General features: G+C 41.8%; 1 protein-coding gene across 1 annotated transcript; it reads right to left on the minus strand.

Moving 5' to 3' along the window:
* Positions 1 to 4,919: 4,919 nt before the first annotated feature.
* Positions 4,920 to 157,535, minus strand: LOC139073238 (protein NYNRIN-like). The gene is made up of 2 exons (XM_070556201.1): positions 155,786 to 157,535; positions 4,920 to 5,307 (listed from the first exon to the last, which is right to left on the minus strand). Exons 1-2 carry the CDS (start codon positions 157,451 to 157,453, stop codon positions 5,002 to 5,004), a joined length of 1,974 nt encoding a protein of 657 aa, XP_070412302.1. The 5' UTR covers positions 157,454 to 157,535; the 3' UTR covers positions 4,920 to 5,001.
* Positions 157,536 to 288,358: the final 130,823 nt, after the last annotated feature.

A 288,358-nucleotide genomic window follows, 5' to 3' on the forward strand; every position in this document is an offset into this window, starting at 1 on the left:
TGAAATTGTGCTTCGTGCAACATAATTCTGGGTGCCATTTAAAAACCATAAGTGCTAATGACTCCATTCCTTTTTGGGTTGTAGGGGCTGTTGATTGGAGTATACTAAAAAAAACCGGATCCCTCTAGGACATTCAGAAGCCAAGTTATAAGCCCACAAAGGTGTAACTGGACTACTTCTTTAAAGTGACACCAGGCCCGGTGACCTTTGGGACATGGTTTGACCCCCTATAGGAATGTGCGATCATCTTGAAACGTTCAGATCACTTACAACTCAATAGATTCTACCTTCTTGTAACATTTCAGCCTGATTGGACCTTGTTTTCACACAAATGAACCCAGAATGATGTGAAATTGTGCTTCGTGCAACATAAATCTGGGTGCCATTTAAAAACCATAAGTGCTAATGACTCCATTCCTTTTTGAGGTTGTAGGGGCTGTTGCTTGGAGTACACTAAAACAAACTTGATCTCTCTAGGACATTCAGAAGCCAAGTTATAAGCCCTCAAAGGTGTAACTGGACTACTTCTTTAAAGTGACACCAGGCCCGGTGACCTTTGGGACATGGTTTGACCCTCTATAGGAATGTGCGATCATCATGAAACGTTCAGATCACTTACAACTCAATAGATTCTACCTTCTTGTAACGTTTCAGCCTGATTGGATCTTGTTTTCACACAAATGGACCCAGAATGATGTGAAATTGTGCTTCGTGCAACATAATTCTGGGTGCCATTTACAAACCATAAGTGCTAATGACTCCATTCCTTTTTGTGGTTGTAGGGGCTGTTGGTTGGAGTACATTAAAACAAACCTGATCTCTCTAGGACATTCAGAAGCCAAGTTATAAGCCCACAAATGTGTAACTGGACTACTTCTTTAAATTGACACCAGATCCGGTGACCTTTGGGACATGGTTTGACCCCCTTAGGAAAGTGTTATCATCATGAAACGTTCAGATCACTTACAACTCAATAGATTCTACCTTCCTGTAACGTTTCAGCCTGATTGGACCTTGTTTTCACACAAATGAACCCAGAATGATGTGAAATTGTGCTTCGTGCAACATAAATCTGGGTGCCATTTAAAAACCATAAGTGCTAATGACTCCATTCCTTTTTGAGGTTGTAGGGGATGTTGCTTGGAGTACACTAAAACAAACTTGATCTCTCTAGGACATTCAGAAGCCAAGTTATAAGCCATCAAAGGTGTAACTGGACTACTTCTTTAAAGTGACACCAGGCCCGGTGACCTTTGGGACATGGTTTGACCCTCTATAGGAATGTGCGATCATCATGAAACGTTCAGATCACTTACAACTCAATAGATTCTACCTTCTTGTAACGTTTCAGCCTGATTGGATCTTGTTTTCACACAAATGGACCCAGAATGATGTGAAATTGTGCTTCGTGCAACATAATTCTGGGTGCCATTTACAAACCATAAGTGCTAATGACTCCATTCCTTTTTGTGGTTGTAGGGGCTGTTGGTTGGAGTACATTAAAACAAACCTGATCTCTCTAGGACATTCAGAAGCCAAGTTATAAGCCCACAAATGTGTAACTGGACTACTTCTTTAAATTGACACCAGATCCGGTGACCTTTGGGACATGGTTTGACCCCCTTAGGAAAGTGTTATCATCATGAAACGTTCAGATCACTTACAACTCAATAGATTCTACCTTCCTGTAACGTTTCAGCCTGATTGGACCTTGTTTTCACACAAATGAACCCAGAATGATGTGAAATTGTGCTTCGTGCAGCACAATTCTGGGTGCCATTTAAAAACCATAAGTGCTAATGACTCCATTCCTTTTTGAGGTTGTAGGGGATGTTGATTGGAGTACACTAAAACAAACCTGATCTCTCTAGGACATTCAGAAGCCAAGTTATAAGCCCACACATGTGTAACTGAACAACTTCTTTAAATTGACACCAGATCCGGTGACCTTTGGGACATGGGTTGACCCCCTTAGGAAAATGCTATCATCATGAAACGTTCAGATCACTTACAACTAAATAGATTCTACCTTCCTGTAACGTTTCAGCCTGATTGGACCTTGTTTTCACACAAATGAACCGAGAATGATGTGAAATTGTTCTTCGTGCAACATAATTCTGGGTGCCATTTACAAACCATAAGTGCTAATGACTCCATTCCTTTGTGTGGTTGTAGGGGCTGTTGGTTGGAGTACATTAAAACAAACCTGATCTCTCTAGGACATTCAGAAGCCAAGTTATAAGCCCACAAATGTGTAACTGGACTACTTCTTTAAATTGACACCAGATCCGGTGACCTTTGGGACATGGTTTGACCCCCTTAGGAAAGTGCTATCATCATGAAATGTTCAGATCACTTACAACTCAATAGATTCTACCTTCCTGTAACGTTTCTGCCTGATTGGACCTTGTTTTCACACAAATGAACCCAGAATGATGTGAAATTGTGCTTAGTGCAGCATAATTCTGGGTGCCATTTAAAAACCACAAGTGCTAATGACTCCATTCCTTTTTGTGGTTGTAGGGGCTGTTGATTGGAGTACACTAAAACAAACCTGATCTCTCTAGGACATTCAGAAGCCAAGTTATAAGCCCTCAAAGGTGTAACTGCACTACTTCTTTAAAGTGACACCAGGCCCGGTGACCTTTGGGACATGGTTTGACCCCGTATAGGAATGTGCGATCATCATGAAACGTTCAGATCACTTACAACTCAATAGATTCTACCTTCTTGTAACGTTTCAGCCTGATTGGACCTTCTTTTTACACAAATGGACCCAGAATGATGTGAAATTGTGCTTCGTGCAACATAGTTCTGGGTGCCATTTACAAACCATAAGTGCTAATGACTCCATTCCTTTTTGTGGTTGTAGGGGCTGTTGATTGGAGTACACTAAAACAAACCTGATCTCTCTAGGACATTCAGAAGCCAAGTTATAAGCCCACAAATTTGTAACTGGACTACTTTAAATTGACACCAGATCCGGTGCTGGTGCGTCAGACAGAGTCATTGACAGACTGAGCTGGGCCGGCACATAACCACTAGTTAATATGTGACCAAGTAAGAAACAAAAATACAGAAAACCCAAAAAAAAAAAAAAAATAAATAAATAAAAACATATAACATCCAAGAAAATTCATAGCAACCTTGAGGTCTCATAAAATACATTCTTAGGTCATACATTCAGTGTGTAGCTTATAAAGAATGTGACATACTGCAACACTCAGATAAATATGTGAGGTAGACTAAAATGAGAACTACTCTTAGGGTTAAAGAATAACAAGAAAATGTTGCTCACCCCCTTTAGACAGATGTGGTACATTCACGCTTGGAGTCTCCCCGAACGCGGTCAAGAGGCACACCGTAGGTGAGCAAGTGCATCTTATCTTGGAGTTTCTTTACACGCCTGTAGGCGGACTAAGCCATCACGGCCGTGATGAGCCATCCCATCCCCAGGGCGACCAATGTGCAGATTAAGGTGGTATAATCTGTGTCAATGTAGCGTCTTGGGTATCTATTCATGGGCGTCAAAGTAAGTTCACGCGAGGTTTGTGTGAACTTAACGAGTTTGGTTCCTTCAATCAGTAATTGTTGGTCAATTTCTAAATCGAAGGCAAAGTTATAACCCTGGAAAGCATCCATGATCTCAATCTCTGAGTCATGCTGTTCGAGGTTGAGATGATGGAGTGCCAGGTTTCTAGTTCAAAGTGGAAATGCCTACCGTCCTTTCAAATACCAATGTTAAGCATCGACTTAAACCTATAGATGTGAGGTGTCACAATTATGGGAACATGTAACAGGAAACCGAGTTCTAATTTTTCTGCATCAACGTGAATGGGAATTGCACTACCTAGGCTGTACGCTAGGTGGATTTGTGAAAGGTGCACAGTAGAGGGGTAGCAGCTGTCAAGCTAACTTTGAGCAGGTCCAGTGGTACCAAGTACGGGGAAATACGACTTTCAACCAAGCTGTCCAGCGTGGAACTTACTGCCCTGAGCAGGTCCTGCATCAAATCTCCCACCACTCGTGTGTACACAATATCCTGAGGTATGGTTTCAGACAAAGTCTTGACTGCACGTAGAGATTCATTAATCAGAGCCTAGTGTAGGTACCAGAGTACCCTGTAAGGTTTTAGTAAGTACTTCCTGTTAGCGTTCTAGGAGGAGTTTCTCTTGGTTAGTGAAAGGGACGGCTGGGGGGGGGGGGGGGGGGGGGGGGTTCTTTGTCGGTTAGTACATGTTAGTGGGTTAAACATGCACTTTCCCCCCCTTTCCATTTCCATGCATAGAACTATGTAGAGACTACGTCTACCTCCTGCGGGGAGTCTGGTCTCTCTACCCGCGGGGATGGTTTGACGTAGGGTTTGATTTGGTTCGCATGCACCCATTTGTAGACAGGCTCCTGTCTTGCTTTGGTGATGCGTAACCTGTATGCAACTGGAGAGAGTTTTGCCACGATCTCAAATGGTCCTGACCAGCAGGACAGAAACTTCTTAGCTTTGCGTGCCGGTTGGGCGAACCGAAAGTAGAATACTTTGTCACCCACCTCGTATTCGCGGCTGGTTGTCTTTTGGTCGTAGTAGGCTTTAGCGCCTTCTACGTTGGTCTCCAGTTTCTTCTGAGCGTGCGCGAACGTAGCTCTGAGGTGTGTTTTCAAGTCTGCCACATACTGATGAGCGGTATAGGCAGTGGCAACACTGACATCCTCTGGGTGATACAGGAGGTGCAGTGGTAGAGTCGTCAGTCTGCCGGTCATCATCTCAAAGGGCGTAACCCCCGTGGATCGCTGGGGAGTGGACCGTATGGCCATCAGGACCAGAGGGAGCTTAACATCCCAGTCCTTCCCAGTGGAGCAGATGTACTTTTTGAGCATAGAGACGACCGTGCGGTTCATCCGTTCAACCCGTCCGGATGACTGTGGGTGATAGGGGAGGTGGAATCTCACTTCCACTCCCAGAAGTTCAAACAGGGACATCATTACACTGGATGTGAAATGAGTTCCTCAGTCAGAGTCAATGCAGAGTGGAAGTCCCCATCGACTGAAAACGTGGTTAATCAGCAGTACAGCGGTTGTGACGGCTGTATCGTTTGGCGCTGGAAGGCACTCAACCCACTTTGTGAAACTGCAAGTTACAGTTAGCATATATTTGTTTCCTCTTGCCGATTTGGGAACCGGTCCAACCCAGTCGATCTGCAGGTGGGACCAAGGGAAGGTTATTCCCCTGCGTTGCAGTGGTGCTCTAGCAAGCGGCTGGGAGGGTTGAAACTGGGCACAGATGAGGCAGCCTTGGACATAGCTGTGTACGTCCTTGGACATCGACTGCCAATATGCTACTTCTGTCAGTGACGCGAGCGTAGCTTTTGCTCCGCGGTGACCTCCAACCGGAGTGTCGTGGGCGTAGGCAAGCATCACTCCTCTGTGGTCGAGTGGAACAACCCAGCGAGGCGGGCGGTGATCGTCACGCATGTAAACTAACAAATCGTTTTGTAGTTTCAGGTGCGTGAGTTGACGATGCAGGTTTACCAAATCTCGGCTTGCGCCAATAGGTGGTGATGGTTGTTCAGGCATCGGGCCCTTTTGGAGGAGCTCGCGGATGAGCTTCAGGTCAGGATCCTGTTCCTGCATGGTGACTAGGTCCGCGTCATGTGGTTGTCTGCCTAGAAACACGGGTACCTCAACGGTCCGAGGTTCGTCTGCCTGTTTAGCATGGCAATGAGTTATCGCGCAGACCTCGTGAACGGCCTTGGGTGGAAGCCACTCGTCTTTGAATTCCCAACAGGTTCCCTGGTCAGCACCGAGCTTAGCAAGGCGGTCCGCTTCGTCATTACCATCTTTCTCCGGACCTAGGGTCCTGGAGTGACCTTTGACCTTTTTCCAGTAGACCATTATGCCTTTCTCAGTGGTGAGCAGATCACACGCTAGGAATAACTCCGAGTGTTTCACGTCTCTGTTCCTGGCGTTTTTCATGTGGTTCTCCTTCCACATGGGGAAGTGAGAAATGAAGCTGTGTCTAGCGTAGTTTGAATCAGAGCAAAGGACGATTTGAGTGATGTCCAAGGCTGCCACCTGCTGGAGGGTTATCAACACTGCAGCAATTTCGGCGTACTGAGTAGACTTTTGGCCCAACCGGTAGTGATTTGGTTGCTTAGTGTCACAGTCCACCTAAACGACTCCAACCCCAGCACGGAGCTGGCCTTCGTGAAGGTAGGCGCATCCGTCAGTGTAAACTTTCGGAAGCCCTTGGCAAACATTCTCATCAAAGTAGCGATGATTGGATGCGGTTGGGTAGACTGCGGCAGGTGTGTCCAGGGGGCCCCTGACGGAGTCAGAGTCACAGTACTGGCAGCCTGCTAGCCCTTGTCCTAGCGCTAGCTTGGTGTTCTGACCATACTTGACCTCAATGTTGTATCCTTGGAGCACCATCATCCACGTCGCAATGCGGCTGTTTGACACTCTTCCTTCGCGCACACGCTGGCTGTTTAGGAAGGTGACAGGCTGATGACACGTTTCAATGATCACTTTCTGTCCACCGATGTAACTACGAAAGTGTTCGACGGCCCAGACTGTAGAGAGGAGAGCTCTCTCGCAGTCTGAGAATTGGAGTTCCACCTTGCTCAGAGGCTTGCTGGCGTATGCCACAACTCTCATGTCCTGATCGTGTTTCTGCTTCAAAGCAGCACTCAGGCAGTGAGAGGAGAAAGTCGCCTCTATGTAGAACTCTTTATCCTTGTCTGGGTAAGCCAGACAGGGTGCGGACGCCAACTTCTGTTTTAGGAACTGGAAGGAGAGTTCTTGGGGTCTGTCCCACACGAAAGGTGTGTCGTTCCGAAGCAGCTCAGTGAGGGGCCTCGCTGTTTCAGCGTACTCCTCAATGAACTGCCTGGAGTAGTTGCAGACTCCGAGGAAGCTCCTGAGTTCGGTCAGATTAGCTGGGGCTTTGATGTCCTGAATGGCTCTAATGCGTCCCGCTTGGGGCTCGACTCCATTAGGGCCAACCAGCAGTCCAACATACTCCACTTTGGTTCGACACCACTGTCCCTTGAGAATCGCCAATTTAGCTCCAGCGTCAGCGAGCTGTTGCAGCACGTGACGGAGTTCGGCCAGGTGCTCCTCGAAGGTTCGACTCCTCATCAAGAGTTCATCGACATATATGAGGTTCCCTCTGGAAGCAGCATCTGACATGGCTTTGTGGAGGAAGATGTTGAACTCGGCAGGTGAGTTAGAGTAGCCAAAGGGGCAGCGGTTCCAAGTATATTGGCGATTTCCAAAGGAGAAAGCCAGTTTATACTGGTCCGCCGGCTCAACCTTCATGGTCCAGAAGCCGTTGGCTATGTCAACCATAGAGAAGAAACGAGCATCTCTGACTCTGGCTAGCTCTTGATCTAAATGGATCATAGGCCACCTGGAGAGAGGTACTTTTTTGTTCAGTGCACGATAGTCTATGGTGAGACGCCATTTCCCAGTCGGTTTCAGAACCGGCCAGATGGGAGAGTTGTAAGTGGAGTTACACTCTCTGATGATGTTTTTCTCCTTCAGCTGATCGAGGATCTCCTGGATTGACTCATAAGCAGCGAGGGGAATCTTGTACTGACGTACAAAAGTAGGAGGGGCATTCGGGTTCGTCGGAATGCGAACCGTGTGCAGGTTTGTGAGTCCACAGTCCAGGGAGTCCCTGGATAAGATGGACTGAAACTCATAGAACAGGCTTCTAAGCGCTGCTCTCTGCTCCTCTGACTCCAGCACATCCGCTTTGTCCAGCTGCTGGCTGTCTTCGGCCTCGAAGCCGTCATAAGGTTCAGAGGAGGAGGGTCTCTGGTGTTCCGGGCTTTCAACCGGTGACTCAGAGGGTTGAGTATTTATTGCAAAAACCGTTAGACACTGACCTCCCTCAGTATCTAAGGTTGCACTGCAAATGGGTTCCTCAGGAAGGGCTTCATGCCGCTTGATGGTAATCATTTGTGAGGGGAAAGTACTGAATGTGTCTGCACCAACCTGTCTGTCGTTCAAGAACAACGGAAGTTGTCCGATCACGGGGACTGAAAGTTCGAAGTCATGGAATGAGCTATCTATCAGCATGCCCAAGGGCTTTCCTGCCGGCATGTGGATAGGACTCCGGGTCGGATTTTCGACCAACAAGTAGGCAGAACGATTGTTCAGCTCCAAGAGTGGCGTGCCACAGACGGCTAAGTTGAGCTCCAAGAAGTGTGGTGATGGCTGGAAGAAGGCCTGTGTGCCTGGCAGCTTCTGATGCTTCATCAGAGTCAGACGAACAGGCACTCCTTTGACCTGTGGGGGCAGAACCGTGCTGGCCTCAACCACTGCACGGCAGGCCTGTGGAATGGTCTGTCCGGACAGCAAGTGTTCAGGGCCTTCTGAGCAAGGCTCAGAGGATGGTGTGGCTCGGGCCCAAAGGACTTGATTGCAAGTGTCCAGCTGGGCACCGAGTCAAACCAGCAGATCTGCTCCAATGAGTGCAGGTGGATCAAGCTGTGGTATGATGCTGAATGTATGTGTGAGCTGTCTTGCTCCAAGCTGGATAGTCAGAGAGCAGACCTCTGGCGCTTTCAGGAGCCTCTGCAGCCAAGTAGCTGACAAGAGCCGATGGCTACATGTCACACTGACCAGAAGGGGGTCCTTCTGACGCAGGTGTTCACATGTCTGTTGGCTGATGGCTGACTTTTCCAACCAAAGAGCAAGGCGAGCATCTGAGATGTGGGTGCAGTTGATGGTGAGTCCACCAACTATGTGTGGTGCATATGGCTGCAGGCTGACGTTCTTCAGCGAGCAGAGAAAAGATGAATGCGTGCAGAGCGGAGTTCCAGGAGCGGTTTCGTGCCTTTGCAGGCGGACATCGTCTGTGGGAGCCGTAGGGAGTGGCATGACCTTCGAACAAGGTTTTTGCGGCTCACTTAGGCTGACTTCAAGAATGGAGGATGATCGGCTGCTATCTGGGTTCCAGGGCTTAGGTGTGTCCACCTGAGCCCAAAGTTGACCCTTCTGGCAGTCGATGAGGGGAGCTAGATGTTCAAGCAGGTCCTGACCAATGAGAAGTGGTTCAGTGTCTAGCTGGCAGACATAAAACGGGTGAACCAGAGTCATGTCTTGGAAGGTGATGTCCAGCCATGCCCGGTTAGTGATGCACTCCCGGGTCTCGGTGTAGCTGGTGATTTTCAGGTCACAGGGTTCTACCTGGACTGGTTTCCCGAGCGACCGCATGGTGTCAGACACGCGACGGAACAGTGTGGAGCACATCAGGGTGATTTCTGAGCCGGTATCCAGCAGAGCATCAACCTGTATGCATCAACCTACGTTGTTGCTACAGTACAAACGGCGAGCATGATCAAGGTTTGTTAAGTCACCAACGAACTTCAGAAATTTAGTATCAGGTTTCTCTGGGGGGTAGATTTCAGGAGACTCCTGTGATCTACCAGTAGTGTTCCCCCAGCTGATCAGGTAGGTCCTGGCCACGCTGGGGGGTTGAGCCACGCCTAGTCATGCAGACATTGGCTCTGGGTCTGGCTTCTTAGACGAAGACTTTAGTGCAGGGGTCTCATCTGCAGATCTCAGCTGTTCCTTCTGTTTAGCTAGGAACTGCTGAAACATTTCCTGGAGGTCGGCTTTGGTCAAGTACTCACCTACGGACTCGCGTTCGTGACCTACCTGTGGGCGGCGCTCCTTAAACCTTCCACTGTTCCGACCTGCCTGCCGTTGGTTTTGGTTGGGCCACTTCCTGTCTGATTGTCCAGACCTAGGCAGCCAAACAGCACCCCCCTTCCCCTGTTGAGGAGATTGGGACTGCTTTTGCGGTTTAGCAGGTCTAGGTTTAGCAGATTTTGGCTTAGTGGGTGGAGCTTCTGTGCCTTCATGCTCCAAACGCGGCTCGGCGTCGGGAGCTAGGTGCATGACGCGGTGATGTGCGTCAGGCTTTTGGGGCTTTCCGCCGGCTTCCCAAGCCTGTTGAGCGTATCTCCTAATCTCCTGAGTTGTCAGTTTTTTCATCCGACAATACATTGAGACTTCGGAGCGAACACACTCGTGCAGGTTGTGAATGAACAGGGATCTGAAGGCAGGGTCTTCCTCGAGCCCAGGGCCGTTTCGACCTTGGAAATAAGCACTTTTGAGTCGGCGATAATACTCTCTGGGGGGTTCGTTTCTCCCGTGTTTGATGGAGAAGGCCCCCATTGTAGCAGACGCAGAGTCTGCATACGGGGCGTACTCATCTCTCAACGCTCGGCAGAGCAAGGAGTACCGATCATGAATGTCAGGTGGTAGAGTTTCCATGAAACCGTGCACCGTTCTAGATGTGGTTTTCCAAATTAGCTTGAGCTTTTCCCTTGAAGAATGTGCTGGAAGATCAAGCAGACAACGTTCTATCTCCCTGAGATAATCGTCGACATTGGATTCATTGGTGTTAGGATCAAAGCGTTCTATATCTTTAGCTAGCGATTCAATTTGGCGTACACGGAGTCCTGACTCACGGTACGGCGCGTCATCCTCTGACTCTGACCCACGGTCTGTCTCAGAGGGCGCTGGATATCGCTGGTGTGCTCTGGGCTCCCAATGTTGACTCCTGGGGCCCAAATCGGGGTTCGACATGCCGTGGCGGGCTGCTGGCACGTCACGTGGGTGTCCTGGGAGGTCCTCCTCCCGGGGCACGTCTGCGTAGTGCAGCCTGCGTCTTTCAACTGGGGCTTCTTCGTAATACGCTTTGTCTGGGTACGGACTGGCGTATGATGCTTTGTCCTGCAGCTGGTTATCGGCATGCCGAATACCGGAGTAGCTAGGATGGGTAGATGGTTGAGGTGCAGGATGGGCTTGTGCATAACCCCAGCCGGCACCTTGCACCCTTCGTGGACTGGGGGAGCGGTCTAAATAGAGGTGCCGCTCAGCTGGTTGACTTCTCACTGATTGAGAAGGCCGTGAAGATGAGGGTGGTGGTCCAACCTGGGGTTCGAGGGCGAACTGCCCTCGGCCCCTAGGTGGTCCTGAATGCCCTAGAGTGTGTGTAGGGAACGGGGCAGAAGGTTGGGACAGATAAGCTTCATCTCTCCCCTGCGGCGTGCGTCCGTCCAGAGAGTCCAAAACCACATACTGTTGATTATCGTACGGAGATGTATCAGGAGGAGGCCTACCTTTATGGCGGGATGGCGGTCCCTCGCTTCCTCGGGTGGAGGAAACCAATTGGTCTTTGGCGATCGTCCTGGGCGGACCCTGGTCAGCTTTGCCGGCTTGCTTTCATACCGGTGTGGGAGAGCACTCTGGCTCAGCCTCAGAGTCACGGTGTTCCCCCCCTTCCCACTGTCTGTTGTCATCAGCAGAGGGGGGCGGGGTCTCCTCCCCATCTTCCCCAGAATCGGTGCTGGTGTTGTCTTCCTCGATCAGCCTTCCATTTCGCTGTTTTTCAGCTAGCATACTCTGGAGGTTCATGATCTTCTGACCACATTGGAGTCCTCTCTGATAGAGGATCAGGGCTAACTTAGCTAAGTGAACCTGGATTGGTTTTGTACCATCCGGGTTTTCTATTTGATCAAGTACAGCTTCTAGCTCGTCGCTACGCTGTTCTTCAGTGAAATCCCTAGAAGGGTAGTCGGGTTCTCGAGCAACCTCGACCAGTTTGGACAATATTTGTCCAGAAAGTAGGCCAGGTTCACATTTGTGGGCCGCAGCGCCACCTGGTTGCTGGGAGTTGGTCAGTTCACCACTCTGTCCCTCCATTTTAACAACCGAACCAAAAATAGCCTAGTAGAGCTTCTGCAGATAGCTCAAGCTGCACCTTTTGGGCAGCAACTGCTAGCTATGTAGCAGAAAAACACTAAATTAACCTTTGTGCGCACAGGTTTTAGCGTTTTAAGATTGCACGGAATGCCGTGACTGACGCTTAAAATACTATTCCTTTCAGTATTTTAGCAAAAGCTGGTGCGTTGCCGTAGCAACGTCTTACAACACTTGGGTGTTAAATATGCTAGTTATTCCTTCAGAATATCAGCAAACAGGGTGTTATCAGTCTTTGAGTGAAGGTTTCAGTTAGTTACAATAGCCACTGTGAGTTAAAGTCGCTAAATTAGCAGTTAATTTTAGCCTAAAAGGGTTAGTCAGAATCACTTACACACTGCACCTTTAATGAGGAACTGAATTTTAACCTAAAAGGTTAGCCAGAATTAATTACACGTTGCACCTTTAAGGAAAAACTGAATTTTAACCTAAAAGTCAACCAGAATTAATTTACACGTTGCACCTTTAAAGAAGCACTGAGTTACTGGTGAGAGTTCGATGCAGCTTCCTGCTCAGCGAAATCAGCACCACTCTGTTGCTGGTTCAAGGCTGAACAACTGATTACTTTTAATTCAAGCTCTTTGGATTTATTTGTTTGTTTGTGCCGGATAGAAATCTCTGTGTATCCAAGCCTCACACGGGCTGCACCAATTAATGTTGGGGTTATTAGGAGCGAACAATTCGTAAGCTTTAACTTACTTTTGGATTCTTCAATAAATTCTGTAAATATGGGAATATTTACTGATTTATTAATTAATTAAGATATTCGTAGATATACGGGGCACCATTCCCCTTTAACCGGGGAAAAATTGAATCCAAAACTCTTATCAGTCTTTCTTGAAGTTCGTAGAATCCTCGGAGCAGAGACTTCTCTTCGACACAACAAAGCTACTGGAGACGAAAATCTGAATTTTATAACGTTTAATTAACAATTTGTCAAATGAATAAACAGTGGCATAAATGAATAATAACCATGTGATATAATAAAAGGATGTATATTCAAAACAATGTTCAAGGTGTTTGTGTGGTGTGTGTGAGTGTGTGTGTGTGTGTGTGTGTGTGTGTGTGTGTGTGTGTGTGAGATGAATGGATCTTTGTTTCCCCAGAGTAGGTGGGGGGAGTGAGCTGTGAGTGTGTGTGGGGCTCTTCCCCTCCCCTCCCATTCCACAGGAGACCTGGATGTGTAAAGTTTTCAACTTTCCCGAACACTTAGTGGCTTAGAATCACAGTAAAACTTAACTCAAACACTTCAAAAGTTAACAAACAACAAAAGGTCACTTGTAAATTATTTAATCTAAAAGGAGTCGGCAGCCTGGCCAGAGCTGACGACTAAAGATATTAACGATGATCAATAAGCAGTTTATTCTTTCAAAATGACCCGACTGACGTGTTTGGGACGAAAGAGGAAAGCACGAAGCTACTTTTTAAGCAATAGACGCGGTTTATTGCTTCTTCTGGACTATAGAGGAAACGGGAGAAGGAAAGAATGAGAGAAAGAGATGAGTTTCTGACCACCAGAACAGTGAAGCGTCCATCACTGTTTTGATTTGACGGTTCTCCGTGTTTCTCCGCAGTTTGGCGTCGTCCGTTGGTTTGATGGCTTTCCCCGCTGTTTTGGCGTTCTCCGTGAGTTTGACGGAGTTGCGGATTTCCCCAACCCGGTTCTGTGGTCTTCCCTTCAGCAGCTAGGCAGCGAGCGGTTAGACAGACCTGATGGGCTTGCAGCTTAGCCTTCCAGCGGTCCCGTGGCTCAACTTGGGCACTTAGAGCTTCCGCGTGCTCAAGGGAGTCGGAGCGTTCGACAAGCGTGTCCTTACCGCCAGGTATCCTGGGCAAAAGAACGAGGTTTCTTTATCTCTGCTGAAGATTTATGGTCTTAGTTCGCGGGAAAAGCTCCACGGCCTCCCGCACATGCGCAGAACGTGTTTCTGGTATTAGGCGGTGACGTAGTTACAATGCTTCCGTGTGCAAAGCATCATGGGAAATGAAGTTTCTTGGCGCTGATGTGATTATTTGCTTTTCAGAGCAATTTAAGCACAGTCATTTTGTAGAAAATCACTGCATAGTAATTTCCTCATGAGGTCAGACCCTCAACACTTCTGAATGTCCTAGAGAGATCAGGTTTGTTTTAGTGTACTCCAATCAACAGCCCCTACAACCACAAAAAGGAATGGAGGCATTAGCACTTATGGTTTTTAAATGGCACCCAGAATTATGTTGCACAAAGCACAATTTCACATCATTCTGGGTTCATCTGTGTGAAAACAAGGTCCAATCAGGCAGAAACGTTACAGGAAGGTAGAATCTATTGAGTTGTAAGTTATCTGAATGTTTCATGATGATCGCACATTCCTGTAAGGGGTCAAACCATGTCCCAAAGGTCACCGGATCTGATGTCAATTTAAAGAAGTAGTCCAGTTACACATTTGTGGGCTTATAACTTGGCTTCTGAATGTCCTAGAGAGATCAGGTTTAGTTTAGTGTACTCCAATCAACAGCCCCTACAACCACAAAAAGGAATGGAGTCATTAGCACTTATGGTTTTTAAATGGCACCCAGAATGATGTTGCACGAAGCACAATTTCACATCATTCTGGGTTCATTTGTGTGAAAACAAGGTCCAATCAGGCTGAAACGTTACAGGAAGGTAGAATCTATTGAGTTGTAAGTGATCTGAACGTTTCATGATGATAGCACTTTCCTAAGGGGGTCAAACCATGTCCCAAAGGTCACCGAATCTGGTGTCAATTTAAAGAAGTAGTCCAGTTACACATTTGTGGGCTTATAACTTGGCTTCTGAATGTCCTAGAGAGATCAGGTTTGTTTTAGTGTACTCCAATCAACAGCCCCTACAACCACAAAAAGGAATGGAGTCATTAGCACTTATGGTTTTTAAATGGCACCCAGAATTATGTTGCATGAAGCACAATTTCACATCATTCTGGGTTCATTTGTGTGAAAACAAGGTCCAATCAGGCAGAAACGTTACAGGAAGGTAGAATCTATTGAGTTGTAAGTGATCTGAACGTTTCATGATGACAGCACTTTCCTAAGGGGGTCAAACCATGTCCCAAAGGTCACCGGATCTGGTGTCAATTTAAATAAGTAGTCCAGTTACTCATTTGTGGGCTTATAACTTGGCTTCTGAATGTCCTAGAGAGATCAGGTTTGTTTTAATGTACTCCAATCAACAGCCCCTACAACCACAAAAAGGAATGGAGTCATTAGCACTTATGGTTTGTAAATGGCACCCAGAATTATGTTGCACGAAGCACAATTTCACATCATTCTGGGTCCATTTGTGTGAAAACAAGGTCCAATCAGGCTGAAACTCTACAAGAAGGTAGAATCTATTGAGTTTTAAGTGATCTGAACGTTTCAAGATGATCGCACATTCCTATAGGGGGTAAAACCATGTCCCAAAGGTCACCAGGCCTGGTGTCACTTTAAAGAAGTAGTCCAGTTACAAATTTGTGGGCTTATAACTTGGCTTCTGAATGTCCTTGAGAAATCAGGTTTGTTTTAGTGTACTCCAATCAACAGCCCCTACAACCACAAAAAGGAATGGAGTCATTAGCACTTATGGTTTGTAAATGGCACCCAGAATTATGTTGCACGAAGCACAATTTCACATCATTCTGGGTCCATTTGTGTGAAAACAAGGTCCAATCAGGCTGAAACGCTACAAGAAGGTAGAATCTATTGAGTTTTAAGATGATCTGAACGTTTCAAGATGATCGCACATTCCTATAGGGGGTAAAACCATGTCCCAAAGGTCACCGGGCCTGGTGTCACTTTAAAGAAGTAGTCCAGTTACACCTTTGTGGGCTTATAACTTGGCTTCTGAATGTCCTAGAGAGGTCAGGTTTTTTTTAGTGTACTCCAATCAACAGCCATTACAACCACAAAAAGGAATGGAGTCATTAGCACTTATGGTTTGTAAATGGCACCCAGAATTATGTTGCACGAAGCACAATTTCACATCATTCTGGGTTCATTTGTGTGAAAACAAGGTCCAATCAGGCTGAAACGTTACATGAAGGTAGAATCTATTGAGTTGTAAGTGATCTGAACGTTTCATGATGATAGCTCTTTCCTAAGGGGGTCAAACCATGTCCCAAAAGTCACCGGATCTGGTGTCAATTTAAAGAAGTAGTCCAGTTACACATTTGTGGGCTTATAACTTGGCTTCTGAATGTCCTACAGAGATCAGGTTTGTTTTAGTGTACTCCAAACAACATCCCCTACAACCTCAAAAAGGAATGGAGTCATTAGCACTTGTGGTTTTTAAATGGCACCCAGAATTATGCTGCACTAAGCACAATTTCACATCATTCTGGGTTCATTTGTGTGAAAACAAGGTCCAATCAGGCTGAAACGTTACAAGAAGGTAGAATCTATTGAGTTGTAAGTGATCTGAATGTTTCATGATGATCGCACATTCCTGTAAGGGGTCAAACCATGACCCAAAGGTCACCGATCCTGGTGTCACTAAGAAGTAGTCCAGTTACACCTTTGTGGGCTTATAACTTGGCTTCTGAATGTCCTAGAGAGATCAGGTTTGTTTTAATGAACTCCAATCAACAGCCCCTACAACCTCAAAAAGGAATGGAGTCATTAGCACTTATGGTTTGTAAATGGCACCCAGAATTATGTTGCACGAAGCACAATTTCACATCATTCTGGGTCCATTTGTGTGAAAACAAGGTCCAATAAGGCTGAAACTCTACAAGAAGGTAGAATCTATTGAGTTTTAAGTGATCTGAACGTTTCAAGATGATCGCACATTCCTACAGGGGGTAAAACCATGTCCCAAAGGTCACCAGGCCTGGTGTCACTTTAAAGAAGTAGTCCAGTTACAAATTTGTGGGCTTATAACTTGGCTTCTGAATGTCCTTGAGAAATCAGGTTTGTTTTAGGGTACTCCAATCAACAGCCCCTACAACGACAAAAAGGAATGGAGTCATTAGCACTTATGGTTTGTAAATGGCACCCAGAATTATGTTGCACGAAGCACAATTTCACATCATTCTGGGTCCATTTGTGTGAAAACAAGGTCCAATCAGGCTGAAACGCTACAAGAAGGTAGAATCTATTGAGTTTTAAGTGATCTGAACGTTTCAAGATGATCGCACATTCCTATAGGGGGTCAAACCATGTCCCAAAGGTCACCGGGCCTGGTGTCACTTTAAAGAAGTAGTCCAGTTACACCTTTGTGGGCTTATAACTTGGCTTCTGAATGTCCTAGAGAGGTCAGGTTTTTTTAGTGTACTCCAATCAACAGCCATTACAACCACAGAAAGGAATGGAGTCATTAGCACTTATGGTTTGTAAATGGCACCCAGAATTATGTTGCACGAAGCACAATTTCACATCATTCTGGGTTCATTTGTGTGAAAACAAGGTCCAATCAGGCAGAAATGTTACAGGAAGGTAGAATCTATTGAGTTGTAAGTTATCTGAATGTTTCATGATGATCGCACATTCCTGTAAGGGGTCAAACCATGTCCCAAAGGTCACCGGATCTGATGTCAATTTAAAGAAGTAGTCCAGCTACACATTTGTGGGCTTATAACTTGGCTTCTGAATGTCCTAGAGAGATCAGGTTTTTTTTTAGTGTACTCCAATCAACAGCCATTACAACCACAAAAAGGAATGGAGTCATTAGCACTTATGGTTTGTAAATGGCACCCAGAATTATGTTGCACTAAGCACAATTTCACATCATTCTGGGTTCATTTGTGTGAAAACAAGGTCCAATCAGGCTGAAACGTTACAGGAAGGTAGAATCTATTGAGTTGTAAGTGATCTGAACGTTTCATGATGATAGCTCTTTCCTAAGGGGGTCAAACCATGTCCCAAAAGTCACCGGATCTGGTGTCAATTTAAAGAAGTAGTCCAGTTACACATTTGTGGGCTTATAACTTGGCTTCTGAATGTCCTAGAGAGATCAGGTTTGTTTTAGTGTACTCCAAACAACATCCCCTACAACCTCAAAAAGGAATGGAGTCATTAGCACTTGTGGTTTTTAAATGGCACCCAGAATTATGCTGCACTAAGCACAATTTCACATCATTCTGGGTTCATTTGTGTGAAAACAAGGTCCAATCAGGCTGAAACGTTACAAGAAGGTAGAATCTATTGAGTTGTAAGTGATCTGAATGTTTCATGATGATCGCACATTCCTGTAAGGGGTCAAACCATGACCCAAAGGTCACCGGGCCTGGTGTCACTAAGAAGTAGTCCAGTTACACCTTTGTGGGCTTATAACTTGGCTTCTGAATGTCCTAGAGAGATCAGGTTTGTTTTAGTGTACTCCAAACAACATCCCCTACAACCTCAAAAAGGAATGGAGTCATTAGCACTTATGGTTTGTAAATGGCACCCAGAATTATGTTGCACGAAGCACAATTTCACATCATTCTGGGTCCATTTGTGTGAAAACAAGGTCCAATCAGGCTGAAACTCTACAAGAAGGTAGAATCTATTGAGTTTTAAGTGATCTGAACGTTTCAAGATGATCGCACATTCCTATAGGGGGTAAAACCATGTCCCAAAGGTCACCAGGCCTGGTGTCACTTTAAAGAAGTAGTCCAGTTACAAATTTGTGGGCTTATAACTTGGCTTCTGAATGTCCTTGAGAAATCAGGTTTGTTTTAGTGTACTCCAATCAACAGCCCCTACAACCACAAAAAGGAATGGAGTCATTAGCACTTATGGTTTGTAAATGGCACCCAGAATTATGTTGCACGAAGCACAATTTCACATCATTCTGGGTCCATTTGTGTGAAAACAAGGTCCAATCAGGCTGAAACGCTACAAGAAGGTAGAATCTATTGAGTTTTAAGTGATCTGAACGTTTCAAGATGATCGCACATTCCTATAGGGGGTAAAACCATGTCCCAAAGGTCACCGGGCCTGGTGTCACTTTAAAGAAGTAGTCCAGTTACACATTTGTGGGCTTATAACTTGGCTTCTGAATGTCCTAGAGAGGTCAGGTTTTTTTAGTGTACTCCAATCAACAGCCATTACAACCACAAAAAGGAATGGTGTCATTAGCACTTATGGTTTGTAAATGGCACCCAGAATTATGTTGCACGAAGCACAATTTCACATCATTCTGGGTTCATTTGTGTGAAAACAAGGTCCAATCAGGCAGAAATGTTACAGGAAGGTAGAATCTATTGAGTTGTAAGTTATCTGAATGTTCATGATGATCGCACATTCCTGTAAGGGGTCAAACCATGTCCCAAAGGTCACCGGATCTGATGTCAATTTAAAGAAGTAGTCCAGTTACACATTTGTGGGCTTATAACTTGGCTTCTGAATGTCCTAGAGAGATCAGGTTTGTTTTAGTGTACTCCAATCAACAGCCCCTACAACCACAAAAAGGAATGGAGTCATTAGCACTTATGGTTTTTAAATGGCACCCAGAATTATGTTGCACGAAGCACAATTTCACATCATTCTGGGTTCATTTGTGTGAAAACAAGGTCCAATCAGGCTGAAACGTTACAGGAAGGTAGAATCTATTGAGTTGTAAGTGATCTGAACATTTCATGATGATAGCACTTTCCTAAGGGGGTCAAACCATGTCCCAAAGGTCACCGGATCTGGTGTCAATTTAAAGAAGTAGTCCAGTTACACATTTGTGGGCTTATAACTTGGCTTCTGAATGTCCTAGAGAGATCAGGTTTGTTTTAGTGTACTCCAATCAACAGCCCCTACAACCACAAAAAGGAATTGAGTCATTAGCACTTATGGTTTTTAAATGGCAGCCAGAATTATGTTGCACAAAGCACAATTTCACATCATTCTGGGTTCATTTGTGTGAAAACAAGGTCCAATCAGGCAGAAACGTTACAGGAAGGTAGAAGCTATTGAGTTCTAAGTGATCTGAACGTTTCATGATGATAGCACTTTCCTAAGGGGGTCAAACCATGTCCCAAAGGTCACCGGATCTGGTGTCAATTTAAATAAGTAGTCCAGTTACACCTTTGTGGGCTTATAACTTGGCTTCTGAATGTCCTAGAGAGATCAGGTTTGTTTTAGTGTACTCCAATCAACAGCCCCTACAACCACAAAAAGGAATGGAGTCATTAGCACTTATGGTTTGTAAATGGCACCCAGAATTATGTTGCACGAAGCACAATTTCACATCATTCTGGGTTCATTTGTGTGAAAACAAGGTCCAATGAGGCTGAAACGTTACAGGAAGGTAGAAACTTTTGAGTTGTAAGTGATCTGAACGTTTCATGATGATAGCACTTTCCTAAGGGGGTCAAACCATGTCCCAAAGGTCACCGGATCTGGTGTCATTTTAAAGAAGTAGTCCAGTTACTCATTTGTGGGCTTATAACTTGGCTTCTGAATGTCCTAGAGAGATCAGGTTTGTTTTAGTGTACTCCAATTAACAGCCCCCATTACCACAAAAAGGAATGGAGTCATTAGCACTTATGGTTTTTAAATGTCACCCAGAATTATGTTGCACTAAGCACAATTTCACATCATTCTGGGTTCATTTGTGTGAAAACAAGGTCCAATGAGGCTGAAACGTTACAGGAAGGTAGAAACTTTTGAGTTGTAAGTGATCTGAACGTTTCATGATGATCGCACATTCCTATAGGGGGTCAAACCATGACCCAAAGGTCACCGGGCCTGGTGTCACTAAGAAGTAGTCCAGTTACACCTTTGTGGGCTTATAACTTTGCTTCTGAATGTCCTAGAGAGATCAGGTTTGTTTTAATGTACTCCAATCAACAGCCCCTACAACCACAAAAAGGAATGGAGTCATTAGCACTTATGGTTTGTAAATGGCACCCAGAATTATGTTGCACGAAGCACAATTTCACATCATTCTGGGTTCATTTGTGTGAAAACAAGGTCCAATCAGGCTGAAACTCTACAAGAAGGTAGAATCTATTGAGTTTTAAGTGATCTGAACGTTTCAAGATGATCGCACATTCCTATAGGGGGTAAAACCATGTCCCAAAGGTCACCAGGCCTGGTGTCACTTTAAAGAAGTAGTCCAGTTACAAATTTGTGGGCTTATAACTTGGCTTCTGAATGTCCTTGAGAAATCAGGTTTGTTTTAGTGTACTCCAATCAACAGCCCCTACAACCACAAAAAGGAATGGAGTCATTAGCACTTATGGTTTGTAAATGGCACCCAGAATTATGTTGCACGAAGCACAATTTCACATCATTCTGGGTCCATTTGTGTGAAAACAAGGTCCAATCAGGCTGAAACGCTACAAGAAGGTAGAATCTATTGAGTTTTAAGTGATCTGAAAGTTTCAAGATGATCGCACATTCCTATAGGGGGTAAAACCATGTCCCAAAGGTCACCGGGCCTGGTGTCACTTTAAAGAAGTACTCCAGTTACACCTTTGTGGGCTTATAACTTGGCTTCTGAATGTCCTAGAGAGGTCAGGTTTTTTTTAGTGTACTCCAATCAACAGCCATTACAACCACAAAAAGGAATGGAGTCATTAGCACTTATGGTTTGTAAATGGCACCCAGAATTATGTTGCACGAAGCACAAATTCACATCATTCTGGGTTCATTTGTGTGAAAACAAGGTCCAATCAGGCTGAAACGCTACAGGAAGGTAGAATCTATTGAGTTGTAAGTGATCTGAACGTTTCATGATGATAGCACTTTCCTAAGGGGGTCAAACCATGTCCCAAAGGTCACCGGATCTGGTGTCAATTTAAAGAAGTAGTCCAGTTACACATTTGTGGGCTTATAACTTGGCTTCTGAATGTCCTAGAGAGATCAGGTTTGTTTTAGTGTACTCCAATCAACATCCCCTACAACCTCAAAAAGGAATGGAGTCATTCGCACTTATGGTTTATAAATGTCACCCACAATTATGCTGCACTAAGCACAATTTCACATCATTCTGTGTACATTTGTGTGAAAACAAGGTCCAATCAGGCTGAAACGTTACAGGAAGGTAGAATCTATTGAGTTGTAAGTGATCTGAACGTTTCATGAAGATACCCCTTTCCTAAGGAGGTCAAACCATGTCCCAAACGTCACCGGGCCTGGTGTCACTTTAAAGAAGTAGTCCAGTTACACATTTGTGGGCTTCTAACTTGGCTTCTGAATGTCCTAGAGAGATAAGGTTTGTTTTAATGTACTCCAACCAACAGCCCCTACAACCACAAAAAGGAATGGAGTCATAAGCACTTATGGTTTGTAAATGGCACCCAGAATTATGTTGCACAAAGCACAATTTCACATCATTCTGGGTCCATTTGTGTGAAAACAAGGTCCAATCAGGCTGAAGCGTTACAAGAAGGTAGAATCTATTGAGTTGTAAGTGATCTGAACGTTTCATGATGATCGCACATTCCTATCGGGGGTCAAACCATGTCCCAAAGGTCACCGGATCTGGTGTCAATTTAAAGAAGTAGTCCAGTTACACATTTGTGGGCTTATAACTTGGCTTCTGAATGTCCTAGAGAGATCAGGTTTGTTTTAGTGTACTCCAATCAACAGCCCCTACAACCTCAAAAAGGAATGGAGTCATTAGCACTTATGGTTTTTAAATGGCACCCAGAATTATGTTGCACGAAGCACAATTTCACATCATTCTGGGTTCATTTGTCTGAAAACAAGGTCCAGTCAGGCTGAAACGTTACAGGAAGGTAGAATCTATTGAGTTGTAAGTGATCTGAACGTTTCAAGATGATCGCACATTCCTATAGGGGGTCAAACCATGTCCCAAAGGTCACCAGCCCTGGTGTCACTTTAAATAAGTAGTCCAGTTACACCTTTGTGGGCTTATAACTTGGCTTCTGAATGCCCTAGAGAGGTCAGGTTTGTTTTAGTGTTCTCCAATCAACAGCCCCTACAACCACAAAAAGGAATGGAGTAATTAGCACTCATGGTTTGTAAATGGCACCCAGAATTATGTTGCACGAAGCACAATTTCACATCATTATGGGTCCATTTGTGTGAAAACAAGGTCCAATCAGGCTGAAACGCTACAAGAAGGTAGAATCTATTGAGTTTTAAGTGATCTGAACGTTTCAAGATGATCGCACATTCCTATAGGGGGTAAAACCATGTCCCAAAGGTCACCGGGCCTGGTGTCACTTTAAAGGAGTAGTCCAGTTACACCTTTGTGGGCTTATACCTTGGCTTCTGAATGTCCTAGAGAGATCAGGTTTGTTTTAGTGTACTCCAATCAACAGCCCCTACAACCACAAAAAGGAATGGAGTCATTAGCACTTATGGTTTGTAAATGGCACCCAGAATTATGTTGCACGAAGCACAATTTCACATCATTCTGGGTCCATTTGTGTGAAAACAAGGTCCAATCAGGCTGAAACGCTACAGGAAGGTAGAATCTATTGAGTTGTAAGTGATCTGAACGTTTCATGATGATAGCACTTTCCTAAGGGGGTCAAACCATGTCCCAAAGGTCACCGGATCTGGTGTCAATTTAAAGAAGTAGTCCAGTTACACATTTGTGGGCTTATAACTTGGCTTCTGAATGTCCTAGAGAGATCAGTTTTGTTTTAGTGTACTCCAATCAACATCCCCTACAACCTCAAAAAGGAATGGAGTCATTCGCACTTATGGTTTATAAATGTCACCCACAATTATGCTGCACTAAGCACAATTTCACATCATTCTGTGTACATTTGTGTGAAAACAAGGTCCAATCAGGCTGAAACGTTACAGGAAGGTAGAATCTATTGAGTTGTAAGTGATCTGAACGTTTCATGAAGATACCCCTTTCCTAAGGAGGTCAAACCATGTCCCAAACGTCACCGGGCCTGGTGTCACTTTAAAGAAGTAGTCCAGTTACACATTTGTGGGCTTCTAACTTGGCTTCTGAATGTCCTAGAGAGATAAGGTTTGTTTTAATGTACTCCAACCAACAGCCCCTACAACCACAAAAAGGAATGGAGTCATAAGCACTTATGGTTTGTAAATGGCACCCAGAATTATGTTGCACAAAGCACAATTTCACATCATTCTGGGTCCATTTGTGTGAAAACAAGGTCCAATCAGGCTGAAACGTTACAAGAAGGTAGAATCTATTGAGTTGTAAGTGATCTGAACGTTTCATGATGATCGCACATTCCTATCGGTGGTCAAACCATGTCCCAAAGGTCACCGGATCTGGTGTCAATTTAAAGAAGTAGTCCAGTTACACATTTGTGGGCTTATAACTTGGCTTCTGAATGTCCTAGAGAGATCAGGTTTGTTTTAGTGTACTCCAATCAACAGCCCCTACAACCTCAAAAAGGAATGGAGTCATTAGCACTTATGGTTTTTAAATGGCACCCAGAATTATGTTGCACGAAGCACAATTTCACATCATTCTGGGTTCATTTGTCTGAAAACAAGGTCCAATCAGGCTGAAACGTTACAGGAAGGTAGAATCTATTGAGTTGTAAGTGATCTGAACGTTTCAAGATGATCGCACATTCCTATAGGGGGTCAAACCATGTCCCAAAGGTCACCAGCCCTGGTGTCACTTTAAATAAGTAGTCCAGTTACACCTTTGTGGGCTTATAACTTGGCTTCTGAATGTCCTAGAGAGATCAGGTTTGTTTTAGTGTACTCCAATCAACAGCCCCTACAACCTCAAAAAGGAATGGAGTCATTAGCACTTATGGTTTGTAAATGGCACCCAGAATTATGTTGCACGAAGCGCAATTTCACATCATTCTGGGTTCATTTGTGTTAAAACAAGGTCCAATCAGGCTGAAACGTTACAGGAAGGTAGAATCTATTGAGTTGTAAGGGATCTGAACGTTTCATGATGATAGCACTTTCCTAAAGCCGGGCGTACACTGTGCGACTTTTTCACTCGCAGCGTTCAGCTTCAGCTCAAACTGTACGACTTCCTCGCAGAGCAGATCTCACGAGTCGTGTGCTCACACTGCACGACCCAGTTCTCGCATGCGACCTGACTGCTCACACTGTACGTCTGGTAGCAACACGTCGGCCCTAAAACTGTGCTAAAAATAGCAGTTTTTACTCAACACGTCAGATTTTTTTGTCTTGCCTGTTGTCCTTCGGGAGTGCTGCAGGAGGACACACAGGGATTTATGGGGGTTGGATGAGGAAACGAAATAAAGAAAGTAAATATGTGTTTTGTGATCAGTTTAATTTGACATGAACACGACAAACACGCTTTCTTGACAATCTTTGTGAGTAAAAAAACATGTAGAAACAAAAACGCACAGCGTGTGTTATTAGGGAAATAGCGAGCGGCCGGCCGGCGTTGATGCAGGATCGCGCGCGCATGCGCCGTGAGCGGTTCTGATACTTTTTGGATCGTAGCTGCTCGCAGCTGCTCGCAGCGCCGCTTCAACAGTGCGATACCCTCACGAGGGACGAGCGAAATATTAAACACACCAGAAGTCCGTGCGACCTCACGACTGCTGATCGGCGGCTGGTCACGTGGTGTTAATCGCCTCTCGTAACCCCCTGTACACTACACGACCGCTCGGCGCAAAACTCGCCCCGATGTCGTGGCTTCTCGCACGACTGGAAAATCGGCTCAAAAAAGTGAAAAAGTCGCACAGTGTACGCCCGGCTTAAGGGGGTCAAACCATGTCCCAAAGGTCACCGGATCTGGTGTCAATTTAAAGAAGTAGTCCAGTTACACATTTGTGGGCTTATAACTTGGCTTCTGAATGTCCTAGAGAGATCAGGTTTGTTTTAATGTACTCCAATCAACAGCCCCTACAACCACAAAAAGGAATGGAATCATTAGCACTTATGGTTTGTAAATGGCACCCAGAATTATGTTGCACGAAGCACAATTTCACATCATTCTGGGTCCATTTGTGTGAAAACAAGGTCCAATCAGGCTGAAACGCTACAGGAATGTAGAATCTATTGAGTTGTAAGTGATCTGAACGTTTCATGATGATAGCACTTTCCTAAGGGGGTCAAACCATGTCCCAAAGGTCACCGGATCTGATGTCAATTTAAAGAAGTAGTCCAGTTACACATTTGTGGGCTTATAACTTGGCTTCTGAATGTCCTAGAGAGATCAGGTTTGTTTTAGTGTACTCCAATCAACATCCCCTACAACCTCAAAAAGGAATGGAGTCATTCGCACTTATGGTTTTTAAATGTCACCCACAATTATGCTGCACTAAGCACAATTTCACATCATTCTGCGTACATTTGTGTGAAAACAAGTTCCAATCAGGCTGAAACGTTACAGGAAGGTAGAATCTATTGAGTTGTAAGTGATCTGAACGTTTCATGAAGATACCCCTTTCCTAAGGAGGTCAAACCATGTCCCAAACGTCACCGGGCCTGGTGTCACTTTAAAGAAATAGTCCAGTTACACATTTGTGGGCTTATAACTTGGCTTCTGAATGTCCTAGAGAGATAAGGTTTGTTTTAATGTACTCCAACCAACAGCCCCTACAACCACAAAAAGGAATGGAGTCATAAGCACTTATGGTTTGTAAATGGCACCCAGAATTATGTTGCACAAAGCACAATTTCACATCATTCTGGGTCCATTTGTGTGAAAACAAGGTCCAATCAGGCTGAAACGTTACAAGAAGGTAGAATCTATTGAGTTGTAAGTGATCTGAACGTTTCATGATGATCGCACATTCCTATCGGGGGTCAAACCATGTCCCAAAGGTCACCGGATCTGGTGTCAATTTAAAGAAGTAGTCCAGTTACACATTTGTGGGCTTATAACTTGGCTTCTGAATGTCCTAGAGAGATCAGGTTTGTTTTAGTGTACTCCAATCAACAGCCCCTACAACCTCAAAAAGGAATGGAGTCATTAGCACTTATGGTTTTTAAATGGCACCCAGAATTATGTTGCACGAAGCACAATTTCACATCATTCTGGGTTCATTTGTGTGAAAACAAGGTCCAATCAGGCTGAAACGTTACAGGAAGGTAGAATCTATTGAGTTGTAAGTGATCTGAACGTTTCAAGATGATCGCACATTCCTATAGGGGGTCAAACCATGTCCCAAAGGTCACCGGGCCTGGTGTCACTTTAAAGAAGTAGTCCAGTTACACCTTTGTGGGCTTATAACTTGGCTTCTGAATGTCCTAGAGAGGTTAGGTTTGTTTTAGTGTTCTCCAATCAACAGCCCCTACAACCACAAAAAGGAATGGAGTCATTAGCACTCATGGTTTGTAAATGGCACCCAGAATTATGTTGCACAAAGCACAATTTCACATCATTCTGGGTTCATTTGTGTGAAAACAAGGTCCAATCAGGCTGAAACGTTACAGGAAGGTAGAATCTATTGAGTTGTAAGGGATCTGAACGTTTTATGATGATAGCACTTTCCTAAGGGGGACAAACCATGTCCCAAAGGTCACCGGATCTGGTGTCAATTTAAAGAAGTAGTCCAGTTACACATGTGTGGGCTTATAACTTGGCTTCTGAATGTCCTAGAGAGATCAGGTTTGTTTTAGTGTACTCCAATCAACAGCCCCTACAACCACAAAAAGGAATGGAGTCATTAGCACTTATGGTTTGTAAATGGCACCCAGATTTATGTTGCACGAAGCACAATTTCACATCATTCTGGGTCCATTTGTGTTAAAACAAGGTCAAATCAGGCTGAAACGTTACAAGAAGGTAGAATCTATTGAGTTGTAAGTGATCCGAACGTTTCATCATGATCGCACATTCCTATAGGGGGTAAAACCATGTCCCAAAGGTCACCAGGCCTGGTGTCACTTTAAAGAAGTAGTCCAGTTACACATTTGTGGGCTTATAACTTGGCTTCTGAATGTCCTAGAGAGATCATGTTTGTTTTAGTGTACTCCAATCAACAGCCCCTACAACCAGAAAAAGGAATGGAGTCATTAGCACTTATGGTTTTTAAATGGCACCCAGAATTATGTTGCACAAAGCACAATTTCACATCATTCTGGGTTCATCTGTGTGAAAACAAGGTCCAATCAGGCAGAAACGTTACAGGAAGGTAGAATCTATTGAGTTTTAAGTTATCGGAATGTTTCATGATGATCGCACATTCCTGTAAGGGGTCAAACCATGTCCCAAAGGTCACCGGATCTGATGCCAATTTAAAGAAGTAGTCGAGTTACACATTTTTGGGCTTATAACTTGGCTTCTGAATGTCCTAGAGAGATCAGGTTTGTTTTAGTGTACTCCAATCAACAGCCCCTACAACCACAAAAAGGAATGGAGTCATTAGCACTTATGGTTTGTAAATGGCACCCAGAATTATGTTGCACAAAGCACAATTTCACATCATTCTGGGTTCATCTGTGTGAAAACAAGGTCCAATCAGGCAGAAACGTTACAGGAAGGTAGAATCTATTGAGTTGTAAGTTATCTGAATGTTTCATGATGATCGCACATTCCTGTAAGGGGTCAAACCATGTCCCAAAGGTCACCGGATCTGATGTCAATTTAAAGAAGTAGTCCAGTTACACATTTGTGGGCTTATAACTTGGCTTCTGAATGTCCTAGAGAGATCAGGTTTGTTTTAGTGTACTCCAATCAACAGCCCCTACAACCACAAAAAGGAATGGAGTCATTAGCACTTATGGTTTGTAAATGGCACCCAGAATTATGTTGCACGAAGCACAATTTCACATCATTCTGGGTTCATTTGTGTGAAAACAAGGTCCAATCAGGCTGAAACGTTACAGGAAGGTAGAATCTATTGAGTTGTAAGTGATCTGAACGTTTCATGATGATAGCACTTTCCTAAGGGGGTCAAACCATGTCCCAAAGGTCACCGGATCTGGTGTCAATTTAAAGAAGTAGTCCAGTTACACCTTTGTGGGCTTATAACTTGGCTTCTGAATGTCCTAGAGAGATCAGGTTTGTTTTAGTGTACTCCAATCAACAGCCCCTACAACCACAAAAAGGAATGGAGTCATTAGCACTTATGGTTTTTAAATGGCACCCAGAATTATGTTGCACGAAGCACAATTTCACATCATTCTGGGTTCATTTGTGTGAAAACAAGGTCCAATCAGGCTGAAACGTTACAGGAAGGTAGAATCTATTGAGTTGTAAGTGATCTGAACGTTTCATGATGATAGCACTTTCCTAAGGGGGTCAAACCATGTCCCAAAGGTCACCGGATCTGGGGTCAATTTAAAGAAGTAGTCCAGTTACACATTTGTGGGCTTATAACTTGGCTTCTGAATGCCCTAGAGAGATCAGGTTTGTTTTAGTGTACTCCAATTAACAGCCCCCATTACCACAAAAAGGAATGGAGTCATTAGCACTTATGGTTTTTAAATGGCACCCAGAATTATGTTGCACGAAGCACAATTTCACATTATTCTGGGTTCATTTGTGTGAAAACAAGGTCCAATCAGGCTGAAACGTTACAAGGAGGTAGAATCTATTGAGTTGTAAGTGATCTGAACGTTTCATGATGATCGCACATTCCTATAGGGGGTCAAACCATGACCCAAAGGTCACCGGGCCCGGTGTCACTAAGACGTAGTCCAGTTACACCTTTGTGGGCTTATAATTTGGCTTCTGAATGTCCTAGAGAGATCAGGTTTGTTTTAATGTACTCCAATCAACAGCCCCTACAACCACAAAAAGAAATGGAGTCATTAGCACTTATGGTTTGTAAATGGCACCCAGAATTATGTTGCATGAAGCACAATTTCACATCATTCTGGGTCCATTTGTGTGAAAACAAGGTCCAATCAGGCTGAAACTCTACAAGAAGGTAGAATCTATTGAGTTTTAAGTGATCTGAACGTTTCAAGATGATCACACATTCCTATAGGGGTTAAAACCATGTCCCAAAGGTCACCAGGCCTGGTGTCACTTTAAAGAAGTAGTCCAGTTACAAATTTGTGGGCTTATAACTTGGCTTCTGAATGTCCTTGAGAAATCAGGTTTTTTTTTAGTGTACTCCAATCAACAGCCCCTACAACCACAAAAAGGAATGGAGTCATTAGCACTTATGGTTTGTAAATGGCACCCAGAATTATGTTGCACGAAGCACAATTTCACATCATTCTGGGTCCATTTGTGTGAAAACAAGGTCCAATCAGGCTGAAACGCTACAAGAAGGTAGAATCTATAGAGTTTTAAGTGATCTGAACGTTTCAAGATGATCACACATTCCTATAGGGGGTAAAACCATGTCCCAAACGTCACCGGGCCTGGTGTCACTTTAAAGAAGTAGTCCAGTTACACAATTGTGGGCTTATAACTTGGCTTCTGAATGTCCTAGAGAGGTCAGGTTTTTTTAGTGTACTCCAATCAAAAGCCATTACAACCACAAAAAGGAATGGAGTCATTAGCACTTATGGTTTGTAAATGGCACCCAGAATTATGTTGCACGAAGCACAATTTCACATCATTCTGGGTTCATTTGTGTGAAAACAAGGTCCAATCAGTCTGAAACGTTACATGAAGGTAGAATCTATTGAGTTGTACGTGATCTGAACGTTTCATGATGATAGCTCTTTCCTAAGGGGGTCAAACCATGTCCCAAAAGTCACCGGATCTGGTGTCAATTTAAAGAAGTAGTCCAGTTACACATTTGTGGGCTTATAACTTGGCTTCTGAATGTCCTAGAGAGATCAGGTTCGTTTTAGTGTACTCCAAACAACATCCCCTACAACCTCAAAAAGAATTGGAGTCATTAGCACTTGTGGTTTTTAAATGGCACCCAGAATTATGCTGCACTAAGCACAATTTCACATCATTCTGGGTTCATTTGTGTGAAAACAAGGTCCAATCAGGCTGAAACGTTACAAGAAGGTAGAATCTATTGAGTTGTAAGTGATCTGAACGTTTCATGATGATAGCACTTTCCTAAGGGGGTCAAACCATGTCCCAAAGGTCACCGGATCTGGTGTCAATTTAAAGAAGTAGTCCAGTTACACATTTGTGGACTTATAACTTGGCTTCTGAATGTCCTAGAGAGATCAGGTTTGTTTTAGTGTACTCCAATCAACAGCCCCTACAACCACAAAAAGGAATGGAGTCATTAGCACTTATGGTTCGTAAATGGCACCCAGAATTATGTTGCACGAAGCACAATTTCACATCATTCTGGGTCCATTTGTGTGAAAACAAGGTCCAATCACGCTGAAACGTTACAGGAAGGTAGAATCTTTTGAGTTGTAAGGGATCTGAACGTTTCATGATGATAGCACTTTCCTAAGGGGGTCAAACCATGTCCCAAAGGTCACCGGATCTGGTGTAAATTTAAAGAAGTAGTCCAGTTACACATTTGTGGGCTTATAACTTGGCTTCTGAATGTCCTAGAGAGATCAGGTTTGTTTTAGTGTACTCCAATCAACATCCCCTACAACCTCAAAAAGGAATGGAGTCATTCGCACTTATGGTTTTTAAATGTCACCCACAATTATGCTGCACTAAGCACAATTTCACATCATTCTGCGTACATTTGTGTGAAAACAAGGTCCATTCAGGCTGAAACGTTACAGGAAGGTAGAATCTATTGAGTTGTAAGTGATCTGAACGTTTCATGAAGATACCCCTTTCCTAAGGAGGTCAAACCATGTCCCAAACGTCACCGGGCCTGGTGTCACTTTAAAGAAGTAGTCCAGTTACACATTTGTGGGCTTATAACTTGGCTTCTGAATGTCCTAGAGAGATAAGGTTTTTTTTAATGTACTCCAACCAACAGCCCCTACAACCACAAAAAGGAATGGAGTCATAAGCACTTATGGTTTGTAAATGGCACCCAGAATTATGTTGCACAAAGCACAATTTCACATCATTCTGGGTCCATTTGTGTGAAAACAAGGTCCAATCAGGCTGAAACGTTACAAGAAGGTAGAATCTATTGAGTTGTAAGTGATCTGAACGTTTCATGATGATCGCACATTCCTATCGGGAGTCAAACCATGTCCCAAAGGTCACCGGATCTGGTGTCAATTTAAAGAAGTAGTCCAGTTACACATTTGTGGGCTTATAACTTGGCTTCTGAATGTCCTAGAGAGATCAGGTTTGTTTTAGTGTACTCCAATCAACAGCCCCTACAACCTCAAAAAGGAATGGAGTCATTAGCACTTATGGTTTTTAAATGGCACCCAGAATTATGTTGCACGAAGCACAATTTCACATCATTCTGGGTTCATTTGTCTGAAAACAAGGTCCAATCAGGCTGAAACGTTACAGGAAGGTAGAATCTATTGAGTTGTAAGTGATCTGAACGTTTCAAGATGATCGCACATTCCTATAGGGGGTCAAACCATGTCCCAAAGGTCACCGGGCCTGGTGTCACTTTAAAGAAGTAGTCCAGTTACACCTTTGTGGGCATATAACTTGGCTTCTGAATGTCCTAGAGAGGTCAGATTTTTTAGTGTACTCCAATCAACAGCCATTAAAACCACAAAAAGGAATGGAGTCATTAGCACTTATGGTTTGTAAATGGCACCCAGAATTATGTTGCACGAAGCACAATTTCACATCATTCTGGGTTCATTTGTGTGAAAACAAGGTCCAATCAGGCTGAAACGTTACATGAAGGTAGAATCTATTGAGTTGTAAGTGATCTGAACGTTTCATGATGATAGCTCTTTCCTAAGGGGGTCAAACCATGTCCCAAAAGTCACCGGATCTGGTGTCAATTTAAATAAGTAGTCCAGTTACACATTTGTGGGCTTATAACTTGGCTTCTGAATGTCCTAGAGAGATCAGGTTTGTTTTAGTGTACTCCAAACAACATCCCCTACAACCTCAAAAAGTAATGGAGTCATTAGCACTTGTGGTTTTTAAATGGCACCCAGAATTATGCTGCACTAAGCACAATTTCACATCATTCTGGGTTCATTTGTGTGAAGACAAGGTCCAATCAGGCTGAAACATTACAAGAAGGTAGAATCTATTGAGTTGTAAGTGATCTGAACGTTTCATGATGATAGCGCTTTCCTAAGGGGGTCAAACCATATCCCAAAGGTTACCGGATCTGGTGTCAATTTAAAGAAGTAGTCCAGTTACACATTTGTGGGCTTATAACTTGGCTTCTGAATGTCCTAGAGAGATCAGGTTTGTTTTAGTGTACTCCAATCAACAGCCCCTACAACCACAAAAAGGAATGGAGTCATTAGCACTTATGGTTTGTAAATGGCACCCAGAATTATGTTGCACGAAGCACAATTTCACATCATTCTGGGTCCATTTGTGTGAAAACAAGGTCCAATCAGGCTGAAACGCTACAGGAATGTAGAATCTATTGAGTTGTAAGTGATCTGAACGTTTCATGATGATAGCACTTTCCTAAGGGGGTCAAACCATGTCCCAAAGGTCACCGGATCTGGTGTCAATTTAAAGAAGTAGTCCAGTTACACATTTGTGGGCTTATAACTTGGCTTCTGAATGTCCTAGAGAGATCAGGTTTGTTTTAGTGTACTCCAATCAACAGCCCCTACAACCACAAAAAGGAATGGAGTCATTAGCACTTATGGTTTGTAAATGGCACCCAGAATTATGTTGCACGAAGCACAATTTCACATCATTCTGGGTCCATTTGTGTGAAAACAAGGTCCAATCAGGCTGAAACGTTACAGGAAGGTAGAATCTTTTGAGTTGTAAGTGATCTGAACGTTTCATGATGATAGCACTTTCCTAAGGGGGTCAAACCATGTCCCAAAGGTCACCGGATCTGGTGTCAATTTAAAGAAGTAGTCCAGTTACACATTTGTGGGCTTATAACTTGGCTTCTGAATGTCCTAGAGAGATCAGGTTTGTTTTAGTGTACTCCATTCAACATCCCCTACAACCTCAAAAAGGAATGAAGTCATTCGCACTTATGGTTTTTAAATGTCACCCACAATTATGCTGCACTAAGCACAATTTCACATCATTCTGCGTACATTTGTGTGAAAACAAGGTCCAATCAGGCTGAAACGTTACAGGAAGGTAGAATCTATTGAGTTGTAAGTGATCTGAACGTTTCATGAAGATACCCCTTTCCTAAGGAGGTCAAACCATGTCCCAAACGTCACCGGGCCTGGTGTAACTTTAAAGAAGTAGTCCAGGTACACATTTGTGGGCTTATAACTTGGCTTCTGAATGTCCTAGAGAGATAAAGTTTGTTTTAATGTACTCCAACCAACAGCCCCTACAACCACAAAAAGGAATGGAGTCATAAGCACTTATGGTTTGTAAATGGCACCCAGAATTATGTTGCACAGAGCACAATTTCACATCATTCTGGGTCCATTTGTGTGAAAACAAGGTCCAATCAGGCTGAAACGTTACAAGAAGGTAGAATCTATTGAGTTGTAAGTGATCTGAACGTTTCATGATGATCGCACATTCCTATCGGGGGTCAAACCATGTCCCAAAGGTCACCGGATCTGGTGTCAATTTAAAGAAGTAGTCCAGTTACACATTTGTGGGCTTATAACTTGGCTTCTGAATGTCCTAGAGAGATCAGGTTTGTTTTAGTGTACTCCAATCAACAGCCCCTACAACCTCAAAAAGGAATGGAGTCATTAGCACTTATGGTTTTTAAATGGCACCCAGAATTATGTTGCACGAAGCACAATTTCACATCATTCTGGGTCCATTTGTGTGAAAACAAGGTCCAATCAGGCTGAAACGTTACAGGAAGGTAGAATCTTTTGAGTTGTAAGTGATCTGAACGTTTCATGATGATAGCACTTTCCTAAGGGGGTCAAACCATGTCCCAAAGGTCACCGGATCTGGTGTCAATTTAAAGAAGTAGTCCAGTTACACATTTGTGGGCTTATAACTTGGCTTCTGAATGTCCTAGAGAGATCAGGTTTGTTTTAGTGTACTCCATTCAACATCCCCTACAACCTCAAAAAGGAATGAAGTCATTCGCACTTATGGTTTTTAAATGTCACCCACAATTATGCTGCACTAAGCACAATTTCACATCATTCTGCGTACATTTGTGTGAAAACAAGGTCCAATCAGGCTGAAACGTTACAGGAAGGTAGAATCTATTGAGTTGTAAGTGATCTGAACGTTTCATGAAGATACCCCTTTCCTAAGGAGGTCAAACCATGTCCCAAACGTCACCGGGCCTGGTGTCACTTTAAAGAAGTAGTCCAGGTACACATTTGTGGGCTTATAACTTGGCTTCTGAATGTCCTAGAGAGATAAAGTTTGTTTTAATGTACTCCAACCAACAGCCCCCACAACCACAAAAAGGAATGGAGTCATAAGCACTTATGGTTTGTAAATGGCACCCAGAATTATGTTGCACAGAGCACAATTTCACATCATTCTGGGTCCATTTGTGTGAAAACAAGGTCCAATCAGGCTGAAACGTTACAAGAAGGTAGAATCTATTGAGTTGTAAGTGATCTGAACGTTTCATGATGATCGCACATTCCTATCGGGGGTCAAACCATGTCCCAAAGGTCACCGGATCTGGTGTCAATTTAAAGAAGTAGTCCAGTTACACATTTGTGGGCTTATAACTTGGCTTCTGAATGTCCTAGAGAGATCAGGTTTGTTTTAGTGTACTCCAATCAACAGCCCCTACAACCTCAAAAAGGAATGGAGTCATTAGCACTTATGGTTTTTAAATGGCACCCAGAATTATGTTGCACGAAGCACAATTTCACATGATTCTGGGTTCATTTGTCTGAAAACAAGGTCCAATCAGGCTGAAACGTTACAGGAAGGTAGAATCTATTGAGTTGTAAGTGATCTGAACGTTTCAAGATGATCGCACATTCCTATAGGGGGTCAAACCATGTCCCAAAGGTCACCGGGCCTGGTGTCACTTTAAAGAAGTAGTCCAGTTACACCTTTGTGGGCTTATAACTTGGCTTCTGAATGTCCTAGAGAGGTTAGGTTTGTTTTAGTGTTCTCCAATCAACAGCCTCTACAACCACAAAAAGGAATGGAGTCATTAGCACTCATGGTTTGTAAATGGCACCCATAATTATGTTGCACGAAGCACAATTTCACATCATTCTGGGTTCATTTGTGTTAAAACAAGGTCCAATCAGGCTGAAACGTTACAGGAAGGTAGAATCTTTTGAGTTGTAAGGGATCTGAACGTTTCATGATGATAGCACTTTCCTAAGGGGGTCAAACCATGTCCCAAAGGTCACCGGATCTGGTGTCAATTTAAAGAAGTAGTCCAGTTACACATTTGTGGGCTTATAACTTGGCTTCTGAATGTCCTAGAGAGATCAGGTTTGTTTTAGTGTACTCCAATCAACAGCCCCTACAACCACAAAAAGGAATGGAGTCATTATCACTTATGGTTTTTAAATGGCACCCAGAATTATGTTGCACAAAGCACAATTTCACATCATTCTGGGTTCATCTGTGTGAAAACAAGGTCCAATCAGGCAGAAACGTTACAGGAAGGTAGAATCTATTGAGTTGTAAGTTATCTGAATGTTTCATGATGATCGCACGTTCCTGTAAGGGGTCAAACCATGTCCCAAAGGTCACCGGATCTGATGTCAATTTAAAGAAGTAGTCCAGTTACACATTTGTGGGCTTATAACTTGGCTTCTGAATGTCCTAGAGAGATCAGGATTGTTTTAGTGTACTCCAATCAACAGCCCCTACAACCACAAAAAGGAATGGAGTCATTAGCACTTATGGTTTTTAAATTGCACCCAGAATTATGTTGCACGAAGCACAATTTCACATCATTCTGGGTCCATTTGTGTGAAAACAAGGTCCAATCAGGCTGAAACGTTACAAGAAGGTAGAATATATTGAGTTGTTAGTGATCCGAACGTTTCATGATGATCGCACATTCCTATAGGGGGTAAAATCATGTCCCAAAGGTCACCAGGCCTGGTGTCACTTTAAAGAAGTAGTCCAGTTACACATTTGTGGGCTTATAACTTGGCTTCTGAATGTCCTAGAGAGATCAGGTTTGTTTTAGTGTACTCCAATCAACAGCCCCTACAACCACAAAAAGGAATGGAGTCATTATCACTTATGGTTTTTAAATGGCACCCAGAATTATGTTGCACAAAGCACAATTTCACATCATTCTGGGTTCATTTGTGTGAAAACAAGGTCCAATCAGGCAGAAACGTTACAGGAAGGTAGAATCTATTGAGTTGTAAGTTATCTGAATGTTTCATGATGATCGCACGTTCCTGTAAGGGGTCAAACCATGTCCCAAAGGTCACCGGATCTGATGTCAATTTAAAGAAGTAGTCCAGTTACACATTTGTGGGCTTATAACTTGGCTTCTGAATGTCCTAGAGAGATCAGGATTGTTTTAGTGTACTTCAATCAACAGCCCCTACAACCACAAAAAGGAATGGAGTCATTAGCACTTATGGTTTTTAAATGGCACCCAGAATTATGTTGCACGAAGCACAATTTCACATCATTTTGGGTTCATTTGTGTGAAAACAAGGTCCAATCAGGCTGAAACGTTACAGGAAGGTAGAATCTATTGAGTTGTAAGTGATCTGAACGTTTCATGATGATAGAACTTTCCTAAGGGGGTCAAACCATGTCCCAAAGGTCACCGGATCTGGTGTCAATTTAAAGAAGTAGTCCAGTTACACCTTTGTGGGCTTATAACTTGGCTTCTGAATGTCCTAGAGAGATCAGGTTTGTTTTAGTGTACTCCAATCAACAGCCCCTACAACCACAAAAAGGAATGGAGTCATTAGCACTTATGGTTTGTAAATGGCACCCAGAATTATGTTGCACGAAGCACAATTTCACATCATTCTGTGTTCATTTGTGTGAAAACAAGGTCCAATCAGGCTGAAACGTTACAAGAAGGTAGAATCTATTGAGTTGTAAGTGATCTGAACGTTTCATGATGATAGCACTTTCCTAAGGGGGTCAAACCATGTCCCAAAGGTCACCAGATCTGGTGTCAATTTAAAGAAGTAGTCCAGTTACACATTTGTGGGCTTATAACTTGGCTTCTGAATGTCCTAGAGAGGTTAGGTTTGTTTTAGTGTTCTCCAATCAACAGCCCCTACAACCACAAAAAGGAATGGAGTCATTAGCACTCATGGTTTGTAAATGGCACCCATAATTATGTTGCACGAAGCACAATTTCACATCATTCTGGGTTCATTTGTGTTAAAACAAGGTCCAATCAGGCTGAAACGTTACAGGAAGGTAGAATCTATTGAGTTGTAAGGGATCTGAACGTTTCATGATGATAGCACTTTCCTAAGGGGGTCAAACCATGTCCCAAAGGTCACCGGATCTGGTGTCAATTTAAAGAAGTAGTCCAGTTACACATTTGTGGGCTTATAACTTGGCTTCTGAATGTCCTAGAGTGATCAGGTTTGTTTTAATGTACTCCAATCAACAGCCCCTACAACCACAAAAAGGAATGGAGTCATTAGCATTTATGGTTTGTAAATGGCACCCAGAATTATGTTGCACGAAGCACAATTTCACATCATTCTGGGTCCATTTGTGTGAAAACAAGGTCCAATCAGGCTGAAACGTTACAAGAAGGTAGAATCTATTGAGTTGTAAGTGATCCGAACGTTTCATGATGATCGCACATTCCTATAGGGGGTAAAATCATGTCCCAAAGGTTACCAGGCCTGGTGTCACTTTAAAGAAGTAGTCCAGTTACACATTTGTGGGCTTATAACTTGGCTTCTGAATGTCCTAGAGAGATCAGGTTTGTTTTAGTGTACTCCAATCAACAGCCCCTACAACCACAAAAAGGAATGGAGTCATTATCACTTATGCTTTTTAAATGGCACCCAGAATTATGTTGCACAAACCACCATTTCACATCATTCTGGGTTCATCTGTGTGAAAACAAGGTCCAATCAGGCAGAAACGTTACAGGAAGGTAGAATCTATTGAGTTGTAAGTTATCTGAATGTTTCATGATGATCGCACATTCCTGTAAGGGGTCAAACCATGTCCCAAAGGTCACCGGATCTGATGTCAATTTAAAGAAGTAGTCCAGTTGCACATTTGTGGGCTTATAACTTGGCTTCTGAATGTCCTAGAGAGATCAGGATTGTTTTAGTGTACTCCAATCAACAGCCCCTACAACCACAAAAAGGAATGGAGTCATTAGCACTTATGGTTTTTAAATGGCACCCAGAATTATGTTGCACGAAGCACAATTTCACATCATTCTGGGTTCATTTGTGTGAAAACAAGGTCCAATCCGGCTGAAACGTTACAGGAAGATAGAATCTATTGAGTTGTAAGTGATCTGAACGTTTCATGATGATAGCACTTTCCTAAGGGGGTCAAACCATGTCCCAAAGGTCACCGGATCTGGTGTCAATTTAAAGAAGTAGTCCAGTTACACCTTTGTGGGCTTATAACTTGGCTTCTGAATGTCCTAGAGAGATCAGGTTTGTTTTAGTGTACTCCAATCAACAGCCCCTACAACCACAAAAAGGAATGGAGTCATTAGCACTTATGGTTTGTAAATGGCACCCAGAATTATGTTGCACGAAGCACAATTTCACATCATTCTGGGTTCATTTGTGTGAAAACAAGGTCCAATCAGGCTGAAACGTTACAGGAAGGTAGAATCTATTGAGTTGTAAGTGATCTGAACGTTTCATGATGATAGCACTTTCCTAAGGGGGTCAAACCATGTCCCAAAGGTCACCGGATCTGGTGTCAATTTAAAGAAGTAGTCCAGTTACACATTTGTGGGCTTATAACTTGGCTTCTGAATGTCCTAGAGAGGTTAGGTTTGTTTTAGTGTTCTCCAATCAACAGCCCCTACACCCACAAAAAGGAATGGAGTCATTAGCACTCATGGTTTGTAAATGGCACCCAGAATTATGTTGCACGAAGCACAATTTCACATCATTCTGGGTTCATTTGTGTTAAAACAAGGTCCAATCAGGCTGAAACGTTACAGGAAGGTAGAATCTATTGAGTTGTAAGGGATCTGAACGTTTCATGATGATAGCACTTTCCTAAGGGGGTCAAACCATGTCCCAAAGGTCACCGGATCTGGTGTCAATTTAAAGAAGTAGTCCAGTTACACATTTGTGGGCTTATAACTTCGCTTCTGAATGTCCTAGAGAGATCAGGTTTGTTTTAATGTACTCCAATCAACAGCCCCTACAACCACAAAAAGGAATGGAGTCATTAGCACTTATGGTTTGTAAATGGCACCCAGAATTATGTTGCACGAAGCACAATTTCACATCATTCTGGGTCCATTTGTGTGAAAACAAGGTCCAATCAGGCTGAAACGTTACAAGAAGGTAGAATCTATTGAGTTGTAAGTGATCCGAACGTTTCATGATGATCGCACATTCCTATAGGGGGTAAAACCATGTCCCAAAGGTCACCAGGCCTGGTGTCACTTTAAAGAAGTAGTCCAGTTACACATTTGTGGGCTTATAACTTGGCTTCTGAATGTCCTAGAGAGATCAGGTTTGTTTTAGTGTACTCCAATCAACAGCCCCTACAACCACAAAAAGGAATGGAGTCATTAGCACTTATGGTTTTTAAATGGCACCCAGAATTATGTTGCACAAAGCACAATTTCACATCATTCTGGGTTCATCTGTGTGAAAACAAGGTCCAATCAGGCAGAAACGTTACAGGAAGGTAGAATCTATTGAGTTGTAAGTTATCTGAATGTTTCATGATGATCGCACATTCCTGTAAGGGGTCAAACCATGTCCCAAAGGTCACCAGATCTGATGTCAATTTAAAGAAGTAGTCCAGTTACACATTTGTGGGCTTATAACTTGGCTTCTGAATGTCCTAGAGAGATCAGTTTTGTTTTAGTGTACTCCAATTAACAGCCCCTACAACCACAAAAAGGAATGGAGTCATTAGCACTTATGGTTTTTAAATGGCACCCAGAATTATGTTGCACGAAGCACACTTTCACATCAATCTGGGTTCTTTTGTGTGAAAACTATGTCCAATAAGGCTGAAACGTTACAGGAAGGTAGAATCTATTGAGTTGTAAGTGATCTGAACGTTTCATGATGATAGCACTTTCCTAAGGGGGTCAAACCATGTCCCAAAGGTCACCGGATCTGGTGTCAATTTAAAGAAGTAGTCCAGTTACACCTTTGTGGGCTTATAACTTGGCTTCTGAATGTCCTAGAGAGATCAGGTTTGTTTTAGTGTACTCCAATCAACAGCCCCTACAACCACAAAAAGGAATGGAGTCATTAGCACTTATGGTTTGTAAATGGCAGCCAGAATTATGTTGCACGAAGCACAATTTCACATCATTCTGGGTTCATTTGTGTGAAAACAAGGTCCAATCAGGCTGAAACGTTACAGGAAGGTAGAATCTATTGAGTTGTAAGTGATCTGAACGTTTCATGATGATAGCACTTTCCTAAGGGGGTCAAACCATGTCCCAAAGGTCACCGAATCTGGTGTCAATTTAAAGAAGTAGTCCAGTTACACATTTGTGGGCTTATAACTTGGCTTCTGAATGTCCTAGAGAGGTTAGGTTTGTTTTAGTGTTCTCCAATCAACAGCCCCTACAACCACAAAAAGGAATGGAGTCATTAGCACTCATGGTTTGTAAATGGCACCCAGAATTATGTTGCACGAAGCACAATTTCACATCATTCTGGGTTCATTTGTGTTAAAACAAGGTCCAATCAGGCTGAAACGTTACAGGAAGGTAGAATCTATTGAGTTGTAAGGGATCTGAACGTTTCATGATGATAGCACTTTCCTAAGGGGGTCAAACCATGTCCCAAAGGTCACCGGATCTGGTGTCAATTTAAAGAAGTAGTCCAGTTACACATTTGTGGGCTTATAACTTGGCTTCTGAATGTCCTAGAGAGATCAGGTTTGTTTTAGTGTACTCCAATCAACAGCCCCTACAACCACAAAAAGGAATGGAGTCATTAGCACTTATGGTTTGTAAATGGCACCCAGAATTATGTTGCACGAAGCACAATTTCACATCATTCTGGGTTCATTTGTGTGAAAACAAGGTCCAATCAGGCTGAAACGTTACAAGAAGGTAGAATCTATTGAGTTGTAAGTGATCTGAACGTTTCATGATGATAGCACTTTCCTAAGGGGGTCAAACCATGTCCCAAAGGTCACCAGATCTGGTGTCAATTTAAAGAAGTAGTCCAGTTACACATTTGTGGGCTTATAACTTGGCTTCTGAATGTCCTAGAGAGGTTAGGTTTGTTTTAGTGTTCTCCAATCAACAGCCCCTACAACCACAAAAAGGAATGGAGTCATTAGCACTCATGGTTTGTAAATGGCACCCAGAATTATGTTGCACGAAGCACAATTTCACATCATTCTGGGTTCATTTGTGTTAAAACATGGTCCAATCAGGCTGAAACGTTACAGGAAGGTAGAATCTATTGAGTTGTAAGTGATCTGAACGTTTCATGAAGATACCCCTTTCCTAAGGAGGTCAAACCATGTCCCAAACGTCACCGGGCCTGGTGTCACTTTAAAGAAGTAGTCCAGGTACACATTTGTGGGCTTATAACTTGGCTTCTGAATGTCCTAGAGAGATAAGGTTTGTTTTAATGTACTCCAACCAACAGCCCCTACAACCACAAAAAGGAATGGAGTCATAAGCACTTATGGTTTGTAAATGGCACCCAGAATTTTGTTGCACAAAGCACAATTTCACATCATTCTGGGTCCATTTGTGTGAAAACAAGGTCCAATCAGGCTGAAAGGTTACAAGAAGGTAGAATCTATTGAGTTGTAAGTGATCTGAACGTTTCATGATGATCGCACATTCCTATCGGGGGTCAAACCATGTCCCAAAGGTCACCGGATCTGGTGTCAATTTAAAGAAGTAGTCCAGTTACACATTTGTGGGCTTATAACTTGGCTTCTGAATGTCCAAGAGAAATCAGGTTTGTTTTAATGTACTCCAATCAACAGCCCCTACAACCTCAAAAAGGAATGGAGTCATTAGCACTTATGGTTTTTAAATGGCACCCAGAATTATGTTGCACGAAGCACAATTTCACATGATTCTGGGTTCATTTGTCTGAAAACAAGGTCCAATCAGGCTGAAACGTTACAGGAAGGTAGAATCTATTGAGTTGTAAGTGATCTGAACGTTTCAAGATGATCGCACATTCCTATAGGGGGTCAAACCATGTCCCAAAGGTCACTGGGCCTGGTGTCACTTTAAAGAAGTAGTCCAGTTACACCTTTGTGGGCTTATAACTTGGCTTCTGAATGTCCTAGACAGGTTAGGTTTGTTTTAGTGTTCTCCAATCAACAGCCCCTAAAACCACAAAAAGGAATGGAGTCATTAGCACTCATGGTTTGTAAATGGCACCCATAATTATGTTGCACGAAGCACAATTTCACATCATTCTGGGTTCATTTGTGTTAAAACAAGGTCCAATCAGGCTGAAACGTTACAGGAAGGTAGAATCTATTGAGTTGTAAGGGATCTGAACGTTTCATGATGATAGCACTTTCCTAAGGGGGTCAAACCATGTCCCAAAGGTCACCGGATCTGGTGTCAATTTAAAGAAGTAGTCCAGTTACACATTTGTGGGCTTATAACTTGGCTTCTGAATGTCCTAGAGTGATCAGGTTTGTTTTAATGTACTCCAATCAACAGCCCCTACAACCACAAAAAGGAATGGAGTCATTAGCATTTATGGTTTGTAAATGGCACCCAGAATTATGTTGCACGAAGCACAATTTCACATCATTCTGGGTCCATTTGTGTGAAAACAAGGTCCAATCAGGCTGAAACGTTACAAGAAGGTAGAATCTATTGAGTTGTAAGTGATCCGAACGTTTCATGATGATCGCACATTCCTATAGGGGGTAAAATCATGTCCCAAAGGTTACCAGGCCTGGTGTCACTTTAAAGAAGTAGTCCAGTTACACATTTGTGGGCTTATAACTTGGCTTCTGAATGTCCTAGAGAGATCAGGTTTGTTTTAGTGTACTCCAATCAACAGCCCCTACAACCACAAAAAGGAATGGAGTCATTATCACTTATGGTTTTTAAATGGCACCCAGAATTATGTTGCACAAACCACCATTTCACATCATTCTGGGTTCATCTGTGTGAAAACAAGGTCCAATCAGGCAGAAACGTTACAGGAAGGTAGAATCTATTGAGTTGTAAGTTATCTGAATGTTTCATGATGATCGCACATTCCTGTAAGGGGTCAAACCATGTCCCAAAGGTCACCGGATCTGATGTCAATTTAAAGAAGTAGTCCAGTTACACATTTGTGGGCTTATAACTTGGCTTCTGAATGTCCTAGAGAGATCAGGATTGTTTTAGTGTACTCCAATCAACAGCCCCTACAACCACAAAAAGGAATGGAGTCATTAGCACTTATGGTTTTTAAATGGCACCCAGAATTATGTTGCACGAAGCACAATTTCACATCATTCTGGGTTCATTTGTGTGAAAACAAGGTCCAATCAGGCTGAAATGTTACAGGAAGGTAGAATCTATTGAGTTGTAAGTGATCTGAACGTTTCATGATGATAGCACTTTCCTAAGGGGGTCAAACCATGTCCCAAAGGTCACCGGATCTGGTGTCAATTTAAAGTAGTCCAGTTACACCTTTGTGGGCTTATAACTTGGCTTCTGAATGTCCTAGAGAGATCAGGTTTTTTTAGTGTACTCCAATCAACAGCCCCTACAACCACAAAAAGGAATGGAGTCATTAGCACTTATGGTTTGTAAATGGCACCCAGAATTATGTTGCACGAAGCACAATTTCACATCATTCTGGGTTCATTTGTGTGAAAACAAGGTCCAATCAGGCTGAAACGTTACAGGAAGGTAGAATCTATTGAGTTGTAAGTGATCTGAACGTTTCATGATGATAGCACTTTCCTAAGGGGGTCAAACCATGTCCCAAAGGTCACCGGATCTGGTGTCAATTTAAAGAAGTAGTCCAGTTACACATTTGTGGGCTTATAACTTGGCTTCTGAATGTCCTAGAGAGGTTAAGTTTGTTTTAGTGTTCTCCAATCAACAGCCCCTACAACCACAAAAAGGAATGGAGTCATTAGCACTCATGGTTTGTAAATGGCACCCAGAATTATGTTGCACGAAGCACAATTTCACATCATTCTGGGTTCATTTGTGTTAAAACAAGGTCCAATCAGGCTGAAACGTTACAGGAAGGTAGAATCTATTGAGTTGTAAGGGATCTGAACGTTTCATGATGATAGCACTTTCCTAAGGGGGTCAAACCATGTCCCAAAGGTCACCGGATCTGGTGTCAATTTAAAGAAGTAGTCCAGTTACACATTTGTGGGCTTATAACTTGGCTTCTGAATGTCCTAGAGAGATCAGGTTTGTTTTAATGTACTCCAATCAACAGCCCCTACAACCACAAAAAGGAATGGAGTCATTAGCACTTATGGTTTTTAAATGGCACCCAGAATTATGTTGCACGAAGCACAATTTCACATCATTCTGGGTCCATTTGTGTGAAAACAAGGTCCAATCAGGCTGAAACGTTACAAGAAGGTAGAATCTATTGAGTTGTAAGTGATCCGAACGTTTCATGATGATCGCACATTCCTATAGGGGGTAAAACCATGTCCCAAAGGTCACCAGGCCTGGTGTCACTTTAAAGAAGTAGTCCAGTTACACATTTGTGGGCTTATAACTTGGCTTCTGAATGTCCTAGAGAGATCAGGTTTGTTTTAGTGTACTCCAATCAACAGCCCCTACAACCACAAAAAGGAATGGAGTCATTAGCACTTATGGTTTTTAAATGGCACCCAGAATTATGTTGCACAAAGCACAATTTCACATCATTCTGGGTTCATCTGTGTGAAAACAAGGTCCAATCAGGCAGAAACGTTACAGGAAGGTAGAATCTATTGAGTTGTAAGTTATCTGAATGTTTCATGATGATCGCACATTCCTGTAAGGGGTCAAACCATGTCCCAAAGGTCACCGGATCTGATGTCAATTTAAAGAAGTAGTCCAGTTACACATTTGTGGGCTTATAACTTGGCTTCTGAATGTCCTAGAGAGATCAGGTTTGTTTTAGTGTACTCCAATCAACAGCCCCTACAACCACAAAAAGGAATGGAGTCATTAGCACTTATGGTTTTTAAATGGTTCCCAGAATTATGTTGCACGAAGCACACTTTCACATCAATCTGGGTTCATTTGTGTGAAAACAAGGTCCAATAAGGCTGAAACGTTACAGGAAGGTAGAATCTATTGAGTTGTAAGTGATCTGAACGTTTCATGATGATAGCACTTTCCTAAGGGGGTCAAACCATGTCCCAAAGGTCACCGGATCTGGTGTCAATTTAAAGAAGTAGTCCAGTTACACCTTTGTGGGCTTATAACTTGGCTTCTGAATGTCCTAGAGAGATCAGGTTTGTTTTAGTGTACTCCAATCAACAGCCCCTACAACCACAAAAAGGAATGGAGTCATTAGCACTTATGGTTTGTAAATGGCACCCAGAATTATGTTGCACGAAGCACAATTTCACATCATTCTGGGTTCATTTGTGTGAAAACAAGGTCCAATCAGGCTGAAACGTTACAGGAAGGTAGAATCTATTGAGTTGTAAGTGATCTGAACGTTTCATGATGATAGCACTTTCCTAAGGGGGTCAAACCATGTCCCAAAGGTCACCGAATCTGGTGTCAATTTAAAGAAGTAGTCCAGTTACACATTTGTGGGCTTATAACTTGGCTTCTGAATGTCCTAGAGAGGTTAGGTTTGTTTTAGTGTTCTCCAATCAATAGCCCCTACAACCACAAAAAGGAATGAAGTCATTAGCACTCATGGTTTGTAAATGGCACCCAGAATTATGTTGCACGAAGCACAATTTCACATCATTCTGGGTTCATTTGTGTTAAAACAAGGTCCAATCAGGCTGAAACGTTACAGGAAGGTAGAATCTATTGAGTTGTAAGGGATCTGAACGTTTCATGATGATAGCACTTTCCTAAGGGGGTCAAACCATGTCCCAAAGGTCACCGGATCTGGTGTCAATTTAAAGAAGTAGTCCAGTTACACATTTGTGGGCTTATAACTTGGCTTCTGAATGTCCTAGAGAGATCAGGTTTGTTTTACTGTACTCCAATCAACAGCCCCCACAACCACAAAAAGGAATGGAGTCATTAGCACTTATGGTTTGTAAATGGCACCCAGAATAATGTTGCACGAAGCACAATTTCACATCATTCTGGGTCCATTTGTGTGAAAACAAGGTCCAATCAGGCTGAAACGTTACAAGAAGGTAGAATCTATTGAGTTGTAAGTGATCCGAACGTTTCATGATGATCGCACATTCCTATAGGGGGTAAAACCATGTCCCAAAGGTCACCAGGCCTGGTGTCACTTTAAAGAAGTAGTCCAGTTACACATTTGTGGGCTTATAACTTGGCTTCTGAATGTCCTAGAGAGATCAGGTTTTTTTTAGTGTACTCCAATCAACAGCCCCTACAACCACAAAAAGGAATGGAGTCATTAGCACTTATGGTTTTTAAATGGCACCCAGAATTATGTTGCACAAAGCACAATTTCACATCATTCTGGGTTCATCTGTGTGAAAACAAGGTCCAATCAGGCAGAAACGTTACAGGAAGGTAGAATCTATTGAGTTGTAAGTTATCTGAACGTTTCATGATGATCGCACATTCCTGTAAGGGGTCAAACCATGTCCCAAAGGTCACCGGATCTGATGTCAATTTAAAGAAGTAGTCCAGTTACACATTTGTGGGCTTATAACTTGGCTTCTGAATGTCCTAGAGAGATCAGGTTTGTTTTAGTGTACTCCAATCAACAGCCCCTACAACCACAAAAAGGAATGGAGTCATTAGCACTTATGGTTTTTAAATGGCACCCAGAATTATGTTGCACGAAGCACAATTTCACATCAATCTGGGTTCATTTGTGTGAAAACAAGGTCCAATCAGGCTGAAACGTTACAGGAAGGTAGAATCTATTGAGTTGTAAGTGATCTGAACGTTTCATGATGATAGCACTTTCCTAAGGGGGTCAAACCATGTCCCAAAGGTCACCGGATCTGGGGTCAATTTAAAGAAGTAGTCCAGTTACACATTTGTGGGCTTATAACTTGGCTTCTGAATGTCCTAGAGAGATCAGGTTTGTTTTAGTGTACTCCAATTAACAGCCCCCATTACCACAAAAAGGAATGGAGTCATTAGCACTTATGGTTTTTAAATGGCACCCAGAATTATGTTGCAGGAAGCAAAATTTCACATCATTCTGGGTTCATTTGTGTGAAAACAAGGTCCAATCAGGCTGAAACGTTACAAGAAGGTAGAATCTATTGAGTTGTAAGTGATCTGAACGTTTCATGATGATCGCACATTCCTATAGGGGGTCAAACCATGACCCAAAGGTCACCGGGCCTGGTGTCACTAAGAAGTAGTCCAGTTACACCTTTGTGGGCTTATAACTTGGCTTCTGAATGTCCTAGAGAGATCAGGTTCTTTTTAATGTACTCCAATCAACAACCCCTACAACCACAAAAAGGAATTGAGTCATTAGCACTTATGGTTTGTAAATGGCACCCAGAATTATGTTGCACGAAGCACAATTTCACATCATTCTGGGTCCATTTGTGTGAAAACAAGGTCCAATCAGGCTGAAACGCTACAGGAAGGTAGAATCTTTTGAGTTGTAAGTGATCTGAACGTTTCATGATGATAGCACTTTCCTAAGGAGGTCAAACCATGTCCCAAAGGTCACCGGATCTGCTGTCAATTTAAAGAAGTAGTTCAGTTACACATTTGTGGGCTTATAACTTGGCTTCTGAATGTCCTAGAGAGATCAGGTTTGTTTTAGTGTACTCCAATCAACAGCCCCTACAACCACAAAAAGGAATGGAGTCATTAGCACTTATGGTTTGTAAATGGCACCCAGAATTATGTTGCACGAAGCACAATTTCACATCATTCTGGGTCCATTTGTGTGAAAACAAGGTCCAATCAGGCTGGAACGTTACAGGAAGGTAGAATCTTTTGAGTTGTAAGTGATCTGAACGTTTCATGATGATAGCACTTTCCTAAGGGGGTCAAACCATGTCCCAAAGGTCACCGGATCTGGTGTCAATTTAAAGTAGTAGTCCAGTTACACATTTGTGGGCTTATAACTTGGCTTTTGAATGTCCTAGAGAGATCAGGTTTGTTTTAGTGTACTCCAATCAACATCCCCTACAACCTCAAAAAGGAATGGAGTCATTCGCAATTATGGTTTTTAAATGTCACCCACAATTATGCTGCACTAAGCACAATTTCACATCATTCTGCGTGCATTTGTGTGAAAACAAGGTCCAATCAGGCTGAAACGTTACAGGAAGGTAGAATCTATTGAGTTGTAAGTGATCTGAACGTTTCATGAAGATACCCCTTTCCTAAGGAGGTCAAACCATGTCCCAAACGTCACCGGGCCTGGTGTCACTTTAAAGAAGTAGTCCAGTTACACATTTGTGGGCTTATAACTTGGCTTCTGAATGTCCTAGAGAGATAAGGTTTGTTTTAATGTAGTCCAACCAACAGCCCCTACAACCACAAAAAGGAATGGAGTCATAAGCACTTATGGTTTGTAAATGGCACCCAGAATTATTTTGCACAAAGCACAATTTCACATCATTCTGGGTCCATTTGTGTGAAAACAAGGTCCAATCAGGCTGAAACGTTACAAGAAGGTAGAATCTATTGAGTTGTAAGTGATCTGAACGTTTCATGATGATCGCACATTCCTATCGGGGGTCAAACCATGTCCCAAAGGTCACCGGATCTGGTGTCAATTTAAAGAAGTAGTCCAGTTACACATTTGTGGGCTTATAACTTGGCTTCTGAATGTCCTAGAGAGATCAGGTTTGTTTTAGTGTACTCCAATCAACAGCCCCTACAACCTCAAAAAGGAATGGAGTCATTAGCACTTATGGTTTTTAAATGGCACCCAGAATTATGTTGCACGAAGCACAATTTCACATCATTCTGGGTTCATTTGTCTGAAAACAAGGTCCAATCAGGCTGAAACGTTACAGGAAGGTAGAATCTATTGAGTTGTAAGTGATCTGAACGTTTCAAGAAGATCACACATTCCTGTAGGGGGTCAAACCATGTCCCAAAGGTCACCGGGCCTGGTGTCACTTTAAAGAAGTAGTCCAGTTACACCTTTGTGGGCTTATAACTTGGCTTCTCAATCTCCTAGAGAGGTTAGGTTTGTTTTAGTGTTCTCCAATCAACAGCCCCTACAACCACAAAAAGGAATGGAGTCATTAGCACTCATGGTTTGTAAATGGCACCCAGAATTATGTTGCACGAAGCACAATTTCACATCATTCTGGGTTCATTTGTGTTAAAACAAGGACCAATCAGGCTGAAATGTTACAGGAAGGTCAAATCTATTGAGTTGTAAGGGATTTGAACGTTTCATGATGATAGCACTTTCCTAAGGGGGTCAAACCATGTCCCAAAGGTCACCGGATCTGGTGTCAATTTAAAGAAGTAGTCCAGTTACACATTTGTGGGCTTATAACTTGGCTTCTGAATGTCCTAGAGAGATCAGGTTTGTTTTAATGTACTCCAATCAACAGCCCCTACAACCACAAAAAGGAATGGAGTCATTAGCACTTATGGTTTGTAAATGGCACCCAGAATTATGTTGCACGAAGCACAATTTCACATCATTCTGAGTCCATTTGTGTGAAAACAAGGTCCAATCAGGCTGAAACGTTACAAGAAGGTAGAATCTATTGAGTTGTAAGTGATCCGAACGTTTCATGATGATCGCACATTCCTATAGGGGGTAAAACCATGTCCCAAAGGTCACCAGGCCAGGTGTCACTTTAAAGAAGTAGTCCAGTTACACATTTGTGGGCTTATAACTTGGCTTCTGAATGTCCTAGAGAGATCAGGTTTGTTTTAGTGTACTCCAATCAACAGCCCCTACAACCACAAAAAGGAATGGAGTCATTAGCACTTATGGTTTTTAAATGGCACCCAGAATTATGTTGCACAAAGCACAATTTCACATCATTCTGGGTTCATCTGTGTGAAAACAAGGTCCAATCAGGCAGAAACGTTAAAGGAAGGTAGAATCTATTGAGTTGTAAGTTATCTGTATGTTTCTTGATGATCGCACATTCCTGTAAGGGGTCAAACCATGTCCCAAAGGTCACCGGATCTGATGTCAATTTAAAGAAGTAGTCCAGTTACACATTTGTGGGCTTATAACTTGGCTTCTGAATGTCCTAGAGAGATCAGGTTTGTTTTAGTGTACTCCAATCAACAGCCCCTACAACCACAAAAAGGAATGGAGTCATTAGCACTTATGGTTTTTAAATGTCACCCAGAATTATGTTGCACGAAGCACAATTTCACATCATTCTGGGTTCATTTGTGTGAAAACAAGGTCCAATCAGGCTGAAACGTTACAGGAAGGTAGAATCTATTGAGTTGTAAGTGATCTGAACGTTTCATGATGATAGCACTTTCCTAAGGGGGTCAAACCATGTCCCAAAGGTCACCGGATCTGGTGTCAATTTAAAGAAGTAGTCCAGTTACACCTTTGTGGGCTTATAACTTGGCTTCTGAATGTCCTAGAGAGATCAGGTTTGTTTTAGTGTACTCCAATCAACAGCCCCTACAACCACAAAAAGGAATGGAGTCATTAGCACTTATGGTTTGTAAATGGCACCCAGAATTATGTTGCATGAAGCACAATTTCACATCATTCTGGGTTCATTTGTGTGAAAACAAGGTCCAATCAGGCTGAAACGTTACAGGAAGGTAGAATCTATTGAGTTGTAAGTGATCTGAACGTTTCATGATGATAGCACTTTCCTAAGGGGGTCAAACCATGTCCCAAAGGTCACCTGATCTGGGGTCAATTTAAAGAAGTAGTCCAGTTACACAATTGTGGGCTTATAACTTGGCTTCTGAATGTCCTAGAGAGATCAGGTTTGTTTTAGTGTACTCCAATTAACAGCCCCCATTACCACAAAAAGGAATGGAGTCATTAGCACTTATGGTTTTTAAATGGCACCCAGAATTATGTTGCACGAAGCACAATTTCACATCATTCTGGGTTCGTTTGTGTGAAAACAAGGTCCAATCAGGCTGAAACGTTACAAGAAGGTAGAATCTATTGAGTTGTAAGTGATCTGAACGTTTCATGATGATCGCACATTCCTATAGGGGGTCAAACCATGACCCAAAGGTCACCGGGCCTGGTGTCACTAAGAAGTAGTCCAGTTACACCTTTGTGGGCTTATAACTTGGCTTCTGAATGTCTTAGAGAGATCAGGTTTGTTTTAATGTACTCCAATCAACAGCCCCTACAACCACAAAAAAGAATGGAGTCATTTGCACTTATGGTTTGTAAATGGCACCCAGAATTATGATGCACGAAGCACAATTTCACATCATTCTGGGTCCATTTGTGTGAAAACAAGGTCCAATCAGGCTGAAACTCTACAAGAAGGTAGAATCTATTGAGTTTTAAGTGATCTGAACGTTTCAAGATGATCGCACATTCCTATAGGGGGTAAAACCATGTCCCAAAGGTCACCAGGCCTGGTGTCACTTTAAAGAAGTAGTCCAGTTACAAATTTGTGGGCTTATAACTTGGCTTCTGAATGTCCTTGAGAAATCAGGTTTGTTTTAGTGTACTCCAAACAACAGCCCCTACAACCACAAAAAGGAATGGAGTCATTAGCACTTATGGTTTGTAAATGGCACCCAGAATTATGTTGCACGAAGCACAATTTCACATCATTCTGGGTCCATTTGTGTGAAAACAAGGTCCAATCAGGCTGAAACGCTACAAGAAGGTAGAATCTATTGAGTTTTAAGTGATCTGAACGTTTCAAGATGATTGCACATTCCTATAGGGGGTAAAACCATGTCCCAAAGGTCACCGGGCCTGGTGTCACTTTAAAGAAGTAGTCCAGTTACACCTTTGTGGGCTTATAACTTGGCTTCTGAATGTCCTAGAGAGGTCAGGTTTTTTTAGTGTACTCCAATCAACAGCCATTACAAACACAAAAATGAATGGAGTCATTAGCACTTATGGTTTGTAAATGGCACCCAGAATTATGTTGCACGAACACAATTTCACATCATTCTGGGTTCATTTGTGTGAAAACAAGGTCCAATCAGGCTGAAACGTTACATGAAGGTAGAATCTATTGAGTTGTAAGTGATCTGAACATTTCATGATGATAGCTCTTTCCTAAGGGGGTCAAACCATGTCCCAAAAGTCACCGGATCTGGTGTCAATTTAAAGAAGTAGTCCAGTTACACATTTGTGGGCTTATAACTTGGCTTCTGAATGTCCTAGAGAGATCAGGTTTGTTTTAGTGTACTCCAAACAACATCCCCTACAACCTCAAAAAGGAATGGAGTCATTAGCACTTGTGGTTTTTAAATGGCACCCAGAATTAGGCTGCACTAAGCACAATTTCACATCATTCTGGGTTCATTTGTGTGAAAACAAGGTCCAATCAGGCTGAAACGTTACAAGAAGGTAGAATCTATTGAGTTGTAAGTGATCTGAACGTTTCAAGATTATCACACTTTCCTAAGGGGGTCAAACAATGTCCCAAAGGTCACCGGATCTGGTGTCAATTTAAAGAAGTAGTCCAGTTACACCTTTGTGGGCTTATAACTTGGCTTCTGAATGTCCTAGAGAGATCAGGTTTGTTTTAGTGTACTCCAATCAACAGCCCCTACAACCACAAAAAGGAATGGAGTCATTAGCACTTATGGTTTGTAAATGGCACCCAGAATTATGTTGCACAAAGCACAATTTCACATCATTCTGGGTTCATTTGTGTGAAAACAAGGTCCAATCAGGCTGAAACGTTACAGGAAGGTAGAATCTATTGAGTTGTAAGTGATCTGAACGTTTCATGATGATAGCACTTTCCTAAGGGGGTCAAACCATGTCCCAAAGGTCACCTGATCTGGGGTCAATTTAAAGAAGTAGTCCAGTTACACAATTGTGGGCTTATAACTTGGCTTCTGAATGTCCTAGAGAGATCAGGTTTGTTTTAGTGTACTCCAATTAACAGCCCCCATTACCACAAAAAGGAATGGAGTCATTAGCACTTATGGTTTTTAAATGGCACCCAGAATTATGTTGCACGAAGCACAATTTCACATCATTCTGGGTTCATTTGTGTGAAAACAAGGTCCAATCAGGCTGAAACGTTACAAGAAGGTAGAATCTATTGAGTTGTAAGTGATCTGAACGTTTCATGATGATCGCACATTCCTATAGGGGGTCAAACCATGACCCAAAGGTCACCGGGCCTGGTGTCACTAAGAAGTAGTCCAGTTACACCTTTGTGGGCTTATAACTTGGCTTCTGAATGTCCTAGAGAGATCAGGTTTGTTTTAATGTACTCCAATCAACAGCCCCTACAACCACAAAAAGGAATGGAGTCATTTGCACTTATGGTTTGTAAATGGCACCCAGAATTATGTTGCACGAAGCACAATTTCACATCATTCTGGGTCCATTTGTGTGAAAACAAGGTCCAATCAGGCTGAAACTCTACAAGAAGGTAGAATCTATTGAGTTTTAAGTGATCTGAACGTTTCAAGATGATCGCACATTCCTATAGGGGGTAAAACCATGTCCCAAAGGTCACCAAGCCTGGTGTCACTTTAAAGAAGTAGTCCAGTTACAAATTTGTGGGCTTATAACTTGGCTTCTGAATGTCCTTGAGAAATCAGATTTGTTTTAGTGTACTCCAATCAACAGCCCCTACAACCACAAAAAGGAATGGAGTCATTAGCACTTATGGTTTGTAAATGGCACCCAGAATTATGTTGCAGGAAGCACAATTTCACATCATTCTGGGTCCATTTGTGTGAAAACAAGATCCAATCAGGCTGAAACGCTACAAGAAGGTAGAATCTATTGAGTTTTAAGTGATCTGAACGTTTCAAGATGATTGCACATTCCTATAGGGGGTAAAACCATGTCCCAAAGGTCACCGGGCCTGGTGTCACTTTAAAGAAGTAGTCCAGTTACACCTTTGTGGGCTTATAACTTGGCTTCTGAATGTCCTAGAGAGGTCAGGTTTTTTTAGTGTACTCCAATCAACAGCCATTACAACCACAAAAAGGAATGGAGTCATTAGCACTTATGGTTTGTAAATGGCACCCAGAATTATGTTGCACGAAGCACAATTTCACATCATTCTGGGTTCATTTGTGTGAAAACAAGGTCCAATCAGGCTGAAACGTTACATGAAGGTAGAATCTATTGAGTTGTAAGTGATCTGAACGTTTCATGATGATAGCTCTTTCCTAAGGGGGTCAAACCATGTCCCAAAAGTCACCGGATCTCGTGTCAATTTAAAGAAGTAGTCCAGTTACACATTTGTGGGCTTATAACTTGGCTTCTGAATGTCCTAGAGAGATCAGGTTTGTTTTAGTGTACTCCAAACGACATCCCCTACAACCTCAAAAAGGAATGGAATCATTAGCACTTGTGGTTTTTAAATGGCACCCAGAATTAGGCTGCACTAAGCACAAATTCACATCATTCTGGGTTCATTTGTGTGAAAACAAGGTCCAATCAGGCTGAAACGTTACAAGAAGGTAGAATCTATTGAGTTGTAAGTGATCTGAACGTTTCATGATGATAGCACTTTCCTAAGGGGGTCAAACCATGTCCCAAAGGTCACCGGATCTGGTGTCAATTTAAAGAAGTAGTCCAGTTACACATTTGTGGGCTTATAACTTGGCTTCTGAATGTCCTAGAGAGATCAGTTTATTTTAGTGTACTCCAATCAACAGCCCCTACAACCACAAAAAGGAATGGAGTCATTAGCACTTATGGTTTGTAAATGGCACCCAGAATTATGTTGCACGAAGCACAATTTCACATCATTCTGGGTTCATTTGTGTGAAAACAAGGTCCAATCAGGCTGAAACGTTACATGAAGGTAGAATCTATTGAGTTGTAAGTGATCTGAACGTTTCATGATGATAGCTCTTTCCTAAGGGGGTCAAACCATGTCCCAAAAGTCACCGGATCTGGTGTCAATTTAAAGAAGTAGTCCAGTTACACATTTGTGGGCTTATAACTTGGCTTCTGAATGTCCTAGAGAGATCAGGTTTGTTTTAGTGTACTCCAAACATCATCCCCTACAACCTCAAAAAGGAATGGAGTCATTAGCACTTGTGGTTTTTAAATGGCACCCGGAATTATGCTGCACTAAGCACAATTTCACATCATTCTGGGTTCATCTGTGTGAAAACAAGGTCCAATCAGGCAGAAACGTTAAAGGAAGGTAGAATCTATTGAGTTGTAAGTTATCTGTATGTTTCTTGATGATCGCACATTCCTGTAAGGGGTCAAACCATGTCCCAAAGGTCACCGGATCTGATGTCAATTTAAAGAAGTAGTCCAGTTACACATTTGTGGGCTTATAACTTGGCTTCTGAATGTCCTAGAGAGATCAGGTTTGTTTTAGTGTACTCCAATCAACAGCCCCTACAACCACAAAAAGGAATGGAGTCATTAGCACTTATGGTTTTTAAATGTCACCCAGAATTATGTTGCACGAAGCACAATTTCACATCATTCTGGGTTCATTTGTGTGAAAACAAGGTCCAATCAGGCTGAAACGTTACAGGAAGGTAGAATCTATTGAGTTGTAAGTGATCTGAACGTTTCATGATGATAGCACTTTCCTAAGGGGGTCAAACCATGTCCCAAAGGTCACCGGATCTGGTGTCAATTTAAAGAAGTAGTCCAGTTACACCTTTGTGGGCTTATAACTTGGCTTCTGAATGTCCTAGAGAGATCAGGTTTGTTTTAGTGTACTCCAATCAACAGCCCCTACAACCACAAAAAGGAATGGAGTCATTAGCACTTATGGTTTGTAAATGGCACCCAGAATTATGTTGCATGAAGCACAATTTCACATCATTCTGGGTTCATTTGTGTGAAAACAAGGTCCAATCAGGCTGAAACGTTACAGGAAGGTAGAATCTATTGAGTTGTAAGTGATCTGAACGTTTCATGATGATAGCACTTTCCTAAGGGGGTCAAACCATGTCCCAAAGGTCACCTGATCTGGGGTCAATTTAAAGAAGTAGTCCAGTTACACAATTGTGGGCTTATAACTTGGCTTCTGAATGTCCTAGAGAGATCAGGTTTGTTTTAGTGTACTCCAATTAACAGCCCCCATTACCACAAAAAGGAATGGAGTCATTAGCACTTATGGTTTTTAAATGGCACCCAGAATTATGTTGCACGAAGCACAATTTCACATCATTCTGGGTTCGTTTGTGTGAAAACAAGGTCCAATCAGGCTGAAACGTTACAAGAAGGTAGAATCTATTGAGTTGTAAGTGATCTGAACGTTTCATGATGATCGCACATTCCTATAGGGGGTCAAACCATGACCCAAAGGTCACCGGGCCTGGTGTCACTAAGAAGTAGTCCAGTTACACCTTTGTGGGCTTATAACTTGGCTTCTGAATGTCTTAGAGAGATCAGGTTTGTTTTAATGTACTCCAATCAACAGCCCCTACAACCACAAAAAAGAATGGAGTCATTTGCACTTATGGTTTGTAAATGGCACCCAGAATTATGTTGCACGAAGCACAATTTCACATCATTCTGGGTCCATTTGTGTGAAAACAAGGTCCAATCAGGCTGAAACTCTACAAGAAGGTAGAATCTATTGAGTTTTAAGTGATCTGAACGTTTCAAGATGATCGCACATTCCTATAGGGGGTAAAACCATGTCCCAAAGGTCACCAGGCCTGGTGTCACTTTAAAGAAGTAGTCCAGTTACAAATTTGTGGGCTTATAACTTGGCTTCTGAATGTCCTTGAGAAATCAGGTTTGTTTTAGTGTACTCCAAACAACAGCCCCTACAACCACAAAAAGGAATGGAGTCATTAGCACTTATGGTTTGTAAATGGCACCCAGAATTATGTTGCACGAAGCACAATTTCACATCATTCTGGGTCCATTTGTGTGAAAAAAAGGTCCAATCAGGCTGAAACGCTACAAGAAGGTAGAATCTATTGAGTTTTAAGTGATCTGAACGTTTCAAGATGATTGCACATTCCTATAGGGGGTAAAACCATGTCCCAAAGGTCACCGGGCCTGGTGTCACTTTAAAGAAGTAGTCCAGTTACACCTTTGTGGGCTTATAACTTGGCTTCTGAATGTCCTAGAGAGGTCAGGTTTTTTTAGTGTACTCCAATCAACAGCCATTACAAACACAAAAATGAATGGAGTCATTAGCACTTATGGTTTGTAAATGGCACCCAGAATTATGTTGCACGAACACAATTTCACATCATTCTGGGTTCATTTGTGTGAAAACAAGGTCCAATCAGGCTGAAACGTTACATGAAGGTAGAATCTATTGAGTTGTAAGTGATCTGAACATTTCATGATGATAGCTCTTTCCTAAGGGGGTCAAACCATGTCCCAAAAGTCACCGGATCTGGTGTCAATTTAAAGAAGTAGTCCAGTTACACATTTGTGGGCTTATAACTTGGCTTCTGAATGTCCTAGAGAGATCAGGTTTGTTTTAGTGTACTCCAAACAACATCCCCTACAACCTCAAAAAGGAATGGAGTCATTAGCACTTGTGGTTTTTAAATGGCACCCAGAATTAGGCTGCACTAAGCACAATTTCACATCATTCTGGGTTCATTTGTGTGAAAACAAGGTCCAATCAGGCTGAAACGTTACAAGAAGGTAGAATCTATTGAGTTGTAAGTGATCTGAACGTTTCAAGATTATCACACTTTCCTAAGGGGGTCAAACAATGTCCCAAAGGTCACCGGATCTGGTGTCAATTTAAAGAAGTAGTCCAGTTACACCTTTGTGGGCTTATAACTTGGCTTCTGAATGTCCTGGAGAGATCAGGTTTGTTTTAGTGTACTCCAATCAACAGCCCCTACAACCACAAAAAGGAATGGAGTCATTAGCACTTATGGTTTTTAAATGGCACCCAGAATTATGTTGCACAAAGCACAATTTCACATCATTCTGGGTTCATCTGTGTGAAAACAAGGTCCAATCAGGCAGAAACGTTACAGGAAGGTAGAATCTATTGAGTTGTAAGTGATCTGAACGTTTCATGATGATAGCACTTTCCTAAGGGGGTCAAACCATGTCCCAAATGTCACCGGATCTGGTGTCAATTTAAAGAAGTAGTCCAGTTACACCTTTGTGGGCTTATAACTTGGCTTCTGAATGTCCTAGAGAGATCAGGTTTGTTTTAGTGTACTCCAATCAACAGCCCCTACAACCACAAAAAGGAATGGAGTCATTAGCACTTATGGTTTGTAAATGGCACCCAGAATTATGTTGCACAAAGCACAATTTCACATCATTCTGGGTTCATTTGTGTGAAAACAAGGTCCAATCAGGCTGAAACGTTACAGGAAGGTAGAATCTATTGAGTTGTAAGTGATCTGAACGTTTCATGATGATAGCACTTTCCTAAGGGGGTCAAACCATGTCCCAAAGGTCACCTGATCTGGGGTCAATTTAAAGAAGTAGTCCAGTTACACAATTGTGGGCTTATAACTTGGCTTCTGAATGTCCTAGAGAGATCAGGTTTGTTTTAGTGTACTCCAATTAACAGCCCCCATTACCACAAAAAGGAATGGAGTCATTAGCACTTATGGTTTTTAAATGGCACCCAGAATTATGTTGCACGAAGCACAATTTCACATCATTCTGGGTTCATTTGTGTGAAAACAAGGTCCAATCAGGCTGAAACGTTACAAGAAGGTAGAATCTATTGAGTTGTAAGTGATCTGAACGTTTCATGATGATCGCACATTCCTATAGGGGGTCAAACCATGACCCAAAGGTCACCGGGCCTGGTGTCACTAAGAAGTAGTCCAGTTACACCTTTGTGGGCTTATAACTTGGCTTCTGAATGTCCTAGAGAGATCAGGTTTGTTTTAATGTACTCCAATCAACAGCCCCTACAACCACAAAAAGGAATGGAGTCATTTGCACTTATGGTTTGTAAATGGCACCCAGAATTATGTTGCACGAAGCACAATTTCACATCATTCTGGGTCCATTTGTGTGAAAACAAGGTCCAATCAGGCTGAAACTCTACAAGAAGGTAGAATCTATTGAGTTTTAAGTGATCTGAACGTTTCAAGATGATCGCACATTCCTATAGGGGGTAAAACCATGTCCCAAAGGTCACCAAGCCTGGTGTCACTTTAAAGAAGTAGTCCAGTTACAAATTTGTGGGCTTATAACTTGGCTTCTGAATGTCCTTGAGAAATCAGATTTGTTTTAGTGTACTCCAATCAACAGCCCCTACAACCACAAAAAGGAATGGAGTCATTAGCACTTATGGTTTGTAAATGGCACCCAGAATTATGTTGCAGGAAGCACAATTTCACATCATTCTGGGTCCATTTGTGTGAAAACAAGATCCAATCAGGCTGAAACGCTACAAGAAGGTAGAATCTATTGAGTTTTAAGTGATCTGAACGTTTCAAGATGATTGCACATTCCTATAGGGGGTAAAACCATGTCCCAAAGGTCACCGGGCCTGGTGTCACTTTAAAGAAGTAGTCCAGTTACACCTTTGTGGGCTTATAACTTGGCTTCTGAATGTCCTAGAGAGGTCAGGTTTTTTTAGTGTACTCCAATCAACAGCCATTACAACCACAAAAAGGAATGGAGTCATTAGCACTTATGGTTTGTAAATGGCACCCAGAATTATGTTGCACGAAGCACAATTTCACATCATTCTGGGTTCATTTGTGTGAAAACAAGGTCCAATCAGGCTGAAACGTTACATGAAGGTAGAATCTATTGAGTTGTAAGTGATCTGAACGTTTCATGATGATAGCTCTTTCCTAAGGGGGTCAAACCATGTCCCAAAAGTCACCGGATCTCGTGTCAATTTAAAGAAGTAGTCCAGTTACACATTTGTGGGCTTATAACTTGGCTTCTGAATGTCCTAGAGAGATCAGGTTTGTTTTAGTGTACTCCAAACGACATCCCCTACAACCTCAAAAAGGAATGGAATCATTAGCACTTGTGGTTTTTAAATGGCACCCAGAATTAGGCTGCACTAAGCACAAATTCACATCATTCTGGGTTCATTTGTGTGAAAACAAGGTCCAATCAGGCTGAAACGTTACAAGAAGGTAGAATCTATTGAGTTGTAAGTGATCTGAACGTTTCATGATGATAGCACTTTCCTAAGGGGGTCAAACCATGTCCCAAAGGTCACCGGATCTGGTGTCAATTTAAAGAAGTAGTCCAGTTACACATTTGTGGGCTTATAACTTGGCTTCTGAATGTCCTAGAGAGATCAGTTTATTTTAGTGTACTCCAATCAACAGCCCCTACAACCACAAAAAGGAATGGAGTCATTAGCACTTATGGTTTGTAAATGGCACCCAGAATTATGTTGCACGAAGCACAATTTCACATCATTCTGGGTTCATTTGTGTGAAAACAAGGTCCAATCAGGCTGAAACGTTACATGAAGGTAGAATCTATTGAGTTGTAAGTGATCTGAACGTTTCATGATGATAGCTCTTTCCTAAGGGGGTCAAACCATGTCCCAAAAGTCACCGGATCTGGTGTCAATTTAAAGAAGTAGTCCAGTTACACATTTGTGGGCTTATAACTTGGCTTCTGAATGTCCTAGAGAGATCAGGTTTGTTTTAGTGTACTCCAAACATCATCCCCTACAACCTCAAAAAGGAATGGAGTCATTAGCACTTGTGGTTTTTAAATGGCACCCGGAATTATGCTGCACTAAGCACAGTTTCACATCATTCTGGGTTCATTTGTGTGAAAACAAGGTCCAATCAGGCTGAAACGTTACAAGAAGGTAGAATCTATTGAGTTGTAAGTGATCTGAACGATTCATGATGATAGCACTTTCCTAAGGGGGTCAAACCATGTCCCAAAGGTCACCGGATCTGGTGTCAATTTAAAGAAGTAGTCCAGTTACACATTTGTGGGCTTATAACTTGGCTTCTGAATGTCCTAGAGAGATCAGGTTTGTTTTAGTGTACTCCAATCAACAGCCCCTACAACCACAAAAAGGAATGGAGTCATTAGCACTTATGGTTTGTAAATGGCACCAAAAATTATGTTGCACGAAGCCAATTTCACATCATTCTGGGTCCATTTGTGTGAAAACAGGGTCCAATCAGGCTGAAACGCTACAGGAAGGTAGAATCTATTGAGTTGTAAGTGATCTGAACGTTTCATGATGATAGCACTTTCCTAAGGGGGTCAAACCATGTCCCAAAGGTCACCGGATCTGGTGTCAATTTAAAGAAGTAGTCCAGTTACACATTTGTGGGCTTATAACTTGGCTTCTGAATGTCCTAGAGAGATCAGGTTTCTTTTAGTGTACTCCAATCAACAGCCCCTACAACCACAAAAAGGAATGGAGTCATTAGCACTTATGGTTTGTAAATGGCACCCAGAATTATGTTGCACGAAGCACAATTTCACATCATTCTGGGTCCATTTGTGTGAAAACAAGGTCCAATCAGGCTGAAACGTTACAGGAAGGTAGAATCTTTTGAGTTGCAAGGGATCTGAACGTTTCATGATGATAGCACTTTCCTAGGGGGGTCAAACCATGTCCCAAAGGTCACCGGATCTGGTGTCAATTTAAAGAAGTAGTCCAGTTACACATTTGTGGGCTTATAACTTGGCTTCTGAATATCCTAGAGAGATCAGGTTTGTTTTAGTGTACTCCAATCAACATCCCCTACAACCTCAAAAAGGAATGGAGTCATTCGCACTTATGGTTTTTAAATGTCACCCACAATTATGCTGCACTAAGCACAATTTCACATCATTCTGCGTACATTTGTGTGAAAACAAGGTCCAATCAGGCTGAAACGTTACAGGAAGGTAGAATCTATTGAGTTGTAAGTGATCTGAACGTTTCTTGAAGATACCCCTTTCCTAAGGAGGTCAAACCATGTCCCAAACGTCACCGGGCCTGGTGTCACTTTAAAGAAGTAGTCCAGTTACACATTTGTGGGCTTATAACTTGGCTTCTGAATGTCCTAGAGAGATAAAGTTTGTTTTAATGTACTCCAACCAACAGCCCCTACAACCACAAAAAGGAATGGAGTCATAAGCACTTATGGTTTTTAAATGGCACCCAGAATTATGTTGCACGAAGCACAATTTCACATCATTCTGGGTTCATTTGTCTGAAAACAAGGTCCAATCAGGCTGAAACATTACAGGAAGGTAGAATCTATTGAGTTGTAAGTGATCTGAACGTTTCAAGATGATCGCACATTCCTATAGGGGGTCAAACCATGTCCCAAAGGTCACCGGGCCTGGTGTCACTTTAAAGAAGTAGTCCAGTTACACCTTTGTGGGCTTATAACTTGGCTTCTGAATGTCTTAGAGAGGTTAGGTTTGTTTTAGTGTTCTCCAATCAACAGCCCCTAAAACCACAAAAAGGAATGGAGTCATTAGCGCTCATGGTTTGTAAATGGCACCCAGAATTATGTTGCACGAAGCACAATTTCACATCATTCTGGGTTCATTTGTGTTAAAACAAGGTCCAATCAGGCTGAAACGTTACAGGAAGGTAGAATCTATTGAGTTGTAAGGGATCTGAACGTTTCATGATGATAGCACTTTCCTAAGGGGGTCAAACCATGTCCCAAAGGTCACCGGATCTGGTGTCAATTTAAAGAAGTAGTCCAGTTACACATTTGTGGGCTTATAACTTGGCTTCTGAATGTCCTAGAGAGATCAGGTTTGTTTTAGTGTACTCCAATTAACAGCCCCTACAACCACAAAAAGGAATGGAGTCATTAGCACTTATGGTTTGTAAATGGCACCCAGAATTATGTTGCATGAAGCACAATTTCACATCATTCTGGGTTAATTTGTGTGAAAACAAGGTCCAATCAGGCTGAAACGTTACAAGAAGGTAGAATCTATTGAGTTGTAAGTGATCTGAACGTTTCATGATGATCGCACATTCCTATAGGGGGTCAAACCATGTCCCAAAGGTCACCGGGCCTGGTGTCACTAAGAAGTAGTCCAGTTACACCTTTGTGGGCTTATAACTTGGCTTCTGAATGTCCTAGAGAGATCAGGTTTGTTTTAATGTACTCCAATCAACAGCCCCTACAACCACAAAAAGGAATGGAGTCATTAGCACTTATGGTTTGTAAATGGCACCCAGAATTATGTTGCACGAAGCACAATTTCACATCATTCTCGGTCCATTTGTGTGAAAACAAGGTCCAATCAGGCTGAAACGCTACAAGAAGGTAGAGTCTATTGAGTTTTAAGTGATCTGAACGTTTCAAGATGATCGCACATTCCTTTTGGGGGTAAAACCATGTCCCAAAGGTCACCGGGCCTGGTGTCACTTTAAAGAAGTAGTCCAGTTACACCTTTGTGGGCTTATAACTTGGCTTCTGAATGTCCTAGAGAGGTCAGGTTTTTTTAGTGTACTCCAATCAACAGCCATTACAACCACAAAAAGGAATGGAGTCATTAGCACTTATGGTATGTAAATGGCACCCAGAATTATGTTGCACGAAGCACAATTTCACATCATTCTGGGTTCATTTGTGTGAAAACAAGGTCCAATCAGGCTGAAACGTTACATGAAGGTACAATTTGTTGAGTTGTAAGTGATCTGAACGTTTCATGATGATAGCTCTTTCCTAAGGGGGTCAAACCATGTCCCAAAAGTCACCGGATCTGGTGTCAATTTAAAGAAGTAGTCCATTTACACATTTGTGGGCTTATAACTTGGCTTCTGAATGCCCTAGAGAGATCAGGTTTGTTTTAGTGTACTCCAAACAACATCCCCTACAACCTCAAAAAGGAATGGAGTCATTAGCACTTGTGGTTTTTAAATGGCACCCAGAATTATGCTGCACGAAGCACAATTTCACATCATTCTGGGTTCATTTGTGTGAAAACAAGGTCCAATCAGGCTGAAACGTTACAAGAAGGTAGAATCTATTGAGTTGTAAGTGATCTGAACGTTTCATGATGATAGCACTTTCCTAAGGGGGTCAAACCATGTCCCAAAGGTCACCGGATCTGGTGTCAATTTAAAGAAGTAGTCCAGTTACACATTTGTGGGCTTATAACTTGCCTTCTGAATGTCCTAGAGAGATCAGGTTTGTTTTAGTGTACTCCAATCAACAGCCCCTACAACCACAAAAAGGAATGGAGTCATTAGCACTTATGGTTTGTAATTGGCACCCAGAATTATGTTGCATGAAGCACAATTTCACATCATTCGGGGTCCATTTGTGTGAAAACAAGGTCCAATCAGGCTGAAACGCTACAGGAAGGTAGAATCTATTGAGTTGTAAGTGATCTGAACGTTTCATGATGATAGCACTTTCCTAAGGGGGTCAAACCATGTCCCAAAGGTCACCGGATCTGGTGTCAATTTAAAGAAGTAGTCCAGTTACACATTTGTGGGCTTATAACTTGGCTTCTGAATGTCCTAGAGAGATCAGGTTTGTTTTAGTGTACTCCAATCAACAGCCCCTACAACCACAAAAAGGAATGGAGTCATTAGCACTTATGGTTTGTAAATGGCACCCAGAATTATGTTGCACGAAGCACAATTTCACATCATTCTGGGTCCATTTGTGTGAAAACAAGGTCCAATCAGGCTGAAACGTTACAGGAAGGTAGAATCTATTGAGTTGTAAGTGATCTGAACGTTTCATGATGATAGCACTTTCCTAAGGGGGTCAAACCATGTCCCAAAGTTCACCGGATCTGGTGTCAATTTAAAGAAGTAGTCCAGTTACACATTTGTGGGCTTATAACTTGGCTTCTGAATGTCCTAGAGAGATCAGGTTTGTTTTAGTGTACTCCAATCAACATCCCCTACAACCTCAAAAAGGAATGGAGTCATTCGCACTTATGGTTTTTAAATGTCACCCACAATTATGCTGCACTAAGCACAATTTCACATCATTCTGCGTACATTTGTGTGAAAACAAGGTCCAATCAGACTGAAACGTTACAGGAAGGTAGAATCTATTGAGTTGTAAGTGATCTGAACGTTTCATGATGATCGCACATTCCTATAGGGGGTAAAACCATATCCCAAAGGTCATCGGGCCTGGTGTCACTTAAAAGAAGTAGTCCAGTTACCCATTTGTGGGCTTATAACTTGGCTTCTGAATGTCCTAGAGAGATCAGGTTTGTTTTAGTGTACTCCAATCAACATCCCCTACAACCTCAAAAAGGAATAGAGTCATTCGCACTTATGGTTTTTAAATGTCACCCACAATTATGCTGCACTAAGCACAATTTCACATCATTCTGCGTACATTTGTGTGAAAACAAGGTCCAATCAGGCTGAAACGTTACAGGAAGGTAGAATCTATTGAGTTGTAAGTGATCTGAACGTTTCATGAAGATTCCCCTTTCCTAAGGAGGTCAAACCATGTCCCAAAGGTCACCGGATCTGGTGTCAATTTAAAGAAGTAGTCCAGTTACACATTTGTGGGCTTATAACTTGGCTTCTGAATGTCCTAGAGAGATCAGGTTTGTTTTAATGTACTCCAATCAACAGCCCCTACAAACACAAAAAGGAATGGAGTCATTAGCACTTATGGTTTGTAAATGGCACCCAGAATTATGTTGCACGAAGCACAATTTCACATCATTCTGGGTCCATTTGTGTGAAAACAAGGTCCAATCAGGCTGAAACGCTACAAGAAGGTAGAATCTATTGAGTTGTAAGTGATCTGAACGTTTCAAGATGATCGCACATTCCTATAGGGGGTAAAACCATGTCCCAAAGGCCACCGGGCCTGGTGTCACTTTAAAGAAGGAGTCCAGTTACACATCTGTCGGCTTATAACTTGGCTTCTGAATGTCCTAGCGAGATCAGGTTTGTTTTAGTGTAGTCCAATCAACATCCCCTACAACCTCAAAAAGGAATGGAGTCATTAGCACTTATGGTTTTGAAATGGCACCCAGAATTATGCTGCACTAAGCACAAATTCACATCATTCTGGGTCCATTTGTGTGAAAACAAGGTCCAATCAGGCTGAAACGTTACAAGAAGGTAGAATCTATTGAGTTGTAAGTGATCTGAACGTTTCCTGATGATAGCACTTTCCTAAAGGGGTCAAACCATGTCCCAAAGGTTACCGGATCTGGTGTCACTTTAAAGAAGTAGTCCAGTTACACCTTTGAGGGCTTATAACTTGGCTTCTGAATATCCTAGAGAGGTCAGGTTTGTTTTAGAGTACTCCAATTAACAGCCCCCGTTACCACTAAAAGGAATGGAGTCATTAGCACCTATGGTTTTTAAATGGCACCCAGAATTATGTTGCACGAAGCACAATTTCACATCTTTCTGGGTTCATTTGTGTGAAAACAAGGTCCAATCAGGCTGAAACGTTACAAGAAGGTAGAATCTATTGAGTTGTAAGTGATCTGAACGTTTCATGATGATCGCACATTCCTATAGGGGGTAAAACCATGTCCCAAAGGTCACCGGGCCTGGTGTCACTTTAAAGAAGTAGTCCAGTTACACATATGTGGGCTTATAACTTGGCTTCTGAATGTCCTAGAGAGATCAGGTTTTTTTTAGAGTACTCCAATTAACAGCCCCTACAACCACAAAAAGGAATGGAGTCATTAGCACTTATGGTTTTTAAATGGCACCCAGAATTATGTTGCTCGAAGCACAATTTCACATCATTCTGGGTCCATTTGTGTGAAAACAAGGTCCAATCAGGCTGAAACGCTACAGGAAGGTAGAATCTATTGAGTTGTAAGTGATCTGAACGTTTCATGATGATAGCACTTTCCTAAGGGGGTCAAACCATGTCCCAAAGGTCACCGGATCTGGTGTCAATTTAAAGAAGTTGTCCAGTTACACATTTGTGGGCTTATAACTTGGCTTCTGAATGTCCTAGAGAGATCAGGTTTGTTTTAGTGTACTCCAATCAACATCCCCTACAACCTCAAAAAGGAATGGAGTCATTAGCACTTATGGTTTTTAAATGGCACCCAGAATTGTGCTGCACTAAGCACAATTTCACATCATTCTGGGTTTATTTGTGTGAAAACAAGGTCCAATCAGGCTGAAACGTTACAGGAAGGTAGAATCTATTGAGTTGTAAGTGATCTGAACGTTTCATGATGATCGCACATTCCTATAGGGGGTCAAACCATGTCCCAAAGGTCACCGGGCCTGGTGTCCCTTTAAAGAAGTAGTCCAGTTACACCTTTGTGGGCTTATAACTTGGCTTCTGAATGTCCTAGAAAGGTTAGGTTTGTTTAAGTGTTCTCCAATCTACAGCCCCTACAACCACAAAAAGGAATGGAGTCATTAGCACTCATGGTTTGTAAATGGCACCCAGAATTATGTTGCACGAAGCACAATTTCACATCATTCTGGGTTCATTTGTGTGAAAACAAGGTCCAATCAGGCTGAAACGTTACAGGAAGGTAGAATCTATTGAGTTGTAAGGGGTCTGAACGTTTCATGATGATAGCACTTTCCTAAGGGGGTCAAACCATGTCCCAAAGGTCACTGGATCTGGTGTCAATTTAAAGAAGTAGTCCAGTTACACATTTGTGGGCTTATAACTTGGCTTCTGAATGTCCTAGAGAGATCAGGTTTGTTTTAATGTACTCCAATCAACAGCCCCTACAACCACAAAAAGGAATGGAGTCATTAGCACTTATGGTTTGTAAATGGCACCCAGAATTATGTTGCTCGAAGCACAATTTCACATCATTCTGGGTCCATTTGTGTGAAAACAAGGTCCAATCAGGCTGAAACGCTACAAGAAGGTAGAATCTATTGAGTTGTAAGTGATCTGAACGTTTCAAGATGATCGCACATTCCTATAGGGGGTAAAACCATGTCCCAAAGGTCACCGGGCCTGGTGTCACTTTAAAGAAGTAGTCCAGTTACACCTTTGTGGGCTTATAACTTGGCTTCTGAATGTCCTAGAGAGGTTAGGTTTGTTTTAGTGTACTCCAATCAACAGCCCCTACAACCACAAAAAGGAATGGAGTCATTAGCACTTATGGTTTGTAAATGGCACCCAGAATTATGTTGCACGAAGCACAATTTCACATCATTCTGGGTCCATTTGTGTGAAAACAAGGTCCAATCAGGCTGAAACGTTACAGGAAGGTAGACTCTATTGAGTTGTAAGTGATTTGAACGTTTCATGATGATAGCCAATTCCTAAGGGGGTCAAACCATGTCCCAAAGGTCACCGGATATGGTGTCAATTTAAAGAAGTAGTCCAGTTACACCTTTGAGGGCTTATAACTTGGCTTCTGAATATCCTAGAGAGGTCAGGTTTGTTTTAGAGTACTCCAATTAACAGCCCCCGTTACCACTAAAAGGAATGGAGTCATTAGCACCTATGGTTTTTAAATGGCACCCAGAATTATGTTGCACGAAGCACAATTTCACATCTTTCTGGGTTCATTTGTGTGAAAACAAGGTCCAATCAGGCTGAAACGTTACAAGAAGGTAGAATCTATTGAGTTGTAAGTGATCTGAACGTTTCATGATGATCGCACATTCCTATAGGGGGTAAAACCATGTCCCAAAGGTCACCGGGCCTGGTGTCACTTTAAAGAAGTAGTCCAGTTACACATTTGTGGGCTTATAACTTGGCTTCTGAATGTCCTAGAGAGATCAGGTTTGTTTTAGAGTACTCCAATTAACAGCCCCCATTACCACTAAAAGGAATGGAGTCATTAGCACTAATGGTTTTTAAATGGCACCCAGAATTATGTTGCACGAAGCACAATTTCACATCATTCTGGGTTCATTTGTGTGAAAACAAGGTCCAATATGGCTGAAACGTTACAAGAAGGTAGAATCTATTGAGTTGTAAGTGATCTGAACGTTTCATGATGATAGCACTTTCCTAAGGGGGTCATACCATGTCCCAAAGGTCACCGGATCTGGTGTCAATTTAAAGAAGTAGTCCAGTTACACATTTGTGTGCTTATAACTTGGCTTCTGAATGTCCTAGAGAGATCAGGTTTGTTTTAGTATACTCCAATCAACAGCCCCTACAACCACAAAAAGGAATGGAGTCATTAGCACTCATGGTTTGTAAATGGCACCCAGAATTATGTTGCACGAAGCACAATTTCACATCATTCTTGGTTCATTTGTGTGAAAACAAGGTCCAATCAGGCTGAAACATTACAGGAAGGTAGAATCTATTGAGTTGTAAGTGAACTGAACGTTTCATGATGATAGCACTTTCCTAAGGGGGTCAAACCATGTCCCAAAGGTCACCGGATCTGGTGTCAATTTAAAGAAGTAGTCCAGTTACACATTTGTGGGCTTATAACTTGGCTTCTGAATGTCCTAGAGAGATCAGGTTTGTTTTAATGTACTCCAATCAACAGCCCCTACAACCACAAAAAGGAATGGAGTCATTAGCACTTATGGTTTGTAAATGGCACCCAGAATTATGTTGCACGAAGCACAATTTCACATCATTCTGGGTCCATTTGTGTGAAAACAAGGTCCAATCAGGCTGAAACGTTACAAGAAGGTAGAATCTATTGAGTTGTAAGTGATCTGAACGTTTCATGATGATAGCACTTTCCTAAGGGGGTCAAACCATGTCCCAAAGGTTACCGGATCTGGTGTCACTTTAAAGAAGTAGTCCAGTTACACCTTGGATGGCTTATAACTTGGCTTCTGAATGTCCTAGAGAGATCAGGTTTGTTTTAATATACTCCAATCAACAGCCCCTACAACCTCAAAAAGGAACGGAGTCATTAGCACTTATGGTTTGTAAATGGCACCCAGAATTATGTTGCACGAAGCACAATTTCACATCATTCTGGGTCCATTTGTGTGAAAACAAGGTCCAATCAGGCTGAAACGCTACAGGAGGGTAGAATCTATTGAGTTGTAAGTGATCTGAACGTTTCAAGATGATCGCACATTCATATAGGGGGTAAAACCATGTCCCAAAGGACACCGGGCCTGGTGTCACTTTAAAGAAGTAGTCCAGTTACACCTTTGTGGGCTTATAACTTGGCTTCTGAATGTCCTAGAGAGGTTAGGTTTGTTTTAGTGTACTCCAATCAACAGCCCCTACAACCACAAAAAGGAATGGAGTCATTAGCACTTATGGTTTGTAAATGGCACCCAGAATTATGTTGCACGAAGCACAATTTCACATCATTCTGGGTTCATTTGTGTGAAAACAAGGTCCAAGCAGGCTGAAACGTTACAGGAAGGTAGAATCTATTGAGTTGTAAGTGATCTGAACGTTTCATGATGATAGCACTTTCCTAAGGGGGTCAAACCATGTCCCAAAGGTCACCGGATCTGGTGTCAATTTAAAGAAGTTGTCCAGTTACACATTTGTGGGCTCATAACTTGCCTTCTGAATGTCCTAGAGAGATCAGGTTTGTTTTAGTGTACTCCAATCAACATCCCCTACAACCTCAAAAAGGAATGGAGTCATTAGCACTTATGGTTTTTAAATGGCACCCAGAATTGTGCTGCACTAAGCACAATTTCACATCATTCTGGGTTCATTTGTGTGAAAACAAGGTCCAATCAGACTGAAACGTTACAGGAAGGTAGAATCAATTGAGTTGTAAGGGGTCTGAACGTTTCATGATGATAGCACTTTCCTAAGGGGGTCAAACCATGTCCCAAAGGTCACTGGATCTGGTGTCAATTTAAAGAAGTAGTCCAGTTACACATTTGTAGGCTTATAACTTGGCTTCTGAATGTCCTAGAGAGATCAGGTTTGTTTTAATGTACTCCAATCAACAGCCCCTACAACCACAAAAAGGAATGGAGTCATTAGCACTTATGGTTTGTAAATGGCACCCAGAATTATGTTGCACGAAGCACAATTTCACATCATTCTGGGCTCATTTGTGTGAAAACAAGGTCCAATCAGGCTGAAACGCTACAAGAAGGTAGAATCTATTGAGTTGTAAGTGATCTGAACGTTTCATGATGATCGCACATTCCTATAGGGGGTAAAACCATGTCCCAAAGGTCACCGGGCCTGGTGTCACTTTAAAGAAGTAGTCCAGTTACACATTTGTGGGCTTATAACTTGGCTTCTGAATGTCCTAGAGAGATCAGGTTTGTTTTAGAGTACTCCAATTAACAGCCCCCATTACCACTAAAAGGAATGGAGTCATTAGCACTTATGGTTTTTAAATGGCACCCAGAATTATGTTGCAGGAAGCACAATTTCACATCATTCTGGGTTCATTTGTGTGAAAACAAGGTCCAATATGGCTGAAACGTTACAAGAAGGTAGAATCTATTGAGTTGTAAGTGATCTGAACGTTTCATGATGATAGCACTTTCCTAAGGGGGTCAAACCATGTCCCAAAGGTCACCGGATCTGGTGTCAATTTAAAGAAGTAGTCCAGTTACACATTTGTGTGCTTATAACTTGGCTTCTGAATGACCTAGAGAGATCAGGTTTGTTTTAGTATACTCCAATCAACAGTCCCTACAACCACAAAAAGGAATGGAGTCATTAGCACTCATGGTTTGTAAATGGCACCCAGAATTATGTTGCACGAAGCACAATTTCACATCATTCTTGGTTCATTTGTGTGAAAACAAGGTCCAATCAGGCTGAAACGTTACAGGAAGGTAGAATCTATTGAGTTGTAAGGGATCTGAACGTTTCATGATGATAGCACTTTCCTAAGGGGGTCAAACCATGTCCCAAAGGTCACTGGATCTGGTGTCAATTTAAAGAAGTAGTCCAGTTACACATTTGTGGGCTTATAACTTGGCTTCTGAATGTCCTAGAGAGATCAGGTTTGTTTTAATATACTCCAATCAACAGCCCCTACAACCACACAAAGGAATGGAGTCATTAGCACTTATGGTTTGTAAATGGCACCCAGAATTATGTTGCACGAAGCACAATTTCACATCATTCTATGGGTTCATTTGTGTGAAAACAAGGTCCAATCAGGCTGAAACGTTACAGGAAGGTAGAATCTATTGAGTTGTAAGTGATCTGAACGTTTCATGATGATAGCCAATTCCTAAGGGGGTCAAACCATGTCCCAAAGGTCACCGTATAATGTGTCAATTTAAAGAAGTAGTCCAGTTACAAATTTGTGGGCTTATAACTTGGCTTCTGAATGTCCTAGAGAGATCAGGTTTGTTTTAGTGTACTCCAATCAACATCCCCTACAACCTCAAAAAGGAATGGAGTCATTAGCACTTATGGTTTTGAAATGGCACCCAGAATTATGGTGCACTAAGCACAAATTCACATCATTCTGGGTCCATTTGTGTGAAAACAAGGTCCAATCAGGCTGAAACCTTACAAGAAGGTAGAATCTATTGAGTTGTAAGTGATCTGAACGTTTCATGATGATAGCACTTTCCTAAGGGGGTCAAACCATGTCCCAAAGGTCACCGGATCTGGTGTCACTTTAAAGAAGTAGTCCAGTTACACCTTTGAGGGCTTATAACTTGGCTTCTGAATATCCTAGAGAGGTCAGGTTTGTTTTAGAGTACTCCAATTAACAGCCCCCGTTACCACAAAAGGAATGGAATCATTAGCACCTATGGTTTTTAAATGGCACCCAGAATTATGTTGCACGAAGCACAATTTCACATCTTTCTGGGTTCATTTGTGTGAAAACAAGGTCCAATCAGGCTGAAACGTTACAAGAAGGTAGAATCTATTGAGTTGTAAGTGATCTGAACGTTTCATGATGATCGCACATTCCTATAGGGGGTAAAACCATGTCCCAAAGGTCACCGGGCCTGGTGTCACTTTAAAGAAGTAGTCCAGTTACACATTTGTGGGCTTATAACTTGGCTTCTGAATGTCCTAGAGAGATCAGGTTTGTTTTAGAGTACTCCAATTAACAGCCCCCATTACCACTAAAAGGAATGGAGTCATTAGCACTTATGGTTTTTAAATGGCACCCAGAATTATGTTGCAGGAAGCACAATTTCACATCATTCTGGGTTCATTTGTGTGAAAACAAGGTCCAATATGGCTGAAACGTTACAAGAAGGTAGAATCTATTGAGTTGTAAGTGATCTGAACGTTTCATGATGATAGCACTTTCCTAAGGGGGTCAAACCATGTCCCAAAGGTCACCGGATCTGGTGTCAATTTAAAGAAGTAGTCCAGTTACACATTTGTGTGCTTATAACTTGGCTTCTGAATGTCCTAGAGAGATCAGGTTTGTTTTAGTATACTCCAATCAACAGTCCCTACAACCACAATAAGGAATGGAGTCATTAGCACTCATGGTTTGTAAATGGCACCCAGAATTATGTTGCACGAAGCACAATTTCACATCATTCTTGGTTCATTTGTGTGAAAACAAGGTCCAATCAGGCTGAAACGTTACAGGAAGGTAGAATCTATTGAGTTGTAAGGGATCTGAACGTTTCATGATGATAGCACTTTCCTAAGGGGGTCAAACCATGTCCCAAAGGTCACTGGATCTGGTGTCAATTTAAAGAAGTAGTCCAGTTACACATTTGTGGGCTTATAACTTGGCTTCTGAATGTCCTAGAGAGATCAGGTTTGTTTTAATATACTCCAATCAACAGCCCCTACAACCACAAAAAGGAATGGAGTCATTAGCACTTATGGTTTGTAAATGGCACCCAGAATTATGTTGCACGAAGCACAATTTCACATCATTCTATGGGTTCATTTGTGTGAAAACAAGGTCCAATCAGGCTGAAACGTTACAGGAAGGTAGAATCTATTGAGTTGTAAGTGATCTGAACGTTTCATGATGATAGCACTTTCCTAAGGGGGTCAAACCATGTCCCAAAGGTCACCGGATCTGGTGTCAATTTAAAGAAGTTGTCCAGTTACACATTTGTGGGCTCATAACTTGCCTTCTGAATGTCCTAGAGAGATCAGGTTTGTTTTAGTGTACTCCAATCAACATCCCCTACAACCTCAAAAAGGAATGGAGTCATTAGCACTTATGGTTTTTAAATGGCACCCAGAATTGTGCTGCACTAAGCACAATTTCACATCATTCTGGGTTCATTTGTGTGAAAACAAGGTCCAATCAGACTGAAACGTTACAGGAAGGTAGAATCAATTGAGTTGTAAGGGGTCTGAACGTTTCATGATGATAGCACTTTCCTAAGGGGGTCAAACCATGTCCCAAAGGTCACTGGATCTGGTGTCAATTTAAAGAAGTAGTCCAGTTACACATTTGTAGGCTTATAACTTGGCTTCTGAATGTCCTAGAGAGATCAGGTTTGTTTTAATGTACTCCAATCAACAGCCCCTACAACCACAAAAAGGAATGGAGTCATTAGCACTTATGGTTTGTAAATGGCACCCAGAATTATGTTGCACGAAGCACAATTTCACATCATTCTGGGTTCATTTGTGTGAAAACAAGGTCCAATCAGGCTGAAACGCTACAAGAAGGTAGAATCTATTGAGTTGTAAGTGATCTGAACGTTTCATGATGATCGCACATTCCTATAGGGGGTAAAACCATGTCCCAAAGGTCACCGGGCCTGGTGTCACTTTAAAGAAGTAGTCCAGTTACACATTTGTGGGCTTATAACTTGGCTTCTGAATGTCCTAGAGAGATCAGGTTTGTTTTAGAGTACTCCAATTAACAGCCCCCATTACCACTAAAAGGAATGGAGTCATTAGCACTTATGGTTTTTAAATGGCACCCAGAATTATGTTGCAGGAAGCACAATTTCACATCATTCTGGGTTCATTTGTGTGAAAACAAGGTCCAATATGGCTGAAACGTTACAAGAAGGTAGAATCTATTGAGTTGTAAGTGATCTGAACGTTTCATGATGATAGCACTTTCCTAAGGGGGTCAAACCATGTCCCAAAGGTCACCGGATCTGGTGTCAATTTAAAGAAGTAGTCCAGTTACACATTTGTGTGCTTATAACTTGGCTTCTGAATGTCCTAGAGAGATCAGGTTTGTTTTAGTATACTCCAATCAACAGTCCCTACAACCACAAAAAGGAATGGAGTCATTAGCACTCATGGTTTGTAAATGGCACCCAGAATTATGTTGCACGAAGCACAATTTCACATCATTCTTGGTTCATTTGTGTGAAAACAAGGTCCAATCAGGCTGAAACGTTACAGGAAGGTAGAATCTATTGAGTTGTAAGGGATCTGAACGTTTCATGATGATAGCACTTTCCTAAGGGGGTCAAACCATGTCCCAAAGGTCACTGGATCTGGTGTCAATTTAAAGAAGTAGTCCAGTTACACATTTGTGGGCTTATAACTTGGCTTCTGAATGTCCTAGAGAGATCAGGTTTGTTTTAATATACTCCAATCAACAGCCCCTACAACCACAAAAAGGAATGGAGTCATTAGCACTTATGGTTTGTAAATGGCACCCAGAATTATGTTGCACGAAGCACAATTTCACATCATTCTATGGGTTCATTTGTGTGAAAACAAGGTCCAATCAGGCTGAAACGTTACAGGAAGGTAGAATCTATTGAGTTGTAAGTGATCTGAACGTTTCATGATGATAGCCAATTCCTAAGGGGGTCAAACCATGTCCCAAAGGTCACCGTATAATGTGTCAATTTAAAGAAGTAGTCCAGTTACAAATTTGTGGGCTTATAACTTGGCTTCTGAATGTCCTAGAGAGATCAGGTTTGTTTTAGTGTACTCCAATCAACATCCCCTACAACCTCAAAAAGGAATGGAGTCATTAGCACTTATGGTTTTGAAATGGCACCCAGAATTATGGTGCACTAAGCACAAATTCACATCATTCTGGGTCCATTTGTGTGAAAACAAGGTCCAATCAGGCTGAAACCTTACAAGAAGGTAGAATCTATTGAGTTGTAAGTGATCTGAACGTTTCATGATGATAGCACTTTCCTAAGGGGGTCAAACCATGTCCCAAAGGTCACCGGATCTGGTGTCACTTTAAAGAAGTAGTCCAGTTACACCTTTGAGGGCTTATAACTTGGCTTCTGAATATCCTAGAGAGGTCAGGTTTGTTTTAGAGTACTCCAATTAACAGCCCCCGTTACCACTAAAAGGAATGGAATCATTAGCACCTATGGTTTTTAAATGGCACCCAGAATTATGTTGCACGAAGCACAATTTCACATCTTTCTGGGTTCATTTGTGTGAAAACAAGGTCCAATCAGGCTGAAACGTTACAAGAAGGTAGAATCTATTGAGTTGTAAGTGATCTGAACGTTTCATGATGATCGCACATTCCTATAGGGGGTAAAACCATGTCCCAAAGGTCACCGGGCCTGGTGTCACTTTAAAGAAGTAGTCCAGTTACACATTTGTGGGCTTATAACTTGGCTTCTGAATGTCCTAGAGAGATCAGGTTTGTTTTAGAGTACTCCAATTAACAGCCCCCATTACCACTAAAAGGAATGGAGTCATTAGCACTTATGGTTTTTAAATGGCACCCAGAATTATGTTGCAGGAAGCACAATTTCACATCATTCTGGGTTCATTTGTGTGAAAACAAGGTCCAATATGGCTGAAACGTTACAAGAAGGTAGAATCTATTGAGTTGTAAGTGATCTGAACGTTTCATGATGATAGCACTTTCCTAAGGGGGTCAAACCATGTCCCAAAGGTCACCGGATCTGGTGTCAATTTAAAGAAGTAGTCCAGTTACACATTTGTGTGCTTATAACTTGGCTTCTGAATGTCCTAGAGAGATCAGGTTTGTTTTAGTATACTCCAATCAACAGTCCCTACAACCACAAAAAGGAATGGAGTCATTAGCACTCATGGTTTGTAAATGGCACCCAGAATTATGTTGCACGAAGCACAATTTCACATCATTCTTGGTTCATTTGTGTGAAAACAAGGTCCAATCAGGCTGAAACGTTACAGGAAGGTAGAATCTATTGAGTTGTAAGGGATCTGAACGTTTCATGATGATAGCACTTTCCTAAGGGGGTCAAACCATGTCCCAAAGGTCACTGGATCTGGTGTCAATTTAAAGAAGTAGTCCAGTTACACATTTGTGGGCTTATAACTTGGCTTCTGAATGTCCTAGAGAGATCAGGTTTGTTTTAATATACTCCAATCAACAGCCCCTACAACCACAAAAAGGAATGGAGTCATTAGCACTTATGGTTTGTAAATGGCACCCAGAATTATGTTGCACGAAGCACAATTTCACATCATTCTATGGGTTCATTTGTGTGAAAACAAGGTCCAATCAGGCTGAAACGTTACAGGAAGGTAGAATCTATTGAGTTGTAAGTGATCTGAACGTTTCATGATGATAGCCAATTCCTAAGGGGGTCAAACCATGTCCCAAAGGTCACCGTATAATGTGTCAATTTAAAGAAGTAGTCCAGTTACAAATTTGTGGGCTTATAACTTGGCTTCTGAATGTCCTAGAGAGATCAGGTTTGTTTTAGTGTACTCCAATCAACATCCCCTACAACCTCAAAAAGGAATGGAGTCATTAGCACTTATGGTTTTGAAATGGCACCCAGAATTATGCTGCACTAAGCACAAATTCACATCATTCTGGGTCCATTTGTGTGAAAACAAGGTCCAATCAGGCTGAAACGTTACAAGAAGGTAGAATCTATTGAGTTGTAAGTGATCTGAACGTTTCATGATGATAGCACTTTCCTAAGGGGGTCAAACCATGTCCCAAAGGTCACCGGATCTGGTGTCACTTTAAAGAAGTAGTCCAGTTACACCTTTGAGGGCTTATAACTTGGCTTCTGAATATCCTAGAGAGGTCAGGTTTGTTTTAGAGTACTCCAATTAACAGCCCCCGTTACCACTTAAAGGAATGGAGTCATTAGCACCTATGGTTTTTAAATGGCACCCAGAATTATGTTGCACGAAGCACAATTTCACATCTTTCTGGGTTCATTTGTGTGAAAACAAGGTCCAATCAGGCTGAAACATTACAAGAAGGTAGAATCTATTGAGTTGTAAGTGATCTGAACGTTTCATGATGATCGCATATTCCTATAGGGGGTAAAACCATGTCCCAAAGGTCACCGGGCCTGGTGTCACTTTAAAGAAGTAGTCCAGTTACACATTTGTGGGCTTATAACTTGGCTTCTGAATGTCCTAGAGAGATCAGGTTTGTTTTACAGTACTCCAATTAACAGCCCCCATTACCACTAAAAGGAATGGAGTCATTAGCACTTATGGTTTTTAAATGGCACCCAGAATTATGTTGCAGGAAGCACAATTTCACATCATTCTGGGTTCATTTGTGTGAAAACAAGGTCCAATATGGCTGAAACGTTACAAGAAGGTAGAATCTATTGAGTTGTAAGTGATCTGAACGTTTCATGATGATAGCACTTTCCTAAGGGGGTCAAACCATGTCCCAAAGGTCACCGGATCTGGTGTCAATTTAAAGAAGTAGTCCAGTTACACATTTGTGTGCTTATAACTTGGCTTCTGAATGTCCTAGAGAGATCAGGTTTGTTTTAGTATACTCCAATCAACAGTCCCTACAACCACAAAAAGGAATGGAGTCATTAGCACTCATGGTTTGTAAATGGCACCCAGAATTATGTTGCACGAAGCACAATTTCACATCATTCTTGGTTCATTTGTGTGAAAACAAGGTCCAATCAGGCTGAAACGTTACAGGAAGGTAGAATCTATTGAGTTGTAAGGGATCTGAACGTTTCATGATGATAGCACTTTCCTAAGGGGGTCAAACCATGTCCCAAAGGTCACTGGATCTGGTGTCAATTTAAAGAAGTAGTCCAGTTACACATTTGTGGGCTTATAACTTGGCTTCTGAATGTCCTAGAGAGATCAGGTTTGTTTTAATATACTCCAATCAACAGCCCCTACAACCACAAAAAGGAATGGAGTCATTAGCACTTATGGTTTGTAAATGGCACCCAGAATTATGTTGCACGAAGCACAATTTCACATCATTCTATGGGTTCATTTGTGTGAAAACAAGGTCCAATCAGGCTGAAACGTTACAGGAAGGTAGAATCTATTGAGTTGTAAGTGATCTGAACGTTTCATGATGATAGCCAATTCCTAAGGGGGTCAAACCATGTCCCAAAGGTCACCGTATAATGTGTCAATTTAAAGAAGTAGTCCAGTTACAAATTTGTGGGCTTATAACTTGGCTTCTGAATGTCCTAGAGAGATCAGGTTTGTTTTAGTGTACTCCAATCAACATCCCCTACAACCTCAAAAAGGAATGGAGTCATTAGCACTTATGGTTTTGAAATGGCACCCAGAATTATGCTGCACTAAGCACAAATTCACATCATTCTGGGTCCATTTGTGTGAAAACAAGGTCCAATCAGGCTGAAACGTTACAAGAAGGTAGAATCTATTGAGTTGTAAGTGATCTGAACGTTTCATGATGATAGCACTTTCCTAAGGGGGTCAAACCATGTCCCAAAGGTCACCGGATCTGGTGTCACTTTAAAGAAGTAGTCCAGTTACACCTTTGAGGGCTTATAACTTGGCTTCTGAATATCCTAGAGAGGTCAGGTTTGTTTTAGAGTACTCCAATTAACAGCCCCCGTTACCACTTAAAGGAATGGAGTCATTAGCACCTATGGTTTTTAAATGGCACCCAGAATTATGTTGCACGAAGCACAATTTCACATCTTTCTGGGTTCATTTGTGTGAAAACAAGGTCCAATCAGGCTGAAACATTACAAGAAGGTAGAATCTATTGAGTTGTAAGGGATCTGAACGTTTCATGATGATCGCACATTCCTATAGGGGGTAAAACCATGTCCCAAAGGTCACCGGGCCTGGTGTCACTTTAAAGAAGTAGTCCAGTTACACATTTGTGGGCTTATAACTTGGCTTCTGAATGTCCTAGAGAGATCAGGTTTGTTTTACAGTACTCCAATTAACAGCCCCCATTACCACTAAAAGGAATGGAGTCATTAGCACTTATGGTTTTTAAATGGCACCCAGAATTATGTTGCACGAAGCACAATTTCACATTATTCTGGGTTCATTTGTGTGAAAACAAGGTCCAATATGGCTGAAACGTTACAAGAAGGTAGAATCTATTGAGTTGTAAGTGATCTGAACGTTTCAAGATGATAGCACTTTCCTAAGGGGGTCAAACCATGTCCCAAAGGTCACCGGAGCTGGTGTCAATTTAAAGAAGTAGTCCAGTTACACATTTGTGGGCTTACAACTTGGCTTCTGAATGTCCTAGAGAGATCAGGTTTGTTTTAGTATAGTCCAATCAACAGCCCCTACAACCACAAAAAGGAATGGAGTCATTAGCACTTATGGTTTTTAAATGGCACCCAGAATTATGTTGCACGAAGCACAATTTCACACCATTCTGGGTCCATTTGTGTGAAAACAAGGTCCAATCAGGCTGAAACGTTACAGGAAGGTAGAATCTATTGAGTTGTAAGTGATCTGAACGTTTCATGATGATAGCACTTTCCTAAGGGGGTCAAACCATGTCCCAAAAGTCAACGCATCTGGTGTCAATTTAAAGAAGTAGTCCAGTTACACATTTGTGGGCTTAAAACTTGGCTTCTGAATGTCCTAGAGAGATCAGGTTTGTTTTAATGTACTCCAATCAACAGCAACTACAACCTCAAAAAGGAATGGAGTCATTAGCACTTATGGTTTGTAAATGGCACCCAGAATTATGTTGCACGAAGCACAATTTCACATCATTCTGGGTCCATTTGTGTGAAAACAAGGTCCAATCAGGCTGAAACGCTACAAGAAGGTAGAATCTATTGAGTTGTAAGTGATCTGAACGTTTCAAGATGATCGCACATTCATATAGGGGGTAAAACCATGTCCCAAAGGACACCGGGCCTGGTGTCACTTTAAAGAAGTAGTCCAGTTACACCTTTGTGGGCTTATAAATTGGCTTCTGAATGTCCTAGAGAGGTTAGGTTTGTTTTAGTGTACTCCAATCAACAGCCAATTCAAACACAAAAAGGAATGGAGTCATTAGCACTTATGGTTTGTAAATGGCACCCAGAATTATGTTGCACGAAGCACAATTTCACATCATTCTGGGTTCATGTGTGTGAAAACAAGGTCCAATCAGGCTGAAACGTTACAGGAAGGTAGAATCTATTGAGTTGTAAGTGATCTGAACGTTTCATGATGATATCACTTTCCTAAGGGGGTCAAACCATGTCCCAAAGGTCACCGGATCTGGTGTCATTTAAAGAAGTTGTCCAGTTACACATTTGTGGGCTTATAACTTGGCTTCTGAATGTCCTAGAGAGATCAGGTTTGTTTTAGTGTACTCCAATCAACATCCCCTACAACCTCAAAAAGGAATGGAGTCATTAGCACTTATGGTTTTTAAATGGCACCCAGAATTGTGCTGCACTAAGCACAATTTCACATTATTCTGGGTCCATTTGTGTGAAAACAAGGTCCAATCAGGCTGAAACGTTACAAGAAGGTAGAATCTATTGAGTTGTAAGTGATCTGAACGTTTCATGATGATCGCACATTCCTATAGGGGGTCAAACCATGTCCCAAAGGTCACCGGGCCTGGTTTCACTTTAAAGAAGTAGTCCAGTTACACCTTTGAGGGCTTATAACTTGGCTTCTGAATGTCCTAGATAGATCAAGTTTGTTTTAGTGTACACCAAGCAACAGCCCCTACAACCTCAAAAAGGAATGGAGTCATTAGCACTTATGGTTTTTAAATGGCACCCAGAATTATGTTGCACGAAGCACAATTTCACATCATTCTGGGTTCATTTGTGTGAAAACAAGGTCCAATCAGGCTGAAATGTTACAGGAAGGTAGAATCTATTGAGTTGTAAGTGATCTGAACGTTTCATGATGATAGCACTTTCCTAAGGGGGTCAAACCATGTCCCAAAGGTCACCGGATCTGGTGTCAATTTAAAGAAGTAGTCCAGTTACACATTTGTGGGCTCACAACTTGGCTTCTGAATGTCCTAGAGAGATCAGGTTTGTTTTAGTGTACTCCAATCAACAGCCCCTACAACCACTAAAAGGAATGGAGTCAATAGCACTTAAGGTTTGTAAATGGCACCCAGAATTATGCTGCACTAAGCACAATTTCACATCTTTCTGGGTTCATTTGTGTGAAAACAAGGTCCAATCAGGCTGAAACGTTACAAGAAGGTAGAATCTATTGAGTTGTAAGTGATCTGAACGTTTCATGATGATCGCACATTCCTATAGGGGGTAAAACCATGTCCCAAAGGTCACCGGGCCTGGTGTCACTTTAAAGAAGTAGTCCAGTTACACATTTGTGGGCTTATAACTTGGCTTCTGAATGTCCTAGAGAGATCAGGTTTGTTTTAGTATACTCCAATCAACAGCCCCTACAACCACAAAAAGGAATGGAGTCATTAGCACTTATGGTTTGTAAATGGCACCCAGAATTATGTTGCACGAAGCACAATTTCACATCATTCTGGGTCCATTTGTGTGAAAACAAGGTCCAATCAGGCTGAAAAGTTACAGGAAGGTAGAATCTATTGAGTTGTAAGTGATCTGAACGTTTCATGATGATAGCACTTTCCTAAGGGGGTCAAACCATGTCCCAAAGGTCAACGCATCTGGTGTCAATTTAAAGAAGTAGTCCAGTTACACATTTGTGGGCTTATAACTTGGCTTCTGAATGTCCTAGAGAGATCAGGTTTGTTTTAATGTACTCCAATCAACAGCCCCTACAACCTCAAAAAGGAATGGAGTCATTAGCACTTATGGTTTGTAAATGGCACCCAGAATTATGTTGCACGAAGCACAATTTCACATCATTCTGGGTCCATTTGTGTGAAAACAAGGTCCAATCAGGCTGAAACGCTACAAGAAGGTAGAATCTATTGAGTTGTAAGTGATCTGAACGTTTCAAGATGATTGCACATTCCTATAGGGGGTAAAACCATGTCCCAAAGGTCACCGGGCCTGGTGTAACTTTAAAGAAGTAGTCCAGTTACACCTTTGTGGGCTTAAAACTTGGCTTCTGAATGTCCTAGAGAGGTTAGGTTTGTTTTAGTGTACTCCAATCAACAGCCCCTACAACCACAAAAAGGAATGGAGTCATTAGCACTTATGGTTTGTAAATGGCACCCAGAATTATGTTGCACGAAGCACAATTTCACATCATTCTATGGGTTCATTTGTGTGAAAACAAGGTCCAATCAGGCTGAAACGTTACAGGAAGGTAGAATCTATTGAGTTGTAAGTGATCTGAACGTTTCATGATGATAGCCAATTCCTAAGGGGGTCAAACCATGTCCCAAAGGTCACCGTATAATGTGTCAATTTAAAGAAGTAGTCCAGTTACAAATTTGTGGGCTTATAACTTGGCTTCTGAATGTCCTAGAGAGATCAGGTTTGTTTTAGTGTACTCCAATCAACATCCCCTACAACCTCAAAAAGGAATGGAGTCATTAGCACTTATGGTTTTGAAATGGCACCCAGAATTATGCTGCACTAAGCACAAATTCACATCATTCTGGGTCCATTTGTGTGAAAACAAGGTCCAATCAGGCTGAAACGTTACAAGAAGGTAGAATCTATTGAGTTGTAAGTGATCTGAACGTTTCATGATGATAGCACTTTCCTAAGGGGGTCAAACCATGTCCCAAAGGTCACCGGATCTGGTGTCACTTTAAAGAAGTAGTCCAGTTACACCTTTGAGGGCTTATAACTTGGCTTCTGAATATCCTAGAGAGGTCAGGTTTGTTTTAGAGTACTCCAATTAACAGCCCCCGTTACCACTTAAAGGAATGGAGTCATTAGCACCTATGGTTTTTAAATGGCACCCAGAATTATGTTGCACGAAGCACAATTTCACATCTTTCTGGGTTCATTTGTGTGAAAACAAGGTCCAATCAGGCTGAAACGTTACAAGAAGGTAGAATCTATTGAGTTGTAAGTGATCTGAACGTTTCATGATGATCGCACATTCCTATAGGGGGTAAAACCATGTCCCAAAGGTCACCGGGCCTGGTGTCACTTTAAAGAAGTAGTCCAGTTACACATTTGTGGGCTTATAACTTGGCTTCTGAATGTCCTAGAGAGATCAGGTTTGTTTTACAGTACTCCAATTAACAGCCCCCATTACCACTAAAAGGAATGGAGTCATTAGCACTTATGGTTTTTAAATGGCACCCAGAATTATGTTGCACGAAGCACAATTTCACATTATTCTGGGTTCATTTGTGTGAAAACAAGGTCCAATATGGCTGAAACGTTACAAGAAGGTAGAATCTATTGAGTTGTAAGTGATCTGAACGTTTCAAGATGATAGCACTTTCCTAAGGGGGTCAAACCATGTCCCAAAGGTCACCGGAGCTGGTGTCAATTTAAAGAAGTAGTCCAGTTACACATTTGTGGGCTTATAACTTGGCTTCTGAATGTCCTAGAGAGATCAGGTTTGTTTTAGTATACTCCAATTAACAGCCCCCATTACCACTAAAAGGAATGGAGTCATTAGCACTTATGGTTTTTAAATGGCACCCAGAATTATGTTGCACGAAGCACAATTTCACACCATTCTGGGTCCATTTGTGTGAAAACAAGGTCCAATCAGGCTGAAACGTTACAGGAAGGTAGAATCTATTGAGTTGTAAGTGATCTGAACGTTTCATGATGATAGCACTTTCCTAAGGGGGTCAAACCATGTCCCAAAAGTCAACGCATCTGGTGTCAATTTAAAGAAGTAGTCCAGTTACACATTTGTGGGCTTAAAACTTGGCTTCTGAATGTCCTAGAGAGATCAGGTTTGTTTTAATGTACTCCAATCAACAGCAACTACAACCTCAAAAAGGAATGGAGTCATTAGCACTTATGGTTTGTAAATGGCACCCAGAATTATGTTGCACGAAGCACAATTTCACATCATTCTGGGTCCATTTGTGTGAAAACAAGGTCCAATCAGGCTGAAACGCTACAAGAAGGTAGAATCTATTGAGTTGTAAGTGATCTGAACGTTTCAAGATGATCGCACATTCATATAGGGGGTAAAACCATGTCCCAAAGGACACCGGGCCTGGTGTCACTTTAAAGAAGTAGTCCAGTTACACCTTTGTGGGCTTATAAATTGGCTTCTGAATGTCCTAGAGAGGTTAGGTTTGTTTTAGTGTACTCCAATCAACAGCCAATTCAAACACAAAAAGGAATGGAGTCATTAGCACTTATGGTTTGTAAATGGCACCCAGAATTATGTTGCACGAAGCACAATTTCACATCATTCTGGGTTCATGTGTGTGAAAACAAGGTCCAATCAGGCTGAAACGTTACAGGAAGGTAGAATCTATTGAGTTGTAAGTGATCTGAACGTTTCATGATGATATCACTTTCCTAAGGGGGTCAAACCATGTCCCAAAGGTCACCGGATCTGGTGTCATTTAAAGAAGTTGTCCAGTTACACATTTGTGGGCTTATAACTTGGCTTCTGAATGTCCTAGAGAGATCAGGTTTGTTTTAGTGTACTCCAATCAACATCCCCTACAACCTCAAAAAGGAATGGAGTCATTAGCACTTATGGTTTTTAAATGGCACCCAGAATTGTGCTGCACTAAGCACAATTTCACATTATTCTGGGTCCATTTGTGTGAAAACAAGGTCCAATCAGGCTGAAACGTTACAAGAAGGTAGAATCTATTGAGTTGTAAGTGATCTGAACGTTTCATGATGATCGCACATTCCTATAGGGGGTCAAACCATGTCCCAAAGGTCACCGGGCCTGGTTTCACTTTAAAGAAGTAGTCCAGTTACACCTTTGAGGGCTTATAACTTGGCTTCTGAATGTCCTAGAGAGATCAAGTTTGTTTTAGTGTACACCAAGCAACAGCCCCTACAACCTCAAAAAGGAATGGAGTCATTAGCACTTATGGTTTTTAAATGGCACCCAGAATTATGTTGCACGAAGCACAATTTCACATCATTCTGGGTTCATTTGTGTGAAAACAAGGTCCAATCAGGCTGAAACGTTACAGGAAGGTAGAATCTATTGAGTTGTAAGTGATCTGAACGTTTCATGATGATAGCACTTTCCTAAGGGGGTCAAACCATGTCCCAAAGGTCACTGGATCTGGTGTCAATTTAAATAAGTAGTCCAGTTACACCTTTGTGGGCTTATAACTTGGCTTCTGAATGTCCTAGAGAGGTTAGGTTTGTTTTAGTGTACTCCAATCAACAGCCCCTACAACCACAAAAAGGAATGGAGTCATTAGCACTTATGGTTTGTAAATGGCACCCAGAATTATGTTGCACGAAGCACAATTTCACATCATTCTGGGTTCATGTGTGTGAAAACAAGGTCCAATCAGGCTGAAACGTTACAGGAAGGTAGAATGTGTTGAGTTGCAAGTGATCTGAACGTTTCATGATGATAGCACTTTCCTAAGGGGGTCAAACCATGTCCCAAAGGTCACCGGATCTGGTGTCAATTTAAAGAAGTTGTCCAGTTACACATTTGTGGGCTTATAACTTGGCTTCTGAATGTCCTAGAGAGATCAGGTTTGTTTTAGTGTACTCCAATCAACATCCCATACAACCTCAAAAAGGAATGGAGTTATTAGCACTTATGGTTTTTAAATGGCACCCAGAATTGTGCTGCACTAAGCACAATTTCACATTATTCTGGGTCCATTTGTGTGAAAACAAGGTCCAATCAGGCTGAAACGTTACAAGAAGGTAGAATCTATTGAGTTGTAAGTTATCTGAACGTTTCATGATGATCGCACATTCCTATAGGGGGTCAAAACATGTCCCAAAGGTCACCGGGCCTGGTTTCACTTTAAAGAAGTAGTACAGTTACACCTTTGAGGGCTTATAACTTGGCTTCTGAATGTCCTAGAGAGATCAAGTTTGTTTTAGTGTACTCCAAGCAACAGCCCCTACAACCTCAAAAAGGAATGGAGTCATTAGCACTTATGGTTTTTAAATGGCACCCAGAAATATGTTGCACGAAGCACAATTTCACATCATTCTGGGTTCATTTGTGTGAAAACAAGGTCCAATCAGGCTGAAATGTTACAGGAAGGTAGAATCTATTGAGTTGTAAGTGATCTGAACGTTTCATGATGATAGCACTTTCCTAAGGGGGTCAAACCATGTCCCAAAGGTCACCGGATCTGGTGTCAATTTAAAGAAGTAGTCCTTTTACACCTTTGTGGGCTTATAACTTGGCTTCTGAATGTCCTAGAGAGATCAGGTTTGTTTTAGTATACTCCAATCAACAGCCCCTACATCCCAAAAAGTAATGGAGTCATTAGCACTTATGGTTTTTAAATGGCACCCAGAATTATGTTGCACGAAGCACAATTTCACATGATTCTGGGTTCATTTGTGTGAAAACAAGGTCCAATCAGGCTGAAACGTTACAGGAAGGTAGAATCTATTGAGTTGTAAGTGATCTGAACGTTTCATGATGATAGCACTTTCCTAAGGGGGTCAAACCATGTCCCAAAGGTCACCGGATCTGGTGTCAATTTAAAGAAGTAGTCCAGTTACACATTTGTGGGCTCACAACTTGGCTTCTGAATGTCCTAGAGAGATCAGGTTTGTTTTAGTGTACTCCAATCAACAGCCCCTACAACCACAAAAAGGAATGGAGTCAATAGCACTTAAAGGTTTGTAAATGGCACCCAGAATTATGCTGCACTAAGCACAATTTCACATCATTCTGGGTTCATTTGTGTGAAAACAAGGTCCAATCAGGCTGAAACGTTACAGGAAGGTAGAATCTATTGAGTTGTAAGTGATCTGAACGTTTCATGATGATAGTACTTTCCTAAGGGGGTCAAACCATGTCCCAAAGGTCACCGGATCTGGTGTCAATTTAAAGAAGTAGTCCAGTTACAAATTTGTGGGCTTATAACTTGGCTTCTGAATGTCCTAGAGAGATCAGGTTTGTTTTAGTGTACTCCAATCAACAGCCCCTACAACCACAAAAAGGAATGGAGTCATTAGCACTTATGGTTTGTAAATGGCACCCAGAATTATGTTGCACGAAGCACAATTTCACATCATTCTGGGTCCATTTGTGTGAAAAGAAGGTCCAATCAGGCTGAAACGTTACAAGAAGGTAGAATCTATTGAGTTGTAAGTGATCTGAACGTTTCATGATGATCGCACATTCCTATACGGGGTCAAACCATGTCCCAAAGGTCACCGGGCCTGGTGTCACTTTAAAGAAGTAGTCCAGTTACACCTTTGAGGGCTTATAACTTGGCTTCTGAATGTCCTAGAGAGATCAGGTTTGTTTTAGTGTACTCCAATCAACAGCCCCTACAACCACAAAAAGGAATGGAGTCATTAGCACTTATGGTTTGTAAATGGCACCCAGAATTATGTTGCACGAAGCACAATTTCACATCATTCTGGGTCCATTTGTTTGAAAAGAAGGTCCAATCAGGCTGAAACGTTACAAGAAGGTAGAATCTATTGAGTTGTAAGTGATCTGAACGTTTCATGAAGATCGCACATTCTCATACGGGGTCAAACCATGTCCCAAAGCTCACCGGGTCTGGTGTCACTTTAAAGAAGTAGTCCAGTTACACCTTTGAGGGATTATAACTTGGCTTCTGAATGTCCTAGAGAGATCAGGTTTGTTTTAGTGTACTCCAATCAACAGCCCCTACAACCTCAAAAAGGAATGGAGTCATTAGCACTTATGGTTTTTAAATGGCACCCAGAATTATGTTGCACGAAGCACAATTTCACATCATTCTGGGTTCATTTGTGTGAAAACAATGTCCAGTCAGGCTGTAACGTTACAGAAAGGTAGAATCTATTGAGTTGTAAGTGATCTGAACGTTTCATGATGATAGCACTTTCCTAAGGGGGTCAAACCATGTCCCAAAGGTCACCGGATCTGGTGTCAATTTAAAGAAGTAGTCCAGTTACACATTTGTGGGCTTATAACTTGGCTTCTGAATGTCCTAGAGAGATCAGGTTTGTTTTAGTGTACTCCAATCAACAGCCCCTACAACCACAAAAAGGAATGAAGTCATTAGCACTTATGGTTTGTAAATGGCACCCAGAATTATGTTGCACGAAGCACAATTTCACATCATTCTGGGTCCATTTGTGTGAAAACAAGGTCCAATCAGGCTGAAACGTTACAGGAAGGTAGAATCTATTGAGTTGTAAGTGATCTGAACGTTTCATGATGATAGCACTTTCCTAAGGGGGTCAAACCATGTCCCAAAGGTCACCGGATCTGGTGTCAATTTAAAGAAGTAGTCCAGTTACACATTTGTGGGCTTATAACTTGGCTTCTGAATGTCCTAGAGAGATCAGGTTTGTTTTAATGTACTCCAACTAACAGCCCCTACAACCACAAAAAGGAATGGAGTCATTAGCACTTATGGTTTTTAAATGGCACCCAGAATTATGTTGCACTAAGCACAATTTCACATCATTCTGGGTCCATTTGTGTGAAAACAAGGTCCAATAAGGCTGAAACGTTACAAGAAGGTAGAATCTATTGAGTTGTAAGTGATCTGAACGTTTCAAGATGATCACACTTTCCTAAGGGGGTCAAACAATGTCCCAAAGGTCACCGGATCTTGTGTCAATTTAAAGAAGTAGTCCAGTTACACCTTTGTGGGCTTATCACTTGGCTTCTGAATGTCCTAGAGAGATCAGGTTTGTTTTAGTGTACTCCAATCAACAGCCCCTACAACCACAAAAAGGAATGGAGTCATTAGCACTTATGTTTTTTAAATGGCACCCAGAATTATGTTGCACGAAGCACAATTTCACATCATTCTGGGTCCATTTGTGCAAAAACAAGGTCCAATCAGGCTGAAACGTTACAGGAAGGTAGAATCTATTGAGTTGTAAGTGATCTGAACGTTTCATGATGATAGCACTTTCCTAAGGGGGTAAAACCATGTCCCAAAGGACACCGGGCCTGGTGTCACTTTAAAGAAGTAGTCCAGTTACACATTTGTGGGCTTATAACTTGGCTTCTGAATGTCCTAGAGAGGTTAGGTTTGTTTTAGTGTACTCCAATCAACAGCCCCTACAACCACAAAAAGGAATGGAGTCATTAGCACTTATGGTTTGTAAATGGCACCCAGAATTATGTTGCACGAAGCACAATTTCACATCATTCTGGGTTCATGTGTGTGAAAACAAGGTCCAATATGGCTGAAACGTTACAGGAAGGTAGAATCTATTGAGTTGTAAGTGATCTGAACGTTTCATGATGATAGCACTTTCCTAAGGGGGTCAAACCATGTCCCAAAGGTCACCGGATCTGGTGTCAATTTAAAGAAGTTGTCCAGTTACACATTTGTGGGCTTATAACTTGGCTTCTGAATGTCCTAGAGAGATCAGGTTTGTTTTAGTGTACTCCAATCAACATCCCCTACAACCTCAAAAAAAGGAATGGAGTCATTAGCACTTATGGTTTTTAAATGGCACCCAGAATTGTGCTGCACTAAGCACAATTTCACATTATTCTGGGTCCATTTGTGTGAAAACAAGGTCCAATCAGGCTGAAACGTTACAAGAAGGTAGAATCTATTGAGTTGTAAGTGATCTGAACATTTCATGATGATCGCACATTCCTATAGGGGGTCAAACCATGTCCCAAAGGTCACCGGATCTGGTGTCAATTTAAAGAAGTAGTCCTGTTACACCTTTGTGGGCTTATAACTTGGCTTCTGAATGTCCTAGAGAGATCAGGTTTGTTTTAGTATACTCCAATCAACAGCCCCTACATCCCAAAAAGGAATGGAGTCATTAGCACTTATGGTTTTTAAATGGCACCCAGAATTATGTTGCACGAAGCACAATTTCACATCATTCTGGGTTCATTTGTGTGAAAACAAGGTCCAATCAGGCTGAAACGTTACAGGAAGGTAGAATCTATTGAGTTGTAAGTGATCTGAACGTTTCATGATGATAGCACTTTCCTAAGGGGGTCAAACCATGTCCCAAAGGTCACCGGATCTGGTGTCAATTTAAAGAAGTAGTCCAGTTACACATTTGTGGGCTTATAACTTGGCTTCTGAATGTCCTAGAGAGATCAGGTTTGTTTTAGTGTACTCCAATCAACAGCCCCTACAACCACAAAAAGGAATGAAGTCATTAGCACTTATGGTTTGTAAATGGCACCCAGAATTATGTTGCACGAAGCACAATTTCACATCATTCTGGGTCCATTTGTGTGAAAACAAGGTCCAGTCAGGCTGAAACGTTACAGGTAGGTAGAATCTATTGAGTTGTAAGTGATCTGAACGTTTCAAGATGATAGCACTTTCCTAAGGGGGTCAAACCATGTCCCAAAGGTCACCGGATCTGGTGTCAATTTAAAGAAGTAGTCCAGTTACACATTTGTGGGCTTATAACTTGGCTTCTGAATGTCCTAGAGAGATCAGGTTTGTTTTAATGTACTCCAACCAACAGCCCCTACAACCACAAAAAGGAATGGAGTCATTAGCACTTATGGTTTGTAAATGGCACCCAGAATTATGTTGCACGAAGCACAATTTCACATCATTCTGGGTCCATTTGTGTGAAAACAAGATCCAATCAGGCTGAAACGTTACAAGAAGGTAGAATCTATTGAGTTGTAAGTGATCTGAACGTTTCATGATGATCGCACATTCCTATAGGGGGTCAAACCATGTCCCAAAGGTCACCAGGCCTGGTGTCACTTTAAAGAAGTAGTCCAGTTACACCTTTGTGGGCTTATAACTTGGCTTCTGAATGTCCTAGAGAAATCAGGTTTGTTTTAGTGTACTCCAATCAACAGCCCCCATTACCCCAAAAAGGAATGGAGTCATTAGCACTTATGGTTTTTAAATGGCACCCAGAATTATGTTGCACTAAGCACAATTTCACATCATTCTGGGTCCATTTGTGTGAAAACAAGGTCCAATAAGGCTGAAACGTTACAAGAAGGTAGAATCTATTGAGTTGTAAGTGATCTGAACGTTTCAAGATGATCACACTTTCCTAAGGGGGTCAAACAATGTCCCAAAGGTCACCGGATCTGGTGTCAATTTAAAGAAGTAGTCCAGTTACACCTTTGTGGGCTTATCACTTGGCTTCTGAATGTCCTAGAGAGATCAGGTTTGTTTTAGTGTACTCCAATCAACAGCCCCTACAACCACAAAAAGGAATGGAGTCATTAGCACTTATGGTTTGTAAATGGCACCCAAAATTATGTTGCACGAAGCACAATTTCACATCATTCTGGGTCCATTTGTGTGAAAACAAGGTCCAATCAGGCTGAAACGTTACAAGAAGGTAGAATCTATTGAGTTGTAAGTGATCTGAACGTTTCATTATGATCGCACATTCCTATAGGGGGTCAAACAATGTCCGAAAGGTCACCGGGCCTGGTCTCACTTTAAAGAAGTAGTCCAGTTACACCTTTGTGGGCTTATAACTTGGCTTCTGAATATCCTAGAGAGGTCAGGTTTGTTTTGGAGTACTCCAATTAACAGCCCCCGTTACCACTAAAAGGAATGGAGTCAGTAGCACCTATGGTTTTTAAATGGCACCCAGAATTATGTTGCACGAAGCACAATTTCACATCTTTCTGGGTTCATTTGTGTGAAAACAAGGTCCAATCAGGCTGAAACGTTACAAGAAGGTAGAATCTATTGAGTTGTAAGTGATCTGAACGTTTCATGATGATCGCACATTCCTATAGGGGGTAAAACCATGTCCCAAAGGTCACCGGGCCTGGTGTCACTTAAAAGAAGTAGTCCAGTTACACATTTGTGGGCTTATAACTTGGCTTCTGAATGTCCTAGAGAGATCAGGTTTGTTTTAGTATACTCCAATCAACAGCCCCTACAACCACAAAAAGGAATGGAGTCATTAGCACTTATGGTTTTTAAATTGCACCCAGAATTATGTTGCACGAAGCACAATTTCACATCATTCTGGGTCCATTTGTGCGAAAACAAGGTCCAATCAGGCTGAAACGTTACAGGAAGGTAGAATCTATTGAGTTGTAAGTGATCTGAACGTTTCATGATGATAGCACTTTCCTAAGGGGGTCAAACCATGTCCCAAAGGTCAACGCATCTGGTGTCAATTTAAAGAAGTAGTCCAGTTACACATTTGTGGGCTTATAACTTGGCTTCTGAATGTCCTAGAGAGATCAGGTTTTGTTTTAATGTACTCCAATCAACAGCCCCTACAACCTCAAAAAGGAATGGAGTCATTAGCACTTATGGTTTGTAAATGGCACCCAGAATTATGTTGCACGAAGCACAATTTCACATCATTCTGGGTCCATTTGTGTGAAAACAAGGTCCAATCAGGCTGAAACGCTACAAGAAGGTAGAATCTATTGAGTTGTAAGTGATCTGAACGTTTCAAGATGATCGCACATTCATATAGGGGGTAAAACCATGTCCCAAAGGACACCGGGCCTGGTGTCACTTTAAAGAAGTAGTCCAGTTACACCTTTGTGGGCTTATAACTTGGCTTCTGAATGTCCTAGAGAGGTTAGGTTTGTTTTAGTGTACTCCAATCAACAGCCCCTACAACCACAAAAAGGAATGGAGTCATTAGCACTTATGGTTTGTAAATGGCACCCAGAATTATGTTGCACGAAGCACAATTTCACATCATTCTGGGTTCATGTGTGTGAAAACAAGGTCCAATCAGGCTGAAACATTACAGGAAGGTAGAATCTATTGAGTTGTAAGTGATCTGAACGTTTCATGATGATAGCACTTTACTAAGGGGGTCAAACCATGTCCCAAAGGTCACCGGATCTGGTGTCAATTTAAAGAAGTTGTCCAGTTACACATTTGTGGGCTTATAACTTGGCTTCTGAATGTCCTAGAGAGATCAGGTTTGTTTTAGTGTACTCCAATCAACAGCCCCTACAACCTCAAAAAGGAATGGAGTCATTAGCACTCATGGTTTTTAAATGGCACCCAGAATTGTGCTGCACTAAGCACAATTTCACATTATTCTGGGTCCATTTGTGTGAAAACAAGGTCCAATCAGGCTGAAACGTTACAAGAAGGTAGAATCTATTGAGTTGTAAGTGATCTGAACATTTCATGATGATCGCACATTCCTATAGGGGGTCAAACCATGTCCGAAAGGTCACCGGATCTGGTGTCAATTTAAAGAAGTAGTCCTGTTACACCTTTGTGGGCTTATAACTTGGCTTCTGAATGTCCTAGAGAGATCAGGTTTGTTTTAGTATACTCCAATCAACAGCCCCTACATCCCAAAAAGGAATGGAGTCATTAGCACTTATGGTTTTTAAATGGCACCCAGAATTATGTTGCACGAAGCACAATTTCACATCATTCTGGGTTCATTTGTGTGAAAACAAGGTCCAATCAGGCTGAAACGTTACAGGAAGGTAGAATCTATTGAGTTGTAAGTGATCTGAACGTTTCATGATGATAGCACTTTCCTAAGGGGGTCAAACCATGTCCCAAAGGTCACCGGATCTGGTGTCAATTTAAAGAAGTAGTCCAGTTACACATTTGTGGGCTCACAACTTGGCTTCTGAATGTCCTAGAGAGATCAGGTTTGTTTTAGTGTACTCCAATCAACAGCCCCTACAACCACAAAAAGGAATGGAGTCAATAGCACTTAAGGTTTGTAAATGGCACCCAGAATTATGCTGCACTAAGCACAATTTCACATCATTCTGGGTTCATTTGTGTGAAAACAAGGTCCAATCAGGCTGAAACGTTACAGGAAGGTAGAATCTATTGAGTTGTAAGTGATCTGAACGTTTCATGATGATAGTACTTTCCTAAGGGGGTCAAACCATGTCCCAAAGGTCACCGGATCTGGTGTCAATTTAAAGAAGTAGTCCAGTTACACCTTTGTGGGCTTATAACTTGGCTTCTGAATGTCCTAGAGAGATCCGGTTTGTTTTAGTGTACTCCAATCAACAGCCCCTACAACCACAAAAAGGAATGGAGTCATTAGCACTTATGGTTTGTAAATGGCACCCAGAATTATGTTGCACGAAGCACAATTTCACATCATTCTGGGTCCATTTGTGTGAAAAGAAGGTCCAATCAGGCTGAAACGTTACAAGAAGGTAGAATCTATTGAGTTGTAAGTGATCTGAACATTTCATGATGATTGCACATTCCTATACGGGGTCAAACCATGTCCCAAAGGTCACCGGGCCTGGTGTCACTTTAAAGAAGTAGTCCAGTTACACCTTTGAGGGCTTATAACTTGGCTTCTGGATGTCCTAGAGAGATCAGGTTTGTTTTAGTGTACTCCAATCAACAGCCCCTACAACCACAAAAAGGAATGGAGTCATTAGCACTTATGGTTTGTAAATGGCACCCAGAATTATGTTGCACGAAGCACAATTTCACATCATTCTGGGTCCATTTGTTTGAAAAGAAGGTCCAATCAGGCTGAAACGTTACAAGAAGGTAGAATCTATTGAGTTGTAAGTGATCTGAACGTTTCATGAAGATCGCACATTCCTATAGGGGGTCAAACCATGTCCCAAAGGTCACCGGGTCTGGTGTCACTTTAAAGAAGTAGTCCAGTTACACCTTTGAGGGCTTATAACTTGGCTTCTGAATGTGCTAGAGAGATCAGGTTTGTTTTAGTGTACTCCAATCAACAGCCCTTACAACCTCAAAAAGGAATGGAGTCATTAGCACTTATGGTTTTTAAATGGCACCCAGAATTATGCTGCACTAAGCACAATTTCACATCATTCTGGGTTCATTTGTGTGAAAACAAGGTCCAATCAGGCTGAAACGTTACAGGAAGGTAGAATCTATTGAGTTGTAAGTGATCTGAACGTTTCATGATGATAGTACTTTCCTAAGGGGGTCAAACCATGTCCCAAAGGTCACCGGATCTGGTGTCAATTTAAAGAAGTAGTCCAGTTACACCTTTGAGGGCTTATAACTTGGCTTCTGAATGTCCTAGAGAGATCAGGTTTGTTTTAGTGTACTCCAATCAACAGCCCCTACAACCACAAAAAGGAATGGAGTCATTAGCACTTATGGTTTGTAAATGGCACCCAGAATTATGTTGCACGAAGCACAATTTCACATCATTCTGGGTCCATTTGTTTGAAAAGAAGGTCCAATCAGGCTGAAACGTTACAAGAAGGTAGAATCTATTGAGTTGTAAGTGATCTGAACGTTTCATGAAGATCGCATATTCCTATAGGGGGTCAAACCATGTCCCAAAGGTCACCGGGTCTGGTGTCACTTTAAAGAAGTAGTCCAGTTACACCTTTGAGGGCTTATAACTTGGTTTCTGAATGTCCTAGAGAGATCAGGTTTGTTTTAGTGTACTCCAATCAACAGCCCCTACAACCTCAAAAAGGAATGGAGTCATTAGCACTTATGGTTTTTAAATGGCACCCAGAATTATGTTGCACGAAGCACAATTTCACATCATTCTGGGTTCATTTGTGTGAAAACAATGTCCAATCAGGCTGAAACGTTACAGAAAGGTAGAATCTATTGAGTTGTAAGTGATCTGAACGTTTCATGATGATAGCACTTTCCTAAGGGGGTCAAACCATGTCCCAAATGTCACCGGATCTGGTGTCAATTTAAAGAAGTAGTCCAGTTACACATTTGTGGGCTTATAACTTGGCTTCTGAATGTCCTAAAGAGATCAGGTTTGTTTTGGTGTACTCCATTCAACAGCCCCTACAACCACAAAAAGGAATGAAGTCATTAGCACTTATGGTTTGTAAATGGCACCCAGAATTATGTTGCACGAAGCACAATTTCACATCATTCTAGGTCCATTTGTGTGAAAACAAGGTCCAGTCAGGCTGAAACGTTACAGGAAGGTAGAATCTATTGAGTTGTAAGTGATCTGAACGTTTCAAGATGATAGCACTTTCCTAAGGGGGTCAAACCATGTCCCAAAGGTCACCGGATCTGGTGTCAATTTAAAGAAGTAGTCCAGTTACACATTTGTGGGCTTATAACTTGGCTTCTGAATGTCCTAGAGAGATCAGGTTTGTTTTAGTGTACTCCAATCAACATCCCCCACAACCTCAAAAAGGAATGGAGTCATTAGCACTTATGGTTTTTAAATGGCACCCAGAATTGTGCTGCACTAAGCACAATTTCACATCATTCTGGGTTCATTTGTGTGAAAACAAGGTCCAATCAGGCTGAAACGTTACAGGAAGGTAGAATCTATTGAGTTGTAAGTGATCTGAACGTTTCATGATGATAGCCCTTTCCTAAGGGGGTCAAACCATGTCCCAAAGGTCACCGGATCTGGTGTCAATTTAAAGAAGTAGTCCAGTTACACATTTGTGGGCTTATAACTTGGCTTCTGAATGTCCTAGAGAGATCAGGTTTGTTTTAATGTACTCCAACCAACAGCCCCTACAACCACAAAAAGGAATGGAGTCATTAGCACTTATGGTTTGTAAATGGCACCCAGAATTATGCTGCACGAAGCACAATTTCACATCATTCTGGGTCCATTTGTGTGAAAACAAGATCCAATCAGGCTGAAATGTTACAAGAAGGTAGAATCTATTGAGTTGTAAGTGATCTGAACGTTTCATGATGATCGCACATTCCTATAGGGGGTCAAACCATGTCCCAAAGGTCACCAGGCCTGGTGTCACTTTAAAGAAGTAGTCCAGTTACACCTTTGTGGGCTTATAACTTGGCTTCTGAATGTCCTAGAGAAATCAGGTTTGTTTTAGTGTACTCCAATCAACAGCCCCCATTACCCCAAAAAGGAATGGAGTCATTAGCACTTATGGTTTTTAAATGGCACCCAGAATTATGTTGCACTAAGCACAATTTCACATCATTCTGGGTCCATTTGTGTAAAAAACAAGGTCCAATAAGGCTGAAACGTTACAAGAAGGTAGAATCTATTGAGTTGTAAGTGATCTGAACGTTTCAAGATGATCACACTTTCCTAAGGGGGTCAAACAATGTCCCAAAGGTCACCGGATCTGGTGTCAATTTAAAGAAGTAGTCCAGTTACACCTTTGTGGGCTTATAACTTGGCTTCTGAATGTCCTAGAGAGATCAGGTTTGTTTTAGTGTACTCCAATCAACAGCCCCTACAACCACAAAAAGGAATGGAGTCATTAGCACTTATGGTTTGTAAATGGCACCCAAAATTATGTTGCACTAAGCACAATTTCACATCATTCTGGGTCCATTTGTGTGAAAAGAAGGTCCAATCAGGCTGAAACGTTACAAGAAGGTAGAATCTATTGAGTTGTAAGTGATCTGAACGTTTCATGAAGATCGCACATTCCTATAGGGGGTCAAACCATGTCCCAAAGGTCACCGGGTCTGGTGTCACTTTAAAGAAGTAGTCCAGTTACACCTTTGAGGGCTTATAACTTGGCTTCTGAATGTGCTAGAGAGATCAGGTTTGTTTTAGTGTACTCCAATCAACAGCCCTTACAACCTCAAAAAGGAATGGAGTCATTAGCACTTATGGTTTTTAAATGGCACCCAGAATTATGCTGCACTAAGCACAATTTCACATCATTCTGGGTTCATTTGTGTGAAAACAAGGTCCAATCAGGCTGAAACGTTACAGGAAGGTAGAATCTATTGAGTTGTAAGTGATCTGAACGTTTCATGATGATAGTACTTTCCTAAGGGGGTCAAACCATGTCCCAAAGGTCACCGGATCTGGTGTCAATTTAAAGAAGTAGTCCAGTTACACCTTTGAGGGCTTATAACTTGGCTTCTGAATGTCCTAGAGAGATCAGGTTTGTTTTAGTGTACTCCAATCAACAGCCCCTACAACCACAAAAAGGAATGGAGTCATTAGCACTTATGGTTTGTAAATGGCACCCAGAATTATGTTGCACGAAGCACAATTTCACATCATTCTGGGTCCATTTGTTTGAAAAGAAGGTCCAATCAGGCTGAAACGTTACAAGAAGGTAGAATCTATTGAGTTGTAAGTGATCTGAACGTTTCATGAAGATCGCATATTCCTATAGGGGGTCAAACCATGTCCCAAAGGTCACCGGGTCTGGTGTCACTTTAAAGAAGTAGTCCAGTTACACCTTTGAGGGCTTATAACTTGGTTTCTGAATGTCCTAGAAAGATCAGGTTTGTTTTAGTGTACTCCAATCAACAGCCCCTACAACCTCAAAAAGGAATGGAGTCATTAGCACTTATGGTTTTTAAATGGCACCCAGAATTATGTTGCACGAAGCACAATTTCACATCATTCTGGGTTCATTTGTGTGAAAACAATGTCCAATCAGGCTGAAACGTTACAGAAAGGTAGAATCTATTGAGTTGTAAGTGATCTGAACGTTTCATGATGATAGCACTTTCCTAAGGGGGTCAAACCATGTCCCAAATGTCACCGGATCTGGTGTCAATTTAAAGAAGTAGTCCAGTTACACATTTGTGGGCTTATAACTTGGCTTCTGAATGTCCTAAAGAGATCAGGTTTGTTTTGGTGTACTCCATTCAACAGCCCCTACAACCACAAAAAGGAATGAAGTCATTAGCACTTATGGTTTGTAAATGGCACCCAGAATTATGTTGCACGAAGCACAATTTCACATCATTCTAGGTCCATTTGTGTGAAAACAAGGTCCAGTCAGGCTGAAACGTTACAGGAAGGTAGAATCTATTGAGTTGTAAGTGATCTGAACGTTTCAAGATGATAGCACTTTCCTAAGGGGGTCAAACCATGTCCCAAAGGTCACCGGATCTGGTGTCAATTTAAAGAAGTAGTCCAGTTACACATTTGTGGGCTTATAACTTGGCTTCTGAATGTCCTAGAGAGATCAGGTTTGTTTTAGTGTACTCCAATCAACATCCCCCACAACCTCAAAAAGGAATGGAGTCATTAGCACTTATGGTTTTTAAATGGCACCCAGAATTGTGCTGCACTAAGCACAATTTCACATCATTCTGGGTTCATTTGTGTGAAAACAAGGTCCAATCAGGCTGAAACGTTACAGGAAGGTAGAATCTATTGAGTTGTAAGTGATCTGAACGTTTCATGATGATAGCCCTTTCCTAAGGGGGTCAAACCATGTCCCAAAGGTCACCGGATCTGGTGTCAATTTAAAGAAGTAGTCCAGTTACACATTTGTGGGCTTATAACTTGGCTTCTGAATGTCCTAGAGAGATCAGGTTTGTTTTAATGTACTCCAACCAACAGCCCCTACAACCACAAAAAGGAATGGAGTCATTAGCACTTATGGTTTGTAAATGGCACCCAGAATTATGCTGCACGAAGCACAATTTCACATCATTCTGGGTCCATTTGTGTGAAAACAAGATCCAATCAGGCTGAAATGTTACAAGAAGGTAGAATCTATTGAGTTGTAAGTGATCTGAACGTTTCATGATGATCGCACATTCCTATAGGGGGTCAAACCATGTCCCAAAGGTCACCAGGCCTGGTGTCACTTTAAAGAAGTAGTCCAGTTACACCTTTGTGGGCTTATAACTTGGCTTCTGAATGTCCTAGAGAAATCAGGTTTGTTTTAGTGTACTCCAATCAACAGCCCCCATTACCCCAAAAAGGAATGGAGTCATTAGCACTTATGGTTTTTAAATGGCACCCAGAATTATGTTGCACTAAGCACAATTTCACATCATTCTGGGTCCATTTGTGTAAAAAACAAGGTCCAATAAGGCTGAAACGTTACAAGAAGGTAGAATCTATTGAGTTGTAAGTGATCTGAACGTTTCAAGATGATCACACTTTCCTAAGGGGGTCAAACAATGTCCCAAAGGTCACCGGATCTGGTGTCAATTTAAAGAAGTAGTCCAGTTACACCTTTGTGGGCTTATAACTTGGCTTCTGAATGTCCTAGAGAGATCAGGTTTGTTTTAGTGTACTCCAATCAACAGCCCCTACAACCACAAAAAGGAATGGAGTCATTAGCACTTATGGTTTGTAAATGGCACCCAAAATTATGTTGCACTAAGCACAATTTCACATCATTCTGGGTCCATTTGTGTGAAAACAAGGTCCAATCAGGCTGAAACGTTACAAGAAGGTAGAATCTATTGAGTTGTAAGTGATCTGAACATTTCATGATGATCGCACATTCCTATAGGGGGTAAAACCATGTCCCAAAGGTCACCGGGCCTGGTGTCACTTAAAAGAAGTAGTCCAGTTACACATTTGTGGGCTTATAACTTGGCTTCTGAATGTCCTAGAGAGATCAGGTTTGTTTTAGTATACTCCAATCAACAGCCCCTACAACCACAAAAAGGAATGGAGTCATTAGCACTTATGGTTTTTAAATGGCACCCAGAATTATGTTGCACGAAGCACAATTTCACATCATTCTGGGTCCATTTGTGTGAAAACAAGGTCCAATCAGGCTGAAACGTTACAGGAAGGTAGAATCTATTGAGTTGTAAGTGATCTGAACGTTTCATGATGATAGCACTTTCCTAAGGGGGTCAAACCATGTCCCAAAGGTCACCGGATCTGGTGTCAATTTAAAGAAGTTGTCCAGTTACACATTTGTGGGCTTATAACTTGGCTTCTGAATGTCCTAGAGAGATCAGGTTTGTTTTAGTGTACTCCTATCAACATCCCCTACAACCTCAAAAAGGAATGGAGTCATTAGCACTTATGGTTTTTAAATGGCACCCAGAATTGTGCTGCACTAAGCACAATTTCACATTATTCTGGGTCCATTTGTGTGAAAACAAGGTCCAATCAGGCTGAAACGTTACAAGAAGGTAGAATCTATTGAGTTGTAAGTGATCTGAACGTTTCATGATGATCGCACATTCCTATAGGGGGTCAAACCATGTCCCAAAGGTCACCGGGCCTGGTTTCACTTTAAAGAAGTAGTCCAGTTACACCTTTGAGGGCTTATAACTTGGCTTCTGAATGTCCTAGAGAGATCAAGTTTGTTTTAGTGTACTCCAAGCAACAGCCCCTACAACCTCAAAAAGGAATGGAGTCATTAGCACTTATGGTTTTTAAATGGCACCCAGAATTATGTTGCACGAAGCACAATTTCACATCATTCTGGGTTCATTTGTGTGAAAACAAGGTCCAATCAGGCTGAAACGTTACAGGAAGGTAGAATCTATTGAGTTGTAAGTGATCTGAACGTTTCATGATGATAGCACTTTCCTAAGGGGCTCAAACCATGTCCCAAAGGTTACCGGATCTGGTGTCAATTTAAAGAAGTAGTCCAGTTACACATTTGTGGGCTCACAACTTGGCTTCTGAATGTCCTAGAGAGATCAGGTTTGTTTTAGTGTACTCCAATCAACAGCCCCTACAACCACAAAAAGGAATAGAGTCATTAGCACTTAAGGTTTGTAAATGGCATCCAGAATTATGCTGCACTAAGCACAATTTCACATCATTCTGGGTCCATTTGTGTGAAAACAAGGTCCAATAAGGCTGAAACGTTACAAGAAGGTAGAATCTATTGAGTTGTAAGTGATCTGAACATTTCAAGATGATCACACTTTCCTAAGGGGGTCAAACAATGTCCCAAAGGTCACCGGATCTGGTGTCAATTTAAAGAAGTAGTCCAGTTACACCTTTGTGGGCTTATCACTTGGCTTCTGAATGTCCTAGAGAGATCAGGTTTGTTTTAGTGTACTCCAATCAACAGCCCCTACAACCACAAAAAGGAATGGAGTCATTAGCACTTATGGTTTGTAAATGGCACCCAAAATTATGTTGCACGAAGCACAATTTCACATCATTCTGGGTCCATTTGTGTGAAAACAAGGTCCAATCAGGCTGAAACGTTACAAGAAGGTAGAATCTATTGAGTTGTAAGTGATCTGAACGTTTCATTATGATCGCACATTCCTATAGGGGGTCAAACCATGTCCCAAAGGTCACCGGGCCTGGTGTCACTTTAAAGAAGTAGTCCAGTTACACCTTTGTGGGCTTATAACTTGGCTTCTGAATATCCTAGAGAGGTCAGGTTTGTTTTAGAGTACTCCAATTAACAGCCCCCGTTACCACTAAAAGGAATGGAGTCAGTAGCACCTATGGTTTTTAAATGGCACCCAGAATTATGTTGCACGAAGCACAATTTCACATCTTTCTGGGTTCATTTGTGTGAAAACAAGGTCCAATCAGGCTGAAACGTTACAAGAAGGTAGAATCTATTGAGTTGTAAGTGATCTGAACGTTTCATGATGATCGCACATTCCTATAGGGGGTAAAACCATGTCCCAAAGGTCACCGGGCCTGGTGTCACTTAAAAGAAGTAGTCCAGTTACACCTTTGTGGGCTTATAACTTGGCTTCTGAATGTCCTAGAGAGGTTAGGTTTGTTTTAGTGTACTCCAATCAACAGCCCCTACAACCACAAAAAGGAATGGAGTCATTAGCACTTATGGTTTGTAAATGGCACCCAGAATTATGTTGCACGAAGCACAATTTCACATCATTCTGGGTTCATGTGTGTGAAAACAAGGTCCAATCAGGCTGAAACATTACAGGAAGGTAGAATCTATTGAGTTGTAAGTGATCTGAACGTTTCATGATGATAGCACTTTCCTAAGGGGGTCAAACCATGTCCCAAAGGTCACCGGATCTGGTGTCAATTTAAAGAAGTTGTCCAGTTACACATTTGTGGGCTTATAACTTGGCTTCTGAATGTCCTAGAGAGATCAGGTTTGTTTTAGTGTACTCCAATCAACATCCCCTACAACCTCAAAAAGGAATGGAGTCATTAGCACTCATGGTTTTTAAATGGCACCCAGAATTGTGCTGCACTAAGCACAATTTCACATTATTCTGGGTCCATTTGTGTGAAAACAAGGTCCAATCAGGCTGAAACGTTACAAGAAGGTAGAATCTATTGAGTTGTAAGTGATCTGAACGTTTCATGATGATCGCACATTCCTATAGGGGCTCAAACCATGTCCCAAAGGTCACCGGATCTGGTGTCAATTTAAAGAAGTAGTCCTGTTACACATTTGTGGGCTTATAACTTGGCTTCTGAATGTCCTAGAGAGATCAGGTTTGTTTTAGTATACTCCAATCAACAGCCCCTACATCCCAAAAAGGAATGGAGTCATTAGCACTTATGGTTTTTAAATGGCACCCAGAATTATGTTGCACGAAGCACAATTTCACATCATTCTGGGTTCATTTGTGTGAAAACAAGGTCCAATCAGGCTGAAACGTTACAGGAAGGTAGAATCTATTAAGTTGTAAGTGATCTGAACGTTTCATGATGATAGCACTTTCCTAAGGGGGTCAAACCATGTCCCAAAGGTCACCGGATCTGGTGTCAATTTAAAGAAGTAGTCCAGTTACACATTTGTGGGCTCACAACTTGGCTTCTGAATGTCCTAGAGAGATCAGGTTTGTTTTAGTGTACTCCAATCAACAGCCCCTACAACCACAAAAAGGAATGGAGTCAATAGCACTTAAGGTTTGTAAATGGCACCCAGAATTATGCTGCACTAAGCACAATTTCACATCATTCTGGGTTCATTTGTGTGAAAACAAGGTCCAATCAGGCTGAAACGTTACAGGAAGGTAGAATCTATTAGAGTTGTAAGTGATCTGAACGTTTCATGATGATAGTACTTTCCTAAGGGGGTCAAACCATGTCCCAAAGGTCACCGGATCTGGTGTCAATTTAAAGAAGTAGTCCAGTTACACCTTTGTGGGCTTATAACTTGGCTTCTGAATGTCCTAGAGAGATCAGGTTTGTTTTAGTGTACTCCAATCAACAGCCCCTACAACCACAAAAAGGAATGGAGTCATTAGCACTTATGGTTTGTAAATGGCACCCAGAATTATGTTGCACGAAGCACAATTTCACATCATTCTGGGTCCATTTGTGTGAAAAGAAGGTCCAATCAGGCTGAAACGTTACAAGAAGGTAGAATCTATTGAGTTGTAAGTGATCTGAACATTTCATGATGATCGCACATTCCTATACGGGGTCAAACCATGTCCCAAAGGTCACCGGGCCTGGTGTCACTTTAAAGAAGTAGTCCAGTTACACCTTTGAGGGCTTATAACTTGGCTTCTGGATGTCCTAGAGAGATCAGGTTTGTTTTAGTGTACTCCAATCAACAGCCCCTACAACCACAAAAAGGAATGGAGTCATTAGCACTTATGGTTTGTAAATGGCACCCAGAATTATGTTGCACGAAGCACAATTTCACATCATTCTGGGTCCATTTGTTTGAAAAGAAGGTCCAATCAGGCTGAAACGTTACAAGAAGGTAGAATCTATTGAGTTGTAAGTGATCTGAACGTTTCATGAAGATCGCACATTCCTATAGGGGGTCAAACCATGTCCCAAAGGTCACCGGGTCTGGTGTCACTTTAAAGAAGTAGTCCAGTTACACCTTTGAGGGCTTATAACTTGGCTTCTGAATGTGCTAGAGAGATCAGGTTTGTTTTAGTGTACTCCAATCAACAGCCCTTACAACCTCAAAATGGAATGGAGTCATTAGCACTTATGGTTTTTAAATGGCACCCAGAATTATGCTGCACTAAGCACAATTTCACATCATTCTGGGTTCATTTGTGTGAAAACAAGGTCCAATCAGGCTGAAACGTTACAGGAAGGTAGAATCTATTGAGTTGTAAGTGATCTGAACGTTTCATGATGATAGTACTTTCCTAAGGGGGTCAAACCATGTCCCAAAGGTCACCGGATCTGGTGTCAATTTAAAGAAGTAGTCCAGTTACACCTTTGTGGGCTTATAACTTGGCTTCTGAATGTCCTAGAGAGATCAGGTTTGTTTTAGTGTACTCCAATCAACAGCCCCTACAACCACAAAAAGGAATGGAGTCATTAGCACTTATGGTTTGTAAATGGCACCCAGAATTATGTTGCACGAAGCACAATTTCACATCATTCTGGGTCCATTTGTGTGAAAAGAAGGTCCAATCAGGCTGAAACGTTACAAGAAGGTAGAATCTATTGAGTTGTAAGTGATCTGAACATTTCATGATGATCGCACATTCCTATACGGGGTCAAATCATGTCCCAAAGGTCACCGGGCCTGGTGTCACTTTAAAGAAGTAGTCCAGTTACACCTTTGAGGGCTTATAACTTGGCTTCTGAATGTCCTAGAGAGATCAGGTTTGTTTTAGTGTTCTCCAATCAACAGCCCCTACAACCACAAAAAGGAATGGAGTCATTAGCACTCATGGTTTGTAAATGTCACCCTGAATTATGTTGCACGAAGCACAATTTCACATCATTCTGGGTCCATTTGTTTGAAAAGAAGGTCCAATCAGGCTGAAACGTTACAAGAAGGTAGAATCTATTGAGTTGTAAGTGATCTGAACGTTTCATGAAGATCGCACATTCCTATAGGGGGTCAAACCATGTCCCAAAGGTCACCGGGTCTGGTGTCACTTTAAAGAAGTAGTCCAGTTACACCTTTGAGGGCTTATAACTTGGTTTCTGAATGTCCTAGAGAGATCAGGTTTGTTTTAGTGTACTCCAATCAACAGCCCCTACAACCTCAAAAAGGAATGGAGTCATTAGGACTTATGGTTTTTAAATGGCACCCAGAATTATGTTGCACGAAGCACAATTTCACATCATTCTGGGTTCATTTGTGTGAAAACAATGTCCAATCGGGCTGAAACGTTACAGAAAGGTAGAATCTATTGAGTTGTAAGTGATCTGAACATTTCATGATGATAGCACTTTCCTAAGGGGGTCAAACCATGTCCCAAATGTCACCGGATCTGGTGTCAATTTAAAGAAGTAGTCCAGTTACACATTTGTGGGCTTATAACTTGGCTTCTGAATGTCCTAAAGAGATCAGGTTTGTTTTGGTGTACTCCAATCAACAGCCCCTACAACCACAAAAAGGAATGAAGTCATTAGCACTTATGGTTTGTAAATGGCACCCAGAATTATGTTGCACGAAGCACAATTTCACATCATTCTGGGTCCATTTGTGTGAAAACAAGGTCCAGTCAGGCTGAAACGTTACAGGAAGGTAGAATCTATTGAGTTGTAAGTGATCTGAACGTTTCAAGATGATAGCACTTTCCTAAGGGGGTCAAACCATGTCCCAAAGGTCACCGGATCTGGTGTCAATTTAAAGAAGTAGTCCAGTTACACATTTGTGGGCTTATAACTTGGCTTCTGAATGTCCTAGAGAGATCAGGTTTGTTTTAGTGTACTCCAATCAACATCCCCTACAACCTCAAAAAGGAATGGAGTCATTAGCACTCATGGTTTTTAAATGGCACCCAGAATTGTGCTGCACTAAGCACAATTTCACATCATTCTGGGTTCATTTGTGTGAAAACAACGTCCAATCAGGCTGAAACGTTACAGGAAGGTAGAATCTATTGAGTTGTAAGTGATCTGAACGTTTCATGATGATAGCCCTTTCCTAAGGGGGTCAAACCATGTCCCAAAGGTCACCGGATCTGGTGTCAATTTAAAGAAGTAGTCCAGTTACACATTTGTGGGCTTATAACTTGGCTTCTGAATGTCCTAGAGAGATCAGGTTTGTTTTAATGTACTCCAACCAACAGCCCCTACAACCACAAAAAGGAATGGAGTCATTAGCACTTATGGTTTGTAAATGGCACCCAGAATTATGCTGCACGAAGCACAATTTCACATCATTCTGGGTCCATTTGTGTGAAAACAAGATCCAATCAGGCTGAAATGTTACAAGAAGGTAGAATCTATTGAGTTGTAAGTGATCTGAACGTTTCATGATGATCGCACATTCCTATAGGGGGTCAAACCATGTCCCAAAGGTCACCAGGCCTGGTGTCACTTTAAAGAAGTAGTCCAGTTACACCTTTGTGGGCTTATAACTTGGCTTCTGAATGTCCTAGAGAAATCAGGTTTGTTTTAGTGTACTCCAATCAACAGCCCCCATTACCCCAAAAAGGAATGGAGTCATTAGCACTTATGGTTTTTAAATGGCACCCAGAATTATGTTGCACTAAGCACAATTTCACATCATTCTGGGTCCATTTGTGTAAAAAACAAGGTCCAATAAGGCTGAAACGTTACAAGAAGGTAGAATCTATTGAGTTGTAAGTGATCTGAACGTTTCAAGATGATCACACTTTCCTAAGGGGGTCAAACAATGTCCCAAAGGTCACCGGATCTGGTGTCAATTTAAAGAAGTAGTCCAGTTACACCTTTGTGGGCTTATAACTTGGCTTCTGAATGTCCTAGAGAGATCAGGTTTGTTTTAGTGTACTCCAATCAACAGCCCCTACAACCACAAAAAGGAATGGAGTCATTAGCACTTATGGTTTGTAAATGGCACCCAAAATTATGTTGCACGAAGCACAATTTCACATCATTCTGGGTCCATTTGTGTGAAAACAAGGTCCAATCGGGCTGAAACGTTACAAGAAGGTAGAATCTATTGAGTTGTAAGTGATCTGAACGTTTCATTATGATCGCACATTCCTATAGGGGGTCAAACCATGTCCCAAAGGTCACCGGGCCTGGTGTCACTTTAAAGAAGTAGTCCAGTTACACCTTTGTGGGCTTATAACTTGGCTTCTGAATATCCTAGAGAGGTCAGGTTTGTTTTAGAGTACTCCAATTAACAGCCCCCGTTACCACTAAAAGGAATGGAGTCAGTAGCACCTATGGTTTTTAAATGGCACCCAGAATTATGTTGCACGAAGCACAATTTCACATCTTTCTGGGTTCATTTGTGTGAAAACAAGGTCCAATCAGGCTGAAACGTTACAAGAAGGTAGAATCTATTGAGTTGTAAGTGATCTGAACATTTCATGATGATCGCACATTCCTATAGGGGGTAAAACCATGTCCCAAAGGTCACCGGGCCTGGTGTCACTTAAAAGAAGTAGTCCAGTTACACATTTGTGGGCTTATAACTTGGCTTCTGAATGTCCTTGAGAGATCAGGTTTGTTTTAGTATACTCCAATCAACAGCCCCTACAACCACAAAAAGGAATGGAGTCATTAGCACTTATGGTTTTTAAATGGCACCCAGAATTATGTTGCACGAAGCACAATTTCACATCATTCTGGGTCCATTTGTGTGAAAACAAGGTCCAATCAGGCTGAAACGTTACAGGAAGGTAGAATCTATTGAGTTGTAAGTGATCTGAACGTTTCATGATGATAGCACTTTCCTAAGGGGGTCAAACCATGTCCCAAAGGTCACCGGATCTGGTGTCAATTTAAAGAAGTTGTCCAGTTACACATTTGTGGGCTTATAACTTGGCTTCTGAATGTCCTAGAGAGATCAGGTTTGTTTTAGTGTACTCCTATCAACATCCCCTACAACCTCAAAAAGGAATGGAGTCATTAGCACTTATGGTTTTTAAATGGCACCCAGAATTGTGCTGCACTAAGCACAATTTCACAATATTCTGGGCCCATTTGTTGTGAAAACAAGGTCCAATCAGGCTGAAACGTTACAAGAAGGTAGAATCTATTGAGTTGTAAGTGATCTGAACGTTTCATGATGATCGCACATTCCTATAGGGGGTCAAACCATGTCCCAAAGGTCACCGGGCCTGGTTTCACTTTAAAGAAGTAGTCCAGTTACACCTTTGAGGGCTTATAACTTGGCTTCTGAATGTCCTAGAGAGATCAAGTTTGTTTTAGTGTACTCCAAGCAACAGCCCCTACAACCTCAAAAAGGAATGGAGTCATTAGCACTTATGGTTTTTAAATGGCACCCAGAATTATGTTGCACGAAGCACAATTTCACATCATTCTGGGTTCATTTGTGTGAAAACAAGGTCCAGTCAGGCTGAAACGTTACAAGAAGGTAGAATCTATTGAGTTGTAAGTGATCTGAACGTTTCATGATGATAGCACTTTCCTAAGGGGCTCAAACCATGTCCCAAAGGTTACCGGATCTGGTGTCAATTTAAAGAAGTAGTCCAGTTACACATTTGTGGGCTCACAACTTGGCTTCTGAATGTCCTAGAGAGATCAGGTTTGTTTTAGTGTACTCCAATCAACAGCCCCTACAACCACAAAAAGGAATAGAGTCATTAGCACTTAAGGTTTGTAAATGGCATCCAGAATTATGCTGCACTAAGCACAATTTCACATCATTCTGGGTCCATTTGTGTGAAAACAAGGTCCAATAAGGCTGAAACGTTACAAGAAGGTAGAATCTATTGAGTTGTAAGTGATCTGAACATTTCAAGATGATCACACTTTCCTAAGGGGGTCAAACAATGTCCCAAAGGTCACCGGATCTGGTGTCAATTTAAAGAAGTAGTCCAGTTACACCTTTGTGGGCTTATCACTTGGCTTCTGAATGTCCTAGAGAGATCAGGTTTGTTTTAGTGTACTCCAATCAACAGCCCCTACAACCACAAAAAGGAATGGAGTCATTAGCACTTATGGTTTGTAAATGGCACCCAAAATTATGTTGCACGAAGCACAATTTCACATCATTCTGGGTCCATTTGTGTGAAAACAAGGTCCAATCAGGCTGAAACGTTACAAGAAGGTAGAATCTATTGAGTTGTAAGTGATCTGAACGTTTCATTATGATCGCACATTCCTATAGGGGATCAAACCATGTCCCAAAGGTCACCGGGCCTGGTGTCACTTTAAAGAAGTAGTCCAGTTACACCTTTGTGGGCTTATAACTTGGCTTCTGAATATCCTAGAGAGGTCAGGTTTGTTTTAGAGTACTCCAATTAACAGCCCCCGTTACCACTAAAAGGAATGGAGTCAGTAGCACCTATGGTTTTTAAATGGCACCCAGAATTATGTTGCACGAAGCACAATGTCACATCTTTCTGGGTTCATTTGTGTGAAAACAAGGTCCAATCAGGCTGAAACGTTACAAGAAGGTAGAATCTATTGAGTTGTAAGTGATCTGAACGTTTCATGATGATCGCACATTCCTATAGGGGGTAAAACCATGTCCCAAAGGTCACCGGGCCTGGTGTCACTTAAAAGAAGTAGTCCAGTTACACATTTGTGGGCTTATAACTTGGCTTCTGAATGTCCTAGAGAGATCAGGTTTGTTTTAGTATACTCCAATCAACAGCCCCTACAACCACAAAAAGGAATGGAGTCATTAGCACTTATGGTTTTTAAATGGCACCCAGAATTATGTTGCACGAAGCACAATTTCACATCATTCTGGGTCCATTTGTGTGAAAACAAGGTCCAATTAGGCTGAAACGTTACAGGAAGGTAGAATCTATTGAGTTGTAAGTGATCTGAACGTTTCATGATGATAGCACTTTCCTAAGGGGGTCAAACCATGTCCCAAAGGTCACCGGATCTGGTGTCAATTTAAAGAAGTTGTCCAGTTACACATTTGTGGGCTTATAACTTGGCTTCTGAATGTCCTAGAGAGATCAGGTTTGTTTTAGTGTACTCCTATCAACATCCCCTACAACCTCAAAAAGGAATGGAGTCATTAGCACTTATGGTTTTTAAATGGCACCCAGAATTGTGCTGCACTAAGCACAATTTCACATTATTCTGGGTCCATTTGTGTGAAAACAAGGTCCAATCAGGCTGAAACGTTACAAGAAGGTAGAATCTATTGAGTTGTAAGTGATCTGAACGTTTCATGATGATCGCACATTCCTATACGGGGTCAAACCATGTCCCAAAGGTCACCGGGCCTGGTTTCACTTTAAAGAAGTAGTCCAGTTACACCTTTGAGGGCTTATAACTTGGCTTCTGAATGTCCTAGAGAGATCAAGTTTGTTTTAGTGTACTCCAAGCAACAGCCCCTAGTACCTCGAAAAGGAATGGAGTCATTAGCACTTATGGTTTTTAAATGGCACCCAGAATTATGTTGCACGAAGCACAATTTCACATCATTCTGGGTTCATTTGTGTGAAAACAAGGTCCAATCAGGCTGAAACGTTACAGGAAGGTAGAATCTATTGACTTGTAAGTGATCTGAACGTTTCATGATGATAGCACTTTCCTAAGGGGCTCAAACCATGTCCCAAAGGTTACCGGATCTGGTGTCAATTTAAAGAAGTAGTCCAGTTACACATTTGTGGGCTCACAACTTGGCTTCTGAATGTCCTAGAGAGATCAGGTTTGTTTTAGTGTACTCCAATCAACAGCCCCTACAACCACAAAAAGGAAAGGAGTCAATAGCACTTAAGGTTCTTAAATGGCACCCAGAATTATGCTGCACTAAGCACAATTTCACATCATTCTGGGTTCATTTGTGTGAAAACAAGGTCCAATCAGGCTGAAACGTTACAGGAAGGTAGAATCTATTGAGTTGTAAGTGATCTGAACGTTTCATGATGATAGTACTTTCCTAAGGGGGTCAAACCATGTCCCAAAGGTCACCGGATCCGGTGTCAATTTAAAGAAGTAGTCCAGTTACAAATTTGTGGGCTTATAACTTGGCTTCTGAATGTCCTAGAGAGATCAGGTTTGTTTTAGTGTACTCCAATCAACAGCCCCTACAACCACAAAAAGGAATGGAGTCATTAGCACTTATGGTTTGTAAATGGCACCCAGAATTATGTTGCACGAAGCACAATTTCACATCATTCTGGGTCCATTTGTGTGAAAAGAAGGTCCAATCAGGCTGAAACGTTACAAGAAGGTAGAATCTATTGAGTTGTAAGTGATCTGAACGTTTCATGATGATAGCACTTTCCTATACGGGGTCAAACCATGTCCCAAAGGTCACCGGGCCTGGTGTCACTTTAAAGAAGTAGTCCAGTTACACCTTTGAGGGCTTATAACTTGGCTTCTGAATGTCCTAGAGAGATCAGGTTTGTTTTAGTGTACTCCAATCAACAGCCCCTACAACCACAAAAAGGAATGGAGTCATTAGCACTTATGGTTTGTAAATGGCACCCAGAATTATGTTGCACGAAGCACAATTTCACATCATTCTGGGTCCATTTGTGTGAAAAGAAGGTCCAATCAGGCTGAAACGTTACAAGAAGGTAGAATCTATTGAGTTGTAAGTGATCTGAACGTTTCATGATGATCGCACATTCCTATAGGGGGTCAAACCATGTCCCAAAGGTCACCGGGCCTGGTTTCACTTTAAAGAAGTAGTCCAGTTACACCTTTGAGGGCTTATAACTTGGCTTCTGAATGTCCTAGAGAGATCAAGTTTGTTTTAGTGTACTCCAAGCAACAGCCCCTACAACCTCAAAAAGGAATGGAGTCATTAGCACTTATGGTTTTTAAATGGCACCCAGAATTATGTTGCACGAAGCACAATTTCACATCATTCTGGGTTCATTTGTGTGAAAACAAGGTCCAATCAGGCTGAAACGTTACAGGAAGGTAGAATCTATTGAGTTGTAAGTGATCTGAACGTTTCATGATGATAGCACTTTCCTAAGGGGCTCAAACCATGTCCCAAAGGTTACCGGATCTGGTGTCAATTTAAAGAAGTAGTCCAGTTACACATTTGTGGGCTCACAACTTGGCTTCTGAATGTCCTAGAGAGATCAGGTTTGTTTTAGTGTACTCCAATCAACAGCCCCTACAACCACAAAAAGGAATAGAGTCATTAGCACTTAAGGTTTGTAAATGGCATCCAGAATTATGCGGCACTAAGCACAATTTCACATCATTCTGGGTCCATTTGTGTGAAAACAAGGTCCAATAAGGCTGAAACGTTACAAGAAGGTAGAATCTATTGAGTTGTAAGTGATCTGAACATTTCAAGATGATCACACTTTCCTAAGGGGGTCAAACAATGTCCCAAAGGTCACCGGATCTGGTGTCAATTTAAAGAAGTAGTCCAGTTACACCTTTGTGGGCTTATCACTTGGCTTCTGAATGTCCTAGAGAGATCAGGTTTGTTTTAGTGTACTCCAATCAACAGCCCCTACAACCACAAAAAGGAATGGAGTCATTAGCACTTATGGTTTGTAAATGGCACCCAAAATTATGTTGCACGAAGCACAATTTCACATCATTCTGGGTCCATTTGTGTGAAAACAAGGTCCAATCAGGCTGAAACGTTACAAGAAGGTAGAATCTATTGAGTTGTAAGTGATCTGAACGTTTCATTATGATCGCACATTCCTATAGGGGGTCAAACCATGTCCCAAAGGTCACCGGGCCTGGTGTCACTTTAAAGAAGTAGTCCAGTTACACCTTTGTGGGCTTATAACTTGGCTTCTGAATATCCTAGAGAGGTCAGGTTTGTTTTAGAGTACTCCAATTAACAGCCCCCGTTACCACTAAAAGGAATGGAGTCAGTAGCACCTATGGTTTTTAAATGGCACCCAGAATTATGTTGCACGAAGCACAATTTCACATCTTTCTGGGTTCATTTGTGTGAAAACAAGGTCCAATCAGGCTGAAACGTTACAAGAAGGTAGAATCTATTGAGTTGTAAGTGATCTGAACGTTTCATGATGATCGCACATTCCTATAGGGGGTAAAACCATGTCCCAAAGGTCACCGGGCCTGGTGTCACTTAAAAGAAGTAGTCCAGTTACACATTTGTGGGCTTATAACTTGGCTTCTGAATGTCCTAGAGAGATCAGGTTTGTTTTAGTATACTCCAATCAACAGCCCCTACAACCACAAAAAGGAATGGAGTCATTAGCACTTATGGTTTTTAAATGGCACCCAGAATTATGTTGCACGAAGCACAATTTCACATCATTCTGGGTCCATTTGTGTGAAAACAAGGTCCAATCAGGCTGAAACGTTACAGGAAGGTAGAATCTATTGAGTTGTAAGTGATCTGAACGTTTCATGATGATAGCACTTTCCTAAGGGGGTCAAACCATGTCCCAAAGGTCACCGGATCTGGTGTCAATTTAAAGAAGTTGTCCAGTTACACATTTGTGGGCTTATAACTTGGCTTCTGAATGTCCTAGAGAGATCAGGTTTGTTTTAGTGTACTCCTATCAACATCCCCTACAACCTCAAAAAGGAATGGAGTCATTAGCACTTATGGTTTTTAAATGGCACCCAGAATTGTGCTGCACTAAGCACAATTTCACATTATTCTGGGTCCATTTGTGTGAAAACAAGGTCCAATCAGGCTGAAACGTTACAAGAAGGTAGCATCTATTGAGTTGTAAGTGATCTGAACGTTTCATGATGATCGCACATTCCTATACGGGGTCAAACCATGTCCCAAAGGTCACCGGGCCTGGTTTCACTTTAAAGAAGTAGTCCAGTTACACCTTTGAGGGCTTATAACTTGGCTTCTGAATGTCCTAGAGAGATCAAGTTTGTTTTAGTGTACTCCAAGCAACAGCCCCTAGTACCTCGAAAAGGAATGGAGTCATTAGCACTTATGGTTTTTAAATGGCACCCAGAATTATGTTGCACGAAGCACAATTTCACATCATTCTGGGTTCATTTGTGTGAAAACAAGGTCCAATCAGGCTGAAACGTTACAGGAAGGTAGAATCTATTGACTTGTAAGTGATCTGAACATTTCATGATGATAGCACTTTCCTAAGGGGCTCAAACCATGTCCCAAAGGTTACCGGATCTGGTGTCAATTTAAAGAAGTAGTCCAGTTACACATTTGTGGGCTCACAACTTGGCTTCTGAATGTCCTAGAGAGATCAGGTTTGTTTTAGTGTACTCCAATCAACAGCCCCTACAACCACAAAAAGGAATGGAGTCAATAGCACTTAAGGTTCTTAAATGGCACCCAGAATTATGCTGCACTAAGCACAATTTCACATCATTCTGGGTTCATTTGTGTGAAAACAAGGTCCAATCAGGCTGAAACGTTACAGGAAGGTAGAATCTATTGAGTTGTAAGTGATCTGAACGTTTCATGATGATAGTACTTTCCTAAGGGGGTCAAACCATGTCCCAAAGGTCACCGGATCCGGTGTCAATTTAAAGAAGTAGTCCAGTTACAAATTTGTGGGCTTATAACTTGGCTTCTGAATGTCCTAGAGAGATCAGGTTTGTTTTAGTGTACTCCAATCAACAGCCCCTACAACCACAAAAAGGAATGGAGTCATTAGCACTTATGGTTTGTAAATGGCACCCAGAATTATGTTGCACGAAGCACAATTTCACATCATTCTGGGTCCATTTGTGTGAAAAGAAGGTCCAATCAGGCTGAAACGTTACAAGAAGGTAGAATCTATTGAGTTGTAAGTGATCTGAACGTTTCATGATGATAGCACTTTCCTATACGGGGTCAAACCATGTCCCAAAGGTCACCGGGCCTGGTGTCACTTTAAAGAAGTAGTCCAGTTACACCTTTGAGGGCTTATAACTTGGCTTCTGAATGTCCTAGAGAGATCAGGTTTGTTTTAGTGTACTCCAATCAACAGCCCCTACAACCACAAAAAGGAATGGAGTCATTAGCACTTATGGTTTGTAAATGGCACCCAGAATTATGTTGCACGAAGCACAATTTCACATCATTCTGGGTCCATTTGTGTGAAAAGAAGGTCCAATCAGGCTGAAACGTTACAAGAAGGTAGAATCTATTGAGTTGTAAGTGATCTGAACGTTTCATGATGATCGCACATTCCTATAGGGGGTCAAACCATGTCCCAAAGGTCACCGGGTCTGGTGTCACTTTAAAGAAGTAGTCCAGATACACCTTTGAGGGCTTATAACTTGGCTTCTGAATGTCCTAGAGAGATCAGGTTTGTTTTAGTGTACTCCAATCAACAGCCCCTACAACCTCAAAAAGGAATGGAGTCATTAGCACTTATGGTTTTTAAATGGCACCCAGAATTATGTTGCACGAAGCACAATTTCACATCATTCTGGGTTCATTTGTGTGAAAACAATGTCCAATCAGGCTGAAACGTTACAGAAAGGTAGAATCTATTGAGTTGTAAGTGATCTGAACGTTTCATGATAGCACTTTCCTAAGGGGGTCAAACCATGTCCCAGATGTCACCGGATCTGGTGTCAATTTAAAGAAGTAGTCCAGTTACACATTTGTGGGCTTATAACTTGGCTTCTGAATGTCCTAAAGATATCAGGTTTGTTTTGGTGTACTCCAATCAACAGCCCCTACAACCACAAAAAGGAATAGAGTCATTAGCACTTAAGGTTTGTAAATGGCATCCAGAATTATGCTGCACTAAGCACAATTTCACATCATTCTGGGTTCATTTGTGTGAAAACAAGGTCCAATCAGGCAGAAACGTTACAGGAAGGTAGAATCTATTGAGTTGTAAGTGATCTGAACGTTTCAAGATGATAGCACTTTCCTAAGGGGGTCAAATCATGTCCCAAAGGTCACCGGATCTGGTGTCAATTTAAATAAGTAGTCCAGTTACACATTTGTGGGCTTATAACTTGGCTTCTGAATGTCCTAGAGAGATCAGGTTTGTTTTAGTGTACTCCAATCAACAGCCCCTACAACCACAAAAAGGAATGAAGTCATTAGCACTTATGGTTTGTAAATGGCACCCAGAATTATGTTGCACGAAGCACAATTTCACATCATTCTGGGTCCATTTGTGTGAAAACAAGGTCCAGTCAGGCTGAAACGTTACAGGAAGGTAGAATCTATTGAGTTGTAAGTGACCTGAACGTTTCAAGATGATAGCACTTTCCTAAGGGGGTCAAACCATGTCCCAAAGGTCACCGGATCTGGTGTCAATTTAAAGAAGTAGTCCAGTTACACATTTGTGGGCTTATAACTTGGCTTCTGAATGCCCTAGAGAGATCAGGTTTGTTTTAGTGTACTCCAATAAACATCCCCTACAACCTCAAAAAGGAATGGAGTCATTAGCACTTATGGTTTTTAAATGGCACCCAGAATTGTGCTGCACTAAGCACAATTTCACATCATTCTGGGTTCATTTGTGTGAAAACAAGGTCCAATCAGGCTGAAACGTTACAGGAAGGTAGAATCTATTGAGTTGTAAGTGATCTGAACGTTTCATGATGATAGCACTTTCCTAAGGGGGTCAAACCATGTCCCAAAGGTCACCGGATCTGGTGTCAATTTAAAGAAGTAGTCCAGTTACACATTTGTGGGCTTATAACTTGTCTTCTGAATGTCCTAGAGAGATCAGGTTTGTTTTAATGTACTCCTATCAACATCCCCTACAACCTCAAAAAGGAATGGAGTCATTAGCACTTATGGTTTGTAAATGGCACCCAGAATTATGTTGCACGAAGCACAATTTCACATCATTCTGGGTCCATTTGTGTGAAAACAAGATCCAATCAGGCTGAAACGTTACAAGAATGTAGAATCTATTGAGTTGTAAGTGATCTGAACGTTTCATGATGATCGCACATTCCTATAGGGGGTCAAACCATGTCCCAAAGGTCACCAGGCCTGGTGTCACTTTAAAGAAGTAGTCCAGTTACACCTTTGTGGGCTTATAACTTGGCTTCTGAATGTCCTAGAGAAATCAGGTTTGTTTTAGTGTACTCCAATAAACAGCCCCCATTACCCCAAAAAGGAATGGAGTCATTAGCACTTATGGTTTTTAAATGGCACCCAGAATTATGTTGCACTAAGCACAATTTCACATCATTCTGGTTCCATTTGTGTGAAAACAAGGTCCAATAAGGCTGAAACGTTACAAGAAGGTAGAATCTATTGAGTTGTAAGTGATCTGAACGTTTCAAGATGATCACACTTTCCTAAGGGGGTCAAACAATGTCCCAAAGGTCACCGGATCTGGTGTAAATTTAAAGAAGTAGTCCAGTTACACCTTTGTGGGCTTATCACTTGGCTTCTGAATGTCCTAGAGAGATCAGGTTTGTTTTGGTGTACTCCAATCAACAGCCCCTAACCACAAAAAGGAATGGAGTCATTAGCACTTATGGTTTGTAAATGGCACCCAGAATTATGCTGCACTAAGCACAATTTCACATCATTCTGGGTTCATTTGTGTGAAAACAAGGTCCAATCAGGCTGAAACGTTACAGGAAGGTAGAATCTATTGAGTTGTAAGTGATCTGAACGTTTCATTATGATCGCACATTCCTATAGGGGGTCAAACCATGTCCCAATGGTCACCGGGCCTGGTGTCACTTTAAAGAAGTAGTCCAGTTACACCTTTGTGGGCTTATAACTTGGCTTCTGAATATCCTAGAGAGGTCAGGTTTGTTTTAGAGTACTCCAATTAACAGCCCCCGTTACCACTAAAAGGAATGGAGTCAGTAGCACCTATGGTTTTAAAATGGCACCCAGAATTATGTTGCACGAAGCACAATTTCACATCTTTCTGGGTTCATTTGTGTGAAAACAAGGTCCAATCAGGCTGAAACGTTACAAGAAGGTAGAATCTATTGAGTTGTAAGTGATCTGAATGTTTCATGATGATCGCACATTCCTATAGGGGGTAAAACCATGTCCCAAAGGTCACCGGGCCTGGTGTCACTTAAAAGAAGTAGTCCAGTTACACATTTGTGGGCTTATAACTTGGCTTCTGAATGTCCTAGAGAGATCAGGTTTGTTTTAGAGTACTCCAATTAACATCCCCCATTACCACTAAAATGAATGGAGTCATTAGCACTTATGGTTTTTAAATGGCACCCAGAATTATGTTGCTCGAAGCACAATTTCACATCATTCTGGGTTCATTTGTGTGAAAACAAGGTCCAATATGGCTGAAACGTTACAAGAAGGTAGAATCTATGGAGTTGTAAGTGATATGAACGTTTCAAGATGATAGCACTTTCCTAAGGGGCTCAAACCATGTCCCAAAGGTCACCGGATCTGGTGTCAATTTAAAGAAGTAGTCCAGTTACACATTTGTGGGCTTATAATTTGGCTTCTGAATGTCCTAGAGAGATCAGGTTTGTTTTAGTATACTCCAATCAACAGCCCCTACAACCACAAAAAGGAATGGAGTCATTAGCACTTATGGTTTGTAAATGGCACCCAGAATTATGCTGCACTAAGCACAATTTCACATCATTCTGGGTTCATTTGTGTGAAAACAAGGTCCAATCAGGCAGAAACGTTACAGGAAGGTAGAATCTATTGAGTTGTAAGTGATCTGAACGTTTCATGATAGCACTTTCCTAAGGGGGTCAAACCATGTCCCAGATGTCACCGGATCTGGTGTCAATTTAAAGAAGTAGTCCAGTTACACATTTGTGGGCTTATAACTTGGCTTCTGAATGTCCTAAAGATATCAGGTTTGTTTTGGTGTACTCCAATCAACAGCCCCTACAACCACAAAAAGGAATAGAGTCATTAGCACTTAAGGTTTGTAAATGGCATCCAGAATTATGCTGCACTAAGCACAATTTCACATCATTCTGGGTTCATTTGTGTGAAAACAAGGTCCAATCAGGCAGAAACGTTACAGGAAGGTAGAATCTATTGAGTTGTAAGTGATCTGAACGTTTCAAGATGATAGCACTTTCCTAAGGGGGTCAAACCATGTCCCAAAGGTCACCGGATCTGGTGTCAATTTAAATAAGTAGTCCAGTTACACATTTGTGGGCTTATAACTTGGCTTCTGAATGTCCTAGAGAGATCAGGTTTGTTTTAGTGTACTCCAATCAACAGCCCCTACAACCACAAAAAGGAATGAAGTCATTAGCACTTATGGTTTGTAAATGGCACCCAGAATTATGTTGCACGAAGCACAATTTCACATCATTCTGGGTCCATTTGTGTGAAAACAAGGTCCAGTCAGGCTGAAACGTTACAGGAAGGTAGAATCTATTGAGTTGTAAGTGACCTGAACGTTTCAAGATGATAGCACTTTCCTAAGGGGGTCAAACCATGTCCCAAAGGTCACCGGATCTGGTGTCAATTTAAAGAAGTAGTCCAGTTACACATTTGTGGGCTTATAACTTGGCTTCTGAATGCCCTAGAGAGATCAGGTTTGTTTTAGTGTACTCCAATAAACATCCCCTACAACCTCAAAAAGGAATGGAGTCATTAGCACTTATGGTTTTTAAATGGCACCCAGAATTGTGCTGCACTAAGCACAATTTCACATCATTCTGGGTTCATTTGTGTGAAAACAAGGTCCAATCAGGCTGAAACGTTACAGGAAGGTAGAATCTATTGAGTTGTAAGTGATCTGAACGTTTCATGATGATAGCACTTTCCTAAGGGGGTCAAACCATGTCCCAAAGGTCACCGGATCTGGTGTCAATTTAAAGAAGTAGTCCAGTTACACATTTGTGGGCTTATAACTTGTCTTCTGAATGTCCTAGAGAGATCAGGTTTGTTTTAATGTACTCCTATCAACATCCCCTACAACCTCAAAAAGGAATGGAGTCATTAGCACTTATGGTTTGTAAATGGCACCCAGAATTATGTTGCACGAAGCACAATTTCACATCATTCTGGGTCCATTTGTGTGAAAACAAGATCCAATCAGGCTGAAACGTTACAAGAATGTAGAATCTATTGAGTTGTAAGTGATCTGAACGTTTCATGATGATCGCACATTCCTATAGGGGGTCAAACCATGTCCCAAAGGTCACCAGGCCTGGTGTCACTTTAAAGAAGAAGTCCAGTTACACCTTTGTGGGCTTATAACTTGGCTTCTGAATGTCCTAGAGAAATCAGGTTTGTTTTAGTGTACTCCAATAAACAGCCCCCATTACCCCAAAAAGGAATGGAGTCATTAGCACTTATGGTTTTTAAATGGCACCCAGAATTATGTTGCACTAAGCACAATTTCACATCATTCTGGGTCCATTTGTGTGAAAACAAGGTCCAATAAGGCTGAAACGTTACAAGAAGGTAGAATCTATTGAGTTGTAAGTGATCTGAACGTTTCAAGATGATCACACTTTCCTAAGGGGGTCAAACAATGTCCCAAAGGTCACCGGATCTGGTGTAAATTTAAAGAAGTAGTCCAGTTACACCTTTGTGGGCTTATCACTTGGCTTCTGAATGTCCTAGAGAGATCAGGTTTGTTTTGGTGTACTCCAATCAACAGCCCCTAACCACAAAAAGGAATGGAGTCATTAGCACTTATGGTTTGTAAATGGCACCCAGAATTATGCTGCACTAAGCACAATTTCACATCATTCTGGGTTCATTTGTGTGAAAACAAGGTCCAATCAGGCTGAAACGTTACAGGAAGGTAGAATCTATTGAGTTGTAAGTGATCTGAACGTTTCATTATGATCGCACATTCCTATAGGGGGTCAAACCATGTCCCAATGGTCACCGGGCCTGGTGTCACTTTAAAGAAGTAGTCCAGTTACACCTTTGTGGGCTTATAACTTGGCTTCTGAATATCCTAGAGAGGTCAGGTTTGTTTTAGAGTACTCCAATTAACAGCCCCCGTTACCACTAAAAGGAATGGAGTCAGTAGCACCTATGGTTTTAAAATGGCACCCAGAATTATGTTGCACGAAGCACAATTTCACATCTTTCTGGGTTCATTTGTGTGAAAACAAGGTCCAATCAGGCTGAAACGTTACAAGAAGGTAGAATCTATTGAGTTGTAAGTGATCTGAATGTTTCATGATGATCGCACATTCCTATAGGGGGTAAAACCATGTCCCAAAGGTCACCGGGCCTGGTGTCACTTAAAAGAAGTAGTCCAGTTACACATTTGTGGGCTTATAACTTGGCTTCTGAATGTCCTAGAGAGATCAGGTTTGTTTTAGAGTACTCCAATTAACAGCCCCCATTACCACTAAAATGAATGGAGTCATTAGCACTTATGGTTTTTAAATGGCACCCAGAATTATGTTGCACGAAGCACAATTTCACATCATTCTGGGTTCATTTGTGTGAAAACAAGGTCCAATATGGCTGAAACGTTACAAGAAGGTAGAATCTATGGAGTTGTAAGTGATATGAACGTTTCAAGATGATAGCACTTTCCTAAGGGGGTCAAACCATGTCCCAAAGGTCACCGGATCTGGTGTCAATTTAAAGAAGTAGTCCAGTTACACATTTGTGGGCTTATAACTTGGCTTCTGAATGTCCTAGAGAGATCAGGTTTGTTTTAGTATACTCCAATCAATAGCCCCTACAACCACAAAAAGGAATGGAGTCATTAGCACTTATGGTTTTTAAGTGGCACCCAGAATTATGTTGCACTAAGCACAATTTCACATCATTCTGGGTCCATTTGTGTGAAAACAAGGTCCAATAAGGCTGAAACGTTACAAGAAGGTAGAATCTATTGAGTTGTAAGTGATCTGAACGTTTCAAGATGATCACACTTTCCTAAGGGGGTCAAACAATGTCCCAAAGGTCACCGGATCTGGTGTCAATTTAAAGAAGTAGTCCAGTTACACCTTTGTGGGCTTATCACTTGGCTTCTGAATGTCCTAGAGAGATCAGGTTTGTTTTAGTGTACTCCAATCAACAGCCCCCGTTACCACTAAAAGGAATGGAGTCAGTAGCACCTATGGTTTTTAAATGGCACCCAGAATTATGTTGCACGAAAAACAATTTCACATCTTTCTGGGTTCATTTGTGTGAAAACAAGGTCCAATCAGGCTGAAACGTTACAAGAAGGTAGAATCTATTGAGTTGTAAGTGATCTGAACGTTTCATGATGATCGCACATTCCTATAGGGGGTAAAACCATGTCCCAAAGGTCACCGGGCCTGGTGTCACTTAAAAGAAGTAGTCCAGTTACACATTTGTGGGCTTATAACTTGGCTTCTGAATGTCCTAGAGAGATCAGGTTTGTTTTAGAGTACTCCAATTAACAGCCCCCATTACCACTAAAATGAATGGAGTCATTAGCACTTATGGTTTTTAAATGGCACCCAGAATTATGTTGCACGAAGCACAATTTCACATCATTCTGGGTTCATTTGTGTGAAAACAAGGTCCAATATGGCTGAAACGTTACAAGAAGGTAGAATCTATGGAGTTGTAAGTGATATGAACGTTTCAAGATGATAGCACTTTCCTAAGGGGCTCAAACCATGTCCCAAAGGTCACCGGATCTGGTGTCAATTTAAAGAAGTAGTCCAGTTACACATTTGTGGGCTTATAACTTGGCTTCTGAATGTCCTAGAGAGATCAGGTTTGTTTTAGTATACTCCAATCAACAGCCCCTACAACCACAAAAAGGAATGGAGTCATTAGCACTTATGGTTTGTAAATGGCACCCAGAATTATGCTGCACTAAGCACAATTTCACATCATTCTGGGTTCATTTGTGTGAAAACAAGGTCCAATCAGGCAGAAACGTTACAGGAAGGTAGAATCTATTGAGTTGTAAGTGATCTGAACGTTTCATGATAGCACTTTCCTAAGGGGGTCAAACCATGTCCCAGATGTCACCGGATCTGGTGTCAATTTAAAGAAGTAGTCCAGTTACACATTTGTGGGCTTATAACTTGGCTTCTGAATGTCCTAAAGATATCAGGTTTGTTTTGGTGTACTCCAATCAACATCCCCTACAACCACAAAAAGGAATAGAGTCATTAGCACTTAAGGTTTGTAAATGGCATCCAGAATTATGCTGCACTAAGCACAATTTCACATCATTCTGGGTTCATTTGTGTGAAAACAAGGTCCAATCAGGCAGAAACGTTACAGGAAGGTAGAATCTATTGAGTTGTAAGTGATCTGAACGTTTCAAGATGATAGCACTTTCCTAAGGGGGTCAAACCATGTCCCAAAGGTCACCGGATCTGGTGTCAATTTAAATAAGTAGTCCAGTTACACATTTGTGGGCTTATAACTTGGCTTCTGAATGTCCTAGAGAGATCAGGTTTGTTTTAGTGTACTCCAATCAACAGCCCCTACAACCACAAAAAGGAATGAAGTCATTAGCACTTATGGTTTGTAAATGGCACCCAGAATTATGTTGCACGAAGCACAATTTCACATCATTCTGGGTCCATTTGTGTGAAAACAAGGTCCAGTCAGGCTGAAACGTTACAGGAAGGTAGTATCTATTGAGTTGTAAGTGACCTGAACGTTTCAAGATGATAGCACTTTCCTAAGGGGGTCAAACCATGTCCCAAAGGTCACTGGATCTGGTGTCAATTTAAAGAAGTAGTCCAGTTACACATTTGTGGGCTTATAACTTGGCTTCTGAATGTCCTAGAGAGATCAGGTTTGTTTTAGTATACTCCAATCAACAGCCCCTACAACCACAAAAAGGAATGGAGTCATTAGCACTTATGGTTTTTAAGTGACACCCAGAATTATGTTTCATGAAGCACAATTTCACATCATTCTGGGTCCATTTGTGTGAAAACAAGGTCCAATCAGGCTGAAACGTTACAAGAAGGTAGAATCTATTGAGTTGTAAGTGATCTGAACGTTTCAAGATGATCACACTTTCCTAAGGGGGTCAAACCATGTCCCAAACGTCACCGGATCTGGTGTCAATTTAAAGAAGTAGTCCAGTTACACATTTGTGGGCTTATAACTTGGCTTCTGAATGTCCTAGAGAGATCAGGTTTGTTTTAATGTACTCCAATCAACAGCCCCTATAACCACAAAAAGGAATGGAGTCATTAGCACTTATGGTTTTTAAATGGCACCCAGAATTGTGCTGCACTAAGCACAATTTCACATCATTCTGGGTTCATTTGTGTGAAAACAAGGTCCAATCAGGCTGAAACGTTACAAGAAGGTAGAATCTATTGAGTTGTAAGTGATCTGAACGTTTCATGATGATCGCACATTCCTATAGGGGGTAAAACCATGTCCCAAAGGTCACCGGGCCTGGTGTCACTTTAAAGAAGTAGTCCAGTTACACATTTGTGGGCTTATAACTTGGCTTCTGAATGTCCTAGAGAGATCAGGTTTGTTTTAGAGTACTCCAATTAACAGCCCCCATTACCACTAAAATGAATGGAGTCATTAGCACTTATGGTTTTTAAATGGCACCCAGAATTATGTTGCACGAAGCACAATTTCACATCATTCTGGGTTCATTTGTGTGAAAACAAGGTCCAATATGGCTGAAACGTTACAAGAAGGTAGAATCTATTGAGTTGTAAGTGATCTGAACGTTTCAAGATGATCACACTTTCCTAAGGGGGTCAAACAATGTCCCAAAGGTCACCGGATCTGGTGTCAATTTAAAGAAGTAGTCCAGTTACACCTTTGTGGGCTTATCACTTGGCTTCTGAATGTCCTAGAGAGATCAGGTTTGTTTTAGTGTACTCCAATCAACAGCCCCTACAAACACAAAAAGGAATGGAGTCATTAGCACTTATAGTTTGTAAATGGCACCCAAAATTATGTTGCACTAAGCACAAATTCACATCATTCTGGGTCCATTTGTGTGAAAACAAGGTCCAATCAGGCTGAAATGTTACAAGAAGGTAGAATCTATTGAGTTGTAAGTTATCTGAACGTTTCATTATGATCGCACATTCCTATAGGGGGTCAAACCATGTCCCAAAGGTCACCGAGCCTGGTGTCACTTTAAAGAAGTAGTCCAGTTACACCTTTGTGGGCTTATAACTTGGCTTCTGAATATCCTAGAGAGGTCAGGTTTGTTTTAGAGTACTCCAATTAACAGCCCCCGTTACCACTAAAAGGAATGGAGTCAGTAGCACCTATGGTTTTTAAATGGCACCCAGAATTATGTTGCACGAAGCACAATTTCACATCTTTCTGGGTTCATTTGTGTGAAAACAAGGTCCAATCAGGCTGAAACGTTACAAGAAGGTAGAATCTATTGAGTTGTAAGTGATCTGAACGTTTCATGATGATCGCACATTCCTATAGGGGGTAAAACCGTGTCCCAAAGGTCACCGGGCCTGGTGTCACTTAAAAGAAGTAGTCCAGTTACACATTTGTGGGCTTATAACTTGGCTTCTGAATGTCCTAGAGAGATCAGGTTTGTTTTAGAGTACTCCAATTAACAGCCCCCATTACCACTAAAATGAATGGAGTCATTAGCACTTATGGTTTTTAAATGGCACCCAGAATTATGTTGCACGAAGCACAATTTCACATCATTCTGGGTTCATTTGTGTGAAAACAAGGTCCAATATGGCTGAAACGTTACAAGAAGGTAGAATCTATGGAGTTGTAAGTGATATGAACGTTTCAAGATGATAGCACTTTCCTAAGGGGGTCAAACCATGTCCCAAAGGTCACCGGATCTGGTGTCAATTTAAAGAAGTAGTCCAGTTACACATTTGTGGGCTTATAACTTGGCTTCTGAATGTCCTAGAGAGATCAGGTTTGTTTTAGTATACTCCAATCAACAGCCCCTACAACCACAAAAAGGAATGGAGTCATTAGCACTTATGGTTTTTAATTGGCACCCAGAATTATGTTTCATGAAGCACAATTTCACATCATTCTGGGTCCATTTGTGTGAAAACAAGGTCCAATCAGGCTGAAACGTTACAAGAAGGTAGAATCTATTGAGTTGTAAGTGATCTGAACGTTTCAAGATGATCACACTTTCCTAAGGGGGTCAAACCATGTCCCAAACGTCACCGGATCTGGTGTCAATTTAAAGAAGTAGTCCAGTTACACATTTGTGGGCTTATAACTTGGCTTCTGAATGTCCTAGAGAGATCAGGTTTGTTTTAATGTACTCCAATCAACAGCCCCTATAACCACAAAAAGGAATGGAGTCATTAGCACTTATGGTTTTTAAATGGCACCCAGAATTGTGCTGCACTAAGCACAATTTCACATCATTCTGGGTTCATTTGTGTGAAAACAAGGTCCAATCAGGCTGAAACGTTACAAGAAGGTAGAATCTATTGAGTTGTAAGTGATCTGAACGTTTCATGATGATCGCACATTCCTATAGGGGGTAAAACCATGTCCCAAAGGTCACCGGGCCTGGTGTCACTTTAAAGATGTAGTCCAGTTACACATTTGAGGGCTTATAACTTGGCTTCTGAATGTCCTAGAGAGATCAGGTTTGTTTTAGAGTACTCCAATTAACAGCCCCCATTACCACTAAAAGGAATGGAGTCATTAGCACTTATGGTTTTTAAATGGCACCCAGAATTATGTTGCACGAAGCACAATTTCACATCATTCATGGTCCATTTGTGTGAAAACAATGTCCAATCAGGCTGAAACGTTACAAGAAGGTAGAATCTATTGAGTTGTAAGTGATCTGAACGTTTCAAGATGATCGCACATTCCTATAGGGGGTCAAACCATGTCCCAAAGGTCACCGGGCCTGGTGTCACTTTAAAGAAGTAGTCCAGTTACACCTTTGTGGGCTTATAACTTGGCTTCTGAATGTCCTAGAGAAGTCAGGTTTGTTTTAGTGTACTCCAATCAACAGCCCCTACAACCACAAAAAGGAATGGAGTCATTAGCACTTATGGTTTGTAAATGGCACCCAGAATTATGTTGCACGAAGCACAATTTCACATCATTCTGGGTCCATTTGTGTGAAAACAAGGTCCAATCAGGCTGAAACGTTACAAGAAGGTAGACTCTATTGAGTTGTAAGTGATCTGAACGTTTCAAGATGATCGTACTTTCCTAAGGGGGTCAAACACTGACCCAAAAGTCACCGGATCTGGTGTCAATTTAAAGAAGTAGTCCAGTTACACCTTTGTGGGCTTATAACTTGGCTTCTGAATGTCCTAGAGAGATCAGGTTTGTTTTAGTGTACTCCAATCAACAACCCCTACAACCACAAAAAGGAATGGAGTCATTAGCACTTATGGTTTGTAAATGGCACCCAGAATTATGTTGCATGAAGCACAATTTCACATCATTCTGGGTCCATTTGTGTGAAAACAAGGTCCAATCAGGCTGAAACGTTACAAGAAGGTAGAATCTATTGAGTTGTAAGTGATCTGAACATTTCATGATGATCGCACATTCCTATAGGGGGTCAAACCATGTCCCAAAGGTCACCGGGCCTGGTGTCACTTTAAAGAAGTAGTCCAGTTACACCTTTGTGGGCTAATAACTTGGCTTCTGAATGTCCTAGAGAGGTCAGGTTTGTTTTAGAGTACTCCAATTAACATCCCCCGTTACCACTAAAGGGAATGGAGTCATTAGCACCTATGGTGTTTAAATGGCACCCAGAATGATGTTGCACGAAGCACAATTTCACATCATTCTGGGTTCATTTGTGTGAAAACAAGGTCCAATCAGGCTGAAACGTTACAAGAAGGTAGAATCTATTGAGTTGTAAGTGATCTGAACGTTTCATGATGATCGCACATTCCTATAGGGGGTAAAACCATGTCCCAAAGGTCACCGGGCCTGGTGTCACTTTAAAGTAGTAGTCCAGTTACACATTTGTGGGCTTATAACTCTGCTTCTGAATGTCCTAGAAAGATCAGGTTTGTTTTAATGTACTCCAATCAACAGCCCCTACAACCACGAAAAGGAATGGAGTCATTAGCACTTATGGTTTGTAAATGGCACCCAGAATTATGTTGCACGAAGCACAATTTCACATCATTCTGGGTCCATTTGTGTGAAAACAAGGTCCAATCAGGCTGAAACGTTACAAGAAGGTAGAATCTATTGAGTTGTAAGTGATCTGAATGTTTCAAGATGATCGCACATTCCTATAGGGGGTAAAACCATGTCCCAAAGGTCACCGGGCCTGGTGTCACTTTAAAGAAGTAGTCCAGTTACACCTTTGTGGGCTTATAACTTGGCTTCTGAATGTCCTAGAGAAGTCAGGTTTGTTTTAGTGTACTCCAATCAACAGCCCCTACAACCACAAAAAGGAATGGAGTCATTAGCACTTATGGTTTGTAAAGGGCACCCAGAATTATGTTGCACGAAGCACAATTTCACATCATTCTGGGTCCATTTGTGTGAAAACAAGGTCCAATCAGGCTGAAAAGTTACAAGAAGGTAGAATCTATTGAGTTGTAAGTGATCTGAACATTTCATGATGATCGCACATTCCTATAGGGGGTCAAACCATGTCCCAAAGGTCACCGGGCCTGGTGTCACTTTAAAGAAGTAGTCCAGTTACACCTTTGTGGGCTTATAACTTGGCTTCTGAATATCCTAGAGAGGTCAGGTTTGTTTTAGAGCACTCCAATTAACAGCCCCCGTTACCACTAAAAGGAATGGAGTCATTAGCACCTATGGTTTTTAAATGGCACCCAGAATTATGTTGCACGAAGCACAATTTCACATCATTCTGGGTTCATTTGTGTGAAAACAAGGTCCAATCAGGCTGAAACGTTACAAGAAGGTAGAATCTATTGAGTTGTAAGTGATCTGAACGTTTCATGATGATCGCACATTCCTATAGGGGGTAAAACCATGTCCCAAAGGTCACCGGGCCTGGTGTCACTTTAAAGAAGTAGTACAGTTACACATTTGTGGGCTTATAACTCTGCTTCTGAATGTCCTAGAGAGATCAGGTTTGTTTTAATGTACTCCAATCAACAGCCCCTACAACCACGAAAATGAATGGAGTCATTAGCACTTATGGTTTTTAAATGGCACCCAGAATTATGTTGCACGAAGCACAATTTCACATCATTCTGGGTCCATTTGTGTGAAAACAAGGTCTTATCAGGCTGAAACGTTACAAGAAGGTAGAATCTATTGAGTTGTAAGTGATCTGAACGTTTCAAGATGATCGCACTTTCCTATAGGGGGTCAAACCATGACCCAAAGGTCACCGGATCTGGTGTCAATTTAAAGAAGTTGTCCAGTTACACATTTGTGGGCTTATAACTTGGCTTCTGAATGTCCTAGAGAGATCAGGTTTGTTTTAATGTACTCCAACCAAAAGCCCCTACAACCACAAAAAGGAATGGAGTCATTAGCACTTATGGTTTGTAAATGGCACCCAGAATTATGTTGCACGAAGCACAATTTCACATCATTTTGGGTCCATTTGTGTGAAAACAAGGTCCAATCAGGCTGAAACGTTACAAGAAGGTAGAATCTATTGAGTTGTAAGTGATCTGAACGTTTCAAGATGATCGCACATTCCTATAGGGGGTCAAACCATGTCCCAAAGGTCACCGGGCCTGGTGTCACTTTAAAGAAGTAGTCCAGTTACACCTTTGTGGGCTTATAACTTGGCTTCTGAATGTCCTAGAGAAGTCAGGTTTGTTTTAGTGTACTCCAATCAACAGCCCCATTACCACTAAAAGGAATGGAGTCATTAGCACTTATGGTTTTTAAATGGCACCCAGAATTATGTTGCACGAAGCACAATTTCACATCATTCTGGGTTCATTTGTGTGAAAACAAGGTCCAATATGGCTGAAACGTTACAAGAAGGTAGAATCTATGGAGTTGTAAGTGATATGAACGTTTCAAGATGATAGCACTTTCCTAAGGGGGTCAAACCATTTCCCAAAGGTCACCGGATCTGGTGTCAATTTAAAGAAGTAGTCCAGTTACACATTTGTGGGCTTATAACTTGGCTTCTGAATGTCCTAGAGAGATCAGGTTTGTTTTAGTATACTCCAATCAACAGCCCCTACAACCACAAAAAGTAATGGAGTCATTAGCACTTATGGTTTTTAAGTGGCACCCAGAATTATGTTTCACAAAGTACAATTTCACATCATTCTGGGTCCATTTGTGTGAAAACAAGGTCCAATCAGGCTGAAACGTTACAAGAAGGTATAATCTATTGAGTTGTAAGTTATCTGAACGTTTCAAGATGATCGCACTTTCCTAAGGGGGTCAAACCATGTCCCAAAGTTCACCGGATCTGGTGTCAATTTAAATAAGTAGTCCAGTTACACATTTGTGGGCTTATAACTTGGCTTCTGAATGTCCTAGAGAGATCAGGTTTGTTTTAATGTACTCCAACCAAAGCCCCTACAACCACAAAAAGGAATGGAGTCATTAGCACTTATGGTTTGTAAATTGCACCCAGAATTATGTTGCACGAAGCACAATTTCACATCATTTTGGGTCCATTTGTGTGAAAACAAGGTCCAATCAGGCTGAAACGTTACAAGAAGGTAGAATCTATTGAGTTGTAAGTGATCTGAACGTTTCAAGATGATCGCACATTCCTATAGGGGGTCAAACCATGTCCCAAAGGTCACCGGGCCTGGTGTCACTTTAAAGAAGTAGTCCAGTTACACCTTTGTGGGCTTATAACTTGGCTTCTGAATGTCCTAGAGAAGTCAGGTTTGTTTTAGTGTACTCCAATCAACAGCCCCATTACCACTAAAAGGAATGGAGTCATTAGCACTTATGGTTTTTAAATGGCACCCAGAATTATGTTGCACGAAGCACAATTTCACATCATTCTGGGTTCATTTGTGTGAAAACAAGGTCCAATATGGCTGAAACGTTACAAGAAGGTAGAATCTATGGAGTTGTAAGTGATATGAACGTTTCAAGATGATAGCACTTTCCTAAGGGGGTCAAACCATTTCCCAAAGGTCACCGGATCTGGTGTCAATTTAAAGAAGTAGTCCAGTTACACATTTGTGGGCTTATAACTTGGCTTCTGAATGTCCTAGAGAGATCAGGTTTGTTTTAGTATACTCCAATCAACAGCCCCTACAACCACAAAAAGTAATGGAGTCATTAGCACTTATGGTTTTTAAGTGGCACCTAGAATTATGTTTCACAAAGTACAATTTCACATCATTCTGGGTCCATTTGTGTGAAAACAAGGTCCAATCAGGCTGAAACGTTACAAGAAGGTATAATCTATTGAGTTGTAAGTTATCTGAACGTTTCAAGATGATCGCACTTTCCTAAGGGGGTCAAACCATGTCCCAAAGTTCACCGGATCTGGTGTCAATTTAAATAAGTAGTCCAGTTACACATTTGAGGGCTTATAACTTGGCTTCTGAATGTCCTAGAGAGATCAGGTTTGTTTTAATGTACTCCAATCAACAGCCCCTACAACCACAAAAAAGAATGGAGTCATTAGCACTTATGGTTTTTAAATGGCACCCAGAATTGTGCTGCACAAAGCACAATTTCACATCATTCTGGGTTCATTTGTGTGAAAACAAGGTCCAATCAGGCTGAAACGTTACAAGAAGGTAGAATCTATTGAGTTGTAAGTGATCTGAACGTTTCATGATGATCGCACATTCCTATAGGGGGTAAAACCATGTCCCAAAGGTCACCGGGCCTGGTGTCACTTTAAAGAAGTAGTCCAGTTACACATTTGTGGGCTTATAACTTGGCTTCTGAATGTCCTAGAGAGATCAGGTTTGTTTTAGAGTACTCCAATTAACAGCCCCCATTACCACTAAAAGGAATGGAGTCATTAGCACTTATGGTTTTTAAATGGCACCCAGAATTATGTTGCACGAAGCACAATTTCAGATCATTCTGGGTTCATTTGTGTGAAAACAAGGTCCAATATGGCTGAAACGTTACAAGAAGGTAGAATCTATTGAGTTGTAAGTGATCTGAACGTTTCAAGATGATAGCACTTTCCTAAGGGGGTCAAACCATGTCCCAAAGGTCACCGGATCTGGTGTCAATTTAAAGAAGTAGTCCAGTTACACATTTGTGGGCTTATAACTTGGCTTCTGAATGTCCTAGAGAGATCAGGTTTTTTTTAGTATACTCCAATCAACAGCCCCTACAACCACAAAAAGGAATGGAGTCATTAGCACTTATGGTTTGTAAATGGCACCCAGAATTATGTTGCACAAAGCACAATTTCACATCATTCTGGGTCCATTTGTGTGAAAACAAGGTCCAATCAGGCTGAAACGTTACAAGAAGGTAGAATCTATTGAGTTGTAAGTGATCTGAACGTTTCAAGATGATCGCACTTTCCTAAGTGGGTCAAACAGTGTCCCAAAGGTCACCGGATCTGGTGTCAATTTAAAGAAGTAGTCCAGTTACACATTTGTGGGCTTATAACTTGGCTTCTGAATGTCCTAGAGAGATCAGGTTTGTTTTAATGTACTCCAACCAACAGCCCCTACAACCACAAATAGGAATGGAGTCATTAGCACTTATGGTTTGTAAATGGCACCTAGAATTATGTTGCACGAAGCACAATTTCACATCATTCTGGGTCCATTTGTGTGAAAACAAGGTCCAATCAGGCTGAAACGTTACAAGAAGGTAGAATCTATTGAGTTGTAAGTGATCTGAACGTTTCAAGATGATCGCACATTCCTATAGGGGGTCAAACCATGTCCCAAAGGTCACCGGGCCTGGTGTCACTTTAAAGAAGTAGTCCAGTTACACCTTTGTGGGCTTATAACTTGGCTTCTGAATGTCCTAGAGAAGTCAGGTTATTTTTAGTGTACTCCAATCAACAGCCCCTACAACCACAAAAAGGAATGGAGTCATTAGCACTTATGGTTTGTAAATGGCACCCAGAATTATGTTGCACGAAGCACAATTTCACATCATTCTGGGTCCATTTGTGTGAAAACAAGGTCCAATCAGGCTGAAACGTTACAATAAGGTAGAATCTATTGAGTTGTAAGGATCTGAACGTTTCAAGATGATCGCACTTTCCTAAGGGGTCAAACCATGACCCAAAGGTCATCGGATCTGGTGTCAATTTAAAGAAGTAGTCCAGTTACACATTTGTGGGCTTATAACTTGGCTTCTGAATGTCCTAGAGAGATCAGGTTTGTTTTAATGTACTCCAACCAAAAGCCCCTACAACCACAATAAGGAATGGAGTCATTAGCACTTATGGTTTGTAAATGGCACCCAGAATTATGTTGCACGAAGCACAATTTCACATCATTCTGGGTCCATTTGTGTGAAAACAAGGTCCAATCAGGCTGAAACGTTACAAGAAGCTAGAATCTGTTGAGTTGTAAGTGATCTGAACGTTTCAAGATGATCGCACATTCCAATAGGGGGTCAAACCATGTCCCAAAGGTCACCGGCCTGGTGTCACTTTAAAGAAGTAGTCCAGTTACACCTTTGTGGGCTTATAACTTGGCTTCTGAATGTCCTAGAGAAGTCAGGTTTGTTTTAGTGTACTCCAATCAACAGCCCCATTACCACTAAAAGGAATGGAGTCATTAGCACTTATGGTTTTTAAATGGCACCCAGAATTATGTTGCACGAAGCACAATTTCACATCATTCTGGGTCCCTTTGTGTGAAAACAAGGTCCAATCAGGCTGAAACGTAACAAGAAGGTAGAATCTATTGAGTTGTAAGTGATCTGAACGTTTCAAGACGATCGCACTTTCCTAAGGGGGTCAATCAATGTCCCAAATGTCACCGGATCTTGTGTCAATTTAAAGAAGTAGTCCAGTTACACCTTTGTGGGCTTATCACTTGGCTTCTGAATGTCCTAGAGAGATCAGGTTTGTTTTAGTGTACTCCAATCAACAGCCCCTACAACCACAAAAAGGAATGGAGTCATTAGCACTTATGGTTTTTAAATGGCACCCAGAATTATGTTGCACGAAGCACAATTTCACATCATTCTGGGTCCATTTGTGTGAAAACAAGGTCCAATCAGGCTGAAACATTACAAGATGGTAGAATCTATTGAGTTGTAAGTGATCTGAACGTTTCAAGATGATCGCACTTTCCTAAGGGGGTCAAACCATGTCCCAAAGGTCACCGGATCTGGTGTCAATTTAAAGAAGTAGTCCAGTTACACATTTGTGAGCTTATAACTTGGCTTCTGAATGTCCTAGAGAGATCAGGTTTGTTTTAATGTACTCCAACCAACAGCCCCGACAACCACAAAAAGGAATGGAGTCATTAGCACTTATGGTTTGTAAATGGCAACCAGAATTATGTTGCACGAAGCACAATTTCACATATGTATAACCGCTTATGGCCGGTGCAGCTATTGCATTCTTTACGGTAGTATTCTAGCATCCACGAACACCCACAGGCCAATTGTGCGCGAGTTTAGCCAGACCACGTGACACCAACAAGCAAATAACATGTTGCATTCCTGCCAGAAAATACAGGCGATACGTAGCGAAAATAAACTGTTCAGACGCCGGAGAGAAGGAGAGCAGCGAAGAGCAGAAATTCGAACAGAGAAAACGAGAGATTCAGGCGGAGAGCGGTGGAAAGAAGGAGACATTCAGGCAAAGAGCAGCGACAAGGAGAGATTCAGGTGGAAAGGAGGAGGAATTCAGGCAGAGAAAAGGAGAGCGGCGACAGGCGACAAGGAGAGATTCAGGCGGGTGAGACGGGAGAGAAGTAGAAAAAGCAGAAATGGCAGCCTCTAAAAAACGGAAAGTCGACAGCGAAAATAGAGCATTTAATCCAGAATGGACAGAGTCATTTCTCTTTGTTCTTCCCACTGGTGGCACAAAACCTGTTTGTCTCATATGTTCAGAAACAGTGGTACTTATTAAAAGTGGCAATGTGAAACGCCATTATGAGACAAAACACAAATGTTTTGAAGAAACATATCCCCTCAGATCAGAAGTAAGATCAGAGAAAATACGTAGTCTCAAAGCCCAATATGAACAGTCCACCAGGATCCTGAGCCACACGTTCACTGCTCAGCAAGGAGCCCATGAGAGTTCCCTCAGAGTTTCTTGGATTTTGGGTCAGCACAAAAAACCATTTACTGATGGAGAGGTTGTCAAAGAGTGTATGACAGCAGTTGCTGAAACACTTTTTGAAGGAAACGAAAAACAAGAAGTTTGTGAAAAAATAAAGCAAATCCCCATATCAGCATCATCTGCTACAAAGAAAAGTAAAACACTGACTCAGGATGTTGTAGCCCAGCTAGATGGAGCCATACAGAAGGCACCATGTGTAGGTTTGGCTGTGGATGAGTCCACTGATGTGTGTGATAATGCTCAGCTGTTGGTTTATGTGAGGTTTTATTACACAGAGCAGGAAGCATTCTATGAAGACCTGCTGGGTATTACTCCTCTTCAGACCAGCACAACAGGAGAGGACATCTACCTGGCCATTATGGAGATGTTGGCAAAGAGAGGAATTGAGCCTACAAAAGTGATTTCGATAACTACAGATGGAGCCCCTGCTATGATAGGGAGAGAAAAGGGAGCTGTAACAAGAATGAAGAAAGACAACCCTGACCTCTTAACCTACCATTGCATTATTCATCAATCTGTCCTCTGTGCCTCCCTGTCAGATGAGCATGCTGAGGTGATGACTTCAGTGATGAAAATGATCAACTTTCTTAGAGCGTCCTCTTCCTACCAGCATCGCATGCTTAGAGAATTCCTCAAAGAAGTTGATGCCAATGCTGATGATCTTCTGCTGCCCAACAATGTGAGATGGCTCAGCAAAGGCAGAGTTTTAGCACGCTTTTGGGCCATTAGGAGGGAAGTAGCATCTTTTTTGGCAGAGCTAAAACATCATAAGGCAACACAGTTTTCTATATTTCTAGAAAATGAGAAGCAGATGGACAATGTTGCCTTTTTGGTTGATATAACTTCACATCTAAACGAACTGAACTTGAGGCTACAGGGCAAGGACAATTCCATTTGTGAACTAATGACAGCTGTCCGTGCCTTTCAGAGAAAACTTGAAATGTTCAAGGAGGATTTGCAGGAAGACTGTGTCCACTTCCCAGCAGTGCAGGAACAGGTTCAGGGACAGCGAGATGTCTCGTCGTTTGTTGTCTTCATTGATAAGCTTATTGCTAACTTCAGCAATCGTTTTGATAGCTTCAGCATTGGCCAGCAGCTCACCATGTTCATTCAGAACCCATTCCTCATCACAGATGTCAGGAGCTTCTCAAAGGAAGCCACACAGCATTTTAAATGGGTCAATGCCAGGGATCTTCAGATGGAGTTAGTTGACCTCCAAGCAAACTTGGCCATGAATGAACTGTCTGCCAGGACTGACCCTTCCTCATTCTGGCTCCAAATGGTTCCTGAGACAGCTTTTTCACATCTAAAGAAAGTAGCCCTGTACATTCTGACCATGTTTGGTTCCACCCACAACTGTGAGGCAGCGTTCTCCACAATGAACATTATAAAAAACAAATATCGTTCCAGGCTCACCAATGAGCATCTCCACACATGCATGAGGATGGCTCTGTCTCCATTCAAGCCCAGATTCAAAATGTTGGCAGGACAAGCAAGAGCTCACTTCTCTCACTAAGTAAAAATGTGGAAAACATTAACCTAAATATATGTTCAGTTATTACATGTGTGCAGAGTCACATTTTTTAAAATCATTTTAAGACTTTTTAGTTCGCACGTGAAGAGGAAAAATGTAAAAAATTAAGTTTTTTCTACATTTATTCTGAAGTTAGTAGTTTGTGAAGATTCAGTTGCCATGTGTTTTCTTGTTGACACTTTTTTCTACTTTTATTTAGTAAATGAGAGAACGTTCCAAATAAATAATTTACATGTTCAACACTTTAAGTGACAATAAATGTCATAAGTATTTGAATTACACTGAAGTATTTCTGATTTGATATGCAAATTAATAATGCAGATGTTGATAAAACTGCTAGGATACTTAAATACATGTCACACTATTGTAGGTCGGACATAATGATCTTTCGGACCTTGGGCTAAAAAAATTCTTTCTGACTGGACCTTTTTAAATAGTATTTGTATACCCCTGCTATAGGGGGTCAAACCATGTCCCAAAGTTCACCGGGCCTGGTGTCACTTTAAAGAAGTAGTCCAGTTACACCTTTGTGGGCTTATAACTCTGCTTCTGAATGTCCTAGAGAGATAAGGTTTGTTTTAATGTACTCCAAACAACATCCCCTACAACCAAGAAAAGGAATGGAGTCATTAGCACTTATGGTTTGTAAATGGCACCCAGAATTATGTTGCACAAAGCACAATTTCACATCATTCTGGGCCCATTTGTGTGAAAACAAGGTCCAATCAGGCTGAAATGTTACAGGAAGGTAGAATCTATTGAGTTGTAAGTGATCTGAACGTTTCAAGATGATAGCACTTTCCTAAGGGGGTCAAACCATGTCCCAAAGGTCAACGGATCTGGTGTCAATTTAAAGAAGTAGTCCAGTTACACATTTGTGGGCTTATAACTTGGCTTCTGAATGTCCTAGAGAGATCAGGTTTGTTTTAGTATACTCCAATCAACAGCCCCTACAACCACAAAAAGGAATGGAGTCATTAGCACTTATGGTTTTTAAATGGCACCCAGAATTATGTTGCACGAAGCACAATTTCACATCATTCTGGGTCCATTTGTGTGAAAACAAGGTCCAATCAGGCTGAAACGTTACAAGAAGGTAGAATCTATTGAGTTGAAAGTGATCTGAACGTTTCAAGATGATCGCACTTTCCTAAGGGGGTCAAACCATGTCCCAAAGGTCACCGGATCTGGTGTCAATTTAAAGAAGTTGTCCAGTTACACATTTGTGGGCTTATAACTTGGCTTCTGAATGTCCTAGAGAGATCATGGTTGTTTTAGTATACCCCAATAAACATCCCCTACAACCACAAAAAGGAATGGAGTCATTAGCACTTATGGTTTTTAAATGGCACGCAGAATTATGTTGCACGAAGCACAATTTCACATCATTCTCGGTCTATTTGTGTGAAAACAAGGTCCAATCAGGCTGAAACGTTACAAGAAGGTAGAATCTTTTGAGTTGTAAGTGATCTGAACGTTTCAAGATGATCGCACATTCCTATAGGGGGTCAAACCATGTCCCAAAGGTCACCGGGCCTGGTGTCACTTTAAAGAAGTAGTCCAGTTACACCTTTGTGGGCTTATAACTTGGCTTCTGAATGTCCTAGAGAAGTCAGGTTTGTTTTAGTGTACCCCAATCAACAGCCACATTACCCCAAAAAGGAATGGAGTCATTAGCACTTATGGTTTTTAAATGGCACCCAGAATTATGTTGCACGAAGCACAATTTCACATCATTCTGGGTCCATTTGTGTGAAAACAAGGTCCAATCAGGCTGAAACGTTACAAGAAGGTAGAATCTATTGAGTTGTAAGTGATCTGAACGTTTCATGATGATCGCATATTCCTATAGGGGGTCAAACCATGTCCCAAAGGTCACCGGGCCTGGTGTCACTTTAAAGAAGTAGTCCAGTTACACCTTTGTGGGCTTATAACTTGGCTTCTGAATGTCCTAGAGAGATCAGGTTTGCTTTAGTGTACTCCAATTAACAGCCCCGATTACCACTAAAAGGAATGGAGTCATTAGCACCTATGGTTTTTAAATGGCACCAAGAATTATGTTGCACGAAGCACAATTTCAAATAATTCTGGGTTCATTTGTGTGAAAACAAGGTCCAATCAGGCTGAAATGTTACAGGAAGGTAGAATCTATTGAGTTGTAAGTGATATGAACGTTTCATGATGATCGCACATCCCTATAGGGGGTAAAACCATGTCCCAAAGGTCACCGGGCCTGGTGTCACTTTAAAGAAGTAGTCCAGTTACACATTTGTGGGCTTATAACTCTGCTTCTGAATGTCCTAGAGAGATAAGGTTTGTTTTAATGTACTCCAATCAACAGCCCCTACAACCACGAAAAGGAATGGAGTCATTAGCACTTATGGTTTGTAAATGGCACCCAGAATTATGTTGCACGAAGCATAATTTCACATCTTTCTGGGTCCATTTGTGTGAAAACAAGGTCCAATCAGGCTGAAATGTTACAGGAGAAGGTAGAATCTATTGAGTTGTAAGTGATCTGAACGTTTCAAGATGATAGCACTTTCCTAAGGGGGTCAAACCATGTCCCAAAGGTCACCGGATCTGGTGTCAATTTAAAGAAGTAGTCCAGTTACACATTTGTGGGCTTATAACTTGGCTTCTGAATGTCCTAGAGAGATCAGGTTTGTTTTAGTATACTCCAATAAACAGCCCCTACAACCACAAAAAGGAATGGAGTCATTAGCACTTATGGTTTGTAAATGGCACCCAGAATTATGTTGCACGAAGCACAATTTCACATCATTCTGGTTCCATTTGTGTGAAAACAAGGTCCAATCAGGCTGAAACGTTACAAGAAGGTAGAATCTATTGAGTTGTAAGTGATCTGAACGTTTCATGATGATCGCACATTCCTATAGGGGGTCACACCATGTCCCAAAGGTCACCGGGCCTGGTGTCACTTTAAAGAAGTAGTCCAGTTACACCTTTGTGGGCTTATAACTTGGCTTCTGATTATCCTAGAGAGGTCAGGTTTGTTTTAGAGTACTCCAATTAACAGCCCCGATTACCACTAAAAGGAATGGAGTCATTAGCACCTATGGTTTTTAAATGGCACCAAGAATTATGTTGAACGAAGCACAATTTCAAATAATTCTGGGTTCATTTGTGTGAAAACAAGGTCCAATCAGGCTGAAATGTTACAGGAAGGTAGAATCATTTGAGGTGTAAGTGATATGAACGTTTCATGATGATCGCACATTCCTATAGGGGATAAAACCATGTCCCAAAGGTCACCGGGCCTGGTGCCACTTTAAAGAAGTAGTCCAGTTACACATTTGTGGGCTTATAACTCTGCTTCTGAATGTCCTAGAGAGATAAGGTTTGTTTTAATGTACTCCAATCAACAGCCCCTACAACCACGAAAAGGAATGGAGTCATTAGCACTTATGGTTTGTAAATGGCACCCAGAATTATGTTGCACGAAGCATAATTTCACATCATTCTGGGTCCATTTGTGTGAAAACAAGGTCCAATCAGGCTGAAATGTTACAGGAGAAGGTAGAATCTATTGAGTTGTAAGTGATCTGAACGTTTCAAGATGATAGCACTTTCCTAAGGGGGTCAAACCATGTCCCAAAGGTCACCGGATCTGGTGTCAATTTAAAGAAGTAGTCCAGTTACACATTTGTGGGCTTATAACTTGGCTTCTGAATGTCCTAGAGAGATCAGGTTTGTTTTAGTATACTCCAATAAACAGCCCCTACAACCACAAAAAGGAATGGAGTCATTAGCACTTATGGTTTTTAAATGGCACCCAGAATTATGTTGCACAAAGCACAATTTCACATCATTCAGGGTCCATTTGTGTGAAAACAAGGTCCAATCAGGCTGAAACGTTACAAGAAGGTAGAATCTATTGAGTTGTAAGTGATCTGAACGTTTCAAGATGATCGCACTTTCCTAAGGGGGTCAAGCCATGTCCTAAAGGTCACCGGATCTGGTGTCAATTTAAAGAAGTTGTCCAGTTACACATTTGTGGGCTTATAACTTGGCTTCTGAATGTCCTAGAGAGATCAGGTTTGTTTTATTGTACTCCAACCAAAAGCCCCTACAACCACAAAAAGGAATGGAGTCATTAGCACTTATGGTTTGTAAATGGCACCCAGAATTATTTTGCACGAAGCACAATTTCACATCATTCTGGGTCCATTTGTGTGAAAACAAGGTCCAATCAGGCTGAAACGTTACAAGAAGGTAGAATCTATTGAGTTGTAAGTGATCTGAACGTTTCAAGATGATCGCACATTCCTATAGGGGGTCAAACCATGTCCCAAAGGTCACCGGGCCTGGTGTCACTTTAAAGAAGTAGTCCAGTTACACCTTTGTGGGCTTATAACTTGGCTTCTGAATGTCCTAGAGAAGTCAGGTTTGTTTTAGTGGACTCCAATCAACAGCCACATTACCCCAAAAAGGAATGGAGTCATTAGCACTTATGGTTTTTAAATGGCACCCAGAATTATGTTGCACGAAGCACAATTTCACATCATTCTGGGTTCATTTGTGTGAAAACAAGGTCCAATATGGCTCAAACGTTACAAGAAGGTAGAATCTATTGAGTTGTAAGTGATCTGAACGTTTCAAGATGATAGCACTTCCCTAAGGGGGTCAAACCATGTCCCAAAGGTCACTGAATCTGGAGTCAATTTAAAGAAGTAGTCCAGTTACACATTTGTGGGCTTATAACTTGGCTTCTGAATGTCCTAGAGAGATCAGGTTTGTTTTAGTATACTCCAATCAACAGCCCCTACAAACACAAAAAGGAATGGAGTCATTAGCACTTATGGTTTTTAAATGGCACCCAGAATTATGTTGCACGAAGCACAATTTCACATCATTCTGGGTCCATTTGTGTGAAAACAAGGTCCAATCAGGCTGAAACGTTACAAGAAGGTAGAATCTATTGAGTTGTAAGTGATCTGAACGTTTCAAGATGATCGCACTTTCCTAAGGGGGTCAAACCATGTCCCAAAGGTCACCGGATCTGGTGTCAATTTAAAGAAGTAGTCCAGTTACACATTTGTGGGCTTATAACTTGGCTTCTGAATGTCCTAGAGAGATCAGGTTTGTTTTAATGTACTCCAACCAACAGCCCCGACAACCACAAAAAGGAATGGAGTCATTAGCACTTATGGTTTGTAAATGGCACCCAGAATTATGTTGCACGAAGCACAATTTCTCATCATTCTGGGTCCATTTGTGTGAAAACAAGGTCCAATCAGGCTGAAACGTTACAAGAAGGTAGAATCTATTGAGTTGTAAGAGATCTGAACGTTTCAAGATGATCGCACATTCCTATAGGGAGTCAAACCATGTCCCAAAGGTCACCGGGCCTGGTGTCACTTTAAAGAAGTAGTCCAGTTACACCTTTGTGGGCTTATAACTTGGCTTCTGAATGTCCTAGAGAGATCAGGTTTGCTTTAGTGTACTCCAATCAACAGCCCCTACAACCACAAAAAGGAATGGAGTCATTAGCACTTATGGTTTGTAAATGGCACCCAGAATTATGTTGCACGAAGCACAATTTCACATCATTCTGGGTCCGTTTGTGTGAAAACAAGGTCCAATCAGGCTGAAACGTTACAAGAAGGTAGAATCTATTGAGTTGTAAGTGATCTGAACGTTTCATGATGATCGCACATTCCTATAGGGGGTCAAACCATGTCCCAAAGGTCACCGGGCCTGGTGTCACTTTAAAGAAGTAGTCCAGTTACACCTTTGTGGGCTTATAACTTGGCTTCTGATTATCCTAGAGAGGTCAGGTTTGTTTTAGAGTACTCCAATTAACAGCCCCCATTACCACTAAAAGGAATGGAGTCATTAGCACCTATGGTTTTTAAATGGCACCCAGAATTATGTTGCACGAGGCACAATTTCACATAATTCTGGGTTCATTTGTGTGAAAACAAGGTCCAATCAGGCTGAAACGTTACAAGAAGGTAGAATCTATTGAGTTGTAAATTATCTGAACGTTTCATGATGATCGCACATTCCTATAGGTGGTAAAACCACGTCCCAAAGGTCACCGGGCCTGGTGTCACTTTAAAGAAGTAGTCCAGTTACACATTTGTGGGCTTATAACTTGGCTTCTGAATGTCCTAGAGAAGTCAGGTTTGTTTTAGTGGACTCCAATCAACAGCCACATTACCCCAAAAAGGAATGGAGTCATTAGCACTTATGGTTTTTAAATGGCACCCAGAATTATGTTGCACGAAGCACAATTTTACATCATTCTGGGTTCATTTGTGTGAAAACAAGGTCCAATATGGCTCAAACGTTACAAGAAGGTAGAATCTATTGAGTTGTAAGTGATCTGAACGTTTCAAGATGATAGCACTTCCATAAGGGGGTCAAACCATGTCCCAAAGGTCACCGAATCTGGAGTCAATTTAAAGAAGTAGTCCAGTTACACATTTGTGGGCTTATAACTTGGCTTCTGAATGTCCTAGAGAGATCAGGTTTGTTTTACTATACTCCAATCAACAGCCCCTACAACCACAAAAAGGAATGGAGTCATTAGCACTTATGGTTTTTAAATGGCACCCAGAATTATGTTGCACGAAGCACAATTTCACATCATTCTGGGTCCATTTGTGTGAAAACAAGGTCCAATCAGGCTGAAACGTTACAAGAAGGTAGAATCTATTGAGTTGTAAATGATCTGAACGTTTCAAGATGATCGCACTTTCCTAAGGGGGTCAAACCATGTCCCAAAGGTCACCGGATCTGGTGTCAATTTAAAGAAGTAGTCCAGTTACACATTTGTGGGCTTATAACTTGGCTTCTGAATGTCCTAGAGAGATCAGTTTTGTTTTAATGTACTCCAACCAACAGCCCCAACAACCACAAAAAGGAATGGAGTCATTAGCACTTATGGTTTGTAAATGGCACCCAGAATTATGTTGCACGAAGCACAATTTCACATCATTCTGGGACCATTTGTGTGAAAACAAGGTCCAATCAGGCTGAAACGTTACAAGAAGGTAGATTCTATTGAGTTGTAAGTGATCTGAACGTTTCAAGATGATCGCACATTCCTATAGGGGGTCAAACCATGTCCCAAAGGTCACCGGATCTGGTGTCAATTTAAAGAAGTAGTCCAGTTACACCTTTGTGGGCTTATAACTTGGCTTCTGAATGTCCTAGAGAGATCAGGTTTGCTTTAGTGTACTCCAATCAACAGCCCCTACAACCACAAAAAGGAATGGAGTCATTAGCACTTATGGTTTGTAAATGGCACCCAGAATTATGTTGCACGAAGCACAATTTCACATCATTCTGGTTCCATTTGTGTGAAAACAAGGTCCAATCAGGCTGAAACGTTACAAGAAGGTAGAATCTATTGAGTTGTAAGTGATCTGAACGTTTCATGATGATCGCACATTCCTATAGGGGGTCAAACCATGTCCCAAAGGTCACCGGGCCAGGTGTCACTTTAAAGAAGTAGTCCAGTTACACCTTTGTGGGCTTATAACTTGGCTTCTGATTATCCTAGAGAGGTCAGGTTTGTTTTAGAGTACTCCAATTAACAGCCCCGATTACCACTAAAAGGAATGGAGTCATTAGCACCTATGGTTTTTAAATGGCACCAAGAATTATGTTGCACGAAGCACAATTTCAAATAATTCTGGGTTCATTTGTGTGAAAACAAGGTCCATTCAGGCTGAAATGTTACAGGAAGGTAGAATCTATTGAGTTGTAAGTGATATGAACGTTTCATGATGATCGCACATTCCTATAGGGGGTAAAACCATGTCCCAAAGGTCACCGGGCCTGGTGTCACTTTAAAGAAGTAGTCCAGTTACACATTTGTGGGCTTATAACTCTGCTTCTGAATGTCCTAGAGAGATAAGGTTTGTTTTAATGTACTCCAATCAACAGCCCCTACAACCACGAAAAGGAATGGAGTCATTAGCACTTATGGTTTGTAAATGGCACCCAGAATTATGTTGCACGAAGCATAATTTCACATCATTCTGGGTCCATTTGTGTGAAAACAAGGTCCAATCAGGCTGAAATGTTACAGGAGAAGGTAGAATCTATTGAGTTGTAAGTGATCTGAACGTTTCAAGATGATAGCACTTTCCTAAGGGGGTCAAACCATGTCCCAAAGGTCACCGGAACTGGTGTCAATTTAAAGAAGTAGTCCAGTTACACATTTGTGGGCTTATAACTTGGCTTCTGAATGTCCTAGAGAGATCAGGTTTGTTTTAGTATACTCCAATAAACAGCCCCTACAACCACAAAAAGGAATGGAGTCATTAGCACTTATGGTTTTTAAATGGCACCCAGAATTATGTTGCACAAAGCACAATTTCACATCATTCAGGGTCCATTTGTGTGAAAACAAGGTCAAATCAGGCTGAAACGTTACAAGAAGGTAGAATCTATTGAGTTGTAAGTGATCTGAACGTTTCAAGATGATCGCACTTTCCTAAGGGGGTCAAGCCATGTCCTAAATGTCACCGGATCTGGTGTCAATTTTAAGAAGTTGTCCAGCTACACATTTGTGGGCTTATAACTCGGCTTCTGAATGTCCTAGAGAGATCAGGTTTGTTTTAATGTACTCCAACCAAAAGCCCCTAAAACCACAAAAAGGAATGGAGTCATTAGCACTTATGGTTTGTAAATGGCAACCAGAATTATTTTGCACGAGCACAATTTCACATCATTCTGGGTCCATTTGTGTGAAAACAAGGTCCAATCAGGCTGAAACGTTACAAGAAGGTAGAATATATTGAGTGGTAAGTGATCTGAACGTTTCAAGATGATCACACATTCCTATAGGGGGTCAAACCATGTCCCAAAGGTCACCGGGCCTGGTGTCACTTTAAAGAAGTAGTCCAGTTACACCTTTGTGGGCTTATAACTTGGCTTCTGATTATCCTAGAGAGGTCAGGTTTGTTTTAGAGTACTCCAATTAACAGCCCCCATTACCACTAAAAGGAATGGAGTCATTAGCACCTATGGTTTTTAAATGGCACCCAGAATTATGTTGCACGAGGCACAATTTCACATAATTCTGGGTTCATTTGTGTGAAAACAAGGTCCAATCAGGCTGAAACGTTACAAGAAGGTAGAATCTATTGAGTTGTAAATGATCTGAACGTTTCATGATGATCGCACATTCCTATAGGGGGTAAAACCATGTCCCAAAGGTCACCGGGCCTGGTGTCACTTTAAAGAAGTAGTCCAGTTACACCTTTGTGGGCTTATAACTTGGCTTCTGAATGTCCTAGAGAAGTCAGGTTTGTTTTAGTGGACTCCAATCAACAGCCACATTACCCCAAAAAGGAATGGAGTCATTAGCACTTATGGTTTTTAAATGGCACCCAGAATTATGTTGCACGAAGCACAATTTCACATCATTCTGGGTTCATTTGTGTGAAAACAAGGTCCAATATGGCTCAAACGTTACAAGAAGGTAGAATCTATTGAGTTGTAAGTGATCTGAACGTTTCAAGATGATAGCACTTCCCTAAGGGGGTCAAACCATGTCCCAAAGGTCACCGAATCTGGAGTCAATTTAAAGAAGTAGTCCAGTTACACATTTGTGGGCTTATAACTTGGCTTCTGAATGTCCTAGAGAGATCAGGTTTGTTTAAGTATACTCCAATCAACAGCCCCTACAACCACAAAAAGGAATGGAGTCATTAGCACTTATGGTTTTTAAATGGCACCCAGAATTATGTTGCACGAAGCACAATTTCACATCATTCTGGGTCCATTTGTGTGAAAACAAGGTCCAATCAGGCTGAAACGTTACAAGAAGGTAGAATCTATTGAGTTGTAAATGATCTGAACGTTTCAAGATGATCGCACTTTCCTAAGGGGGTCAAACCATGTCCCAAAGGTCACCGGATCTGGTGTCAATTTAAAGAAGTAGTCCAGTTACACATTTGTGGGCTTATAACTTGGCTTCTGAATGTCCTAGAGAGATCAGTTTTGTTTTAATGTACTCCAACCAACAGCCCCAACAACCACAAAAAGGAATGGAGTCATTAGCACTTATGGTTTGTAAATGGCACCCAGAATTATGTTGCACGAAGCACAATTTCACATCATTCTGGGTCCATTTGTGTGAAAACAAGGTCCAATCAGGCTGAAACGTTACAAGAAGGTAGAATCTATTGAGTTGTAAGTGATCTGAACGTTTCAAGATGATCGCACATTCCTATAGGGGGTCAAACCATGTCCCAAAGGTCACCGGGCCTGGTGTCACTTTAAAGAAGTAGTCCAGTTACACCTTTGTGGGCTTATAACTTGGCTTCTGAATGTCCTAGAGAGATCAGGTTTGCTTTAGTGTATTCCAATCAACAGCCCCTACAACCACAAAAAGGAATGGAGTCATTAGCACTTATGGTTTGTAAATGGCACCCAGAATTATGTTGCACGAAGCACAATTTCACATCATTCTGGGTCCATTTGTGTGAAAACAAGGTCCAATCAGGCTGAAACGTTACAAGAAGGTAGAATCTATTGAGTTGTTAGTGATCTGAACGTTTCATGATGATCGCACATTCCTATAGGGTGTCAAACCATGTCCCAAAGGTCACCGGGCCTGGTGTCACTTTAAAGAAGTAGTCCAGTTACACCTTTGTGGGCTTATAACTTGGCTTCTGATTATCCTAGAGAGGTCAGGTTTGTTTTAGAGTACTCCAATTAACAGCCCCCATTACCACTAAAAGGAATGGAGTCATTAGCACCTATGGTTTTTAAATGGCACCCAGAATTATGTTGCACGAAGCACAATTTCACATAATTCTGGGTTCATTTGTGTGAAAACAAGGTCCAATCAGCCTGAAACGTTACAAGAAGGTAGAATCTATTGAGTTGTAAGTGATCTGAACGTTTCATGATGATCGCACATTCCTATAGGGGGTAAAACCATGTCCCAAAGGTCACCGGGCCTGGTGTCACTTTAAAGAAGTAGTCCAGTTACACATTTGTGGGCTTATAACTCTGCTTCTGAATGTCCTAGAGAGATAAGGTTTGTTTTAATGTACTCCAATCAACAGCCCCTACAACCACGAAAAGGAATGGAGTCATTAGCACTTATGGTTTGTAAATGGCACCCAGAATTATGTTGCACGAAGCACAATTTCACATCATTCTGGGTCCATTTGTGTGAAAACAAGGTCCAATCAGGCTGAAATGTTACAGGAAGGTAGAATCTATTGAGTTGTAAGTGATCTGAACGTTTCAAGATGATAGCACTTTCCTAAGGGGGTCAAACCATGTCCCAAAGGTCACCGGATCTGGTGTCAATTTAAAGAAGTAGTCCAGTTACACATTTGTGGGCTTATAACTTGGCTTCTGAATGTCCTAGAGAGATCAGGTTTGTTTTAGTATACTCCAATCAACAGCCCCTACAACCACAAAAAGGAATGGAGTCATTAGCACTTATGGTTTTTAAATGGCACCCAGAATTATGTTGCACGAAGCACAATTTCACATCATTCTGGGTCCATTTGTGTGAAAACAAGGTCCAATCAGGCTGAAACGTTACAAGAAGGTAGAATCTATTGAGTTGTAAGTGATCTGAACGTTTCAAGATGATCGCACATTCCTATAGGGGTCAAACCATGTCCCAAAGGTCACCGGGCCTGGTGTCACTTTAAAGAAGTAGTCCAGTTACACCTTTGCGGGCTTATAACTTGGCTTCTGAATGTCCTAGAGAAGTCAGGTTTGTTTTAGTGTACTCCAATCAACAGCCACATTACCCCAAAAAGGAATGGAGTCATTAGCACTTATGGTTTTTAAATGGCACCCAGAATTAGGTTGCACGAAGCACAATTTCACATCATTCTGGGTCCATTTGTGTGAAAACAAGGTCCAATCAGGCTGAAACATTACAAGAAGGTAGAATCTATTGAGTTGTAAGTGATCTGAACGTTTCAAGATGATCACACTTTCCTAAGGGGGTCAAACAATGTCCCAAAGGTCACCGGATCTGGTGTCAATTTAAAGAAGTAGTCCAGTTATACATTTGTGGGCTTATAACTTGGCTTCTGAATGTCCTAGAGAGATCAGGTTTGTTTTAATGTACTCCAACCAACAGCCCCGACAACCACAAAAAGGAATGGAGTCATTAGCACTTATGGTTTGTAAATGGCACCCAGAATTATGTTGCACGAAGCACAATTTCACATCATTCTGGGTCCATTTGTGTGAAAACAAGGTCCAATCAGGCTGAAACGTTACGAGAAGGTAGAATCTATTGAGTTGTAAGAGATCTGAACGTTTCAAGATGATTGCACATTCCTATAGGGAGTCAAACCATGTCCCAAAGGTCACCGGGCCTGGTGTCACTTTAAAGAAGTAGTCCAGTTACACCTTTGTGGGCTTATAACTTGGCTTCTGAATGTCCTAGAGAGATCAGGTTTGCTTTAGTGTACTCCAATCAACAGCCCCTACAACCACAAAAAGGAATGGAGTCATTAGCACTTATGGTTTGTAAATGGCACCCAGAATTATGTTGCACGAAGCACAATTTCACATCATTCTGGGTCCATTTGTGTGAAAACAAGGTCCAATCAGGCTGAAACGTTACAAGAAGGTAGAATCTATTGAGTTGTAAGTGATCTGAACGTTTCATGATGATCGCACATTCCTATAGGGGGTCAAACCATGTCCCAAAGGTCACCGGGCCTGGTGTCACTTTAAAGAAGTAGTCCAGTTACACCTTTGTGGGCTTATAACTTGGCTTCTGATTATCCTAGAGAGGTCAGGTTTGTTTTAGAGTACTCCAATTAACAGCCCCCATTACCACTAAAAGGAATGGAGTCATTAGCACCTATGGTTTTTAAATGGCACCCAGAATTATGTTGCACGAGGCACAATTTCACATAATTCTGGGTTCATTTGTGTGAAAACAAGGTCCAATCAGGCTGAAACGTTACAAGAAGGTAGAATCTATTGAGTTGTAAATGATCTGAACGTTTCATGATGATCACACATTCCTATAGGGGGTAAAACCATGTCCCAAAGGTCACCGGGCCTGGTGTCACTTTAAAGAAGTAGTCCAGTTACACCTTTGTGGGCTTATAACTTGGCTTCTGAATGTCCTAGAGAAGTCAGGTTTGTTTTAGTGGACTCCAATCAACAGCCACATTACCCCAAAAAGGAATGGAGTCATTAGCACTTATGGTTTTTAAATGGCACCCAGAATTATGTTGCACGAAGCACAATTTCACATCATTCTGGGTTCATTTGTGTGAAAACAAGGTCCAATATGGCTCAAACGTTACAAGAAGGTAGAATCTATTGAGTTGTAAGTGATCTGAACGTTTCAAGATGATAGCACTTCCCTAAGGGGGTCAAACCATGTCCCAAAGGTCACCGAATCTGGAGTCAATTTAAAGAAGTAGTCCAGTTACACATTTGTGGGCTTATAACTTGGCTTCTGAATGTCCTAGAGAGATCAGGTTTGTTTTAATGTACTCCAACCAACAGCCCCAACAACCACAAAAAGGAATGGAGTCATTAGCACTTATGGTTTGTAAATGGCACCCAGAATTATGTTGCACGAAGCACAATTTCACATTGTTGGGGTTATTAGGAGCGAACAATTAGTAAGCTTCAACTTACTTTTGGATTCTTCAATAAATTCTGTAAATATGGGAATATTTACTGATTTATTAATTAATTAAGATATTCTTAGATATACGGGGCACCATTCTCCTTTTACCGGGGAAAAATTGAATCCAAAACTCTTATCAGTCTTTCTTGAAGTTCGTAGAATCCTTGGAGCAGAGACTTCTCTTCGACACAACAAAGCTACTGGAGACGAAAATCTGAATTTTATAACGTTTAATTAACAATTTGTCAAATGAATAAACAGTGGCATAAATGAATAATAACCATGTGATATAATAAAAGGATGTATATTCAAAATAATGTTCAAGGTGTTTGTGTGTTGTGTGTGAGTGAGTGTGTGTGTGTGTGTGTGTGTGTGTGTGTGTGTGAGAGATGAATGGGTCTTTGTTTCCCCAGAGTAGGTGGGGGAAAGTGAGCTGTGAGTGTGTGTGGGGCTCTGCCCCTCCTCTCGCATTCAACAGGAGACCTGGATGTGTAAAGTTTTCTACTTTCCCGAACACTTAGTGGCTTAGAATCACAGTAAAACTTAACTCAAACACTTCAAAAATTAACAAACAACAAAAGGGTCACTTGTAAATTATTTAATCTAAAAGGAGTCGGCAGCCTGGCCAGAGCTGACGACTAAAGATATTAGCGATGATCAATAAGCAGTTTATTCTTTCAAAATGACCCGAAGGACGAATTGGGAGCGAAAGAGGAAAACACGAAGCTACTTTTTAAGCAATAGCGCGGTTTTATTGCTTATTCTGGACTATAGAGGAAACGGGAGAAGAAAAGGAGAGAGAAAAAAATGAGTTTTCTGATCACCAAAGCAGCAAGGCGTCCCCGCTGTTATGATTTGACGGTTCTCCGTTTTCTCCGCAGTTTTCAGCGTCATCCGTCGGTTTAATGCTTTCTCCGTTGTTTGGCTCCACGAGTGTTTCTCCACGGAGCGTCTCTGAGAGCTGAATGGAGCTCCGCTCGTTCCCAGTCAGGTCCCGATGGAGTTGAGTGTAGTTTCCAGCGGTTGCGTGGCTCAACTTGGCACTTAGAGCTTCCGCGTGCTCAAGTTGACGGAGCGTTGACAAGCGTGTCCTTACCGCCAGGTATCCTGGGCAAAAGAACGAGGATTCTTTGTCTCTGCTGAAGATTTATGGTCTTAGTTCGCGGGAAAAGCTCCACGGCTTCCCGCACATGCGCATAACGTGTTTCTGGTACTAGGCGGTGACGTCATCACAATGCTTCCGTGTGCAAAGCATCATGGGAAATGAAGTTTCTTGGCGCTGATGTGATTATTTGCTTTTCAGAGCAATTTAAGCACAGTCATTTTGGAGAAAATCACTGCATAGTAATTTCCTCATGAGGTCAGACCCTCAACATTCCCCCTTTTGGTTTCGGGGATCGCGCCCAAAGCTCGATCGTCGGAAGCACAGATGGGTTTGTTCCTCATGAACGTAGGTCGACTTGATTGTCGGAAGCACAGGTGGGTTTGTCCCTTAGGACGTTGGTCTCCTTGGACGCCTTTGTCTTTGGTCTTTGTCTTGGATCCTGGCGCCTTTGGCCTTTGATCCTGGTCAGGCACAAAGAGGATAGGAAACGGGATAGTCCCCAACGCGCATAACGAGAAGAAGCCACTCACGCAGGTGGTACGCAATGATGATGTCGTCCATGCAAGAGGTAGTAGTGTAGAAGGAGGAAGGTCGGTGGGCGGTTAACTCCACGAGTGGACACAAAGGCATCTCACCGCCGGCCATACAGTTCAGTTTATGGATCACGCGGTGATGTACGAGGTCCATAGTTCGCAAACGCGCATTGACCTATGTGGTCCCAAGATTCCCCCCTTTTTGGTCCAAAGGGTGGATCAGGACAGTCTTTGGGCTAAAACAAGGACCATAAAACTAAGAGGTACTACAATGTGCTGGTGCGTCAGACAGAGTCATTGACAGACTGAGCTGGGCCGGCACATAACCACTAGTTAATATGTGACCAAGTAAGAAACAAAAATACAGAAAACCCCAAAAAAAAAAACATATAACATCCAAGAAAATTCATAGCAACCTTGAGGTCTCATAAAATACATTCTTAGGTCATACAGTCAGTGTGTAGCTTATAAAGAATGTGACATACTGCAACACTCAGATAAATATGTGAGGTAGACTAAAATGAGAACTACTCTTAGGTTTACAGAATAACAAAGAAAATGTTGCTCACCCCCTTTAGACAGGTGTGGTACATTCACACTTGGAGTCTCCCCGAACGCGGTTACGAGGCACACCGTAGGTGAGCAAGTGCATCTTATCTTGGAGTTTCTTAACACGCCTGTAGGCGGAATAAGCAATCACGGCCGTGATGAGCCATCCCATCCCCAGGGCGACCAATGTGCAGATTAAAGTCGTATAATCTGTGTCAATGTAGCGTCTTGGGCGTCAAAGTAAGTTCACGCGGGTTTTGTGTGAACTTAGCAAATTTGGTTCCTTCAACCAGTAATTGTTGGTCAATTTCTAAATCGAAGGCAAAGTTATAACCCTGGAAAACGTCCATGATCTCAATCTCTGAGTCATGCTGTTCGAGGTTGAGGTGATGGAGTGCCAGGTTTCTAGTTCAAAGTGGAAATGCCTACCGTCCTTTCAAATACCAAAGTTCAGCATCGACTTAAACCTATAGATGTGAGGTGTCACAATTATGGGAACATGTAACAGGAAACCGAGTTCTAATTTTCTGCATCAACGTGAATGGGAATTGCACTACCTAGGCTGTACGCTAGGTGGATTTGTGAAAGGTGCACAGTAGAGGGGTAGCAGCTGTCAAGCTAACTTTGAGCAGGTCCAGTGGTACCAAGTACGGGGAAATACGACTTTCAACCAAGCTGTCCAGCGTGGAACTTACTTCCCTGAGCAGGTCCTGCATCAAATCTCTCACCACTCATGTGTACACAATATCCTGATGTATGGTTTCAGACAAAGTCTTGATAGCACGTAGAGATTCATTAATCAGAGCAGAATGTAGGTTGACAGTTACAAGAGTACCCTGTAAGGTTTTAGTAAGTACTTCCTGTTAGCGTTCTAGGAGGAGTTTCTCTTGGTTAGTGAAAATGACGGCGGGGGGGGGGGGGGGGGGGGGGGGGGGCTGGTTCTTTGTCGGTTAGTACATGTTAGTGGGTTAAACGTGCACTTTCCCCCCTTTCCATTTCCATGCATAGAACTATGTAGCAACTACGTCTACCTCCTGCGGGGAGTCTGGTCTCTGTACCCGCGGGGATGGTTTGACGTAGGGTTTGATTTGGTTTGCATGCACCCATTTGTAGACAGGCTCCTGTCTCGCTTTGGTGATGCGTAACCTGTATGCAACTGGAGAGAGTTTTGCCACGATCTCAAATGGTCCTGACCAGCAGGGCAGGAACTTCTTAGCTTTGCGTGCCGGTTGGGCGAACCGAAAGTAGAATACTTTGTCTCCCACCTCGTATTCGCGGCTGGTTGTCTTTTGGTCGTAGTAGGCCTTAGCGCCTTCTACGTTGGTCTCCAGTTTCTTCTGAGCGTGTGCGAACGTAGCTCTGAGGTGTGTTTTCAAGTCTGCCACATACTGATGAGCGGTATAGGCAGTGGCAGCACTGACATCCTCTGGGTGATACAGGAGGTGCAGTGGTAGAGTCATCAGTCTGCCGGTCATCATCTCAAAGGGCGTAACCCCCGTGGATCGCTGGGGAGTAGACCGTATGGCCATCAGGACCAGAGGGAGCTTAACGTCCCAGTCCTTCCCGGTGGAGCAGACGTACTTTTTGAGCATGGAGACGACCGTGCGGTTCATCCGTTCGACCTGTCCGGATGACTGTGGGTGATAGGGGAGGTGGAATCTCACTTCCACTCCGAAAAGTTCAAACAGGGACGTCATTACACTGGATGTGAAATGAGTTCCCCGGTCAGAGTCAATGCAGAGTGGAAGTCCCCATCGACTGAAAACGTGGTTAATCAGCAGTACAGCGGTTGTGACGGCTGTATCGTTTGGCGCTGGAAGGCATTCCACCCACTTTGTGAAACTGCAAGTTACAGTTAGCATATATTTGTTTCCTCTTGCCGATTTGGGAACCGGTCCAACCCAGTCGATCTGCAGGTGGGACCAAGGGAAGGTTATTCCCCTGCGTTGCAGTGGTGCTCTAGCAAGCGGCTGGGAGGGTTGAAACTGGGCACAGATGAGGAAGCCTTGGACATAGCTGTGTACATCCTTGGACATCGATGGCCAATATGCTACTTCTGTCAGTGACGCGAGGGTAGCTTTTGTTCCGCGGTGACCTCCAACCGGAGTGTCGTGGGCGTAGGCAAGCATCACTCCTCTGTGGTCGAGTGGAACAACCCAGCACGGCGGGCTGTGATCGTCACGTATGTAAACTAACAAATCGTTTTGTAGTTTCAGATGCGCGAGTTGACGATGCAGGGTTACCAAATCTCGGCTTGCGCCAGTAGGTGGTGACGGTTGTTTAGACATCGGGCCCTTTTGGAGAAGCTCGCGGATGAGCTTCAGGTCAGGATCTTGTTCCTGCATGGTGACTAGGTCCGCGTCATGTGGTTGTCTGCCTAGAAACACGGGTACCCCAATGTTCTGAGGTTCGTCTGCCTGTTTAGCATGGCGACGAGTAATCGCACAGACCTCGTGAACGGCCTTGGGAGGAAGCCACTCGTCTTTGAATTCCCAGCAGGTTCCCTGGTCAGCACCGAGCTTAGCAAGGCGGTCAGCTTCGTCATTACCATCTTTCTCCGGACCTATGGTCCTGGAGTGACCTTTGACCTTTTTCCAGTAGACCATTATGCCTTTCTCAGTGGTGAGCAGATCACACGCTAGGAATAACTCCGAGTGTTTCACATCTCTGTTCCTGGCGTTTTTCATGTGGTTCTCCTTCCACATGGGGAAGTGAGAAATGAAGCTGTGTCTAGCGTAGTTTGAATCTGAGCAAAGGACGATTTGAGTGATGTCCAAGGCTGCCGCCTGCTGGAGGGTTATCAACACTGCAGCAATTTCGGCGTACTGACTAGACTTTTGGCCCAACCGGTAGTGATTTGGTTGCTTAGTGTCACAGTCCACCCAAACGACTCCAACCCCGGCACGGAGCTGGCCTTCGTGAAGGTAGGCGCATCCGTCAGTGTAAACTTTCGGAAGCCCTTGGCAAACATTCTCATCAAAGTAGCGATGATTGGATGCGGTCGGGTAGACTGCGGCAGGTGTGTCCAGGGGGCCCATGACGGAGTCAGAGTCACAGTGCTGGCAGCCTGCTAGCCCTTGTCCTAGCGCTAGCTTGGTGTTCTGACCATACTTGACCTCAATGTTGTATCCTTGGAGCACCATCATCCACGTCGCAATGCGGCTGTTTGACACTCTTCCTTCGCGCAGACGCTGGCTGTTTAGGAAGGTGACGGGCTGATGACACGTTTCAATGATCACTTTCTGTCCACCGATGTAACTACGAAAGCGTTCGACGGCCCAGACTGTAGAGAGGAGAGCTCTCTCGCAGTCTGAGAACTGGAGTTCCACCTTGCTCAGAGGCTTGCTGGCGTATGCCACAACTCTCATGTCCTGATCGTGTTTCTGCTTCAAAGCAGCGCTCAGGCAGTGAGAGGAGAAAGTAGCCTCTATGTAGAACTCTTTATCCTTGTCTGGGTTAGCCAGACAGGGTGCGGACGCCAACTTCTGTTTTAGGAACTGGAAGGAGTGTTCTTGGGGTCTGTCCCACACGAAAGGTGTGTCGTTCTGAAGCAGCTCAGTGAGGGGCCTCGCTATTTCAGCGTACTCCTCAATGAACTGCCTGGAGTAGTTGCTGACTCCGAGGAAGCTCCTGAGTTCGGTCAGATTAGCTGGGGCTTTGATGTCCTGAATGGCTCTAATGCGTCCCGCTTGGGGCTCGACTCTATTAGGGCCAACCAGCAGTCCAACATACTCCACTTTGGTTCGACACCACTGTCCCTTGAGAATCGCCAATTTAGCTCCGGCGTCAGCGAGCTGTTGCAGCACGTGACGGAGTTCGGCCAGGTGCTCCTCGAAGGTTCGACTCCTCATCAAGATGTCATCGACATATATGAGGTTCCCTCTGGAAGCAGCATCTGACATGGCTTTGTGGAGGAAGATGTTGAACTCGGCAGGTGAGTTAGAGTAGCCAAAGGGGCAGCGGTTCCAAGTATATTGGCGATTTCCAAAGGAGAAAGCCAGTTTATACTGGTCCGCCGGCTCAACCTTCATGGTCCAGAAGCCGTTGGCTACGTCAACCGTAGAGAAGAAACGAGCATCTCTGACTCTGGCTAGCTCCTGATCTAAATGGATCATAGGCCACCTGGAGAGAGGTACTTGTTTGTTCAGTGCACGATAGTCTATGGTGAGACGCCATTTCCCAGTCGGTTTCAGAACCGGCCAGATGGGAGAGTTGTAAGTGGAGTTACACTCTCTGATGATGTTTTTCTCCTTCAACTGATCGAGGATCTCCTGGATCGACTCATAAGCAGCGAGGGGAATCTTGTACTGACGTACAAAAGTAGGAGGGGCATTCGGGTTCGTCGGAATGCGAACCGTGTGCAGGTTTGTGAGTCCACAGTCCAGGGAGTCCCTGGATAAGACGGACTGAAACTCATAGAACAGGCTTCTAAGCTCTGCTCTCTACTCCTCTGACTCCAGCGCATCCGCTTTGTCAAGCTGCTGGCTGACTTCGGCCTCGAAGCCGTCATAAGGTTCAGAGGAGGAGGGTCTCTGGTGTTCCGGGCTTTCAACCGGTGACTCAGAGGGTTGAGTATTTATTGCAAAAACCGTTAGACACTGACCGCTGTCAGTATCTAAGGTTGCACTGCAAATGGGTTCCTTAGGAAGGGCTTCATGCCGCTTGATGGTAATCATTTGTGAAGGGAAAGTACTGAATGTGTCTACACCAACCTGTCTGTCGTTCAAGAACAACGGAAGTTGTCCGATCACGGGGACTGAAAGTTCAAAGTCATGGAATGAGCTATCTATCAGCATGCCCAAGGGCTTTCCTGCCGGCATGTGGATAGGACTCCGGGTCGGATTTTCGACCAACAAGTAGGCAGAACGATTGTTCAGCTCCAAGAGTGGCGTGCCACAGACGGCTAAGTTGAGCTCCAAGAAGTGTGGTGATGGCTGGAAGAAGGCCTGTTTGCCTGGCAGCTTCTGATGCTTCATCAGAGTCAGACGAACAGGCACTCCTTTGACCAGTGGGGGCAGAACCGTGCTGGCCTCAACCACTGCACGGCAGGCCTGTGGAATGGTCTGTCCGGACAGCAAGTGTTCACGGCCTTCTGAGCGAGGCTCAGAGGATGGTGTGGCCCGGGCCCAAAGGACTTGATTGCAAGTGTCCAGCTGGGCACCTAGTCGAACCAGCAGATCTGCTCCAATGAGTGCAGGTGGATCAAGCTGTGGTATGATGCTGAATGTATGTGTGAGCTGTCTTGCTCCAAGTTGGATAGTCAGAGAGCAGACCTCTGGCGCTTTCAGGAGCCTCTGCGGCCAAGTAGGTGACAAGAGCCGATGGCTACGTGTCACACTGACCAGAAGGGGGTCCTTCTGACGCAGGTGTTCAAACGTCTGCTGGCTGATGGCTGACTTTTCAGACCAAAGAGCAAGGCGAGCATCTGAGATGTGGGTGCAGTTGATGGTAAGACCACCAACTATGTGTGGTGCATATGGCTGCAGGCTGACGTTCTTCAGCGAGCAGAGAAAAGATGAATGTGCGCGGAGCGGAGTTCCAGGAGCGGTTTCATGCCTTTGCAGGCGGACATCGTCTGTGGGAGCCGTAGGGAGGGGCATGACCTTGGAACAAGGGTTTTGCGGCTCACTTAGGCTGACTTCAAGAATGGAGGATGGTCGGCTGCTATCCGGGTTCCAGGGCTTAGGTGTTTCCACCTGGGCCCACAGTTGACCCTTCTGGCAGTCGATGAGGGGAGCTAGACGTTCAAGCAGGTCCTGACCAATGAGAAGTGGTTCAGTGTCTAGCTGGCAGACATAAAACGGGTGAACCAGAGTCATGTCTTGGAAGGTGATGTCCAGCCACGCCCGGTGAGTGATACACTCCCGGGTCTGGGTGTAGCTGGTGATTTTCAGGTCACAGGGTTCTACCTGGACTGGTTTCCCGAGCGACCGCATGGTGTCAGACACGCGATGGAACAGTGTGGAGCACATCAGGGTGATTTCTGAGCCGGTATCCAGCAAAGCATCAACCTGTATGCATCCACCTACCTTGGTGCTACAGTACAAACGGCGAGCATGATCATGGTTTGTTAAGTCACCAAGGAACTTCAGAAATTTAGTATCAGGTTTCTCTGGGGGGTAGATTTCAGGAGACTCCTGTGATCTACCAGTAGTGTTTCCCCAGCTGATCAGGTAGGTCCTGGCCACGCTGGGAGGTTGAGCCACGCCTAGTCATGCGGACGTTGGCTCTGGGTCTGGCTTCTTAGAAGAAGACTTTGGTGCAGGGGTCTCATCTGCAGATCTCAGCTGTTCCTTCTGTTTAGCTAGGAACTGCTGAAACATCTCCTGGAGGTCGGCTTTGGTCAAGTACTCACCTGCGGACTTGCGTTCGGGACTTACCTGTTGGCGGCGCTCCTTAAACCTTCCACTGTTCCGACCTGCCTGCCGTTGGTTTTGGTTGGGCCACTTCCTGTCTGATTGTCCAGACCTAGGCGGCCAATCAGCACCCCCCTTCCCCTGTTGAGGAGATTGGGACTGCTTTTGCGGTTTAGCAGGTCTAGGTTTAGCAGATTTTGGCTTAGTGGGTGGAGCTTCTGTGCCTTCGAGCTCCAAACGCGGCTCGGCGTCGGGAGCTAGGTGCATAACGCGGTGATGTGCGTCAGGCTTTTGGGGCTTTCCGCCGGCTTCCCAAGCCTGTTGATCATATCTCCTAATCTCCTGAGTTGTCAGTTTTTTCATCCGACAATACATTGAGACTTCGGATCGAACACACTCGTGCAGGTTGTGAATGAACAGGGATCTGAAGGCAGGGTCTTCCTCGAGCCCAGGGCCGTTTCGACCTTGGAAATAAGCACTTTTGAGTCGGCGATAATACTCTCTGGGGGGTTCGTTCCTCCCGTGTTTGATGGAGAAGGCCCCCATTGTAGCTGACGCAGAGTCTGCATACGTGGCGTATTCATCTCTCAACGCTCGGCAGAGCGAGGAGTACCGATCACGAATGTCAGGTGGTAGAGTTTCCATGAAACCGTGCACCGTTCTAGATGTGGTTTTCCAAATTAGCTTGAGCTTTTCCCTTGAAGAGGGTGCTGGAAGATCAAGCAGACAACGTTCTATCTCCCTGAGATAATCGTCGACATTGGATTCATTGGTGTTAGGATCAAAGCATTCTATGTCTTTAGCTAGCGATTCAATTTGACGTACACGGAGCCCTGACACACGGTACGGCGCGTCATCCTCTGACTCTGACCCACGGTCTGTCTCAGAGGGCGCTGGATATCGCTGGTGTGCTCTGGGCTCCCAATGTTGACTCCTGGGACCCAAATTGGGGTCTGGCATGCTGTGGCGGGCTGCTGGCACGTCACGTGGGTGTCCTGGGATGGCCTCCTCCCGGGGCACGTCTGCGTAGTATGCTCTGTCATGCTGCTGGTTATCGGCATGCCGAATACCGGAGTAGCTAGGATGGGTAGATGGTTGAGGTGCAGCTTGGGGTGCATAACCCCAATCGGCACCTTTCACCCTTCGTGGACTGGGGGAGCGGTCTAAATAGAGGTGCCGCTCAGCTGGTCGACTTCTCACAGATTGAGAAGGCCGTGAAGATGAGGGTGGTGGTCCAACCTGGGGTTCGAGGGCGAACTGCTCTCGGCCCCTAGGTGGTCCTGAATGCCCTATAGTGTGTGTAGGGAACGGGGCCGAAGGTTGGAACAGATGAGCTTCATCTCTCCCCTGCGGCGTGCGTCCGTCCAGAGAGTCCTGGTGTTTCCCCCCTTCCCACTGTCTGTTGTCATCAGCAGAGGGGGGCGGGGTCTTCTCCCCATCTTCCCCAGAATCGGTGTTGTCTTCCTCCTCGTCATCCTTCTGCCTTCCATTTTGCTGCCTTTCAGCTAGCATGCTCTGGAGCTTCATGATTTCTCGATCATGTTGGAGTTCTCTCTGATAGAGGATCAAGGCTAACTTAGCTAAGTGAACCTGGATTGGTTTTGTACCATCCAGGTTTTCTATTTGGTCAATTACAGCTTCTAGCTCGTCGCTACGCTGTTCTTCAGTGAAATCCCTAGAAGGGTAGTCGGGTTCTCGAGCAACCGCGACCAGTTTGGACAATATTTGTCCAGAAAGTAGGCCAGGTTCACATTTGTGGGCCGCAGCGCCACCTGGTTGCTGGGAGTTGGTCAGTTCACTACTCTGTCCCTCCATTTTAACAACCGAACCAAAAATAGCCTAGTAGAGCTTCTGCAGATAGCTCAAGGCTGCACCTTTGGCAGCAACTGCTAGCTTTGTAGCAGAAAAACACTAAATTAACCTTTGTGCGCACAGGTTTTAGCGTTTTAAGATTGCACGGAATGCCGTGACTGACGCTTAAAATACTATTCCTTTCAGTATTTTAGCAAAAGCTGGTGCGTTGCCGTAGCAACGTCTTACAACACTTGCAGTGTTAAATATGCTAGTTATTCCTTCAGAATATTAGCAAACAGGGTGTTATCAGTCTTTGAGTGAAGGTTTCAGTTAGTTATAATAGCCACTGTGAGTTAAAGTCGCTAAATTAGCAGTTAATTTTAGCCTAAAAGGGTTAGTCAGAATTACTTACACGCTGCACCTTTAATGAGGAACTGAATTTTAACCTAAAAGGTTAGCCAGAATTAAATACACGTTGCACCTTTAAGGAAAAACTGAATTTTAACCTAAAAGGTTAGCCAGAATTAATTACACGTTGCACCTTTAAGGAAAAGCTGAATTTTAACCTAAAAGGTTAGCCAGAATTAATTACACGTTGCACCTTTAAGGAAAAACTGAATTTTTAACCTAAAAGGTCAACCAGAATTAATTTACACGTTGCACCTTTAAAGAAGCACTGAGTTACTGGTGAGAGTTCGATGCAGCTTCCTGCTCAGCGAAATCAGCACCACTCTGTTGCTGGTTCAAGGCTGAACAACGGATTATTTTTAATTCAAGCTCTTTGGATTTATTTGTTTGTTTGTGCCGGATAGAAATCTCTGTGTATCCAAGCCTCACGCGGGCTGCACCAATAAATGTTGGGGTTATTAGGAGCGAACAATTAGTAAGCTTCAACTTACTTTTGGATTCTTCAATAAATTCTGTAAATATGGGAATATTTACTGATTTATTAATTAATTAAGATATTCTTAGATATACGGGGCACCATTCCCCTTTTACCGGGGAAAAATTGAATCCAAAACTCTTATCAGTCTTTCTTGAAGTTCGTAGAATCCTTGGAGCAGAGACTTCTCTTCGACACAACAAAGCTACTGGAGACGAAAATCTGAATTTTATAACGTTTAATTAACAATTTGTCAAATGAATAAACAGTGGCATAAATGAATAATAACCATGTGATATAATAAAAGGATGTATATTCAAAATAATGTTCAAGGTGTTTGTGTGGTGTGTGTGAGTGAGTGTGTGTGTGTGTGTGTGTGTGTGTGTGTGTGTGTGTGTGTGTGTGTGTGTGTGTGTGAGAGATGAATGGGTCTTTGTTTCCCCAGAGTAGGTGGGGGAAAGTGAGCTGTGAGTGTGTGTGGGGCTCTGCCCCTCCCCTCGCATTCAACAGGAGACCTGGATGTGTAAAGTTTTCTACTTTCCCGAACACTTAGTGGCTTAGAATCACAGTAAAACTTAACTCAAACACTTCAAAAGTTAACAAACAACAAAAGGGTCACTTGTAAATTATTTAATCTAAAAGGAGTCGGCAGCCTGGCCAGAGCTGACGACTAAAGATATTAGCGATGATCAATAAGCAGTTTATTCTTTCAAAATGACCCGAAGGACGAATTGGGAGCGAAAGAGGAAAACACGAAGCTACTTTTTAAGCAATAGCGCAGTTTTATTGCTTATTCTGGACTATAGAGGAAACGGGAGAAGAAAAGGAGAGAGAAAAAAATGAGTTTTCTGATCACCAAAGCAGCAAGGCGTCCCCGCTGTTATGATTTGACGGTTCTCCGTTTTCTCCGCAGTTTTCAGCGTCATCCGTCGGTTTAATGCTTTCTCCGTTGTTTGGCTCCACGAGTGTTTCTCCACGGAGCGTCTCTGAGAGCTGAATGGAGCTCCGCTCGTTCCCAGTCAGGTCCCGATGGAGTTGAGTGTAGTTTCCAGCGGTTGCGTGGCTCAACTTGGCACTTAGAGCTTCCGCGTGCTCAAGTTGACGGAGCGTTGACAAGCGTGTCCTTACCGCCAGGTATCCTGGGCAAAAGAACGAGGATTCTTTGTCTCTGCTGAAGATTTATGGTCTTAGTTCGCGGGAAAAGCTCCACGGCTTCCCGCACATGCGCAGAACGTGTTTCTGGTACTAGGCGGTGACGTCATCACAATGCTTCCGTGTGCAAAGCATCATGGGAAATGAAGTTTCTTGGCGCTGATGTGATTATTTGCTTTTCAGAGCAATTTAAGCACAGTCATTTTGGAGAAAATCACTGCATAGTAATTTCCTCATGAGGTCAGACCCTCAACAACATCATTCTGGGTCCATTTGTGTGAAAACAAGGTCCAATCAGGCTGAAACGTTACAAGAAGGTAGAATCTATTGAGTTGTAAGTGATCTGAACGTTTCAAGATGATCGCACATTCCTATAGGGGGTCAAACCATGTCCCAAAGGTCACCGGCCCTGGTGTCACTTTAAAGAAGTAGTCCAGTTACACCTTTGTGGGCTTATAACTTGGCTTCTGAATGTCCTAGGGAGATCAGGTTTGCTTTAGTGTACTCCAATCAACAGCCCCTACAACCACAAAAAGGAATGGAGTCATTAGCACTTATGGTTTGTAAATGGCACCCAGAATTATGTTGCACGAAGCACAATTTCACATCATTCTGGGTCCATTTGTGTGAAAACAAGGTCCAATCAGGCTGAAACGTTACAAGAAGGTAGAATCTATTGAGTTGTTAGTGATCTGAACGTTTCATGATGATCGCACATTCCTATAGGGTGTCAAACCATGTCCCAAAGGTCACCGGGCCTGGTGTCACTTTAAAGAAGTAGTCCAGTTACACCTTTGTGGGCTTATAACTTGGCTTCTGATTATCCTAGAGAGGTCAGGTTTGTTTTAGAGTACTCCAATTAACAGCCCCCATTACCACTAAAAGGAATGGAGTCATTAGCACCTATGGTTTTTAAATGGCACCCAGAATTATGTTGCACGAAGCACAATTTCACATAATTCTGGGTTCATTTGTGTGAAAACAAGGTCCAATCAGCCTGAAACGTTACAAGAAGGTAGAATCTATTGAGTTGTAAGTGATCTGAACGTTTCATGATGATCGCACATTCCTATAGGGGGTAAAACCATGTCCCAAAGGTCACCGGGCCTGGTGTCACTTTAAAGAAGTAGTCCAGTTACACATTTGTGGGCTTATAACTCTGCTTCTGAATGTCCTAGAGAGATAAGGTTTGTTTTAATGTACTCCAATCAACAGCCCCTACAATCACGAAAAGGAATGGAGTCATTAGCACTTATGGTTTTTAAATGGCACCCAGAATTATGTTGCACGAAGCACAATTTCACATCATTCTGGGTCCATTTGTGTGAAAACAAGGTCCAATCAGGCTGAAACGTTACAAGAAGGTAGAATCTATTGAGTTGTAAGTGATCTGAACGTTTCAAGATGATCGCACATTCCTATAGGGGTCAAACCATGTCCCAAAGGTCACCGGGCCTGGTGTCACTTTAAAGAAGTAGTCCAGTTACACCTTTGTGGGCTTATAACTTGGCTTCTGAATGTCCTAGAGAAGTCAGGTTTGTTTTAGTGTACTCCAATCAACAGCCACATTACCCCAAAAAGGAATGGAGTCATTAGCACTTATGGTTTTTAAATGGCACCCAGAATTATGTTGCACGAAGCACAATTTCACATCATTCTGGGTCCATTTGTGTGAAAACAAGGTCCAATCAGGCTGAAACGTTACAAGAAGGTAGAATCTATTGAGTTGTAAGTGATCTGAACGTTTCATGATGATAGCACTTTCCTAAGGGGGTCAAACCATGTCCCAAAGGTCACCGGATCTGGTGTCAATTTAAAGAAGTAGTCCAGTTACACATTTGTGGGCTTATAACTTGGCTTCTGAATGTCCTAGAGAGATCAGGTTTGTTTTAATGTACTCGAATCAACAGCCCCTACAACCACAAAAAGGAATGGAGTCATTAGCACTTATGGTTTGTAAATGGCACCCAGAATTATGTTGCACGAAGCACAATTTCACATCATTCTGGGTCCATTTGTGTGAAAACAAGGTCCAATCAGGCTGAAACGTTACAAGATGGTAGAATCTATTGAGTTGTAAGTGATCTGAACGTTTCATGATGATCGCACATTCCTATAGGGGGTCAAACCATGTCCCAAAGGTCACCGGATCTTGTGTCAATTTAAAGAAGTAGTCCAGTTACACATTTGTGGGCTTATAACTTGGCTTCTGAATGTCCTAGAGAGATAAGGTTTGTTTTAGTGTACTCCAATCAACAGCCCCTACAACCACAAAAAGGAATGGAGTCATTAGCACTTATGGTTTGTAAATGGCACCCAGAATTATGTTGCACGAAGCACAATTTCACATCATTCTGGGTCCATTTGTGTGAAAACAAGGTCCAATCAGGCTGAAACGTTACAAGATGGAAGAATCTATTGAGTTGTAAGTGATCTGAACGTTTCATGATAATCGCACATTCCTATAGGGGGTCAAACCATGTCCCAAAGGTCAACGGGCCTGGTGTCACTTTAAAGAATTAGTCCAGTTACACCTTTGTGGGCTTATAACGTGGCTTCTGAATGTCCTAGAGAGATCAGGTTTGTTTTAGTATACTCCAATCAACAGCCCCTACAACCACAAAGAGGAATGGAGTCATTAGCACTTATGGTTTTTAAATGGCCCCCAGAATTATGTTGCACGAAGCACAATTTCACATCATTCTGGGTTAATTTGTGTGAAAACAAGGTCCAATCAGGCTTAAACGTTACAGGAAGGTATAATCTATTGAGTTGTAAGTGATCTGAACGTTTCATGATGATAGCACTTTCCTAAGGGGGTCAAACCATGTCCCAAAGGTCACCGGGCCTGGTGTCACTTTAAAGAAGTAGTCCAGTTACACCTTTGTGGGCTTATAACGTGGCTTCTGAATGTCCTAGAGAGATCAGGTTTGTTTTAGTATACTCCAATCAACAGCCCCTACAACCACAAAGAGGAATGGAGTCATTAGCACTTATGGTTTTTAAATGGCCCCCAGAATTATGTTGCACTAAGCACAATTTCACATCATTCTGGGTTCATTTGTGTGAAAACAAGGTCCAATCAGGCTGAAACATTACAGGAAGGTAGAATCTATTGAGTTGTAAGTGATCTTAACGTTTCATGATGATACCACTTTCCTAAGGGGGTCAAACCATGTCCCAAAGGTCACCGGATCTGGTGTCAATTTAAAGAAGTAGTCCAGTTACACATTTGTGGGCTTATAACTTGGCTTCTGAATGTCCTAGAGAGATCAGGTTTGTTTTAGTGTACTCCAATCAACAGCCCCTACAACCACAAAAAGGAATGGAGTCATTAGCACTTATGGTTTGTAAATGGCACCCAGAATTATGTTGCACGAAGCACAATTTCACATCATTCTGGGTCCATTTGTGTGAAAACAAGGTCCAATCAGGCTGAAACGTTACAAGATGGTAGAATCTATTGAGTTGTAAGTGATCTGAACGTTTCATGATGATCGCACATTCCTATAGGGGGTCAAACCATGTCCCAAAGGTCACCGGATCTTGTGTCAATTTAAAGAAGTAGTCCAGTTACACATTTGTGGGCTTATAACTTGGCTTCTGAATGTCCTAGAGAGATAAGGTTTGTTTTAGTGTACTCCAATCAACAGCCCCTACAACCACAAAAAGGAATGGAGTCATTAGCACTTATGGTTTGTAAATGGCACCCAGAATTATATTGCACGAAGCACAATTTCACATCATTCTGGGTCCATTTGTGTGAAAACAAGGTCCAATCAGGCTGAAACGTTACAAGATGGAAGAATCTATTGAGTTGTAAGTGATCTGAACGTTTCATGATAATCGCACATTCCTATAGGGGGTCAAACCATGTCCCAAAGGTCAACGGGCCTGGTGTCACTTTAAAGAAGTAGTCCAGTTACACCTTTGTGGGCTTATAACGTGGCTTCTGAATGTCCTAGAGAGATCAGGTTTGTTTTAGTATACTCCAATCAACAGCCCCTACAACCACAAAGAGGAATGGAGTCATTAGCACTTATGGTTTTTAAATGGCCCCCAGAATTATGTTGCACGAAGCACAATTTCACATCATTCTGGGTTCATTTGTGTGAAAACAAGGTCCAATCAGGCTGAAACATTACAGGAAGGTAGAATCTATTGAGTTGTAAGTGATCTGAACGTTTCATGATGATAGCACTTTCCTAAGGGGGTCAAACCATGTCCCAAAGGTCACCGGATCTGGTGTCAATTTAAAGAAGTAGTCCAGTTACACATTTGTGGGCTTATAACTTGGCTTCTGAATGTCCTAGAGAGATCAGGTTTGTTTTAATGTACTCCAATCAACAGCCCCTACAACCACAAAAAGGAATGGAGTCATTAGCACTTATGGTTTTTAAATGGCACCCAGAATTATGTTGCACGAAGCACAATTTCACATCATTCTGGGTTCATTTGTGTGAAAACAAGGTCCAATCAGGCTGAAACATTACAGGAAGGTAGAATCTATTGAGTTGTAAGTGATCTGAACGTTTCATGATGATAGCACTTTCCTAAGGGGGTCAAACCATGTCCCAAAGGTCACCGGATCTGGTGTCAATTTAAAGAAGTAGTCCAGTTACACATTTGTGGGCTTATAACTTGGCTTCTGAATGTCCTAGAGAGATCAGGTTTGTTTTAGTGTACTCCAATCAACAGCCCCTACAACCACAAAAAGGAATGGAGTCATTAGCACTTATGGTTTGTAAATGGCACCCAGAATTATGTTGCACGAAGCACAATTTCACATCATTCTGGGTCCATTTGTGTGAAAACAAGGTCCAATCAGGCTGAAACGTTACAAGATGGTAGAATCTATTGAGTTGTAAGTGATCTGAACGTTTCATGATAATCGCACATTCCTATAGGGGGTCAAACCATGTCCCAAAGGTCACCGGGCCTGGTGTCACTTTAAAGAAGTAGTCCAGTTACACCTTTGTGGGCTTATAACGTGGCTTCTGAATGTCCTAGAGAGATCAGGTTTGTTTTAGTATACTCCAATCAACAGCCCCTACAACCACAAAGAGGAATGGAGTCATTAGCACTTATGGTTTTTAAATGGCCCCCAGAATTATGTTGCACTAAGCACAATTTCACATCATTCTGGGTTCATTTGTGTGAAAACAAGGTCCAATCAGGCTGAAACATTACAGGAAGGTAGAATCTATTGAGTTGTAAGTGATCTGAACGTTTCATGATGATACCACTTTCCTAAGGGGGTCAAACCATGTCCCAAAGGTCACCGGATCTGGTGTCAATTTAAAGAAGTAGTCCAGTTACACATTTGTGGGCTTATAACTTGGCTTCTGAATGTCCTAGAGAGATCAGGTTTGTTTTAGTGTACTCCAATCAACAGCCCCTACAACCACAAAAAGGAATGGAGTCATTAGCACTTATGGTTTGTAAATGGCACCCAGAATTATGTTGCACGAAGCACAATTTCACATCATTCTGGGTCCATTTGTGTGAAAACAAGGTCCAATCAGGCTGAAACATTACAAGATGGTAGAATCTATTGAGTTGTAAGTGATCTGAACGTTTCATGATGATCGCACATTCCTATAGGGGGTCAAACCATGTCCCAAAGGTCACCGGATCTTGTGTCAATTTAAAGAAGTAGTCCAGTTACACATTTGTGGGCTTATAACTTGGCTTCTGAATGTCCTAGAGAGATAAGGTTTGTTTTAGTGTACTCCAATCAACAGCCCCTACAACCACAAAAAGGAATGGAGTCATTAGCACTTATGGTTTGTAAATGGCACCCAGAATTATATTGCACGAAGCACAATTTCACATCATTCTGGGTCCATTTGTGTGAAAACAAGGTCCAATCAGGCTGAAACGTTACAAGATGGAAGAATCTATTGAGTTGTAAGTGATCTGAACGTTTCATGATAATCGCACATTCCTATAGGGGGTCAAACCATGTCCCAAAGGTCACCGGGCCTGGTGTCACTTTAAAGAAGTAGTCCAGTTACACCTTTGTGGGCTTATAACGTGGCTTCTGAATGTCCTAGAGAGATCAGGTTTGTTTTAGTATACTCCAATCAACAGCCCCTACAACCACAAAGAGGAATGGAGTCATTAGCACTTATGGTTTTTAAATGGCCCCCAGAATTATGTTGCACTAAGCACAATTTCACATCATTCTGGGTTCATTTGTGTGAAAACAAGGTCCAATCAGGCTGAAACATTACAGGAAGGTAGAATCTATTGAGTTGTAAGTGATCTGAACGTTTCATGATGATACCACTTTCCTAAGGGGGTCAAACCATGTCCCAAAGGTCACCGGATCTGGTGTCAATTTAAAGAAGTAGTCCAGTTACACATTTGTGGGCTTATAACTTGGCTTCTGAATGTCCTAGAGAGATCAGGTTTGTTTTAGTGTACTCCAATCAACAGCCCCTACAACCACAAAAAGGAATGGAGTCATTAGCACTTATGGTTTGTAAATGGCACCCAGAATGATGTTGCACGAAGCACAATTTCACATCATTCTGGGTCCATTTGTGTGAAAACAAGGTCCAATCAGGCTGAAACGTTACAAGATGGTAGAATCTATTGAGTTGTAAGTGATCTGAACGTTTCATGATAATCGCACATTCCTATAGGGGGTCAAACCATGTCCCAAAGGTCACCGGGCCTGGTGTCACTTTAAAGAAGTAGTCCAGTTACACCTTTGTGGGCTTATAACGTGGCTTCTGAATGTCCTAGAGAGATCAGGTTTGTTTTAATGTACTCCAATCAACAGCCCCTACAACCACAAAGAGGAATGGAGTCATTAGCACTTATGGTTTTTAAATGGCCCCCAGAATTATGTTGCACGAAGCACAATTTCACATCATTCTGGGTTCATTTGTGTGAAAACAAGGTCCAATCAGGCTGAAACATTACAGGAAGGTAGAATCTATTGAGTTGTAAGTGATCTGAACGTTTCATGATGATAGCACTTTCCTAAGGGGGTCAAACCATGTACCAAAGGTCACCGGATCTGGTGTCAATTTAAAGTAGTCCAGTTACACATTTGTGGTCTTATAACTTGGCTTCTGAATGTCCTAGAGAGATCAGGTTTGTTTTAATGTACTCCAATCAACAGCCCCTACAACCACAAAAAGGAATGGAGTCATTAGCACTTATGGTTTTTAAATGGCACCCAGAATTATGTTGCACGAAGCACAATTTCACATCATTCTGGGTCCATTTGTGTGAAAACAAGGTCCAATCAGGCTGAAACGTTACAAGATGGTAGACTCTATTGAGTTGTAAGTGATCTGAACGTTTCATGATGATCGCACATTCCTATAGGGGGTAAAACCATGTCCCAAAGGTCACCGGGCCTGGTGTCACTTTAAAGAAGTAGTCCAGTTACACATTTGTGGGCTTATAACTTGGCTTCTGAATGTCCTAGAGATATCAGGTTTGTTTTAGAGTACTCCAATTAACAGCCCCCATTACCACTAAAAGGAATGGAGTCATTAGCACTTATGGTTTTTAAATGGCACCCAGAATTATGTTGCACAAAGCACAATTTCACATCATTCTGGGTTCATTTGTGTGAAAACAAGGTCCAATATGGCTGAAACGTTACAAGTAGGTAGAATCTATTGAGTTGTAAGTGGTCTGAACGTTTCAAGATGATAGCACTTCCCTAAGGGGGTCAAACCATGTCCCAAAGGTCACCGCATCTGGTGTCAATTTAAAGTAGTCCAGTTACACATTTGTGGGCTTATAACTTGGCTTCTGAATGTCCTAGAGAGATCAGGTTCGTTTTAGTATACTCCAATCAACAGCCCCTACAACCACAAAAAGGAATGGAGTCATTGGCACTTATGGTTTTTAAATGGCACCCAGAATTATGTTGCACGAAGCACAATTTCACATCATTCTGGGTCCATTTGTGTGAAAACAAGGTCCAATCAGGCTGAAACGTTACAAGATGGTAGAATCTATTGAGTTGTAAGTGATCTGAACGTTTCATGATGATAGCACTTTCCTAAGGGGGTCAAACCATGTCCCAAAGGTCACCGGATCTGGTGTCAATTTAAAGAAGTAGTCCAGTTACACATTTGTGGGCTTATAACTTGGCTTCTGAATGTCCTAGAGAGATCAGGTTTGTTTTAGTGTACTCCAATCAACAGCCCCTACAACCACAAAAAGGAATGGAGTCATTAGCACTTATGGTTTGTAAATGGCACCCAGAATTATGTTGCACGAAGCACAATTTCACATCATTCTGGGTCCATTTGTGTGAAAACAAGGTCCAATCAGGCTGAAACGTTACAAGATGGTAGAATCTATTGAGTTGTAAGTGATCTGAACGTTTCATGATAATCGCACATTCCTATAGGGGGTCAAACCATGTCCCAAAGGTCACCGGGCCTGGTGTAACTTTAAAGAAGTAGTCCAGTTACACCTTTGTGGGCTTATAACGTGGCTTCTGAATGTCCTAGAGAGATCAGGTTTGTTTTAATGTACTCCAATCAACAGCCCCTACAACCACAAAGAGGAATGGAGTCATTAGCACTTATGGTTTTTAAATGGCCCCCAGAATTATGTTGCACGAAGCACAATTTCACATCATTCTGGGTTCATTTGTGTGAAAACAAGGTCCAATCAGGCTGAAACATTACAGGAAGGTAGAATCTATTGAGTTGTAAGTGATCTGAACGTTTCATGATGATAGCACTTTCCTAAGGGGGTCAAACCATGTACCAAAGGTCACCGGATCTGGTGTCAATTTAAAGAAGTAGTCCAGTTACACATTTGTGGTCTTATAACTTGGCTTCTGAATGTCCTAGAGAGATCAGGTTTGTTTTAATGTACTCCAATCAACAGCCCCTACAACCACAAAAAGGAATGGAGTCATTAGCACTTATGGTTTTTAAATGGCACCCAGAATTATGTTGCACGAAGCACAATTTCACATCATTCTGGGTCCATTTGTGTGAAAACAAGGTCTAATCAGGCTGAAACGTTACAAGATGGTAGACTCTATTGAGTTGTAAGTGATCTGAACGTTTCATGATGATAGCACTTTCCTAAGGGGGTCAAACCATGTCCCAAAGGTCACCAGATCTGGTGTCAATTTAAAGAAGTAGTCCAGTTACACATTTGTGGGCTTATAACTTGGCTTCTGAATGTCCTAGAGAGATCAGGTTTGTTTTAATGTACTCCAATCAACAGCCCCTACAACCACAAAAAGGAATGGAGTCATTAGCACTTATGGTTTGTAAATGGCACCCATAATTATGTTGCACGAAGCACAATTTCACATCATTCTGGTTTCATTTGTGTGAAAACAAGGTCCAATCAGGCGGAAACGTTACAAGATGGTAGAATCAATTGAGTTGTAAGTGATCTGAACGTTTCATGATGATCGCACATTCCTATAGGGGGTAAAACCATGTCCCAAAGGTCACCGGGCCTGGTGTCACTTTAAAGAAGTAGTCCAGTTACACATTTGTGGGCTTATAACTTGGCTTCTGAATGTCCTAGAGAGATCAGGTTTGTTTTAGAGTACTCCAATTAACAGCCCCCATTACCACTAAAAGGAATGGAGTCATTAGCACTTATGGTTTTTAAATGGCACCCAGAATTATGTTGCACAAAGCACAATTTCACATCATTCTGGGTTCATTTGTGTGAAAACAAGGTCCAATATGGCTGAAACGTTACAAGTAGGTAGAATCTATTGAGTTGTAAGTGGTCTGAACGTTTCAAGATGATAGCACTTCCCTAAGGGGGTCAAACCATGTCCCAAAGGTCACCGCATCTGGTGTCAATTTAAAGTAGTCCAGTTACACATTTGTGGGCTTATAACTTGGCTTCTGAATGTCCTAGAGAGATCAGGTTCGTTTTAGTATACTCCAATCAACAGCCCCTACAACCACAAAAAGGAATGGAGTCATTGGCACTTATGGTTTTTAAATGGCACCCAGAATTATGTTGCACGAAGCACAATTTCACATCATTCTGGGTCCATTTGTGTGAAAACAAGGTCCAATCAGGCTGAAACGTTACAAGATGGTAGAATCTATTGAGTTGTAAGTGATCTGAACGTTTCATGATAATCGCACATTCCTATAGGGGGTCAAACCATGTCCCAAAGGTCACCGGGCCTGGTGTCACTTTAAAGAAGTAGTCCAGTTACACCTTTGTGGACTTATAACGTGGCTTCTGAATGTCCTAGAGAGATCAGGTTTGTTTTAGTATACTCCAATCAACAGCCCCTACAACCACAAAGAGGAATGGAGTCATTAGCACTTATGGTTTTTAAATGGCCCCCAGAATTATGTTGCACGAAGCACAATTTCACATCATTCTGGGTTCATTTGTGTGAAAACAAGGTCCAATCAGGCTGAAACATTACAGGAAGGTAGAATCTATTGAGTTGTAAGTGATCTGAACGTTTCATGATGATAGCACTTTCCTAAGGGGGTCAAACCATGTCCCAAAGGTCACCGGATCTGGTGTCAATTTAAAGAAGTAGTCCAGTTACACATTTGTGGGCTTATAACTTGGCTTCTGAATGTCCTAGAGAGATCAGGTTTGTTTTAATGTACTCCAATCAACAGCCCCTACAACCACAAAAAGGAATGGAGTCATTAGCACTTATGGTTTGTAAATGGCACCCATAATTATGTTGCACGAAGCACAATTTCACATCATTCTGGTTTCATTTGTGTGAAAACAAGGTCCAATCAGGCGGAAACGTTACAAGATGGTAGAATCAATTGAGTTGTAAGTGATCTGAACGTTTCATGATGATCGCACATTCCTATAGGGGGTAAAACCATGTCCAAAGGGCACCGGGCCTGGTGTCACTTTAAAGAAGTAGTCCAGTTACACCTTTGTGGGCTTATAACGTGGCTTCTGAATGTCCTAGAGAGATCAGGTTTGTTTTAATGTACTCCAATCAACAGCCCCTACAACCACAAAGAGGAATGGAGTCATTAGCACTTATGGTTTTTAAATGGCCCCCAGAATTATGTTGCACGAAGCACAATTTCACATCATTCTGGGTTCATTTGTGTGAAAACAAGGTCCAATCAGGCTGAAACATTACAGGAAGGTAGAATCTATTGAGTTGTAAGTGATCTGAACGTTTCATGATGATAGCACTTTCCTAAGGGGGTCAAACCATGTCCCAAAGGTCACCGGATCTGGTGTCAATTTAAAGAAGTAGTCCAGTTACACATTTGTGGGCTTATAACTTGGCTTCTGAATGTCCTAGAGAGATCAGGTTTGTTTTAGAGTACTCCAATTAACAGCCCCCATTACCACTAAAAGGAAGGGAGTCATTAGCACTTATGGTTTTTAAATGGCACCCAGAATTATGTTGCACAAAGCACAATTTCACATCATTCTGGGTTCATTTGTGTGAAAACAAGGTCCAATATGGCTGAAACGTTACAAGTAGGTAGAATCTATTGAGTTGTAAGTGGTCTGAACGTTTCAAGATGATAGCACTTCCCTAAGGGGGTCAAACCATGTCCCAAAGGTCACCGCATCTGGTGTCAATTTAAAGTAGTCCAGTTACACATTTGTGGGCTTATAACTTGGCTTCTGAATGTCCTAGAGAGATCAGGTTCGTTTTAGTATACTCCATTCAACAGCCCCTACAACCACAAAAAGGAATGGAGTCATTAGCACTTATGGTTTTTAAATGGCACCCAGAATTATGTTGCACGAAGCACAATTTCACATCATTCTGGGTCCATTTGTGTGAAAACAAGGTCCAATCAGGCTGAAACGTTACAAGAAGGTAGAATCTATTGAGTTGTAAGTGATCTGAACGTTTCAAGATGATCGCACTTTCCTAAGGGGGTCAAACCATGTCCCAAAGGTCACCGGGCCTGGTGTCACTTTAAAGAAGTAGTTCAGTTACACCTTTGTTGGCTTATAACTTGGCTTCTGAATGTCCTAGAGAAGTCAGGTTTGTTTTAGTTTACTCCAATCAACAGCCCCATTACCCCAAAAAGGAATGGAGTCATTAGCACTTATGGTTTTTAAATGGCACCCAGAATTATGTTGCACAAAGCACAATTTCACATCATTCTGGGTCCATTTGTGTGAAAACAAGGTCCAATCAGGCTGAAACGTTACAAGAAGGTAGAATCTATTGAGTTGTAAGTGATCTGAACGTTTCATGATGATCGCACATTCCTATAGGGGGTCAAACCATGTCCCAAAGGTCACCGGATCTTGTGTCACTTTAAAGAAGTAGTCCAGTTACACATTGGTGGGCTTATAACTTGGCTTCTGAATGTCCTAGAGAGATCAGGTTTGTTTTAATGTACTCCAATCAACAACCCCTACAACCACAAAAAGGAATGGAGTCATTAGCACTTATGGTTTGTAAATGGCACCCAGAATTATGTTGCACGAAGCACAATTTCACATCATTCTGGGTCCATTTGTGTGAAAACAAGGTCCAATCAGGCTGAAACGTTACAAGATGGTAGAATCTATTGAGTTGTAAGTGATCTGAACGTTTCATGATAATCGCACATTCCTATAGGGGGTCAAACCATGTCCCAAAGGTCACCGGGCCTGGTGTCACTTTAAAGAAGTAGTCCAGTTACACCTTTGTGGGCTTATAACGTGGCTTCTGAATGTCTTAGAGAGATCAGGTTTGTTTTAGTATACTCCAATCAACAGCCCCTACAACCACAAAGAGGAAAGGAGTCATTAGCACTTATGGTTTTTAAATGGCCCCCAGAATTATGTTGCACAAAGCACAATTTCACATCATTCTGGGTTCATTTGTGTGAAAACAAGGTCCAATCAGGCTGAAACATTACAGGAAGGTAGAATCTATTTAGTTGTAAGTGATCTGAACGTTTCATGATGATAGCACTTTCCTAAGGGGGTCAAACCATGTCCCAAAGGTCACCGGATCTGGTGTCAATTTAAAGAAGTAGTCCAGTTACACATTTGTGGGCTTATAACTTGGCTTCTGAATGTCCTAGAGAGATCAGGTTTGTTTTAATGTACTCCAATCAACAGCCCCTACAACCACAAAAAGGAATGGAGTCATTAGCACTTATGGTTTTTAAATGGCACCCAGAATTATGTTGCACGAAGCATAATTTCACATCATTCTGGGTCCATTTGTGTGAAAACAAGGTCCAATCAGGCTGAAACGTTACAAGATGGTAGAATCTATTGAGTTGTAAGTGATCTGAACGTTTCATGATGATCGCACATTCCTATAGGGGGTCAAACCATGTCCCAAAGGTCACCGGGCCTGGTGTCACTTTAAAGAAGTAGTCCAGTTACACCTTTGTGGGCTTATAACGTGGCTTCTGAATGTCCTAGAGAGATCAGGTTTGTTTTAGTATACTCCAATCAACAGCCCCTACAACCACAAAAAGGAATGGAGTCATTAGCACTTATGGTTTTTAAATGGCACCCAGAATTATGTTGCACGAAGCACAATTTCACATCATTCTGGGTTCATTTGTGTGAAAACAAGGTCCAATCAGGCTGAAACATTACAGGAAGGTAGAATCTATTGAGTTGTAAGTGATCTGAACGTTTCATGATTATAGCACTTTCTTAAGGGGGTCAAACCATGTCCCAAAGGTCACCGGATCTGGTGTCAATTTAAAGTAGTCCAGTTACACATTTGTGGGCTTATAACTTGGCTTCTGAATGTCCTAGAGAGATCAGGTTTGTTTTAGTATACTCCAATCCACAGCCCCTACAACCACAAAAAGGAATGGAGTCATTAGCACTTATGGTTTTTAAATGGCACCCAGAATTATGTTGCACGAAGCACAATTTCACATCATTCTGGGTCCATTTGTGTGAAAACAAGGTCCAATCAGGCTGAAACGTTACAAGAAGGTAGAATCTATTGAGTTGTAAGTGATCTGAACGTTTCAAGATGATCGCACTTTCCTAAGGGGGTCAAACCATGTCCCAAAGGTCACCGGGCCTGGTGTCACTTTAAAGAAGTAGTCCAGTTACACCTTTGTGGGCTTATAACTTGGCTTCTGAATATCCTAGAGAAGTCAGGTTTGTTTTAGTGTACTCCAATCAACAGCCCCATTACCCCAAAAAGGAATGGAGTCATTAGCACTTATGGTTTTTAAATGGCACCCAGAATTATGTTGCACGAAGCACAATTTCACATCATTCTGGGTCCATTTGTGTGAAAACAAGGTCCAATCAGGCTGAAACATTACAAGAAGGTAGAATCTATTGAGTTGAAAGTGATCTGAACGTTTCAAGATGATCGCACTTTCCTAAGGGGGTCAAACAATGTCCCAAAGGTCACCTGATCTGGTGTCAATTTAAAGAAGTAGTCCAGTTACACCTTTGTGGGCTTATCACTTGGCTTCTGAATGTCCTAGAGAGATCAGGTTTGTTTTAGTGTACTCCAATCAACAGCCATTACAACCACAAAAAGGGATGGAGTCATTAGCACTTATGGTTTGTAAATTGCACCCAGAATTATGTTGCACGAAGCACAATTTCACATCATTCTGGGTCCATTTGTGTGAAAACAAGGTCCAATCAGGCTGAAACGTTACAAGAAGGTAGAATCTATTGAGTTGTAAGTGATCTGAACGTTTCATGATGATCGCACATTCCTATAGGGGGTCAAACCATGTCCCAAAGGTCACCGGGCCTGGTGTCACTTTAAAGAAGTAGTCCAGTTACACCTTTGTGGGCTTATAACTTGGCTTCTGAATATCCTAGAGAGGTCAGGATTGTTTTAGAGTACTCCAATTAACAGCCCCCGTTACCACTAAAAGGAATGGAGTCATTAGCACCTATGGTTTTTAAATGGCACCCAGAACTATGTTGCACGAAGCACAATTTCACATCATTCTGGGTTCATTTGTGTGAAAACAAGGTCCAATCAGGCGGAAACGTTACAAGAAGGTAGAATCTATTGAGTTGTAAGTGATCTGAACGTTTCATGATGATCGCACATTCCTATAGGGGGTAAAACCATGTCCCAAAGGTCACCTGGCCTGGTGTCACTTTAAAGAAGTAGTCCAGTTACACATTTGTGGGCTTATAACTTGGCTTCTGAATGTCCTAGAGAGATCAGGTTTGTTTTAGAGTACTCCAATTAACAGCCCCCATTACCACTAAAAGGAATGGAGTCATTAGCACTTATGGTTTTTAAATGGCACCCAGAATTATGTTGCACAAAGCACAATTTCACATCATTCTGGGTTCATTTGTGTGAAAACAAGGTCCAATATGGCTGAAACGTTACAAGAAGGTAGAATCTATTGAGTTGTAAGTGATCTGAACGTTTCAAGATGATAGCACTTCCCTAAGGGGGTCAAACCATGTCCCAAAGGTCACCAGATCTGGTGTCAATTTAAAGAAGTAGTCCAGTTACACATTTGTGGGCTTATAACTTGGCTTCTGAATGTCCTAGAGAGATCAGGTTTGTTTTAGTATACTCCAATCAACAGCCCCTACAACCACAAAAGGAATGGAGTCATTAGCACTTATGGTTTTTAAATGGCACCCAGAATTATGTTGCACGAAGCACAATTTCACATCATTCTGGGTCCATTTGTGTGAAAACAAGGTCCAATCAGGCTGAAACGTTACAAGAAGGTAGAATCTTTTGAGTTGTAAGAGATCTGAACGTTTCAAGATGATCCCACTTTCCTAAGGGGGTCCAACCATGTCCCAAAGGTCACCGGATCTGGTGTCAATTTAAGAGGTAGTCCAGTTACACATTTGTGGGCTTATAACTTGGCTTCTGAATGTCCTAGAGAGATCAGGTTTGTTTTAATGTACTCCAACAAACAGCCCCGACAACCACAAAAGGAATGGAGTCATTAGCACTTATGGTTTTTAAATGGCACCCAGAATTATGTTGCACGAAGCACAATTTCACATCATTCTGCTTCCATTTGTGTGAAAACAAGGTCCAATCAGGCTGAAACGTTACAAGAAGGTAGAATCTATTGAGTTGTAAGTGATCTGAACGTTTCAAGATGATCGCACATTCCTATAGGGGGTCAAACCATTTCCCAAAGGTCACCTGGCCTGGTGTCACTTTAAAGAAGTAGTCCAGTTACACCTTTGTGGGCTTATAACTTGGCTTCTGAATGTCCTAGAGAGATCAGGTTTGCTTTAGTGTACTCCAATCAACAGCCCCTACAACCACAAAAAGGAATGGAGTCATTAGCACTTATGGTTTGTAAATGGCACCCAGAATTATGTTGCACGAAGCACAATTTCACATCATTCTGGGTCCATTTGTGTGAAAACAAGGTCCAATCAGGCTGAAACTTTACAAGAAGGTAGAATCTATTGAGTTGTAAGTGATCTGAACGTTTCATGATGATCGCACATTCCTATAGAGGGTCAAACCATGTCCCAAAGGTCACCGGGCCTGGTGTCACTTTAAAGAAGTAGTCCAGTTACACCTTTGTGGGCTTATAACTTGGCTTCTGATTATCCTAGAGAGGTCAGGTTTGTTTTAGAGTACTCCAATTAACAGCCCCCATTACCACTAAAAGGAATGGAGTCATTAGCACCTATGGTTTTTAAATGGCACCCAGAATTATGTTGCACGAAGCATAATTTCACATCATTCTGGGTTCATTTGTGTGAAAACAAGGTCCAATCAGGCTGAAACGTTACAAGAAGGTAGAATCTATTGAGTTGTAAGTGATCTGAACGTTTCATGATGATCGCACATTCCTATAGGGGGTAAAACCATGTCCCAAAGGTCACCGGGCCTGGTGTCACTTTAAAGAAGTAGTCCAGTTACACATTTGTGGGCTTATAACTCTGCTTCTGAATGTCCTAGAGAGATCAGGTTTGTTTTAATGTACTCCAATCAACAGCCCCTACAACTACGAAAAGGAATGGAGTCATTAGCACTTATGGTTTGTAAATGGCACCCAGAATTATGTTGCACGAAGCACAATTTCACATCATTCTGGGTCCATTTGTGTGAAAACAAGGTCCAATCAGGCTGAAATGTTACAGGAAGGTAGAATCTATTGAGTTGTAAGTGATCTGAACGTTTCAAGATGATAGCACTTTCCTAAGGGGGTCAAACCATGTCCCAAAGGTCACCAGATCTGGTGTCAATTTAAAGAAGTAGTCCAGTTACACCTTTGTGGGCTTATCACTTGGCTTCTGAATGTCCTAGAGAGATCAGGTTTGTTTTAGTGTACTCCAATTAAACAGCCCCGACAACCACAAAAAGGAAAGGAGTCATTAGCACTTATGGTTTGTAAATGGCACCCAGAATCATGTTGCACGAAGCACAATTTCACATCATTCTGGGTCCATTTGTGTGAAAACAAGGTCCAATCAGGCTGAAACGTTACAAGAAGGTAGAATCTATTGAGTTGTAAGTGATCTGAACGTTTCATGATGATCGCACATTCCTATAGGGGGTCAAACCATGTCCCAAAGGTCACCGGGCCTGGTGTCACTTTAAAGAAGTAGTCCAGTTACACCTTTGTGGGCTTATAACTTGGCTTCTGAATATCCTAGAGAGGTCAGGTTTGTTTTAGAGTACTCCAATCATCAGCCCCTACAACCACAAAAAGGAATGGAGTCATTAGCACTAATGGTTTTTAAATGGCACCCAGAATTATGTTGCACGAAGCACAATTTCACATCATTCTGGGTTCATTTGTGTGAAAACAAGGTCCAAACAGGCTGAAACATTACAGGAAGGTAGAATCTAATGAGTTGTAAGTGATCTGAACGTTTCATGATGATAGCACTTTCCTAAGGGGGTCAAACCATGTCCCAAAGGTCACCGGATCTGGTGTCAATTTAAAGAAGTAGTCCACTTACACATTTGTGGGCTTGTAACTTGGCTTCTGAATGTCCTAGAGAGATCAGGTTTGTTTTAATGTACTCCAATCAACAGCCCCTACAACCACAAAAAGGAATGGAGTCATTAGCACTTATGGTTTGTAAATGACACCCAGAATTATGTTGCACGAAGCACAATTTCACATCATTCTGGGTCCATTTGTGTGAAAACAAGGTCCAATCAGGCTGAAACGTTACAAGATGGTAGAATCTATTGAGTTGTAAGTTATCTGAACATTTCATGATGATCGCACATTCCTATAGGGGGTCAAATCATGTCCCAAAGGTCACCGGATCTGGTGTCAATTTAAAGAAGTAGTCCAGTTACACATTTGTGGGCTTATAACTTGGCTTCTGAATGTCCTAGAGAGATCAGGTTTGTTTTAGTGTACTCCAATCAACAGCCCCTACAACCACAAAAATGAATGGAGTCATTAGCACTTATGGTTTGTAAATGGCACCCAGAATTATGTTGCACGAAGCACAATTTCACATCATTCTGGGTCCATTTGTGTGAAAACAAGGTCCAATCAGGCTGAAACATTAAAAGATGGTAGAATCTATTGAGTTGTAAGTGATCTGAACGTTTCATTATAATCGCACATTCCTATAGGGGGTCAAACCATGTCCCAAAGGTCACCGGGCCTGGTGTCACTTTAAAGAAGTAGTCCAGTTACACCTTTGTGGGCTTATAACGTGGCTTCTGAATGTCCTAGAGAGATCAGGTTTGTTTTAGTATACTCCAATCAACAGCCCCTACAACCACAAAAAGGAATGGAGTCATTAGCACTTATGGTTTTTAAATGGCACCCAGAATTATGTTGCACGAAGCACAATTTCACATCATTCTGGGTTCATTTGTGTGAAAACAAGGTCCAATCAGGCTGAAACATTACAGGAAGGTAGAATCTATTGAGTTGTAAGTGATCTGAACGTTTCATGATTATAGCACTTTCCTAAGGGGGTCAAACCATGTCCCAAATGTCCCCGGATCTGGTGTCAATTTAAAGAAGTAGTCCAGTTACACATTTGTGGGCTTATAACTTGGCTTCTGAATGTCCTAGAGAGATCAGGTTTGTTTTAGAGTACTCCATTTAACAGCCCCCATTACCACTAAAAGGAATGGAGTCATTAGCACTTATGGTTTTTAAATGGCACCCAGAATTATGTTGCACAAAGCACAATTTCACATCATTCTGGGTTCATTTGTGTGAAAACAAGGTCCAATCAGGCTGAAACGTTACAAGAAGGTAGAATCTATTGAGTTGTAAGTGGTCTGAACGTTTCAAGATGATAGCACTTCCCTAAGGGGGTCAAACCATGTCCCAAAGGTCACCGGATCTGGTGTCAATTTAAAGTAGTCCAGTTACACATTTGTGGGCTTATAACTTGGCTTCTGAATGTCCTAGAGAGATCAGGTTTGTTTTAGTGTACTCCAATCAACAGCCCCTACAACCACAAAAAGGAATGGAGTCATTAGCACTTATGGTTTGTAAATGGCACCCAGAATTATGTTGCACGAAGCACAATTTCACATCATTCTGGGTTCATTTGTGTGAAAACAAGGTCCAATCAGGCTGAAACGTTACAGGAAGGTAGAATCTGTTGAGTTGTAAGTGATCTGAACGTTTCATGATGATAGCACTTTCCTAAGGGGGTCAAACCATGTCCCAAAGGTCACCGGATCTGGTGTCAATTTAAAGAAGTAGTCCAGTTACACATTTGTGGGCTTATAACATGGCTTCTGAATATCCTAGAGAGATCAGGTTTGTTTTAGTATACTCCAATCAACAGCCCCTACAACCACAAAAAGGAATGGAGTAGTTAGCACTTATGGTTTGTAAATGGCACCCAGAATTATGTTGCACGAAGCACAATTTCACATCATTCTGGGTCCATTTGTGTGAAAACAAGGTCCAATCAGGCTGAAACGTTACAAGAAGGTAGAATCCACTGAGTTGTAAGTGATCTGAACGTTTCATGATGATCGCACATTCCTATAGGGGGTCAAACCATGTCCCAAAGGTCACCGGGCCTGGTGTCACTTTAAAGAAGTAGTCCAGTTACACCTTTGTGGGCTTATAACTTGGCTTCTGAATATCCTAGAGAGGTCAGGTTTGTTTTAGAGTACTCCAATTAACAGCCCCCATTACCACTAAAAGGAATGGAGTCATTAGCACCTATGGTTTTTAAATGGCACCCAGAATTATGTTGCACGAAGCACAATTTCACATCATTCTGGGTTCATTTGTGTGAAAACAAGGTCCAATCAGGCTGAAACGTTACAAGAAGGTAGAATCTATTGAGTTGTAAGTGATCTGAACGTTTCATGATGATCGCACATTCCTATAGGGGGTAAAACCATGTCCCAAAGGTCACCGGGCCTGGTGTCACTTTAAAGAAGTAGTCCAGTTACACATTTGTGGGCTTATAACTTGGCTTCTGAATATCCCAGAGAGGTCAGGTTTGTTTTAGAGTACTCCAATCAACAGCCCCTACAACCACAAAAAGGAATGGAGTCATTAGCACTTATGGTTTTTAAATGGCACCCAGAATTATGTTGCACGAAGCACAATTTCACATCATTCTGGGTTCATTTGTGTGAAAACAAGGTCCAATCAGGCTGAAACATTACAGGAAGGTAGAATCTAATGAGTTGTAATTGATCTGAACGTTTCATGATGATAGCACTTTCCTAAGGGGGTCAAACCATGTCCCAAAGGTCACCGGATCTGGTGTCAATTTAAAGAAGTAGTCCAGTTACACATTTGTGGGCTTATAACTTGGCTTCTGAATGTCCTAGAGAGATCAGGTTTGTTTTAATGTACTCCAATCAACAGCCCCTACAACCACAAAAAGGAATGGAGTCATTAGCACTTATGGTTTGTAAATGGCACCCAGAATTATGTTGCACGAAGCACAATTTCACATCATTCTGGGTCCATTTGTGTGAAAACAAGGTCCAATCAGGCTGAAACGTTACAACATGGTAGAATCTATTGAGTTGTAAGTGATCTGAACGTTTCATGATGATCGCACATTCCTATAGGGGGTCAAACCATGTCCCAAAGGTCACCGGATCTGGTGTCAATTTAAAGAAGTAGTCCAGTGACACATTTGTGGGCTTATAACTTGGCTTCTGAATGTCCTAGAGAGATTAGGGTTGTTTTAGTGTACTCCAATCAACAGCCCCTACAACAACAAAAAGGAATGGAGTCATTAGCACTTATGGTTTGTAAATGGCACCCAGAATTATGTTGCACGAAGCACAATTTCACATCATTCTGGGTCCATTTGTGTGAAAACAAGGTCCAATCAGGCTGAAACGTTACAAGATGGTAGAATCTATTGAGTTGTAAGTGATCTGAACGTTTCATGATAATCGCACATTCCTATAGGGGGTCAAACCATGTCCCAAAGGTCACCGGGCCTGGTGTCACTTTAAAGAAGTAGTCCAGTTACACCTTTGTGGGCTTATAACGTGGCTTCTGAATGTCCTAGAGAGATCAGGTTTGTTTTAGTATACTCCAATCAACAGCCCCTACAACCACAAAAAGGAATGGAGTCATTAGCACTTATGGTTTTTAAATGGCCCCCAGAATTATGTTGCACGAAGCACAATTTCACATCATTCTGGGTTCATTTGTGTGAAAACAAGGTCCAATCAGGCTGAAACGTTACAAGATGGTAGAATCTATTGAGTTGTAAGTGATCTGAACGTTTCATGATAATCGCACATTCCTATAGGGGGTCAAACCATGTCCCAAAGGTCACCGGGCCTGGTGTCACTTTAAAGAAGTAGTCCAGTTACACCTTTGTTGGATTATAACGTGGCTTCTGAATGTCCTAGAGAGATCAGGTTTGTTTTAGTATACTCCAATCAACAGCCCCTACAACCACAAAAAGGAATGGAGTCATTAGCACTTATGGTTTTTAAATGGCCCCCAGAATTATGTTGCACGAAGCACAATTTCACATCATTCTGGGTTCATTTGTGTGAAAACAAGGTCCAATCAGGCTGAAACATTACAGGAAGGTAGAATCTATTGAGTTGTAAGTGATCTGAACGTTTCATGATGATAGCACTTTCCTAAGGGGGTCAAACCATGTCCCAAAGGTCACCGGATCTGGTGTCAATTTAAAGAAGTAGTCCAGTTACACATTTGTGGGCTTATAACTTGGCTTCTGAATGTCCTAGAGAGATCAGGTTTGTTTTAATGTACTCCAATCAACAGCCCCTACAACCACAAAAAGGAATGGAGTCATTAGCACTTATGGTTTGTAAATGGCACCCAGAATTATGTTGCACGAAGCACAATTTCACATCATTCTGGGTCCATTTGTGTGAAAACAAGGTCCAATCAGGCTGAAACGTTACAAGAAGGTAGAATCTATTGAGTTGTAAGTGATCTGAACGTTTCATGATGATCGCACATTCCTATAGGGGGTCAAACCATGTCCCAAAGGTCACCGGGCCTGGTGTCACTTTAAAGAAGTAGTCCAGTTACACATTTGTGGACTTATAACGTGGCTTCTGAATGTCCTAGAGAGATCAGGCTTGTTTTAATATACTCCAATCAACAGCCCCTACAACCACAAAAGGAATGGAGTCATTAGCACTTATGGTTTGTTAATGGCACCCAGAATTATGTTGCACGAAGCACAATTTCACATCATTCTGGGTTAATTTGTGTGAAAACAAGGTCCAATCAGGCTTAAACGTTACAGGAAGGTATAATCTATTGAGTTGTAAGTGATCTGAACGTTTCATGATGATAGCACTTTCCTAAGGGGGTCAAACCATGTCCCAAAGGTCACCGGATCTGGTGTCAATTTAAAGAAGTAGTCCAGTTACACATTTGTGGGCTTATAACTTGGCTTCTGAATGTCCTAGAGAGATCAGGTTTGTTTTAGTGTACTCCAATCAACAGCCCCTACAACCACAAAAAGGAATGGAGTCATTAGCACTTATGGTTTGTAAATGGCACCCAGAATTAGGTTGCACGAAGCACAATTTCACATCATTCTGGGTTCATTTGTGTGAAAACAAGGTCCAATCAGGCTGAAACGTTACAGGAAGGTAGAATCTGTTGAGTTGTAAGTGATCTGAACGTTTCATGATGATCGCACATTCCTATAGGGGGTCAAACCATGTCCCAAAGGTCACCGGGCCTGGTGTCACTTTAAAGAAGTATCCAATCCAATCCAATCCAGTTTATTTATAAAGCACTTTACAAGACCCAGCACAGGAACAAAGTGCTGTACAGAAAGTACATTAAAACAATTGACTAGAAAGAAAACAGCAAAGATAAATAAAACACATGATACATAAAATTAAACTAGCCCTATATTAAAAATAAAAACTTGATAAAACTTGATAAAACCGCATTTGAATCACCTAAAACAGCTAAAATAAAATAAAAAATAGAAACCAACATCTCACAAGGTATTAAAAGCCAGGGTAAAGAGGTGTGTTTTCAGGAGTGCCTTAAAAGCAGATAAGGAACTGGCCTGTCTTATCTCTAAAGGAAGTTCGTTCCACAGTTTTGGGGCTGCAACAGCAAAAGCACGATCTCCTCTAAATTTACGCTCAGTCCTGGGTACAATCAGGAGCAGCTGATCAGCAGACCTGAGAGAGCGGGAGGGAGTGTAAGGCTGTATCAGATCAGAGAGATAAGAGGGGGCAAGGCCATGAAGACCTTTAAAAGCAAATAAAAGAATTTTAAAATGAATCCTAAAAGAAATGGGCAGCCAGTGAAGTGAAGCTAAAACAGGGGAAATGTGCTCAAACTTTCGAGTGCCAGTTAAAAGACGAGCTGCGGCATTTTGCACTCTCTGTAGCTGACTAATACATGATGCACTGACCCCAATGTAGAGTGCGTTACAGTAATCCAGCCGAGTGGTTACAAAGGCGTGGATCACTGTCTCAAAGTGCTGCCGTGAAAGAATTGGCTTTATTTTTGCCAGCTGCCTGAGGTGAAAGAAGCCAGATTTTACCACCGCCTTAATCTGATGTTCAAACTTCAGATCACAGTCCACTTTGACCCCCAAGTTGGTGACAGTTGGTTTAACAAACTGGGCCAAGGAATCTACAAACACATTGGGTGTCTCAGTAGGACTACCAAAAATCATCACCTCAGTCTTTTTATCATTGAATTTTAAAAAATTCACAGACATCCAAGCCTTTGTGTCTTGACGACATAAAGTAGTCCAGTTACACATTTGTGGACTTATAACGTGGCTTCTGAATGTCCTAGAGAGATCAGGTTTGTTTTAGTATACTCCAATCAACAGCCCCTACAACCACAAAAGGAATGGAGTCATTAGCACTTATGGTTTGTTAATGGCACCCAGAATTATGTTGCACGAAGCACAATTTCACATCATTCTGGGTTAATTTGTGTGAAAACAAGGTCCAATCAGGCTTAAACGTTACAGGAAGGTATAATCTATTGAGTTGTAAGTGATCTGAACGTTTCATGATGATAGCACTTTCCTAAGGGGGTCAAACCATGTCCCAAAGGTCACCGGATCTGGTGTCAATTTAAAGAAGTAGTCCAGTTACACATTTGTGGGCTTATAACTTGGCTTCTGAATGTCCTAGAGAGATCAGGTTTGTTTTAGTGTACTCCAATCAACAGCCCCTACAACCACAAAAAGGAATGGAGTCATTAGCACTTATGGTTTGTAAATGGCACCCAGAATTATGTTGCACGAAGCACAATTTCACATCATTCTGGGTTCATTTGTGTGAAAACAAGGTCCAATCAGGCTGAAACGTTACAGGAAGGTAGAATCTGTTGAGTTGTAAGTGATCTGAACGTTTCATGATGATAGCACTTTCCTAAGGGGGTCAAACCATGTCCCAAAGGTCACCGGATCTGGTGTCAATTTAAAGAAGTAGTCCAGTTACACATTTGTGGGCTTATAACATGGCTTCTGAATGTCCTAGAGAGATCAGGTTTGTTTTAGTATACTCCAATCAACAGCCCCTACAACCACAAAAAGGAATGGAGTAGTTAGCACTTATGGTTTGTAAATGGCACCCAGAATTATGTTGCACGAAGCACAATTTCACATCATTCTGGGTCCATTTGTGTGAAAACAAGGTCCAATCAGGCTGAAACGTTACAAGAAGGTAGAATCCACTGAGTTGTAAGTGATCTGAACGTTTCATGATGATCGCACATTCCTATAGGGGGTCAAACCATGTCCCAAAGGTCACCGGGCCTGGTGTCACTTTAAAGAAGTTGTCCAGTTACACCTTTGTGGGCTTATAACTTGGCTTCTGAATATCCTAGAGAGGTCAGGTTTGTTTTAGAGTACTCCAATTAACAGCCCCCATTACCACTAAAAGGAATGGAGTCATTAGCACCTATGGTTTTTAAATGGCACCCAGAATTATGTTGCACGAATCACAATTTCACATCATTCTGGGTTCATTTGTGTGAAAACAAGGTCCAATCAGGCTGAAACGTTACAAGAAGGTAGAATCTATTGAGTTGTAAGTGATCTGAACGTTTCATGATCATCGCACATTCCTATAGGGGGTAAAACCATGTCCCAAAGGTCACCGGGCCTGGTGTCACTTTAAAGAAGTAGTCCAGTTACACATTTGTGGGCTTATAACTTGGCTTCTGAATATCCCAGAGAGGTCAGGTTTGTTTTAGAGTACTCCAATCAACAGCCCCTACAACCACAAAAAGGAATGGAGTCATTAGCACTTATGGTTTTTAAATGGCACCCAGAATTATGTTGCACGAAGCACAATTTCACATCATTCTGGGTTCATTTGTGTGAAAACAAGGTCCAATCAGGCTGAAACATTACAGGAAGGTAGAATCTAATGAGTTGTAATTGATCTGAACGTTTCATGATGATAGCACTTTCCTAAGGGGGTCAAACCATGTCCCAAAGGTCACCGGATCTGGTGTCAATTTAAAGAAGTAGTCCAGTTACACATTCGTGGGCTTATAACTTGGCTTCTGAATGTCCTAGAGAGATCAGGTTTGTTTTAATGTACTCCAATCAACAGCCCCTACAACAACAAAAAGGAATGGAGTCATTAGCACTTATGGTTTGTAAATGGCACCCAGAATTATGTTGCACGAAGCACAATTTCACATCATTCTGGGTCCATTTGTGTGAAAACAAGGTCCAATCAGGCTGAAACGTTACAAGATGGTAGAATCTATTGAGTTGTAAGTGATCTGAACGTTTCATGATAATCGCACATTCCTATAGGGGGTCAAACCATGTCCCAAAGGTCACCGGGCCTGGTGTCACTTTAAAGAAGTAGTCCAGTTACACCTTTGTGGGCTTATAACGTGGCTTCTGAATGTCCTAGAGAGATCAGGTTTGTTTTAGTATACTCCAATCAACAGCCCCTACAACCACAAAAAGGAATGGAGTCATTAGCACTTATGGTTTTCAAATGGCCCCCAGAATTATGTTGCACGAAGCACAATTTCACATCATTCTGGGTTCATTTGTGTGAAAACAAGGTCCAATCAGGCTGAAACGTTACAAGATGGTAGAATCTATTGAGTTGTAAGTGATCTGAACGTTTCATGATAATCGCACATTCCTATAGGGGGTCAAACCATGTCCCAAAGGTCACCGGGCCTGGTGTCACTTTAAAGAAGTAGTCCAGTTACACCTTTGTGGGATTATAACGTGGCTTCTGAATGTCCTAGAGAGATCAGGTTTGTTTTAGTATACTCCAATCAACAGCCCCTACAACCACAAAAAGGAATGGAGTCATTAGCACTTATGGTTTTTAAATGGCCCCCAGAATTATGTTGCACGAAGCACAATTTCACATTATTCTGGGTTCATTTGTGTGAAAACAAGGTCCAATCAGGCTGAAACATTACAGGAAGGTAGAATCTATTGAGTTGTAAGTGATCTGAACGTTTCATGATGATAGCACTTTCCTAAGGGGGTCAAACCATGTCCCAAAGGTCACCGGATCTGGTGTCAATTTAAAGAAGTAGTCCAGTTACACATTTGTGGGCTTATAACTTGGCTTCTGAATGTCCTAGAGAGATCAGGTTTGTTTTAATGTACTCCAATCAACAGCCCCTACAACCACAAAAAGGAATGGAGTCATTAGCACTTATGGTTTGTAAATGGCACCCAGAATTATGTTGCACGAAGCACAATTTCACATCATTCTGGGTCCATTTGTGTGAAAACAAGGTCCAATCAGGCTGAAACGTTACAAGATGGTAGAATCTATTGAGTTGTAAGTGATCTGAACGTTTCATGATGATCGCACATTCCTATAGGGGGTCAAACCATGTCCCAAAGGTCACCGGGCCTGGTGTCACTTTAAAGAAGTAGTCCAGTTACACATTTGTGGGCTTATAACGTGGCTTCTGAATGTCCTAGAGAGATCAGGTTTGTTTGAGTATACTCCAATCAACAGCCCCTACAACCACAAAAAGGAATGGAGTCATTAGCACTTATGGTTTTTAAATGGCACCCAGAATTATGTTGCACGAAGCACAATTTCACATCATTCTGGGTTCATTTGTGTGAAAACAAGGTCCAATCAGGCTGAAACATTACAGGAAGGTAGAATCTATTGAGTTGTAAGTGATCTGAACGTTTCATGATGATAGCACTTCCCTAAGGGGGTCAAACCATGTCCCAAAGGTCACCGGATCTGGTGTCAATTTAAAGAAGTAGTCCAGTTACACATTTGTGGGCTTATAACTTGGCTTCTGAATGTCCTAGAGAGATCAGGTTTGTTCTAGTGTACTCCAATAAACAGCCCCTACAACCACAAAAAGGAATGGAGTCATTAGCACTTATGGTTTGTAAATGGCACCCAGAATTATGTTGCACGAAGCACAATTTCACATCATTCTGGGTTCATTTGTGTGAAAACAAGGTCCAATCAGGCTGAAACGTTACAGGAAGGTAGAATCTATTGAGTTGTAAGTGATCTGAACGTTTCATGATGATAGCACTTTCCTAAGGGGGTCAAACCATGTCCCAAAGGTCACCGGATCTGGTGTCAATTTAAAGAAGTAGTCCAGTTACACATTTGTGGGCTTATAACATGGCTTCTGAATGTCCTAGAGAGATCAGGTTTGTTTTAGTATACTCCAATCAACAGCCCCTACAACCACAAATAGGAATGGAGTCATTATCACTTATGGTTTTTAAATGGCACCCAGAATTATGTTGCACGAAGCACAATTTCACATCATTCTGGGTTCATTTGTGTGAAAACAAGGTCCAATCAGGCTGAAACGTTACAGGAAGGTAGAATCTATTGAGTTGTAAGTGATCTGAACGTTTCATGATGATAGCACTTTCCTAAGGGGGTCAAACCATGTCCCAAAGGTCACCGGGCCTGGTGTCACTTTAAAGACGTAGTCCAGTTACACCTTTGTGGGCTTATCACTTGGCTTCTGAATGTCCTAGAGAGATCAGGTTTGTTTTAGTGTACTCCAATCAACAGCCCCTACAACCACAAAAAGGAATGGAGTCATTAGCACTTATGGTTTTTAAATGGCACCCAGAATTATGTTGCACGAAGCACAATTTCACATCATTCTGGGTCCATTTGTGTGAAAACAAGGTCCAATCAGGCTGAAACGTTACAAGAAGGTAGAATCTATTGAGTTGTAAGTGATCTGAACGTTTCATGATGATCGTACATTCCTATAGGGGGTCAAACCATGTCCCAAAGGTCACCGGGCCTGGTGTCACTTTAAAGAAGTAGTCCAGTTACACCTTTGTGGGCTTTTAACTTGGCTTCTGAATATCCTAGAGAGGTCAGGTTTGTTTTAGAGTACTCCAATTAACAGCCCCCGTTACCACTAAAAGGAATGGAGTCATTAGCACCTATGGTTTTTAAATGGCACCCAGAATTATGTTGCACGAAGCACAATTTCACATCATTCTGGGTTCATTTGTGTGAAAACAAGGTCCAATCAGGCTGAAACGTTACAAGAAGGTAGAATCTATTGAGTTGTAAGGGATCTGAACGTTTCATGATGATCGCACATTCCTATGGGGGTAAAACCATGTCCCAAAGGTCACCGGGTCTGGTGTCACTTTAAAGAAGTAGTCCAGTTACACATTTGTGGGCTTATAACTTGGCTTCTGAATGTCCTAGGGAGATCAGGTTTGTTTTAATGTACTCCAATCAACAGCCCCTACAACCACAAAAATGAATGGAGTCATTAGCACCTATGGTTTGTAAATGGCACCCAGAATTATGTTGCACGAAGCACAATTTCACATCATTCTGGGTCCATTTGTGTGAAAACAAGGTCCAATCAGTTTGAAACGCTACAAGAAGGTAGAATCTATTGAGTTGTAAGTGATCTGAACGTTTCAAGATGATTGCACATTCCTATAGGGGGTCAAACCATGTCCCAAAGGTCACCGGGCCTGGTGTCACTTTAAAGACGTAGTCCAGTTACACCTTTGTGGGCTTATCACTTGGCTTCTGAATGTCCTAGAGAGATCAGGTTTGTTTTAGTGTACTCCAATCAACAGCCCCTACAACCACAAAAAGGAATGGAGTCATTAGCACTTATGGTTTTTAAATGGCACCCAGAATTATGTTGCACGAAGCACAATTTCACATCATTCTGGGTCCATTTGTGTGAAAACAAGGTCCAATCAGGCTGAAACGTTACAAGAAGGTAGAATCTATTGAGTTGTAATTGATCTGAACGTTTCATGATGATAGCACTTTCCTAAGGGGGTCAAACCATGTCCCAAAGGTCACCGGATCTGGTGTCAATTTAAAGAAGTAGTCCAGTTACACATTTGTGGGCTTATAACTTGGCTTCTGAATGTCCTAGAGAGATCAGGTTTGTTTTAATGTACTCAAATCAACAGCCCCTACAACCACAAAAAGGAATGGAGTCATTAGCACTTATGGTTTGTAAATGGCACCCAGAATTATGTTGCACGAAGCACAATTTCACATCATTCTGGGTCCATTTGTGTGAAAACAAGGTCCAATCAGGCTGAAACGTTACAACATGGTAGAATCTATTGAGTTGTAAGTGATCTGAACGTTTCATGATGATCGCACATTCCTATAGGGGGTCAAGCCATGTCCCAAAGGTCACCGGATCTGGTGTCAATTTAAAGAAGTAGTCCAGTTACACATTTGTGGGCTTATAACTTGGCTTCTGAATGTCCTATAGAGATCAGGGTTGTTTTAGTGTACTCCAATCAACAGCCCCTACAACCACAAAAAGGAATGGAGTCATTAGCACTTATGGTTTGTAAATGGCACCCAGAATTATCTTGCACGAAGCACAATTTCACATCATTCTGGGTCCATTTGTGTGAAAACAAGGTCCAATCAGGCTGAAACGTTACAAGATGGTAGAATCTATTGAGTTGTAAGTGATCTGAACGTTTCATGATAATCGCACATTCCTATAGGGGGTCAAACCATGTCCCAAAGGTCACCGGGCCTGGTGTCACTTTAAAGAAGTAGTCCAGTTACACCTTTGTGGGCTTATAACGTGGCTTCTGAATGTCCTAGAGAGATCAGGTTTGTTTTAGTATACTTCAATCAACAGCCCCTACAACCACAAAAGGAATGGAGTCATTAGCACTTATGGTTTTTAAATTTCCCCCAGAATTATGTTGCACGAAGCACAATTTCACATCATTCTGGGTTCATTTGTGTGAAAACAAGGTCCAATCAGGCTGAAACATTACAGGAAGGTAGAATCTATTGAGTTGTAAGTGATCTGAACGTTTCATGATGATAGCACTTTCCTAAGGGGGTCAAACCATGTCCCAAAGGTCACCGGATCTGGTGTCAATTTAAAGAAGTAGTCCAGTTACACATTTGTGGGCTTATAACTTGGCTTCTGAATGTCCTAGAGAGATCAGGTTTGTTTTAATGTACTCCAATCAATAGCCCCTACAACCACAAAAATGAATTGAGTCATTAGCACTTATGGTTTGTAAATGGCACCCAGAATTATGTTGCACGAAGCACAATTTCACATCATTCTGGGTTAATTTGTGTGAAAACAAGGTCCAATCAGGCTTAAACGTTACAGGAAGGTATAATCTATTGAGTTGTAAGTGATCTGAACGTTTCATGATGATAGCACTTTCCTAAGGGGGTCAAACCATGTCCCAAAGGTCACCGGATCTGGTGTCAATTTAAAGAAGTAGTCCAGTTACACATTTGTGGGCTTATAACTTGGCTTCTGAATGTCCTAGAGAGATCAGGTTTGTTTTAGTGTACTCCAATCAACAGCCCCTACAACTACAAAAAGGAATGGAGTCATTAGCACTTATGGTTTGTAAATGGCACCCAGAATTATGTTGTACGAAGCACAATTTCACATCATTCTGGGTTCATTTGTGTGAAAACAAGGTCCAATCAGGCTGAAACGTTACAGGAAGGTAGAATCTGTTGAGTTGTAAGTGATCTGAACGTTTCATGATGATAGCACTTTCCTAAGGGGGTCAAACCATTTCCCAAAGGTCACCGGATCTGGTGTCAATTTAAAGAAGTAGTCCAGTTACACATTTGTGGGCTTATAACATGGCTTCTGAATGTCCTAGAGAGATCAGGTTTGTTTTAATGTACTCCAACCAAAAGCCCCTACAACCACAAAAAGGAATGGAGTCATTAGCACTTATGGTTTGTAAATGGCACCCAGAATTATGTTGCACGAAGCACAATTTCAAATCATTCTGGGTCCATTTGTGTGAAAACAAGGTCCAATCAGGCTGAAACGATACAAGAAGGTAGAATCTATTGAGTTGTAAGTGATCTGAACGTTTCAAGATGATCGCACATTCCTAAGGCGGTCAAACAATGTCCCAAAGGTCACCGGATCTGGTGTCAATTTAAAGAACTAGTCCAGTTACACCTTTGTGGGCTTATCACTTGGCTTCTGAACGTCCTAGAGAGATCAGGTTTGTTTTAGTGTACTCCAATCAACAGCCCCTACAACCACAAAAAGGAATGGAGTCATTAGCACTTATGGTTTGTAAATGGCACCCAGAATTATGTTGCACGAAGCACAATTTCACATCATTCTGGGTCCATTTGTGTGAAAACAAGGTCCAATCAGGCTGAAACGTTACAAGAAGGTAGAATCTACTGAGTTGTAAGTGATCTGAACGTTTCATGATGATCGCACATTCCTATAGGGGGTCAAACCATGTCCCAAAGGTCACCGGGCCTGGTGTCACTTTAAAGAAGTAGTCCAGTTACACCTTTGTGGGCTTATAACTTGGCTTCTGAATATCCTAGAGAGGTCAGGTTTGTTTTAGAGTACTCCAATTAACAGCCCCCATTACCACTAAAAGGAATGGAGTCATTAGCACCTATGGTTTTTAAATGGCACCCAGAATTATGTTGCACGAAGCACAATTTCACATCATTCTGGGTTCATTTGTGTGAAAACAAGGTCCAATCAGGCTGAAACGTTACAAGAAGGTAGAATCTAATGAGTTGTAAGTGATCTGAACGTTTCATGATGATCGCACATTCCTATAGGGGGTAAAACCATGTCCCAAAGGTCACCGGGCCTGGTGTCACTTTAAAGAAGTAGTCCAGTTACACATTTGTGGGTTTATAACTTGGCTTCTGAATATCCCAGAGAGGTCAGGTTTGTTTTAGAGTACTCCAATCAACAGCCCCTACAACCACAAAAAGGAATGGAGTCATTAGCACTTATGGTTTTTAAATGGCACCCAGAATTATGTTGCACGAAGCACAATTTCACATCATTCTGGGTTCATTTGTGTGAAAACAAGGTCCAATCAGGCTGAAACGTTACAACATGGTAGAATCTATTGAGTTGTAGGTGATCTGAACGTTTCATGATGATCGCACATTCCTATAGGGGGTCAAACCATGTCCCAAAGGTCACCGGATCTGGTGTCAATTTAAAGAAGTAGTCCAGTTACACATTTGTGGGCTTATAACTTGGCTTCTGAATGTCCTAGAGAAATTAGGGTTGTTTTAGTGTACTCCAATCAACAGCCCCTACAACAACAAAAAGGAATGGAGTCATTAGCACTTATGGTTTGTAAATGGCACCCAGAATTATGTTGCACGAAGCACAATTTCACATTATTCTGGGTCCATTTGTGTGAAAACAAGGTCCAATCAGGCTGAAACGTTACAAGATGGTAGAATCTATTGAGTTGTAAGTGATCTGAACGTTTCATGATAATCGCACATTCCTATAGGGGGTCAAACCATGTCCCAAAGGTCACCGGGCCTGGTGTCACTTTAAAGAAGTAGTCCAGTTACACCTTTGTGGGCTTATAACGTGGCTTCTGAATGTCCTAGATAGATCAGGTTTGTTTTAGTATACTCCAATCAACAGCCCCTACAACCACAAAAAGGAATGGAGTCATTAGCACTTATGGTTTTTATATGGCCCCCAGAATTATGTTGCACGAAGCACAATTTCACATCATTCTGGGTTCATTTGTGTGAAAACAAGGTCCAATCAGGCTGAAACATTACAGGAAGGTAGAATCTATTGAGTTGTAAGTGATCTGAACGTTTCATGATGATAGCACTTTCCTAAGGGGGTCAAACCATGTCCCAAAGTTCACCGGATCTGGTGTCAATTTAAAGAAGTAGTCCAGTTACACATTTGTGGGCTTATAACTTGGCTTCTGAATGTCCTAGAGAGATCAGGTTTGTTTTAATGTACTCCAATCAACAGCCCCTACAACCACAAAAAGGAATGGAGTCATTAGCACTTATGGTTTGTAAATGGCACCCAGAATTATGTTGCACGAAGCACAATTTCACATCATTCTGGGTCCATTTGTGTGAAAACAAGGTCCAATCAGGCTGAAACGTTACAAGATGGTAGAATCTATTGAGTTGTAAGTGATCTGAACGTTTCATGATGATCACACATTCCTATAGGGGGTCAAACCATGTCCCAAAGGTCACCGGGCCTGGTGTCACTTTAAAGAAGTAGTCCAGTTACACATTTGTGGACTTATAACGTGGCTTCTGAATGTCCTAGAGAGATCAGGTTTGTTTTAGTATACTCCAATCAACAGCCCCTACAACCACAAAAGGAATGGAGTCATTAGCACTTATGGTTTGTTAATGGCACCCAGAATTATGTTGCACGAAGCACAATTTCACATCATTCTGGGTTAATTTGTGTGAAAACAAGGTCCAATCAGGCTTAAACGTTACAGGAAGGTATAATCTATTGAGTTGTAAGTGATCTGAACGTTTCATGATGATAGCACTTTCCTAAGGGGGTCAAACCATGTCCCAAAGGTCACCGGATCTGGTGTCAATTTAAAGAAGTAGTCCAGTTACACATTTGTGGGCTTATAACTTGGCTTCTGAATGTCCTAGAGAGATCAGGTTTGTTTTAGTGTACTCCAATCAACAGCCCCTACAACCACAAAAAGGAATGGAGTCATTAGCACTTATGGTTTGTAAATGGCACCCAGAATTATGTTGCACGAAGCACAATTTCACATCATTCTGGGTTCATTTGTGTGAAAACAAGGTCCAATCAGGCTGAAACGTTACAGGAAGGTAGAATCTGTTGAGTTGTAAGTGATCTGAACGTTTCATGATGATCGCACATTCCTATAGGGGGTCAAACCATGTCCCAAAGGTCACCGGGCCTGGTGTCACTTTAAAGAAGTAGTCCAGTTACACATTTGTGGACTTATAACGTGGCTTCTGAATGTCCTAGAGAGATCAGGTTTGTTTTAGTATACTCCAATCAACAGCCCCTACAACCACAAAAGGAATGGAGTCATTAGCACTTATGGTTTGTTAATGGCACCCAGAATTATGTTGCACGAAGCACAATTTCACATCATTCTGGGTTAATTTGTGTGAAAACAAGGTCCAATCAGGCTTAAACGTTACAGGAAGGTATAATCTATTGAGTTGTAAGTGATCTGAACGTTTCATGATGATAGCACTTTCCTAAGGGGGTCAAACCATGTCCCAAAGGTCACCGGATCTGGTGTCAATTTAAAGAAGTAGTCCAGTTACACATTTGTGGGCTTATAACTTGGCTTCTGAATGTCCTAGAGAGATCAGGTTTGTTTTAGTGTACTCCAATCAACAGCCCCTACAACCACAAAAAGGAATGGAGTCATTAGCACTTATGGTTTGTAAATGGCACCCAGAATTATGTTGCACGAAGCACAATTTCACATCATTCTGGGTTCATTTGTGTGAAAACAAGGTCCAATCAGGCTGAAACGTTACAGGAAGGTAGAATCTGTTGAGTTGTAAGTGATCTGAACGTTTCATGATGATAGCACTTTCCTAAGTGGGTCCAACCATGTCCCAAAGGTCACCGGATCTGGTGTCAATTTAAAGAAGTAGTCCAGTTACACATTTGTGGGCTTATAACTTGGCTTCTGAATGTCCTAGAGAGATCAGGGTTGTTTTAATGTACTCCAATCAACAGCCCCTACAACCACAAAAAGGAATGGAGTCATTAGCACTTATGGTTTGTAAATGGCACCCAGAATTATGTTGCACGAAGCACAATTTCACATCATTCTGGGTTCATTTGTGTGAAAACAAGGTCCAATCAGGCTGAAACGTTACAGGAAGGTAGAATCTGTTGAGTTGTAAGTGATCTGAACGTTTCATGATGATAGCACTTTCCTAAGGGGGTCAAACCATGTCCCAAAGGTCACCGGATCTGTTGTCAATTTAAAGAAGTAGTCCAGTTACACATTTGTGGGCTTATAACGTGGCTTCTGAATGTCCTAGAGAGATCAGGTTTGTTTTAGTGTACTCCAATCAACAGCCCCTACAACCACAAAAAGGAATGGAGTCATTAGCACTTGTGGTTTTTAAATGGCACCCAGAATTATGTTGCACGAAGCACAATTTCACATCATTCTGGGTTCATTTGTGTGAAAACAAGGTCCAATCAGGCTGGAACGTTACAGGAAGGTAGAATCTGTTGAGTTGTAAGTGATCTGAACGTTTCATGATGATCGCACATTCCTATAGGGGGTCAAACCATGTCCCAAAGGTCACCGGGCCTGGTGTCACTTTAAAGAAGTAGTCCAGTTACACATTTGTGGACTTATAACGTGGCTTCTGAATGTCCTAGAGAGATCAGGTTTGTTTTAGTATACTCCAATCAACAGCCCCTACAACCACAAAAGGAATGGAGTCATTAGCACTTATGGTTTGTTAATGGCACCCAGAATTATGTTGCACGAAGCACAATTTCACATCATTCTGGGTTAATTTGTGTGAAAACAAGGTCCAATCAGGCTTAAACGTTACAGGAAGGTATAATCTATTGAGTTGTAAGTGATCTGAACGTTTCATGATGATAGCACTTTCCTAAGGGGGTCAAACCATGTCCCAAAGGTCACCGGATCTGGTGTCAATTTAAAGAAGTAGTCCAGTTACACATTTGTGGGCTTATAACTTGGCTTCTGAATGTCCTAGAGAGATCAGGTTTGTTTTAGTGTACTCCAATCAACAGCCCCTACAACCACAAAAAGGAATGGAGTCATTAGCACTTATGGTTTGTAAATGGCACCCAGAATTATGTTGCACGAAGCACAATTTCACATCATTCTGGGTTCATTTGTGTGAAAACAAGGTCCAATCAGGCTGAAACGTTACAGTAAGGTAGAATCTGTTGAGTTGTAAGTGATCTGAACGTTTCATGATGATAGCACTTTCCTAAGTGGGTCAAACCATGTCCCAAAGGTCACCGGATCTGGTGTCAATTTAAAGAAGTAGTCCAGTTACACATTTGTGGGCTTATAACTTGGCTTCTGAATGTCCTAGAGAGATCAAGGTTGTTTTAATGTACTCCAATCAACAGCCCCTACAACCACAAAAAGGAATGGAGTCATTAGCACTTATGGTTTGTAAATGGCACCCAGAATTATGTTGCACGAAGCACAATTTCACATCATTCTGGGTTCATTTGTGTGAAAACAAGGTCCAATCAGGCTGAAACGTTACAGGAAGGTAGAATCTGTTGAGTTGTAAGTGATCTGAACGTTTCATGATGATCGCACATTCCTATAGGGGGTCAAACCATGTCCCAAAGGTCACCGGGCCTGGTGTCACTTTAAAGAAGTAGTCCAGTTACACATTTGTGGACTTATAACGTGGCTTCTGAATGTCCTAGAGAGATCAGGTTTGTTTTAGTATACTCCAATCAACAGCCCCTACAACCACAAAAGGAATGGAGTCATTAGCACTTATGGTTTGTTAATGGCACCCAGAATTATGTTGCACGAAGCACAATTTCACATCATTCTGGGTTAATTTGTGTGAAAACAAGGTCCAATCAGGCTTAAACGTTACAGGAAGGTATAATCTATTGAGTTGTAAGTGATCTGAACGTTTCAAGATGATAGCACTTTCCTAAGGGGGTCAAACCATGTCCCAAAGGTCACCGGATCTGGTGTCAATTTAAAGAAGTAGTCCAGTTACACATTTGTGGGCTTATAACTTGGCTTCTGAATGTCCTAGAGAGATCAGGTTTGTTTTAGTGTACTCCAATCAACAGCCCCTACAACAACAAAAAGGAATGGAGTCATTAGCACTTATGGTTTGTAAATGGCACCCAGAATTATGTTGCACGAAGCACAATTTCACATCATTCTGGGTTCATTTTTGTGAAAACAAGGTCCAATCAGGCTGAAACGTTACAGGAAGGTAGAATCTGTTGAGTTGTAAGTGATCTGAACGTTTCATGATGATAGCACTTTCCTAAGGGGGTCAAACCATGTCCCAAAGGTCACCGGATCTGGTGTCAATTTAAAGAAGTAGTCCAGTTACACATTTGTGGGCTTATAACATGGCTTCTGAATGTCCTAGAGAGATCAGGTTTGTTTTAGTATACTCCAATCAACAGCCCCTACAACCACAAAAAGGAATGGAGTAGTTAGCACTTATGGTTTGTAAATGGCACCCAGAATTATGTTGCACGAAGCACAATTTCACATCATTCTGGGTCCATTTGTGTGAAAACAAGGTCCAATCAGGCTGAAACGTTACAAGAAGGTAGAATCCACTGAGTTGTAAGTGATCTGAACGTTTCATGATGATCGCACATTCCTATAGGGGGTAAAAACCCATGTCCCAAAGGTCACCGGGCCTGGTGTCACTTTAAAGAAGTAGTCCAGTTACACCTTTGTGGGCTTATAACTTGGCTTCTGAATATCCTAGAGAGGTCAGGTTTGTTTTAGAGTACTCCAATTAACAGCCCCCATTACCACTAAAAGGAATGGAGTCATTAGCACCTATGGTTTTTAAATGGCACCCAGAATTATGTTGCACGAAGCACAATTTCACATCATTCTGGGTTCATTTGTGTGAAAACAAGGTCCAATCAGGCTGAAACGTTACAAGAAGGTAGAATCTAGTGAGTTGTAAGTGATCTGAACGTTTCATGATGATCGCACATTCCTATAGGGGGTAAAACCATGTCCCAAAGGTCACCGGGCCTGGTGTCACTTTAAAGAAGTAGTCCAGTTACACATTTGTGGGCTTATAACTTGGCTTCTGAATATCCCAGAGAGGTCAGGTTTGTTTTAGAGTACTCCAATCAACAGCCCCTACAACCACAAAAAGGAATGGAGTCATTAGCACTTATGGTTTTTAAATGGCACCCAGAATTATGTTGCACGAAGCACAATTTCACATCATTCTGGGTTCATTTGTGTGAAAACAAGGTCCAATCAGGCTGAAACATTACAGGAAGGTAGAATCTAATGAGTTGTAATTGATCTGAACGTTTCATGATGATAGCACTTTCCTAAGGGGGTCAAACCATGTCCCAAAGGTCACCGGATCTGGTGTCAATTTAAAGAAGTAGTCCAGTTACACATTTGTGGGCTTATAACTTGGCTTCTGAATGTCCTAGAGAGATCAGGTTTGTTTTAATGTACTCCAATCAACAGCCCCTACAACCACAAAAAGGAATGGAGTCATTAGCACTTATGGTTTGTAAATGGCACCCAGAATTATGTTGCACGAAGCACAATTTCACATCATTCTGGGTCCATTTGTGTGAAAACAAGGTCCAATCAGGCTGAAACGTTACAACATGGTAGAATCTATTGAGTTGTAAGTGATCTGAACGTTTCATGATGATCGCACATTCCTATAGGGGGTCAAACCATGTCCCAAAGGTCACCGGATCTGGTGTCAATTTAAAGAAGTAGTCCAGTTACACATTTGTGGGCTTATAACTTGGCTTCTGAATGTCCTAGAGAGATTAGGGTTGTTTTAGTGTACTCCAATCAACAGCCCCTACAACAACAAAAAGGAATGGAGTCATTAGCACTTATGGTTTGTAAATGGCACCCAGAATTATGTTGCACGAAGCACAATTTCACATCATTCTGGGTCCATTTGTGTGAAAACAAGGTCCAATCAGGCTGAAACGTTACAAGATGGTAGAATCTATTGAGTTGTAAGTGATCTGAACGTTTCATGATAATCGCACATTCCTATAGGGGGTCAAACCATGTCCCAAAGGTCACCGGGCCTGGTGTCACTTTAAAGAAGTAGTCCAGTTACACCTTTGTGGGCTTATAACGTGGCTTCTGAATGTCCTAGAGAGATCAGGTTTGTTTTAGTATACTCCAATCAACAGCCCCTACAACCACAAAAAGGAATGGAGTCATTAGCACTTATGGTTTTTAAATGGCCCCCAGAATTATGTTGCACGAAGCACAATTTCACATCATTCTGGGTTCATTTGTGTGAAAACAAGGTCCAATCAGGCTGAAACGTTACAAGATGGTAGAATCTATTGAGTTGTAAGTGATCTGAACGTTTCATGATAATCGCACATTCCTATAGGGGGTCAAACCATGTCCCAAAGGTCACCGGGCCTGGTGTCACTTTAAAGAAGTAGTCCAGTTACACCTTTGTGGGATTATAACGTGGCTTCTGAATGTCCTAGAGAGATCAGGTTTGTTTTAGTATACTCCAATCAACAGCCCCTACAACCACAAAAAGGAATGGAGTCATTAGCACTTATGGTTTTTAAATGGCCCCCAGAATTATGTTGCACGAAGCACAATTTCACATCATTCTGGGTTCATTTGTGTGAAAACAAGGTCCAATCAGGCTGAAACATTACAGGAAGGTAGAATCTATTGAGTTGTAAGTGATCTGAACGTTTCATGATGATAGCACTTTCCTAAGGGGGTCAAACCATGTCCCAAAGGTCACCGGATCTGGTGTCAATTTAAAGAAGTAGTCCAGTTACACATTTGTGGGCTTATAACTTGGCTTCTGAATGTCCTAGAGAGATCAGGTTTGTTTTAATGTACTCCAATCAACAGCCCCTACAACCACAAAAAGGAATGGAGTCATTAGCACTTATGGTTTGTAAATGGCCCCCAGAATTATGTTGCACGAAGCACAATTTCACATCATTCTGGGTCCATTTGTGTGAAAACAAGGTCCAATCAGGCTGAAACGTTACAAGATGGTAGAATCTATTGAGTTGTAAGTGATCTGAACGTTTCATGATGATTGCACATTCCTATAGGGGGTCAAACCATGTCCCAAAGGTCACCGGGCCTGGTGTCACTTTAAAGAAGTAGTCCAGTTACACATTTGTGGGCTTATAACGTGGCTTCTGAATGTCCTAGAGAGATCAGGTTTGTTTTAGTATACTCCAATCAACAGCCCCTACAACCACAAAAAGGAATGGAGTCATTAGCACTTATGGTTTTTAAATGGCACCCAGAATTATGTTGCACGAAGCACAATTTCACATCATTCTGGGTTCATTTGTGTGAAAACAAGGTCCAATCAGGCTGAAACATTACAGGAAGGTAGAATCTATTGAGTTGTAAGTGATCTGAACGTTTCATGATGATAGCACTTCCCTAAGGGGGTCAAACCATGTCCCAAAGGTCACCGGATCTGTTGTCAATTTAAAGAAGTAGTCCAGTTACACATTTGTGGGCTTATAACTTGGCTTCTGAATGTCCTAGAGAGATCAAGTTTGTTTTAATGTACTCCAATCAAAATCCCCTACAACCACAAAAAGGAATGGAGTCATTAGCACTTATGGTTTGTAAATGGCACCCAGAATTATGTTGCACGAAGCACAATTTCACATCATTCTGGGTTAATTTGTGTGAAAACAAGGTCCAATCAGGCTTAAACGTTACAGGAAGGTACAATCTATTGAGTTGTAAGTGATCTGAATGTTTCATGTTGATAGCACTTTCCTAAGGTGGTCAAACCATGTCCCAAAGGTCACCGGATCTGGTGTCAATTTAAAGAAGTAGTCCAGTTACACATTTGTGGGCTTATAACTTGGCTTCTGAATGTCCTAGAGAGATCAGGTTTGTTCTAGTGTACTCCAATAAACAGCCCCTACAACCACAAAAAGGAATGGAGTCATTAGCACTTATGGTTTGTAAATGGCACCCAGAATTATGTTGCACGAAGCACAATTTCACATCATTCTGGGTTCATTTGTGTGAAAACAAGGTCCAATCAGGCTGAAACGTTACAGGAAGGTAGAATCTATTGAGTTGTAAGTGATCTGAACGTTTCATGATGATAGCACTTTCCTAAGGGGGTCAAACCATGTCCCAAAGGTCACCGGATCTGGTGTCAATTTAAAGAAGTAGTCCAGTTACACATTTGTGGGCTTATAACATGGCTTCTGAATGTCCTAGAGAGATCAGGTTTGTTTTAGTATACTCCAATCAACAGCCCCTACAACCACAAAAAGGAATGGAGTCATTATCACTTATGGTTTTTAAATGGCACCCAGAATTATGTTGCACGAAGCACAATTTCACATCATTCTGGGTTCTTTTGTGTGAAAACAAGGTCCAATCAGGCTGAAACGTTACAGGAAGGTAGAATCTATTGAGTTGTAAGTGATCTGAACGTTTCATGATGATAGCACTTTCCTAAGGGGGTCAAACCATGTCCCAAAGGTCACCGGGCCTGGTGTCACTTTAAAGACGTAGTCCAGTTACACCTTTGTGGGCTTATCACTTGGCTTCTGAATGTCCTAGAGAGATCAGGTTTGTTTTAGTGTACTCCAATCAACAGCCCCTACAACCACAAAAAGGAATGGAGTCATTAGCACTTATGGTTTTTAAATGGCACCCAGAATTATGTTGCACGAAGCACAATTTCACATCATTCTGGGTCCATTTGTGTGAAAACAAGGTCCAATCAGGCTGAAACGTTACAAGAAGGTAGAATCTATTGAGTTGTAAGTGATCTGAACGTTTCATGATGATCGTACATTCCTATAGGGGGTCAAACCATGTCCCAAAGGTCACCGGGCCTGGTGTCACTTTAAAGAAGTAGTCCAGTTACACCTTTGTGGGCTTTTAACTTGGCTTCTGAATATCCTAGAGAGGTCAGGTTTGTTTTAGAGTACTCCAATTAACAGCCCCCGTTACCACTAAAAGGAATGGAGTCATTAGCACCTATGGTTTTTAAATGGCACCCAGAATTATGTTGCACGAAGCACAATTTCACATCATTCTGGGTTCATTTGTGTGAAAACAAGGTCCAATCAGGCTGAAACGTTACAAGAAGGTAGAATCTATTGAGTTGTAAGGGATCTGAACGTTTCATGATGATCGCACATTCCTATGGGGGTAAAACCATGTCCCAAAGGTCACCGAGTCTGGTGTCACTTTAAAGAAGTAGTCCAGTTACACATTTGTGGGCTTATAACTTGGCTTCTGAATATCCTAGAGAGGTCAGGTTTGTTTTAGAGTACTCCAATTAACAGCCCCCATTACCCCAAAAAGGAATGGAGTCATTAGCACTAATGGTTTTTAAATTGCACCCAGAATTATGTTGCACGAAGCACAATTTCACATCATTCTGGGATCATTTGTGTGAAAACAAGGTCCAATCAGGCTGAAACGTTACAGGAAGGTAGAATCTATTGAGTTGTAAGTGATCTGAACGTTTCATGATGATATCACTTTCCTAAGGGGGTCAAACCATGTCCCAAAGGTCACCGGATCTGGTGTCAATTTAAAGAAGTAGTCCAGTTACACATTTGTGGGCTTATAACTTGGCTTCTGAATGTCCTAGAGAGATCAGGTTTGTTTTAATGTACTCCAATCAACAGCCCCTACAACCACAAAAAGGAATGGAGTCATTAGCACCTATGGTTTTTAAATGGCACCCAGAATTATGTTGCACGAAGCACAATTTCACATGATTCTGGGTCCATATGTGTGAAAACAAATGTCCAATCAGGCTGAAACGCTACAAGAAGGTAGAATCTATTCAGTTGTAAGTGATCTGAACGTTTCAAGATGATCGCACATTCCTATAGGGGGTAAAACCATGTCCCAAAGGTCAACGGGCCTGGTGTCACTTTAAAGAAGTAGTCCAGTTACACCTTTGTGGGCTTATCACTTGGCTTCTGAATGTCCTAGAGAGATCAGGTTTGTTTTAGTGTACTCCAATCAACAGCCCCTACAACCACAAAAAGGAATGGAGTCATTAGCACTTATGGTTTGTAAATGGCACCCAGAATTATGTTGCACGAAGCACAATTTCAAATCATTCTGGGTCCATTTGTGTGAAAACAAGGTCCAATCAGGCTGAAACGTTACAAGAAGGTAGAATCTATTGAGTTGTAAGTGATCTGAACGTTTCATGATGATCGCACATTCCTATAGGGGGTCAAACAGTGTCCCAAAGGTCACCGGGCCTGGTGTCACTTTAAAGAAGTAGTCCAGTTACACCTTTGTGGGCTTATAACTTGGCTTCTGAATATCCTAGAGAGGTCAGGTTTGTTTTAGAGTACTCCAATTAACAGCCCCGATTACCCAAAAAAGGAATGGAGTCATTAGCACCTATGGTTTTTAAATGGCACCCAGAATTATGTTGCACGAAGCACAATTTCACATCATTCTGGGTTCATTTGTGTGAAAACAAGGTCCAATCAGGCTGAAACGTTACAAGAAGGTAGAATCTATTGAGTTGTAAGTGATCTGAACGTTTCATGATGATCGCACATTCCTATAGGGGGTAAAACCATGTCCCAAAGGTCACCGGGCCTGGTGTCACTTTAAAGAAGTAGTCCAGTTACACATTTGTGGGCTTATAACTTGGCTTCTGAATGTCCTAGGGAGATCAGGTTTGTTTTAATGTACTCCAATCAACAGCCCCTACAACCACAAAAAGGAATGTAGTCATTAGCACCTATGGTTTGTAAATGGCACCCAGAATTATGTTGCACGAAGCACAATTTCACATCATTCTGGGTCCATTTGTGTGAAAACAAGGTCCAATCAGTTTGAAACGCTACAAGAAGGTAGAATCTATTGAGTTGTAAGTGATCTGAACGTTTCAAGATGATTGCACATTCCTATAGGGGGTCAAACCATGTCCCAAAGGTCACCGGGCCTGGTGTCACTTTAAAGACGTAGTCCAGTTACACCTTTGTGGGCTTATCACTTGGCTTCTGAATGTCCTAGAGAGATCAGGTTTGTTTTAGTGTACTCCAATCAACAGCCCCTACAACCACAAAAAGGAATGGAGTCATTAGCACTTATGGTTTTTAAATGGCACCCAGAATTATGTTGCACGAAGCACAATTTCACATGATTCTGGGTCCATATGTGTGAAAACAAGGTCCAATCAGGCTGAAACGTTACAAGAAGGTAGAATCTAATGAGTTGTAATTGATCTGAACGTTTCATGATGATAGCACTTTCCTAAGGGGGTCAAACCATGTCCCAAAGGTCACCGGATCTGGTGTCACTTTAAAGAAGTAGTCCAGTTACACATTTGTGGGCTTTTAACTTGGCTTCTGAATATCCTAGAGAGGTCAGGTTTGTTTTAGAGTACTCCAATTAACAGCCCCCGTTACCACTAAAAGGAATGGGGTCATTAGCACCTATGGTTTTTAAATGGCACCCAGAATTATGTTGCACAAAGCACAATTTCACATCATTCTGGGTTCATTTGTGTGAAAACAAGGTCCAATCAGGCTGAAACGTTACAAGAAGGTAGAATCTATTGAGTTGTAAGGGATCTGAACGTTTCATGATGATCGCACATTCCTATGGGGGTAAAACCATGTCCCAAAGGTCACCGGGTCTGGTGTCACTTTAAAGAAGTAGTCCAGTTACACATTTGTGGGCTTATAACTTGGCTTCTGAATATCCTAGAGAGGTCAGGTTTGTTTTAGAGTACTCCAATTAACAGCCCCCATTACCCCAAAAAGGAATGGAGTCATTAGCACTTATGGTTTGTAAATGGCACCCAGAATTATGTTGCACGAAGCACAATTTCACATCATTCTGGGTTCATTTGTGTGAAAACAAGGTTCAATCAGGCTGAAACGTTACAGGAAGGTAGAATCTATTGAGTTGTAAGTGATCTGAACATTTCATGATGATAGCAATTTCCTAAGGGGGTCAAACCATGTCCCAAAGGTCACCGGATCTGGTGTCAATTTAAAGAAGTAGTCCAGTTACACATTTGTGGGCTTATAACGTGGCTTCTGAATGTCCTAGAGAGATCAGGTTTGTTTTAGTTTACTCCAATCAACAGCCCCTACAACCACAAAAAGGAATGGAGTCATTAGCACTAATGGTTTTTAACTTGCACCCAGAATTATGTTGCACGAAGCACAATTTCACATCATTCTGGGATCATTTGTGTGAAAACAAGGTCCAATCAGGCTGAAACGTTACAGGAAGGTAGAATCTATTGAGTTGTAAGTGATCTGAACGTTTCATGATGATATCACTTTCCTAAGGGGGTCAAACCATGTCCCAAAGGTCACCGGATCAGGTGTCAATTTAAAGAAGTAGTCCAGTTACACATTTGTGGGCTTATAACTTGGCTTCTGAATGTCCTAGAGAGATCAGGTTTGTTTTAATGTACTCCAATCAACAGCCCCTACAACCACAAAAAGGAATGGAGTCATTAGCACCTATGGTTTTTAAATGGCACCCAGAATTATGTTGCACGAAGCACAATTTCACATGATTCTGGGTCCATATGTGTGAAGACAAGGTCCAATCAGGCTGAAACGCTACAAGAAGGTAGAATCTATTCAGTTGTAAGTGATCTGAACGTTTCAAGATGATCGCAAATTCCTATAGGGGGTAAAACCATGTCCCAAAGGTCACCGGGCCTGGTGTCACTTTAAAGAAGTAGTCCAGTTACACCTTTGTGGGCTTATCACTTGGCTTCTGAATGTCCTAGAGAGATCAGGTTTATTTTAGTGTACTCCAATCAACAGCCCCTACAACCACAAAAAGGAATGGAGTCATTAGCACTTATGGTTTGTAAATGGCACCCAGAATTATGTTGCACGAAGCACAATTTCAAATCATTCTGGGTCCATTTGTGTGAAAACAAGGTCCAATCAGGCTGAAACGTTACAAGAAGGTAGAATCTATTGAGTTGTAAGTGATCTGAACGTTTCATGATGATCGCACATTCCTATAGGGGGTCAAACAGTGTCCCAAAGGTCACCGGGCCTGGTGTCACTTTAAAGAAGTAGTCCAGTTACACCTTTGTGGGCTTATAACTTGGCTTCTGAATATCCTAGAGAGGTCAGGTTTGTTTTAGAGTACTCCAATTAACAGCCCCCGTTACCACTAAAAGGAATGGAGTCATTAGCACCTATGGTTTTTAAATGGCACCCAGAATTATGTTGCACGAATCACAATTTCACATCATTCTGGGTTCATTTGTGTGAAAACAAGGTCCAATCAGGCTGAAACGTTACAAGAAGGTAGAATCTATTGAGTTGTAAGGGATCTGAACGTTTCATGATGATCACACATTCCTATAGGGGGTAAAACCATGTCCCAAAGGTCACCGGGCCTGGTGTCACTTTAAAGAAGTAGTCCAGTTACACATTTGTGGGCTTATAACTTGGCTTCTGAATATCCTAGAGAGGTCAGGTTTGTTTTAGAGTACTCCAATTAACAGCCCCGATTACCCAAAAAAGGAATGGAGTCATTAGCACTTATGGTTTGTAAATGGCACCCAGAATTATGTTGCACGAAGCACAATTTCACATCATTCTGGGTCCATTTGTGTGAAAACAAGGTCCAATCAGGCTGAAACGTTACAGGAAGGTAGAATCTGTTGAGTTGTAAGTGATCTGAACGTTTCATGATGATAGCGCTTTCCTAAGGGGGTCAAACCATGTCCCAAAGGTCACCGGATCTGGTGTCAATTTAAAGAAGTAGTCCAGTTACACATTTGTGGGCTTATAACGTGGCTTCTGAATGTCCTAGAGAGATCAGGTTTGTTTTAGTATACTCCAATCAACAGCCCCTACAACCACAAAAAGGAATGGAGTCATTAGCACTTATGGTTTTTAAATTGCACCCAGAATTATGTTGCACGAAGCACAATTTCACATCATTCTGGGATCATTTGTGTGAAAACAAGGTCCAATCCGGCTGAAACGTTACAGGAAGGTAGAATCTATTGAGTTGTAAGTGATCTGAACGTTTCATGATGATAGCACTTTCCTAAGGGGGTCAAACCATGTCCCAAAGGTCACCGGATCTGGTGTCAATTTAAAGAAGTAGTCCAGTTACACATTTGTGGGCTTATAACTTGGCTTCTGAATGTCCTAGAGAAATCAGGTTTGTTTTAATGTACTCCAATCAACAGCCCCTACAACCACAAAAAGGAATGGAGTCATTATCACCTATGGTTTTTAAATGGCACCCAGAATTATGTTGCACGAAGCACAATTTCACATCATTCTGGGTCCATTTGTGTGAAAACAAGGTCCAATCAGGCTGAAACGTTACAGGAAGGTAGAATCTGTTGAGTTGTAAGTGATCTGAACGTTTCATGATGATAGCGCTTTCCTAAGGGGGTCAAACCATGTCCCAAAGGTCACCGGATCTGGTGTCAATTTAAAGAAGTAGTCCAGTTACACATTTGTGGGCTTATAACGTGGCTTCTGAATGTCCTAGAGAGATCAGGTTTGTTTTAGTGTACTCCAATCAACAGCCCCTACAACCACAAAAAGGAATGGAGTCATTAGCACTTATGGTTTGTAAATGGCACCCAGAATTATGTTGCACGAAGCACAATTTCAAATCATTCTGGGTCCATTTGTGTGAAAACAAGGTCCAATCAGGCTGAAACGTTACAAGAAGGTAGAATCTATTGAGTTGTAAGTGATCTGAACGTTTCATGATGATCGCACATTCCTATAGGGGGTCAAACAGTGTCCCAAAGGTCACCGGGCCTGGTGTCACTTTAAAGAAGTAGTCCAGTTACACCTTTGTGGGCTTATAACTTGGCTTCTGAATATCCTAGAGAGGTCAGGTTTGTTTTAGAGTACTCCAATTAACAGCCCCGATTACCCAAAAAAGGAATGGAGTCATTAGCACCTATGGTTTTTAAATGGCACCCAGAATTATGTTGCACGAAGCACAATTTCACATCATTCTGGGTTCATTTGTGTGAAAACAAGGTCCAATCAGGCTGAAACGTTACAAGAAGGTAGAATCTATTGAGTTGTAAGTGATCTGAACGTTTCATGATGATCGCACATTCCTATAGGGGGTAAAACCATGTCCCAAAGGTCACCGGGCCTGGTGTCACTTTAAAGAAGTAGTCCAGTTACACATTTGTGGGCTTATAACTTGGCTTCTGAATGTCCTAGGGAGATCAGGTTTGTTTTAATGTACTCCAATCAACAGCCCCTACAACCACAAAAAGGAATGGAGTCATTAGCACCTATGGTTTGTAAATGGCACCCAGAATTATGTTGCACGAAGCACAATTTCACATCATTCTGGGTCCATTTGTGTGAAAACAAGGTCCAATCAGTTTGAAACGCTACAAGAAGGTAGAATCTATTGAGTTGTAAGTGATCTGAACGTTTCAAGATGATTGCACATTCCTATAGGGGGTCAAACCATGTCCCAAAGGTCACCGGGCCTGGTGTCACTTTAAAGACGTAGTCCAGTTACACCTTTGTGGGCTTATCACTTGGCTTCTGAATGTCCTAGAGAGATCAGGTTTGTTTTAGTGTACTCCAATCAACAGCCCCTACAACCACAAAAAGGAATGGAGTCATTAGCACTTATGGTTTTTAAATGGCACCCAGAATTATGTTGCACGAAGCACAATTTCACATCATTCTGGGTCCATTTGTGTGAAAACAAGGTCCAATCAGGCTGAAACGTTACAAGAAGGTAGAATCTATTGAGTTGTAAGTGATCTGAACGTTTCATGATGATCGTACATTCCTATAGGGGGTCAAACCATGTCCCAAAGGTCACCGGGCCTGGTGTCACTTTAAAGAAGTAGTCCAGTTACACCTTTGTGGGCTTTTAACTTGGCTTCTGAATATCCTAGAGAGGTCAGGTTTGTTTTAGAGTACTCCAATTAACAGCCCCCGTTACCACTAAAAGGAATGGGGTCATTAGCACCTATGGTTTTTAAATGGCACCCAGAATTATTTTGCACAAAGCACAATTTCACATCATTCTGGGTTCATTTGTGTAAAAACAAGGTCCAATCAGGCTGAAACGTTACAAGAAGGTAGAATCTATTGAGTTGTAAGGGATCTGAACGTTTCATGATGATCGCACATTCCTATGGGGGTAAAACCATGTCCCAAAGGTCACCGGGTCTGGTGTCACTTTAAAGAAGTAGTCCAGTTACACATTTGTGGGCTTATAACTTGGCTTCTGAATATCCTAGAGAGGTCAGGTTTGTTTTAGAGTACTCCAATTAACAGCCCCCATTACCCCAAAAAGGAATGGAGTCATTAGCACTTATGGTTTGTAAATGGCACCCAGAATTATGTTGCACGAAGGACAATTTCACATCATTCTGGGTTCATTTGTGTGAAAACAAGGTTCAATCAGGCTGAAACGTTACAGGAAGGTAGAATCTATTGAGTTGTAAGTGATCTGAACATTTCATGATGATAGCACTTTCCTAAGGGGGTCAAACCATGTCCCAAAGGTCACCGGATCTGGTGTCAATTTAAAGAAGTAGTCCAGTTACACATTTGTGGGCTTATAACGTGGCTTCTGAATGTCCTAGAGAGATCAGGTTTGTTTTAGTATACTCCAATCAACAGCCCCTACAACCACAAAAAGGAATGGAGTCATTAGCACTAATGGTTTTTAAATTGCACCCAGAATTATGTTGCACGAAGCACAATTTCACATCATTCTGGGATCATTTGTGTGAAAACAAGGTCCAATCAGGCTGAAACGTTACAGGAAGGTAGAATCTATTGAGTTGTAAGTGATCTGAACGTTTCATGATGATATCACTTTCCTAAGGGGGTCAAACCATGTCCCAAAGGTCACCGGATCAGGTGTCAATTTAAAAAAGTAGTCCAGTTACACATTTGTGGGCTTATAACTTGGCTTCTGAATGTCCTAGAGAGATCAGGTTTGTTTTAATGTACTCCAATCAACAGCCCCTACAACCACAAAAAGGAATGGAGTCATTAGCACCTATGGTTTTTAAATGGCACCCAGAATTATGTTGCACGAAGCACAATTTCACATGATTCTGGGTCCATATGTGTGAAAACAAGGTCCAATCAGGCTGAAACGCTACAAGAAGGTAGAATCTATTCAGTTGTAAGTGATCTGAACGTTTCAAGATGATCGCACATTCCTATAGGGGGTAAAACCATGTCCCAAAGGTCACCGGGCCTGGTGTCACTTTAAAGAAGTAGTCCAGTTACACCTTTGTGGGCTTATCACTTGGCTTCTGAATGTCCTAGAGAGATCAGGTTTGTTTTAGTGTACTCCAATCAACAGCCCCTACAACCACAAAAAGGAATGGAGTCATTAGCACTTATGGTTTGTAAATGGCACCCAGAATTATGTTGCACGAAGCACAATTTCAAATCATTCTGGGTCCATTTGTGTGAAAACAAGGTCCAATCAGGCTGAAACGTTACAAGAAGGTAGAATCTATTGAGTTGTAAGTGATCTGAACGTTTCATGATGATCGCACATTCCTATAGGGGGTCAAACAGTGTCCCAAAGGTCACCGGGCCTGGTGTCACTTTAAAGAAGTAGTCCAGTTACACCTTTGTGGGCTTATAACTTGGCTTCTGAATATCCTAGAGAGGTCAGGTTTGTTTTAGAGTACTCCAATTAACAGCCCCCGTTACCACTAAAAGGAATGGAGTCATTAGCACCTATGGTTTTTAAATGGCACCCAGAATTATGTTGCACGAAGCACAATTTCACATCATTCTGGGTTCATTTGTGTGAAAACAAGGTCCAATCAGGCTGAAATGTTACAAGAAGGTAGAATCTATTGAGTTGTAAGGGATCTGAACGTTTCATGATGATCACACATTCCTATAGGGGGTAAAACCATGTCCCAAAGGTCACCGGGCCTGGTGTCACTTTAAAGAAGTAGTCCAGTTACACATTTGTGGGCTTATCACTTGGCTTCTGAATGTCCTAGAGAGATCAGGTTTGTTTTAGTGTACTCCAATCAACAGCCCCTACAACCACAAAAAGGAATGGAGTCATTAGCACTTATGGTTTGTAAATGGCACCCAGAATTATGTTGCACGAAGCACAATTTCAAATCATTCTGGGTCCATTTGTGTGAAAACAAGGTCCAATCAGGCTGAAACGTTACAGGAAGGTAGAATCTGTTGAGTTGTAAGTGATCTGAACATTTCATGATGATAGCACTTTCCTAAGGGGGTCAAACCATGTCCCAAAGGTCACCGGATCTGGTGTCAATTTAAAGAAGTAGTCCAGTTACACATTTGTGGGCTTATAACATGGCTTCTGAATGTCCTAGAGAGATCAGGTTTGTTTTAGTATACTCCAATCAACAGCCCCTACAACCACAAAAAGGAATGGAGTCATTAGCACTTATGGTTTTTAAATGGCACCCAGAATTATGTTGCACGAAGCACAATTTCACATCATTCTGGGTTCATTTGTGTGAGAACAAGGTCCAATCAGGCTGAAACGTTACAGGAAGGTAGAATCTATTGAGTTGTAAGTGATCTGAACGTTTCATGATGATAGCACTTTCCTAAGGGGGTCAAACCATGTCCCAAAGGTCACCGGATCTGGTGTCAATTTAAAGAAGTAGTCCAGTTACACATTTGTGGGCTTATAACTTGGCTTCTGAATGTCCTAGAGAGATCAGGTTTGTTTTAATGTACTCCAATCAACAGCCCGTACAACCACAAAAAGGAATGGAGTCATTAGCACTTATGGTTTGTAAATGGCACCCAGAATTATGTTGCACGAAGCACAATTTCACATGATTCTGGGTCCATTTGTGTGAAAACAAATGTCCAATCAGGCTGAAACGCTACAAGAAGGTAGAATCTATTCAGTTGTAAGTGAACTGAACGTTTCAAGATGATCGCACATTCCTATAGGGGGTAAAACCATGTCCCAAAGGTCACCGGGCCTGGTTTCACTTTAAAGAAGTAGTCCAGTTACACCTTTGTGGGCTTATCACTTGGCTTCTGAATGTCCTAGAGAGATCAGGTTTGTTTTAGTGTACTCCAATCAACAGCCCCTACAACCACAAAAAGGAATGGAGTCATTAGCACTTATGGTTTGTAAATGGCACCCAGAATTATGTTGCACGAAGCACAATTTCAAATCATTCTGGGTCCATTTGTGTGAAAACAAGGTCCAATCAGGCTGAAACGTTACAGGAAGGTAGAATCTGTTGAGTTGTAAGTGATCTGAACATTTCATGATGATAGCACTTTCCTAAGGGGGTCAAACCATGTCCCAAAGGTCACCGGATCTGGTGTCAATTTAAAGAAGTAGTCCAGTTACACATTTGTGGGCTTATAACATGGCTTCTGAATGTCCTAGAGAGATCAGGTTTGTTTTAGTATACTCCAATCAACAGCCCCTACAACCACAAAAAGGAATGGAGTCATTAGCACTTATGGTTTTTAAATGGCACCCAGAATTATGTTGCACGAAGCACAATTTCACATCATTCTGGGTTCATTTGTGTGAAAACAAGGTCCAATCAGGCTGAAACGTTACAGGAAGGTAGAATCTATTGAGTTGTAAGTGATCTGAACGTTTCATGATGATAGCACTTTCCTAAGGGGGTCAAACCATGTCCCAAAGGTCACCGGATCTGGTGTCAATTTAAAGAAGTAGTCCAGTTACACATTTGTGGGCTTATAACTTGGCTTCTGAATGTCCTAGAGAGATCAGGTTTGTTTTAATGTACTCCAATCAACAGCCCGTACAACCACAAAAAGGAATGGAGTCATTAGCACTTATGGTTTGTAAATGGCACCCAGAATTATGTTGCACGAAGCACAATTTCACATCATTCTGGTTCCATTTGTGTGAAAACAAGGTCCAATCAGGCTGAAACGTTACAGGAAGGTAGAATCTGTTGAGTTGTAAGTGATCTGAACGTTTCATGATGATAGCACTTTCCTAAGGGGGTCAAACCATGTCCCAAAGGTCACCGGATCTGGTGTCAATTTAAAGAAGTAGTCCAGTTACACATTTGTGGGCTTATAACGTGGCTTCTGAATGTCCTAGAGAGATCAGGTTTGTTTTAGTATACTCCAATCAACAGCCCCTACAACCACAAAAAGGAATGGAGTCATTAGCACTTATGGTTTTTAAATTGCACCCAGAATTATGTTGCACGAAGCACAATTTCACATCATTCTGGGATCATTTGTGTGAAAACAAGGTCCAATCAGGCTGAAACGTTACAGGAAGGTAGAATCTATTGAGTTGTAAGTGATCTGAACGTTTCATGATGATAGCACTTTCCTAAGGGGGTCAAACCATGTCCCAAAGGTCACCGGATCTGGTGTCAATTTAAAGTAGTCCAGTTACACATTTGTGGGCTTATAACTTGGCTTCTGAATGTCCTAGAGAGATCAGGTTTGTTTTAATGTACTCCAATCAACAGCCCCTACAACCACAAAAAGGAATGGAATCATTAGCACCTATGGTTTTTAAATGGCACCCAGAATTATGTTGCACGAAGCACAATTTCACATGATTCTGGGTCCATTTGTGTGAAATCAAATGTCCAATCAGGCTGAAACGCTACAGGAAGGTAGAATCTATTGAGTTGTAAGTGATCTGAACGTTTCATGATGATATCACTTTCCTAAGGGGGTCAAACCATGTCCCAAATCTCACCGGATCTGGTGTCAATTTAAAGAAGTAGTCCAGTTACACATTTGTGGGCTTATAACTTGGCTTCTGAATGTCCTAGAGAGATCAGGTTTGTTTTAATGTACTCCAATCAACAGCCCCTACAATCACAAAAAGGAATGGAGTCATTAGCACCTATGGTTTTTAAATGGCACCCAGAATTATGTTGCACGAAGCACAATTTCACATGATTCTGGGTCCATATGTGTGAAAACAAATGTCCAATCAGGCTGAAACGCTACAAGAAGGTAGAATCTATTCAGTTGTAAGTGATCTGCACGTTTCAAGATGATCGCACATTCCTATAGGGGGTAAAACCATGTCCCAAAGGTCACCGGGCCTGGTGTCACTTTAAAGAAGTAGTCCAGTTACACCTTTATGGGCTTATCACTTGGCTTCTGAATGTCCTAGAGAGATCAGGTTTGTTTTAGTGTACTCCAATCAACAGCCCCTACAACCACAAAAAGGAATGGAGTCATTAGCACTTATGGTTTGTAAATGGCACCCAGAATTATGTTGCACGAAGCACAATTTCAAATCATTCTGGGTCCATTTGTGTGAAAACAAGGTCCAATCAGGCTGAAACGTTACAAGAAGGTAGAATCTATTGAGTTGTAAGTGATCTGAACGTTTCATGATGATCGCAAATTCCTATAGGGGGTCAAACAGTGTCCCAAAGGTCACCAGGCCTGGTGTCACTTTAAAGAAGTAGTCCAGTTACACCTTTGTGGGCTTATAACTTGGCTTCTGAATATCCTAGAGAGGTCAGGTTTGTTTTAGAGTACTCCAATTAACAGCCCACGTTAACACTAAAAGGAATGGAGTCATTAGCACCTATGGTTTTTAAATGGCACCCAGAATTATGTTGCACGAAGCACAATTTCACATCATTCTGGGTTCATTTGTGTGAAAACAAGGTCCAATCAGGCTGAAACGTTACAAGAAGGTAGAATCTATTGAGTTGTAAGTGATCTGAACGTTTCATGATGATCGCACATTCCTATAGGGGGTAAAACCATGTCCCAAAGGTCACCGGGCCTGGTGTCACTTTAAAGAAGTAGTCCAGTTACACATTTGTGGGCTTATAACTTGGCTTCTGAATATCCTAGAGAGGTCAGGTTTGTTTTAGAGTACTCCAATTAACAGCCCCGATTACCCAAAAAAGGAATGGAGTCATTAGCACTTATGGTTTGTAAATGGCACCCAGAATTTTGTTGCACGAAGCACAATTTCACATCATTCTGGGTGCATTTGTGTGAAAACAAGGTCCAATCAGGCTGAAACGTTACAGGAAGGTAGAATCTGTTGAGTTGTAAGTGATCTGAACGTTTCATGATGATAGCGCTTTCCTAAGGGGGTCAAACCATGTCCCAAAGGTCACCGGATCTGGTGTCAATATAAAGAAGTAGTCCAGTTACACATTTGTGGGCTTATAACGTGGCTTCTGAATGTCCTAGAGAGATCAGGTTTGTTTTAATGTACTCCAATCAACAGCCCCTACAACCACAAAAAGGAATGGAGTCATTAGCACTTATGGTTTGTAAATGGCACCCAGAATTATGTTGCACGAAGCACAATTTCAAATCATTCTGGGTCCATTTGTGTGAAAACAAGGTCCAATCCGGCTGAAACGTTACAGGAAGGTAGAATCTATTGAGTTGTAAGTGATCTGAACGTTTCATGATGATAGCACTTTCCTAAGGGGGTCAAACCATGTCCCAAAGGTCACCGGATCTGGTGTCAATTTAAAGAAGTAGTCCAGTTACACATTTGTGGGCTTATAACTTGGCTTCTGAATGTCCTTGAGAAATCAGGTTTGTTTTAATGTACTCCAATCAACAGCCCCTACAACCACAAAAAGGAATGGAGTCATTAGCACCTATGGTTTTTAAATGGCACCCAGAATTATGTTGCACGAAGCACAATTTCACATGATTCTGGGTCCATTTGTGTGAAAACAAATGTCCAATCAGGCTGAAACGCTACAAGAAGGTAGAATCTATTCAGTTGTAAGTGATCTGAACGTTTCAAGATGATCGCACATTCCTATAGGGGGTAAAACCATGTCCCAAAGGTCACCGGGCCTGGTTTCACTTTAAAGAAGTAGTCCAGTTACACCTTTGTGGGCTTATCACTTGGCTTCTGAATGTCCTAGAGAGATCAGGTTTGTTTTAGTGTACTCCAATCAACAGCCCCTACAACCACAAAAAGGAATGGAGTCATTAGCACTTATGGTTTGTAAATGGCACCCAGAATTATGTTGCACGAAGCACAATTTCAAATCATTCTGGGTCCATTTGTGTGAAAACAAGGTCCAATCAGGCTAAAACATTACAGGAAGGTAGAATCTATTGAGTTGTAAGTGATCTGAACGTTTCATGATGATCGCACATTCCTATAGGGGGTCAAACCATGTCCCAAAGGTCACCGGGCCTGGTGTAAATTTAAAGAAGTAGTCCAGTTACACCTTTGTGGGCTTATAACTTGGCTTCTGAATATCCTAGAGAGGTCAGGTTTGTTTTAGAGTACTCCAATTAACAGCCCCCATTACCCCAAAAAGGAATGGAGTCATTAGCACTTATGGTTTGTAAATGGCACCCAGAATTATGTTGCACGAAGCACAATTTCACATCATTCTGGGTCCACTTGTGTGAAAACAAGGTCCAATCAGGCTGAAACGTTACAGGAAGGTAGAATCTATTGAGTTGTAAGTGATCTGAACGTTTCATGATGATAGCACTTTCCTAAGGGGGTCAAACCATGTCCCAAAGGTCACCGGATCTGGTGTCAATTTAAAGAAGTAGTCCAGTTACACATTTGTGGGCTTATAACTTGTCTTCTGAATGTCCTAGAGAGATCAGGTTTGTTTTAATGTACTCCAATCAACAGCCCCTACAACCACAAAAAGGAATGGAGTCATTAGCACTTATGGTTTGTAAATGGCACCCAGAATTATGTTGCACGAAGCACAATTTCACATCATTCTGGGTCCATTTGTGTGAAAACAAGGTCCAATCAGGCTGAAACGTTACAGGAAGGTAGAATCTGTTGAGTTGTAAGTGATCTGAACGTTTCATGATGATAGCACTTTCCTAAGGGGGTCAAACCATGTCCCAAAGGTCACCGGATCTGGTGTCAATTTAAAGAAGTAGTCCAGTTACACATTTGTGGGCTTATAACGTGGCTTCTGAATGTCCTAGAGAGATCAGGTTTGTTTTAGTATACTCCAATCAACAGCCCCTACAACCACAAAAAGGAATGGAGTCATTAGCACTTATGGTTTTTAAATTGCACCCAGAATTATGTTGCACGAAGCACAATTTCACATCATTCTGGGATCATTTGTGTGAAAACAAGGTCCAATCAGGCTGAAACGTTACAGGAAGGTAGAATCTATTGAGTTGTAAGTGATCTGAATGTTTCATGATGATAGCACTTTCCTAAGGGGGTCAAACCATGTCCCAAAGGTCACCGGATCTCGTGTCAATTTAAAGAAGTAGTCCAGTTACACATTTGTGGGCTTATAACTTGGCTTCTGAATGTCCTAGAGAGATCAGGTTTGTTTTAATGTACTCCAATCAACAGCCCCTACAACCACAAAAAGGAATGGAGTCATTAGCACCTATGGTTTTTAAATGGCACCCAGAATTATGTTGCACGAAGCACAATTTCACATGATTCTGGGTCCATTTGTGTGAAAACAAAAGTCCAATCAGGCTGAAACGCTACAAGAAGGTAGAATCTATTCAGTTGTAAGTGTTCTGAACGTTTCAAGATGATCACACATTCCTATAGGGGGTAAAACCATGTCCCCAAGGTCACCGGGCCTGGTGTCACTTTAAAGAAGTAGTCCAGTTACACCTTTGTGGGCTTATCACTTGGCTTCTGAATGTCCTAGAGAGATCAGGTTTGTTTTAGTGTACTCCAATCAACAGCCCCTACAACCACAAAAAGGAATGGAGTCATTAGCACTTATGGTTTGTAAATGGCACCCAGAATTATGTTGCACGAAGCACAATTTCACATCATTCTGGGATCATTTGTGTGAAAACAAGGTCCAATCCGGCTGAAATGTTACAGGAAGGTAGAATCTATTGAGTTGTAAGTGATCTGAACGTTTCATGATGATAGCACTTTCCTAAGGGGGTCAAACCATGTCCCAAAGGTCACCGGATCTGGTGTCAATTTAAAGAAGTAGTCCAGTTACACATTTGTGGGCTTATAACTTGGCTTCTGAATGTCCTAGAGAGATCAGGTTTGTTTTAATGTACTCCAATCAACAGCCCCTACAACCACAAAAAGGAATGGAGTCATTAGCACCTATGGTTTGTAAATGGCACCCAGAATTATGTTGCACGAAGCACAATTTCACATCATTCTGGGTTAATTTGTGTGAAAACAAGGTCCAATCAGGCTTAAACGTTACAGGAAGGTATAATCTATTGAGTTGTAAGTGATCTGAACGTTTCATAATGATAGCACTTTCCTAAGGGGGTCAAACCATGTCCCAAATGTCACCGGATCTGGTGTCAATTTAAAGAAGTAGTCCAGTTACACATTTGTGGGCTTCTAACTTGGCTTCTGAATGTCCTAGAGAGATCAGGATTCTTTAAGTGTACTCCAATCAACAGCCCCTACAACCACAAAAAGGAATGGAGTCATTAGCACTTATGGTTTGTAAATGGCACCCAGAATTATGTTGCACGAAGCACAATTTCACATCATTCTGGGTTCTTTTGTGTGAAAACAAGGTCCAATCAAGCTGAAACGTTACAGGAAGGTAGAATCTGTTGAGTTGTAAGTGATCTGAACGTTTCATGATGATAGCACTTTCCTAAGGGGGTCAAACCATGTCCCAAAGGTCACCGGATCTGGTGTCAATTTAAAGAAGTAGTCCAGTTACACATTTGTGGGCTTATCACTTGGCTTCTGAATGTCCTAGAGAGATCAGGTTTGTTTTAGTGTACTCCAATCAACAGCCCTTACAACCACAAAAAGGAATGGAGTCATTAGCACTTATGGTTTGTAAATGGCACCCAGAATTATGTTGCACGAAGCACAATTTCAAATCATTCTGGGTCCATTTGTGTGAAAACAAGGTCCAATCAGGCTGAAACGTTACAAGAAGGTAGAATCTATTGAGTTGTAAGTGATCTGAGCGTTTCATGATGATCGCACATTCCTATAGGGGGTCAAACCATGTCCCAAAGGTCACCGGGCCTGGTGTCAATTTAAAGAAGTAGTCCAGTTACACCTTTGTGGGCTTATAACTTGGCTTCTGAATATCCTAGAGAGGTCAGGTTTGTTTTAGAGTACTCCAATTAACAGCCCCCATTACCCCAAAAAGGAATGGAGTCATTAGCACTTATGGTTTGTAAACGGCACCCAGAATTATGTTGCACGAAGCACAATTTCACATCATTCTGGGTCCACTTGTGTGAAAACAAGGTCCAATCAGGCTGAAACGTTACAGGAACGTAGAATCTGTTGAGTTGTAAGTGATCTGAACGTTTCATGATGATAGCACTTTCCTAAGGGGGTCAAACCATGTCCCAAAGGTCACCGGATCTGGTGTCAATTTAAAGAAGTAGTCCAGTTACACATTTGTGGGCTTATAACGTGGCTTCTGAATGTCCTAGAGAGATCAGGTTTGTTTTAGTATACTCCAATCAACAGCCCCTACAACCACAAAAAGGAATGGAGTCATTAGCACTTATGGTTTTTAAATGGCACCCAGAATGATGTTGCACGAAGCACAATTTCACATCATTCTGGGTTCATTTGTGTGAAAACAAGGTCCAATCAGGCTGAAACGTTACAGGAAGGTAGAATCTATTGAGTTGTAAGTGATCTGAACGTTTCATGATGATAGCACTTTCCTAAGGGGGTCAAACCATGTCCCAAAGGTCACCGGATCTGGTGTCAATTTAAAGAAGTAGTCCAGTTACACATTTGTGGGCTTATAACTTGGCTTCTGAATGTCCTAGAGAGATCAGGTTTGTTTTAATGTACTCCAATCAACAGCCCCTACAACCACAAAAAGGAATGGAGTCATTAGCACCTATGGTTTGTAAATGGCACCCAGAATTATGTTGCACGAAGCACAATTTCACATCATTCTGGGATAATTTGTGTGAAAACAAGGTCCAATCAGGCTTAAACGTTACAGGAAGGTATAATCTATTGAGTTGTAAGTGATCTGAACGTTTCATGATGATAGCACTTTCCTAAGGGGGTCAAACCATGTCCCAAATGTCACCGGATCTGGTGTCAATTTAAAGAAGTAGTCCAGTTACACATTTGTGGGCTTCTAACTTGGCTTCTGAATGTCCTAGAGAGATCAGGATTCTTTAAGTGTACTCCAATCAACAGCCCCTACAACCACAAAAAGGAATGGAGTCATTAGCACTTATGGTTTGTAAATGGCACCCAGAATTATGTTGCACGAAGCACAATTTCACATGATTCTGGGTCCATTTGTGTGAAAACAAAAGTCCAATCAGGCTGAAACGCTACAAGAAGGTAGAATCTATTCAGTTGTAAGTGTTCTGAACGTTTCAAGATGATCACACATTCCTATAGGGGGTAAAACCATGTCCCCAAGGTCACCGGGCCTGGTGTCACTTTAAAGAAGTAGTCCAGTTACACCTTTGTGGGCTTATCACTTGGCTTCTGAATGTCCTAGAGAGATCAGGTTTGTTTTAGTGTACTCCAATCAACAGCCCCTACAACCACAAAAAGGAATGGAGTCATTAGCACTTATGGTTTGTAAATGGCACCCAGAATTATGTTGCACGAAGCACAATTTCACATCATTCTGGGATCATTTGTGTGAAAACAAGGTCCAATCCGGCTGAAACGTTACAGGAAGGTAGAATCTATTGAGTTGTAAGTGATCTGAACGTTTCATGATGATAGCACTTTCCTAAGGGGGTCAAACCATGTCCCAAAGGTCACCGGATCTGGTGTCAATTTAAAGAAGTAGTCCAGTTACACATTTGTGGGCTTATAACTTGGCTTCTGAATGTCCTAGAGAGATCAGGTTTGTTTTAATGTACTCCAATCAACAGCCCCTACAACCACAAAAAGGAATGGAGTCATTAGCACTTATGGTTTGTAAATGGCACCCAGAATTATGTTGCACGAAGCACAATTTCACATCATTCTGGGTCCATTTGTGTGAAAACAAGGTCCAATCAGGCTGAAACGCTACAGGAAGGTAGAATCTGTTGAGTTGTAAGTGATCTGAACGTTTCATGATGATAGCACTTTCCTAAGGGGGTCAAACCATGTCCCAAAGGTCACCGGATCTGGTGTCAATTTAAAGAAGTAGTCCAGTTACACATTTGTGGGCTTATAACGTGGCTTCTGAATGTCCTAGAGAGATCAGGTTTGTTTTAGTATACTACAATCAACAGCCCCTACAACCACAAAAAGGAATGGAGTCATTAGCACTTATGGTTTTTAAATTGCACCCAGAATTATGTTGCACGAAGCACAATTTCACATCATTCTGGGATCATTTGTGTGAAAACAAGGTCCAATCAGGCTGAAACGTTACAGGAAGGTAGAATCTATTGAGTTGTAAGTGATCTGAACGTTTCATGATGATAGCACTTTCCTAAGGGGGTCAAACCATGTCCCAAAGGTCACCGGGCCTGGTGTCACTTTAAAGAAGTAGTCCAGTTACACCTTTGTGGGCTTATCACTTGGCTTCTGAATGTCCTAGAGAGATCAGGTTTGTTTTAGTGTACTCCAATCAACAGCCCTTACAACCACAAAAAGGAATGGAGTCATTAGCACTTATGGTTTGTAAATGGCACCCAGAATTATGTTGCACGAAGCACAATTTCAAATCATTCTGGGTCCATTTGTGTGAAAACAAGGTCCAATCAGGCTGAAACGTTACAAGAAGGTAGAATCTATTGAGTTGTAAGTGATCTGAGAGTTTCATGATGATCGCACATTCCTATAGGGGGTCAAACCATGTCCCAAAGGTCACCGGGCCTGGTGTCAATTTAAAGAAGTAGTCCAGTTACACCTTTGTGGGCTTATAACTTGGCTTCTGAATATCCTAGAGAGGTCAGGTTTGTTTTAGAGTACTCCAATTAACAGCCCCCATTACCCCAAAAAGGAATGGAGTCATTAGCACTTATGGTTTGTAAACGGCACCCAGAATTATGTTGCACGAAGCACAATTTCACATCATTCTGGGTCCACTTGTGTGAAAACAAGGTCCAATCAGGCTGAAACGTTACAGGAACGTAGAATCTGTTGAGTTGTAAGTGATCTGAACGTTTCATGATGATAGCACTTTCCTAAGGGGGTCAAACCATGTCCCAAAGGTCACCGGATCTGGTGTCAATTTAAAGAAGTAGTCCAGTTACACATTTGTGGGCTTATAACTTGGCTTCTGAATGTCCTAGAGAGATCAGGTTTGTTTTAATGTACTCCAATCAACAGCCCCTACAACCACAAAAAGTAATGGAGTCATTAGCACTTATGGGTTGTAAATGGCACCCAGAATTATGTTGCACGAAGCACAATTTCACATCATTCTGGGTCCATTTGTGTGAAAACAAGGTCCAATCAGGCTGAAACGTTACAGGAAGGTAGAATCTATTGAGTTGTAAGTGATCTGAACGTTTCATGATGATAACACTTTCCTAAGGGGGTCAAACCATGTCCCAAAGGTCACCGGATCTGGTGTCAGTTTAAAGAAGTAGTCCAGTTACACATTTGTGGGCTTATAACGTGGCTTCTGAATGTCCTAGTGAGATCAGGTTTGTTTTAGTATATTCCAATCAACAGCCCCTACAACCACAAAAAGGAATGGAGTCATTAGCACTTATGGTTTTTAAATTGCACCCAGAATTATGTTGCACGAAGCACAATTTCACATCATTCTGGGATCATTTGTGTGAAAACAAGGTCCAATCAGGCTGAAACGTTACAGGAAGGTAGAATCTATTGAGTTGTAAGTGATCTGAACGTTTCATGATGATAGCACTTTCCTAAGGGGGTCAAACCATGTCCCAAAGGTCACCGGATCTGGTGTCAATTTAAAGTAGTAGTCCAGTTACACATTTGTGGGCTTATAACGTGGCTTCTGAATGTCCTAGAGAGATCAGGTTTGTTTTAGTATACTCCAATCAACAGCCCCTACAACCACAAAAAGGAATGGAGTCAGTAGCACTTATGGTTTTTAAATAGCACCCAGAATTATGTTGCACGAATCACAATTTCACATCATTCTGGGTTCATTTGTGTGAAAACAAGGTCCAATCAGGCTGAAACGTTACAGGAAGGTAGAATCTATTGAGTTGTAAGTGATCTGAACGTTTCATGATGATAGCACTTTCCTAAGGGGGTCAAACCATGTCCCAAAGGTCACCGGATCTGGTGTCAATTTAAAGAAGTAGTCCAGTTACACATTTGTGTGCTTATAACTTGGCTTCTGAATGTCCTAGAGAGATCAGGTTTGTTTTAATGTACTCCATTCAACAGCCCCTACAACCACAAAAAGGAATGGAGTCATTAGCACCTATGGTTTGTAAATGGCACCCAGAATTATGTTGCACGAAGCACAATTTCACATCATTCTGGGTTAATTTGTGTGAAAACAAGGTCCAATCAGGCTTAAACGTTACAGGAAGGTATAATCTATTGAGTTGTAAGTGATCTGAACGTTTCATGATGATAGCACTTTCCTAAGGGGGTCAAACCATGTCCCAAAGGTCACCGGATCAGGTGTCAATTTAAAGAAGTAGTCCAGTTACACATTTGTGGGCTTATAACTTGGCTTCTGAATGTCCTAGAGAGATCAAGTTTGTTTTAGTGTACTCCAATCAACAGCCCCTACAACCACAAAAAGGAATGGAGTCATTAGCACTTATGGTTTGTAAATGGCACCCAGAATTATGTTGCACGAAGCACAATTTCACATCATTCTGGGTTCATTTGTGTGAAAACAAGGTCCAATCAGGCTGAAACGTTACAGGAAGGTAGAATCTGTTGAGTTGTAAGTGATCTGAACGTTTCATGATGATAGCACTTTCCTAAGGGGGTCAAACCATGTCCCAAAGGTCACCGGATCTGGTGTCAATTTAAAGAAGTAGTCCAGTTACACATTTGTGGGCTTATAACATGGCTTCTGAATGTCCTAGAGAGATCAGGTTTGTTTTAGTATACTCCAATCAACAGCCCCTACAACCACAAAAAGGAATGGAGTCATTAGCACTTATGGTTTTTAAATGGCACCCAGAATTATGTTGCACGAAGCACAATTTCACATCATTCTGGGTTCATTTGTGTAAAAACAAGGTCCAATCAGGCTGAAACGTTACAGGAAGGTAGAATCTATTGAGTTGTAAGTGATCTGAATGTTTCATGATGATAGCACTTTCCTAAGGGGGTCAAACCATGTCCCAAAGGTCACCGGATCTGGTGTCAATTTAAAGAAGTAGTCCAGTTACACATTTGTGGGCTTATAACTTGGCTTCTGAATGTCCTAGAGAGATCAGGTTTGTTTTAATGTACTCCAATCAACAGCCCCTACAACCACAAAAAGGAATGGAGTCATTAGCACTTATGGTTTGTAAATGGCACCCAGAATTATGTTGCACGAAGCACAATTTCACATAATTTGGGGTCCATTTGTGTGAAAACAAGGTCCAATCAGGCTGAAACGTTACAGGAAGGTAGAATCTGTTGAGTTGTAAGGATCTGAACGTTTCATGATGATAGCACTTTCCTAAGGGGGTCAAACCATGTCCCAAAGGTCACCGGATCTGGTGTCAATTTAAAGAAGTAGTCCAGGTACACATTTGTGGGCTTATAACGTGGCTTCTGAATGTCCTAGAGAGATCAGGTTTGTTTTAGTGTACTCCAATCAACAGCCCCTACAACCACAAAAAGGAATGGAGTCATTAGCACTTATGGTATTTAAATGGCACCCAGAATTATGTTGCACGAAGCACAATTTCACATCATTCGGGGTTCATTTGTGTGAAAACAAGGTCCAATCAGGCTGAAACGTTACAGGAAGGTAGAATCTATTGAGTTGTAAGTGATCTGAACGTTTCATGATGATAGCACTTTCCTAAGGGGGTCAAACCATGTCCCAAAGGTCACCGGATCTGGTGTCAATTTAAAGAAGTAGTCCAGTTACACATTTGTGGGCTTATAACTTGGCTTCTGAATGTCCTAGAGAGATCAGGTTTGTTTTAATGTACTCCAATCAACAGCCCCTACAACCACAAAAAGGAATGGAGTCATTAGCACCTATGGTTTTTAAATGGCACCCAGAATTATGTTGCATGAAGCACAATTTCACATGATTCTGGGTCCATTTGTGTGAAAACAAATGTCCAATCAGGCTGAAACGCTACAAGAAGGTAGAATCTATTCAGTTGTAAGTGATCTGAACGTTTCAAGATGATCGCACATTCCTATAGGGGGTAAAACCATGTCCCAAAGGTCACCGGGCCTGGTGTCACTTTAAAGAAGTAGTCCAGTTACATCTTTGTGGGCTTATCACTTGGCTTCTGAATGTCCTAGAGAGATCAGGTTTGTTTTAGTGTACTCCAATCAACAGCCCCTACAACCACAAAAAGGAATGGAGTCATTAGCACTTATGGTTTGTAAATGGCACCCAGAATTATGTTGCACAAAGCACAATTTCAAATCATTCTGGGTCCATTTGTGTGAAAACAAGGTCCAATCAGGCTGAAACGTTACAAGAAGGTAGAATCTATTGAGTTGTAAGTGATCTGAACGTTTCATGATGATCGCACATTCTTATAGGGGGTCAAACCATGTCCCAAAGGTCACCGGGCCTGGTGTCACTTTAAAGAAGTAGTCCAGTTACACATTTGTGGGCTTATAACTTGGCTTCTGAATATCCTAGAGAGGTCAGGTTTGTTTTAGAGTACTCCAATTAACAGCCCCCGTTACCACTAAAAGGAATGGAGTTAGTAGCACCTATGGTTTTTAAATGGCACCCAGAATTATGTTGCACGAAGCACAATTTCACATCATTCTGGGTTCATTTGTGTGAAAACAAGGTCCAATCAGGCTGAAACGTTACAAGAAGGTAGAATCTATTGAGTTGTAAGTGATCTGAACGTTTCATGATGATCGCACATTCCTATAGGGGGTAAAACCATGTCCCAAAGGTCACCGGGCCTGGTGTCACTTTAAAGAAGTAGTCCAGTTACACATTTGTGGTCTTATAACTTGGCTTCTGAATATCCTAGAGAGGTCAGGTTTGTTTTAGAGTACTCCAATTAACAGCCCCCATTACCCCAAAAAGGAATGGAGTCATTAGCACTTATGGTTTGTAAATGGCACCCAGAATTATGTTGCACGAAGCACAATTTCACATAATTCGGGGTCCATTTGTGTGAAAACAAGGTCCAATCAGGCTGAAACATTACAGGAAGGTAGAATCTGTTGAGTTGTAAGTGATCTGAACGTTTCATGATGATAGCACTTTCCTAAGGGGGTCAAACCATGTCCCAAAGGTCACCGGATCTGTTGTCAATTTAAATAAGTAGTCCAGTTACACATTTGTGGGCTTATAATGTGGCTTCTGAATGTCCTAGAGAGATCAGGTTTGTTTTAGTGTACTCCAATCAACAGCCCCTACAACCACAAAAAGGAATGGAGTCATTAGCACTTATGGTTTTTAAATGGCACCCAGAATTATGTTGCACGAAGCACAATTTCACATCATTCTGGGTTCATTTGTGTGAAAACAAGGTCCAATCAGGCTGAAACGTTACAAGAAGGTAGAATCTATTGAGTTGTAAGTGATCTGAACGTTTCATGATGATCGCACATTCCTATAGGGGGTCAAACCATGTCCCAAAGGTCACCGGGCCTGGTGTCACTTTAAAGAAGTAGTCCAGTTACACCTTTGTGGGCTTATAACTTGGCTTCTGAATATCCTAGAGAGGTCAGGTTTGTTTTAGAGTAGTCCAATTAACAGCCCCCGTTACCACTAAAAGGAATGGAGTTAGTAGCACCTATGGTTTTTAAATGGCACCCAGAATTATGTTGCACGAAGCACAATTTCACATCATTCTGGGTTCATTTGTGTGCAAACAATGTCCAATCAGGCTGAAACGTTACAAGAAGGTAGACTCTATTGAGTTGTAAGTGATCTGAACGTTTCATGATGATCGCACATTCCTAAGGGGGTCAAACCATGTCCCAAAGGTCACCGGATCTGGTGTCAATTTAAAGAAGTAGTCCAGTTACACATTTGTGGGCTTATAACTTGGCTTCTGAATGTCCTAGAGAGATCAGGTTTGTTTTAATGTACTCCAATCAACAGCCCCTACAACCACAAAAAGGAATGTAGTCATTAGCACTTATGGGTTGTAAATGGCACCCAGAATTATGTTGCACGAAGCACAATTTCACATCATTCTGGGTCCATTTGTGTGAAAACAAGGTCCAATCAGGCTGAAACGTTACAGGAACGTAGAATCTGTTGAGTTGTAAGTGATCTGAACGTTTCATGATGATAGCACTTTCCTAAGGGGGTCAAACCATGTCCCAAAGGTCACCGGATCTGGTGTCAATTTAAAGAAGTAGTCCAGTTACACATTTGTGGGCTTATAACGTGGCTTCTGAATGTCCTAGAGAGATCAGGTTTGTTTTAGTATACTCCAATCAACAGCCCCTACAACCACAAAAAGGAATGGAGTCATTAGCACTTATGGTTTTTAAATGGCACCCAGAATTATGTTGCACGAAGCACAATTTCACATCATTCTGGGATCATTTGTGTGAAAACAAGGTCCAATCAGGCTGAAACGTTACAGGAAGGTAGAATCTATTGAGTTGTAAGTGATCTGAACGTTTCATGATGATAGCACTTTCCTAAGGGGGTCAAACCATGTCCCAAAGGTCACCGGATCTGGTGTCAATTTAAAGAAGTAGTCCAGTTACACATTTGTGGGCTTATAACGTGGCTTCTGAATGTCCTAGAGAGATCAGGTTTGTTTTAGTATACTCCAATCAACAGCCCCTACAACCACAAAAAGGAATGGAGTCATTAGCACTTATGGTTTTTAAATGGCACCCAGAATTATGTTGCACGAAGCACAATTTCACATCATTCTGGGTTCATTTGTGTGAAAACAAGGTCCAATCAGGCTGAAACGTTACAGGAAGGTATAATCTATTGAGTTGTAAGTGATCTGAACGTTTCATGATGATAGCACTTTCCTAAGGGGGTCAAACCATGTCCCAAAGGTCACCGGATCTGGTGTCAATTTAAAGAAGTAGTCCAGTTACACATTTGTGGGCTTATAACTTGGCTTCTGAATGTCCTAGAGAGATCAGGTTTGTTTTAATGTACTCCAATCAACAGCCCCTACAACCACAAAAAGGAATGGAGTCATTAGCACCTATGGTTTGTAAATGGCACCCAGAATTATGTTGCACGAAGCACAATTTCACATCATTCTGGGTTAATTTGTGTGAAAACAAGGTCCAATCAGGCTTAAACGTTACAGGAAGGTATAATCTATTGAGTTGTAAGTGATCTGAACGTTTCATGATGATAGCACTTTCCTAAGGGGGTCAAACCATGTCCCAAAGGTCACCGGATCTGGTGTCAATTTAAAGAAGTAGTCCAGTTACACATTTGTGGGCTTCTAACTTGGCTTCTGAATGTCCTAGAGAGATCAGAATTGTTTTAGTGTACTCCAATCAACAGCCCCTACAACCACAAAAAGGAATGGAGTCAGTAGCACTTATGGTTTGTAAATGGCACCCAGAATTATGTTGCACGAAGCACAATTTCACATCATTCTGGGTTCATTTGTGTGAAAACAAGGTCCAATCAGGCTGAAACGTTACAGGAAGGTAGAATCTGTTGAGTTGTAAGTGATCTGAACGTTTCATGATGATAGCACTTTCCTAAGGGGGTCAAACCATGTCCCAAAGGTCACCGGATCTGGTGTCAATTTAAATAAGTAGTCCAGTTACACATTTGTGGGCTTATAACTTGGCTTCTGAATGTCCTAGAGAGATCAGGTTTGTTTTAATGTACTCCAATCAACAGCCCCTACAACCACAAAAAGGAATGGAGTCATTAGCACCTATGGTTTGTAAATGGCACCCAGAATTATGTTGCACGAAGCACAATTTCACATCATTCTGGGTTAATTTGTGTGAAAACAAGGTCCAATCAGGCTTAAACGTTACAGGAAGGTATAATCTATTGAGTTGTAAGTGATCTGAACGTTTCATGATGATAGCACTTTCCTAAGGGGGTCAAACCATGTCCCAAACGTCACCGGATCTGGTGTCAATTTAAAGAAGTAGTCCAGTTACACATTTGTGGGCTTCTAACTTGGCTTCTGAATGTCCTAGAGAGATCAGAATTGTTTTAGTGTACTCCAATCAACAGCCCCTACAACCACAAAAAGGAATGGAGTCATTAGCACTTATGGTTTGTAAATGGCACCCAGAATTATGTTGCACGAAGCACAATTTCACATCATTCTGGGTTCATTTGTGTGAAAACAAGGTCCAATCAGGCTGAAACGTTACAGGAAGGTAGAATCTGTTGAGTTGTAAGTGATCTGAACGTTTCATGATGATAGCACTTTCCTAAGGGGGTCAAACCATGTCCCAAAGGTCACCGGATCTGGTGTCAATTTAAAGAAGTAGTCCAGTTACACATTTGTGGGCTTATAACGTGGCTTCTGAATGTCCTAGTGAGATCAGGTTTGTTTTAGTATATTCCAATCAACAGCCCCTACAACCACAAAAAGGAATGGAGTCATTAGCACTTATGGTTTTTAAATTGCACCCAGAATTATGTTGCACGAAGCACAATTTCACATTATTCTGGGATCATTTGTGTGAAAACAAGGTCCAATCAGGCTGAAACGTTACAGGAAGGTAGAATCTATTGAGTTGTAAGTGATCTGAACTTTTCATGATGATAGCACTTTCCTAAGGGGGTCAAACCATGTCCCAAAGGTCACCGGATCTGGTGTCAATTTAAAGTAGTAGTCCAGTTACACATTTGTGGGCTTATAACGTGGCTTCTGAATGTCCTAGAGAGATCAGGTTTGTTTTAGTATACTCCAATCAACAGCCCCTACAACCACAAAAAGGAATGGAGTCATTAGCACTTATGGTTTTTAAATGGCACCCAGAATTATGTTGCACGAATCACAATTTCACATCATTCTGGGTTCATTTGTGTGAAAACAAGGTCCAATCAGGCTGAAACATTACAGGAAGGTAGAATCTATTGAGTTGTAAGTGATCTGAACGTTTCATGATGATAGCACTTTCCTAAGGGGGTCAAACCATGTCCCAAAGGTCACCGGATCTGGTGTCAATTTAAAGAAGTAGTCCAGTTACACATTTGTGGGCTTATAACTTGGCTTCTGAATGTCCTAGAGAGATCAGGTTTGTTTTAATGTACTCCATTCAACAGCCCCTACAACCACAAAAAGGAATGGAGTCATTAGCAGCTATGGTTTGTAAATGGCACCCAGAATTATGTTGCACGAAGCACAATTTCACATCATTCTGGGTTAATTTGTGTGAAAACAAGGTCCAATCAGGCTTAAACGTTACAGGAAGGTATAATCTATTGAGTTGTAAGTGATCTGAACGTTTCATGATGATCACACATTCCTATAGGGGGTAAAACCATGTCCCAAAGGTCACCGGGCCTGGTGTCAATTTAAAGAAGTAGTCCAGTTACACATTTGTGGGCTTATAACGTGGCTTCTGAATGTCCTAGAGAGATCAGGTTTGTTTTAGTATACTCCAATCAACAGCCCCTACAACCACAAAAAGGAATGGAGTCATTAGCACTTATGGTTTTTAAATGGCACCCAGAATTATGTTGCACGAAGCACAATTTCACATCATTCTGGGATCATTTGTGTGAAAACAAGGTCCAATCAGGCTGAAACGTTACAGGAAGGTAGAATCTATTGAGTTGTAAGTGATCTGAACGTTTCATGATGATAGCACTTTCCTAAGGGGGTCAAACCATGTCCCAAAGGTCACCGGATCTGGTGTCAATTTAAAGAAGTAGTCCAGTTACACATTTGTGGGCTTATAACGTGGCTTCTGAATGTCCTAGAGAGATCAGGTTTGTTTTAGTATACTCCAATCAACAGCCCCTACAACCACAAAAAGGAATGGAGTCATTAGCACTTATGGTTTTTAAATGGCACCCAGAATTATGTTGCACGAAGCACAATTTCACATCATTCTGGGTTCATTTGTGTGAAAACAAGGTCCAATCAGGCTGAAACGTTACAGGAAGGTATAATCTATTGAGTTGTAAGTGATCTGAACGTTTCATGATGATAGCACTTTCCTAAGGGGGTCAAACCATGTCCCAAAGGTCACCGGATCTGGTGTCAATTTAAAGAAGTAGTCCAGTTACACATTTGTGGGCTTATAACTTGGCTTCTGAATGTCCTAGAGAGATCAGGTTTGTTTTAATGTACTCCAATCAACAGCCCCTACAACCACAAAAAGGAATGGAGTCATTAGCACCTATGGTTTGTAAATGGCACCCAGAATTATGTTGCACGAAGCACAATTTCACATCATTCTGGGTTAATTTGTGTGAAAACAAGGTCCAATCAGGCTGAAACATTACAGGAAGGTAGAATCTATTGAGTTGTAAGTGATCTGAACGTTTCATGATGATAGCACTTTCCTAAGGGGGTCAAACCATGTCCCAAAGGTCACCGGATCTGGTGTCAATTTAAAGAAGTAGTCCAGTTACACATTTGTGGGCTTATAACTTGGCTTCTGAATGTCCTAGAGAGATCAGGTTTGTTTTAATGTACTCCATTCAACAGCCCCTACAACCAAAAAAAGGAATGGAGTCATTAGCACCTATGGTTTGTAAATGGCACCCAGAATTATGTTGCACGAAGCACAATTTCACATCATTCTGGGTTAATTTGTGTGAAAACAAGGTCCAATCAGGCTTAAACGTTACAGGAAGGTATAATCTATTGAGTTGTAAGTGATCTGAACGTTTGATGATGATCACACATTCCTATAGGGGGTAAAACCATGTCCCAAAGGTCACCGGGCCTGGTGTCAATTTAAAGAAGTAGTCCAGTTACACATTTGTGGGCTTATAACGTGGCTTCTGAATGTCCTAGAGAGATCAGGTTTGTTTTAGTATACTCCAATCAACAGCCCCTACAACCACAAAAAGGAATGGAGTCATTAGCACTTATGGTTTTTAAATGGCACCCAGAATTATGTTGCACGAAGCACAATTTCACATCATTCTGGGATCATTTGTGTGAAAACAAGGTCCAATCAGGCTGAAACGTTACAGGAAGGTAGAATCTATTGAGTTGTAAGTGATCTGAACGTTTCATGATGATAGCACTTTCCTAAGGGGGTCAAACCATGTCCCAAAGGTCACCGGATCTGGTGTCAATTTAAAGAAGTAGTCCAGTTACACATTTGTGGGCTTATAACGTGGCTTCTGAATGTCCTAGAGAGATCAGGTTTGTTTTAGTATACTCCAATCAACAGCCCCTACAACCACAAAAAGGAATGGAGTCATTAGCACTTATGGTTTTTAAATGGCACCCAGAATTATGTTGCACGAAGCACAATTTCACATCATTCTGGGTTCATTTGTGTGAAAACAAGGTCCAATCAGGCTGAAACGTTACAGGAAGGTATAATCTATTGAGTTGTAAGTGATCTGAACGTTTCATGATGATAGCACTTTCCTAAGGGGGTCAAACCATGTCCCAAAGGTCACCGGATCTGGTGTCAATTTAAAGAAGTAGTCCAGTTACACATTTGTGGGCTTATAACTTGGCTTCTGAATGTCCTAGAGAGATCAGGTTTGTTTTAATGTACTCCAATCAACAGCCCCTACAACCACAAAAAGGAATGGAGTCATTAGCACCTATGGTTTGTAAATGGCACCCAGAATTATGTTGCACGAAGCACAATTTCACATCATTCTGGGTTAATTTGTGTGAAAACAAGGTCCAATCAGGCTTAAACGTTACAGGAAGGTATAATCTATTGAGTTGTAAGTGATCTGAACGTTTCATGATGATAGCACTTTCCTAAGGGGGTCAAACCATGTCCCAAAGGTCACCGGATCTGGTGTCAATTTAAAGAAGTAGTCCAGTTACACATTTGTGGGCTTCTAACTTGGCTTCTGAATGTCCTAGAGAGATCAGAATTGTTTTAGTGTACTCCAATCAACAGCCCCTACAACCACAAAAAGGAATGGAGTCAGTAGCACTTATGGTTTGTAAATGGCACCCAGAATTATGTTGCACGAAGCACAATTTCACATCATTCTGGGTTCATTTGTGTGAAAACAAGGTCCAATCAGGCTGAAACGTTACAGGAAGGTAGAATCTGTTGAGTTGTAAGTGATCTGAACGTTTCATGATGATAGCACTTTCCTAAGGGGGTCAAACCATGTCCCAAAGGTCACCGGATCTGGTGTCAATTTAAATAAGTAGTCCAGTTACACATTTGTGGGCTTATAACTTGGCTTCTGAATGTCCTAGAGAGATCAGGTTTGTTTTAATGTACTCCAATCAACAGCCCCTACAACCACAAAAAGGAATGGAGTCATTAGCACCTATGGTTTGTAAATGGCACCCAGAATGATGTTGCACGAAGCACAATTTCACATCATTCTGGGTTAATTTGTGTGAAAACAAGGTCCAATCAGGCTTAAACGTTACAGGAAGGTATAATCTATTGAGTTGTAAGTGATCTGAACGTTTCATGATGATAGCACTTTCCTAAGGGGGTCAAACCATGTCCCAAACGTCACCGGATCTGGTGTCAATTTAAAGAAGTAGTCCAGTTACACATTTGTGGGCTTCTAACTTGGCTTCTGAATGTCCTAGAGAGATCAGAATTGTTTTAGTGTACTCCAATCAACAGCCCCTACAACCACAAAAAGGAATGGAGTCATTAGCACTTATGGTTTGTAAATGGCACCCAGAATTATGTTGCACGAAGCACAATTTCACATCATTCTGGGTTCATTTGTGTGAAAACAAGGTCCAATCAGGCTGAAACGTTACAGGAAGGTAGAATCTGTTGAGTTGTAAGTGATCTGAACGTTTCATGATGATAGCACTTTCCTAAGGGGGTCAAACCATGTCCCAAAGGTCACCGGATCTGGTGTCAATTTAAAGAAGTAGTCCAGTTACACATTTGTGGGCTTATAACGTGGCTTCTGAATGTCCTAGTGAGATCAGGTTTGTTTTAGTATATTCCAATCAACAGCCCCTACAACCACAAAAAGGAATGGAGTCATTAGCACTTATGGTTTTTAAATTGCACCCAGAATTATGTTGCACGAAGCACAATTTCACATTATTCTGGGATCATTTGTGTGAAAACAAGGTCCAATCAGGCTGAAACGTTACAGGAAGGTAGAATCTATTGAGTTGTAAGTGATCTGAACGTTTCATGATGATAGCACTTTCCTAAGGGGGTCAAACCATGTCCCAAAGGTCACCGGATCTGGTGTCAATTTAAAGTAGTAGTCCAGTTACACATTTGTGGGCTTATAACGTGGCTTCTGAATGTCCTAGAGAGATCAGGTTTGTTTTAGTATACTCCAATCAACAGCCCCTACAACCACAAAAAGGAATGGAGTCATTAGCACTTATGGTTTTTAAATGGCACCCAGAATTATGTTGCACGAATCACAATTTCACATCATTCTGGGTTCATTTGTGTGAAAACAAGGTCCAATCAGGCTGAAACATTACAGGAAGGTAGAATCTATTGAGTTGTAAGTGATCTGAACGTTTCATGATGATAGCCCTTTCCTAAGGGGGTCAAACCATGTCCCAAAGGTCACCGGATCTGGTGTCAATTTAAAGAAGTAGTCCAGTTACACATTTGTGGGCTTCTAACTTGGCTTCTGAATGTCCTAGAGAGATCAGGTTTGTTTTAATGTACTCCATTCAACAGCCCCTACAACCACAAAAAGGAATGGAGTCATTAGCACCTATGGTTTGTAAATGGCACCCAGAATTATGTTGCACGAAGCACAATTTCACATCATTCTGGGTTAATTTGTGTGAAAACAAGGTCCAATCAGGCTTAAACGTTACAGGAAGGTATAATCTATTGAGTTGTAAGTGATCTGAACGTTTCATGATGATAGCACTTTCCTAAGGGGGTCAAACCATGTCCCAAAGGTCACCGGATCTGGTGTCAATTTAAAGAAGTAGTCCAGTTACACATTTGTGGGCTTATAACGTGGCTTCTGAATGTCCTAGTGAGATCAGGTTTGTTTTAGTATATTCCAATCAACAGCCCCTACAACCACAAAAAGGAATGGAGTCATTAGCACTTATGGTTTTTAAATTGCACCCAGAATTATGTTGCACGAAGCACAATTTCACATTATTCTGGGATCATTTGTGTGAAAACAAGGTCCAATCAGGCTGAAACGTTACAGGAAGGTAGAATCTATTGAGTTGTAAGTGATCTGAACGTTTCATGATGATAGCACTTTCCTAAGGGGGTCAAACCATGTCCCAAAGGTCACCGGATCTGGTGTCAATTTAAAGTAGTAGTCCAGTTACACATTTGTGGGCTTATAACGTGGCTTCTGAATGTCCTAGAGAGATCAGGTTTGTTTTAGTATACTCCAATCAACAGCCCCTACAACCACAAAAAGGAATGGAGTCATTAGCACTTATGGTTTTTAAATGGCACCCAGAATTATGTTGCACGAATCACAATTTCACATCATTCTGGGTTCATTTGTGTGAAAACAAGGTCCAATCAGGCTGAAACATTACAGGAAGGTAGAATCTATTGAGTTGTAAGTGATCTGAACGTTTCATGATGATAGCACTTTCCTAAGGGGGTCAAACCATGTCCCAAAGGTCACCGGATCTGGTGTCAATTTAAAGAAGTAGTCCAGTTACACATTTGTGGGCTTATAACTTGGCTTCTGAATGTCCTAGAGAGATCAGGTTTGTTTTAATGTACTCCATTCAACAGCCCCTACAACCACAAAAAGGAATGGAGTCATTAGCACCTATGGTTTGTAAATGGCACCCAGAATTATGTTGCACGAAGCACAATTTCACATCATTCTGGGTTAATTTGTGTGAAAACAAGGTCCAATCAGGCTTAAACGTTACAGGAAGGTATAATCTATTGAGTTGTAAGTGATCTGAACGTTTCATGATGATAGCACTTTCCTAAGGGGGTCAAACCATGTCCCAAAGGTCACCGGATCTGGTGTGAATTTAAAGAAGTAGTCCAGTTACACATTTGTGGGCTTATAACTTGGCTTCTGAATGTCCTAGAGAGATCAAGTTTGTTTTAGTGTACTCCAATCAACAGCCCCTACAACCACAAAAAGGAATGGAGTCATTAGCACTTATGGTTTGTAAATGGCACCCAGAATTATGTTGCACGAAGCACAATTTCACATCATTCTGGGTTCATTTGTGTGAAAACAAGGTCCAATCAGGCTGAAACGTTACAGGAAGGTAGAATCTGTTGAGTTGTAAGTGATCTGAACGTTTCATGCTGATAGCACTTTCCTAAGGGGGTCAAACCATGTCCCAAAGGTCACCGGATCTGGTGTCAATTTAAAGAAGTAGTCCAGTTACACATTTGTGGGCTTATAACATGGCTTCTGAATGTCCTAGAGAGATCAGGTTTGTTTTAGTATACTCCAATCAACATCCCCTACAACCACAAAAAGGAATGGAGTCATTAGCACTTATGGTTTGTAAATGGCACCCAGAATTATGTTGCACGAAGCACAATTTCACATAATTCGGGGTCCATTTGTGTGAAAACAAGGTCCAATCAGGCTGAAACGTTACAGGAAGGTAGAATCTGTTGAGTTGTAAGTGATCTGAACGTTTCATGATGATAGCACTTTCCTAAGGGGGTCAAACCATGTCCCAAAGGTCACCGGATCTGGTGTCAATTTAAAGAAGTAGTCCAGTTACACATTTGTGGGCTTATAACGTGGCTTCTGAATGTCCTAGAGAGATCAGGTTTGTTTTAGTGTACTCCAATCAACAGCCCCTACAACCACAAAAAGGAATGGAGTCATTAGCACTTATGGTATTTAAATGGCACCCAGAATTATGTTGCACGAAGCACAATTTCACATCATTCTGGGTTCATTTGTGTGAAAACAAGGTCCAATCAGGCTGAAACGTTACAGGAAGGTAGAATCTATTGAGTTGTATGTGATCTGAACGTTTCATGATGATAGCACTTTCCTAAGGGGGTCAAACCATGTCCCAAAGGTCACCGGATCTGGTGTCAATTTAAAGAAGTAGTCCAGTTACACATTTGTGGGCTTATAACTTGGCTTCTGAATGTCCTAGAGAGATCAGGTTTGTTTTAATGTACTCCAATCAACAGCCCCTACAACCACAAAAAGGAATGGAGTCATTATCACCTATGGTTTTTAAATGGCACCCAGAATTATGTTGCATGAAGCACAATTTCACATGATTCTGGGTCCATTTGTGTGAAAACAAATGTCCAATCAGGCTGAAACGCTACAAGAAGGTAGAATCTATTCAGTTGTAAGTGATCTGAACGTTTCAAGATGATCGCACATTCCTATAGGGGGTAAAACCATGTCCCAAAGGTCACCGGGCCTGGTGTCACTTTAAAGAAGTAGTCCAGTTACACCTTTGTGGGCTTATCACTTGGCTTCTGAATGTCCTAGAGAGATCAGGTTTGTTTTAGTGTACTCCAATCAACAGCCCCTACAACCACCAAAAGGAATGGAGTCATTAGCACTTATGGTTTGTAAATGGCACCCAGAATTATGTTGCACAAAGCACAATTTCAAATCATTCTGGGTCCATTTGTGTGAAAACAAGGTCCAATCAGGCTGAAACGTTACAAGAAGGTAGAATCTATTGAGTTGTAAGTGATCTGAACGTTTCATGATGATCGCACATTCCTATAGGGGGTCAAACCATGTCCCAAAGGTCACCGGGCCTGGTGTCACTTTAAAGAAGTAGTCCAGTTACACATTTGTGGGCTTATAACTTGGCTTCTGAATATCCTAGAGAGGTCAGGTTTGTTTTAGAGTACTCCAATTAACAGCCCCCGTTACCACTAAAAGGAATGGAGTTAGTAGCACCTATGGTTTTTAAATGGCACCCAGAATTATGTTGCACGAAGCACAATTTCACATCATTCTGGGTTCATTTGTGTGAAAACAAGGTCCAATCAGGCTGAAACGTTACAAGAAGGTAGAATCTATTGAGTTGTAAGTGATCTGAACGTTTCATGATGATCGCACATTCCTATAGGGGGTAAAACCATGTCCCAAAGGTCACCGGGCCTGGTGTCACTTTAAAGAAGTAGTCCAGTTACACCTTTGTGGGCTTATCACTTGGCTTCTGAATGTCCTAGAGAGATCAGGTTTGTTTTAGTGTACTCCAATCAACAGCCCCTACAACCACAAAAAGGAATGGAGTCATTAGCACTTATGGTTTGTAAATGGCACCCAGAATTATGTTGCACGAAGCACAATTTCACATAATTCGGGGTCCATTTGTGTGAAAACAAGGTCCAATCAGGCTGAAACGTTACAGGAAGGTAGAATCTGTTGAGTTGTAAGTGATCTGAACGTTTCATGATGATAGCACTTTCCTAAGGGGGTCAAACCATGTCCCAAAGGTCACCGGATCTGTTGTCAATTTAAATAAGTAGTCCAGTTACACATTTGTGGACTTATAATGTGGCTTCTGAATGTCCTAGAGAGATCAGGTTTGTTTTAGTGTACTCCAATCAACAGCCCCTACAACCACAAAAAGGAATGGAGTCATTAGCACTTATGGTTTTTAAATGGCACCCAGAATTATGTTGCACGAAGCACAATTTCACATCATTCTGGGTTCATTTGTGTGAAAACAAGGTCCAATCAGGCTGAAACGTTACAGGAAGGTAGAATCTATTGAGTTGTAAGTGATCTGAACGTTTCATGATGATAGCACTTTCCTAAGGGGGTCAAACCATGTCCCAAAGGTCACCGGATCTGGTGTCAATTTAAAGAAGTAGTCCAGTTACACATTTGTGGGCTTATAACGTGGCTTCTGAATGTCCTAGTGAGATCAGGTTTGTTTTAGTATATTCCAATCAACAGCCCCTACAACCACAAAAAGGAATGGAGTCATTAGCACTTATGGTTTTTAAATTGCACCCAGAATTATGTTGCACGAAGCACAATTTCACATTATTCTGGGATCATTTGTGTGAAAACAAGGTCCAATCAGGCTGAAACGTTACAGGAAGGTAGAATCTATTGAGTTGTAAGTGATCTGAACGTTTCATGATGATAGCACTTTCCTAAGGGGGTCAAACCATGTCCCAAAGGTCACCGGATCTGGTGTCAATTTAAAGTAGTAGTCCAGTTACACATTTGTGGGCTTATAACGTGGCTTCTGAATGTCCTAGAGAGATCAGGTTTGTTTTAGTATACTCCAATCAACAGCCCCTACAACCACAAAAAGGAATGGAGTCATTAGCACTTATGGTTTTTAAATGGCACCCAGAATTATGTTGCACGAATCACAATTTCACATCATTCTGGGTTCATTTGTGTGAAAACAAGGTCCAATCAGGCTGAAACATTACAGGAAGGTAGAATCTATTGAGTTGTAAGTGATCTGAACGTTTCATGATGATAGCACTTTCCTAAGGGGGTCAAACCATGTCCCAAAGGTCACCGGATCTGGTGTCAATTTAAAGAAGTAGTCCAGTTACACATTTGTGGGCTTCTAACTTGGCTTCTGAATGTCCTAGAGAGATCAGGTTTGTTTTAATGTACTCCATTCAACAGCCCCTACAACCACAAAAAGGAATGGAGTCATTAGCACCTATGGTTTGTAAATGGCACCCAGAATTATGTTGCACGAAGCACAATTTCACATCATTCTGGGTTAATTTGTGTGAAAACAAGGTCCAATCAGGCTTAAACGTTACAGGAAGGTATAATCTATTGAGTTGTAAGTGATCTGAACGTTTCATGATGATAGCACTTTCCTAAGGGGGTCAAACCATGTCCCAAAGGTCACCGGATCTGGTGTCAATTTAAAGAAGTAGTCCAGTTACACATTTGTGGGCTTATAACGTGGCTTCTGAATGTCCTAGTGAGATCAGGTTTGTTTTAGTATATTCCAATCAACAGCCCCTACAACCACAAAAAGGAATGGAGTCATTAGCACTTATGGTTTTTAAATTGCACCCAGAATTATGTTGCACGAAGCACAATTTCACATTATTCTGGGATCATTTGTGTGAAAACAAGGTCCAATCAGGCTGAAACGTTACAGGAAGGTAGAATCTATTGAGTTGTAAGTGATCTGAACGTTTCATGATGATAGCACTTTCCTAAGGGGGTCAAACCATGTCCCAAAGGTCACCGGATCTGGTGTCAATTTAAAGTAGTAGTCCAGTTACACATTTGTGGGCTTATAACGTGGCTTCTGAATGTCCTAGAGAGATCAGGTTTGTTTTAGTATACTCCAATCAACAGCCCCTACAACCACAAAAAGGAATGGAGTCATTAGCACTTATGGTTTTTAAATGGCACCCAGAATTATGTTGCACGAATCACAATTTCACATCATTCTGGGTTCATTTGTGTGAAAACAAGGTCCAATCAGGCTGAAACATTACAGGAAGGTAGAATCTATTGAGTTGTAAGTGATCTGAACGTTTCATGATGATAGCACTTTCCTAAGGGGGTCAAACCATGTCCCAAAGGTCACCGGATCTGGTGTCAATTTAAAGAAGTAGTCCAGTTACACATTTGTGGGCTTATAACTTGGCTTCTGAATGTCCTAGAGAGATCAGGTTTGTTTTAATGTACTCCATTCAACAGCCCCTACAACCACAAAAAGGAATGGAGTCATTAGCACCTATGGTTTGTAAATGGCACCCAGAATTATGTTGCACGAAGCACAATTTCACATCATTCTGGGTTAATTTGTGTGAAAACAAGGTCCAATCAGGCTTAAACGTTACAGGAAGGTATAATCTATTGAGTTGTAAGTGATCTGAACGTTTCATGATGATAGCACTTTCCTAAGGGGGTCAAACCATGTCCCAAAGGTCACCGGATCTGGTGTGAATTTAAAGAAGTAGTCCAGTTACACATTTGTGGGCTTATAACTTGGCTTCTGAATGTCCTAGAGAGATCAAGTTTGTTTTAGTGTACTCCAATCAACAGCCCCTACAACCACAAAAAGGAATGGAGTCATTAGCACTTATGGTTTGTAAATGGCACCCAGAATTATGTTGCACGAAGCACAATTTCACATCATTCTGGGTTCATTTGTGTGAAAACAAGGTCCAATCAGGCTGAAACGTTACAGGAAGGTAGAATCTGTTGAGTTGTAAGTGATCTGAACGTTTCATGCTGATAGCACTTTCCTAAGGGGGTCAAACCATGTCCCAAAGGTCACCGGATCTGGTGTCAATTTAAAGAAGTAGTCCAGTTACACATTTGTGGGCTTATAACATGGCTTCTGAATGTCCTAGAGAGATCAGGTTTGTTTTAGTATACTCCAATCAACATCCCCTACAACCACAAAAAGGAATGGAGTCATTAGCACTTATGGTTTGTAAATGGCACCCAGAATTATGTTGCACGAAGCACAATTTCACATAATTCGGGGTCCATTTGTGTGAAAACAAGGTCCAATCAGGCTGAAACGTTACAGGAAGGTAGAATCTGTTGAGTTGTAAGTGATCTGAACGTTTCATGATGATAGCACTTTCCTAAGGGGGTCAAACCATGTCCCAAAGGTCACCGGATCTGGTGTCAATTTAAAGAAGTAGTCCAGTTACACATTTGTGGGCTTATAACGTGGCTTCTGAATGTCCTAGAGAGATCAGGTTTGTTTTAGTGTACTCCAATCAACAGCCCCTACAACCACAAAAAGGAATGGAGTCATTAGCACTTATGGTATTTAAATGGCACCCAGAATTATGTTGCACGAAGCACAATTTCACATCATTCTGGGTTCATTTGTGTGAAAACAAGGTCCAATCAGGCTGAAACGTTACAGGAAGGTAGAATCTATTGAGTTGTATGTGATCTGAACGTTTCATGATGATAGCACTTTCCTAAGGGGGTCAAACCATGTCCCAAAGGTCACCGGATCTGGTGTCAATTTAAAGAAGTAGTCCAGTTACACATTTGTGGGCTTATAACTTGGCTTCTGAATGTCCTAGAGAGATCAGGTTTGTTTTAATGTACTCCAATCAACAGCCCCTACAACCACAAAAAGGAATGGAGTCATTATCACCTATGGTTTTTAAATGGCACCCAGAATTATGTTGCATGAAGCACAATTTCACATGATTCTGGGTCCATTTGTGTGAAAACAAATGTCCAATCAGGCTGAAACGCTACAAGAAGGTAGAATCTATTCAGTTGTAAGTGATCTGAACGTTTCAAGATGATCGCACATTCCTATAGGGGGTAAAACCATGTCCCAAAGGTCACCGGGCCTGGTGTCACTTTAAAGAAGTAGTCCAGTTACACCTTTGTGGGCTTATCACTTGGCTTCTGAATGTCCTAGAGAGATCAGGTTTGTTTTAGTGTACTCCAATCAACAGCCCCTACAACCACCAAAAGGAATGGAGTCATTAGCACTTATGGTTTGTAAATGGCACCCAGAATTATGTTGCACAAAGCACAATTTCAAATCATTCTGGGTCCATTTGTGTGAAAACAAGGTCCAATCAGGCTGAAACGTTACAAGAAGGTAGAATCTATTGAGTTGTAAGTGATCTGAACGTTTCATGATGATCGCACATTCCTATAGGGGGTCAAACCATGTCCCAAAGGTCACCGGGCCTGGTGTCACTTTAAAGAAGTAGTCCAGTTACACATTTGTGGGCTTATAACTTGGCTTCTGAATATCCTAGAGAGGTCAGGTTTGTTTTAGAGTACTCCAATTAACAGCCCCCGTTACCACTAAAAGGAATGGAGTTAGTAGCACCTATGGTTTTTAAATGGCACCCAGAATTATGTTGCACGAAGCACAATTTCACATCATTCTGGGTTCATTTGTGTGAAAACAAGGTCCAATCAGGCTGAAACGTTACAAGAAGGTAGAATCTATTGAGTTGTAAGTGATCTGAACGTTTCATGATGATCGCACATTCCTATAGGGGGTAAAACCATGTCCCAAAGGTCACCGGGCCTGGTGTCACTTTAAAGAAGTAGTCCAGTTACACCTTTGTGGGCTTATCACTTGGCTTCTGAATGTCCTAGAGAGATCAGGTTTGTTTTAGTGTACTCCAATCAACAGCCCCTACAACCACAAAAAGGAATGGAGTCATTAGCACTTATGGTTTGTAAATGGCACCCAGAATTATGTTGCACGAAGCACAATTTCACATAATTCGGGGTCCATTTGTGTGAAAACAAGGTCCAATCAGGCTGAAACGTTACAGGAAGGTAGAATCTGTTGAGTTGTAAGTGATCTGAACGTTTCATGATGATAGCACTTTCCTAAGGGGGTCAAACCATGTCCCAAAGGTCACCGGATCTGTTGTCAATTTAAATAAGTAGTCCAGTTACACATTTGTGGGCTTATAATGTGGCTTCTGAATGTCCTAGAGAGATCAGGTTTGTTTTAGTGTACTCCAATCAACAGCCCCTACAACCACAAAAAGGAATGGAGTCATTAGCACTTATGGTTTTTAAATGGCACCCAGAATTATGTTGCACGAAGCACAATTTCACATCATTCTGGGTTCATTTGTGTGAAAACAAGGTCCAATCAGGCTGAAACGTTACAGGAAGGTAGAATCTATTGAGTTGTAAGTGATCTGAACGTTTCATGATGATAGCACTTTCCTAAGGGGGTCAAACCATGTCCCAAAGGTCACCGGATCTGGTGTCAATTTAAAGAAGTAGTCCAGTTACACATTTGTGGGCTTATAACTTGGCTTCTGAATGTCCAAGAGAGATCAGGTTTGTTTTAATGTACTCCAATCAACAGCCCCTACAACCACAAAAAGGAATGGAGTCATTAGCACCTATGGTTTTTAAATGGCACCCAGAATTATGTTGCATGAAGCACAATTTCACATGATTCTGGGTCCATTTGTGTGAAAACAAATGTCCAATCAGGCTGAAACGCTACAAGAAGGTAGAATCTATTCAGTTGTAAGTGATCTGAACGTTTTTAAGATGATCGCACATTCGTATAGGGGGTTAAACCATGTCCCAAAGGTCACCGGGCCTGGTGTCACTTTAAAGAAGTAGTCCAGTTACACCTTTGTGGGCTTATCACTTGGCTTCTGAATGTCCTAGAGAGATCAGGTTTGTTTTAGTGTACTCCAATCAACAGCCCCTACAACCACAAAAAGGAATGGAGTCATTAGCACTTATGGTTTGTAAATGGCACCCAGAATTATGTTGCACGAAGCACAATTTCAAATCATTCTGGGTCCATTTGTGTGAAAACAAGGTCCAATCAGGCTGAAACGTTACAAGAAGGTAGAATCTATTGAGTTGTAAGTGATCTGAACGTTTCATGATGATCGCACATTCCTATAGGGGGTCAAACCATGTCCCAAAGGTCACCGGGCCTGGTGTCACTTTAAAGAAGTAGTCCAGTTACACCTTTGTGGGCTTATAACTTGGCTTCTGAATATCCTAGAGAGGTCAGGTTTGTTTTAGAGTAGTCCAATTAACAGCCCCCGTTACCACTAAAAGGAATGGAGTTAGTAGCACCTATGGTTTTTAAATGGCACCCAGAATTATGTTGCACGAAGCACAATTTCACATCATTCTGGGTTCATTTGTGTGCAAACAATGTCCAATCAGGCTGAAACGTTACAAGAAGGTAGACTCTATTGAGTTGTAAGTGATCTGAACGTTTCATGATGATCGCACATTCCTAAGGGGGTCAAACCATGTCCCAAAGGTCACCGGATCTGGTGTCAATTTAAAGAAGTAGTCCAGTTACACATTTGTGGGCTTATAACTTGGCTTCTGAATGTCCTAGAGAGATCAGGTTTGTTTTAATGTACTCCAATCAACAGCCCCTACAACCACAAAAAGGAATGTAGTCATTAGCACTTATGGGTTGTAAATGCCACCCAGAATTATGTTGCACGAAGCACAATTTCACATCATTCTGGGTCCATTTGTGTGAAAACAAGGTCCAATCAGGCTGAAACGTTACAGGAACGTAGAATCTGTTGAGTTGTAAGTGATCTGAACGTTTCATGATGATAGCACTTTCCTAAGGGGGTCAAACCATGTCGCAAAGGTCACCGGATCTGGTGTCAATTTAAAGAAGTAGTCCAGTTACACATTTGTGGGCTTATAACGTGGCTTCTGAATGTCCTAGAGAGATCAGGTTTGTTTTAGTATACTCCAATCAACAGCCCCTACAACCACAAAAAGGAATGGAGTCATTAGCACTTATGGTTTTTAAATGGCACCCAGAATTATGTTGCACGAAGCACAATTTCACATCATTCTGGGATCATTTGTGTGAAAACAAGGTCCAATCAGGCTGAAACGTTACAGGAAGGTAGAATCTATTGAGTTGTAAGTGATCTGAACGTTTCATGATGATAGCACTTTCCTAAGGGGGTCAAACCATGTCCCAAAGGTCACCGGATCTGGTGTCAATTTAAAGAAGTAGTCCAGTTACACATTTGTGGGCTTATAACGTGGCTTCTGAATGTCCTAGAGAGATCAGGTTTGTTTTAGTATACTCCAATCAACAGCCCCTACAACCACAAAAAGGAATGGAGTCATTAGCACTTATGGTTTTTAAATGGCACCCAGAATTATGTTGCACGAAGCACAATTTCACATCATTCTGGGTTCATTTGTGTGAAAACAAGGTCCAATCAGGCTGAAACGTTACAGGAAGGTATAATCTATTGAGTTGTAAGTGATCTGAACGTTTCATGATGATAGCACTTTCCTAAGGGGGTCAAACCATGTCCCAAAGGTCACCGGATCTGGTGTCAATTTAAAGAAGTAGTCCAGTTACACATTTGTGGGCTTCTAACTTGGCTTCTGAATGTCCTAGAGAGATCAGAATTGTTTTAGTGTACTCCAATCAACAGCCCCTACAACCACAAAAAGGAATGGAGTCATTAGCACTTATGGTTTGTAAATGGCACCCAAAATTATGTTGCACGAAGCACAATTTCACATCATTCTGGGTTCATTTGTGTGAAAACAAGGTCCAATCAGGCTGAAACGTTACAGGAAGGTAGAATCTGTTGAGTTGTAAGTGATCTGAACGTTTCATGATGATAGCACTTTCCTAAGGGGGTCAAACCATGTCCCAAAGGTCACCGGATCTGGTGTCAATTTAAATAAGTAGTCCAGTTACACATTTGTGGGCTTATAACTTGGCTTCTGAATGTCCTAGAGAGATCAGGTTTGTTTTAATGTACTCCAATCAACAGCCCCTACAACCACAAAAAGGAATGGAGTCATTAGCACGTATGGTTTGTAAATGGCACCCAGAATTATGTTGCACGAAGCACAATTTCACATCATTCTGGGTTAATTTGTGTGAAAACAAGGTCCAATCAGGCTTAAACGTTACAGGAAGGTATAATCTATTGAGTTGTAAGTGATCTGAACGTTTCATGATGATAGCACTTTCCTAAGGGGGTCAAACCATGTCCCAAAGGTCACCGGATCTGGTGTCAATTTAAAGAAGTAGTCCAGTTACACATTTGTGGGCTTCTAACTTGGCTTCTGAATGTCCTAGAGAGATCAGAATTGTTTTAGTGTACTCCAATCAACAGCCCCTACAACCACAAAAAGGAATGGAGTCATTAGCACTTATGGTTTGTAAATGGCACCCAGAATTATGTTGCACGAAGCACAATTTCACATCATTCTGGGTTCATTTGTGTGAAAACAAGGTCCAATCAGGCTGAAACGTTACAGGAAGGTAGAATCTGTTGAGTTGTAAGTGATCTGAACGTTTCATGATGATAGCACTTTCCTAAGGGGGTCAAACCATGTCCCAAAGGTCACCGGATCTGGTGTCAATTTAAAGAAGTAGTCCAGTTACACATTTGTGGGCTTATAACGTGGCTTCTGAATGTCCTAGTGAGATCAGGTTTGTTTTAGTATATTCCAATCAACAGCCCCTACAACCACAAAAAGGAATGGAGTCATTAGCACTTATGGTTTTTAAATTGCACCCAGAATTATGTTGCACGAAGCACAATTTCACATTATTCTGGGATCATTTGTGTGAAAACAAGGTCCAATCAGGCTGAAACGTTACAGGAAGGTAGAATCTATTGAGTTGTAAGTGATCTGAACGTTTCATGATGATAGCACTTTCCTAAGGGGGTCAAACCATGTCCCAAAGGTCACCGGATCTGGTGTCAATTTAAAGTAGTAGTCCAGTTACACATTTGTGGGCTTATAACGTGGCTTCTGAATGTCCTAGAGAGATCAGGTTTGTTTTAGTATACTCCAATCAACAGCCCCTACAACCACAAAAAGGAATGGAGTCATTAGCACTTATGGTTTTTAAATGGCACCCAGAATTATGTTGCACGAATCACAATTTCACATCATTCTGGGTTCATTTGTGTGAAAACAAGGTCCAATCAGGCTGAAACGTTACAGGAAGGTAGAATCTATTGAGTTGTAAGTGATCTGAACGTTTCATGATGATAGCACTTTCCTACGGGGGTCAAACCATGTCCCAAAGGTCACCGGATCTGGTGTCAATTTAAAGAAGTAGTCCATTTACACATTTGTGGGCTTATAACTTGGCTTCTGAATGTCCTAGAGAGATCAGGTTTGTTTTAATGTACTCCATTCAACAGCCCCTACAACCACAAAAAGGAATGGAGTCATTAGCACCTATGGTTTGTAAATGGCACCCAGAATTATGTTGCACGAAGCACAATTTCACATCATTCTGGGTTAATTTGTGTGAAAACAAGGTCCAATCAGGCTTAAACGTTACAGGAAGGTATAATCTATTGAGTTGTAAGTGATCTGAACGTTTCATGATGATAGCACTTTCCTAAGGGGGTCAAACCATGTCCCAAAGGTCACCGGATCTGGTGTCAATTTAAAGAAGTAGTCCAGTTACACATTTGTGGGCTTATAACTTGGCTTCTGAATGTCCTAGAGAGATCAAGTTTGTTTTAGTGTACTCCAATCAACAGCCCCTACAACCACAAAAAGGAATGGAGTCATTAGCACTTATGGTTTGTAAATGGCACCCAGAATTATGTTGCACGAAGCACAATTTCACATCATTCTGGGTTCATTTGTGTGAAAACAAGGTCCAATCAGGCTGAAACGTTACAGGAAGGTAGAATCTGTTGAGTTGTAAGTGATCTGAACGTTTCATGATGATAGCACTTTCCTAAGGGGGTCAAACCATGTCCCAAAGGTCACCGGATCTGGTGTCAATTTAAAGAAGTAGTCCAGTTACACATTTGTGGGCTTATAACATGGCTTCTGAATGTCCTAGAGAGATCAGGTTTGTTTTAGTATACTCCAATCAACATCCCCTACAACCACAAAAAGGAATGGAGACATTAGCACTTATGGTTTTTAAATGGCACCCAGAATTATGTTGCACGAAGCACAATTTCACATCATTCTGGGTTCATTTGTGTAAAAACAAGGTCCGATCAGGCTGAAACGTTACAGGAAGGTAGAATCTATTGAGTTGTAAGTGATCTGAACGTTTCATGATGATAGCACTTTCCTAAGGGGGTCAAACCATGTCCCAAAGGTCACCGGATCTGGTGTCAATTTAAAGAAGTAGTCCAGTTACACATTTGTGGGCTTATAACTTGGCTTCTGAATGTCCTAGAGAGATCAGGTTTGTTTTAATGTACTCCAATCAACAGCCCCTACAACCACAAAAAGGAATGGAGTCATTAGCACTTATGGTTTGTAAATGGCACCCAGAATTATGTTGCACGAAGCACAATTTCACATAATTCGGGGTCCATTTGTGTGAAAACAAGGTCCAATCAGGCTGAAACGTTACAGGAAGGTAGAATCTGTTGAGTTGTAAGTGATCTGAACGTTTCATGATGATAGCACTTTCCTAAGGGGGTCAAACCATGTCCCAAAGGTCACCGGATCTGGTGTCAATTTAAAGAAGTAGTCCAGTTACACATTTGTGGGCTTATAACGTGGCTTCTGAATGTCCTAGAGAGATCAGGTTTGTTTTAGTGTACTCCAATCAACAGCCCCTACAACCACAAAAAGGAATGGAGTCATTAGCACTTATGGTATTTAAATGGCACCCAGAATTATGTTGCACGAAGCACAATTTCACATCATTCTGGGTTCATTTGTGTGAAAACAAGGTCCAATCAGGCTGAAACGTTACAGGAAGGTAGAATCTATTGAGTTGTAAGTGATCTGAACGTTTCATGATGATAGCACTTTCCTAAGGGGGTCAAACCATGTCCCAAAGGTCACCGGATCTGGTGTCAATTTAAAGAAGTAGTCCAGTTACACATTTGTGGGCTTATAACTTGGCTTCTGAATGTCCTAGAGAGATCAGGTTTGTTTTAATGTACTCCAATCAACAGCCCCTACAACCACAAAAAGGAATGGAGTCATTATCACCTATGGTTTTTAAATGGCACCCAGAATTATGTTGCATGAAGCACAATTTCACATGATTCTGGGTCCATTTGTGTGAAAACAAATGTCCAATCAGGCTGAAACGCTACAAGAAGGTAGAATCTATTCAGTTGTAAGTGATCTGAACGTTTCAAGATGATCGCACATTCCTATAGGGGGTAAAACCATGTCCCAAAGGTCACCGGGCCTGGTGTCACTTTAAAGAAGTAGTCCAGTTACACATTTGTGGGCTTATCACTTGGCTTCTGAATGTCCTAGAGAGATCAGGTTTGTTTTAGTGTACTCCAATCAACAGCCCCTACAACCACAAAAAGGAATGGAGTCATTAGCACTTATGGTTTGTAAATGGCACCCAGAATTATGTTGCACAAAGCACAATTTCAAATCATTCTGGGTCCATTTGTGTGAAAACAAGGTCCAATCAGGCTGAAACGTTACAAGAAGGTAGAATCTATTGAGTTGTAAGTGATCTGAACGTTTCATGATGATCGCACATTCCTATAGGGGGTCAAACCATGTCCCAAAGGTCACCGGGCCTGGTGTCACTTTAAAGAAGTAGTCCAGTTACACATTTGTGGTCTTATAACTTGGCTTCTGAATATCCTAGAGAGGTCAGGTTTGTTTTAGAGTACTCCAATTAACAGCTCCCATTACCCCAAAAAGGAATGGAGTCATTAGCACTTATGGTTTGTAAATGGCACCCAGAATTATGTTGCACGAAGCACAATTTCACATAATTCGGGGTCCATTTGTGTGAAAACAAGGTCCAATCAGGCTGAAACGTTACAGGAAGGTAGAATCTGTTGAGTTGTAAGTCATCTGAACGTTTCATGATGATAGCACTTTCCTAAGGGGGTCAAACCATGTCCCAAAGGTCACCGGATCTGTTGTCAATTTAAAGAAGTAGTCCAGTTACACATTTGTGGGCTTATAATGTGGCTTCTGAATGTCCTAGAGAGATCAGGTTTGTTTTAGTGTACTCCAATCAACAGCCCCTACAACCACAAAAAGGAATGGAGTCATTAGCACTTATGGTTTGTAAATGGCACCCAGAATTATGTTGCACGAAGCACAATTTCAAATCATTCTGGGTCCATTTGTGTGAAAACAAGGTCCAATCAGGCTGAAACGTTACAAGAAGGTAGAATCTATTGAGTTGTAAGTGATCTGAACGTTTCATGATGATCGCACATTCCTATAGGGGGTCAAACCATGTCCCAAAGGTCACCGGGCCTGGTGTCACTTTAAAGAAGTAGTCCAGTTACACCTTTGTGGGCTTATAACTTGGCTTCTGAATATCCTAGAGAGGTCAGGTTTGTTTTAGAGTAGTCCAATTAACAGCCCCCGTTACCACTAAAAGGAATGGAGTTAGTAGCACCTATGGTTTTTAAATGGCACCCAGAATTATGTTGCACGAAGCACAATTTCACATCATTCTGGGTTCATTTGTGTGCAAACAATGTCCAATCAGGCTGAAACGTTACAAGAAGGTAGACTCTATTGAGTTGTAAGTGATCTGAACGTTTCATGATGATCGCACATTCCTATAGGGGGTAAAACCATGTCCCAAAGGTCACCGGGCCTGGTGTCACTTTAAAGAAGTAGTCCAGTTACACATTTGTGGTCTTATAACTTGGCTTCTGAATATCCTAGAGAGGTCAGGTTTGTTTTAGAGTACTCCAATTAACAGCCCCCATTACCCCAAAAAGGAATGGAGTCATTAGCACTTATGGTTTGTAAATGGCACCCAGAATTATGTTGCACAAAGCACAATTTCACATCATTCTGGGTCCATTTGTGTGAAAACAAGGTCCAATCAGGCTGAAACGTTACAGGAAGGTAGAATCTGTTGAGTTGTAAGTGATCTGAACGTTTCATGATGATAGCACTTTCCTAAGGGGGTCAAACCATGTCCCAAAGGTCACCGGATCTGGTGTCAATTTAAAGAAGTAGTCCAGTTACACATTTGTGGGCTTATAACTTGGCTTCTGAATGTCCTAGAGAGATCAGGTTTGTTTTAATGTACTCCAATCAAAAGCCCCTACAACCACAAAAAGGAATGGAGTCATTAGCACCTATGGTTTGTAAATGGCACCCAGAATTATGTTGCACGAATCACAATTTCACATCATTCTGGGTCCATTTGTGTGAAAACAAGGTCCAATCAGGCTGAAACGCTACAAGAAGGTAGAATCTATTCAGTTGTAAGTGATCTGAACGTTTCAAGATGATTGCACATTCCTATAGGGGGTAAAACCATGTCCCAAAGGTCACCGGGCCTGGTGTCACTTTAAAGAAGTAGTCCAGTTACACCTTTGTGGGCTTATTACTTGGCTTCTGAATGTCCTAGAGAGATCAGGTTTGTTTTAGTGTACTCCAATCAACAGCCCCTACAACCAAAAAAGGAATGGAGTCATTAGCACTTATGGTTTGTAAATGGCACCCAGAATTATGTTGCACGAAGCACAATTTCACATCATTCTGGGTCCATTTGTGTGAAAACAAGGTCCAATCAGGCTGAAACGTTACAAGAAGGTAGAATCTATTGAGTTGTAAGTGATCTGAACGTTTCAAGATGATAGCACATTCCTATAGGGGGTAAAACCATGTCCCAAAGGTCACCGGGCCTGATGTCACTTTAAAGAAGTAGTCCAGTTACACCTTTGTGGGCTTATAACTTGGCTTCTGAATGTCCTAGAGAGATCAGGTTTGTTTTAATGTACTCCAATCAACAGCACCTACAACCACAACAAGGAATGGAGTCATTAGCACTTATGGTTTGTAAATGGCACCCAGAATTATGTTGCACGAAGCACAATTTCACATCATTCTGGGTCCATTTGTGTGAAAATAGGTGCGATCAGGCTGAAACGTTACAGGAAGGTAGAATATGTTGAGTTGTAAGTGATCTGAACGTTTCATGATGATAGCGCTTTCCTAAGGGGGTCAAACCATGTCCCAAAGGTACCGGATCTGGTGTCAATTTAAAGAAGTAGTCCAGTTACACATTTGTGGGCTTATAACATGGCTTCTGAATGTCCTAGAGAGATCAGGTTTGTTTTAGTATACTCCAATCAACAGCCCCTACAACCACAAAAAGGAATGGAGTCATTAGCACCTATGGTTTGTAAATGGCACCCAGAATTATGTTGCACGAAGCACAATTTCACATCATTCTGGGTCCATTTGTGTGAAAACAAGGTCCAATCAGGCTGAAACGCTACAAGAAGGTAGAATCTATTGAGTTGTAAGTGATCTGAACGTTTCATGATGATAGCACTTTCCTAAGGGGGTCAAACCATGTCCCAAAGGTCACCGGATCTGGTGTCAATTTAAAGAAGTAGTCCAGTTACACATTTGTGGGCTTATAACTTGGCTTCTGAATGTCCTAGAGAGATCAGGTTTGTTTTAATGTACTCCAATCAACAGCCCCTACAACCACAAAAAGGAATGGAGTCATTAGCACTTATGGTTTGTAAATGGCACCCAGAATTATGTTGCACGAAGCACAATTTCACATAATTCGGGGTCCATTTGTGTGAAAACAAGGTCCAATCAGGCTGAAACGTTACAGGAAGGTAGAATATGTTGAGTTGTAAGTGATCTGAACGTTTCATGATGATAGCACTTTCCTAAGGGGGTCAAACCATGTCCCAAAGGTCACCGGATCTGGTGTCAATTTAAAGAAGTAGTCCAGTTACACATTTGTGGGCTTATAACGTGGCTTCTGAATGTCCTAGAGAGATCAGGTTTGTTTTAGTGTACTCCAATCAACAGCCCCTACAACCACAAAAAAGAATGGAGTCATTAGCACTTATGGTATTTAAATGGCACCCAGAATTATGTTGCACGAAGCACAATTTCACATCATTCTGGGTTCATTTGTCTGAAAACAAGGTCCAATCAGGCTGAAACGTTACAGGAAGGTAGAATCTATTGAGTTGTAAGTGATCTGAACGTTTCATGATGATAGCACTTTCCTAAGGGGGTCAAACCATGTCCCAAAGGTCACCGGATCTGGTGTCAATTTAAAGAAGTAGTCCAGTTACACATTTGTGGGATTATAACTTGGCTTCTGAATGTCCTAGAGAGATCAGGTTTGTTTTAATGTACTCCAATCAACAGCCCCTACAACCACAAAAAGGAATGGAGTCATTAGCACCTATGGTTTTTAAATGGCACCCAGAATTATGTTGCATGAAGCACAATTTCACATGATTCTGGGTCCATTTGTGTGAAAACAAATGTCCAATCAGGCTTAAACGCTACAAGAAGGTAGAATCTATTCAGTTGTAAGTGATCTGAACGTTTCAAGATGATCGCACATTCCTATAGGGGGTAAAACCATGTCCCAAAGGTCACCGGGCCTGGTGTCACTTTAAAGAAGTAGTCCAGTTACACCTTTGTGGGCTTATCACTTGGCTTCTGAATGTCCTAGAGACATCAGGTTTGTTTTAGTGTACTCCAATCAACAGCCCCTACAACCACAAAAAGGAATGGAGTCATTAGCAGTTATGGTTTGTAAATGGCACCCAGAATTATGTTGCACAAAGCACAATTTCAAATCATTCTGGGTCCATTTGTGTGAAAACAAGGTCCAATCAGGCTGAAACGTTACAAGAAGGTAGAATCTATTGAGTTGTAATTGATCTGAACGTTTCATGATGATCGCACATTCCTATAGGGGGTCAAACCATGTCCCAAAGGTCACCGGGCCTGGTGACACTTTAAAGAAGTAGTCCAGTTACACATTTGTGGGCTTATAACTTGGCTTCTGAATATCCTAGAGAGGTCAGGTTTGTTTTAGAGTACTCCAATTAACAGCCCCCGTTACCACTAAAAGGAATGGAGTTAGTAGCACCTATGGTTTTTAAATGGCACCCAGAATTATGTTGCACGAAGCACAATTTCACATCATTCTGGGTTCATTTGTGTGAAAACAAGGTCCAATCAGGCTGAAACGTTACAAGAAGGTAGAATCTATTGAGTTGTAAGTGACCTGAACGTTTCATGATGATCGCACATTCCTATAGGGGGTAAAACCATGTCCCAAAGGTCACCGGGCCTGGTGTCACTTTAAAGAAGTAGTCCAGTTACACATTTGTGGTCTTATAACTTGGCTTCTGAATATCCTAGAGAGGTCAGGTTTGTTTTAGAGTACTCCAATTAACAGCCCCCATTACCCCAAAAAGGAATGGAGTCATTAGCACTTATGGTTTGTAAATGGCACCCAGAATTATGTTGCACGAAGCACAATTTCACATAATTCGGGGTCCATTTGTGTGAAAACAAGGTCTAATCAGGCTGAAACGTTACAGGAAGGTAGAATCTGTTGAGTTGTAAGTGATCTGAACGTTTCATGATGATAGCACTTTCCTAAGGGGGTCAAACCATGTCCCAAAGGTCACCGGATCTGTTGTCAATTTAAAGAAGTAGTCCAGTTACACATTTGTGGGCTTATAACGTGGCTTCTGAATGTCCTAGAGAGATCAGGTTTGTTTTAGTGTACTCCAATCAACAGCCCCTACAACCACAAAAAGGAATGGAGTCATTAGCACTTGTGGTTTTTAAATGGCACCCAGAATTATGTTGCACGAAGCACAATTTCACATCATTCTGGGTTCATTTGTGTGAAAACAAGGTCCAATCAGGCTGAAACGTTACAGGAAGGTAGAATCTATTGAGTTGTAAGTGATCTGAACGTTTCATGATGATAGCACTTTCCTAAGGGGGTCAAACCATGTCCCAAAGGTCACCGGATCTGGTGTCAATTTAAAGAAGTAGTCCAGTTACACATTTGTGGGCTTATAACTTGGCTTCTGAATGTCCAAGAGTGATCAGGTTTGTTTTAATGTACTCCAATCAACAGCCCCTACAACCACAAAAAGGAATGGAGTCATTAGCACCTATGGTTTTTAAATGGCACCCAGAATTATGTTGCATGAAGCACAATTTCACATGATTCTGGGTCCATTTGTGTGAAAACAAATGTCCAATCAGGCTGAAACGCTACAAGAAGGTAGAATCTATTCAGTTGTAAGTGATCTGAACGTTTTTAAGATGATCGCACATTCCTATAGGGGGTAAAACCATGTCCCAAAGGTCACCGGGCCTGGTGTCACTTTAAAGAAGTAGTCCAGTTACACCTTTGTGGGCTTATCACTTGGCTTCTGAATGTCCTAGAGAGATCAGGTTTGTTTTAGTGTACTCCAATCAACAGCCCCTACAACCACAAAAAGGAATGGAGTCATTAGCACTTATGGTTTGTAAATGGCACCCAGAGTTATGTTGCACGAAGCACAATTTCACATCATTCTGGGTTCATTTGTGTGCAAACAAGGTCCAATCAGGCTGAAACGTTACAAGAAGGTAGACTCTATTGAGTTGTAAGTGATCTGAACGTTTCATGATGATCGCACATTCCTATAGGGGGTAAAACCATGTCCCAAAGGTCACCGGGCCTGGTGTCACTTTAAAGAAGTAGTCCAGTTACACATTTGTGGTCTTATAACTTGGCTTCTGAATATCCTAGAGAGGTCAGGTTTGTTTTAGAGTACTCCAATTAACAGCCCCCATTACCCCAAAAAGGAATGGAGTCATTAGCACTTATGGTTTGTAAATGGCACCCAGAATTATGTTGCACGAAGCACAATTTCACATCATTCTGGGTCCATTTGTGTGAAAACAAGGTCCAATCAGGCTGAAACGTTACAGGAAGGTAGAATCTGTTGAGTTGTAAGTGATCTGAACGTTTCATGATGATAGCACTTTCCTAAGGGGGTCAAACCATGTCCCAAAGGTCACCGGATCTGGTGTCAATTTAAAGAAGTAGTCCAGTTACACATTTGTGGGCTTATAACTTGGCTTCTGAATGTCCTAGAGAGATCAGGTTTGTTTTAATGTACTCCAATCAAAAGCCCCTACAACCACAAAAAGGAATGGAGTCATTAGAACCTATGGTTTGTAAATGGCACCCAGAATTATGTTGCACGAAGCACAATTTCACATCATTCTGGGTCCATTTGTGTGAAAACAAGGTCCAATCAGGCTTAAACGCTACAAGAAGGTAGAATCTATTCAGTTGTAAGTGATCTGAACGTTTCAAGATGATCGCACATTCCTATAGGGGGTAAAACCATGTCCCAAAGGTCACCGGGCCTGGTGTCACTTTAAAGAAGTAGTCCAGTTACACCTTTGTGGGCTTATCACTTGGCTTCTGAATGTCCTAGAGAGATCAGGTTTGTTTTAGTGTACTCCAATAAACAGCCCCTACAACCACAAAAAGGAATGGAGTCATTAGCACTTATGGTTTGTAAATGGCACCCAGAATTATGTTGCACGAAGCACAATTTCACATCATTCTGGGTCCATTTGTGTGAAAAGAAGGTCCAATCAGGCTGAAACGTTACAAGAAGGTAGAATCTATTGAGTTGTAAGTGATCTGAACGTTTCAAGATGATCGCACATTCCTATAGGGGGTAAAACCATGTCCCAAAGGTCACCGGGCCTGATGTCACTTTAGAGAAGTAGTCCAGTTACACCTTTGTGGGCTTATAACTTGGCTTCTGAATGTCCTAGAGAGATCAGGTTTGTTTTAATGTACTCCAATCAACAGCACCTACAACCACAACAAGGAATGGAGTCATTAGCACTTATGGTTTGTAAATGGCACCCAGAATTATGTTGCACGAAGCACAATTTCACATCATTCTGGGTCCATTTGTGTGAAAATAGGTGCGATCAGGCTGAAACGTTACAGGAAGGTAGAATATGTTGAGTTGTAAGTGATCTGAACGTTTCATGATGATAGCACTTTCCTAAGGGGGTCAAACCATGTCCCAAAGGTACCGGATCTGGTGTCAATTTAAAGAAGTAGTCCAGTTACACATTTGTGGGCTTATAACATGGCTTCTGAATGTCCTAGAGAGATCAGGTTTGTTTTAGTATACTCCAATCAACAGCCCCTACAACCACAAAAAGGAATGGAGTCATTAGCACCTATGGTTTGTAAATGGCACCCAGAATTATGTTGCACGAAGCACAATTTCACATCATTCTGGGTCCATTTGTGTGAAAACAAGGTCCAATCAGGCTGAAACGCTACAAGAAGGTAGAATCTATTGAGTTGTAAGTGATCTGAACGTTTCATGATGATAGCACTTTCCTAAGGGGGTCAAACCATGTCCCAAAGGTCACCGGATCTGGTGTCAATTTAAAGAAGTAGTCCAGTTACACATTTGTGGGCTTATAACTTGGCTTCTGAATGTCCTAGAGAGATCAGGTTTGTTTTAATGTACTCCAATCAACAGCCCCTACAACCACAAAAAGGAATGGAGTCATTAGCACTTATGGTTTGTAAATGGCACCCAGAATTATGTTGCATGAAGCACAATTTCACATGATTCTGGGTCCATTTGTGTGAAAACAAATGTCCAATCAGGCTTAAACGCTACAAGAAGGTAGAATCTATTCAGTTGTAAGTGATCTGAACGTTTCAAGATGATCGCACATTCCTATAGGGGGTAAAACCATGTCCCAAAGGTCACCGGGCCTGGTGTCACTTTAAAGAAGTAGTCCAGTTACACCTTTGTGGGCTTATCACTTGGCTTCTGAATGTCCTAGAGACATCAGGTTTGTTTTAGTGTACTCCAATCAACAGCCCCTACAACCACAAAAAGGAATGGAGTCATTAGCAGTTATGGTTTGTAAATGGCACCCAGAATTATGTTGCACAAAGCACAATTTCAAATCATTCTGGGTCCATTTGTGTGAAAACAAGGTCCAATCAGGCTGAAACGTTACAAGAAGGTAGAATCTATTGAGTTGTAATTGATCTGAACGTTTCATGATGATCGCACATTCCTATAGGGGGTCAAACCATGTCCCAAAGGTCACCGGGCCTGGTGACACTTTAAAGAAGTAGTCCAGTTACACATTTGTGGGCTTATAACTTGGCTTCTGAATATCCTAGAGAGGTCAGGTTTGTTTTAGAGTACTCCAATTAACAGCCCCCGTTACCACTAAAAGGAATGGAGTTAGTAGCACCTATGGTTTTTAAATGGCACCCAGAATTATGTTGCAAGAAGCACAATTTCACATCATTCTGGGTTCATTTGTGTGAAAACAAGGTCCAATCAGGCTGAAACGTTACAAGAAGGTAGAATCTATTGAGTTGTAAGTGACCTGAACGTTTCATGATGATCGCACATTCCTATAGGGGGTAAAACCATGTCCCAAAGGTCACCGGGCCTGGTGTCACTTTAAAGAAGTAGTCCAGTTACACATTTGTGGTCTTATAACTTGGCTTCTGAATATCCTAGAGAGGTCAGGTTTGTTTTAGAGTACTCCAATTAACAGCCCCCATTACCCCAAAAAGGAATGGAGTCATTAGCACTTATGGTTTGTAAATGGCACCCAGAATTATGTTGCACGAAGCACAATTTCACATAATTCGGGGTCCATTTGTGTGAAAACAAGGTCTAATCAGGCTGAAACGTTACAGGAAGGTAGAATCTGTTGAGTTGTAAGTGATCTGAACGTTTCATGATGATAGCACTTTCCTAAGGGGGTCAAACCATGTCCCAAAGGTCACCGGATCTGTTGTCAATTTAAAGAAGTAGTCCAGTTACACATTTGTGGGCTTATAACGTGGCTTCTGAATGTCCTAGAGAGATCAGGTTTGTTTTAGTGTACTCCAATCAACAGCCCCTACAACCACAAAAAGGAATGGAGTCATTAGCACTTGTGGTTTTTAAATGGCACCCAGAATTATGTTGCACGAAGCACAATTTCACATCATTCTGGGTTCATTTGTGTGAAAACAAGGTCCAATCAGGCTGAAACGTTACAGGAAGGTAGAATCTATTGAGTTGTAAGTGATCTGAACGTTTCATGATGATAGCACTTTCCTAAGGGGGTCAAACCATGTCCCAAAGGTCACCGGATCTGGTGTCAATTTAAAGAAGTAGTCCAGTTACACATTTGTGGGCTTATAACTTGGCTTCTGAATGTCCAAGAGTGATCAGGTTTGTTTTAATGTACTCCAATCAACAGCCCCTACAACCACAAAAAGGAATGGAGTCATTAGCACCTATGGTTTTTAAATGGCACCCAGAATTATGTTGCATGAAGCACAATTTCACATGATTCTGGGTCCATTTGTGTGAAAACAAATGTCCAATCAGGCTGAAACGCTACAAGAAGGTAGAATCTATTCAGTTGTAAGTGATCTGAACGTTTTTAAGATGATCGCACATTCCTATAGGGGGTAAAACCATGTCCCAAAGGTCACCGGGCCTGGTGTCACTTTAAAGAAGTAGTCCAGTTACACCTTTGTGGGCTTATCACTTGGCTTCTGAATGTCCTAGAGAGATCAGGTTTGTTTTAGTGTACTCCAATCAACAGCCCCTACAACCACAAAAAGGAATGGAGTCATTAGCACTTATGGTTTGTAAATGGCACCCAGAGTTATGTTGCACGAAGCACAATTTCACATCATTCTGGGTTCATTTGTGTGCAAACAAGGTCCAATCAGGCTGAAACGTTACAAGAAGGTAGACTCTATTGAGTTGTAAGTGATCTGAACGTTTCATGATGATCGCACATTCCTATAGGGGGTAAAACCATGTCCCAAAGGTCACCGGGCCTGGTGTCACTTTAAAGAAGTAGTCCAGTTACACATTTGTGGTCTTATAACTTGGCTTCTGAATATCCTAGAGAGGTCAGGTTTGTTTTAGAGTACTCCAATTAACAGCCCCCATTACCCCAAAAAGGAATGGAGTCATTAGCACTTATGGTTTGTAAATGGCACCCAGAATTATGTTGCACGAAGCACAATTTCACATCATTCTGGGTCCATTTGTGTGAAAACAAGGTCCAATCAGGCTGAAACGTTACAGGAAGGTAGAATCTGTTGAGTTGTAAGTGATCTGAACGTTTCATGATGATAGCACTTTCCTAAGGGGGTCAAACCATGTCCCAAAGGTCACCGGATCTGGTGTCAATTTAAAGAAGTAGTCCAGTTACACATTTGTGGGCTTATAACTTGGCTTCTGAATGTCCTAGAGAGATCAGGTTTGTTTTAATGTACTCCAATCAAAAGCCCCTACAACCACAAAAAGGAATGGAGTCATTAGAACCTATGGTTTGTAAATGGCACCCAGAATTATGTTGCACGAAGCACAATTTCACATCATTCTGGGTCCATTTGTGTGAAAACAAGGTCCAATCAGGCTTAAACGCTACAAGAAGGTAGAATCTATTCAGTTGTAAGTGATCTGAACGTTTCAAGATGATCGCACATTCCTATAGGGGGTAAAACCATGTCCCAAAGGTCACCGGGCCTGGTGTCACTTTAAAGAAGTAGTCCAGTTACACCTTTGTGGGCTTATCACTTGGCTTCTGAATGTCCTAGAGAGATCAGGTTTGTTTTAGTGTACTCCAATAAACAGCCCCTACAACCACAAAAAGGAATGGAGTCATTAGCACTTATGGTTTGTAAATGGCACCCAGAATTATGTTGCACGAAGCACAATTTCACATCATTCTGGGTCCATTTGTGTGAAAAGAAGGTCCAATCAGGCTGAAACGTTACAAGAAGGTAGAATCTATTGAGTTGTAAGTGATCTGAACGTTTCAAGATGATCGCACATTCCTATAGGGGGTAAAACCATGTCCCAAAGGTCACCGGGCCTGATGTCACTTTAGAGAAGTAGTCCAGTTACACCTTTGTGGGCTTATAACTTGGCTTCTGAATGTCCTAGAGAGATCAGGTTTGTTTTAATGTACTCCAATCAACAGCACCTACAACCACAACAAGGAATGGAGTCATTAGCACTTATGGTTTGTAAATGGCACCCAGAATTATGTTGCACGAAGCACAATTTCACATCATTCTGGGTCCATTTGTGTGAAAATAGGTGCGATCAGGCTGAAACGTTACAGGAAGGTAGAATATGTTGAGTTGTAAGTGATCTGAACGTTTCATGATGATAGCACTTTCCTAAGGGGGTCAAACCATGTCCCAAAGGTACCGGATCTGGTGTCAATTTAAAGAAGTAGTCCAGTTACACATTTGTGGGCTTATAACATGGCTTCTGAATGTCCTAGAGAGATCAGGTTTGTTTTAGTATACTCCAATCAACAGCCCCTACAACCACAAAAAGGAATGGAGTCATTAGCACCTATGGTTTGTAAATGGCACCCAGAATTATGTTGCACGAAGCACAATTTCACATCATTCTGGGTCCATTTGTGTGAAAACAAGGTCCAATCAGGCTGAAACGCTACAAGAAGGTAGAATCTATTGAGTTGTAAGTGATCTGAACGTTTCATGATGATAGCACTTTCCTAAGGGGGTCAAACCATGTCCCAAAGGTCACCGGATCTGGTGTCAATTTAAAGAAGTAGTCCAGTTACACATTTGTGGGCTTATAACTTGGCTTCTGAATGTCCTAGAGAGATCAGGTTTGTTTTAATGTACTCCAATCAACAGCCCCTACAACCACAAAAAGGAATGGAGTCATTAGCACTTATGGTTTGTAAATGGCACCCAGAATTATGTTGCACGAAGCACAATTTCACATAATTCGGGGTCCATTTGTGTGAAAACAAGGTCCAATCAGGCTGAAACGTTACAGGAAGGTAGAATATGTTGAGTTGTAAGTGATCTGAACGTTTCATGATGATAGCACTTTCCTAAGGGGGTCAAACCATGTCCCAAAGGTCACCGGATCTGGTGTCAATTTAAAGAAGTAGTCCAGTTACACATTTGTGGGCTTATAACGTGGCTTCTGAATGTCCTAGAGAGATCAGGTTTGTTTTAGTGTACTCCAATCAACAGCCCCTACAACCACAAAAAAGAATGGAGTCATTAGCACTTATGGTATTTAAATGGCACCCAGAATTATGTTGCACGAAGCACAATTTCACATCATTCTGGGTTCATTTGTCTGAAAACAAGGTCCAATCAGGCTGAAACGTTACAGGAAGGTAGAATCTATTGAGTTGTAAGTGATCTGAACGTTTCATGATGATAGCACTTTCCTAAGGGGGTCAAACCATGTCCCAAAGGTCACCGGATCTGGTGTCAATTTAAAGAAGTAGTCCAGTTACACATTTGTGGGATTATAACTTGGCTTCTGAATGTCCTAGAGAGATCAGGTTTGTTTTAATGTACTCCAATCAACAGCCCCTACAACCACAAAAAGGAATGGAGTCATTAGCACCTATGGTTTTTAAATGGCACCCAGAATTATGTTGCATGAAGCACAATTTCACATGATTCTGGGTCCATTTGTGTGAAAACAAATGTCCAATCAGGCTTAAACGCTACAAGAAGGTAGAATCTATTCAGTTGTAAGTGATCTGAACGTTTCAAGATGATCGCACATTCCTATAGGGGGTAAAACCATGTCCCAAAGGTCACCGGGCCTGGTGTCACTTTAAAGAAGTAGTCCAGTTACACCTTTGTGGGCTTATCACTTGGCTTCTGAATGTCCTAGAGACATCAGGTTTGTTTTAGTGTACTCCAATCAACAGCCCCTACAACCACAAAAAGGAATGGAGTCATTAGCAGTTATGGTTTGTAAATGGCACCCAGAATTATGTTGCACAAAGCACAATTTCAAATCATTCTGGGTCCATTTGTGTGAAAACAAGGTCCAATCAGGCTGAAACGTTACAAGAAGGTAGAATCTATTGAGTTGTAATTGATCTGAACGTTTCATGATGATCGCACATTCCTATAGGGGGTCAAACCATGTCCCAAAGGTCACCGGGCCTGGTGACACTTTAAAGAAGTAGTCCAGTTACACATTTGTGGGCTTATAACTTGGCTTCTGAATATCCTAGAGAGGTCAGGTTTGTTTTAGAGTACTCCAATTAACAGCCCCCGTTACCACTAAAAGGAATGGAGTTAGTAGCACCTATGGTTTTTAAATGGCACCCAGAATTATGTTGCACGAAGCACAATTTCACATCATTCTGGGTTCATTTGTGTGAAAACAAGGTCCAATCAGGCTGAAACGTTACAAGAAGGTAGAATCTATTGAGTTGTAAGTGACCTGAACGTTTCATGATGATCGCACATTCCTATAGGGGGTAAAACCATGTCCCAAAGGTCACCGGGCCTGGTGTCACTTTAAAGAAGTAGTCCAGTTACACATTTGTGGTCTTATAACTTGGCTTCTGAATATCCTAGAGAGGTCAGGTTTGTTTTAGAGTACTCCAATTAACAGCCCCCATTACCCCAAAAAGGAATGGAGTCATTAGCACTTATGGTTTGTAAATGGCACCCAGAATTATGTTGCACGAAGCACAATTTCACATAATTCGGGGTCCATTTGTGTGAAAACAAGGTCTAATCAGGCTGAAACGTTACAGGAAGGTAGAATATGTTGAGTTGTAAGTGATCTGAACGTTTCATGATGATAGCACTTTCCTAAGGGGGTCAAACCATGTCCCAAAGGTCACCGGATCTGTTGTCAATTTAAAGAAGTAGTCCAGTTACACATTTGTGGGCTTATAACGTGGCTTCTGAATGTCCTAGAGAGATCAGGTTTGTTTTAGTGTACTCCAATCAACAGCCCCTACAACCACAAAAAGGAATGGAGTCATTAGCACTTGTGGTTTTTAAATGGCACCCAGAATTATGTTGCACAAAGCACAATTTCACATCATTCTGGGTTCATTTGTGTGAAAACAAGGTCCAATCAGGCTGAAACGTTACAGGAAGGTAGAATCTATTGAGTTGTAAGTGATCTGAACGTTTCATGATGATAGCACTTTCCTAAGGGGGTCAAACCATGTCCCAAAGGTCACCGGATCTGGTGTCAATTTAAAGAAGTAGTCCAGTTACACATTTGTGGGCTTATAACTTGGCTTCTGAATGTCCAAGAGTGATCAGGTTTGTTTTAATGTACTCCAATCAACAGCCCCTACAACCACAAAAAGGAATGGAGTCATTAGCACCTATGGTTTTTAAATGGCACCCAGAATTATGTTGCATGAAGCACAATTTCACATGATTCTGGGTCCATTTGTGTGAAAACAAATGTCCAATCAGGCTGAAACGCTACAAGAAGGTAGAATCTATTCAGTTGTAAGTGATCTGAACGTTTTTAAGATGATCGCACATTCCTATAGGGGGTAAAACCATGTCCCAAAGGTCACCGGGCCTGGTGTCACTTTAAAGAAGTAGTCCAGTTACACCTTTGTGGGCTTATCACTTGGCTTCTGAATGTCCTAGAGAGATCAGGTTTGTTTTAGTGTACTCCAATCAACAGCCCCTACAACCACAAAAAGGAATGGAGTCATTAGCACTTATGGTTTGTAAATGGCACCCAGAGTTATGTTGCACGAAGCACAATTTCACATCATTCTGGGTTCATTTGTGTGCAAACAAGGTCCAATCAGGCTGAAACGTTACAAGAAGGTAGACTCTATTGAGTTGTAAGTGATCTGAACGTTTCATGATGATCGCACATTCCTATAGGGGGTAAAACCATGTCCCAAAGGTCACCGGGCCTGGTGTCACTTTAAAGAAGTAGTCCAGTTACACATTTGTGGTCTTATAACTTGGCTTCTGAATATCCTAGAGAGGTCAGGTTTGTTTTAGAGTACTCCAATTAACAGCCCCCATTACCCCAAAAAGGAATGGAGTCATTAGCACTTATGGTTTGTAAATGGCACCCAGAATTATGTTGCACGAAGCACAATTTCACATCATTCTGGGTCCATTTGTGTGAAAACAAGGTCCAATCAGGCTGAAACGTTACAGGAAGGTAGAATCTGTTGAGTTGTAAGTGATCTGAACGTTTCATGATGATAGCACTTTCCTAAGGGGGTCAAACCATGTCCCAAAGGTCACCGGATCTGGTGTCAATTTAAAGAAGTAGTCCAGTTACACATTTGTGGGCTTATAACTTGGCTTCTGAATGTCCTAGAGAGATCAGGTTTGTTTTAATGTACTCCAATCAAAAGCCCCTACAACCACAAAAAGGAATGGAGTCATTAGAACCTATGGTTTGTAAATGGCACCCAGAATTATGTTGCACGAAGCACAATTTCACATCATTCTGGGTCCATTTGTGTGAAAACAAGGTCCAATCAGGCTTAAACGCTACAAGAAGGTAGAATCTATTCAGTTGTAAGTGATCTGAACGTTTCAAGATGATCGCACATTCCTATAGGGGGTAAAACCATGTCCCAAAGGTCACCGGGCCTGGTGTCACTTTAAAGAAGTAGTCCAGTTACACCTTTGTGGGCTTATCACTTGGCTTCTGAATGTCCTAGAGAGATCAGGTTTGTTTTAGTGTACTCCAATAAACAGCCCCTACAACCACAAAAAGGAATGGAGTCATTAGCACTTATGGTTTGTAAATGGCACCCAGAATTATGTTGCACGAAGCACAATTTCACATCATTCTGGGTCCATTTGTGTGAAAAGAAGGTCCAATCAGGCTGAAACGTTACAAGAAGGTAGAATCTATTGAGTTGTAAGTGATCTGAACGTTTCAAGATGATCGCACATTCCTATAGGGGGTAAAACCATGTCCCAAAGGTCACCGGGCCTGATGTCACTTTAGAGAAGTAGTCCAGTTACACCTTTGTGGGCTTATAACTTGGCTTCTGAATGTCCTAGAGAGATCAGGTTTGTTTTAATGTACTCCAATCAACAGCACCTACAACCACAACAAGGAATGGAGTCATTAGCACTTATGGTTTGTAAATGGCACCCAGAATTATGTTGCACGAAGCACAATTTCACATCATTCTGGGTCCATTTGTGTGAAAATAGGTGCGATCAGGCTGAAACGTTACAGGAAGGTAGAATATGTTGAGTTGTAAGTGATCTGAACGTTTCATGATGATAGCACTTTCCTAAGGGGGTCAAACCATGTCCCAAAGGTACCGGATCTGGTGTCAATTTAAAGAAGTAGTCCAGTTACACATTTGTGGGCTTATAACATGGCTTCTGAATGTCCTAGAGAGATCAGGTTTGTTTTAGTATACTCCAATCAACAGCCCCTACAACCACAAAAAGGAATGGAGTCATTAGCACCTATGGTTTGTAAATGGCACCCAGAATTATGTTGCACGAAGCACAATTTCACATCATTCTGGGTCCATTTGTGTGAAAACAAGGTCCAATCAGGCTGAAACGCTACAAGAAGGTAGAATCTATTGAGTTGTAAGTGATCTGAACGTTTCAAGATGATCGCACATTCCTATAGGGGGTAAAACCATGTCCCAAAGGTCACCGGATCTGGTGTCTATTTAAAGAAGTAGTCCAGTTACACATTTGTGGGCTTATAACTTGGCTTCTGAATGTCCTAGAGAGATCCGGTTTGTTTTAATGTACTCCAATCAACAGCCCCTACAACCACAAAAAGGAATGGAGTCATTAGCACCTATGGTTTTTAAATGGCACCCAGAATTATGTTGCACGGAGCACAATTTCACATCATTCTGGGTCCATTTGTGTGAAAACAAATGTCCAATCAGGCTGAAACGCTACAAGAAGGTAGAATCTATTGAGTTGTAAGTGATCTGAACGTTTCATGATGATCGCACATTCCTATAGGGGGTCAAACCATGTCCCAAAGGTCACCGGGCCTGGTGTCACTTTAAAGAAGTAGTCCAGTTACACCTTTGTGGGCTTATAACTTGGCTTCTGAATATCCTAGAGAGGTCAGGTTTGTTTTAAAGTACTCCAATTAACAGCCCCCGTTACCACTAAAAGGAATGGAGTCATTAGCACCTATGGTTTTTAAATGGCACCCAGAATTATGTTGCACGAAGCACAATTTCACATCATTCTGGGTTCATTTGTGTGAAAACAAGGTCCAATCAGGCTGAAACGTTACAAGAAGGTAGAATCTATTGAGTTGTAAGTTATCTGAACGTGTCATGATGAACGCACATTCCTATAGGGGGTAAAACCATGTCCCAAAGGTCACCGGGCCTGGTGTCACCTTAAAGAAGTAGTCCAGTTACACATTTGTGGGCTTATAACTTGGCTTCTGAATATCCTAGAGAGGTCAGGTTTGTTTTAGAGTACTCTAATTAACAGCCCCCATTACCCCAAAAAGGAATGGAGTCATTAGCACTTATGGTTTGTAAATGGCACCCAGAATTATGTTGCACGAAGCACAATTTCACATCATTCTGGGTCCATTTGTGTGAAAACAAGGTCCAATCAGGCTGAAACATTACAGGAAGGTAGAATCTGTTGAGTTGTAAGTGGTCTGAACGTTTCATGATGATAGCACTTTCCTAAGGGGGTCAAACCATGTCCCAAAGGTCACCGGATCTGGTGTCAATTTAAAGAAGTAGTCAAGTTACACATTTGTGGGCTTATAACTTGGCTTCTGAATGTCCTAGAGAGATCAGGTTTGTTTTAATGTACTCCAATCAACAGCCCCTACAACCACAAAAAGGAATGGAGTCATTATCACCTATGGTTTTTAAATGGCACCCAGAATTATGTTGCATGAAGCACAATTTCACATGATTCTGGGTCCATTTGTGTGAAAACAAATGTCCAATCAGGCTGAAACGCTACAAGAAGGTAGAATCTATTCAGTTGTAAGTGATCTGAACGTTTCAAGATGATCGCACATTCCTATAGGGGGTAAAACCATGTCCCAAAGGTCACCGGGCCTGGTGTCACTTTAAAGAAGTAGTCCAGTTACACCTTTGTGGGCTTATCACTTGGCTTCTGAATGTCCTAGAGAGATCAGGTTTGTTTTAGTGTACTCCAATCAACAGCCCCTACAACCACAAAAAGGAATGGAGTCATTAGCACTTATGGTTTGTAAATGGCACCCAGAATTATGTTGCACAAAGCACAATTTCAAATCATTCTGGGTCCATTTGTGTGAAAACAAGGTCCAATCAGGCTGAAACGTTACAAGAAGGTAGAATCTATTGAGTTGTAAGTGATCTGAACGTTTCATGATGATCGCACATTTCTATAGGGGGTCAAACCATGTCCCAAAGGTCACCGGGCCTGGTGTCACTTTAAAGAAGTAGTCCAGTTACACATTTGTGGGCTTATAACTTGGCTTCTGAATATCCTAGAGAGGTCAGGTTTGTTTTAGAGTACTCCAATTAACAGCCCCCGTTACCACTAAAAGGAATGGAGTTAGTAGCACCTATGGTTTTTAAATGGCACCCAGAATTATGTTGCACGAAGCACAATTTCACATCATTCTGGGTTCATTTGTGTGAAAACAAGGTCCAATCAGGCTGAAACGTTACAAGAAGGTAGAATCTATTGAGTTGTAAGTGATCTGAACGTTTCATGATGATCGCACATTCCTATAGGGGGTAAAACCATGTCCCAAAGGTCACCGGGCCTGGTGTCACTTTAAAGAAGTAGTCCAGTTACACATTTGTGGTCTTATAACTTGGCTTCTGAATATCCTAGAGAGGTCAGGTTTGTTTTAGAGTACTCCAATTAACAGCCCCCATTACCCCAAAAAGGAATGGAGTCATTAGCACTTATGGTTTGTAAATGGCACCCAGAATTATGTTGCACGAAGCACAATTTCACATAATTCGGGGTCCATTTGTGTGAAAACAAGGTCCAATCAGGCTGAAACGTTACAGGAAGGTAGAATCTGTTGAGTTGTAAGTCATCTGAACGTTTCATGATGATAGCACTTTCCTAAGGGGGTCAAACCATGTCCCAAAGGTCACCGGATCTGTTGTCAATTTAAAGAAGTAGTCCAGTTACACATTTGTGGGCTTATAATGTGGCTTCTGAATGTCCTAGAGAGATCAGGTTTGTTTTAGTGTACTCCAATCAACAGCCCCTACAACCACAAAAAGGAATGGAGTCATTAGCACTTATGGTTTTTAAATGGCACCCAGAATTATGTTGCACGAAGCACAATTTCACATCATTCTGGGTTCATTTGTGTGAAAACAAGGTCCAATCAGGCTGAAACGTTACAGGAAGGTAGAATCTATTGAGTTGTAAGTGATCTGAACGTTTCATGATGATAGCACTTTCCTAAGGGGGTCAAACCATGTCCCAAAGGTCACCGGATCTGGTGTCAATTTAAAGAAGTAGTCCAGTTACACATTTGTGGGCTTATAACTTGGCTTCTGAATGTCCAAGAGAGATCAGGTTTGTTTTAATGTACTCCAATCAACAGCCCCTACAACCACAAAAAGGAATGGAGTCATTAGCACCTATGGTTTTTAAATGGCACCCAGAATTATGTTGCATGAAGCACAATTTCACATGATTCTGGGTCCATTTGTGTGAAAACAAATGTCCAATCAGGCTGAAACGCTACAAGAAGGTAGAATCTATTCAGTTGTAAGTGATCTGAACGTTTTTAAGATGATCGCACATTCCTATAGGGGGTAAAACCATGTCCCAAAGGTCACCGGGCCTGGTGTCACTTTAAAGAAGTAGTCCAGTTACACCTTTGTGGGCTTATCACTTGGCTTCTGAATGTCCTAGAGAGATCAGGTTTGTTTTAGTGTACTCCAATCAACAGCCCCTACAACCACAAAAAGGAATGGAGTCATTAGCACTTATGGTTTGTAAATGGCACCCAGAATTATGTTGCACGAAGCACAATTTCAAATCATTCTGGGTCCATTTGTGTGAAAACAAGGTCCAATCAGGCTGAAACGTTACAAGAAGGTAGAATCTATTGAGTTGTAAGTGATCTGAACGTTTCATGATGATCGCACATTCCTATAGGGGGTCAAACCATGTCCCAAAGGTCACCGGGCCTGGTGTCACTTTAAAGAAGTAGTCCAGTTACACCTTTGTGGGCTTATAACTTGGCTTCTGAATATCCTAGAGAGGTCAGGTTTGTTTTAGAGTAGTCCAATTAACAGCCCCCGTTACCACTAAAAGGAATGGAGTTAGTAGCACCTATGGTTTTTAAATGGCACCCAGAATTATGTTGCACGAAGCACAATTTCACATCATTCTGGGTTCATTTGTGTGCAAACAATGTCCAATCAGGCTGAAACGTTACAAGAAGGTAGACTCTATTGAGTTGTAAGTGATCTGAACGTTTCATGATGATCGCACATTCCTATAGGGGGTAAAACCATGTCCCAAAGGTCACCGGGCCTGGTGTCACTTTAAAGAAGTAGTCCAGTTACACATTTGTGGTCTTATAACTTGGCTTCTGAATATCCTAGAGAGGTCAGGTTTGTTTTAGAGTACTCCAATTAACAGCCCCCATTACCCCAAAAAGGAATGGAGTCATTAGCACTTATGGTTTGTAAATGGCACCCAGAATTATGTTGCACAAAGCACAATTTCACATCATTCTGGGTCCATTTGTGTGAAAACAAGGTCCAATCAGGCTGAAACGTTACAGGAAGGTAGAATCTGTTGAGTTGTAAGTGATCTGAACGTTTCATGATGATAGCACTTTCCTAAGGGGGTCAAACCATGTCCCAAAGGTCACCGGATCTGGTGTCAATTTAAAGAAGTAGTCCAGTTACACATTTGTGGGCTTATAACTTGGCTTCTGAATGTCCTAGAGAGATCAGGTTTGTTTTAATGTACTCCAATCAAAAGCCCCTACAACCACAAAAAGGAATGGAGTCATTAGCACCTATGGTTTGTAAATGGCACCCAGAATTATGTTGCACGAATCACAATTTCACATCATTCTGGGTCCATTTGTGTGAAAACAAGGTCCAATCAGGCTGAAACGCTACAAGAAGGTAGAATCTATTCAGTTGTAAGTGATCTGAACGTTTCAAGATGATTGCACATTCCTATAGGGGGTAAAACCATGTCCCAAAGGTCACCGGGCCTGGTGTCACTTTAAAGAAGTAGTCCAGTTACACCTTTGTGGGCTTATTACTTGGCTTCTGAATGTCCTAGAGAGATCAGGTTTGTTTTAGTGTACTCCAATCAACAGCCCCTACAACCAAAAAAGGAATGGAGTCATTAGCACTTATGGTTTGTAAATGGCACCCAGAATTATGTTGCACGAAGCACAATTTCACATCATTCTGGGTCCATTTGTGTGAAAACAAGGTCCAATCAGGCTGAAACGTTACAAGAAGGTAGAATCTATTGAGTTGTAAGTGATCTGAACGTTTCAAGATGATAGCACATTCCTATAGGGGGTAAAACCATGTCCCAAAGGTCACCGGGCCTGATGTCACTTTAAAGAAGTAGTCCAGTTACACCTTTGTGGGCTTATAACTTGGCTTCTGAATGTCCTAGAGAGATCATGTTTGTTTTAATGTACTCCAATCAACAGCACCTACAACCACAACAAGGAATGGAGTCATTAGCACTTATGGTTTGTAAATGGCACCCAGAATTATGTTGCACGAAGCACAATTTCACATCATTCTGGGTCCATTTGTGTGAAAATAGGTGCGATCAGGCTGAAACGTTACAGGAAGGTAGAATATGTTGAGTTGTAAGTGATCTGAACGTTTCATGATGATAGCACTTTCCTAAGGGGGTCAAACCATGTCCCAAAGGTACCGGATCTGGTGTCAATTTAAAGAAGTAGTCCAGTTACACATTTGTGGGCTTATAACATGGCTTCTGAATGTCCTAGAGAGATCAGGTTTGTTTTAGTATACTCCAATCAACAGCCCCTACAACCACAAAAAGGAATGGAGTCATTAGCACCTATGGTTTGTAAATGGCACCCAGAATTATGTTGCACGAAGCACAATTTCACATCATTCTGGGTCCATTTGTGTGAAAACAAGGTCCAATCAGGCTGAAACGCTACAAGAAGGTAGAATCTATTGAGTTGTAAGTGATCTGAACGTTTCATGATGATAGCACTTTCCTAAGGGGGTCAAACCATGTCCCAAAGGTCACCGGATCTGGTGTCAATTTAAAGAAGTAGTCCAGTTACACATTTGTGGGCTTATAACTTGGCTTCTGAATGTCCTAGAGAGATCAGGTTTGTTTTAATGTACTCCAATCAACAGCCCCTACAACCACAAAAAGGAATGGAGTCATTAGCACTTATGGTTTGTAAATGGCACCCAGAATTATGTTGCACGAAGCACAATTTCACATAATTCGGGGTCCATTTGTGTGAAAACAAGGTCCAATCAGGCTGAAACGTTACAGGAAGGTAGAATATGTTGAGTTGTAAGTGATCTGAACGTTTCATGATGATAGCACTTTCCTAAGGGGGTCAAACCATGTCCCAAAGGTCACCGGATCTGGTGTCAATTTAAAGAAGTAGTCCAGTTACACATTTGTGGGCTTATAACGTGGCTTCTGAATGTCCTAGAGAGATCAGGTTTGTTTTAGTGTACTCCAATCAACAGCCCCTACAACCACAAAAAAGAATGGAGTCATTAGCACTTATGGTATTTAAATGGCACCCAGAATTATGTTGCACGAAGCACAATTTCACATCATTCTGGGTTCATTTGTCTGAAAACAAGGTCCAATCAGGCTGAAACGTTACAGGAAGGTAGAATCTATTGAGTTGTAAGTGATCTGAACGTTTCATGATGATAGCACTTTCCTAAGGGGGTCAAACCATGTCCCAAAGGTCACCGGATCTGGTGTCAATTTAAAGAAGTAGTCCAGTTACACATTTGTGGGCTTATAACTTGGCTTCTGAATGTCCTAGAGAGATCAGGTTTGTTTTAATGTACTCCAATCAACAGCCCCTACAACCACAAAAAGGAATGGAGTCATTAGCACCTATGGTTTTTAAATGGCACCCAGAATTATGTTGCATGAAGCACAATTTCACATGATTCTGGGTCCATTTGTGTGAAAACAAATGTCCAATCAGGCTTAAACGCTACAAGAAGGTAGAATCTATTCAGTTGTAAGTGATCTGAACGTTTCAAGATGATCGCACATTCCTATAGGGGGTAAAACCATGTCCCAAAGGTCACCGGGCCTGGTGTCACTTTAAAGAAGTAGTCCAGTTACACCTTTGTGGGCTTATCACTTGGCTTCTGAATGTCCTAGAGACATCAGGTTTGTTTTAGTGTACTCCAATCAACAGCCCCTACAACCACAAAAAGGAATGGAGTCATTAGCAGTTATGGTTTGTAAATGGCACCCAGAATTATGTTGCACAAAGCACAATTTCAAATCATTCTGGGTCCATTTGTGTGAAAACAAGGTCCAATCAGGCTGAAACGTTACAAGAAGGTAGAATCTATTGAGTTGTAAGTGATCTGAACGTTTCATGATGATCGCACATTCCTATAGGGGGTCAAACCATGTCCCAAAGGTCACCGGGCCTGGTGTCACTTTAAAGAAGTAGTCCAGTTACACCTTTGTGGGCTTATAACTTGGCTTCTGAATATCCTAGAGAGGTCAGGTTTGTTTTAAAGTACTCCAATTAACAGCCCCCGTTACCACTAAAAGGAATGGAGTCATTAGCACCTATGGTTTTTAAATGGCACCCAGAATTATGTTGCACGAAGCACAATTTCACATCATTCTGGGTTCATTTGTGTGAAAACAAGGTCCAATCAGGCTGAAACGTTACAAGAAGGTAGAATCTATTGAGTTGTAAGTTATCTGAACGTGTCATGATGAACGCACATTCCTATAGGGGGTAAAACCATGTCCCAAAGGTCACCGGGCCTGGTGTCACCTTAAAGAAGTAGTCCAGTTACACATTTGTGGGCTTATAACTTGGCTTCTGAATATCCTAGAGAGGTCAGGTTTGTTTTAGAGTACTCTAATTAACAGCCCCCATTACCCCAAAAAGGAATGGAGTCATTAGCACTTATGGTTTGTAAATGGCACCCAGAATTATGTTGCACGAAGCACAATTTCACATCATTCTGGGTCCATTTGTGTGAAAACAAGGTCCAATCAGGCTGAAACATTACAGGAAGGTAGAATCTGTTGAGTTGTAAGTGGTCTGAACGTTTCATGATGATAGCACTTTCCTAAGGGGGTCAAACCATGTCCCAAAGGTCACCGGATCTGGTGTCAATTTAAAGAAGTAGTCAAGTTACACATTTGTGGGCTTATAACTTGGCTTCTGAATGTCCTAGAGAGATCAGGTTTGTTTTAATGTACTCCAATCAACAGCCCCTACAACCACAAAAAGGAATGGAGTCATTATCACCTATGGTTTTTAAATGGCACCCAGAATTATGTTGCATGAAGCACAATTTCACATGATTCTGGGTCCATTTGTGTGAAAACAAATGTCCAATCAGGCTGAAACGCTACAAGAAGGTAGAATCTATTCAGTTGTAAGTGATCTGAACGTTTCAAGATGATCGCACATTCCTATAGGGGGTAAAACCATGTCCCAAAGGTCACCGGGCCTGGTGTCACTTTAAAGAAGTAGTCCAGTTACACCTTTGTGGGCTTATCACTTGGCTTCTGAATGTCCTAGAGAGATCAGGTTTGTTTTAGTGTACTCCAATCAACAGCCCCTACAACCACAAAAAGGAATGGAGTCATTAGCACTTATGGTTTGTAAATGGCACCCAGAATTATGTTGCACAAAGCACAATTTCAAATCATTCTGGGTCCATTTGTGTGAAAACAAGGTCCAATCAGGCTGAAACGTTACAAGAAGGTAGAATCTATTGAGTTGTAAGTGATCTGAACGTTTCATGATGATCGCACATTTCTATAGGGGGTCAAACCATGTCCCAAAGGTCACCGGGCCTGGTGTCACTTTAAAGAAGTAGTCCAGTTACACATTTGTGGGCTTATAACTTGGCTTCTGAATATCCTAGAGAGGTCAGGTTTGTTTTAGAGTACTCCAATTAACAGCCCCCGTTACCACTAAAAGGAATGGAGTTAGTAGCACCTATGGTTTTTAAATGGCACCCAGAATTATGTTGCACGAAGCACAATTTCACATCATTCTGGGTTCATTTGTGTGAAAACAAGGTCCAATCAGGCTGAAACGTTACAAGAAGGTAGAATCTATTGAGTTGTAAGTGATCTGAACGTTTCATGATGATCGCACATTCCTATAGGGGGTAAAACCATGTCCCAAAGGTCACCGGATCTGTTGTCAATTTAAAGAAGTAGTCCAGTTACACATTTGTGGGCTTATAATGTGGCTTCTGAATGTCCTAGAGAGATCAGGTTTGTTTTAGTGTACTCCAATCAACAGCCCCTACAACCACAAAAAGGAATGGAGTCATTAGCACTTATGGTTTTTAAATGGCACCCAGAATTATGTTGCACGAAGCACAATTTCACATCATTCTGGGTTCATTTGTGTGAAAACAAGGTCCAATCAGGCTGAAACGTTACAGGAAGGTAGAATCTATTGAGTTGTAAGTGATCTGAACGTTTCATGATGATAGCACTTTCCTAAGGGGGTCAAACCATGTCCCAAAGGTCACCGGATCTGGTGTCAATTTAAAGAAGTAGTCCAGTTACACATTTGTGGGCTTATAACTTGGCTTCTGAATGTCCAAGAGAGATCAGGTTTGTTTTAATGTACTCCAATCAACAGCCCCTACAACCACAAAAAGGAATGGAGTCATTAGCACCTATGGTTTTTAAATGGCACCCAGAATTATGTTGCATGAAGCACAATTTCACATGATTCTGGGTCCATTTGTGTGAAAACAAATGTCCAATCAGGCTGAAACGCTACAAGAAGGTAGAATCTATTCAGTTGTAAGTGATCTGAACGTTTTTAAGATGATCGCACATTCCTATAGGGGGTAAAACCATGTCCCAAAGGTCACCGGGCCTGGTGTCACTTTAAAGAAGTAGTCCAGTTACACCTTTGTGGGCTTATCACTTGGCTTCTGAATGTCCTAGAGAGATCAGGTTTGTTTTAGTGTACTCCAATCAACAGCCCCTACAACCACAAAAAGGAATGGAGTCATTAGCACTTATGGTTTGTAAATGGCACCCAGAATTATGTTGCACGAAGCACAATTTCAAATCATTCTGGGTCCATTTGTGTGAAAACAAGGTCCAATCAGGCTGAAACGTTACAAGAAGGTAGAATCTATTGAGTTGTAAGTGATCTGAACGTTTCATGATGATCGCACATTCCTATAGGGGGTCAAACCATGTCCCAAAGGTCACCGGGCCTGGTGTCACTTTAAAGAAGTAGTCCAGTTACACCTTTGTGGGCTTATAACTTGGCTTCTGAATATCCTAGAGAGGTCAGGTTTGTTTTAGAGTAGTCCAATTAACAGCCCCCGTTACCACTAAAAGGAATGGAGTTAGTAGCACCTATGGTTTTTAAATGGCACCCAGAATTATGTTGCACGAAGCACAATTTCACATCATTCTGGGTTCATTTGTGTGCAAACAATGTCCAATCAGGCTGAAACGTTACAAGAAGGTAGACTCTATTGAGTTGTAAGTGATCTGAACGTTTCATGATGATCGCACATTCCTATAGGGGGTAAAACCATGTCCCAAAGGTCACCGGGCCTGGTGTCACTTTAAAGAAGTAGTCCAGTTACACATTTGTGGTCTTATAACTTGGCTTCTGAATATCCTAGAGAGGTCAGGTTTGTTTTAGAGTACTCCAATTAACAGCCCCCATTACCCCAAAAAGGAATGGAGTCATTAGCACTTATGGTTTGTAAATGGCACCCAGAATTATGTTGCACAAAGCACAATTTCACATCATTCTGGGTCCATTTGTGTGAAAACAAGGTCCAATCAGGCTGAAACGTTACAGGAAGGTAGAATCTGTTGAGTTGTAAGTGATCTGAACGTTTCATGATGATAGCACTTTCCTAAGGAGGTCAAACCATGTCCCAAAGGTCACCGGATCTGGTGTCAATTTAAAGAAGTAGTCCAGTTACACATTTGTGGGCTTATAACTTGGCTTCTGAATGTCCTAGAGAGATCAGGTTTGTTTTAATGTACTCCAATCAAAAGCCCCTACAACCACAAAAAGGAATGGAGTCATTAGCACCTATGGTTTGTAAATGGCACCCAGAATTATGTTGCACGAATCACAATTTCACATCATTCTGGGTCCATTTGTGTGAAAACAAGGTCCAATCAGGCTGAAACGCTACAAGAAGGTAGAATCTATTCAGTTGTAAGTGATCTGAACGTTTCAAGATGATTGCACATTCCTATAGGGGGTAAAACCATGTCCCAAAGGTCACCGGGCCTGGTGTCACTTTAAAGAAGTAGTCCAGTTACACCTTTGTGGGCTTATTACTTGGCTTCTGAATGTCCTAGAGAGATCAGGTTTGTTTTAGTGTACTCCAATCAACAGCCCCTACAACCAAAAAAGGAATGGAGTCATTAGCACTTATGGTTTGTAAATGGCACCCAGAATTATGTTGCACGAAGCACAATTTCACATCATTCTGGGTCCATTTGTGTGAAAACAAGGTCCAATCAGGCTGAAACGTTACAAGAAGGTAGAATCTATTGAGTTGTAAGTGATCTGAACGTTTCAAGATGATAGCACATTCCTATAGGGGGTAAAACCATGTCCCAAAGGTCACCGGGCCTGATGTCACTTTAAAGAAGTAGTCCAGTTACACCTTTGTGGGCTTATAACTTGGCTTCTGAATGTCCTAGAGAGATCAGGTTTGTTTTAATGTACTCCAATCAACAGCACCTACAACCACAACAAGGAATGGAGTCATTAGCACTTATGGTTTGTAAATGGCACCCAGAATTATGTTGCACGAAGCACAATTTCACATCATTCTGGGTCCATTTGTGTGAAAATAGGTGCGATCAGGCTGAAACGTTACAGGAAGGTAGAATATGTTGAGTTGTAAGTGATCTGAACGTTTCATGATGATAGCACTTTCCTAAGGGGGTCAAACCATGTCCCAAAGGTACCGGATCTGGTGTCAATTTAAAGAAGTAGTCCAGTTACACATTTGTGGGCTTATAACATGGCTTCTGAATGTCCTAGAGAGATCAGGTTTGTTTTAGTATACTCCAATCAACAGCCCCTACAACCACAAAAAGGAATGGAGTCATTAGCACCTATGGTTTGTAAATGGCACCCAGAATTATGTTGCACGAAGCACAATTTCACATCATTCTGGGTCCATTTGTGTGAAAACAAGGTCCAATCAGGCTGAAACGCTACAAGAAGGTAGAATCTATTGAGTTGTAAGTGATCTGAACGTTTCATGATGATAGCACTTTCCTAAGGGGGTCAAACCATGTCCCAAAGGTCACCGGATCTGGTGTCAATTTAAAGAAGTAGTCCAGTTACACATTTGTGGGCTTATAACTTGGCTTCTGAATGTCCTAGAGAGATCAGGTTTGTTTTAATGTACTCCAATCAACAGCCCCTACAACCACAAAAAGGAATGGAGTCATTAGCACTTATGGTTTGTAAATGGCACCCAGAATTATGTTGCACGAAGCACAATTTCACATAATTCGGGGTCCATTTGTGTGAAAACAAGGTCCAATCAGGCTGAAACGTTACAGGAAGGTAGAATATGTTGAGTTGTAAGTGATCTGAACGTTTCATGATGATAGCACTTTCCTAAGGGGGTCAAACCATGTCCCAAAGGTCACCGGATCTGGTGTCAATTTAAAGAAGTAGTCCAGTTTCACATTTGTGGGCTTATAACGTGGCTTCTGAATGTCCTAGAGAGATCAGGTTTGTTTTAGTGTACTCCAATCAACAGCCCCTACAACCACAAAAAAGAATGGAGTCATTAGCACTTATGGTATTTAAATGGCACCCAGAATTATGTTGCACGAAGCACAATTTCACATCATTCTGGGTTCATTTGTCTGAAAACAAGGTCCAATCAGGCTGAAACGTTACAGGAAGGTAGAATCTATTGAGTTGTAAGTGATCTGAACGTTTCATGATGATAGCACTTTCCTAAGGGGGTCAAACCATGTCCCAAAGGTCACCGGATCTGGTGTCAATTTAAAGAAGTAGTCCAGTTACACATTTGTGGGCTTATAACTTGGCTTCTGAATGTCCTAGAGAGATCAGGTTTGTTTTAATGTACTCCAATCAACAGCCCCTACAACCACAAAAAGGAATGGAGTCATTAGCACCTATGGTTTTTAAATGGCACCCAGAATTATGTTGCATGAAGCACAATTTCACATGATTCTGGGTCCATTTGTGTGAAAACAAATGTCCAATCAGGCTTAAACGCTACAAGAAGGTAGAATCTATTCAGTTGTAAGTGATCTGAACGTTTCAAGATGATCGCACATTCCTATAGGGGGTAAAACCATGTCCCAAAGGTCACCGGGCCTGGTGTCACTTTAAAGAAGTAGTCCAGTTACACCTTTGTGGGCTTATCACTTGGCTTCTGAATGTCCTAGAGACATCAGGTTTGTTTTAGTGTACTCCAATCAACAGCCCCTACAACCACAAAAAGGAATGGAGTCATTAGCAGTTATGGTTTGTAAATGGCACCCAGAATTATGTTGCACAAAGCACAATTTCAAATCATTCTGGGTCCATTTGTGTGAAAACAAGGTCCAATCAGGCTGAAACGTTACAAGAAGGTAGAATCTATTGAGTTGTAATTGATCTGAACGTTTCATGATGATCGCACATTCCTATAGGGGGTCAAACCATGTCCCAAAGGTCACCGGGCCTGGTGACACTTTAAAGAAGTAGTCCAGTTACACATTTGTGGGCTTATAACTTGGCTTCTGAATATCCTAGAGAGGTCAGGTTTGTTTTAGAGTACTCCAATTAACAGCCCCCGTTACCACTAAAAGGAATGGAGTTAGTAGCACCTATGGTTTTTAAATGGCACCCAGAATTATGTTGCACGAAGCACAATTTCACATCATTCTGGGTTCATTTGTGTGAAAACAAGGTCCAATCAGGCTGAAACGTTACAAGAAGGTAGAATCTATTGAGTTGTAAGTGACCTGAACGTTTCATGATGATCGCACATTCCTATAGGGGGTAAAACCATGTCCCAAAGGTCACCGGGCCTGGTGTCACTTTAAAGAAGTAGTCCAGTTACACATTTGTGGTCTTATAACTTGGCTTCTGAATATCCTAGAGAGGTCAGGTTTGTTTTAGAGTACTCCAATTAACAGCCCCCATTACCCCAAAAAGGAATGGAGTCATTAGCACTTATGGTTTGTAAATGGCACCCAGAATTATGTTGCACGAAGCACAATTTCACATAATTCGGGGTCCATTTGTGTGAAAACAAGGTCTAATCAGGCTGAAACGTTACAGGAAGGTAGAATCTGTTGAGTTGTAAGTGATCTGAACGTTTCATGATGATAGCACTTTCCTAAGGGGGTCAAACCATGTCCCAAAGGTCACCGGATCTGTTGTCAATTTAAAGAAGTAGTCCAGTTACACATTTGTGGGCTTATAACGTGGCTTCTGAATGTCCTAGAGAGATCAGGTTTGTTTTAGTGTACTCCAATCAACAGCCCCTACAACCACAAAAAGGAATGGAGTCATTAGCACTTGTGGTTTTTAAATGGCACCCAGAATTATGTTGCACGAAGCACAATTTCACATCATTCTGGGTTCATTTGTGTGAAAACAAGGTCCAATCAGGCTGAAACGTTACAGGAAGGTAGAATCTATTGAGTTGTAAGTGATCTGAACGTTTCATGATGATAGCACTTTCCTAAGGGGGTCAAACCATGTCCCAAAGGTCACCGGATCTGGTGTCAATTTAAAGAAGTAGTCCAGTTACACATTTGTGGGCTTATAACTTGGCTTCTGAATGTCCAAGAGTGATCAGGTTTGTTTTAATGTACTCCAATCAACAGCCCCTACAACCACAAAAAGGAATGGAGTCATTAGCACCTATGGTTTTTAAATGGCACCCAGAATTATGTTGCATGAAGCACAATTTCACATGATTCTGGGTCCATTTGTGTGAAAACAAATGTCCAATCAGGCTGAAACGCTACAAGAAGGTAGAATCTATTCAGTTGTAAGTGATCTGAACGTTTTTAAGATGATCGCACATTCCTATAGGGGGTAAAACCATGTCCCAAAGGTCACCGGGCCTGGTGTCACTTTAAAGAAGTAGTCCAGTTACACCTTTGTGGGCTTATCACTTGGCTTCTGAATGTCCTAGAGAGATCAGGTTTGTTTTAGTGTACTCCAATCAACAGCCCCTACAACCACAAAAAGGAATGGAGTCATTAGCACTTATGGTTTGTAAATGGCACCCAGAGTTATGTTGCACGAAGCACAATTTCACATCATTCTGGGTTCATTTGTGTGCAAACAAGGTCCAATCAGGCTGAAACGTTACAAGAAGGTAGACTCTATTGAGTTGTAAGTGATCTGAACGTTTCATGATGATCGCACATTCCTATAGGGGGTAAAACCATGTCCCAAAGGTCACCGGGCCTGGTGTCACTTTAAAGAAGTAGTCCAGTTACACATTTGTGGTCTTATAACTTGGCTTCTGAATATCCTAGAGAGGTCAGGTTTGTTTTAGAGTACTCCAATTAACAGCCCCCATTACCCCAAAAAGGAATGGAGTCATTAGCACTTATGGTTTGTAAATGGCACCCAGAATTATGTTGCACGAAGCACAATTTCACATCATTCTGGGTCCATTTGTGTGAAAACAAGGTCCAATCAGGCTGAAACGTTACAGGAAGGTAGAATCTGTTGAGTTGTAAGTGATCTGAACGTTTCATGATGATAGCACTTTCCTAAGGGGGTCAAACCATGTCCCAAAGGTCACCGGATCTGGTGTCAATTTAAAGAAGTAGTCCAGTTACACATTTGTGGGCTTATAACTTGGCTTCTGAATGTCCTAGAGAGATCAGGTTTGTTTTAATGTACTCCAATCAAAAGCCCCTACAACCACAAAAAGGAATGGAGTCATTAGCACCTATGGTTTGTAAATGGCACCCAGAATTATGTTGCACGAAGCACAATTTCACATCATTCTGGGTCCATTTGTGTGAAAACAAGGTCCAATCAGGCTGAAACGCTACAAGAAGGTAGAATCTATTCAGTTGTAAGTGATCTGAACGTTTCAAGATGATCGCACATTCCTATAGGGGGTAAAACCATGTCCCAAAGGTCACCGGGCCTGGTGTCACTTTAAAGAAGTAGTCCAGTTACACCTTTGTGGGCTTATCACTTGGCTTCTGAATGTCCTAGAGAGATCAGGTTTGTTTTAGTGTACTCCAATAAACAGCCCCTACAACCACAAAAAGGAATGGAGTCATTAGCACTTATGGTTTGTAAATGGCACCCAGAATTATGTTGCACGAAGCACAATTTCACATCATTCTGGGTCCATTTGTGTGAAAAGAAGGTCCAATCAGGCTGAAACGTTACAAGAAGGTAGAATCTATTGAGTTGTAAGTGATCTGAACGTTTCAAGATGATCGCACATTCCTATAGGGGGTAAAACCATGTCCCAAAGGTCACCGGGCCTGATGTCACTTTAGAGAAGTAGTCCAGTTACACCTTTGTGGGCTTATAACTTGGCTTCTGAATGTCCTAGAGAGATCAGGTTTGTTTTAATGTACTCCAATCAACAGCACCTACAACCACAACAAGGAATGGAGTCATTAGCACTTATGGTTTGTAAATGGCACCCAGAATTATGTTGCACGAAGCACAATTTCACATCATTCTGGGTCCATTTGTGTGAAAATAGGTGCGATCAGGCTGAAACGTTACAGGAAGGTAGAATATGTTGAGTTGTAAGTGATCTGAACGTTTCATGATGATAGCACTTTCCTAAGGGGGTCAAACCATGTCCCAAAGGTACCGGATCTGGTGTCAATTTAAAGAAGTAGTCCAGTTACACATTTGTGGGCTTATAACATGGCTTCTGAATGTCCTAGAGGGATCAGGTTTGTTTTAGTATACTCCAATCAACAGCCCCTACAACCACAAAAAGGAATGGAGTCATTAGCACCTATGGTTTGTAAATGGCACCCAGAATTATGTTGCACGAAGCACAATTTCACATCATTCTGGGTCCATTTGTGTGAAAACAAGGTCCAATCAGGCTGAAACGCTACAAGAAGGTAGAATCTATTGAGTTGTAAGTGATCTGAACGTTTCAAGATGATCGCACATTCCTATAGGGGGTAAAACCATGTCCCAAAGGTCACCGGATCTGGTGTCTATTTAAAGAAGTAGTCCAGTTACACATTTGTGGGCTTATAACTTGGCTTCTGAATGTCCTAGAGAGATCCGGTTTGTTTTAATGTACTCCAATCAACAGCCCCTACAACCACAAAAAGGAATGGAGTCATTAGCACCTATGGTTTTTAAATGGCACCCAGAATTATGTTGCACGAAGCACAATTTCACATCATTCTGGGTCCATTTGTGTGAAAACAAATGTCCAATCAGGCTGAAACGCTACAAGAAGGTAGAATCTATTGAGTTGTAAGTGATCTGAACGTTTCATGATGATCGCACATTCCTATAGGGGGTCAAACCATGTCCCAAAGGTCACCGGGCCTGGTGTCACTTTAAAGAAGTAGTCCAGTTAC

This window comes from Nothobranchius furzeri, chromosome 11 (genome assembly GCF_043380555.1).
Source record: "Nothobranchius furzeri strain GRZ-AD chromosome 11, NfurGRZ-RIMD1, whole genome shotgun sequence".
In the NCBI taxonomy this organism is placed as follows: domain Eukaryota; kingdom Metazoa; phylum Chordata; class Actinopteri; order Cyprinodontiformes; family Nothobranchiidae; genus Nothobranchius; species Nothobranchius furzeri.

Bases quoted from the DNA above. Each gene is read 5' to 3' on its own strand.
- LOC139073238 (XM_070556201.1), bottom strand. From the start codon at position 157,453: ATGAGAGTTGTGGCATACGCCAGCAAGCCTCTGAGCAAGGTGGAACTC. The intron at 5,308-155,785 runs GTAATGACGTCC...TCGATGTCCAAG, and splicing joins GAACTCATTTCACATCCAGT to GACGTACACAGCTATGTCCA.